At 49.4% G+C, this 286,044-nt stretch overlaps 3 protein-coding genes and 1 pseudogene across 7 annotated transcripts; 1 reads left to right on the forward strand and 3 right to left on the reverse strand.

Moving 5' to 3' along the window:
• The first annotated feature begins 53,120 nt into the window (after window positions 1-53,120).
• Window positions 53,121-76,418, forward strand: MORF4L1 (mortality factor 4 like 1). Its single transcript, XM_082617711.1, has 12 exons — window positions 53,121-53,350; window positions 57,975-58,021; window positions 59,735-59,802; window positions 64,637-64,723; window positions 65,536-65,616; window positions 68,782-68,807; window positions 69,289-69,377; window positions 70,617-70,718; window positions 71,894-71,982; window positions 73,748-73,920; window positions 74,197-74,281; window positions 75,677-76,418. The coding sequence occupies exons 1-12, from the start codon at window positions 53,311-53,313 to the stop codon at window positions 75,759-75,761; spliced, it is 972 nt and encodes a 323-aa protein (XP_082473837.1). The 5' UTR covers window positions 53,121-53,310; the 3' UTR covers window positions 75,762-76,418.
• Window positions 76,419-82,297: 5,879 nt separating this feature from the next.
• Window positions 82,298-83,986, reverse strand: LOC309802835 (small ribosomal subunit protein uS10-like; annotated as a pseudogene). Its single transcript has 2 exons — window positions 83,873-83,986; window positions 82,298-83,152 (listed from the first exon to the last, which is right to left on the reverse strand). The product of its transcript is annotated as a small ribosomal subunit protein uS10-like (transcript).
• Window positions 83,987-85,578: 1,592 nt separating this feature from the next.
• CTSH (cathepsin H) lies at window positions 85,579-105,450 on the reverse strand. 2 transcript variants are annotated; one of them, XM_082620064.1, is made up of 12 exons: window positions 105,307-105,450; window positions 101,722-101,753; window positions 100,961-101,066; window positions 99,321-99,391; window positions 98,637-98,741; window positions 95,988-96,074; window positions 95,172-95,227; window positions 93,291-93,372; window positions 91,886-91,954; window positions 89,239-89,345; window positions 87,353-87,478; window positions 85,579-86,553 (listed from the first exon to the last, which is right to left on the reverse strand). In XM_082620064.1, exons 1-12 carry the CDS (start codon window positions 105,395-105,397, stop codon window positions 86,478-86,480), a joined length of 1,008 nt encoding a protein of 335 aa, XP_082476190.1. In that variant the 5' UTR covers window positions 105,398-105,450; the 3' UTR covers window positions 85,579-86,477. The 2 variants fall into 2 exon arrangements, with proteins under 2 accessions (XP_082476190.1, XP_082476191.1); XM_082620065.1 differs by having other exon boundaries at window positions 105,270-105,337.
• A 10,752-nt stretch (window positions 105,451-116,202) lies between these two features.
• RASGRF1 (Ras protein specific guanine nucleotide releasing factor 1) lies at window positions 116,203-221,984 on the reverse strand. Of its 3 annotated transcripts, XM_082616825.1 has the most exons (27): window positions 221,347-221,984; window positions 203,056-203,162; window positions 194,378-194,525; window positions 187,287-187,379; window positions 184,496-184,749; window positions 176,559-176,638; window positions 173,838-174,031; window positions 173,237-173,346; window positions 169,143-169,261; window positions 167,190-167,350; window positions 163,235-163,298; window positions 161,063-161,199; window positions 159,462-159,544; window positions 152,566-152,814; window positions 149,448-149,821; window positions 146,879-147,004; window positions 145,076-145,246; window positions 144,401-144,507; window positions 143,867-143,979; window positions 141,513-141,573; window positions 136,918-137,021; window positions 135,336-135,420; window positions 131,802-131,999; window positions 127,536-127,615; window positions 121,260-121,377; window positions 119,353-119,421; window positions 116,203-116,674 (listed from the first exon to the last, which is right to left on the reverse strand). In XM_082616825.1, exons 1-27 carry the CDS (start codon window positions 221,620-221,622, stop codon window positions 116,582-116,584), a joined length of 3,774 nt encoding a protein of 1,257 aa, XP_082472951.1. In that variant the 5' UTR covers window positions 221,623-221,984; the 3' UTR covers window positions 116,203-116,581. The 3 variants fall into 3 exon arrangements, with proteins under 3 accessions (XP_082472951.1, XP_082472953.1, XP_082472952.1); XM_082616827.1 differs by lacking the exons at window positions 116,203-116,674; window positions 119,353-119,421; window positions 121,260-121,377; window positions 127,536-127,615; window positions 136,918-137,021 and having other exon boundaries at window positions 131,863-131,999; XM_082616826.1 differs by lacking the exons at window positions 116,203-116,674; window positions 119,353-119,421; window positions 121,260-121,377; window positions 127,536-127,615; window positions 131,802-131,999 and having other exon boundaries at window positions 135,364-135,404; window positions 136,904-137,021.
• Between the last annotated feature and the right edge of the window lie 64,060 nt (window positions 221,985-286,044).

Below are 286,044 nucleotides of genomic sequence, written 5' to 3' on the forward strand. Positions count from 1 at the left end.
GGGAAAATGGAAGGAGGGCCAATGAGTCCTACTGCAGAGAGATTACGCCTGTCAGAGGATGGAAGGCCAGTTATCCTCATGACTGCTGGTACTGACATTGATGGAGCCCTGGGGTACCACTCACAGGCTCAGTGCCTTGCTGCCATGATCTCGCCCCAGCTGGCAACTTGATTATCCCCGTCCTACAGATGGGGAAGGAGGCTCAGAGAGTTAGTTCATCAACCTGCTCAGGCTCACACAGCTGGACGTACGGCTGCCGAGATGGTAAAATGCCAGATCAGTCCAAGCAGGGAGGGTGCGCAGAGGAAGTGGCCTTGAGCTAGGCTCTGGGGATGGGAATGGGCTCTCGGATGGAAGGCAGGGAGGAAGGGCAGAGAACAAACAGAATGGACAAATTAGGGTGCTGGTCACCCACTGAGCCCGGACCTGGGTGGGCGGTGGCAGAGGCAGGACAGGCTCAGAGCCGGGTCCTGCAGGGGTGCCCTCCCGGGTCGCAGGGGTGTCGAAGGGATTCTGCTAGGGAGTGACACCCTCCAGGGGGCTGGACCTGTCAGGGCCTGAAGCTGGTTTTGATGAGAAATCAAAAACAGGTTTGTGGGTGAGTCAGTCGCAGGGAGCACACGGAGAAACCAGCTTCTTGGAGGTCTTCCCTCAGCCCTTCCGACTGCGCAGCCGCCCACGCCTGCCTGCCCGAGGACCAGTGGGAACAGGTTTGCTGGGCCTGCTGGGTGCCTTCCTGTGTGGATCTGGCCTCACTGTTGTGTCTAGACTGCCAGTGGGGGGTCCAGGAGGGGGCACTGGACAAGGCTACGTCTGAAACCTTGTTCCCAACCACAGATGGGGCAGGCTGGTTGGAAAATATTCCTTTCCTGAGACACTGCAGCTCGGCCTCTTTGAATCCCCCGGCCACTTCCTTCCTGTGTGTATCTTACTCTCGCTGGCTGAGGGACTGGGCGGGTTGGGTGTGTGTTGTTGTTGCTTATTTTAAGTTTCTGTCTTGTTCCTTTGTGAGTTGCACGCAAGGGGGGTGGGGTTGGTTCTAAGAGGCCTTTGTCACTGTAAAGCATGTCGGGGATGACTTGGGTTTTCTCTGCAAGTTAAAAACCTCTGCTTGTGAGAATGAGAAGGAAGGAGGGTCTCCTTAGGGCCACAGGTAAGGACCTTCACACGTGATATCATGCTTAGGCTCAAATCGGCGTCAAGACACAGGTAAGGCAAGTAAGAAACATGGAGGATCCAGGAAGCTGGAGTATTGGCCGTGGTCTTGGAGCCAAGGTTTCCTGCCTCCTAGGTTCAAGTGCTTTCCTGGATGTCCACGGGCGATGCCAACATGGCTTCCAGTGCCTGTGGTGGCTGGGGACACAGTCTTCCCCCCTTAACCTTCAGAGCCTGCACTAAAAGCATGTGCTGCCTGTTTCCTGAGAAGTCAAGGGAACTTTGACTTGTTTTTCTTTCTCTTTAAGTAAACAGAATACAAGAGAGTTTCTCCAACTTCCTTGGCTATGGCTCATGGGAGACGATGCAATTCACATGGCAACCCCATACACACACGAGGGTACACGTGTATATACGCATGTGTGTATAATGTGTGTACATGTGTATACAAAATACAAACATTTGTCTCTAATGGAGACAATTTTCAGAAAAAACACTCACCCCACATTCACCCCCCTGTGATACACACACATTTTCTGTATAGATGCATGCACACAAACATATATGTGTACCTGTAACTGATGCAAATTTTAGGAAACAACGTCCACTCACCCTAAGTGTGACGTACTCAGTGCGTGATCTGCTCCGTCTTCTGCTGGCTGCCTTGCACCGAGCTGTGTCCAACACATCAGTGGGTTACAGTTGATGCTTGGCAGGCACTGAAAAGGAAGAAGTTGTGTTTGTGGGGCCCCAGGGTCCCGCACCCAGTCCCCGGGCACCTGCACTCAACGCAGTCAGGTGCAGGCACGCTTTGGGCCTGAGGGCAGGAAGGTTTGCCCCTGCCCACGTGGCACGCCTGGGAGCGCTACCCCGGACTCAGGGTTTCCTAGGGGGCCAAGTGTTTGAGGAGGGGCGTCCAGGTAGGAGGAACTCGAGGCCATGTCCCCAAAGACAGGTGTCCACGTGGCAACATACAGCACTCGCCACCCCTCCGAGCGAGCCCCCATTTCCTCTAAATATGGATGACGGTGATAATGATCGAAGCACAGCCAGCTCCGTTCACAGCTCGGAGAAGCGCGTTTATCACACCTCGCAGGGCAGGAGGTGCTCAGGGCAGAATTCCCACGAATTCCCACGAGGACCAGAGGCCCGGTGGCCCCACCCACTGCAGTGGGCGGGGGGAGTTAAAGGTGGGCGAGGTTTCAGTTCACGCAGGTGTAGCCCTGGTGTGCGTGGGCGCAGGGGTAGGGACCCAAGAGGCCGGTTCAGAGAAGTGTAGCCCAGGGTTGCTGCGCCCTCCACTGTGGCTGTGACTCCCCTTTATTCCACACCAGGTGACAGTGATGCCCGTCTGGGAGAGTGCTCGCGGAGCCCTTTCTGATGGACACATTCTTGCAGGGCTCTGCAGGCAGTGATGGAACTAGATATCCAGCCGCCACCCTCCCAGAGCTCAGGTCCCATCGCAGGGACCACTGACTCAAGCCTGCTGCGGTGGATTAAGCAACCATGAAGAGGCGCAGTATGGGGGCCGCAGAGTGCAGGCTGCCCTGCCCAGCTCAGCCAGACATGTGGTTACCAGCCCTGGTTCCCAGCCATCCGTGAGGTGCTGGTTCCCCCCTGGGTCCTGACATGGACTTGGACAAGGGCAAGATTCCAGGAGTCAGGACCTGATGGAAGTGGGGTGCCCCCAGGACCGCTAGAGAGCCCCAGCTCCACAGAAAGACAGTCACTGGGCCAGGTTAGAGATACACTCAGCCGTTTAATACCCCTAGGGCTGCTCTGAGGTTTCACACGGTCATGGCCCAGGGCGGTCACCGGCATGGGACAGGATCTGCTGGTCAGAGGGGCTCGGCAAGTGACCGGGGCGAGGGATGTCGGTGGGGCAGCTGTCTTCCTTCATGCTGGGGTTTGCTCTGGGTGCCCCTGCAGCTATCTCCAGCTCCCCATGTAAGGGAGGGTGATGCTGGCCTAAGGGCTGCTTCAGAGCCCGTGTATCTGTGGGGTGGGGATAGGCCGGGGTGCAGGCTGGGGAAACAGAGCTGGCAGGAGGCAAGCCTGGGATCCTTTTCTACCTCAGCCCCGCTCCCTGCTGGGGCTTCCTCCCACTACAGTTGCCACGCTTAGCAAATAAAAATATAGGCCGTTCAGTTATGCTTGAATTTCAAATAAACAACGAATACATTTTTAGTATCGGCATGGCCCCAGTGTTGCAAAAGTGTCCTGTATCTGGCCACTCTACCTCCTAGACCTTGGGCTCCATGGTTGGGTCTTGGAACCTGGTCTTCTGCAGGGGCTGGGGGTTAAGGCTGCAGGTCTGAGGCAGCCAGGACAGGCCACCAGACATCAGAGCCTTGTGCAAAGGGCAGATGTGGAAAGAATGGGTCAGAGAAGCGGGATCCTGTAGGCCTGGAACGAAGCCTGAGACAGAAGCTGTGCGAGCTCCGAGCCCACAAGCCCGCATGTGGGCGGCTGTGATCTCCCGTGACCTTCTGAGACCCCCTCCACCCAATCACTGGAAAGGGTCTCTGCTCCCCAAACCCTGTCCCTCGCCAGCAACTGACCTTGCAGTGGGGTACTGGTCCCCAGGTGCTTCCCCTGGGGTAGCAGAGGAGACTCGCTCAGATGGCCCTTGTGCCCCCCATATCCAAAGAGCTGGGGCTCTCTAGCTGTCCTGGGGGCACCCCACTTCCATCAGGTCCTGAGCCCTGGAACCACAGGACATGAGACTGAAGAGAAAGAGGAAGATTGGGCATGAGAGGGACGTCCCCGGGGTAAACACAGCCCCAGTAGGAAGGCCTGGGCCTTTCCTGCTCCCACACCCAGGCCACGTAACTTGCTTTTTTCACTAACAGCTTGGCCTTAGGGAAAAGGAGGGCCCTAGAACCCTAGCTTCAGCAGAAAGAGGGATCCTAGCAGTACAGCCCAGCTAAGAAGATTCTGTGTTAGGGTTTGGGGCCACAGGCCATTGAGTAATTGTATAAGGATTTTTTTTTCATTTGTAATTGCTTGAAGATACAGTTCAAACTTGCTTAAACAAAAAGAGGAATTTAATTGGCTGTGTAACTGGATCACTAGCTTCAGGCATAGTTAGATGGAGGAGCTCACATTGCATCCATAGTCACTAGGTCAACCTCTCTCTCTCTCTCTCTCTCTCTCTCTCTCTCTCTCTGTAATTCTATTTTCCCCCCACCCTTTTGGATTCTTCCTGGGGCAAGCTCCTCCACATGGTCAGAGTGGCAAGCTGACCATCAATAGCTCCATTCAGACAAGCCAGAGCCTCACAGAAAAGAACTCAAGCCCTTGAGGCCACTCTGATTGGTCCCCTTGCTTGTATTCGCAGCCCAGGCGTACCCCGGTGCCAGGGAGGCAGAGCTTGGCCAGTCCGGGGTCACGTGCCCACTCCCGTGAGGGCAGGAGGGAAGAGGAAGTTGAGCAGACAGCCGTGAACCTCTGCAGCGCACGCCCCTGCTAAATTCGTTGCTCACCATCCTAGCGCTTGTGTTTCCAGCAGGGACCTCACCCGGAGAGGAGAGGGGTGGTCTGTCTGAGGGTGGATTCAGCTAATCCTAGGGACTTTACACAAAACTTTGTTAATGTGACATCTAACAAGCCAATCAGAAGGTTGTGTACTTACGCCGCTGACAGATGACTCAGGCAGGGCTTGGGGAGCGAGACAGCTTCCTGCCAAAGCAGAGTGTAGGCAGAGTTGGTCCTTGGGGCTCTCAGTCCCTTTGGATGGAGACTTCTGGTGCTGAACCCAGCTGGTTTCCCTCTGCTTCCAGTTCCTTGGGAGGTGACACTATTAAGTCCCTCACAGTCAGGGGTCACGTGACTGGTTGTGGCCATGCACTGTAAGTGGAATGCTGTCTGTGACATCCAGGGGGAGGCATGATTCTCCAAGACTCTCCCTCTTCTATACACGATGACCAGATAAGAGGTCTCGAGGGGAGATAGAGCCACAGCACGGGTGCAGCTTGGAGGGCCACCTGCCACTCGGTTAATCGTGTCTCCAAGAGTTGCCCAGATCTGAAGTGTGTGAGAAATAAACCTCTGCTGTGCTCGGACTCTAAGATCTGGGGCTGTTTGTTGCTGCGGCATAGGGCTCCTGACAAATACACCTTGACAGTCTCCTGGCCAATATGAGACCCTGCTTTGCTCTGAGATGGCCCCAGTCTGCTCATCCTTTCAGTCTCTCGGGATTTGCACCCCTGCCTTCCTTCTTCTCTATCAAGTATTCCTGGCTGGCTGATGGGGTGCTAATACGAGCTAAGGTCTTAATGGTCGATGCCGGTTAATCTTGCCCACCCAAAGTTCTCTCGCCCTTAAACTCTAACCAAACCGAGCATCCTCCAGAATCCTCTCCCCCGGATCTTTGCTGTCCCTGGCCTTTCTGTCCTGTTCCTGCCGTGGGGCCTCGCTGCCCTCTTGGATGGGTGCGGTCATACCAATCCCTTCACACCGTTTCGGATTGTGGCTCCTCGAAGACACTTCCCAGCGTGCGGACCCCAGCCTGGACTCTCCGGCAGCCTGCGCTTGTAGCTTCATCTGGGAACCACGTCTGTGCTCGCCTGCCTCCCGACAGACCGGGGGCTCCTGGAGCGCAGGCGGGGTCCAGCCTGGCCCCTGGCGCCCAGGGAGTTTCACCTGCGCACCGACCCCACTTTAGCAGAACTGTCGATGCCTTATGCCACTGGGCGAGTCAAAGGCACTCAGACACCTCCTCCCGCCCCTCTCCCGGCTTTGTGGACGCGGGCTGGGGGTGCAGAACGCCTGGGGATACTCTGAACCTCGCCGCTCGCTCAGTCGCCCCTTCTGTGGCACACGCGGCCGCCCTCAGGCAGAGGCAGCGAGGGGCCCGCGCTGACCTCGCCGACCTCTCCGGTCCCGGAAACGCTCCGCGGAGCAAGCGAAAAGCGAGAGTCAGAGCGAGCGCGGCGCCGAGGTGGCGGTGAAGTGCCAAGGAGGCGGCGCCTGCGGGCCGACTGGGAGACGCCCGTGCCCCCTGCCCGAGCACCCCCGCCCCCGTGCGCCCCCCGCGCCCCCAGGCCCTCTGGCGACCCCGCCCCCGCGCCCCCCGTGCCCGCGTACCGCCCCCGGCCCTTCGCGCCCCCCCTCCCCCGGCAGCCCTGGCCCCACCGAACAGTTCCCCTCCCCTAGCACGCCCCCCTCCCTCCCACTAGCCCGCGCACCCAGCCTCAGCTTCACCCAGAACCTATTTTTAAGCCTGGAAGCTGGCTGGAGACCAGTTTGCAAAGACCAACCTTTAATAGAAAGAGGTGCGTGACTGAAAGAAAAAGCAAGGGACGTTAGCGTGGGGACTAGTCAGTGGCCACAGAAAGCCCTTGATGTCTTTTCAGTGGCTCCAGCGATGGGGCAGCTCATTCCCACATAATAGCACTTGCTGAGTACTTACCTGCACTGGGAGAGGCGCAGGTGACGATGGTGATGGCCGCTCCAGTTTACTGCTTGAGCATCTGCTGTGTGCCAGGCTCTTCCCCAGCCACTGTACGTACATCGTATCCGGGGTATAAACTGTTATTCCAACAGCAACGTTTTATTTTTGAAGCATAAATGCGTCAGTCCAAGGCACTTATATCTTCGCACTGCAGGAGATTCAGACTTTACTCATCTTCAATGTCCACATCCGTGCACTTTCCCAGTCACTGTGGTGGTGTAGCAAACCATCCCCCAACTTAGTGGCTTCACAAGGACATTTATTTTGCTCTTGAATCTTCGAAACACATTCCCCTGGGGCTCAGCAGGGGGCGGTGTTTGGAAGACGCCCCCCCCACCAGCCCCCACCTGCCCCCAGGCGGCATTCTGCAAGGACAGAAACCCTTCTTTGGCCAGAGCCACCTAGGCTTGACTGGGGGTGGGCAGGGGGGAGGGTGGGGGATGGAGGAGGGGTGTCACAGGCTGCCAGGACCTGTGGGGCCACTGTTCCCTCATTCTGTGCCCTTACACTGGAGGGAACAGAGTTCAGGAGGTGAGCTCTGCAAAGAACAAATGACCCAGTCTGGTTATCCAGAGTTACTAGGCAATTAAATTAGACAGGACAAATTTAATTAATTAGTCTGACTTAGTAAAGGGGACAAACTGGTATCTGGGACTTCTGTCCCACGGGGCCCAGTCCAGGGTGTTCTGATTTACACTCAACCTCAAAGGACCCCAGCTGACCCCAGAGCAGCTGCAGAAAGGGATGGGGCTTTGAGAGCCCCAGCTGGAGGCCCACAGCTGGGAGGAGGATGCCAGTCCCTACCCCCTGGTCTGCAGGATGAGTCTCTTCTTAGAATAGGCCTTCATGTTATTTATCAAGACTCAATTTTTTTTTCTCTTCTAACTCATTTACTTTTGTTTTTATCCTTGTGTGTGCATTTAAAAATACAGTCCTCACATCATATTTCTCTTTTCTATTCATTCCTTCTCACTTGGTGATGAGAGCAGGCGGTGGCCACGTCCTGGGAGTTTGGCTGGGCAGTTTTCTCATCATTCCTGTCTATGTGAGTTGCAGTTTCCATTTCTTCTGTGACCCAACATTTATTTAGGAGAGGGTTTTAATTTTCAGTTTCAAGTGGGTAGATTTTTAAGGTTGAGGTATGATTTGTACACAGTGCATTTTATAAATTAAACTGTAGTTATTAACTTGAACATTTATTGCACTGAGGTTTTAGGACTTCCGTACACTTTCTGCCCTTTGGTATTTATTGAGGTTTTCTAGATGGCCCAATATATAAACCTTTTTTATAAATATCTCTTGAATGCTGAGAAGGAAAGTGGTCTTTTTAAAAATAAAATTTGAGGGACTTCCCTGGCAGTCCAGTGGTTAAGACTCCACGCTTCCACCGCAGGGGGCACGGGTTCGATCCCTGGTTGGGGAACTAAGATCCCGCATGCTGCGCAACACGGCCAAAAAAAAAATTAAAATTAAAATTTGATGTAGATATGGCTCACGGGTCACCAGCCTATGACCACGAAATAATAGGCAAGTCCTCCTTATACCTAAATTATACCCAAATTATGAAGACACAGTGTGTGCGTGCACACACACACGCGCGCACGCACACACACATCCCTCTGTTGCCAAGGACATAGAGCTCTGCAGAAAATGGCCTGTATTCCCATAGCAGTGGAAAGACTGATGGGGTCCATCAGTTCTAAGTCACACTTTGCCACCTGGACCAAGCAGAACTCCTCTTGGGTCCCCAGTCTGACCTCTAAGACTTTGTCCTCAAAGGTTAGGTGACCTCTGGCTATAACCCCATGGCTCAGACATTTTTCTAGATTGCTCCAGAAACTTCTGTTTCTCAGCTCCTGCCCTCACTCTCAACGCTTAGAGCTCAAACCCAGTCCAGGGCACCCGGGAAGTGGCATCTGTCTTGGCGTTCCCTCTACTCCAACCACTCACCCGTACTCCCCAAAGGCTCCTGGTCCCTAAATAAACTCTTCCATTAAAAAAAGAGAGGGGGCTTCCCTGGTGGCGCAGTAGTTGAGAGTCTGCCTGCCGATGCAGGGGACACAGGTTCGTGCACCGGTCCGGGAAGATCCCACATGCCGCGGAGCGGCTGGGCCCGTGAGCCATGGACGCTGAGCCTGTGCGTCTGGAGCCTGTGCTCCGCAGCGGGAGAGGCCACAACGGTGAGAGGCCCGCGTACCGCAAAAAAAAAAAAAAAAAAAAAAAGAGAAAAGTTCACATGACAATGGATGTTTCTGAACAAAGCTTTACGGTGTTGTAAGGAGAAGTGGGAGTTGATTCAGAATCACTTCTGCTGATTTTGCAGCTTGTATCAGTACTTTATTTTTATTGCCAAATAATATTCTATTATATGGATATACCAGATTTTATTTAGCCATTCTTCAATTGATGAACATTTAGTTTGCTTGCCTACTATGAATAAGGCTGTTATGAACATCAGTGTACAAGTATTTGTGTCGGCATATGTTTTCACCTTTCTTGGGAATAGACCTAGGAGTGGAATTGTTGAGCCATTTAAAAGTATCCTTAACCATTTAAAAAACTGCCAGACTATTTTACAAAGTGGTGGCATCATTTTACATTTATGCCAGCAGTGTATGAGGGTTCTGATATCTCCACATCCTTGCCAACACTTGTTGTGATCTGACTTTCATTCTAGTCAGATCTAGTCTGGTAAGTGTGAGGTGATATCTAATTGTGGATTTGATTTGTATTTCCCGAATGGTTAATGATGTTGAGCATCTTTTTATGTCTTCTTTGTTGAAATATCTATTCAGATCCTTTGCCCATTTTTAACTGGGTTATTTGAATTTTGTTGTTGAGATGTCGTAATTCTTTATGTATTCTAAATGCAAGTCCCTTATCAGATATACTATTTGCAGTTTTTTTTCCCTCCCGTTCTGTGGGTTGTCTTCTTACTTTTTCATATCCTTTGAAGCATAAAATTATTTAATTTGATAAAGTCCAATTTATTTTTTTCTTTTGTTGTCTCTGCTTTTGGTGTCATATCTAGCTTAACCCAAGGTAATGAAGATTTATTTCTATTTCCTTCTAAGAGTTTTATAGTCTTAGGTGTTTCATTTAGTTCTATGATTCATTGTGAGTTAATTTTTGTATGTGGTGTGACAGCTCAACAACAAAAGGGCCTTCAACTGACTGGATGAGGCCCACCCATATTATGGAGGGTAATCTGCTGTACTCAAAGTCTACTGATTTAAATATTAATCACATCTAAAAAATATATTCACACACACACATACATATATATAGGGAGAGATTTGTTGTAAAGTATTGACTCGTGCAATTACAAAGGCCGAGAAGTTCCATGATCTCCCATCTACAAGTTAGAGAGCCAGGAAAGTTGGTGATATAGTTTAAAGGTCCAAGAGCTGAGAGCTCTAGTCCAAGGCTGAAGGTCTGGGGACCAGCAGCACGGAAGGCAGGAAGAGATCAACACCCTAGCTCATGCAGTCAGGTGGAGAGCCAATCCAGTCTTCCTCTGCCTCTTTGTTCTATGATGCCCACCTAAATTGGGGAGGACCATCTGCTTTGCTCAGTGTCCCAATTCAAATGCTATTAATCTCTTCCAAAAACACCCTAGCAGATACATTCAGAAGTAACATTTAGCCAGAGATAGAAGCATCCCGTGGCCCAGTCAGGGTGAGGCATAAAATTAACCATCACGATTTTCATTCATTTCCATGTATTTTAAAATTTCATGTGAGACTTCCTCTTTGATGCATAGATTATTTAGAAGTGTGTTGTATAATTTTCAGTGTTTATAGATTTTCCTGTTGTGTTTTCGGCATTGAGGTCTAGTCTGATTCCATCTTGGTCAGAGGACATCCTCTGTACGAATGTTTGCAAGTTCTAAAGGAGCAGATTGTTCATCCATCCAACCCCTCACTCTTCAAATGTGACCAGAGACTCCTGTTGTGTAGGAGGAGGTTTCAGGTCCACAGGGTGGGAAGCAGCAGCGTCTTCGTGAGGTCCAAGAGCTGTCATCGTGTCCTCTCTAAGCGGTCTCCGGACAGTGCCAGGTGAAGACAGAACCCTGGGTGGAGGGGCCCAGATGAAGGGTCTGATTATCCACGTGGGGCCTGAACCCACCAGTATTGGAATGGGGCTGCTATACCACACAGTGTGTCAGACCCAGGCTTTGTCTGTGGCACCAGCCCACACTCAGCAGTGAATTCAGGAGTGGAGGGAGCTTGGCCCGAGTCATTGGGAGACAGGCTGGGACCTGGGACCTGGGACCTGGCACCCTTTGTTGCAATACTTGCGACAAATATCTCCTCAAGCAACAAAATGCAAAGAAACTATAAGGGACTAAAAATAACTGCATGCATGTGCAGTTGGGGCAAATTATGGACAACAAGATACAAAGAGACCAAAAAACCCAACTGCCACTTCTGAAGAGCAAAAGCAGGGCACTGCGCATGCCCCCTGCACACAACACCACCAAAGGTGTGGGCAGACCACCTAAGCCAACCCTCCGGCCCAACCCCTGGACACACCCTTACCCTCACCCCGTATAAGGAACCAGCTCTTCCCCCGCCACCCCTGAGCAAGGAAGCAAGGGCACCTATTTCTTGTTCTCGCTCCCCTCCCCGCTGCTGCAGCACCAGGCCCAACAAAGCCTTGCCGGAATTCCTTGTCTGGCCTCTTATCAATTTCTATTGATTAAGGAGGCCAAGAACCCTGGTGGGTAACTATTCAGGAGGAGGCCACCCACAGGCCCCGAGACAGCAGAGGGCACTCTGGGTCCTGGCTGGAGGCTTCCGCTACCTTCTAGCTCTGCAGGTGGGTCTCAGATCCCAATGGCCTAGGAATCCCATTCATGGCCACCCGCCCATCCTGGGTGGCTTGGCCTAGGCAGGGGTATAGAATGTGAGACACAGAAGACAGGGTCAGTCATGGGGCCGACTTTGGGAAGGATGAACCAGAGCTCAAGGGGAAAAAGACCGAGGCTGAGGCATCACACTTGAACTGGGCTCCACATTGACTCTGCTCAGCTCCTAAGTGCAGGAGAATCCCACTCTTCCCACACTAGTCCCAGAGCAGCTTGCCCTGTCCAGGTGCCTCCTGCTCCTCGGGCTGGCGGGTCAGTAGGGAGATGGGAGCCGTGCCCCATTCGGTCCTCTCAGCCTGGTCCTGGATGAGGAGAGAGCAGTGGGCGTCAGCACAGCCTCATCCAGATGCTGAGTGTATCTCCAGCAGCCATCCCCCCCAGGTGGTGTGGGTGCAGGCGGCCCTTGTCACCTCTCCTGGCACTCTGGCCCTGCTCCTCTTGTCCCTGCTGGGGTATGCGGCTGAGGTTGGTGGCTGCGTGGCTGGTGCCCGGCCACTCTTGGCTCTGCCCACCTCCACGCCCCGTGGCACCGGCAGCATCACTCGCCATGTGTTTGCACACACCTGACTCAGCGCTTCTGTCCCGAGGATTCTATCCCGCAAAGGTACTCAAAATCGAGGGAAGACAAATGACAAAGTGTGCTTGTAACCAAAGAAACAACCACTGCTCACTAAACCGCACAGGTTTCAGTCTAGGGTCGTCCACTCAAACAATGGCCCGTGTCTGCCGCCGGGAAGCAGGATTCTGCTCTTGATGTTGACTGTGATATGGGCACAGTCAGCTCCCATGGGTGTCGAAGCGCTCACCGGGGCATCCTTGTCCAGGCTCACAAGGCCCCGACACCCGACAGCACACGCTCTCTGCAGGCTGGCAGCTGCTGCCTCGGGGTATGGGTGTCCAGACCCCAACTCCCAGCATCACTGTTTTCTTTACCTAAATCAGGGTTGCATCCCTTTTAAGTCTGCTTTCCAGGTCCTTCTATCATACGTGTTTAAAATCCATTCACAACTTTCTCAAAACATCTCTTTGGGGAAAAGTGAGCCCGGGAAGAAAGTGTGAATGATGAGTCCTGTTTTTCCGAAAGACTCTCCATCTTCACCCTACAGGATGCAAAGTCATTTTCATGAGCTGCTTGGGAATTTCCTGTTTATTTACCCGGGCTTCCAGACAAACCCAGACTCTTGCCCCACAAGGCAAGGCCAGCAGCCGATTTGGCCCAAGGAGCCGTCTGGGCCGGAGCTAAGAGTGACTCACCTCAAACCTTCCCACCCCAGTGACCCCTGCCCATGGTGGACCCCAGGCTGCTGCAGATGGAGGCACCGGGCACCCCTGGACCAGAGGGAAACCCCCGCAGGATGCCTTCCATCAAGAGACGGGTGGCACGAGGATCTCAGCCTGCAACAGAGCAGGCCTGTTTCCCCCTCCTTAGGCTCCCGTGGGCAGAATTGTGGGGACAGCTCTGGAGGAAGAAACGTTCCCCTGCCACGGGCACGATGTGTGCACAGGAGACCCACAGACAGACCCACAGACACCTCCCCGATGCAGACACACTGCCAGGCACGTCTAGGCACACACACACAGGCACTCGCTGTGCTCAGCCAAGGCCTCCTGTACACTCATTTCCTCTTCCTTCTGTGGAGGCTGCATCAGAGACTGGCTTGTGGCCGCCCTGCCAGGCCTGACACCGGGAGCATTTTCTCTCGGGGGCCAGCAAGGCTGTCAAGATGCGCCAGCCTCACACCCACATCCATGCTGTTCCCCACCTGCTGCTGCTCTCATTGCAGAGGTCTCAGAGCCCTTTCTCAGACCCTGCTGCTCTGTTCTGCCCATTGGCCTATTTCTCAGACTTGAGTAGGCGAATTCCCACAGCTGGAAGGGAATAGCCTTCATGTTCCAGGGCTGCAGAGGCCAGGGAGTTCTGAGCAGTTGATGGTCCTTCTGAGCAGGGAGCCATGGGTCCCCTCAGCCAGTGCGTCCTGGGCCCCCCAAGCCTCCCGAGCCCCCAGCCCCGCCAAGCTTGCTCCGCCAGCAGGCCTGTCACCAGCCAAGCCCTCTGGTGATGGGTGACCAGGAGTGGTAGGTTTTCTGCCGTCCTTTCCTTTCTCCCGGATTTGCTTCCCACTCAAGAGAAGGCCCCCGAATCAGGACACTCGGGCACTAGGTCATGAATTCTGGGTATGGGGTTTTCGTGATGGTTTAATGTCAGCATAAGTGGGGAGAGCCCTTCTCCCACCTCTGTGCCCAGATACTTGAAGGGGATACCTGTCCCTCACGTCGCCAGGCTAGGGTTGCCAGAGAAACTCCTGGATGCCCACACCTCGCGCTGTGGACTCAATGTTTATGTGGCAACCTTGCCCCTCCCCCCACCCCCCAATTCTTACGTTAAATCCTAATCTCCAAGGCGATTGGTATGAGGAGGTGGGGCCTTTGGGAGGTGATTAGGTCGTGAGGGTGGAGTCTTCATGAATGGGATTAGTGTCCTTTTAAGAGACTCCAGAGAGCTAGGTGGCCCCTTCTGCCAGGTGAGGACCCAGGGAGAATTTGGCTGTCTATGAATCAGGAAGTGGGCTCTCACCACACACGAATCTGCCAGCCCCTCGATGGTGGGATTTCCCAGCCTCCAGAGCTGTGAGAAATAAACGCCTGTTGTTTATAAGCCACCCAGTCTATGGTATTCTGTTCTAGTAGCCTGAATGGACTCCTACACCAGTTGAATTTGAATGGAAAGTCAATGGAAAATTGTTTTTAGTGTAAGTATGTTGCAAATATTGCACAGGACATACTTATACTAAAAATTGTATTCATTGTTTATCAGAATTTAAATTTAACTGGGCATCCTATATTTTATTTTTTCTTTCGAAATCTGCCCACCCTACCCAGACCTTTCTGTCTGAGGCTCACTTTTCCTCCACAGAGCAGCTGACTGGGAGGTGTTGTGCGGGCCTCTTCCTGCAGGACCTCTACCCTGCTGGGGGGTGGCTCCTGGTGGGTCCTCTCCCAGCATCAGTCCTCCCAGCCCTACTGGTCTTCATTCTGCCCAGCTTGCCTTCCCACCCGCTCCCGCCCTCGGCTTCCTGGGCCTTGGTTCCAGTGCTCCTGAAAGGTGCCCAACCCAGGTGTTCCATCTGCCCCTGGCCGGGCTTCTGGTTCCTTTACCCTCTCTGTGCTTCTCCCCCAGCAGAGGTTCACTGAGCACTTTCTCAGCTCCAGGCCAAGCCAAGGGGGAGGGGGGGAGGGGAGTGGGGGGAACAGGACCATAGGCCTTGCCCTCAGGAGCCCGAGCGCCCGGGTCGAGTCTGGGCACCCGGAAGCCTTCCACAGTTGCGTCCCTGGTGATGAGCTGCCAGCAGATCTGGTTCCTGTTAAAGACCCGCTTCCGGGTTTGCAGACAGCCATCTCCTTGCTGTGCCCCACATGGCAGAGCAGGGTGGGGGGGGCGGGGAAGAAGCAGCTCTCTGGCCTCTCCTTATAAGGACACTAATCACATCACAAGCCTCCCCCCTCATGACCTAATCACCCCAAAGGTGCCACCTCCAAACATCATCATATTGGGGCATAGAATTTCAACATATGAATTTTGAGGGGGACGCAAACATTCCGTCTATAACAGAAGGCAAAGACAAAGGATCCTTGCAACTATTAACCTGACCACTTTTGGGGGACGGGGATCACCAACAAGCATTCCTCCCAGCCACGTTCTGACCAGGGGCCCTCTGCCCTCTCCTTACTCACTGTTTTCACTGTCCACCGTTCGGCATCCAGGGGTTCAGCACACCCGCAGCAGTGGGTGCCCGATGGGTTTCATCCATGGTCACAAAGCACCTGCCACATGGGTACCAGAACCACAAATCCTTCAGCAGGAAATAATCACAAGCATTAACCAAGTGGGAAAGGGCTCTAGCTTTTTTGGGGGGTTCTTGGTGATGGAGAGGTGCCTTCAAAAAATATTCAAAGGGGCTCTAATCCTGAGACCATTAAAACCACTTTTAAAGCATTTTTCCTCTGGAGGCAATGTTTTCTGATTATATCTGTTGCATCTCTCTTTGAGGCATCCAGAAAGGGATTTTTTTCAACTCATGGTATCAAAAAAATCTAACTGAAGGAGTTGATTATTTTTAAATAAAAAGTTGTTTTTGAAGTGGATGAGTTTGGTATCATTATTCATTTCTATTTCTCAGCAGGGAAATGAATGGATTAGGCATTTCCCTAACTGCTGTCGGTGGCAAAGAGACTGGGCTTTATTTCATCAAAAACAAAATGTTGTGTTGAGTCCAAACTTCTGATTTAGTTACTGTTGGGTGCACCATAGTCGGTTACATATTTCATATCACGGATCACAGACTGTAGCAAAATCTAGACCTACAGAACCAATGGGTCAAGGCATTAGATTTGAAAGGAGAATTGGTTGGTTTGCTAAAAACAATTTGCAGAGTATTTTGTCGTGTCCCACCCCGCCCCACAGTGTAAAGGAGACAACACGATGAAAACCCTGTTGTGGATCTCCTGGAGCTGCTGACATCTCAGGAGAGCAGACTCTGCCTGGGGGACCATCCCTCACAGCCTCCCGGGAGCCTCAGGCCCCGCGTGGCGGCCCCGGCCACCAGGGGGCAGCGCTGGGCTGGCTGTGGCTCCAATGTACCCTGGCCTGGTCTGTCCCCGGAGAGGCAGGCCCGTTACCTTCCCTCTGCCCCAGAAGCAAACACAAAAATCACACGTAGTCTCCAGCTGGGCTGCGTATGAAGGGCAGGATTAATATGTTTACCACTGTAGAAGTTTAAAATGATTATTCAACAGATTAAGAGTTAGTCCCAGATCCAAAGGGCATGTTATCCCCCCTGTTTGAGTCAGTGTAATTTACATTTCCCAGGACCTTTAGCTTTCTTCTTTTACAGGCTTCAAATCTATCTACAGAAAATAAAAAGCAGTTAAAAGCCCTCCAAGACTGAGTCGAAGGAAAAAAAATAACTCTCTGCATTTTTTTATCATAATATAGGTCTCTGTTTACAACTTAAAAGCAGCTTCGCACACCCTAACTAAGGACAAAGCCAAAAGTCCTGCAAATGCAGCAAAGCCTTTTTTTATAAGCACAGGAGCCACCAACCATCATCCAAACACATCTCCAGATGCAGTTTCCTTGACGTTAGTATTTGTTGTGACCAGAATATGTGGCATCCTCTGGCTCTGACATCCCGTTAGTAACACTGCTGTTGGCCCACCTCACAGGGTGGACACAGTGACTGGACATGTGTCATGGTCATCACAGGACAGCAGACCTCTGATTGCACTGCACTTTATTGCATTTTTTGTTGAGCTAGTCTATACGCACTGTTTTCCCAACAGCATTTGCTAGCTTCGTGTCTCTGTCACATTTTGGTAATTCTGGCAATATTTCAAACTTTTTCATTATTATATTATTATAATGACTTGTGATCAGGGATCTTTGATGTTGCTATTGCTGAGGGCTCATATTATGGTTAGCATTTTTTAACAATAAAGTATTTTTTAAATTAAGGTATGCACATTGTTTTTTAAAGACATATGCTATTGCACACTTAGTAGACTACAGTATATTGGGAACATAACTTTTATTTTTTAATTGAAGTATAGTTAATTACAACATTGTGTTAGTTTCAGGTGTACAACAAAGTGACTCAGTGTTTTATATATATACATATATATTTATATTCTCTCATATATTCATATATATGAATATATATTCATCTCATATGTATTCATATATATATTCTCTCTCAGATTCTTTTCCATTATAGGTTATTACAAGATATTGAGTAAAGTTCCCTGTATTATACAGTAGGTCCTTGTTGTTTATCTATTTTACATATAGTAGTGTGTATATGTTAACCCCAAACTCCTAATTTATCCCTCCCCGCTTTCCCCTTTGGTAATATTTCATTGTGTATATATATACCACTTCTTCTTTACCCATTCATCTGTCGATGGACATTTAGGTTGCTTCCATGACCTGGCTATTGTAAATAGTGCTGCTATGAACATAGGGGTGCATGAATCTTTTCGAATCATGGTTTTCTTTGGATACATGCCCAGGAGTGGAATTGCTGGATCATATGGCAACTCTATTTTTAATTTTCTAAGGGACCTCCATACTGTATGGAGAATTCCATACTGTTCTCCATAATGGCTGTATCAATTTACCTTCCCACCAACAGTGTAGGAGAGTTCCCTTTTCTCCACACCCTCTCTAGCATGGGAACATAACTTTTTTTTTTTTTTTTTTTTGCAGTACGCGGGCCTCTCACTGTTGTGGCCTCTCCCGCTGCGGAGCACAGGCTCCAGAAGCTCAGGCTCAGTGACCCATGGCTCACGGGCCCAGCCGCTCCGCAGCATGTGGGATCTTCCCAGACCGGGGCACGAACCCGTGTCCCCTGAATCGGCAGGCGGACTCTCAACCACTGCGCCACCAGGGAAGCCAGGAACATAACTTTTATATGCACTGGGAAACCAGAAAAATAGTGTGACTCTCTTTATTGCGATATTCACTTTTTTGTGATGGTCGGGAACTGACCCGCAATAGCTCCGAGGTCTGCCTTAGACAGAAGCTTCCAGGTGGAGAAGGGAGAAGGGGACTCCAGGGCCAGCCATGGGTAACAGCAGTTGAGTGCTGCCCCTCAGGGTGGCAGCCTCCTCACCCACATTCACTTGTCCACACAACATCCTCTTGGGTCCAGCAACAAGATTTCTCCTTCCTCACAAATCCAAAAACCTCTGGAGCCTGCAGTGTAGAGGAGCTGGCCCACGGGCCAGGGCCTGCTGTGTGCCCACCCGGGAGGGTTCAGCGCTCACTCCAGCATTGCAGGCAGCAGCCTCTCTGCTCTTCCTGCTGTGTGTTGTGGTCCAGCCCTCCCCCAGGGGACCCTGTCTGCTCCAAAAGTGGACTTAGCTGTCAGCTTTTGCGTTCACCTCCCCTGGCTGTGGTTCGGCCTGCACCATCCTGCCTGGGGATCTTTCCTTCTGTGGCGGGCATAAAGTGGCTTTCCCTCTTGTGTCACTGATCGTGGCCAGCTAGGTTCCAAAAGAACAGGAGCCCCAGTGGAAGCTAATCCTTGGACTGACAGGCAGGAAGCAATTTGGCCCCTTGTTTGTTCATACCCATGCCATCCTCTGAGTCGCTTGCTTGTCCTAGGGGCTCACTGTTCTCTCCTCCCCGGCCCCCTCCTCAGGCTGCCGGGCTTTCCAGAGGCAGAAGGCACGAGGCATGGCCACTCCCGACCCAGTTCCCATAGTGAGCCCTCATCCCAGCAACTGCGCTGCTTTTACTGAGATCTGGAAGTTCAAACATTCAGACCACACATTTGGATCTGATGTCGGGGCTCTGCCATGGTAGAGGGGGCCCCAGGAAGGCAGGACTGTCCCCATCCCTCTGCCAGAGTGCCTTGGCCACGACCCCAGGGCTCGTTGTAAGGCACCTGTCCTGCCAGAATGGGTCCGGTGCCAGCCCTTGGCCGAAAGTGCAGACAGCACTGTACAAGTCATGTGTGTTCAGCTCGGACAGGAAGGGGACAGAGGGCAGGGACAGCTGAATGTAGTGCAGGGAGGGACATGCTGTCTTCCTGGGGGGCAGCCTGGGCTGGGGCGGGGACTTGCTTTTGGGGCCCACGTGTGGGGTGTGTGATTGACAGGTGGAGGTGAAGAGGCCAGAGAGGATGGTCTTCTTGGCCCCCTACCTCTAGGACTGGCCAGCGCCACCAGCTGCTGGACACAGGCCTCCTTGAAACCCCCAGCTCCCCCTCTGTGGGCACGTCCGGGACAAGCACGGACCTTGGGGCCAATGGTGCTGTCTGCAGCCCCTGAGAGGTCCTCCTTACCCAGAGTTCCCCGCTTGGAGCCGAGCTGAGCCCTAGTGCCGTGCTCCCAGTCGCTCCCTGGGAAATGCAGAGCACATAGTCACTCCCATTCCCTGGGAGGCTGCTTGCTGGGCTCACCTGGGCACACAGAGGGAGGCTCCTCTTCCATAAGGAGGGAAAAAGTGCCAGTCACACCCATGGGCTGGGCCCACAGGGCATTGAGGCAAATCAGACAAAAGTCCTGAGGTCCAGGAGCCAAACACCCAAGCAAGGAGATGCACCTGCGTGAGTTTCACCAGGGCAGAGGGCAGACGGAGCTCAGCCTCCAAGAGAAAGGGGGCAGGAGGTGGGGTCGGGAAGCAGGAGAGACAGATGGCTCAGGTCTGTACAAACACACCACGGGGCCTGCCCAGCCCTGTGCTTCTGCGCACGTGCCCAACGCAGGCATGTAAAACCCTGTGTGTGCCGGGAGTCCACGTCCACCCGGGCTGCTCCAGGGAGGGGCGTTGTTGGGAGGCCATAGGGGCTACTTCACGGGCTCCAGAAAAGGTGGACAGGGTATGCCGGTGTCTCAGGTAACCAAAACCATTTGCTGGTGGGATTGGAAAACCATACAGCCTATTTGGAACACTGTTTGGAAATTTCTAATAAAGTGAAATATACACTCATTCTGTGAGCTGGCAATTTTGCTTCTTTTGTATTTATCCAGAAGAAATGAAACCTTATGTCCACAAACTGTTCACAAAGGCTCATAGTGGCTTTATTCATAATAGCCCCAAACTGGAAGTAACCTGTCCATTAACAGGAAAATGGATACACAAATTGTGGTACGGTCATACTGCCCTGCAATAAAAAGTTTACAAATGACGGATGCCCACACCAATATGGGTGAATCCCCCAAACCTGTGGAACAAATGAGAACTGGCACTAAACAGTACATATTTTGATTCCCTTTGTATGTTTGTAAGGACAGAGCAAATCTAGAGCGGTCTGGATAAGAGCTGCTTTAGGGGGTGGGGTGCACTAGGTCGGGGGGGGGCGTTGAGTCTTTACTGTGCTGGTGGTGAGACATCTGTCAAAACACACCCAACTGTATGTTTGATATTTGTGCCTTTGACTGTACATAAAATATGTCTCAATAAAGTTAATGTTATTAAAAATCACTTCTGGTTTGAAGGCAAAAATCCTTGCTTAAGTAGCCACACTGTAGAGTCACAACCGCTGATGGACTTGGCAGGTCTGAGCCACTTCACAGTTCTGGAGCCCCTTGGCTTGCCCGAGAAAGCCCTGCCGTATCACCCAGCTGACACTGCACATCCCCTGCAGCCCTTCTCCAAGGGGCCTGAGACCTTTCCCAAGGGCCACTGTGGCTGGGGACAGACAGACAGACGTGTTCTGACAAATGAATCTTCCCCTTTAACCACGGGGGATGGGGGATGGGGACACTTTGACAATTCAGGGTACTCAGCACTGGCTCTGGGTTATCACTCATTTCTGGTGACTTAAAAACAGCCCCGTGGACCCACGATCAAAGTGGGGCCTTGTGGAGGTCAGGGGATAAAAAGAGTTTTGTCCCAAGTGTGGGTGTCCAGGGCACTGGCGGGTCTGTGGTCATCTCCCCAGTTCCCAATGCGCGGTTGGAGGGGTTATACTCGGCTGCTGGCTGAGCCTCCACGTCAGCTCTCCCACCTTGGTGTGGATGCTACTTTGGTAGACATGGGACAAAAGTGAAAGTCCTGGCATCTCCCCTCCCTACCAGGAGAATAAATCAAAGGTGATTAATTTTCATCCTGGGGGAATCTCAGCGATTCGTGGGGCTATCAATGACTTGAGTGCGTTCCTAAGGCATCCCCTTATTATTCCACAGCGTGGGCGCTGATGGGCACCTTTGGTTCTCCCTGTCCATCTGCAAGGACCACCAGAAACAGTTTGTTCATGCCTGGGGGCGTCTGGGGCTCGTGCCATCTTCCTGCTCTCTGCCACAGCACAGCTGGCAGAGGCCCCGCAGAACGCCACGCTGGAGCCACCATTGACATCCTCGTGCAGATCACGACTGCCTTCCTGAGACACAAAAGAGGGAGAAACCCCCCCACAAACATTCGGGGGCCCATCACCTTGAGAAAGCTTCGGGGAGACCATGGAGTGTTTCAGGACAGCCCAACAAAGTGAAAGAGATGTCGTTATACCTGAAAAAGGAGGGATGACGTTTGCAGAAATTTTTTGGATTTCGAAGGCAACCTATCGGCCCTTTAGCTGTGCCCTCCCAAAGCCTTTACCAACGAACCTGTAAGGCCACCAGGTATGAGTGGGGCTCCCAGACCTCATCTCCTAATAGACCCAGTGGCAGTCAGTGTTCGTGACCAACAGCAATGCTGCAGAGAGCCCAGGGGGCAGACCGCCGAGCAGAGTGCCAGGGTTCTGGACAAAGCCAGGCCCTCCTCTGCATGTGAGTATTCTCATTTCCAAGAAACAGCTCCTGGCTATCCTGGGTCCCGGTGGGGACTAAATGGCTGATGGGTACATCAGTGGACTGCAGTCCTGAGCTCAGTGCATTATGGACTGGGTGTGACCTGTCCTGCCCTCCCAAGAAGTGGGGTCTACTCGGCTGCAAACTGTTATCTCATGGAGACGGTGCGTGAGAGCCTGAGATAACCCAGAAGGCGCACGTCAGTTGCATGAACAGATGGCTCAGACCCTGTGACATGTCCTCTTGCTTGTGGCCTCCTCTCTCCCTCAATCGACACCTTCTGGGAAGTTCCCAGTGACCAGATGGCCAAGGAGGCGTGCTTTCAGATGGTTCTCCATGATGCACTGGCTCCAGCTGAGAACAGGCTATGAGGGCATGACAGCCCCAATGTCAAGTGTCCCTGGAAGACAGAGGGGAAGGGAAATCATCCCAGCGGACAGAGTTTGAGTAGAACAAATGGTTATCGCTTTTTTGGACTGAAAGACAGCCGGAAGAATTAACCTACGCCAGTGACTCTTCCCCTCCCCCCACCGCCTTGGGGATATTTGCGATGTCTCCAGACGTTTTGATTGTCACATCTAGGGGGAGGGAGCTACTGGCATCCAGTGGGTAGAGGTCAGCCAAGGACATTGCTGCACATCTTACAATACACACAGGACCGTCCCCTACAAAAAAGGATGATCTGGCCCTAAACTTCATTAGTGCCACAGTCAAGGAATCCCAATCCACACTGTTTTCCTTTGTCCATGTTAACAAGTAAACCAGGGAAACAAAGTAATGTATCTCATCCCCAAATCAGTCAACTGAACCAATCAAAGAAAAAAAAAGGGAAAGAAACCGAGGGACTACATTCACTTGTCAATGCATGTTGGAAGGAACCAAGCAAATACACATCAGCACCCATCAGTTAAATGAGACTCTCCGCTCAAAGCTGAGGGTGAGCAGGGTTCAGGCTCCGAGCACAGACTCAGGGAAGTCCCCTGCAGCTCTAAGGGCTCCGTGGGTGGTGGAGGGTCCGGGGGCTTCCTCGGGGTGTTGAATGGTGACCGGCTCTGCCACGGCCCATCTCCAACTCTGCTCATGGTGGCTTTACTAGTTCTGATCATAAGTTAGTGGAGACAAACTGCCTGCTCCCACCTACCTGCCAAATCATCACTCCAAGGCAGGTGTTTGGATTCCATTCCAGGCAAGTGGAAGGCACTGGACAGGCCGCAGGGCTCCTGCTTTGGAGAAAGGTATGCGAGGGCAAAGGGGAAAGCCCTGGAAAGCTTGTCCTCTCCCCCACTGTCTGTCAGGGCAGCAATGAAAGGGACTTTGTTTATTTGGCAGTTCAAGCAAAGGGACACACACGTGTGGGCCCACTCACTGTCTGCTGGGCAGCCGCCAAGGGGGTGCTACGAGGGAGCTCATATCCCCCTCCCCAAATGGGGGACCCTAAAACATGGCATCCAGAGAAATGATATCAAAACCACGGAAGGGGGGCTTCCCTGGTGGCGCAGTGGTTGAGTGTCCGCCTGCCGATGCAGGGGACACGGGTTTGTGCCCCTGTCCGGGAGGATCCCACATGCCGCAGAGTGGCTGGACCCGTGAGCCATGGCCACTGAGCCTGCGTGTCCGGAGCCTGTGCTCCGCAATGGGAGAGGCCACAACAGTGAGAGGCCCGCGTACCACAAAAAAAAAAAAAAAAAAAAAAAAAAAACCCACGGGGGCCTCCCTGGTGGCGCAGTGGTTGAGAGTCCGCCTGCCGATGCAGGGGATACGGGTTCGTGCCCCGGTCTGGGAGGATCCCATATGCCGCGGAGCGGCTGGGCCCGTGAGCCATGGCCGCTGAGCCTGTGCGTCCGGAGCCTGTGCTCCGCAGCGGGAGAGGCCACAGCAGTGAGAGGCCCGCGTACAGCAAAAAAAAAAAAAAAAAAACCCACGGAAGGGGATGAAGAGAAGGACAAAGGCTTTTAACCAGGCCACAGTAGCACAAGGGTCCTATAAGAAGCATGTAACAGTGTTTTGCCAACTACTCTTAGAGGAAAACACATTTGGCCAAATGATCTAGAAGTAAAGATCAAGGTTAGGTAGTTGGGAAGGTCATCCCTCAAGGGCAGGAAGTCCAGAGGGGGAAGCGTCCCTCCCCCTTTGGTGGGCTGGAGGGTCTCCAGGTGCCTGGCGCTGAGGACGCTGTGTTGTTTGGCTCTGTGATGTCCAGGCTCTGCCCCTGCAGCACACACCCACCCATGACTGAGGGGGTGAGCGGGGGCCTCCAACTTTGTCAGTGCAGTCCCCTCTCACCTGTGTGACCAGCTCCCCTCCCCTGAAGGCCTGCTTTTGGTGACACAAGAACGGGTCCTGCTAGTGGTGACTCCCTTTTCTGGGCTGGGTCATCTGCAGCCACCGAGTTTGCTCTAGGAAGGAAGGCCTGTCTCCCTGGAGCCACTGCAAAGGCACAGCGTCCTAAGGACCCATGATAAGGGACTCTCCAGAATGGTCCAGGCCCATGATGACCTCATGGAGGGGGCGTGATCACGAGAGCTGCCCTGGAGGAAACTGTCCTCACCTCAGCATTTCCCAGAGGGTCCTCTGTAGACGGTGGAGTCCCTGTGACACCACTGTGAGGGAGGGCCCCGGGGCCGGCATTTACTGGGGAGACCTGCCACCATCAGGTCTGGTGCTCACTGCCACATCTGACTGCTGTGAACCACAGGCTGGAGAAGTAGCCAGGCTGCTGTATTAGCTAAAATCCTCCCCATTTAGGGGTAAGAGTAGAATCTCGATTTGATAAAGGCTGAAACCGATATTTTTAGGCCACTTAATAGCTACCAAATTATTGATTTCATTCTCTTTTTGCAACAAGTATTTATCCACCACCTAATATGTGTCAGGCACTGTTGTAGGCACCAGGAGTACAGCAAAACACACCCAAATTCCTGCCTGAGTGGAGCTTACATTCTGTGGGGGCTGGAGGGAGGCATACAGTGAATGAATAATTCACAGGCAGTGCTCAGATGGCGATCAATGCACAAGAGGAACATGCACAGGGAGGCCGTGGGGAGGGTGGGATGCGTTGGCTTATTAAATAAAGAAGTCAGGGAGGGTCTCCTTGAGAGGTGACACTGGAACAGGTAGTGACTGGCAGGTAGTGACGGGTGAGCCACGTGGCTGAGGGTGGGTGTGTGTGTGGGGAGAGGACATTCCAGGCCAAAGGGCATGTGCAAAGGCCCTGAGGCAGGCCTGTGTGCCTGGGGCAGAGGTTGAAGAAGTACAGGGGTGGGAGTGCTCTTTGTAAGGAGCTGGCTCCACTAATTTAGCCTCTTTAAAATAATGGGTTGCTTTGGTCTTGAGCATATTCAGCCTATATTTAAAAAGCCAGTGGTAGGGCTTCCCTGGTGGCGCAGTGGTTGAGAATCTGCCTGCTAATGCAGGGGACACGGGTTCGAGCCCTGGTCTGGGAAGATCCCACATGCCGCGGAACAACTGGGCCCATGAGCCACAGCTACTGAGCCTGCGCGTCTGGAGCCTGTGCTCCAGCAACAGGGGAGGCCTCGATAGTGAGAGGCCCGCGCACCGCGATGAAGAGTGACCCCCCGCTTGCCACAACTAGAGAAAGCCCTCGCACAGAAGTGAAGAACCAACATAGCCAAAAATAAATAAATAAACAAATGTGGGTTTAAAAAAAATAAAAATAAATAAAAATAAAAAAATAAAAACTGGAAATAATAACAGTCCTTTAAAAAAAATAAAATAAAAAAAAATAAAAAGCCAGTGGTACTCCTCATCTTACGTTAAAGAACTGTGTGTGTGTGTGTGTGTGTGTGTGTGTGTGTGTTCTTGAGATGCTCTCTTGGAGGAATAAAAAAGGATCAGCAGGGGTTCCCTGGTGATGCAGTGGTTGAGAGTCCGCCTGCTGATGCAGGGGACATGGGTTCATGCCCCGGTCTGGGAAGATCCCACATGCCGCGGAGCGGCTGGGCCCGTGAGCCATGGCCGCTGAGCCTGCGCGCCCGGAGCCTGTGCTCCGCGACGGGAGAGGCCACAACAGTGAGAGGCCCGCGTATCACAAAAAAAAAAAAAAAAAGGATCAGCAATGGACGTCATTTTTTATATACATAATTAGTGTTGGTGGGACTCCTTTTTTTTTTTGCAAGCATCAAAGAGCAAAAATGAAAATTTCAGCAAAATATTTTGCAAAATAAATGGAAATTGTAACATTGCTCACCTTGTTTGGAGTTTCTGGCTTCCACGCTGTCCCTGCGGTGACATCTGTGTTAAGTCAGCCGGAGGGGAGAGGGGGAGCACGGCATCTTGACACTGCACAGACTACACACGCACTTATTCCTGAGAGGTCCATGCAGGGTAGCCCCCTCTCTCTTCTCTGCTGGGGGTGGAGTGCGGAGGAAGGACTGGTTTGGGGAAACAAAGCTACCCACATCACTGCAAACAGACCGTTGCACACACTGCTGGGAGCAATCCTGAAACTCTTCCCAAGCGGGGTGCCTGGGAGCTCTCCCTGCAGCCTCCGGGCCTCCTGGGGGGAGTATGGGGGCCCCTGCTTGTCATGAGTGCCCTGTGGGTCTCCCTGGGATGAAGCACCCTGGACCCACCCCCGTGTCAGCAGATCCACTGGACCCTCGCTGGAGAGTGGACGTGGGGATGTGGCTGAAACAAGAATGAAGCTGGGCACCCCTCACCGCCCTGGAACCCCACACCAAAGCTGGCCAGTTCCAGCAGCAAAGACTTTACAGTATGGTTAGGACTGAAGAGCAAGGTGGGACCCAGAAGTCTCCAGAGAGCCACCGCTTTAAGGCTTTTTGGAAGGGGGTGCCTGCTCCCTGCTGCCAGGGGTGCCAGCCACCACAGGGCCCTTTCCCGGATGTGCCTGCGCTCAGGTGACAGCAGAACCAGACTCTGGACAGAGGCAACGTCCCAGCGGCCGAGGTCTGACAAGGCAGGGCCCGCTCAGCCACAACACACGTTTTCTCCTTATTTATTAGAAGCATCGGGAGAAAAAAAGAAAGAAGCACTCGAGGAACTTAATCTGTAAAGTCCACACCGCAATGAGGAAAACCGAATCATGTCCTAAAGAAAGAAACCCTCCCAAACGTGCTTTACTCTACTTCTTTTAGTAAACATAAAAAACAGAGAATGGAACACGTGGGTTTGGCCAAAGCCATTTTTTTTTTAAACAAATTTCCCACCACTGATGGATACAGCCCTTTTTTCTTAACTAACGTGAAATATATTTTCATCAGTTAAGTTTATTTCTGCAAAGTAGAGTAAATTGCAAAATAAGTTTGTTGGCGCTAAGGAAGAGGGTGAGAGCCACGTAGCCACGACACCACCTCCCCAGAGACGGTGGGCGCTGCCCAGAGGATTTCACACCTCAAGGTGTGCCCCCTGCTATCTTGAGGCACTAAATTCCTGACGGTAAACTACCAGGATTAATAAATCAAATCGGTTTGGAAAACATGAAGTTTGTAAAGTAACAGATCCCAAATTTTCAGAACGCCACTGGAGCCACTGGGTGGTGATAGGGAAGAAAAAGTCCACAGTAACTTAGTGAATAGAAAGTATTCATTTAAGAGGAAAAATGAAGTACCAAAATCCAGGAACAGGAAACAAATCGAGCTTTCCACAGAAAAGGAAGAGACATTAACTCTGTTCCACTTGCAGAGGGGATCTGAACAAACAGCACAAAGCATTTCACCCCTGCGGACCAGCGGAGCCCCACTCCACCTAAAGGTAGCCCTCCAAGGAGACAACCTGGTGACAATATAAGGGTGCAAAATATTGCTCTGTGGCATATTCTGAAAATAATATAAAAATAATTTCTACAGTACAGTTTAAACTTGGCTTGTAAAATATCAACATAACATAGCATAAAATCTACAAACAGAATAACCTTAAAAACGCCCTCCTTTCACAATATATTATTTTTGAAAAAATCACACACCCAGATAACGCAGATGCAGGAAGTGTGAAGCAAATGACTGAAATAAACTCCACTGGAGTTTATAAGTAACTGGGATTCTTCTGGAAACTTGCTGTCACTTAGAGACATTCGACCTTCCCAGAAGGCGAAGTTTGGGCAGACCAGATTGGATGGGAAGGTCGCTCACAGGCAGGGCAGCTGCGCAGCCCACGTCCAGGACCTGCACCCTGGTGGGGCTCACGGCCTTTCTAGAATCGGGACTGGCCATCTTCCTTTCCCCCAGTGCCCCCAATCCACTTCCTTTACCCCGCTCCACAAAGGGCCCCCAAGTCATAGAAGGACATTAGGGGACCTCTTGACCCACATGTGAAAAACACAGCAGTTTCTAATAGTTCTTGTGCAGCCTGATGAACTCATTTGGTCTGAGATGTCTGGCCAGGGACCAGGGCTAAAGAGCTCTTGTGAACATGGGGGGCTGGACCAGCATGTTTAACAGAACAGTGGGCTCGCTCGGTTTTTCACACTGTTTAGAGGAAGGGTGGATCCAGACCTCTCGCAAGAGGAAACGGCTATTTGTAAACTACGTGGACGGAGGGCATCCTGTCTGATGGGAGCGACACCCACAGGCGCCCGCAGGTGCAGCAGCCAGTGACCAGGTGGAGAAACTGGGGCCCTTTCAGGCGGTCGGGGGAGGAGCCTGGTGGGGGCGGGGCCTGGATCTCAGGCTTTTATGGCACATATGTCAGATGGGGGTGGGGCGGAGGTGACAAATTCAAGGCGCTAGAACAGGGCACTGTTGTTTTGTTTTGTTTGCAGTACGCGGGCCTCTCACTGCCGTGGCCTCTCCCGTTGCGGAGCACAGGCTCAGCGGCCATGGCTCACGGGCCCAGCCGCTCCGCGGCATGTGGGATTCTCCCGGACCGGGGCACGAACCCGCGTCCCCTGCATCGGCAGGCGGACTCCCAACCACTGCGCCACCAGGGAAGCCCCTTTGTTTTGTTTTGACTTTATTTTTTGACTCTTTTTTTTTTTTTTGGCCGAGTGGCTTGTGGGATTTTAGTTCCCTGACCAGGGATTAAACCCCTGCCCTCAGCAGTGAGTGAGGAGTCCTAACCACTGGACCACCAGGGAATTCCCAGGTCACTGTTTTTTGATAATACCTAGGAGTTACACTGCCTGGTTTTGAAGGTTTTCCTTTTTCCTCTGGTACTACAAATGGCCCATTTTTATTCTCAGTTTGCCTGCCTCCCTCTTTTCCTTCCTTCCTTCCTTCCTCCCTCCCTCCCTCCCTCCCTCCCTTCCTTCCTTTTTTAACCTGGCAGAGAGCATGAGAAAAATAAATTTTGGAAATTTCTGGTTGGCTGCTTTCATGTTAAAAAATTAAAAAACAAACACGAGATTACTTTCTGCCTCCTTGACTTCTTGTGCATATGTGTTTGGCTTCTGAATGCACAGGGAAGCATTTTCCAGACTGGCTGTTGCACCTTCTGTGAGATACAAGGCAGGAGCTGGAGTCTACACATGAAACAGTATTTATTTCCTGTGGCCTCACAGCTTTGGATGACAAAGCAGTTGGTCAGCACGACGTGAAGAATCAGTCCAAAAAGCTGCCACAAACCATCTTGATATTTTTTTAAAACTACTTTTTTTAAACAAAAGAAACCCCAGTAATATGACGAACATGAACGTTAGTAATTTCCACACATTGAAAGTATTATTTAGCATGAAAAGTAAAACTTTTGAAAAAATTTAAGATCCTATGTAATTAATAATTTTAAGGAACCACTTATGTAAAGCTTGAATAAATTACTGAAAACTCCACGTGCTGTGGATATTTAAAAACAAAAAGGAATTACAGGAGATACTCAAAAATTAGTTTATTATAATTCTTCAAACAAGTAAAACAAAAAAATCCCCTCCCCATTTTTTTGTTTTTGTTGTTGGGGTGTGTGTGTGTGTGTGTGTGTTTTCCGTTTTTGCTGCTCTTTATGTCAGGGGGAAAGCATTCTTTCTGGAGAAGAAGCTGGCTCCAATGAAGAGGTGGTCTACCTCTTGTGTTTTCTGAAGACACAGCCACAGCGAAGCTGAGCGCCTTCTCCTCTGTTTCTTGGGATTATTAGAGGCAATTCTAAGGCTCTCACAGGTTTTAAAGGATTCTTTTGCTAGTGAGGATTTTACCCATCGTATCTGTATTTCTTGGAAACAAGATCTTCCCTTAGTGAGGCAGGTTTAGCGCCTCAGTGTCCTTGGCCAAGAACTGTGTTCTCCAGAGGTAATCTTGGAAGGAAGACGTTGCATACTGCTGCTCAGAACAGAGTAACTAAGGACACTTTTTTTTTTTCTTAAGAAATGTAAGGAGGCACCAAAATAGGGACGTGATGGGGCTGCTCCTAATGTGTTCTGCAGCCACAGTCAGGGTTACCCCCACCCTGCGGAGGGGACCCCGATGGGAGTGGCGCCCCTCCACCTGGCTGATCCCAGACAGATGCGGGTAGGGGGCGGGGTAGGGGTGGGCTTCCTTCCCGGGGTAGCCCTCAGCCCCTTCCCTCTGGAAAGAGGCGCAGGCCGGGTTTCAGGGCGGCCTAGTGGGGGATTACACAGTGACCGCAGGGTCAAGTTCTCGCCTCTCTCCTGGGGCTTCGATGGTCGCCTCCTACGGGGCCCTCCGGCCACGGTTCACTGCGGAAGTGTCTTTGAAGGGGAAATGTGAGCAGGGTGTCATCTTTTCTCATATATGGGCAACTCCAAATAGTGAGTTGGGAACCTTGCCCTTACGGCCCAAGGTGTCTTTGGAAAGCTCCTGTCGCCTGAGCTGCCTGGCACCGGGAGCGATCGCTACATCTCACCGCGCCCTGCGAGGTAGGTTGTTCGGTGCCCATCCTACAGACGCCCGCGGCTTTGAGGGCAGTGTGAATGTCGCTCGAGCCGGGGGCTGTGGGAGGAGGTTTTGCTTATGAGATGGAGCCGCGTATTCCTAAAGGGCCACAGAGACCACCAGGGCGCCAGCGGGCGGCCAAGCGTCCTGTCCTCCAGGGGCCCGGGAGGGGCACAGGTGGGAGGGAGCCCGAGGCAGAGCCGCCACCGCGGTCCCGGGGCCGCGCGTTCGCTTTGAAACCCTGGGTGGCACCGATCGCACGCAGGTGACCGCTACATGTAAGAGGTCAGTCGCCGGGTTAGAGAAAAAAGCCCCCGCCCTCCCCCACCCCCGAAAAGAGGCATGTGAAACACTCCCTTCTAAAAACAAAGGGGTGCAAATTTCTTTACTTCTCTTATTGGAGGAACAAAAATACTCTTGCAATGGCAATTCAGTTTCCATAGGTACGAGGCAGGTGCTAGCTAGCACACCCACTTCCAACAGTATGGCTGTTTCCTATCCGTCTACTACCTGAGTGGCATCAGTGTGGGTTCAGGCACCATTAGGAACATTTGACCAAACACGTACACAGCACATACAGAGGATCGCCGGCCTCCCCGTGGACCAGGGCGCGGAGGAGACACCTACAGCACGGAGAGGACAGCCCGGCCAGCGGGGCCGCGGCGCGCGCTCAGGGCCGGGCCGCGGGCGCCTAGCGCCGCCGCCGCCGCTCCTCGCGGCAGCAGTACGAGTAGTAGTGCTCGGTCTCGGCGCGCCCGTAGAACGCGCACTTCTCTCGCTGGCGGGCCGCCCTCACCGTTCGAGCGCGCGGCCGGCGCGTCGGCGAACTCCAGGCCGTCGCGCGCCGAGCCGAAGCCGTTGGCGTAGGTCTGCGACTTGCGCTCGGCCACGCCCGCCGCCCCCGCCGCGCCGGGCAAGGCCCCTGGGAGGCGGGCGCCATGAACTCGACCGTGTTGACCGTGCGCAGGGCGGCGGCGCGCGCCGGGCTGTAGATAGCGACGACAACTTGCGACTCTGCCGCGGGTACAAGGAGCACGGCCGCAGCACGCCCACGGCGGGGGCGCACGCCTTGTCCCGCGCGCCCCACCGCCTCCACGTGGATAACGCTCTGGCGCCCCGGCGCCGGGGGGCTGCCCCTGGGGGGCTGCCCCCGGGGACCGGTCCGCTGGCGCCCGCGCGCCGCTGCCGCCGCCGCCGCCGCCGCCGGGGCCCGTGGAGGCCGCGCCGCCCGTGCCCCCTCCGCCGACCGGGGTTCGGGCGCTCCTTGAGCTTGAGCACCAGCTGCGTGGGGGTCCGGCGAGGCGCACTCGGGCCTCACCCCGCCCTCGGCCTCAGGCTTGCGCGGCGGCCCCTTGGCCGTGGAGGCGGCGGAGGCGTCGCGGCCCCGCTACTCGGCGCTGAAGCGCTACTGCGCGCTGGACAGGTAGTAGCCGATCATCTCCTCGTTGAACTAGTGCCGGTGGCTGGTGAGCAGCAGGCCGGCTCAGATGAACTTGCGCTCGCCCTCCATGGCGGCGCGCAGGATGTGGAGGCTCAGCTTCACGTCCGTGCTGTACTTCCAGGCATCGCCGCGGGGCCCGCCGCCCTTGTCGGCTGGCGACGCGCCTGCTGCCTTGCCCGTGGACGACGGCGTGGTCTTCTCCGAAGGCGACGTGCTGGCCGAGGCTCCCGACTCCTCCTTGCTGCCCTTGCGCGCGCCTTGGCCTTCTCCTTGCCGCGCTCGGGCGCGTCGCCGTGATTGCCGTTGGCTGACTTGGAGCAGCTCATCGGGCCGTGCACCAGGCCGCCCATGTTCTTCTTCAGCTGGAAGCCCACGGAGTCCGCGCGGGTCTTGTCCTTGTCCTTGCGCTGCTTCTCCTTCTCCTTGTCCTTGCCGTTCTTGCTGTTGGAGTTGCTGCACAGCGAGTCGCGGTCCGAGTCCAGCGAGTCGGTCAGGGACTGCACGTCCTCCCCCGCCGAGGCCGTCGGGGACTCCGGCTGCGCCAGAGGGGCCAGCGAGGGAGAGGGAGGTCAGGGAAGGGAGGAGGTTAGAGCTGTCCAGACTGCCACCGACTGTCACTTGTGCCATCAGTAACATAGGGTATCGGGACCTGCCTCAGGGAGCCCTGTGAAGATTAAATACACGTAAAGGCTGAAGTACGAAAGCACCCTGAGCAGTGTCAGCTTGTCCTGGGTACTGACTGTGTGCCAGGCACTGCCCTCCTTGCTTTCCTCGTGTCACTTAAAAAAATATTCGTTACGAGCCCCAGTTTATGGTTAAATAAACTGATGTCTGGGGAGGACCAATTATTTGTAAGGTTTTTTTTAAACAAATCCCTTTTCCTGGGACTTTTACTACTGAGATCACAAAGAAATCAGTCCGATACTTAGAGCGAATCCCTCTTAGCATCTGGAGGCAGGGCCAGCATGGGTCCTCCCCGGGGGAGGGGGCCAAGTGGGGCACCAGCCCCTTTCTCACAGCCCTCCCCTCCTGGAGGGGAGAGAAGGAGAAGAGAAGGAGGGGTTGCCGAGGAATCACGCCCTCGGTTCCCTGCCTTTTCCAAGGACCCACACACACTTTTATAATTAATTCCGCTCCGTGGCAGCACATCGTGTTCCGATCTCAGCAGAGAGAGTTTTGTGTTGTGACTTGCCTACGGTTTGTTTTCTGAGTGGGCGGGTTTATTCTTCTCCTTCCCGAGAAAATAAGGGAAGAAAAACTCCCCTAGCCGGAGCGCGCGCCTACGTCCAGACTCTCAGGCACACGCGCACACAGGCCCGCGTTCCAGCCGGAGCCGGGGCGGCGGGGACCGCGGGCGGCGAGGACCGCGGGCGGGGCTGGGACCCGGCGCGGGGCGGCCCCCCGTGGGGGAGGATGCACCCCGCCTGCCCGCCCCGAGCCGAGTGCGCCTGCCGGCCCGTCCTGGCGCGCTCCAGGCTCACCCGGGTCTCGGAGGGGATCCGGATCCACGTCACATTCATGTAGCTGTGCAGAAGGTTCAGCTTGGCTTCTAGCGACAGGATCAGGCTAGAGAGAGAGGAACACAGAGTTAGACGCGCCCCAGCTCGCCCGCGCGCACCCCGCCCGCCGGCGGCCGTCCGCGAGGAGCAGGGGCGCACGGCGCCCAGCCCCTTCCCGGGAGGACAGCCCGCCCCATAGGGCGCTGGGGGAGGGGGCACAGGGTAGGGTCTTATTGGGCCAGCCGGGCCCAATAAGTTATCGTTGTCGTCTTTCCCCCACTCCCAGTCCTTCCCTGGCGTCCACCGCAAAGTGCAGAGGCAGCAGCTTGTGCTCCGGATCCTTCAGGGGGATCACGGCTGGGACGCAAAAGAGAGAGACCCGTGCCAGGTGGCCCAGGGCGCGATGGGAGGCTCAAAGACCCCGAGACCCCCAGGGAGGACAGGAAAGGGTCCCCGAGACCAGGTGTCTCCGTGATTAAGGAAACCGAAATGGGGGTGTACACAGGACTTCTATGCCAGTAGGAGCGTTAAGGCCAGAGGTTTCAAAACTATCACTAATAGTTTTTTTAAAATTCCTCTTTATTGTGGACCCTGAAGAGCAGTTGGAGACATGACCTGGCCTCGACATGGGTCAAAAGGCAGGTGCCCTCCTTGGGCAGCAGACAAAACAAAGCTATTACTACTTCTGCCATTTCTGAGGAAGGATCCAGGCCACACAGCACAGGGAGCAAGGTCACCTGGGAGGGGGCTTGGGGCCAGACCCACCCATCTCCTCCCAGAGGAGGGGAGCGAGGGCTGCCGGCCCATCTGCTCTTTCGGGAGTTCATGCAGCAAGTCTGTGTCGGTGTGGGACCCAGGGACCCCGTCGCCCTTGCCACAGAGAGCTCACATCCCAGACCGGACCGGGGACAGGATAAACAAGTGACATACAGCTCCTGCTGTCAGGCGGTAATAGCGCCCTGAGGGTGAACAGCAGAAGTCTGGCAAACCTTTCTGGGGTGGCCCAGTGAGCCTTCCGGGGAGGGAGCGTGCAGGTAGACAAGGCTGTGAGGAGAGATGGGCCCCTCACTGCACAGAGGGGTTGATTCATCAAAGCACCGCCCCTGCTCCGGGGAACCCGGGACCACCTCAGAAAGGCAGAGGCGGTGGCGGGTGTTTACAGGTTTGTCTGGGATCTGCCGGGAGGTTCCGGCCCGGTGGGATCAGCTCCCTGGTGACCTTGTTGATGTCAGGGGCAGAGAATGGGGAGACGGCTACCCCCCCACCCCATTTCTGCCCTCCGAGCAGCAGCCGCACGGGGGCTGCACTAAGCTCCCCTGCCGGCCCCACCTGAGGATCAGGCCCCAGCAGAGCAGCACAGCCTGGGGCTCGGCCAGGCCAGCAGCTTGGTTGCTGGAGCCTGGCTTCCTGCCTCTGTGCCAGTGGCTGGTGGAGGGAGAATTGGGTGCTTCTGTGAGTGCTGCTGGGGATGGTACGTGTGGGTGCAGGGCCTGGTGAGCCTTCACTCAGATCCTTCTGGGGCCTCCAGCAGAGGCTCTCACCTCTGCTGTCCCACCGGCTTAGGAGGGAGGTGTGGCCAGGCCCCCTTCGAGATGGGGAGGTAGGTTAGGAGCTGAGAGCTCCTGGGTGGGCGCCTTCCTGTTTCAGGCCTATCCTTTTTTTTTTTTTTTTTTTTTTTTGCGGTACGCGGGCCTCTCACTGCTGTGGTCTCTCCCGTTGCGGAGCACAGGCTCTGGACGTGCAGGCTCAGCGGCCATGGCTCACGGGCCCAGCCGCTCCGCGGCATGTGGGATCTTCCCGGACCGGGGCACGAACCCATGTCCCCTGCATCGGCAGGCGGACTCTCAACCACTGTGCCACCAGGGAAGCCCCTCAGGCCTATCCTTGACCCTGGAGTGCCTCTCTACTGTCCTGATTGAGCACATGGGGCCTCCCACACACTGTTTTCCTTTAGCACCAAGAACCCCATCTTTGGGGGCAGTGAGCCCCCAGGCACCACTCCAGGATGCAGGGGGCCTTGCTTCTGCCCAAGGTTTACCTGACCTCCTCCTCCTCACTCCTCCCCCGCCTCCACCTCCCAGGTGCTGGCCGTGAGTCTGGTGTCACTTCCCCATATTCATGGCAGGGGTGTCATGGCAAAAACAGAAAGGCAAATCAATAAATAATAAATACATAAAATCTAAGGTTGAATACCATTAATAGTTGATTTTCTAATAAGAAATCGGAAACATTGACTCAGTGCTGCCCTCCAGTGTTGCTAAAGAGACACAAATAATCCTCTTCCTCCACCACCCCTTCCCCAACCCCCCATACAAGGGAAATACAGCTTTGCTCCGGATTTTCCCTTTCATCTGGATGGGGCTGGGCGGCACTGTGCTCTGGTTTGAGAGGTCAGGGGCAGCTTGGCCTGCCTTGGCTTGCTCAGTCCTGCCTTTGTGTGGCTCTGACACACAGGCCACCCCTCCCAGGGCTGAGCTGCAGGGTAGTCATGCCCAGGGAGGGCTGCAGGATAGCTCAGGACCAGCCTCCCCTGGGCCACACCCAGGAACTAGTCCCATAGTTCCAAGACTCACCACGACAACAGAGAGGGGTTGGCCTGGCTTCCCACCCATGGGCAGGGGCAGGGTGTAGAGGCTCCCTCTGTAGACAGGGCAGCCTGGCTCCCTGGAGGGCTTGGTAAAGGTGCTCACCCCAGGCCCCCAGGCACATGGCCAAACCAGAGTATCCAGGAAACGGACCCAAGGACTCTATTTTAAATAAGCATCCTCCGTGGGTCTTAAAATCAAGCAAATCTGGGAAACATTGTTCTAGAATAATAATCTGTTAGGGACAGTTTCTGTGGGTGTAGTGTGGGCGATTTGGGGTCTGGCTGTCCACCTTCCCAGGGGACAGATGCCTTGGGGGCGTCTGCCCAGGCCGGCTACACTTCCCAGTTCCCACCCTAGCGTTAGGAAAGAATACGTGCTGACTTGCGCCCGTGGGGCATGAGCGGAAGCCCTGGGCGAAGTGGTTAGGCGTGGGTGGCCCTTCTCCCCTACACCCCTTCCCACCGTGTTGCCTTCTGATGACGGTGGCCCTGGAAGGCATCAGGAGTGGGCTCCCACCTCCCCACTTGGAGGGGACCTGCCTGTTTTAGGAACACCGGTTTTAGACTTTATTTGCAGGAGAACCAAACTTCTATCACATGAAGCCACTATGATTTTGGTTTATTTGTTTCAGATAAACCAGCTAAAGTAGTACAGCTGTACAGCCCCCCTCAGCCTCCCTACCAAAGGGCTGCTGGGAATTCCTACACTCAGTAGCTGGTCTGGAACGGACTTCCTGGGCTCCCCACCTTGACCCCCACCCCAATACACAAAGCCGAAGGCTGGAATCACCTGAAGGTGCTAGAGCCTGACCACCCAGCAGGCTCCTGGCAGCCTCTCAGCCTGGATGTCGGAAGGCATCTTGTATGCAGAGGGCACAGCTGTGGCCCGCTGGTCAGGGCTTAGGCTGCAGGGCCCAGGAGCCCCACTTGTAGCTGTACAGCCTAGGGCGGCTTCGAGAACAGGCCCTCTGTGAGCCTCAGGTACTTCCGGTGCTTGTGCCTGTCACTTACACACTTACTTTTCCTTGTTGGAAACCTGGCCTCACCCAGTGAGAGGGGGAGTGATGCGGCGGCTTGCCCTCTGGTGGCAAATGTCCGGAACAGCAAATGTTTTTCAAAATAAGCCTGCAAACTCTTTTTTCCCCCTTTGAAAAAACTCTCTCCTATCTTTTAACCTGGAAACATATAGGCATCATTTCAAACTAGCCTGGACAAGGGGTAACTGAAGCAGCATCCAATTTTCAGTACTTATTTTCCAAAAAAGAATGGGGACCTCTGGTTTCTGTTTGGGATGTAAAAAGCTGAAGGAGCAATGTCCCACCAGTATAACAACAATAATCTAGACAAACTGCAGATTCACAACTCTCTTTTTTATTTAAATAAATTTATTTATTTATTTTGGCTGCATTGGGCTTTCGTTGCTGCGTGCGGGCTTTTCTCTAGTTGTGGTGAGCGGGGGCTACTCTTTGTTGGTGAGCAGGCTCTAGGCGCGAGGGCTTCAGTAGTTGTGGCGTGTGGGTATCAGTAGTTGTAGCGCGCAGGCTCTAGAGTGCAGGCTCAGTAGTTGTGGCGCATGGGCTTAGTTGCTCTGCAGCATGTGGGATCTTCCTGGACCAGGGCTCAAACCTGTGTCCCCTGAATTGGCAGGTGGATTCTTAACCACTGCGCCACCAGGGAAGTTCTGACAACTTTCCTTTAACCAGTCTGAGAGCTGAAGTCACAGGCAACTGGCTAGCCCCAAATCGAAGGGAAAACAGGTGCCTTTGAGGAGGGATGGACATGAACTTAATAGGGGCAGACTCAGTTGGACCCCCTTAAGAAGAATTCAGCTAAAATTGGTAAAGGAAAGGTGTAGCCTAGTGAAAGAATACAGGACCCTGGGGGCCACAGAGATAAGGGAAATTCACAAACACAGGCCCCTCTCCATGGGACCTGACCTGTGCTCACAAAAAGACTGGCCAGAATTCTGAGAAAGTGTCCTTCACGGACCTTTCCCAGCTGTACTGTGGAAGAGACTGCAGAGGACAGGGCAACACACACCGTTGGTCTTAGGGCACTGGGCCTTGCCCCAGTAAAGCTTGGGGTGGGAGCAGGAAATAGGGAATAAACATCTTTTTCCCTGGGGGAGAGGCAGGAATATGTGCTGAGACCAGAAGTACAGCTGGGGGAGGTCACTCCCTCCGCCCAGGTCCAGGGACACAGCACCTGCCTAAGATAGAGGCTTAATCAGAATAATAAAAACATTACCCTTCTGTGCTCCCCTTCCACACCCAGGCTAACAAGCTGCGAGTAATAGCAATCTAATGCTAGAAACGGGGCAAGAATATGGAGAGAGACCCTTGCCGAAGTGAGGCGCAGCAGACAGTGAGAAATACCATCCCTACCGTAAACACAAGATATAACTAGAGGCCTTTGAAGGCTGGGTAACCAGCGTTGCATCAGGTCCTGACTAGACTGATCCCAACCCCATGCAGCAAAAGGAAAGGAATCAAAATGGTATACCTTAGTCTTTATTGCCCTCAAGATGGATGGCTCTCAACAAAACATTTTTGGCATAAGAAAAGACCAGAGAAAACCAGCACATTGACAAGAGACAGGACAAATGACAGAACGAGGCAGATATGACACAGGTGTTGAAACTATTAGACCTGATTTAAAATAACTGATTAATAAGTTGAAGACTCTAATAGGAAAGGCAGACACCATGCAGAATTTGATGGTTCATTTCTGCAGAGAGAAAAAAATCTATAAGAAAGAGTCAAATTTAAATGCTAGAAATAAAAAAACCCACAATAATAGAGATAAAGAATGACTTTGAGGGGCTGATCAGTAGACTTTACACAGCTGAGGAAAGAATCTGTGAACAGTAAGATAGGTCAATAGAAATTACCCAGATTGAAACACTGGCTGTGCGTACCTGTCGGAGCTGCCCATGGTCATTCAGAGCGGCCATCAGGGTGCAGATTTTGCCTGGAGATGAGAAATGACACGAGATTACAATACTGATGCATGAATAGTGGTCACATCCTAGGAGAGAACCACGCAAAGAAGGGTCTCTGTTAGCACGTGTTCACTCACGAACTCCCCACCAGTAGTTCTTGTTCATTTTTCTTTATGTTCTTTTCTTTTTTTTTTGGCCACGCCGCATGACTTGCAGGACCTTAGTTCCTTGACCAGGGATTGAACCCAGGCCCCAGCAGTGAAAACGCCAAGTCCTAACCACTGGACCACCAGGGAATTCCCTCTTATTTTTGGTTTTTCACTCAGTGGTTTTTAGTATATTCAGAGTTGTGCAGCCATCAACACTATACAATCCCAGAACATTTTCATTGCCCTGAAAAGAAACTTTTTAAAAAATTGAAGTATAGTTGATTTACAATGTTTCAGGTGTACAGCAAAGAGATTCAGTTATACATACACGTATATAGATCTACTTTTTTCAGATGCTTTTCCATTATAGGTTATTACAAGATAGTGAACATAGTAGTTCCCTGGGCTGTACAGTAGGGTCCTTGTTTTAGTTCTTATTTTTCAGAGGGGTAAAATGGCCTGATGCGTACTCTCTAAGGGTAGAATTTCACACCCACACCTGATGTTCCCTCTGAAGTAGGTGACATACCTGCTGACCTGGCTTTAGATTCGCACATCCTGCAGGACCCTCCATGCCTCCGAAAACCAAGTTATACAGCTCACTCTCTGAAGGGAGCAAAACACAGAGTAAAAAACAAAATGAATGAAAAGAACTCCCACATTTTCTCTGGGCTTTCGCTCAGTATTTCACCTTTTCCTTGAAGCTTAGTTTGGGGAGGGCAGAGGCTCCGGGGGGCTCTCTGTGTGCGAGCCTCGGTGGGAGGCGACCTCAGAGCTCAGGCGCTGGACTGGGTGAGACCCCTGGCAGGACAGGTGTGCCCACCCCAGGCAGCACTTAGCGGGATGGGTGCTGGGGGTTTGCAGCACGAGGGGGAGCTGATGGGGGGCTGGAGCTTGGTGTGGGGCCTCTAATCCCCGACTCTGAGACTTGGTGGCCTCCTAACGGAAGGAAGGAGGCAGCACGCACCACATCCGATTCCGTTAGGCATCATATGCGCTTTTTAAAGGCAAAGGATTAAAAGCTTAGCTTTAATTTAATTTTATTATTTTATTTTATTTTTTGCGGTACGCGGGCCTCTCACTGTTGTGGCCTCTCCCGTTGCACAGCACAGGCTCCGGACGCGCAGGCTCAGCGGCCATGGCTCACGGGCCCATCCGCTCCGCAGCATGTGGGATCTTCCCGGACCGGGGCACGAACCCGTGTCCCCTGCATCGGCAGGCGGACTCTCAACCACTGCGCCACCAGGGAAGCCCAAAAGCTTAGCTTTAATTTTAAAGAGCAAATAAAATCTTACCCTCTCCCGATTAACTTCGAATTGCAGGTATTCACTATATTCACTAACGATATGCTGAATTGTGTGGTATAGACAATAGGATGAGCCTTCGAATGTCTAAAATAATATCTGAGCATCTCCCTCTGGTCTTTCTATTTTTTCCTGCAACAGACTTGATACTATCAACCAGAATGTTTAAATTCTATCACATGGACGTTTACAATTTAATCATATTTTTTTCCTCCACAGTCAGCTAACAAAGACACCATAGAAGCAGATTTGCACATCTCAGTGGGAAAGAAAAGCAAACGAAACCATCCGGGTTATTGTACAAAACCCCAGCAGGGTCTGGGGGTGTTTTTGTAAGTGATGACAGGTGGGGACGTGGGTGGAAAGCAGCCCTGTTACTGGTAGTAGTTGTGTCGTGCAGGGTGGTAGCAATGACAGAGTCAGTTTAGGGGAACCAGTTAAAGCAGAAATGCAAGTGTGCACTTTCACTCTTAAACGCAACTAACAATCACAGTGTACATACACTGCCTGTGTGACCACAAACGCACTTTCAAGTCTAAGTGCTGGTGTCTATCCAATGGGCACCCACGTTCCAGGACATGGTCCAAGAATGGCAAGACAAGGCCCTGACTTTAGGGACATTATTCCTTAGCCGGGGTGATGACCTGAGTGGGCACCTTGCTCTAAAGCAGGGCCGAGGGTGGCAGGGGCCCCAGGGAGGGCTGAACCCGTATCCGGGAGGAAGGTCAAGGAGAGTCGAGGTGGAAGAGAGGCACACGGACCGTGATCCTATCACGAAATGCAGACACGTTAATACGGGAGTGCATATTAACGATGACACCAGCACAACGGATCCTGGCTGGGAAGGGAACCAGCCCGCGTGGAGCACCCGGGTGGAGCCGGGGGTGTCATCGTCCCCCAGCCCCACGGGGAACAGGCACTGTCCTGGCGCCTCACAAACAGAAGGGAGCCTTAGAGGGTTGCTACACCATGGGGTTTGCATGTGAACCCTCCAATCCGGTCCTTTCCACCGAGCTGCGTCTCCCCTGCAGGGCTGCCTGTGGACACAAGACCCAGTCCTGGCAGAGCTGTGGCCCCACAGCTGCTGCTCCCAGGGGCCAGCTTCACCATGCTTCTCCCACGCACAGGAAAGAGCCCGTCCCGCTGTTCCAGCCCGTTCCCAACAGGAGACCCTTTCCAGAGCCCCCCATCCCCATTCCCATCACAGGCAGTCAGGACCACGGTTATCACTCGTGGCCTCCATGAACCAGAGCTCCAGGGTGGGGGGAGAGGGTGTTCCCTCCACGTGCCTCTGTTAGAGCATCAGCTAGGGTGACGCCGGGAACCACGTATCCAGCCATTAGCAAAGGCCGGTCCACTCTGCTCTCCCACCCTGGGACCTCTCACTCGCTGGTTTTTCCCACTTGCTCAGGCCTCTGTTGTCTTGTCCCATCACTGCCCTGGGCTCCTGTTTACTTCGCTACACACCTGCCCGTATCCCTAACCAGTGAGCATTCTGGTTCTAACCTGGGCTGCACCTTTTAGCAAATGGAGATCCAGTAAGTGTCGGGTGAGAGCGAAGATGGAGGGGAGGAGGGGGCGGCACTGTCCACAAGGCCCAAATGCTTCCCAAATGCTCACTTCCAAGATTTTAAAGAACTCCTCAAGGATCCAGGACGCGAGGGTCCGTGCACGTGGAAAGGGTCCAAGAGGCCACTGAGAGGGAAGAAAGCAAGACGGACGGAAGATAGACTCACTCATCAGACATTTAGGGGGTCAGAGCCCCTCGAGATCTGCTTCCTGCTCTGCACGATTCCAAAGACGGCAGCTCAGGACAAACAGGAATGTCAGTGGTGACTGACAGACGTGTGGATGGGGGATGCCCCAGGGATGAGCTTGACACTTGTGGTTGTACAGGTTGTACTAAAAACAGGAAATCTCTGGAGAGGGGCAGGAGGAGGGCCCTGGTGGCCTGGGAGCAGGGTTTGATGCTCAGAGAGCGTACATTTCAAGATCCGCTTTCATCTTCTCCACTGTTAAGTCTTGAAAGTACCCACAGATGTCACATGGAGGGAAGATGAGGTGGAAGGGCACCGAGGCCCACCGTGGTGACGGCATCGTAGTGATGGAACCGGCGGAGGCCACACAGAATTCATAGCTGGGTGACTGGGGCGCCACAGGCTGTGAGCCCTGAAGCCAGCACACTCATTAGAGGCGGGGATCGGTCCAGCAGTGCAGTCAAGACTCAGGCTCTGGGCCTGGCCCCACCTCCCAGCTACTTCTGTGACAGTGGCTATACACATGCCACCCCACGAAACCTCGGGGTACGTTTCTGTGCAATTGGGATAATAAAATCCACCTAATGAAAGTTCTTAGGCGGGGTAAGTGAGGCAAGGAGACTACGTCTGTAAAGTTCTCATCACGCGGAAAGCTGTCAGTGTTAGGACCATTCGTGATAAGTTTTCGCTTACGCCTAACTTCTATCACTTATGGTTGAAATCCAGATGGTAAGGGACACAACTGAGATTCAAAGCCAGGTCTGTCTTGATCAAAACCTAAGCTTCTGGGACCACAGCTCCCTTGAACCTGACCTTGTTTCAGCTCCTGGCTGCTGACCACCATTGAAACCTCCCTCTCCCCTGTCCACCCATCATGACAGCATAACAGGACCTGCCCTCCTTCCTGGACCCCTCCATCCCCACCTCGCCAGTGTTTTCACCAGCTGGGTCCTTACTCTCTTCCCCACAGACTCTCCTGTGCTATGTGAAATTCTCATTCATGTGTCACCCATGCCATCTCCTAAACACCAGCAGGCCACCAGGCCACAGAGAGGACACCAGAAGGCCTCTCTCCAATGTGACATCTTAACAGCCCCCTTGTCCTATGATTCTGAACACTCCATGTCCCCTCTTCTGGCTCCTTCGCCTTTCCCTGCCCTTAAAGCACATGGATCCCCCCCCCATTTTTCTTCTTGTTCTCTTCTTCTCTTAATTTATACTCTCTTTTGAAGATTAAGTCCATCTCTATGGGAATACTCATCAATCTAGCTACAGTTTGTATCCTCAGCTTCAAGGCCAGATGTTCAACGATGACAGATGATAGTTAACTATCCAATCTCTATTCCCCTCTGATTCTATATGCACAGAATTCTCATTGATTTGTCAGAGCAACTTGCACAGCTAGAAATACTCATTTTTCTCCTGCAGCCGACCTGAGTGTTTCCAGTGATGTTCCAGCGGTATTTCTCCAAGGACAGTATTTCTCGTAGGACAGTATGACTGTCTGGAAGACCTCAACCCAAAGCCTTGAGAGATGGCAGCTGCCTGACAAATGTTTCCTTCCGGGCACTGCCTTGATTTGTGACTGTCACACACAGCAGGTGACTGGGGTACCAGCAGGTACAGATTTTACCCTCTAGCACTGTTTACTGGTGACGTGCTTGTGCTTTAAACTTCTAATTCATTTTAGTTTTTATTGTCTTAAGAGGAACATCAAGTGGGGTTCAATTTCAAGTTAAACAGTGTATTTTGTTTTGTCTCTCGAAAGGGTATGTGGTGCTTTAGTTTAGCACTAAAGCATCACATCCATGAAGGAAAATGATGAAGCAGTGATATATGAGCTCATAGGAAAATGTGAAAGGGGAGCTGACTAAACTCAAGGAAAAAAGGAAAAAAAAAAGAGTTAAAATAATTTCAGAGATGAAGTTCAGTTATAAGGGAGCAGAGAGAAAACAGGTACAGATAGCATAGTAAGGACCATAAAAATGAAAATTAGCAAAGTGAGCAAAATGAAACAGAAATAAAGAAACAAAGGGTTATAGGGAAATGGTAGATAGAGCCTAGAGGTGAAGGAAATGCCACATACAGATCACTGGAGCCCAATATAAGAAATCGAAAATATTGGAAAAGAAAAAAGAATTCAAAACTATGATTAAAAAAGAAAATTTATTTAAAAAATAGGGAGGGTCTTCGCTGGTGGCGCAGTGGTTGAGAGTCTGCCTGCTGATGCAGGGGACACGGGTTTGTGCCCCAGTCCGGGAAGATCCCACATGCTGTGGAGTGGCTAGGCCCGTGAGCCATGGCCGCTGAGCCTGTGCGTCTGGAGCCTGTGCTCCGCAACAGGAGAGGCCACAACAGTGAGAGGCCCGCGTACCGCAAAAAAAAAATAGGGAGGTGTTTTACTATTTCCTTATAATCAGGCAAGCTCAACAAAATGATATGCTAATTAAATTTATGAAATGCCTTGGTAATAAAATTTCATGAAATTTTAAGACAAGGAAAAGCATTTGTCATGTGAAATCACATCACATTGGACAGGCACTGTGGTTCACATTTTGGGGGCTTGTGATTCCCTCTTCTGCTGATTCTCAAAAAAAGAAATTAAAAAAATACATAGTACGATGCACACATATTCTGCTTTATCTCATAATTACAGAAAAAATATGTGCACACAAATGGAAATACTAAAACAATTAAAAATGAACAATCTCCTCAATATCCTTTCATTAATTAAGAAGCAACAAAAATGGATAGCCATCACAGAGTGATCTTGGGTATCCAATCAGGGAAAAGTGAAGGAAAATCAGGAGCAGATGGGATGGCAGTTTTAGGAGAGAAATCTAAGACCAGCAATAGAACTTCTGACATCAATTCTTGATCCTACACATTGAAAGGGCACATTGTATATAAGGAAACTGTCCTAGTATAATCAATACCATGATATAGCCTTATAACGTTATTACGTTTTAAAGATAAAGAGAATTATTTGACTATTTCAGCAAAAAGGAAAGACGATCAGGCTGGTAACATACTTCCTGGCATCTCAATTCAATGCTTGAAGATAATGGGGCCACCTTTACAAGATATTGAAAGAATTAAAGAAGTGTGAACTAGGAAATGTTTATACCCATCTAGGCTATTTCTTCATGGATAAGGTTACAGACAAACCATTTTAAATGTATATGAGTTCAGGAAATATTAGCCAAATGGATCCTTCTTGAGAAAACTACTAGATGAGTCCCAGCTGACCAAGAATGCATGGAGGTTTGGCAAAGGGAAATTAAGGCAGCAGTAAATGTATTTAACTGTACAGCTAAGTAAAAGCAAAGGTACAGATACAAATGGCAGAGGAGAATGTCAATATTCTGACAAAACAAAGATGGTGCAGTAAATGAAAATGGTAGAACGTAGGAAGTAGAACCCACTTACAGATGCTTCAGCTGTACAAAATAGTATTTGAAGTTGGCAGATCAAATATAAATATGTGAACATATATAATAGTACAAAGGAAGACACTAAAAACGTATAAGTGATATACTACTAACTAAATTGGATGGTAGAAGAGAGAAAGGGAGGAAGGATAAGATATAAACTAGTGGGCTTCCCTGGTGGCACAGTGGTTGAGAGTCCGCCTGCCGATGCAGGGCACATGGGTTCATGACCCGGTCCGGGAGGATTCCACATGCTGTGGAGCGGCTAGGCCCATGAGCCATGGCCGCTGTGCCTGCGCGTCCGGAGCCTGTGCTCTGCAATGGGAGAGGCCACAGCAGTGAGAGGCCCGCGTAACGCAAAAAAAAAAAAAAAAAAAAAAAGATATAAACTAGTTTTTTTGAGGCAGATCATTGGAACCAACTCTAAGAAAAAGGGAAACAATGTTCATAGCGGCACTATTTACAACAGCCAAGACATGGAAGCAACCTATCTTTCTTATCCACTGACAGATGAATGGATAAAGATGTGGTATACATACACGATGGAATACTACTCAGCCATAGAAAAGAATGAAATAATGCCATTTGCAGCAACATGAATGGACCTAGAGATACATTATTATACTAAGTGAAGTAAGTCAGACAAAGACAAATATGATATCGCTTATATGTGGAATCTAAAATATGACACAAATGAACTTATCTACAAAACAGAAATAGACTCACAGATACAGAAAACAAACTTATAGTTACCAAAGGGGAAAGGTGGGGGGGGAGGGATAAATTAGTAGTTTCAGATTAACATATACACACTACTATATATGAAACAGATAAAAAACAAGGACCTACTGTATAGCACAGGGAAATCTACTCAATATCTTGTAATAATGTATAATGGAAAAGAATCTGACAAAAATATATAATGTATTTATATATAATATAAATATAAATATATATAACTATTTATATATAAATATAAATATATATGTATAACTGAATCACTTTCCTGTACACTTGAAGCTAACACAATATTGTAAGTTAACTATACTTCAATAAAAAATAGAAAGCTAATAAAATATAGTGAAAGTCATTTAAACGTTTATATATAAATAGAAAATATAATATGACAGAACGAAGACCAACCATATCCGTCATAGCAATAAATTTAAACAGGTTTAATGCAGCTGTTTAAAAAAAAAGGATTTTCACATCACCTCAAAAAGCAAAGACCAACTTGTGCTGTATACGGGAGATATATCTAGAGCAAAGTGATTCACAAAGGTTACAGCTAAAGGGGAGGAACCATGGTTCATCGGGTTTATCAGGCAAAGATAAAACTATAACAACAACAACCACACAAGGCAATACGGGGTAATGATGTTATATTGAACAAAGCAGAATTTAAGCCAAAAGGCATTAAGTAAGGTGAGGAAGGCCATTTGATAATGCTGAAGGGTTCAGTCCACAGTGGAGATGGATTTATCATGCTTTTTATTTTCTGTAGTTTTGAGGTCTTGCTGACATGGGAGAGATCGCCCTTCTCAGAACTCTGTAATTCTTAGTGATGGCAAGTATGGCTTTCATATGAAAAACAAGCCAATGCAGAGCCCACACCCCCCAACCCCCTCCTCAGTCAGGCCCTCATGCTCTGGACCAATCACCCAAGGCCAGAGACAGCTCACTGCAGCCCCTTCACACTGGAGCCTGCTGCAGTGATTCACACCAGCCAACCCTAAACCCACCTACCCTGCCTTGCTCACTCCTTCTTGCAGAAACCACAGTAAACCCTAAGCCCATGTGGCCCTCTCACTCCCTCTGCCTTCTGGCCAGAAGGTGCTTCTTTGGGTGGCCCTGTGTGCCATGCCTCCCGCCTCTAGGGAACTGGGGGTAAAACGTTCTTGCTTCATGACAGTCATTTCTGTGTGTGTGTCTTACCAGACCCGGTTAAAACAAATCCCAGGCACATATTAAAACAAGACATATGAAATATGAATATATGCATATTAAATAAAAAGTAGAAACTTTATAAAGCAGAAATTACCACAAGATGCTAAGATAATCACACTGACATGGACATTCACAGAGGAATACCTGCTATTTATGGCAACAGCCTCCAAACCCTTGAGGCCACCACAACAAAGGTTTGCTTTTTGCTCAGCCCACGACTCTGCTGTAGGTCGTCGAGCTCGTGTCACACCTTCTCACTTCAGGATTCAGGCTGACAGAGCAGCTGCTCCTAAAAGTACCCATCAATGCAGCAGAGGCACAGAAAGCCCTGGAGCATCTCCCACTAAGGATCAAACGGTCTGGCTCAGAAGTGACACCTCATTTGTGTTCACGGCCCTGTGGCTGGAACTAGTCAAAGGGCCCATCCAACTACAAGGGCCAGGACGGGCAATGCACCCATATCCCCACTAGGGGGAGGCAGAGAGCCGAACACAGTCTATGAACTGCATAAATACAAAGGATGCAAAATTGACATACACGGAAAACAGCCTTCTTGTATAAACAAAAATAAGTTAGAAGACATAATGGAAGAGAATATTCCATTTAAAATGGCAACTAAAGGAAAAAATACCGAGAAATAAACTTAAAAGAGATATGTAAAACACATATGTGGAAAAATTATAATATCCCTGAAAAGCACAAAAGTAGAACTGCACACACTATGTTCTTAGTTTGAAAGACTCAATATCATCATTTCTTCCTATGCTAATTTATAAATTTAATATGATCCCATAAGAAATAGAGGCGCTTTTTTTTTCCTTCTTGGAATCAGGCAAGATTAATGTTCATTTGGAAAACTAAGCAAGAATAACCAGTGAGAGGGGAGGGGCACTTGCGGGCACCAAACCCACTCCACTGCCTCAATAATTGGTACATGTAGGCCTTTTTTTTTAAATGTAGGTTCTAGGACTACCAGTCCTAAAGCTTTTGATTCTTTCTTTCTTCCTTCCCTTCTTCCTTTCTTTCTTTCCCTCTCTCTCTCTTTTCTTCTCTCACTGTGCTGCATGTGGTATCTTAGTTCCCTGACCAGGGATCGAACCCATGCCACCTGCAATGGAAGCATGGATTCTTAACCACTGGACCACCAGGGAAGTCCCAATAATCGGTACATGAACAATCAGAGAAAAACATGGAACGTAAGGAGAAGTCCTGGACAGATTTAAATACAAAATGTCCAAAGGTAAAGGTCAATCTGGGAAAATGTTTGCAACTCTTATCACATACAAGGCGTCATCTCTGAGCCAGGTCTGTTCCGGAGAAAATCTGAGGAAGGGGCGTGCTGGGGGGGTGCGGTGAGGCGGCAGGACTGGGCGGGAGCAGCAGCCGACCCACCATGAAGGTGCAACAGGGCCTCGGCTGAACTGGCAGGTTGCATGGCAGTGGGGGTGGCCCTTCAGAGGTGTTCACACTGTGGTGAGGGGCCGGGCTGTTATACTCAGATATAAGAAGGCACGGGACAGGGGCGCCCCCAGGAGGGGGAGAGTCTTGGGTGAGGTGACATTCTCCGGCTGGGGTGATGCCTGCAGAGGCCTCAGCTGTGAGGCACCAGCAGCCGAGGCTCCCCATCTCAGCACCCAGAGCAGACACGACACCCTCTGTCTTCTCCTGTGTAGTGCATGTGTGTGCATGTGTGGATGTGTATGTGTTCTGCCCAGAAACAATAAGGAAAAAAAAATGATCACTCAAAAGACACACAGGCAAAGGACATGAATAAATAGTTCACAAAAAATGAATTACAAATGTCCATGAAACAAATGAAAAGATGCTTGATTTTATTCACAAAGGAAATGCAGTTTACAAATATACTAGAAAAAAATCGGAGAAACCATTTCACACATATCAGAGGAGCAAAATGCAAAAGTTGGCAACAACCTGGTTATCTAGTTAGTGGGTAAACAGCCTTATTCAGCTGCTGGCTGGTAGAAGTATGGAATGATATAACCCCCAAGCAAGGCATTTTCCCAGAATTCACCAAAATTACAAGCCCTTATCCTATGACTCAGCCATCCCACTTCTGGGAATTTATTCTATAGAAATACCTATACACATAAATATGAGGTATGTACAATATGGTCATGCAGCATTGTTTATAACAGCAAATTAATGGAAACAAGCTAAGTGTCCATCTGTAGAAGAATAAGTAATCTACAGTCCACTCCCCTAACATAATGTTCTGCTGTCGTATGAAGGAATGATGGAGGCGCCACAGGAGGGTCTCCAGCATACACTAGGAGTGAAATAAGCAAGGTGTGAAATATTCATAACACCACCTTTTGAGTAAGGACAGAAAAATACATATATGAATGTTTGCTTGCATCTGCTTACACAAAAGCTGGAAAGGTAAATAAGAAAATAATACAAGTGGTGAGGGGTCAGGGAGGAGTCAGGTAGAGGGCACAGAAGGGGGTGCAATGTTTTCAGTGTCTTCCTCTTTTAAGTTTTGAATTGTTTGAACACATTAGTTATCTAAAACAAACAATAAATAAAATTTAAAGAGGATTTAAAGTAAATCACCCAGTATTTTAAGTGTTTTAGAGTGAGAACTTTTCCATAATGTTTCATCCGCCATATTGCCATAAGTGGAAGATCACATTTACATTTGCAAGCAACAATATCAAATTTGCAGGCTATTAAATGAGGACAGAAATAGAAAGAACTAATCGAAATAAATAATCCTCTAAGCTAGCTGGTAATTTTTTAAAAATAGATATTCATACATTTCATTCACTCATTCATTCATTGTTTTGAACAGGTAATTCAAATCAGCTCAGAAACATGTAATAAAAGACAGAATGATGAATGAGGTCTTCTTTGAGTTAACAGTTTGAAAAATGTGCTATTTGGGATATACATATTTTTAAAAATGGGAGTTGAAAACCTCAAAAAGTTACTTTTAATGTAACAAATTACCAACATAACCTAAATTAACTACAAAAATACAAATATCTCATGAATATGAACGACAGGTTTTAAAAAGAAGTCAGCTAGTCAGTAACTAAGGGGAAAAAACTAAGGAAAAAAAAAAACTTGTTCTGATTTATCTCATGCTGGTACAGTGAGTGACAAAAAGACTACATAAACAGTTAATGAACTCTCTCTCACTAAACTTGTTTCCAAAAAATGTTTATAGGAAATACAGGGAAAGAGAAGTGAGTTAAGTAACACCACAAGTAAACAATTAGACAAATGCAGAATGTCAAAGATTCAAAAGAATCAGGTTTTTCAAAAAGCAAATGTAGCAAACGAACACTAACACCAGTAACAATAAAGGCTATGTGTGTGGGTGGCCTGTTCTGTGCCAAGGGCTCCCCTCCCACTCCTGTGGCAGTCCAGTGAAGCCAGTGAACTGTTTTTCCAGAATGTTTTTAAATGTGTAAAATAAAAAACAACAACATAGGATTATAAAGGAAAACAATTATACTGAAATACAGTTATCAAAAAACCTTAAAATATACTATGGTAATGTACACGCTTCATTTTTTAAAATTTTTATTTATTTATTTATTTATTTATGGCCGCATTGGGTCTTCGTTGCTGCGCACGGGCTTTCTCTAGTTGTGGCGAGCGGGAGCTACTCTTCGTTGCAGTGCGTGGGCTTCTCATTGCGTTCGCTTCTCTTACTGTGGTGCACAGGCTCTAGGCGTGCGGGCTTCAGTAGTTGTGGCACGTGGGCTCAGTAGTTGTGGCTCGCAGGCTCTAGAGCGCAGGCTCAGTAGTTGTGGCGCACGGGCTTAGTTGCTCCGCGGCATGTGGGATCTTCCGAACGCATGCCCCCTGCATTGGCAGGCAGATTCTTAACCACTGCGCCACCAGGGAAGTCCCCATGCTTCATTATTAATACATTAAATAAGATCTAGCAACAGGTCTAATAACTACAGTAATTTCAAAGTAATGACTGCAAATAATATCTCTAAGATATATGCAAGAACTAAAGTGATATGAAAACATCTTATTTTTAGTGTGACAAAACCACAGGTGCTGCTGATATTTTCAAGGTTTGCTACCTTCATTTATAATGAAAGGAAATGCTAAATTTCACTTTGAATTTGATGAAACTAAAGATGTAATTTTTTTTCTCATCCAAGTTCATGGATTGATTATATCCATGGACTCCTACCTTAAGAACTGCCTGTCTAGATTTTAAAAGACTTAAGAAATTTAACAACCAAATGCAATACATTGTCATTTAATGGATCCTATTTTGAAAAAACAATCAACAAGCAAACAAACATAAAAATATTTTAGGAACAAGTGAGGAAATGAGAAATGGGAATTATATGATTTTAGGGAATTATTGTTAATTGTGTTGGGTGTGATAATGGCATTGTGGTATGCAGGAGAATGACTTTCTATTTCGGAAGTACATACCGAAGAAATCAGGCATAATAGGTCCTGATGTCTTCACATACACACACACACAATACACACACACACAATACATAGCATGCTCAGGGGAGGGTTTAGAAAAGGCATGGAGACAAGCACAAAGCCTGGAGGACTGTGGGGGACTGTTTGTGGAAAGACTTCAAATGCCAAGCTAAGGACTTTGGGATTGATCATCCTTAACGTTTGCTGAGCGTCGATTCACTGTTCAGCGCCGCACTAAGCCTTTCCATGCAAGTCTCACAGTAAACCGATGGGAAGGTGGTCTTATTCTCCCCATTTTGCAGGTGAGCAAACTACAGACTTTTTGAACAGGGGAACGACGCGAGGAAATTCGTTTAAACCGTGTGTGCACTCAGTAACAGTTCAAAGACATCAGGTGACCAAAAAGTGCACACACAGGGCAGGTGCAGAACCCCAGCGTGGGTATTACTTGGTATTATTCACGGTAGCCTCTTTGGGCGGCGGGCAGAAGTCCATCACCCCAAAAAGCCAGAGCTCGCCCCCCACCCCCAGCCTGCCTAGTGTCTCCCTCTCCGTCCTCTTTTCCGCAGGACCCAGGCTGGAGAAGGGGAGGAGCAGGACCCGACAGACGGCCGTCAGTCCCACCAGATAAACTGTCAGTGAGCTTGCTAAACAACGAAACTTCTAGACGCGGACTCCACTGCCTACCCGCCTTCTGGCCAGATTGCTGGCCGTGAAACTTTTCTAGGCGGAAACTACTCGAGATGCTACTGAAAGTAGGCTTCAGGAAGCAGCCTTTTCTCTCAGGCCATTTCAAAGCCCACATCATTGTGGCCCTGTACTGCCCGTGGGCCTCCGCAACTGGGCCTCTCCCATTCTTAAGGTGGGCACTGCCTTCCCTTGTCCACGCTCCAACAAACAAGCAAAATCAAATCCCGGCTTTAAAAACCCCAGGCGGTCCCGGGGTGGGGGATGGGAAGAGGCCGCCACCCCTCCCCCACACCGCGGCGCTTCAATCGCCCGGGAACTACCAATCCCGGCGTGCCCCGGGGCGGCGCGGCGCAGGGGCGCGTGCGCGGAGGGCAGCCGTTGGCTGGAGCGGCGGCTGCGCGGGTCGCGATGCTGTGAGGTCTGCGGCCGCTGGCAAATCGGGCCCAGGATGTAGAGTTGGCGGTGGCTGACGGCGCGTCTGACGCGCAGTTGGGTGGGGTAGAGAGTAGGGGGCGGTAGTCGGGGGTGGTGGGAGAAGGAGGAGGCGGCGGCGGCGGCGAATCACTTATAAATGGCGCCGAAGCAGGACCCGAAGCCTAAATTCCAGGAGGGTGAGTCTGAGCTCCTGGGGAAAAGGCATCTATCGGCGCAGGAGAGGGAGGCGGGCTCGGGGTGGTTGAGGTTTGGGGGCCGGGGGTGGCAAGGGCTGCGCCCGGAGGAGGCGGCGGACAGGGCTTTGTGCGGGGAAAGCGCATTGCGGCGGGTTATTTCGGTGCATCACGAGGAGAAAATACCTTGTGAAGCGAAAGCGTTAGGCAGGCGTTAGAGTGGCAGAGGGAGCCATTACCGCGTGGCAAAGCCTTAGTGCAGTGTTTGTTCTGAGGAAGAGGGCGCGGAGAAAGTAGCCTATTGTAGGGAGGCGACGGGCGCGCCATGGCGGCCGTCAGGGGAAGTGATGTGGCGTGGGGGAGGGGAGGCAGCGGCGGCGGTTTCGGGCGCCGGCGCGGAGCACCCCGGCCGCGTGGGCGGCCAGTGCCTGGCGGTCTGGGGCGGCCTCGAGTCCGGAGGTGGTCGCGCTCGGTGGAGTCGCCGGGCTGCGGCTGGTGGGGGTGGGCTTCGCGTCTCGGGGCGGGAGAACTGCGTTGTAAAATGGCTGCTGCAAGATGGCCGCGCCATCATGGCCGCCGGCGCCTGGGTCCCCGGCTCCCGGCCGCCGACGCCGCTTTAGGGCAGATACAGCGCCCCCTTCTTCGCCTGCTGCCGCGCGGGAACCGGTTCCCCGACGCTTACCCCAGGGAGGTGGGTGGGAACTGGAGAGAAAAAGCGCGAGCGTCTGGGTCGGCTTTGTGTTGCCGGCAGGCGTCTCTTTGCTTACCGAAAAGCCGAGTGCCAAGATCCTATGGGGATGTGACTGCGCTCTTGCTGTGCGGTTGCTCTTAAAACAATAAATAAAAGCTACCTGAACGCGGTATTATGTTTCCACTTATGAGTCCCATTGCCTTGCTGTTATCTTTTAAGTACAGCAGTTGTTTGACTAATTGCAGCAGTATTTGATTAACTGATTTGAAAGTTGAGTTTTTATTGTCTTTGATCGACATGTCTTGGCCGACGGTAGAACCTGATTTCCAGTGGAAGACAGCTCTTGAATTTCCACAATTAACGTATCTAATAATTTATATTAAAGCGGAGATTTAGGAGTAAACTAAAATGGAAGTAAAGTTCTGTGAGGCAAGCAAGAACACTTTAAAATTCCCTTTCATTATTATGGATGTGTTAGTTACCGTAGATGTCGAGACGTCTGCAAAAAATTGTAGCGATTTTCAAACTTTAATGTGCGTTAGTCATTTACACGAAACCCAAGTATATTGTAACTCTGGAATATTTAAGACGTTTCCAAGCGTGTTTTTGCTATGACTGACTCTTAATACCTGCTTTCTCTCATGCTGAGAAGCTGTGTTACTACCTTCTATAGATTGCCTTTTTTTTTTTTAAACCAGATATTTTGGAGCAGGGATTCTTAATCTAGGGTCAGTGTTTATAATTCAGAAGATCCGTGAACTTGGACGGGAAAAAGTTGTGGTTTCTGTTGTCTAACTAAAATTTAGTATTTTTCAGTTGTGAATGTTAGAACCCCTCCCCCACAAAATAAGCGAAGCAAACAAAGAAACAAAACCCCACAGTAGTATTAGCTGTATGTTTTCATGTCCCAGCATTACAGTGGTGGGAGAGACATTGAGATGTAATGTATGCTCGTCATTATTTCAGAGTTGTGGTAGTTATTGGATCAGTGGCTAAATGTTTATATCCATTAAGGAGCTCATATAAAACTATAGAACGTGATATTTTAAATGTTTTGGTAACTATTTCAATACAGTTGGTTTCTTTTGTAATACTGTTTTACGTGTTTGTAGAAAAATTCTGCGAATAGGCCCAAAGGCTTAACCGGACTGTGAAGGGTCCATGGCACAAAAAATTAATCCCCACTGTAGGTTATCAAAGGAAGATCACCCAGGTGTGGGACAGTTAAGGTTGGCTTGCTGGAGGAAGTGCTTTAGTTCTAAACTAGAGGGATGGTAAGAGTGATAACAGCGAAGGAGAATCCATGTGCTGCTATAGTGGTGAATTAGAGAAGAGTATGAACTAGTGTATCTGTAAGGTTTTGAAAGCTACCCAGGAGTCTCTGCACTTACCATTACCATTACTTTCCAGACATGTTTTCTACTCTTGTGTCAAGGTTGTAACCATCTTTAAGAAATTATAATTATTTATAAGACATTTTCAGAGAATATCTTGTAAGGAAAAACGAATATTCTGTTGGAACTCACAGAATTATATTAAAACACTGCAGAAGAATTGAGCTTCTGTAATGGTGGAAATACGAATGATCAGAAACAGTTTTTTTTCTAAATGGTTCTTTTAAACATGGAAATTTTTATTTAATAATGGTGCAACATGTTATAAGCAGTTTTTAAGTACAGACTTTTGCACTCCACTTGGTCTTTCACTTGAAATGTTAAAGCATAAGGTAAAGCTATTGGGCAACTAGCCCATTGTTAGGGGGAGGACTCTTAGCTTGTTAGGAGACTGACTGATGCTGGAATTTGAGTAATGTTCCCAGGAAGCAAACGAGTGGGAGCATGGGGAATTGGAATCGCATCACCCTTGGAATTTTAGAGCATTGGGCAAAATTACCTTTGTAGTTTGATACTAGAAAGGATTAAGAGTGAAGAAAGATTTTTTAAAAATATCTGAGACTGTGGTTTGCTCCTTCCCCAATTAACACTTCCATGAAAAAAAATAGGCATTTGTTATCCTGGGTCATGCTCTTCAACTTACTGTATATTTTTTCAACAGGATATTAGGGCCAGGTAGCTAGAATGGAGATCAAAGGGTCTTAGCCTCAGTGCAGTTGTCTTTGGAGGCAGCGGCCAAAAGGAGTGAGAGGGGAGTGAGGCCATTTTCAGGGTGACTTTAAAGAGTACCTGGAGAGTTAAATTTAGGTAAACAGGTCTGATCTTTGGTGCTGCTGTTTAGGCCTTATACCTTATCTATAGCCCCATGGTCTCATTCTTGTCCACAGTATTCAGCAGTGGCTCCAGCCTAGCTTTCTCTTGCACTCCAGACATGTGTACTCAACTGCTTACTAGATGGGTCCAGTTTGGTTGTCCTGTAGCCACTGTAACTTATTCCAAAATTGATCAGAAACCCCTCCCTCCATTTCCTTTTATCATGAATGCTCCCACCATGCTGGAAGTCAGTTTAAAGTGTTTCTACTTTGGCTTAGCTGTCCTCCTCACTGCTTTTGATTCATACCTATTTTCTGTTCTTATCCCTGACAGTTGGGAGAAGTCTTTGGTCTCCTTGTTTCTAGTCTCCACTTTTTCTGCATAGGCCTAGTAGCCTCAGGCAGTGGTTCCTCAGAGTGGACCACTGCACAAGAATTTGTCATCTGTGCTTTGGTACCTACCAGTTGCTTTCCTCAGCATGGGCCCTTCCCTGTGACCTTCCCAAGTAGCTCATCAGTCACTCTTCTTAACTGCTTATGAAGATAGTTAAAATAGGAAATCCAGTAAATTGTGCAAAACTGTTTGGTTACATGTCAGTGTCACCTATACTGCCCTGTAGTCTCTTCAGAAATGAGCTAGTAGGCTATTTTAATTTAATTTTAGAGCTGAAAAAGCTGACTCTCTTGGCACTTCTGTTACCTCTGGGCCTGTTGAAATCAAGTGGACCGAAAATAATGTGAGAAGTCTATTTCTTCTACAATCAAATGATATTTTAAGGTACTGCCAGGAATTGCCTGCCTGATTTGTCTGATGAGCAGGGGTGTCTTCCAGATCTTATTCCAGTTCCTAACATTTTATTTAGTCTTGCAAGTCTTAATGGTAGATGCAACACAGAGTGTAAGTTCCAAAGGTTAGAATTGTCTGGGTTTTTTTCTTTTTTCTTTTCTTTTTCCCATTGAAGCAGCCCAACACCCAGAACATCATTGAACACACTGAAGGCATGGACATAGTGGGACCTCTTTTTTTAAAAAAAACAGCTGTATCTGATGCACATTGAAATTTTTATGTACAGAGTGTTTTTCTTAGTTTAATCAGTTTAAGACGGTTGGAAGCAGAGAAGGAACAGGTAGAGCATAAGGTTCTAAACTTAAAATGTCTTTAAATCCCACATGTATCAGTACATTGAAAAATAAACCAATTCTGCCAGTAGATAGCTACAGTAGATTTAATTTGTTCAGCAGGTGATAGATGATTTGATGATTTTAATAGATTGATATCCTGATTACTTTTTGTTGTTTACATCAGATTCTAAGGTGTTTTTGTTGTATTGAAGTTTGATCTGAAGCGTTGATGGATACATTGCCTTACCCACTTGTCTACTTTTTTTTTTTTTTTTTTGCGCGGTACGCGGGCCTCTCACTGCTTTGGCCTCTCCCGTTACGGAGCACAGGCTCCGGACGCGCAGGCCCAGCGGCCATGGCTCATGGGCCCAGCTGCTCCGCGGCATGTGGGATCCTCCCAGACCGGGGCACGAACCCATGTCCCCCGCATTGGCAGGCGGACTCTCAACCACTGCGCCACCAGGGAAACCCTTGCCTACTTTTTTGAGGAATACCATGGTACAAGTGTGATGGCTCTCCATCACAACCAGATGTGCATGTTCTTATATATGAAGATAAATCACAACTAAACCAGTGCTTTTTTTTTTTTGTCTTTTTTACTTTTACAGGTGAGAGAGTGCTGTGCTTCCATGGGCCTCTTCTTTATGAAGCAAAGGTATTAAACTTGTACTCTCTTGAAAAGTTGGCTGAAATTACTGGTTGGATAATACCAGTTTTTAATGGTTGGTAGCTTTAGTGAGAGCTACCTTTTTCATAGATGTTCATAGATTCATAGTTCCTCATCTTCTCTTTATGGGTGTCTTACTGCTTTCTTAGTGGGTCTTATAAAACATTGCTGTCTTACCATTCATCTTACTGAGCTGCTAAAGGTCCAGTAGTTGGAAAGAGCATTTGAGGGGAAAGATAGAAAATTGACTATTAATGGGAGCAAAGTAGCATTTTGTAGTTAATGACTTGTGAGAAAATACTGCCAAAGTTAACTTTATTTGCAAATATAATGTGCTGAGTAAGCACTGAGTAGTTACGTTAAAGGTAAAAACTAACATTTAAAATGAGTACGTTTAACTTATTTGTTGGATTGTTTGGCAAAGTTTGAATTGTTGGGGGGTTCCCTTTCCCTTTTCTCTGTATCAGTGTTGTGCTCAGGTAATAAAAACTGATTTTCCATTTAGCCAAAGGTAAGTGGAATGATGCATTATGAAATCAAAGGTGTTCTTAGTATTTTGTTTCTGGTAACTTTTTTAGCACAAATATTTAAGGTGTGTCAACTTCTTTTACAGTGGTAGTTTTTTAAAAAGAACAGTATGCTGAACAGTATAATATTTAACGGCAATTTCTACGTATGTTCTTGGTGAATAGTTTATGTCTCTGAAAATAAGACTGTAAAGTGTGAGTGTGACACCATTTTCACTACTTTTTACTTATTTTGAATACATAGTGGATGTATGTTTTTAAAGTTCTAAAATGGCTGAAACTGGATTCATGGAGATGGTCAAGAACTTTTTGTGTGTGTATGTATATCTTAATGGTATAATACCGCTGCAGCTTATAGTATATTCTAAGTCCTTTTTATCATTTATATCCTTGAATGTTTTTTTTGTTGTATCAACTTCTGGCAAACTCTACTGGACTGGCAGATTTTTCTGCTCTGGCAGCAGAAACACTCCAGGGAACAATTTAAAATGGTGATTGAAATAGCTTAAACTATTGTGGTTCTCTTGATTTGCATCTGATAAAAACTTAAATCCAGACAGTCCTCACTTTTTCATAGTTAATGACTTCTCCTAATGATTCAATCCAATTTGTTTGGCTGCTTTTAAGAAGAACACAAGATGTTTTTCATCTGTCACTTTGCTAGTTGCTGATAATCTGCAGCAGAACAGCTATTGCCTTGTGTAAACTAATGAAATTTTTTAATGATTCAAATTATTCAAAATTATTTTTAATTTTTTAAGAAGAATTTAGTAATTATTTAGCTGAATTTATTTTTGAAATAAATGTAGCCTTTGGCTAATTGGACTTAGAGAAAGCACAAATACTGTTTTCATTAGCGTTCTTGGATAGCTTATCTAGCCCAGTGATTTAAGGTTTTAGGGGGACCTTTTGTGCTTACGGTTCTTCAGATTTGTTGGACTGACTCCAACAGATTTTAAGACTGTTCCGCAGTTTTATAACTCTGAATATCTAAGTAGTCTGAAGGCTTAAATAATGTTCTTTTAAAGAGTTGCATCTTATTATGTTCATTTTGGCCACCAGAGAGTTTAAGTGTAGTTTGTCTTCGAAAGATTGGATACTTGAAAATTATCCAGGTAGTCTTTTTTTTATTTCCTTCAGTATTTCTAAGTGAACTTTTTCTTTTTTATTTCAGTGTGTAAAGGTTGCCATAAAGGATAAACAAGTGAAATACTTTATACATTACAGTGGTTGGAATAAAAAGTGAGTATTAGATCTTTAAAAGCAATGTTTTATTTATAATTAACAAGGTAGCTTTGTGTCGTAGATTGATACAAGCATATGCTTCTTAATTCTTGCAGTTTTAATGTAAATACATGTTGAGGCAAAGGTGAACCATTTGTAGTGTGATGAAAATAGAATAGAAATTAGGGTATACAGCCTTTTTTGCGCTGCACTGCGCAGCATGTGGGATCTTAGCTTAGTTCCCTGACCAGGGATCAAACCCACGCCGCCTGCACTGGAAGCTTGGAGTCTTAACCACTGGACTGCCAGGGAAGTCCCCTACAGCCATTTTATTTTACATTCTTCGGAGTATTTCTTGTGTTCCGGTATAGTGTCTAATAATAATTAGCCCAACTATTTTCTGGTTTTGGTACATTTTAGGACAGCTTGAGTTTTTTGCCTTAACACAAACTTAGTGACTCCATATGGTATTTCAAGCAGTTATACTCAAAGCTAGTTGGCTTTTTCTACCTAGAAAAGGGGGTGGGGGAAGATTGCCTGATTTGGAAGTATTAGCCAGCTCATGTTTTGAACTTTGGAAGCGTAATTAAATGCTTACAAAGTGAATTCGTGTGGTTCACTTTTTAGCATGACTTAACAGAGGTACAGAAATTTAGTTACAGAACCTAATTTTGCACCCCAAAGAGTTAAACTTTTTTTTCTTTTTTAGAAGTGATGTTGCTGGGAGTGGACAGTGGTTATAGATTGAACCCATTCTAGAATGTTTAGCCATTGGAGTTCTTTGTCAGTGATGGGTCTTTCCTCTTGGGGCCCATAAATATCACATTTGATAATTTAATTCATTTATGGTGCTTGTAAGTGAATAGCCTATAATTTTTATTGTGAGAGGATTTTAATTTTACTAATGGTGTTTTGTCCTTCAAAAATAGTACTGCCAGAAAGTGTAGTTCTTGAGGAGTTGTTTTCTAGCAGATTTTAAAGCTTTGTGTCACCTTAGCCATACTCTGGTAGCTCTCCAAGTGAGCACTGCCATCTGATTTGATGAATACTCTTGCTTTGGAAGGAGCTTTTCTCCTTGACATTTACTGACCCTGTGACTTTGGTCTTCTTTCATACAGTCCCATAGCCCGGTGACCAACCCAGTTAGTTTTATTTATTAGTTAGAAAATTTTATCACAAAATGGTTTTAGCTAAGATGAAATACCAGACCCTTACTTTTTCTTCCATTAGTATAATTGTAGAAAGGTGAAGATGTAAAATGTGTAAAAGCGCATTCAACAAATGATTTTTTTACAGTTAATGATAATTAAAATATTTATAATGATGATATGTTGGAAATACAGTAACTCAGAGTGACCCTGTGGGCTTTTAATCCTTTGGTCTTTTTTAAAATTTATTTTATTTTTATCTTTGGTTGCGCTGGGTCTTTGTTGCTGCGCATGGGCCTTCCCTAGTTGTGGCGAGCGGGGGCCACTCTTCATTGCGGTGCACGGGCCTCCCACTGCAGTGGCCCCTCCTGCCGCAGAGCATGGGCTCCAGGCGCGCAGGCTTCAGTAGTTGCGGCGCACGGGCCCAATTGCTCAGCGGCATGTGGGACCTTCCCGGACTAGGGCTCGAACCCGTGTTCCCTGCATTGGCAGGCAGATCCTTAACCACTGCGCCACCAGGGAAGTCCCTCCTTTGGTCTTAATAGAAGTAAACGTCTATGATTTTAAATGGGATTTCAGGATTAATGCTAAATTGAGTCTAATATCCAGGAAAGTTTATCTTCTGGATCCCAGTGTAGTTTATGGCTTTTTCTTCCCTATTAAAAAAATGAAGTGTTTAAAACTGTATTTCAGCCTTTTACTAGACTTAATATGTTATATATCAATATTCTGTTAACATCAGGTAAAGTTGAGAGTATATCAAGATATAAAGAGAATCTCAGTTCTCTATAGGGAATAGAATATCTTATTTATGCATATCATTTATGGGAAGTCTATCCAGGAAATTAAAGAAAAGCAAATAGCAAATTTATGCAATAGGTCTAACCCCATCCCCGTGTACACTTTAACTGTTTTAGGATTTCGTCTTAATAGCAGTGAAGGCAGCTTTTGTGCTTAATTCTTTCATGTATAATATTTTCTATAAAATTACATGTAGGTATGTACAGTGTGAAGACTGGGTTTTAAGTAGCTTATAAGAAATTGTGGAAATACATAAAATGCTTTCATTTTCTGATAGTATTGCTTGAAAATAAACCTTTGTTTCCTTTGTTATGTTATCTAGTAACACAAATAAATGATAGAGTACATAGTTTTTTGTTTCATTTTATATATTACTCCTTGTAAAAAGAATTAAGGGAAAAATAGCACTAAATATTGGAGATCTTTATATTTTTGTAGACGTACTGAGGAATATTAACAAGGATGTGTTTTTTGTAGTTGTTTTGGTATATAGATGAATATATGGAATTTTGAAATTTTTGATCTTTAATAAGTATTTAGAGAAGCCTTTAAATCCATACAGAAAGGAGGAGGAGTTGTTCAGATACCCAGCAAGTATGTTATGTTTTTATTTAGTGCTGTGTGAGTAGTGCCATGGATCATTGTGACTTTGGGAATTAATGACAGGCTACCTTTAGAAAATTCTGAAATTCTTTTATGCTTGAGCTATATGTAAGAATTTCTGGATATTTGGCCTTCAGTTACTACCCTAGTAGTGGTGTTCTTCAGAGCAAAACATGTTGTCATTTCATTTTCCTGTGGTTCAGCAAGGGTTTTCAGCTCCTGACATGTGAAGGAAACTCAAGAATTGGTTTTCAGATCAAGGTTCTTATTTAGGTGCATTTTATATCAGGGGAATGAATTTGCAAGGTTCTAAAATGGAACTTTGTGGTAAATAAAAATTTGCTAGCTCCCTTTAATTCAGAGAGAATTGGAACAGATAAAAGAATAAGATCCTCATTTTGAGTACAGTTCATAGGATACTGTACTTTCAGAAAAGCATACGACAAAAGCTCAGTCTCCAAACTGGAATCTTCTTAAACTTCAGTAAATGTATACTTTTTCAAAAGCAGAATAGATAGTAAGATATTTCTGAATTTTCAAACACCTTACTGGAGTTTGTTGACACAGACATTTAAGTATCATCTTTGTAAATAAATCTTAAAGCTTAAGCTGAATTCTACACCCAGTTACTGAGATGACTTTGTGCTGTGCTGTCTGTATCAGAAGTGCTGTGAGGCCCAGGCGCTCTGAAAACACTTGGAAGACACGTGAGGATATTGTAGCACTTTTCCCTGTTCCTGAAGGAGCTCCTCAGTACACCACCCCCTCCTGACCTCTAGGTAAATGCATGTTTTCAAGTTTCCTCTAGGAGATCATGCTGAGGGGTGCGTTTTATGGTTTAGTCTTCTTTTGGCTGTCTTACATAAGAGGTCAAAGGTGGGAAATGATTAAATAAAAGACTGAGGATACATCTCTTTGTGTCACTGAAGGAGCTCCATCAGCAGGAGGAAAAAATTTGCACAAAAAGTTCAGCATTCCCTAAGAAATACTTTATCTTTGTTTTCCCCTTTGGAAAAAAAGCCACATCAGAAATCCTGTTCTGAACAACAAGGTCCTACTATAGCACAGGGAACTATATTCAGTGTCCTATGGTAAACTATAATGGAAAAGAATATGAAAGGAATGAAAATATACGTATTACTGGAGCAGTTTGCTGTATAGTAGAAATTAACACAACATTGTAAATCAACTATACATCAATAAAATAAAATTTTAAAAAAAGATCTTGTTTTGAAGGAGCTTTTCTAAGTGCCAGAAGGCCTTAGCAACTAGTAAGAGAGTGGTTGGTTCTATCTTTTGATGTTTACAACACCAAGAATGGTTTTGCCTCGAAAGTTGGTGTATTCGTTTGTGAGTGAGTGATAACCATTGTAACACTTCAATTTACAGCCTTAGCTGAGCTGATCTAGATGGTATTCCGTATTGTAGACCTCCTCGTATGTTTCTGACAGACCTTGAGTGTTTATTTTTTATGTCAAACTCTCAAATGTTTTATATGTATTATTTAATTCTCATAACAATCCTATGAGATAGGTACTATTATCCTCATTTTACAGGTGAAACTAAGGCACAGAGAGTTCTGTAATTCTGTATCACAGGTAACCAGCCAGTTAGTTTTAGTTCTTTAAGAAGTCAGCTTATTATGGATTCCTGTGCCTCTTTTTTTGGAATTAAAGTTCTTTTAGGTACCTTTATTCTGTAAGGATAGTTGCTCAGGGGCTCTTATGCTAAATGCCATGCTTTTATGCCATTTTAAAAAACAATTTGAATAATCTGTTTTTGGACTCGCAGTTTAGATTTGGAATGTTGCTTCTGAGAATATGTTTATTGCCTTAAGAAAACTTTTATTTATTTATTCTTTGGCTGCACTGGGTCTTAGTTGCGGCACATGGGATTTTTCATTGTGGCATGAGGGCTTCTCTAGTTGTGGTGCGTGGGCTCTGTAGTTGCAGCATGCGGGCTCTCTAGTTGTGGCGCATGGCTCAGTGGTTCTGGTGTGCAGACTTAGTTGCCCCGTGGCATGTGGGATCTTAGTTCCCTGACCAGGGATAGAACCTGCATCCCCTGCATTGGAAGGTGGGTTCTTAACTACTGGACCACCAGGGAAGTCCCTTTACTGCCTTTTTACAGAACAGATTTTCACTTTAGTTGAGAATGAATTTGTAATGCCAGTTTGTCAAATTAGTTCAGAGAAGTCCAAAGTCTTGCCTCCTGTATTTCTAACAAAACATAATTGGAGGACAGAGTCTGAGTAATAATGGAATAGTTTTGAATGATATTTTAACTTTTCTCTTTTTCAGTTGGGATGAATGGGTTCCAGAAAGCAGAGTACTCAAATACGTGGACACCAATTTGCAGAAACAACGAGAACTTCAAAAAGCCAATCAGTAAGTTTGTTTTGCAACATGAATATCAGGAGAAATGCCTGTAAGTTCATTTTGGGAAATGAAATCCACAGTGGAAGTCATGTTGGCTGCCTGCCTTTAAAATGATCCTTGGGACCTATCAGCTGCTGTGTTATGACTTTGACTTCAAGTGATCAGAAAAGCCTTTCCTGGGGAAAGGAAGTAGCATACATATCATTTCTGGAGTCTGTCCTTAGAGGTAGGTAGAAAACAGAGCAGGATGTTGTTGGAAATTTCTGAAGTTGCAAACTCATTGTTACGGTCTTATCTCTTGGGCTGTTTGGAAGGTACACTTCGTGGGGGAGGAATAAGAAAGGAAGGGGGGGTTCCCCATTGTTACTTACCTCTGAAAAAGCACATTGAGAAAAGGAACCCTGAAAGAATGTGTGGTCTATAGGGTAATTGTTTTGTTTTAATTTCAAAACTGAAATATTACGAAAATGGAAATGATACAATGGGATCAGATTAAAAAAATTGGGATTGGTGAATTTCAAAACAAATGGAATTTTCAGTTATATGAGAATCTGTTGTCACTTTTTACTACATTTATTTTAATTTTCGTAAGTATGGAAGAGCCGAATCCTAGGCCTTTTTACTGTTCTTCCTTTCTTGAATTGATTTTTGTAAATACATTATTTCTCTGTTGAACTTGTTAAGTAAAAACTTTGTACCACAATATGTATAGGCTCGGGACTTCAATTTGAATATAAATTTCAAAATGGAATCAAGTGATCAATTTATTTTTCCACATAAATACTCATTTTAAGATGATTTTATTGAAATTATTTTTGAAGGGAGCAGTATGCAGAGGGGAAGATGAGAGGGGCTGCCCCTGGAAAGAAGACTTCTGGTCTGCAACAGAAAAATGTTGAAGTGTAAGAAGCTCTATCTTTGTTTTAATTTTACATACTGTTTGTGAAACTCAAACTTGACACACATTGTCTTCTGTTAGGATTTATTGAAAATGAAAACTGGAACATTGTTGTGATTGGAAAAATGCCAATGAGAACCCCCTTGGTGTTGGGTTGCTGAGAATACCTCTTAATTACATACTGATTCCTTAATTACATACTGAGTCCTTAGCAGTTTTTCCCCCCACCTTTCCTTTATTTAGTAAAGGAATATTTCCTTTATGTAGTAAAATATACATAACATGAAAATTTACCACTTAACTCTTTTAAGTGTATAATTGGGTCGCATTAAGTACATTCACAACCCTCCTCCTCCTTCTAAAATTTATTTATTTATTTACTTACTTACTTATTTACTTACCGCACCAGGCGGCATGTAGGATCTTAGTTCCCTAACCAGGGATGAAACCCGCGCCCCCTGCAGTGGAAGTGTGAAGTTTTAACAGCTGGACCACCAGGGAAGTCCATTACAACGCTTCTTTTAAGTTATATTAAATATGTATACGTGTAATGTATTTTCTTTTACAAGTATAGAGTTGAATTATCAGGACACAAATTTTGAGATTTGGGAGATAGATTGGCCTTTTCAGTAGTGCTAAATATGTGTGTTAGTTTTAATTCCCCTTTTGAAACCCATGATAACTGTGTGAGATGTTAAGGTTTCAAATCATCCCCCCTCCTCTCAACCCCCAAGAAAAAGAAAACCATTCCTTGTTAACACTTAAGATTTAGAACATCTTGGTAATAAGTCTATGTGTGCAAGTCATATGCATACACACATTAGTGTAATAAGTTTATGTACCTGAAAGCCAGTGTGGGAATGGTAGTGTAATAAAAGAACATAAAGAATCATAATTTTTATTAAAAGATCATTTTTTCTTGCCACTTGAATATTTTAAGAACAGATAGGTTTAATGAGTGGTCCGTCATGTGCTTCTTTTCAAAGGATCAAAAGTAACGTGCTCTAAAATATGATTGATTTAAGAGAAGTATGTTTTCCTTGAGATTATATTCTGTTGCTTTTAGACCTAACTAGTCTGACTTTACTACCTAAAAATTAGGTGATAGTAATGAAGGTAACGATGCATTTTGAAATGTTTGGGATTTTAACCTTTTTGGGTGAGTCTTTTTCTCAAGGAGTCTGCCTTTTAATGGGAACATGACACTTTGATAAGATTGTAATCTGAGTACTTAGGAAGGCATCATGTAATTTTAAGTATTGCTTTGCCCTGGTAGAATAGAAGATCTATTTTAAAATAAAAATACTGAGTAAACCTGGAGATGTATTTATTTTTTAATTCTTTCATTTTGATTTGAGGTTTTGATACAATTTTTAATATTTAATGTTTAGTTTTATACCTTACACCATCTTTAGTGTTTGGTAATTGTTCTGTAGCTTTCTCTGAATATACATAAACATGTATGCATCTGGTTGGAAAATATGAGAACCAGATTTACCTTTTTTTGTTGACATCTAGGTCCTTAAGGTTGGGTGCTTATTCTTTATAAACTAATAGTGAATATACGTGAATTTTATTAGTGCTTTGGCTTCCAAGTATACTTTGGTTGTTCATTATTTAGTGGCATGACTTGTCTCAAGAATGACTTTGGGCTTCAGTTATTCTTTCAAATACATTGAATCTAACAGTTAATATTTTGATTATAACATTTAGTCCTGAGGCTTAGAAATAGGAAGTCAGACAACACCAGCAGTTTATTTATTGTATGAAATCCATTGCGTACTTTGAGAAAGTAGCTTGCGTGTTTAATTAAATACAAGCAAGAAGGTTGAAGCAAGAGTCTTTTTTTTTTTTTTTTTTTTTTGCGGTACGCGGGCCTCTCCCTGTTGTGGCCTCTCCCGTTGCGGAGCACAGGCTCCAGACGTGCAGGCTCAGTGGCCATGGCTCACAGGCCCAGCCGCTCCGCGGCATGTGGGATCCTCCCAGACCGGGGCACGAACCCGTGTCCCCTGCATCGGCAGGCGGACTCTCAACCACTGCGCCACCAGGGAAGCCGGAAGCAAGAGTCTTTATGACTGGTATTCATTGAAGTATAGTTTATAGATCTTTAGAGTTGAGATCAGTTGTCAGTATTTTTTCTTTAATTCTTTGGTATAGACTGGGTAAGAAAGGAGTGTAAGGGCTCTTGGCTTCTCTTGGTCCGCACATGTTCCTGACATGTAAAAGTTCATGGTTTAATCTGACTCAGAAATACTGTCCAACAAATATTAGTGTTACAGAAGTTATAACCTTAGAGAAGGAGGGAAAAACCTGTAATATCAGATGGCCAGATTTTTGTGTTTATAACCAGCATAAGTTAATGTTGAGTCATCAAATGAACCCCAAGCTCTACATTAAATAAATACGGGTAGTTAACATTTGTAAGTATTAAAGCTGTAGAAAAGTAAAAATATTCAGGTGTTCTGTTATGGTCTGTCCAGCATAATCTATAATCATGGGCTTTGTAAACTGTTTTCCTTGTATTGCAGAAACAATTATGTATAAAATCAAAGTTACTAATTTACTCTTTGTTAGTGTGTATATAAATAAACATGAGTTAAGTTGCTGTTAGAGATGATAACCAAGACATTAGCTTTGTTCTACAAATGGGAGAACAGAGTGTTTGGTGTTGTAGTGGAGGGAATATAGTTGAGACGAAATAAAGTGAAAGAATTTGGACCAGTGAGAGTGGAGTAATGGATTGGTCTGAAACATACAAATCTAAAATCAAATTATGCTGGTACTGAAGTAATTGGGAGAAAATATTTTAACCTTCGGAGCTTTTTTTTTTGTGTTTGTGGAACTAATAATATTATCCCGAAGTATATTTTTATCACTTAACATGCTATAAACTTACAAACGAATAATATAACCCTGGAAGGAAGTCTCCTGATGTGGTTTTGGTTTGGTTTTCTAGTATGTGGAGGGAGATATGGATTTAGCCAACTATCAGTAAAAGTCCTTGTGTCTGAGTAGTGAATGAGAATATGCAGGAAATAAGATTCCTGCCTGATCTTAGCAAACAAGGCAGTATTTCTCTATGAACTTAACCTGGTAAAAGGAATTTAAACAGAGGCAGTTTTACTAGCAATAATTACTTATCTTTCTTCTTTCTCTTCCCTCCTTTCAGGAAGACAAAAAAGAACAAACAGAAAAGTAAGAATATTAACTTTGTTTAAATTATTTTGCCTTTTATAATATTTGCATTTTGAATTCACTGTTAAATTTTTAAAGTTATGAAGTTTTAGAGTAAGCTTATGTTGATGGTCTCAAATATGAGTCACAGCAATGTTACAGAGTTAGGTACATAGTAGTAGAGAACTCATACTCTTTCTACCATGGAGAAGCCTGTAAGCGTTTATTATTGTCATGTTACTTAATGACTGATCCTGAGACAATAACATTTTAAAAATAAATGTAAGATGGTAATATTAAATGTCGCTTTGTACTAGATGTTTGGTAGAGCTGTTTATAAAAGTTATATTTTTGGTAGGAATATGATTCTTTAATGTAGATTTAAGTAAAATCAGTGTAATGGAAAAGTCAAAAGAGGGTATGTCATGAAACTAGTTTCCTTAACAGAGTTTCTCATTTATTAAGCTAAAAATACCCCTTCCTGACCCCCAAATTTTTACAGCACCTGGAAATGGAGATGGTGGCAGTACCAGTGAGACACCTCAGCCTCCTCGCAAGAAAAGGGCCCGCGTAGATCCTACTGTTGAAAATGTGAGTTTTTCCTTAAGTTTATGAATATATAGCATGTTAGAATTTTTAATCTTGTCATTTTACAACACAGTAAAAGTCATAGAACTTTGATTGTCTCAAAAGCATTGCTAATATGGTTAACTACTGAAGTGAAAATACTCCCCTTTTTTGGATAAAGGATATATTTGTATACATCTTTATTTCACTTGTAGCACTAGATACGTTCCTGCTAGATTTTACCCCCAACTCATCATCAGATGTTCGTTGTGAAGCTCTGTGTTCATGTACAACACTAAATATTTCTTTGGTATTAGACTGAATAGACTTAGCTAGGTCACATTAAATGGTTTAGTGTGTCCCAAGATGATTTAGTAAACCCACAAAAAATGCCAGGAAAGCCTATCAGTTCCACATGTATGTGTGGGTACAATAGTTTAGGATTCTTACATAAGTGAATAAAATATCTTATTTCTAATTTATTATGTTTATAATTTCCAAAGTTATGAATTTGAAAATAGGAGTTTTAAAATTTTAACCAATGTCGTTTACATTTCTGAAGCTGAGGTTTAAAACAGTGGTATGTTCTAAAAATTAGGTATTTTTAGGCAGTTATTGAAGACAAATTAGAAGACAGTACATTTAATTTTCTGTATTAAAGATGTAACTTTAAGATAGTCGTGTTTGGGCTTGTCTTTGGAGGTATGACTATTCAAAATAAGTAAATTTGAAAATACTAAGCTAAAATGCATCAAGTTGGAGTGGTCATTTATAGAGGAAAAGGAAATTTGCTAAAGAATATTTGCTTTCACATGAAAAGACATAGAATGTCTTTGTTTTTATTTTTATTTATTTATTTATTTTTGCGTTATGCGGGCCTCGCCCGTTGCGGAGCTCCGGACGCGCAGGCTCAGCGGCCATGGCTCACGGGCCCAGCCGCTCCGCGGCACGTGGGATCTTCCCAGACTGGGGCACGAACCCGTGTCCCCTGCATCGGCAGGCGGACTCTCAACCACTGCGCCACCAGGGAAGCCCTGTCTTTGACATTGAATCAAGATAAGATTCTTTTCTCCCAGGAGTTAGCTATATGATCTCTCCATTTATCAGTTTTGAAATGACAATTCCAGCAGTCCATTTGAGTTAAATCATTAATTTATACCCAGAGGCTCTAAAGGTTCAGAAAAGCCTTTAGAAAGCACTTTTGGAGCTGTTACTCAGCAAGAAAGGACAGATGTTTAATACTTTTCCTTTTTTTCTGTTTAGGAGGAAACGTTCATGAACAGAGTTGAAGTTAAAGTAAAGATTCCTGAAGAACTAAAACCATGGCTTGTTGATGACTGGGACTTGATTACCCGGCAAAAACAGGTAACTTGAAAGCTACACAGATTGTAATATATATGATATGTTCTTGCTAGTGTAAAAAATTTTTTTCTAAAGGTAAAGGTTGTAGACTTGAATATTGAAAGTATGACTGATGAGTATTTTAATGCAGGGACTGAATAATTTGATTATCAGAAAGGACTTGGGATTAAAACAAAGTACATATATCAAAGTCCATGAGTTTATAATGATTTTTTTAAAGGTCAAGATAACTCATTGTTGGCAGTTGCTAGGTCAGGAACACATTATTCTGAAAATCCATAAAAACAAGCATGTATTTCCTGTTTTACTATCATTGAAAATGGGATATTGTCTCATACATACGTTGCTGCTAATGGAATGTAATAGGAAGCACACAGTACTGCCTGCATGGTATTTGTGACCTCTAAAAAGAACCTGAAACTGACAAGACCCTAGGTCTAATTACTTGTGTACAGGAGTTAGGGACATTATGAGGTATGTATGTAACATCACAAGGGTAGTCATCGAAGTCCAGAATGAGGCACTCTACAGGACAAAAGAACCAATTTCTAAAATAGCGCAAGCAGGGGTAGGGGAGAAGTAAGGACTGTGTGAGGATTATGAAACTTCATAGACATCAGTCATACACTGTACAGTATGTGGACTGCGTTTGATTCTTGATTTGCCTCTGGAGCTAAACTGCTAGGTTTAGCTTAGTTCTACCACTTACTGAGTTGGGGCAAGTTACCTGGCCTTTTTGTGTTTTAGTGTTTACATTTAGTGGAATAATGGGTCCCAACCTCATAGTATTGATGTGAGGCTGAAGAGAATATTCAGGTAAGTGCTTCAGACAGGGTCTGGCACATAATACTATACAATACATGATGACTTGATAATATCACAGAGGTAAATTTGTGTGCAAGTGTATTCCATATATAGTAATAGTGTAATGTGTCCAACAGATTGAGTCTTCAGAGCCGTGCTGTCCAGTATGGGAACCACTGGCCACTTTTGGCTATTGAAATTAAATAAAATTAAATTTTTAGTCAGTCACATTAGCCATGCTTTAAGTGCTGAACAGTGCCCTTTTCTATTTTATAATACTATTAGGTCATCTTTTATTACGTTAAAGCTTTTCCAGTATACTTTTCCTTTGAAAAAGAAGATACTAGTATTCAAGTGTATTTTTGTTTTCATAGCTCTTTTATCTTCCTGCCAAGAAGAATGTGGATTCCATTCTAGAGGATTATGCAAATTACAAGAAATCTCGAGGAAACACAGATAATAAGTAAGAATATACATTTCTTTGAAGTATACCCAAAGACATTTCAAACATTATTTCTTTTTTTTTTTTTTTTTTTTTTGCAGTACGCGGGCCTCTCACTGTTGTGGCCTCTCCCGTTGCAGAGCACAGGCTCCGGACGCGCAGGCTCAGCGGCCATGGCTCACAGGCCCAGCCGCTCCGCGGCATGTGGGACCTTCCCAGACCAGGGCACGAACCCATGTCCCCTGCATCGGCAGGCGGATTCTCAACCACTGCACCACCAGGGAAGCCCCAAACATTATTTCTAAATAAATTATCTGAAATGTGTACTTTAAAACAATACCATCAGGGGCTTCCCTGGTGGCGCAGTGGTTAAGAATACGCCTGCCAATGCAAGGGACACGGGTTTGATCCCTGGTCTGCGAAGATCCCACGTGCCACAGAGCAACTAAGCCCGTGCACCACAACTACTGAGCCTGCGCTCTAGAGCCCGCGAGCCACAGCTACTGAAGCCTGCGCGCCTAGAGCCCTGTGCTCCGCAACAAGAGAAGTCACAGCAGTGAGAAACCCGTGCACCACAACGGAGGGTAGGCCCCGCTCGCCTCAACTAGAGAAAGCCTGCGCGCAGCAACGAAGACACGACGCAGCCAAAAATAAAAAATAGAATAAATTAAAAAAAAAAACCATCAGAAACTAGTAAAATAGAATTTTATTGCTTTAGGGGGTTTGGCTGGCAGATAGATGTTTTCTTTTCTTTTTTGAATTTTATTTTTTATACAGCAGGTTCTTATTAGTTATCTACTTTATACATATTGGTGTATATATGTCAATTCCAATCTCCCAGTTCATCCCACCCTCGCCACTGCCCCCGCCTTGGTATCCATACGTTTGTTCTCTATATCTGTATCTCTATTTCTGCCCTGCAAACTGGTTCATCTGTACCATTTTTCTAGGTCCCACATATATGTGTTAATATATAATATTTGTATTTCTCTTTCTCACTTCACTCTTTATGACAGTCTCTAGATCCATCCACGTCTCTACAAATGGCCCAATTTCGTTCTTTTTTATGGCTAATATTCCACTGTATATATGTACCACGTCCTCTTTATCCATTCGTCTGTCGATGGGCATTTAGGTTGCTTTCATGACCTGGCTATTGTAAATAGTGCTGCAGTGAACATTGGGGTGCGTGTGTCTTTTTGAATTATGGTTTTCTCTGGGTATATGCCCAGTAGTGGGATTGCTGGATCATATGGTAGTTCTATTTTTAGTTTAGTTCTTTAAGGAACCTCCATACCATACTGTTCTCCATAGTGGCTATATCAGTTTACATTCCCACCAACAGTGCAAGAGGGTTCCCTTTTCTCCACACCCTCTCCAGCATTTGTTGTTTGTAGATTTTCTGATGATGGCCATTCTAACAGGTATGAGGTGATAACCTCACTGTAGTTTGGTAAACGTTTTCTTAAAGGGCCCAGATAAGTAGGTGTTGCAGGTAAAATCGAAGCTATATCTAAGTACCTATATAACCATTTAAAATACAACTATTCGAAGATGTGAAAACCATCCCTAGCCTGAGGGCTATAGTTTGCTCACCACTGGTCTATTTTTGGAATTGATTCCTTGCCTTCTTATTAAATCTCTGTTTTAAAAATCTGTTCCGTAGAGGCTCAGGGTCATTAGTTTAACCTTTTAATTTGTTACCCGTATGTTGGTTGACTTAATCTTGATCTCAATTCTTTTCAGTGACCTGCTTTGAAGGTAAATATTTTTATTCATTTATCAGGGAGTATGCTGTTAATGAAGTTGTGGCAGGGATCAAGGAATACTTCAACGTAATGTTGGGCACTCAGCTGCTCTACAAATTTGAGAGACCACAGTATGCTGAAATCCTCGCAGATCACCCTGATGCGCCCATGTCCCAGGTGTATGGAGCGCCACATCTACTGAGATTATTTGGTAATACTGCCATTTAGAAAACAATTTCACTTGTTTTCCTTTGAGCCTTTAATATTTTTGTCTTTCCTAATTTATATCAAGGGGTAACATAAAATAACATTCAAAAATAATGATTTAGTTCCAATTTGAACTTTAATATAGTAAAATCCAAAGTCAGTTTCTAAAATCATATACTTTAAAGGAATCAGTGATTGTTGCGTTTGCTAATGTAATTAAAATACATGCTTATAGTGCTACCTTGGATGTAACTTTGACTAAATTCTTTTGTTTAAATAGTACGTATTGGAGCAATGTTGGCCTATACACCTCTGGATGAGAAGAGCCTTGCTTTATTACTGAATTATCTTCATGATTTTCTAAAGTAAGTCTAAAGATTAATGCTTGAAATAAAAACATGAATTAGTCTAGTGTACTGAAAATTACTCTGTGATAGACTGACATTATATAGATGTTATTATAAAACTAAAGTAAACAGAACAATGTGTGGTATTGGTACAAGAGTAGATACATTGTTAATGGAACAATGTAAGTGCAAATGTAAGCTCTTAAAGATGAAGGGAATATATGTTACACATACGTGTTAAAGGGCTGGTATCTTGAACACAAAGGAGTTTTAATATGAAAAAGATGAACAAAACAGTGAAAAGTAGACATTAGAAATTCACAGAAATGTCAGTAAAAAGGCCATTAAAATATGTTTAACATAATTAAAATACCTCTTGTCGATTGGCTTATATTTCTGGAGAAATGGAGGAAAGGGCAATCCTGCTTTTTACAGCTTTTTGGAGGGCATTTTGGCAATGCATATAAAAATTTTAAATGTGCTTTTACCCTTTGACCAGACAGTTAGGCTTCTGGGAACTTATCCTGTAGAAATACTTGAAGGCACAAAGATTTCCAAGCATGTTTATTGCATTAAAAAAAAATGAAGAATTTTAAACTGTTATTAGTAGATGAGGTAGGTCTAAATATATGAATCAAGAAAGATGTCCATGTTGTGTCAGTTAAAAAAAAATAAATTGCAGTAGAGTATGGTATGATTCCTCTGGTTTGTAGAGAAACACTTTCAGTCTTTGGAATAGATGTGGAAAAATAAGGATCATACTTAACAGTGAGTTGTCTTGTGGGCATAGTTTTGGGAGAGAAAGAGTTTTCCGTTGCTACTTCATATAGTTGTGTTTGAATTTTCTTAAAATGGCATCGTGTATTTTATAATAATTTTAAAACCAACACGAACCTAGGAATCTAAACAGCTTTATCGTCTGCTTTACCAATGATGAATTCACATCCTTTCTCTGCTCCCACTTTATGAAACGGAAGTGCTCTGCTACTCGACATTTCAGGTCCCTTTGATTTTTATGTTGTTAATTCCAAGTGTAAACTTGAGAATTACTGGTCAATTTCTGAATCTGTATTTAAGATGATGGATTTCAGAGAGCTAAAGAAAACACCTAGATGTTATTCTTTTAGACACCTGTTTCTTAAAGGTAGTCCAAGTGCTCAGGTTGGTATTCTGGTGACTCCTGTTCTTTGCTTATTTGAAATACGGGGAGTAACTCTGGACTATATATCCTTTTTTGTGTTGTTTGGTATATAACCCTATTTACCTGAGTTACAATTACATAGTTTTACTGTGAGGTTGTGATTATTTTAGTATATTTTAAAGTGCTTTGTGTGGCTTCTGTATATAATTGAGAAGAGATTAGTATCAAAATATGATTCTTTTTCACGCTTGTAATGAATATTTCATTTTTAGATACCTGGCAAAGAACTCGGCAACTTTGTTTAGTGCCAGCGATTATGAAGTGGCTCCTCCTGAGTACCATCGGAAAGCTGTGTGAGGCGCTTATACTCACGCTTGTTTGGATCTCTGTAAACACATTTTTGTTTATTAGTCCTTCTCTTGTACAAATGATGTACTTTGGAAATGTTAGTGTATAACAGAAGTGATGTTTGTTTTCTGTTTGATTTTAAACAGAAAATAAAAGGGGTTACAGCTCCTTTTTTCTTTTCTTTTTTCATTTCAAAGTTGCTACCAGTGTATTCAATGATGGACAACAGAGAGACGTACTGTAGAGTGTTTTATTGCTTAGTTGACAAAGCTGCTTTTGAATGCTGGTGGTTCTATTCCTTTGACACTACGCACTTTTATAATATGTGTTAATGCTATATGACAAAATGCTCTGATTCCTAGTGCCAAAGGTTCAATTCAGTGTGTATAACTGAACACACTCATCCATTTGTGCTCCCCCCTTTTTTTTATGGTGCTTACAGTAAAGAGCCCATCCTTTGCAAGTCATCCATGTTGTTCCTTAGGCATTTTATCTTTGCTCAGATTGTCAAAGAATGGTGGCTTGTTTCATGGTTTTTGTATTTGTGTCTAATGCACGTTTTAACATGATAGACGCAATGCATTGTGTAGCTACAGTTTTCTGGAAAAGTCAATCTTTTAGAAATTGTTTTTCAGATCTTCAATAAATTTTTTCTTTAAATTTCAAGGAGCAGTGTGCTTGTGTGGATGCATCACAAAACCTTTGTATATTGTGTATTCCTTCTTGTATTTAGACTGATTTTTCAGGTGAGTGATTTTCTTGTTTGGCCTTTCATGGAATGAGCAGCTTGGCTTCATTATCTACCTACCAGCAGCTTTGGTAGTTTGCCCTCTTGAGTTCTGGCTAAAAAGTTAAGAGGTTCACATGACTATTTCTCTGCTTTTCATAGACTATTCTTATTAATTTTGAGCACTGAGGGAGTTTTTTACCTGTGTGACAGCTAGCTTTCTGCTAATTGTTTACTTTGAGGTGTTTACCAACATTATTCACAATGCCTATAATTTGAGCTCCTTCCCCCAGTTTAAATATAGGCCTCCTTGAGAGGTTTTGACATGTGTTATCCCTCACCTTTGTTCTGTGGAAGTTCTTGAAGTTAAAAGGCATCTCATCTCTGCTTCTAGGAGTACCCCCTGTGATTTCTTCTTTGTTCTCCCATACAGTCCATATATTCTTGTGAATGGTTATAAACCATGAAGTCGACTGGCCAAAAGCTGGGCCCAGATTTGGCTCTGTCGTCCCCTGGCCGCGACACTCACTTCACTGTCTGAGCCTCGGTCTCTTCATCTGAGATAGGAAGGTTTGTTGATAGGTTGACACAACATCTCAGACAATTGTTACGTGCTTTTTACAGGTGAGTTGACAGAATCAATCAGCTCTGGAATCTTCTTTCCTCCCCTTTTGTGGTTTGGCAAGAAGCTGGCTCAGCAGGTGTGACTTAGCTCAAAGGAAGAACAGGCTGAGACTGGAGGTTGAATTCCAGAGGTTCCCCCACTTGCTAACAAGGCCACCTTGTTGACCTTGGAAGCATTGCTGTCACACAGATGCCTCGAGGTTCCTAGCCCCACCCCAAATACGTAGAGCATTATGGGGGCAGGTCCTGTGTCTGGCCCCGCTGTGGCCACCCTCAGCGCCACTCCTGGTGGGTCAGGAGAGCTTACAGGGTTGGCACCTCTGCTAGTTCTAGGTTTTCTCCCAGTAACTCGAGTGGGTTAGTGATGTGTGTGGGAGTCCGGAACCCCTCTGTATGATGTGAGCGTTCTAACTGTTGCTTGCTCTTTAACCTCGTATTTTCTTTTAACCATCTGAGACTGCGTTATCCAGGGCAGTGGTGAGATTCTCGGCCCTGCCTCCCAGAGGTGCTGGGTCAGCAGGCTCAACATGGGGTTCATAAAACTGCCGGTTTTATTTTAAAATTTTCTCAACTTTTTATTTCAAATTCAATCCCACAGAAAAGTTGCAAGAATAGTAGGATGAATACTTAGTTGTATACTCTTCACCTATAAGATTTACCTTTTGTTAATATTTTTGCCATATTTGTGTACACACATGCTCTCTCTCCACACACTTTTATTTCTCTGAAGCATTTGAAAGAATGTAATTGCATTTTTAACAATCTCAGTGCAAGATCCTATTTGAGAAAAACTAGAGATTCACTGTATAGTAATTTTTTGGGGGCAGGGGAAGAGAAGGAGAGGGGTTAACAATATTTTCTGTCTGGAAATTAGGGCACTGTCACCTTTGAGAAAGATAAACCAGGTCAGGACAAACTGATCTAGGAGCCAAATATTAAGCTAACTGATTGAACTCAAGAAAGGGTTTTGAATGGCTTGTTTGCAGGTAAAAATATTGAGAGCTTCCCTCCCTCCCTTATTCCTCTGTGGCAAACCCTAAGAATAAGTGAGAGGGGACAGATATATACACAGATAATTACGTTGATTTCTTAAACAGCTTTAAAAAAAAAACAAAACTCCTTGAATACGACTTTAAGGAGAAGCTCCCTTCTCCCGTTTGCTGTCTTTATCCATAGGATAGTAATAGGTGTTGCCAACTGGTTGACCTTCTTAAGCAGTTTGGGGAAGGAAACTTGTGCCTCCTTCACCCCTCACTCACTTCCACATGACACAATGTAGCTTCTTTCACATTTGTCTTGATTTCTCTAAAATGGCAAGGAGGTTGTTATTCTAGCTGGCTTTGGCCCTCTTTCAGACCCACCTGTAGAGTTCGGGTGGGTCTGAAGTTCACCGTGTTCCCTGCTCCTGACCCCTGCTCCTCTGCATTTGTAGTGCCGGCTGGAATGTCCAGACTAGGGGTGCGGTGGGGTGGCAAGAAGCGCCCCTTGGCTGTGAGATCCAGCAATAAAGCAGAGGGGTGTGATTAACAGCCCCAGATTAACAGCCCCAGAACTCTCATTACAAAAGATGTATGTGCTTTGTTGAAAGAAAGTCAAAATAACCCAGAAGTCTGTTGATTCTTCTTCCTCACATACATTCCAAGTTAAATACTGTTAGCCTTGTGGTGCAGGTCCTTCCACACCTTTCCCTATGGACAGATGGACACGTCTGAGTTTCACTGGGGCCAGGGCAGAGGAAACAGAAACTCAGCTCCGTGGGGACCCAGAGGAAGGAGGACAGCACCTTCAACCGTCCTGCTGTCTTGATAAGCCAATTGTCAGATTGCCGTGCAGTGGGGTAGCCAGGCTGGGCTGGTCCCAGCAGCCTTTGGGGAGAATCAGGTTGGGGAAAGCTGCAGAAAAGAAACCAAAGTAAAATAGTCTCTTTAAGTATTGCTTATTTATATTGCAACATTTAGATACTGAGAATAATTAGAAAAGTAGGAATTGAAAATGAGGAAGAAATGACAGATGATGTGGCTGGTTTCAGAAGAACAGATCGATGTATTTTGTGATGCAGCCTTGGGAGAGACTGGAGGGCAGCTGAGCCTGCGAGGATGTCTCCTGCCCTTGGGAAGGGTTGGGGGGTGGGATTCACGGGTGGTGTGCCTGGGAGTGATCAAGGTTAGACAAACCTCTTGAGGGTTTGGTGCTCCTTTATCTGACGTTCTCTGGCATGAAGTTAACCATGGGCAGAGCTGTGGCTCTGATCTGAGCTCATCATCCTGTGAGTCTAGCAGTGGTACCAGCATTGACACCCTTACCCCACCCTACCCGCCTTGGTGAACATGCACAGGAAAGGCAACATGCTCTCCACGATGTTCATGGCACAGGTGACAGCTCTGTGTTTTTATTCAAGGATGACATCATCCTACCTTTCCTGGTCCCAGAGCTGGAGACACAAAGATGCCCCCATGGGCGGGTTGGTCTGGGACCCTGGAGGTTCCTGGTATGATCTGTGTCACCAACTTGGGACACACTCGTTCACTTTTACTTTTCCAGGTGATGCTCAAGCCTTTATGATGTCCATAAGCAGCAATTCTTGTACCTCCCTCTAGATCACCCTTCCCCTGGATGTCAAAGAATTCCAGGGGTCAGTCCTCCTTCCTAAGCTGGACTGGGACACCAGAAAATTAGATGTGCACACTAATTGACTGTGGTGACCCCAGGTGTCGCTGGTGTAAGTGAAGGTCTCCCCATGGTCCATGGGCCTGCCCACTCTCTGGGGACACATGCATAGGGTGGTGGCAGCCCACTCTGGTGCCCTAGAACAACTTCTCTTGGCTGTCACACGTTCAGCCTTCCTCAGAGCAGGACATCTGCCAGGGTCCCTAAGTCCTCAGTGGCTTCCCTCAGCTGTTCCATGAACCTTTTGATTCTGAATTTGGGTCAGCCTCCAGGGCCTCTGCCCTTCTCCAGGGGGAGTCACCTTAAGGGCCTTTGCTGCCATGTGCCTGCTTCAGGGCCACCCCAGACTACCCCAGTGGCTGCCCCAACTTCATCCTCTGGGTTCCTGTGCAAACGTCCGCCCTGAACTGTGGAATCCGGGGAGAGGCAATCTTTGCTGAACCACACACAGCAAACCAGGCGGCTCGTTTATGTTTATCACCTTTCCCCAGAACAGCTTGCTGCTTTTAGATTCACATAACCATGGAAGCCTAGTCAAAGGATTTTTCCCATAATAATAAACATCCATTCTCTGTTTCTAGCTTAAGACTCAAATTCTCTATCACTCTGCATTAGAGTACTTAGTTTAAAATGTTTAAAAATATATATACCAAGAACTATAAAAAGAAAGTAGATATTACCCTTCAGATACCCCCTTGTATCAGCCAGGGTGCAAGAGAAAGGACACCTCAGTGGGGTAGTTTGAGGAGAGTTTAAGAAAGGGCTTGTCTGCCAAGGAGGAGGGAAACCCCAGGCAGACACGGATAGTGCCCAGCTACCACCCATGGGCCTGCAGGGGCAAGGCCAGGTCTCCTAAGAGCATATTCAAATTACTAACAAAGGTTTTAAGAATCCCAAGGATTCTAAATTCTCTTTGAAGAGGCAGCAGAGCGGAGGGGCTGAGAGCACAGACTTGTGTGCGAATGCTGACCCGGCCACTTACTGATTTTGTGATGCAGGGCACGTTGCTTAGCCAGTCTTGTGCCTCAGTGTCCTCACTTGCAAGTGGGGGTTATAAAAGTGTCTACCTCATAGGGTGCTGTGAGGACTGAATGCTGTACGTGACCCAGGTGCATTGCCTGGCAAATGGAGCTTGTGAAATAAAACGAATAAAAAAATGTCACTGTATATGCAACAAGCTGATGTAACCTGCTGACTCCCAAGACGGGTGGGGCCTTTTACCTTGCCCCTTGTCGCAGGCAACAGACCAGCATTGTCCTTGGACTCTCAAGCCCCACAGGACTGTAGGGAAAGACTTCCTTTCTTAACCACCTCTGCTCCCTTGGTGCCAGGCACAGGTGCCTTGGACTTGGCAGGCCAGGGCGCCCTTGGTGGGCATCCCCTTTAGGGGACTTGGCCTGCAGCCCTGACTCATTGGTAACCAGCCAGCAGAATCCCTCCCTCTCTGTCCTCCAGGGTGGCTGTTTCCTAGTCAGTCCCTGCAGACACAGCCTTCAGCTAAACTCATGTGTTTACTTATTCTGTTGCCAGAATAATTTTGGTAATTACGAATATTTTCCACACTTTGGTAATTATGAATAATGCTGTTTGGAGGAACCGCCAAACTATTCCAAAGTGACTGTAGCATTTTACATTCTCATCACTAGTGGATGAGGGCTCCGGTTTCTCCACATCCTCCAACACTTACTATTGTCCCTCCTTTTGATTATAGCCATCCCAGTGGCTGTGAAGTGGTATCTCAGTGTGGTTTTGATTGGCATTTCCCTATTGACTCATGGCGTTGAATGTCTTTTCATGTACTTACTGGTGATTTGTACATCTTCTCTGGAGAAATGTCCAAATCTTTTAACCATTTTAAAAATGGGTTATTTGTGTTTTTATTGTTGAGACGTAGTTCTTTAGTCTTAATACTCAATCCCTATCAGATACTTGATTTGCAAATATTTTCTCCTATTCTGTGGGCTGTCTTTTCATTTTCTTCATGGTGTCCTTTGAAGCACAAAAGTCTTTAATAAAGTCCAGTTTATCTGTTTTTCCTTCTGTTGCCTGTGCTTTTAGTATCATATTTAAGAAACCATTGCCAAATCCAAGATCATGAAGATTTGCCCCTTCTAAGAGTTTTATAGTTTAGCTCCTACATTTAGGTCTATGAACCATTTTCAGTTCATTTTTATATGTGGTGTTAGGTAAGGGTCCAACTTCATTATTTTGCCTGAGGATATCCAGTTGTCCCAGCACCATTTGTTAAAAAGATTATTTTTTTCCCATTAAACTGTCTTGGCACCCTTGTTGAAACTTAGCCACAAATGTATAGGTCTCTTTCTGGACTCTCAGGTCTGTCCCATCGATCTGTGCCTATCCTTATGTCAGTACGACAATGTCTTTTATTATTGTAGCTTTGTAGTAAGTTTCAAAGTTGGGATAAGTGAGACCTCCAAATTTGCTTTTCCTTTTTAAGATTGTTTTGGCTATTCTGGGTCTCTAGCATTTCCATGTGAATTTTAGCTTGTCAATTTCTGCAAAGAAGCCAGGTGGGATTTTAATAGGGATTGTGTTGAATCTGTAGGTCAGTTTTGGGAGTATTGCCATCTGAACAGTATTAAGTCTTTCAATCCACGAACATAGGATGTTTTTCAATTTATTTAGATCATTTTTAATTTCTTTCCGTAATGTTTTATAGTTTTCATTGTACAAGTCTTACACATCTTTTGTTAAATTCTTTCCTAAGTTTTTTATTCTTGTTGATTCTGTTGTAAATTGTTCATTGCTAGCGTATAGAAATGCAGTTGGCTTTGTGTGTTCATCCTGTATCCTTCAAAATTGCTGAAGTTGTTTATTAACTTCAGTAGTTTCTGTGTGTTGTGTATGTGAATTCCATAGGATTTTTTTTCTTCTTTTTTTAAACAACACAATTTCTCAAAATAATTGATTTAAGCATCTGCAGTGGTGACTTCAACCCTTGACTCCTGGCTCAGTACTGGTGAAAGTGATCAGCTTAACCATCTCAGAAGGACTGTGCCAAGTCGGCTGCTTGTGGATCCTCATCTGAAAACAGTCCCATATCTTAGGAACTTCACCACAAGGAGTTTTTCTTGTAGTGATTCTTAAGAGTCTTGGTAGGCATCTGAACTGGTCCTTTCACTTTGAGATTCTTTGCCTTTGCACCACTCATCAAGACAGCACACACCTTCTCCGGAGATTTTACACTGTGGCTGCTCAGGGTGATTCTCATTCGGTGAATTGCCACCTCTGGTTCCGTGGGTGTCTTTCCGGTATCTTTAAAAGCCGTGGCTGCGTCATGGCTTCCTGAAAGACTGTTCCTCCGGGAGATGGAACAGCACAGCTGTGAATCAGGAGCAGAAGTGGGCAGTCCAGGGCTCCACTGGGGCTGCAGCTATGTCTGCATCTTCCTCAAAGAGCAGGATTTTCTAGATACAAGATCATGTCATCTGCAAACAGATGGTTTTACTTCTTCCTTTCCATTCTGGATGCTTTGATTTCTTTTTTTAGCCTAAATGCCCCAGGTAGGACTTCTGATACAGCCTTGCATAGGAGTGGTGCTGTGGGTTTTTCATAGCTGCCCTTTATCAGGTTGAAGTTGTTCCCTTCTATTCCTAGTTTGTTGACTATTTTATTATGAAGGGGGGGTGGTGTTTTTTTTTTCCAAATGCTTTTTCTGTGTCTGTTGAGATGCAGTTTTTGTCCTTTATTAATATACCATATTCTATTAATATGGTATATTACATTGATTTTCTTATGTGGAACCAAATTTTTATTCCTGGGATAAACCGACGGTGTGTAATCTTTATATGTTGCTGGATTTGGTTTGCGTGCAGCATTTTATTGAGGATTTCTGCATCTGTATTGATAAGGAACACTGATCTGTGGTTTTCCTGTGATACATTTCTTTTTAATCTTTGGACCTTATATTTTGTTGTTGTTGTTTTATTTTTTACTTTGTTGTCTTTTCCCCCAGCATGGGAGCTCCTTAGGGCCAAAGATGAGTACCGTAAACCTCAGATCTCTAGACCTCAGCACAGGGCCTATGTGGAGGGGTAAGGAGATGGTGACTGAGACAAATGAGGCAGCTTCTGCCCTGTACCAGACTGTCTTCTGGATCCTTGGAGTTCAAGTGCGTTTGGAATGTTTTTATCCCAGTTAGATAGAACCTTTCCTGCTGCTCTCTAAATCCAAACAGCACCAAGGCATGGGTCATTTTTCCTGTTTCACAATAGTCTTGCCTGCGGGGATGCCGGGAGCATCTTTGTATTCTCCCAGGAGCCTGGTGTAAGACGGGAGTTGCAAATAGCTGACACTCATAGTTGTTTGGTAACTGAAGGAGAGGGTGGGAATTGGCCTTTGCAAGCCCCCTTTATAGGAGATCCATGATCACCTTGTGGTTTGAGGGCTGCAGACATCCTGGGAGCTTGTGGAGAGACAGCCTGCATCCAAGTCCAAGCCCATAATCTGTAATGAGCTAGGAAACCCTCCAGATGAGGTTAATTTTGAAAATGGTTATTTGCTTTTCTGTGGTAATTTGAATTTCTCTGAAACCTCATCCAGAATCTTTCTCTAAAATGAATGACTTAATAAAAATGATTATTAATAACATTGGTTATATTGGTTTATTAATTTCAACAAATATTACATACTATTGCAAGATAGTAATAATAGAGAAAACTGGGTGTGGGATATATGGAAGCTCTTTGTATTATCTTCACAATAATTCTGTAAATCTAAAACTTAAAAAATTTTTAAAGTTTACTTAAAGGATATAATGCTGAGTGAAGATTCAGGTTAAGCTGTTTTTCCAAATAGCTATCCAATTTCCTAGCTCCTTTTATTGAATAGTAAAAATTGATTTGTCTGTCTGCTACTTATGTATAGAATTCTCATAGTCTCATAATCTGGGTGTTAGTCTACTCTTAACTGATACACTCTTCTAAGTGTTGACATTTTATACATTTTGATATGTGAAAAAATCCATTTTCATTACTCGGTTATAAAATCCATCTTGGGCTTTTTCTCCCCCAGGTAAATAGAAAGTATCAAAAAATTATATTGGGATTTTAGATGGCAATGTACCAAACCTGTATTTTTATTTTGGGCTGGAATCACTTTCTTTATGTTAGTCTTTCCAATTCAAGAATACGGTCTGCTGCTCAGTTTATTCAAGTCTTCCTTTACAGTTGTTAGTGATGTCATCATTTGCTTCGTGTAGGACTTTTGTGTCTGTGTGTGTGGTTATTCCTGGCTACCAGTCTTGTTGCTGCAGTGTAAAACAGTTTTCTTCTGAGTTTTGTCGAAGGATTTTGATGTTTTTGTATCTGTATCTGGTAAGCAGCCACTCTCTGAACTCCTTTCATTAGTTCTGAGTTTTAATGTATATCCTCTTGAATGTTTTTAGCCACATTAGTATACTGTCTGCACATGTTAATGTGGTTTATTCCTTATCACAGCAGCCAGACCTTCCAGATTAATGTTAAGCAACTGTACTGATCTTGGGCCTCTTCGTTCCATGTCTGCCTTTAATGGAACTCCTTTTATACCACTGCCCTGGGTTTGGGGATCTTTATTGTATTAAGGAATTATGCTTTCATTTCATGTTAGTGTTTTTTAAAAATGTAGAGTAGATTAACTAGAATAAAATAGATTGAATTTCATCCGATTACTGTTAAGTTTATTAAGTTTTTGTCTTGACTTATCGTTGTGGTGTCTTATGTTACTAGACTTTTGTAACATTAAACTACACTTGCATTCTCTAAATAGGGCTTGTCATGAAAATAACAAGTCTTAAGCCATTAGCTCTCCAGGAGGCCCAAATGACATGAAAGATTTTATTAGGTACATCTGTGAACTGTAGGACAAACAGCACCAACTCGTGCCACAGACCCTACTCCCTGGAGCCCAGAGGCATCGGGAAGCAGCAGAGACTCCACGGCCACCCTCTGGTTGGAGACCCCATTTTCTCAAGAGAAGGGATGGTGGAGGTGGCGGGAGCATAAGGGGAGGAAGAGATGGGGGCAGTCCCGGGCGGAGGGGCAGGGCAGTAGGAGCAGGAAGCTGGGACGGGGGAGGCCCCGTGGAGAAGGACAGGCTTCCGGGCCGGTATTGTGGGTTTGAATCCTGGCTCTGCCAGGGCCTGGCACACTAGCTCCTTCTTCCCCATGCGGGGACGAACAGTCAAGATCTCAAATGAAACCTGTTCTTCCTCCCGGGTCCCACCTCTGGGAGACAGTGGCGCCAGCACTCACGCCGTCCTCCCAGCCAGAGAGCCGGCCACCCCTTGGTGCCTCCCTCTTAGGAGTCCAGGGCCCGGAGGCAGGCCCAGGCCCCAGCGCACAGCCTGACTCGGGGAGGTGCTCACTGAAGGTTTATTCAATAAAGACCACAGAAAAGACTGTCAGTGGAGCTTCCTCCAAATGGGAAAAGCAGCCCTTCTGGGAAGAAAGAACATTCTTTGTCCATGTGGTGCTGAGTCAGTTAAAAACCATGCTTAAGGCACATGGTGACCTCTGTGTCAGAAGACGTGCATGGGCTTGTTGCTCCATGGAATTCTTCCTCGTGGTTTTCTTTGGGTTTCCAGGCTCGGGGCCCTGGGGGGTCTCCCACCGCTCACTTCCTCCGGGGCAGGGTTTTAGGCCCCAGGCTGCCCGGTCCTCCCTCCATCCACCAACCAGTCGCTGCTGCTGCTGCCGCCGCCCCGCTCACACCAGGGGGATGGGGTAGGAGGCGCAGGCTGCCAGGCCGCACATGTTCTTCCCGCGCTCCATGAGGAAGTACCTGCACAGAGGGAGGGGCTGAGGCCTGGCTGGCAGCTTCCTCTCCACAGGCCCTTCCAGAACCAAGGTCTGACTCTAGGGATTAGGCCCTCGGAATTTACTCACAAAACAGCAGTACTGGGTTTATCTGACCACCAGGAAATCTCTGACCTATGAGTAACTTCTTCCCTCGACCTGGCTGCCCCCTGAACCATATCTCACTTGTCCCAGAGTTTCCTGAGGGCCCCGTTCTTAGCACTGCCTAGGCCCTCATGTAGTTATTTAATCACCACTGGGACCCCTCGGGTAACAGATGAAAACCCCCTTTTCAGATGAGGACACAGAGTCAGAGAAGAGACAGGGACAAAGTCCCGTCAAGGTTATGTACCCAGGCCACCTGATTCCAGCCCCATTCTAGAAGGAGGGGCTGTCAGCCATCGGGTAAACTTGGTGCTTGGATTTCTCACCCACAGGCCCTTCCAGACGCTGGCTTAGTCCCAGCAGGGCCCTTGTGTTGTGAACTGTTTCCTAGTGGTGGTCATAGAACCTCCTGAGCCAAATGGACTCCTGTTCTGGACACAGAGTCATCAAAATCTGGGGTCCAGGATGGGAGAGGGGCTGCTGGAGGGTTCTTGGAGGTGTGAGGGTTACATCCTCATGCTCCCCTCTCCCTGGCCTGGGCTAAAGGCTCTGTTTAGCAGCCCCTTCTTGGAAGCCACATTTGAGGTGGAGGAGACCCCCCCGCCCCCGCACACTTCGAGGGCCTCCAGACCTGAGCAATCACGCCCCCTCCCATCACACGGGACCTGGAAGCTGCTTACCCCTTCATTCCCCACTGGGGACCCCAAGAGTTCTTCACGATCCAATAGGGTATCCCATTTTCTTCTCCATACCCAACAGCCAGGACTGCATGGTTTACTTTATCTGGAGTTTTATGACAGGAAGTACTGGAAAATGAAAATGAAAGAGGCTTGAAAATATGGAAAATATGTGGAACTTCCGTGGCGGTCCAGGGGTTAGGACTCTGCGCTTCCACTGCAGGGGATGTGGGTTGGATCCCTGGTCGGGGAACTAAGATCCGGCCTGCCGTGCAGCACAGCCAAAGAAAAAAAAAGGTGATTCGATCACATCCAACAAGTGAATTAGAGCAAGGTTTCGCAAAGCGGAGACTGGGAGGCATTTAAGGTGGTGAATTAACTCTCGTTTAGTCACAGGGCAAGAGAAGTATTCTCTTCAGCCCCTTGGGTTCTTCTCACCCAAAGGAGCACGATTTAGCGTGGTGCCGGCCCAGCTCTGACACCTGGCGCTTTCCGATGCCTCTTTCAAAACAAGGAGCGAGCAGCCCTCCTGCTGTACCTTCTGAGGGCAACAGTGTCCGGCTGGAGTTTCACGTGGCATTGCTTTGTTGCCACTGTATGTAATTTTAAGATTACCTTGTATTTGGGACAATTACATAGGTTTCTCTCATTTTAGCTAGTGAACTAGTTCTCATGAGGAAATTCTGAAAATTTCAAGAGGACAAACTGCAGTGGTCGTGTGATCACTGAGACGACGTGTAACTGAGTTATTGGTACGTGCCAGGCCCGGGGACGAGGTGCGAGAGACCAGCAGCGTGCAAAACTCTGCTTCTGGATTTAGGATGCCTCCTTCGGCAGGGAGGATGGCAGAGAGGCTACTTCTATACAGTGGACCGAGGGCTGTGACGGCTGGGGGGCTGACAGGAGCCCGAGAGAGGGGATCCAACCAGGTGGGAAAGGGGTGGGGCAGGGGCACAGGGTGGAACAGGGAGGACGCGGGTGGCTTTGACGGGACATGAGCTTGGAGAAAGAAGGACCAGATCACGAGGGTTCCCCCGGCCGAGTTAAGACACGGGACGGTGGGGAGATGCTGGAGGATGGAGAAGTTGGTGTGGCAAGAAGGGTGTTCCAGAAGGCTGACTCTGGCTCCGAGTGGAGGATGGACCAGCGGTGAGGGCACAAGGACAGAGCAGGAAAGAGGCAAGGGTGGGCAGAGACATGGGGAGGGAGCGGAGAGCACGCTTCTGAGCAGTGTTAATGGGGCAGCGTCTGGTGAGGGACGGAAACACGCAGGATCTGAGGTTTCCACGGGCCATCCGGGCCATCCAGCTTGATGCGGTGGCAAGACCCTTAGACCTGTGCATCTAACGCCCGGCAGAGACCAGGCTGGCGGATGGAGACTTGGAATTTCTCAGCAAACAGCTGGCCGTGGAGTTCAAGGAGTGTGTGAGAAGAGGGCAGTGGGCTGAGGAGAAAGCCCTGGAGAACACCTGCACTTAGGAATGGCCAGATGACAAGAGGCCATGAAGGAGACGCTACCGGAAGTGTGGCCGAACTCACATTGCAAAACAGGCAAGAGGCCTGGGTGAGACGACACCAGTGTTAGAGAACTCGGGCTTCCTGAAAAACCCTGCGGTGGAGGCTTCAGCACGGGATTCTGGCGTCTGAAAGCAGCTATTTCCTATTTCACATCTTCAAATTTCTGAACACAGGTTTTCATCACGAGGCAGCTCTTCTGCTGAGGAAGGGTGAGCTCTGGACTCAAATGGGGGCCGGGACCCCAGCCCTGACCAGCCATGTGACTGCCTCTCCTCCTCCCACTTGGGGACCGTGGATCCTGACCCTCAGGGCTGCAGGCTGATGCACTGGCGGAAGGTGCGAAACGCCCACCCAGCCCCTCCCCGGCTCACCTGGAGTAGACACCCTTTTTGTACATCAGAAAGTCATCAGTCACCTCGAAGGCAAAGCTCACAGGGTTGTACAGGGCCACCGCCTCCACCATCGCCTCCTCGTCGTTCTGTGGACAGAGGGGCCGACAGGTGGACACACGTGGCCTCTCCCACCTCCCCACCCCACTTGTGAAGATACGGCCCTTTGCCCCGAAGTAGGGGACAGAGGCTCAAAGCGATGGTTCTGAGGAGGGAAGAGAAGTCTGTTTAGACCAAAAACCTGCCGCCAAGGGGGAGCCGCCCCTCCTTACAGCAGAGCCAAGCCCTGGGTACTGGGGGCTGGTGTGGGGGCCCTTGCCCTCTTGCGCCTGAATGGCCGGGATCCTTGGGGTTTTTTATTTGGCTTGTGGGCCCCTCCTCCCAAACCCTGGCTCCCCTGTGACCTCCCTTGGCTTTGCTGGGCTGGACCATGCGCTCATCTCTCTCCCCCTCCCTGCTCTGCTCTGAGGGAATCCTGCACCCTTCCGGGTCAGGCCCAGGGTGCAGCGTGGACTCATTCGCTCACTCACTCACAGCCACATGCCAAGGCCCTCCCATGGACCAGGGGCTCCAGGGGCTCCAGAGATGGGTGTGACTCCCCCACTCCCACCCGCAGGACCCCCTGCACCCACAACGCCAGTCTAAGGAGCTTTTTTTGGTAGAACTCGGGGGTTAGAAGTCGATGAGCAGATAAGGCTCAGACGGTGGTAGGAATGTGTGTGTGTGCCCGAGGAGCATGCATCCCCGTCCAATGGGGAAGGTGGCGTGAGGAAGTCAGAGGCTTCCTGGAGGCTGCGGCTTTGGAACAGAGCTGCGGAGACTGGGCGAGAGCAGCAGTTGCAATCACCGGGGGAGCTTTACAAAAATCTCAGTGCCCAGGCTGCGCCCCAGACGATTACATCAGCATCTCCAGGGTGGGTCCCATGCAGCAGGATTTCTTAAAGCATCCCTGCTGGGACCTACTGGGTTAGCGTGAGCTAAGGAGGCCATTCCCCTGGCTGGAGACTTAGGGAGTTGAAATGAGGGTGAGCTGAGGCCAGGGCTCTGCTGAGGGAGGGTCAGGCTGGAGGGGCTGGGGCACCAGCCCTTCCTCCGTCCTACCTCCCTGGAGGGGCAGGCAGTGACCCAGCTGCAAAGAGCAAAATGGCTGCCTGGTAAGCAAGCGGCTTCCTTCCCTGTGCTCAGAAAAGGCCTTGTGAGCGCAGACAGGTCAGGGCAGATGAGACCAGGAAGGCACGGAGGCCTGCTCACCAAGAGGGGGAGCATGTTGTGGGGCCAGCCGTTCCTGTGGCCATGCCTCGGCCCTGCCAAGGAGGGCCGGACGCCAGTGCTGGCCTGCTCTTAGGGCCCTGCAGGTGCCATGGGCACCAGGCAAAAGGGATACCTTTGAGGTCCCGGTTCACTGCCTAATGGGATACGAATGGGCCAGAGTGGGTCAGCCCTTGGTGAGTGTATCTAAGAGAAACTGGCTCTTGTTTGAAGATAAATCTACCATAGTCAGAAACATCCCAAATACAGGGTGTAGATTTTGGAATGACATGGTCTCCGTTCAAATCCAGCTTCCACTTCTAGCTTTGTGGCCTTGGGCATGTTACTTAACCACTCTGAACCTTTCTTCACCTATAAAATGAAGGTGATAATGACATTTATCTCCTAGGGTTGTCTTGATAATACATAAGTGGTTGGTATAGCTCCTGTCAGCACTCCATAAATTTCATTACTGTTGCTGACTACATGGCACATGCTTTAATTAAATGGTAGCTACTGTCATTACACAGACATCACGTTTGTGACTTACGCACACATTTGTGGGCACACACCCTCAGCCTCCTGCTCTCATCAGCACACGTCACACCTACAAACACCCGTGGAAATATTCTTTCACTCTTTATGCATGTTCGCCCATGCTTGCAAACATGCAAACAGTGGAGTCACGAGGGCTGTTCACACTTATTCCGGCTCCCTCTCGGACAAACAGAGTATGGTTTGTACTGTACTGAAGTATGGACTTCCCCATCCACTTGAGGTTAGGTGTGGCTGTGTAACTTGTTTTGGCTTTAAGAGCCAGTGCATAATTTACCACTCTCTTTCCTTCCGCCTGGGTCCTGGAGTGAAGCCAATGACACAGAGAAGAGCCTTGCTTAAACCAAGAGACATGTCACATGAATGAGACATAAAATCTGATTGTTTTAAGCCATCCAGATTTTGGAGCTGTTCCTGCAGCATAACCTGGTTTATCCTGACTGACGCACATTCATACTCTGTGCGTTCACCTTCAGTCTCGCACACACATACCTGATATCACACACATCCTCACATCCTCTTTGGTAGGATGGGGATTACTGCTTGCATTTTACAGACAAGAAAACTGAAACACAAGACGGAAGAGTTGTACAGACCCAGGTCAGAACCAGAGCACCCGACCGCCAGTCTCTTGCTCTTTCCCTTCTGTCTTCCACCCTGCGCCCGTCATGGTGCTTGAGATTCAAGGATAATCAAAACTTTTGAATCAAAGTGATGTGCTGCTCGGAAAGGCTGCCCTGCAGTGCCCATTGGCCATCTGACGGCAGTGGAGACTGGCCTCCAGATCAGAACACATTCCCTCTCCGAGAGAAGGATCGGTACTCACCATTGTGATGTTGGCTACATCCTTGACAAAAGCAATGGCCTTACTGGGCTGGAACTTGCAGTCCCCATCCTGTTCAGGGTGGCAAAGGTCATGGAATACAGGTTAGGGATGCTCGGCCCCGGGCTGAGACTTCAGGCCTCCTCTATGCAATTTGATAACATTTATAAAGCAAAAGCTACAGGTCCCAGGGCCTGGGTGATGAGGTCACTTATGAGAGAATTAGAGGCCTCCTTGCCCTCAAGGACCTCACAGTCTAGTGGGAGGGAATGGTCCTGTGCTGGCTTTGGCAGGGGTGGGCTCGCATGGCACCTGCTGGGAGCACGAGGAAGGGGCCTGGCCCAGTCCAAGGAAGCTTGCTGAGAAATGAAGCCAAGTAAGAGCCTGCACAGCAGGGGAAGGGCGGGCCAGTCTCAGCCCAAGGAACTTCACCTACAAGAGGCAGGTGCACAGGACACACGGAGGGAAGATCAAGCCCTTCTGAGGCGGGAGAGACGGTCAGGATGACAAGAAGGCAGGACCTGACGTTTAGGAACCAGCAAGTGGGTGGGTGGGAGCAGAAGGCTTATGAAGGGGAGAGTGAGGTAAAAGCCAAGACTGGGAAGACAGATCTGCGTGAGGTGGGGGAGGGCAGGACTCGAAAGGCAGGCGGGAAGAGTCGAGTTTCTCTTGCAGGCCCTGAGGAGCCTTTGAAGAGTTCTGAACAAGGCAGGGTGTGGTCAGAGCTGAGTCTCAGAGGCCACTCTGGCGGCCCCTGGGTGGGGGGGCCCAAGGAGAGGGCACCCACAGAGATCTAGGGTGAAGGGAAGCCGAGGTCCGAGCGCAGGCAGGGACACAGGACGGACCAAAGGGGCAGCTGCGAGAAGGTCTAGGATGGTCAGAAGGCCGACTGAGGCGAGGTCTGGGTCAGGGGGCCGCCCCCAGAACGGACCACTGGCCGCCAAGACATTTTAGGGAAGGGTGGTCCTCCCGTCGCTGAGAGGGGAGATACAGGAGGAATCCCGGGTTTGTGGGACAGTCGAGGTGCCCATCCGTGCACAGGCAGGGTTGAGGTGATGGCAGGGGAGGCCCTGGACAAAGTGGGTGTGGGCCCAGGAGTGCTGTCCGCACGAACGGGGAGGGAAGAAGCCAACAGATGGCGTCCGGTGCACTCACGGCAGGGCGGGGCAGCCTGACAGTGCTGCCACACACAGGGCGGTAAGAGGCCCCCGGCTGGCTGACAGCTGGGGCTTGGGCAAGCAGAGGAGGGGAGAAAGTGAGCTGCAAGAGACAATTCTGAGAATCCAGGTGGAAGTGGGGAGTCCTCCAGGGGGGTGCAGGGGAAGAGATGTGTTCCGAGGCTGGGACAAGAACGGAGATGGGGAGCACTGCAGATCGAGAAGACGGAGCCCAGGCTGCCCAGAGTTACCTGGCCCTTGTAGGGGTAGGTGTCTTCACCCATGATGCCCTTGTTGTACCGGATGTACTCGAAGGCCTGGCTGGGGAGACCCCTGCAAGAAGCATACACAGCTGTGCCCACCGGAGACTGGCCCCGATGGAGGTGGGGCCTGCAGGGGCTGGAGCTTGCCAAACGTTTGCCCTGGCAGGGCTGGGAGGCCGTGGTTGGGGCATGTCCCAGGGGCAGAGAAGTCTCCGAGGGGCTAGCAATACCACGCTGTTTGCCCGGCCTCAGGATACAGCTCAAAAGACTCAGAAGAGGCCATCAAGGAGGGTCCAAGGTCCAGCCACACGTGCTTCCGTGGGACAGAGACCTCTGGAAGCCAGGCCCCTTGCTCGGTCAGGAACAGGACCCGACAGGATCTTCCCAGCTGACTGTCATTGCCACCACCGTGCCCACTGGGCCCCGCCTGGGCAGGCGCTCTGCAAACATGACTCTCCAACCCCTCAGAACCCTGGGAGGTAGCTGCTGTTATTTCTTGAAGCTCAGAAAGGCTGAACAACTTGCCCAGGGCCCTAAAGCTACAGCCAGGATCTGATTCCAAAGGTGGATCTTCTTCTACCTAGTGTTGCCTCCTGGAGTAAAGAAGACTCAACAGCTATCCAGCCACAGCTCCCCATCAACCTCCTGTCCCTTCTGGTTTTTGTCCAGAGCATCTGTCACCACCCCACCTGCGGCACAGCTAGAACATCAGCTGCTGTATCCCTCGTGCCTACATACAGGGCAGGTGCTGTCGTACTTGCTGAATGAACGAAAAAATGAAGTAAACCAAAGCAAACAGATCCCTCGGAAAAATGGTGGGGCCCCAGGATGCCCTTTCAGACTTGTGATGGGTGGTGTTTATAAGTTGCAAAGAGGAAAGAGACCAAAAAGCCATGAGGCTAACCATGATATGATGGTGGATCAGCAACTAGGCCGTGGCTTCACCCCTGACCCCCAGACGCAGCCCGAGCGTGGAGGCCCTCGTGTTGGCTCTGTCAGAGCAGGTGGAGCACCAGGCCTTCCCAGGACTCGCCGGGGAGAGGGATGGGCCGCAGGTAGGCGAGGCTGGCAGCGTGCCCTAGGGGACCACGAGGGCCTGGCTTTACACACGTATGTTCTGGGAAAGCCACTCATCCCGAGGAAAGGTCTCAGAGCACGTGAGGAGGAGACGAGGGCTGGAGACACGGAGAAACGTGGGTAAATCCCTAAGAACCTGTGGGCCAGAGGAATTCCCTGGCGGTCCAGTGGTTAAGACTCGGTGCTTTCACTGCTGTGGACTCGGGTTTGATCCCTGGTCGGGGCACTAAGATCCCGCAAGCCACGTGGTATGGCCAAAAAAATAAATCAAAAAAAAAAAAAAAAAAGAGCCAGGAAAGCAGGCCCAGCAGAGACGCTGCCTTTATGCCTGAACCCTGCACCACATCTACAGGAAAGCTCCTCCACGCGGCCTGCCAAGCTGGGGTGGCTAGAGCTTTAGAGAACTTGTGGAAAGGCCAACCAGACACCTGTGTGTGGATCTTGGTTTTGGAGGATGATGTGCTTCTCATTCTATTAATTCTTTTGGCCACTCGCCCAGAGGCCTTGGTGGCCGGTGAGGCCAAACGTGCTGTGGGGTGAAATCCGGGTGACACCAGGGAACGAGGACGGATCTTGGAACCAGCCAGGCCTGGGCTTGCATTACAGCTCTGGCCGTTCCAGCTGAGGGACCTTGGGCGTGTGAGGTGACCTTCCCCCTCCACAAGCAGGGCCGATTTTGCTCCCACCGAGGGCAGAGGCTGTGGCAGTGCCCGGCCCGTACGAGGCCCGACAGAAGTGACCCCGGGAAATGAGCAGGGGCTTTGGGCCCCCCTCCCCCGGTCAGGGCCATACCCTTGGCAGCCGTGATTGTTGAAGTTCTGGGCGCAGTCCACCAGCTGCTGCTCGGCCTGGAGAGAGGAACGCACACCCTGTGAGCTGAGCGCCTCCAGCGCGGGGCCTCCCGAGCCCATGCCTGTGGCCCTGCCCGCCCGGGCCCAAGGGCACCAGATGGTAAGCTTCTGGAGGGCAAGGGCTGTCTCCCCAGAAGCCGTTCCCTGTTGGGGAGAAGCTCAGCGACGGCCTGGCAGCCAAGCAGGCAGGTGAGAGGGCGCGGGGGGCCCTGGACGTGTGCACATACGTGCGGCTCCTGGGGTCCCGTGGCGGCAGATGGGAGGGGGAGGGGACAGGCCTTCCCTCAAGCCGGTTCCTGGTGGCCCTCACCAGCCTTGCCGGTCCCTCTTCCCCACACAGGAGGCAGCGGCTGGGCAGTCACCCCTCGCTCCGGGGGCTCAGGGGTCCCCGCTCGCTCTTCCCTGCCTGAAGGTAACCAGCTGGAGAGGGGGCACAGCTCCTACAGGACTGCCTCCCAGGCAGCCTCTGCTCTCGGAAGGCCTCAGGTGGCCACACCGAGGAACACCCCGACCCACCCAGGGATGAGCCCTTGGGCCACCTTCTCAACAAGCCTCATTCCTTCTGAAGTGTCAGCTGAGGTCTGCACGCTGCATGTCCGTGAGGCTGGGACACCTGAAGTCCAACTGAAATGGCACTGTCAGCTAAAGCCACAAAGAAGCCTGACGGCCCAGGCCTGGCCCTCTGAAACAGGCCTTGGAGCGAAGCTGTAACCCCTCTCCCGCATCCCTCCCCCAGCACCGTGGCTGATCCGCTCACCAAAGAGGGCAGCCTCCCAGTTGCTATGGCGACAGCAGACTCCAGGGCCCCGGTGGTGGAGAAGGTCCAGCAACTGCCGCAGCTGCCCTAGAGGCCAAGGGGAGGGGAGGGAGGTCAGGGACCAGGACCCCTTGGGCTCCCGTGACTTCAGCTGACAAAGCCCTGGCCCACACTGTCCACCCTGACCCTCATGAGGCCCGCGAGGCCGGCATCCTTCTCCCCATGTTGCAGATGAGGAGGCCGAGGCTCGCACAGGGGAAGCAGCAGCAGCCACCGCTGACGAGCGCCCGTGCACTCCCAACCCTGGCCCCTCGCTACCAATCCCCACCAGCCTACCTGACCAGAGCCCTCCCTCCCGACCCCATTCTGTGCTCTTCTGTTCTTCGGCATCTTTTTTTGGCATTCGGGATCTTAGCTCCCCGACCAGGGATGGAACCCGTGCCCCGGCAGTGGAAGCGCAGAGTCTCAACCACTCGACCGCCAGGGAGGTCCCTCTACTTCTGAATCTTATGCGGGCTCCTCTTCTTCCCACTGTCTTCCAACAGAAGGACTTGCCAGAGTCCTGTTTCTAGAACCTTCTCTCTCACCTTTCCACCTCCAATCTCACCCACAGTCCCAACTGTTAAACTGACAACTCCCCAAACGCTCAGCCCTGACCCCCACCCAGGCCCAGACACCCTGTCTCCCAGATGATCCCACCCGTATACGCCCCAAACCCCTCAGACTCTGCATGTCCTGCCCCATCCGTCCATCTCCCCGTCCTCTGCCACGGTCACTGCTGCTGCCCGGCCACCTTCCTCCCGGCGCCTCCCGAGGGCTCAGCGTCGGGCGCTGGAGCCTGCCAGCCTGGTTCAAATCATAGCTCTGCCCCACACCCACCGTCCGGCCTGGGCGAGCTGCTGCCCGCTCTGACCCTCGGTCTCATCATTTGTAACATGGGAACAGCCGTGCTTGCCTCACAGGGCTGTTTGTCAGAGGGGCAGATGAGATCCTGCCGGTCGTGCAGTTACCCCACCGGCTCCGTAATATCAGCTGCTGTTTGTTTTTCTCTCAGCCGCAGCTTGGTCTCTTTTCTGCCCCTTGCTGGTTCAGTCTTCTGTATTTTCCTTCTGAAACGTCTCCTAAGATTCCCTTCCTCACTGTCCTTGTTGAGTCCTCACTGCTTGTCTCCCTGGAAAGAGCCTTCACCCTACCCCGGGCCCCAGTTCTTCCTCTCAAAGCCTTCCCTCGGCTGGGAGGGAGGGCCTGGTCAGAGCGTCTCTGGCTGGTCAGAGGCTGGGCTTGGCCACCACTGCAGGAGGCAGGGCAGGGCCGAGTGGCCAGCACTGGCCTTGAGCAGAGACCTGGATGGAAGGGCCCTCTGTCGTCTGCTTGCCTTGTACCTTCAGCGCTTCCTCCTCTGTAAAGTGAGAAACCCTCAAGGCTGCTGAGCTAATGTCAGATCCGGTCACCGTATGTGTAACCGCGTGGTGTCTACAGTGAGAGACCACACACACCCATGAGGGTAATCGCCTTGTTCTGGTCCCTCCGCCCCGGGGCTCCGTCCTGCCCGAGGGTCAGTTAACACAAGGACCCAGAACGTTCTTGGCAGACTTCCCCTTCTCACCTGCCCAAAGGGTGAGCAGGTTTCGGGCTTCCACATTTAACGCTTGTTGCTTTGAACGGTCATGGAATTCTCAGATGGTCTAAAAGCTGCCTTTGGGGCTTGGGGCAGAGGGCCGACTTCATTCTACCCCTCCGACTGCTGGGAGGGGAGACTTGTTTTGGCTTCCGGGTGCTGGTTTAAACGTCTAGATCACTAGGCAGGTTCTGGGAACCCAGTGAGCCTGGGAGGATTTGGAGCTGTGCCATGTGGCTTTAAGGAAAGGGAGAAAATGTTTCTCATGAAGAGTTTCAGTGGAAAGCAAGGTGCTTCCAGGAGGGAAACCTTCACCTGTTATTTCCTGGGATCGAGAGGTCGGCATCTTCCTGAAGAAGGCCACTGCACTGTCACTTCCAGGGGACAGCAGGGGGTGGGTCCAGACTCTCCAGGACTGAGCAATGTGCTGGGACCCTCCAGCCAGCGGCCCGGTCCTCACCTCTGTGAGTGCGGGGAAGACGCCGCCACTCCCCTTGCCAGACATGCTGTGCCCTGCAGGGGGTGCTCCTGAGAGCACGTCTGAAATGCTGGGTTCCATTCTGTTCACTAACCTCCTGCAGCTCCCTTATGGGAAAGCAGCCAGCCAGGGAGGGGCTGGGCCCTGGTGCCTTGTGCAGCGTATGGAGGACGGGGAAGAAAAGATGTGTGGGCAGTAGGAACAGGGTCCCGGTGTGCAGTTACTGAAGGGCACACAGAACGTGGTGTTTTGGGTGACTGTAGAAGAGACCTAGGGCCAACGGGGAACTTTAGACAGTGGGGTGGAACACGGGGGATGGGTAAACTTCAGCCCAGTGAAGAAATATGCTTTTATCCCCCAGAGCCATCCATAAAAACAATGACATCCCAGCCTTTCAGAGGAAGGCAGCTAGAGAGATGATGAGAAAAAAAATAGAGTTGGGGATATACTCTCTGTGTTTGGGGATTCTTTTGAGTTTTTCTTCCTGGCATACTGCCTGAAAATGTGGCTATTTGGTGTGGGGCAGGGGAAAGGTGGGGATTGTCAGGCATACCTGATTTTTCACTGGTGAGACAAAATTTCCTTTCTTCCGCCAGTCCATGGAGGGTGGGTAGGGACCAGTACCCCGAAGGTAGTTACCTTTGGTGGCTGAGCAATTCTGAAACAACGAATTACATTTTTTTCAGGGGGAAGAAGAGAAACCGTTATGATGGAAAAGTATGTAATTAAAGTGGAATCACCAAGAGAGAATAAGAAAGACTGTAGCTGTCAGACCATCCCATCTCCACCCATCGGTTCCAAATGCTAAATGGCAGGTCCTTCTGGGAGCCCAGATTGGGGGTAGTTAGGACAGGGTAGGCGGATTTAGCAAATAAAAATACAGTTCACCCAGTTAAATTTGAATTTCAGATAAATGATGAATAAGTCTGTAGTGTCTGTCCTGTGCAATATTTAGGATATACCTACGCTAAAATATTATTTGTTGCTTATCCGAACTTCAGTTTTAAGGGGCAACTGTATTTTCTCCAGCAACTCTAAGTTTGGGGTCTGCATGAGGCCATGAGCATGGACTGACGAACTGCTGAGAGCTGACATGTCTGGATCCCCCAAGAACCTGGGGGCCCCCCAGCTGCAGCTGGGGAGGGGCCGAACCACTCTGGAAGCAGAGCAGGCTATGAGCTGATTCCAAAGGTTTGAGCGAAAAGACTCAGATTTGGTCACAATGAGTAACACCCACCTGAGGCTCTGACCAAAGATACTTGTGTTTTAATTCAGCAAAGCTCATGTCTGAAAACAGGTTCAGTCCCACTGAAAAAGAGAAGGAAAAACCATAAACAAAAAAATACAACAAAAAAGAGGAGCTCAGTAAGTCACTAATAAAGAGAAAAAATAATGAAACCCCACGTTCATGTGTGTCCAATTTACAGCCCCCTGCAACTTGGCTCCTTTAAATTTTTAAATGTCATGTACAGTTGACCCTTTCAAAAAAATTTTTTTTAATTTATTTTTTATTGAAGTACAGTTGATTTTACAGTTGACCCTTGACCCGCACGGTTTGAACTGGGCAGACCCACCCACACACAGATTTTTTTCAATAGTAAATACTGCAGTGCAGCGTGATCCCAGGTTGGTTGGATCCTTGGATGCAGAACTGTGGAGACAGAGGAACTGGGTGTACAGAGAAACCGTGTATGTGGAGGGCAGACTATAACTTATACTCAGATTCTCAGCTGTGCAGAGGGTCGGTGCCTCTAACCCCGCATTGTTCAAGGGTCAACTGTAATTCAATATACTAAGGTCAAACTCACTTTGCTTCAGAATTCCCTGGGGAGCTTGCCTTCTCTTTCTTTTTCTTTCATTTTGTTTTTTTGTAATATTTATTTATTTATTTAGTCTGTGCCACGTCTTAGCTGTGGCCCACGGGATCTTTGCTGCGGCATGTGAGATCTTTTAGTTGCAGCATGAGGACTCTTAGTTGTGGCATGCATGCGGGATCTAGTTCCCTGACTAGGGATTGAACCCGGGTCCCCTGCACTGGGAGCACAGAGTCTTACCCACTGGGCCACCAGGGAAGTCCCGTGGGGGAGCTTTTCAACAGTACAAATGTCTGGGCTGCACCCTGGAGATGCAGACGTAATGGCTCTGGGGTGCGGCCTGGGCACCCATATTTTTAGATACCCCATCAGTGAGTCTGGTGAACAGCAGGGTACAGAACCAGCACACCTGCGCCAAGTGCCTGCCCACCTGCCACCTCCTTCAGTCTTCCTAACCCGTGAGGGGAGCGTTATCCTCTCTACTTTACAGTCAAGTAAAACTTCAGAGCGGGGTCACACAGTCAATACTGGGCAGAAGTGAGATTCAAGCCCAGGTTTCCTTCCACCTCATGCTTTTGCCCACAATACCAACTTAGCTGACACTGCCGTCATTTCTGAGCCCTCGGTATACACGCACTCTGTGTGTGTTTCTAGTGAAACTAACCCGGAGGGAAGGCAGATGTCCTAAGAGGCTGCTCATGAGTCCAGGGCATGTCTCTAAAGAGGCTGCCCTGACAGCAATCCAGGGGCTTAGCATCTGGGCTGGACCCGCAGATGGCAGGAACAGGGCAGGGCTTCTGTACACCTCCCGTAAACTTCACAACCACCCAGGGGTACCAGCATCGTCCTAAAGCTACAACCCCTTGAATCTCAGAGAATAATGGCGGAGCCAGAATCTGAGGTCAGCCAAGCCCAGCTTCAGAGCCTGGTTTGCTGCTCCGTCCACCCCAAGCCCCTAGTGGGCCCTTTAATCAGTGGCACCACTCATTGATTTCCTTCCAGATCTGAGATGCTCCCTCCTGCCATGGGCGAGAAGCTCGGAGGAAAGGTGTCCCCACGGTACTTTTGAATGTGTGGTTCCCGGCGTTGTGGGCATTGATCTTCCTCCAGTTGCTGACAAACGCCTGCAGCCTGTGGTGGTACTCCTCCAAGCTGTATTCCTTTTGGTGCTGAAACAAAACACATCAGCAATAAGTCACAGAAACAGGATGCAGCTCACCCAGAGGGAGACAGTTTTGTTTTCTAAGAGGAAGATTGGAGGTTTTCTTTCTGCCATGATTCTCAGGCCAAATCTGTATCACAGGCAGGACACTGCCCTGGGTCTCTGTGGTGAAAGTCGGGAAGTTGCAAAGCAACCCCCCGCTGCCTCTGGGGACCTGTGGCCAGAATGAAGCCCATGCAGCTGCCAGAGAGTCAGCCAAGAGACCAAGAGGCCCTGGTGAAGGACCTGCCAAGTGCAGGTCACCTCTGGACACCACAGCTGGTACTAGGTCAAGTTAATGGCAGAAATCACCATTTTTCAAAAATACGCACACTAGTGTTTTCCAACTGATTTTGCAGCAAGCACACAATGTGACGTGAATACAAAATACAGAAACAAATCTCAAGGCTTAAAAGGCTCCTAGCCAACTTCATCACTGGGGACCACTGGAAGGAATTCACTTAACTGAATCTTGCCCAGTGCTTGACCGATTCCCAGTTGGGAAAGACCCAGGGAGATGGGGTTGGAAAATCCCTCTTCGTTATCTCAAATCCAGCACAGTTTCATTTGATAACAGGAAACTTAGTGAAGTGAAAAACTTCAGAAAGAAGTTGGACACTGACCTGCAACATCCATGACTTAAAGTGAAACTTCTCTGCAAAAAGAAAAAAAAAAAAAAATTAGGCCTGGGTGTCTTGCAGTAACGTCTATAGCCAAGTAGGGCACATCAGAACTGACTTGCATTTTAGGGAACTGGGCTAAATTTAACACATCAAAAATGGTGTTATCTAATGCTGAACGCGAAGAGGAACTCAAACTCTTACCACTTTTGTACTCCAAATTAATTTTGAAAAACTACATGCCATTAACCTATGGTATTTTTCTTTTTTCGGTACGCGGGCTTCTCAATGCCGTGGCCTATCCTGTTGTGGAGCACAGGCTCTGGACACGCAGGCTCAGCGGCCATGGCTCACGGGCCCAGCCACTCCGTGGCATGAGGGATCTTCCCGGACTGGGGCACGAACCCGCATCCCCTGCATCGGCAGACGGACTCTCAACCACTGCCCCACCAGGGAAGCCCCTAACCTATGCTATTAAAAGTCAGGATAGTGGTGTTCCTTAGTGGGGGTACAGAGGGGGCTTCTGGGGTGCTGGTGATGTTGGATGTCTTCATCTGGGTGCTGGTTTCACGAGTATGTTTAGATTATGAAAATTCATTAAAATGCCTAGTTAATGATTTGTGCATTTTTCTGTGCCATACTGCAGGAAGAAGTTAATTTAAAAACCTATATATCCCAAGTGTGGGCAAAATTTTGTTAAAGGGACAGATGGTAAATATCTTAGACTTCACTATCTCTACAGTCAGTTACAACTACTCAACTCTGCCCTTGTGTGTGAAAACGAAGGGGTGTGACTGTTTCAATAAAACTTTATTTACAAAAAACGGGCTGGCCAGTCGTTTGTACACCCCTACTATATCCACCCTTGTACATTTTTAAGTTATCTAAAAACTGCACTTCAAATTTTCATAGCTGCAAAGGATGTATTCCAACTTATTGTAAAGAATGACATATAAAAATAAGACTGTTACATCATTCTTTTAAAGCTGGCCAGAAGGATCCATGATACCATCATGATTTGATATCCACCATCAATAACATGAACAAGTCCTTCTATAAGAGCTGGATGTTTTAGATAGTTTCTTTTTCTCCTTGAACTCCCATCTCCATCCACATCGCACAGAATTTTACCCTAAGGGAGAATCTGTTTATACTTGGTCGCTCTAGCATCCTTTTATGCAACAACAGGAACAGAAAGTATACATTTAAATTACTTTTACTTCCTGTGACCCATATACCTCTATTATAAAAATTTATTCTGGATTAAGTCATCATCATCACCATCATTATTAACCCTGATTAAAACATGTCAAATATACCTTATGAAAAGTATTTGTTAAACATAAAAAGTAAACTTGTATTGGAAAGTCATCTCTTAATGAGGTAAATTAAACTTTACTAACAACCCCCCTCCCCATGGATTTATATATTCATGGGGGAATATTACCTATTTTCTTGAATGGGTTAGCATTAATTCTGGTCTTTGTCTCAGCCCTTTAAAAGGGCTGAGAAATTCTGCTCAAATAAACAGGATTGTTCATTGCTTATTGCTTCTGGGAACAGAAGGCAATTTTTAGAGCAATGTCACTCAATTCCTTGCACTCCTTCCTACGCCCCAAATCACATGGTGCTCCATTATGCAACATTATTTCTAGGACCCTGGCAGCTGATACTTCGGTGAGGTCCTCTCTTCTCTTGGAAGTAAAGGGTTTGGAAATAGATTCCCTGTCTGTGCCAGTATCACTTGGAACTTTTTGTGTTTCCCCACCGATCCACACCCCACAGTTTGAAGATCACTGTTGTATGGAATTTAGGATCTCCCCTTGTGGGTCACAGATCTGTTCCAGAAAGCAAGTGATAGCCATTTTCCTTGGAGAAGAAATGCACATTTCCCCAATATATGCCCTGCGTGGGGTTTCAGAGGATTGCAAATCCTAGTTAAGGCCCTGCTACAGCTGATGGCTTCGGAGGAAGACAGATCTCAACTTAGGACCAGGGTTTAAGGCAGATGGAGTTTAGGACAACTGACCAGTGCTTGCCTCCAGAGGTTTCAAAAGCAACAAGCAGGTGTGAAAACCCAGTATTAGTTCTCATTCACTCGAGGTCAGCAGAAGAAAAAGCCAGAGATGATCTTGGGCGAGAAAGATCTCTGGTGACCCTTCACCCCAATCTCAGATAGATCCATTTCAATCCATTGTGACTTTTGGAAGAAAGCACACATCCTTTATGTACCGCCCTGTCTCGGGGACCACGTGGGAGTATCTAGAACAGGCATTAGCCTGTTTTTGTACGGCCCACGAGCTAAAAGTGTTCACACTTTTAAAAGGTTTTTAAAAAATGACATTTTGTAGCACCTTAAAATCATTTGAATTCAGATTTCAGTGTCTATAAGTAAGTTTCCGGGAATACAACCCACTCATTCATTTGCACACTGCCTATGGCTGCTTTCAACACAAGTAGCTGCTACAGAGCCTGTGTGGTTCACAAAGCCTGAAATATTTACTATCTGGCCCCTTACATAAGGAAAAGTTTGCCAAGCCCTGCTTTGGTGTTAAGACGGCTTCCAGCACCAGCCCTCCTCCTCCACGCAGGCCACAGCCAGGGTAAAGCAAAGCCCTGGCTTGGGGGCAGCTGGGTTTTCCTTAGGTTGGGACTGAGCTGGAGCTGGGCATCCTCCCAGGTCTGCAAGACTGGGGGACTTCCTTGGACAAATGGGTCGGGAGGAATAAGGCAAGATTCTGGTCGAAAAGATTCAGCCCCAGTGATCTTTGTCCCATCCCCAGGCAGCTCTTTGGCTACAATTCTTTGTCCTCAGGGTGAGGGGGCTGGTGGTCTGCTGAGGTCAGAGCCTGTGGGCAGTGGGCAGAGGCTGAGGGTGGGGAGTGGCAGGGCAGGAGGGAGGCTGCAGGGGCGAGTCTTCAGCCTGGGGAGGTGGCTGGACCCCCAGCAATAGAAGGGGTGTAAGAGCAGCATGAAGCTGGGCCACTCACAGCCCACCTGGCCATAAAGGGGAGCCCTGGGGCTGGACCTTACCACCCTGAGCCCTTGGAACAAACACCCTCCGTCTTCAGGGGCTAAAACTGCTATTGGTCTAAGTGCAGGTCACTCCTCCAAACAGCCCGTCCAGCCCATTGTACAGACAGACTCTCAAGGTGCCTCTGGGGATCCCCTATGTGCCAAGTCCCTCGAAGCTACGAGGAAAGGCTGGAAAGTCCCTGCTTGCCTCCGGCAGGGGCAGATCAACGTCTTCTAAGTCTCCAGGTGCGGAGTGGAGGGCAGAAGGGGCCGCGGACTGCTGTGGCGTTCGAGTCTCGGCAGCGCCCCGAGCAAGGGGGACCCTGGGCACCTAGCCACCCGCTCCTCGGCTCACGCGAGACGCCCGCCCTCCAAACCTCCCCCTCCTCCCGCCCCCTCCCCGTCACACAGGTCACCCTGGCTGGAACCCGGTTCCCGACCCGCAGAGCCCTTGAGCCTCGGGCCTGGGAAATGCGCTGCCCGGCTGCTCCCGAGCCCAGAGTCCCCACCCGCCCAAGGTCCCCCGAGTCTCCGACCTGCCGGGCCCCTTTCGGGGGGCGCTCGTCCCCGTACCTAGGGAGCTCACTGCCAGGTCGGCGGCGCCGCAGGCGGTGGGGCCCAGGAGCCAGGCTCCAGCGCAGAGCAGCGGCAGGACGGCCCACATCGTGGCAATGGCAGCGACCCGGCCGGCGCACTGGCTGCGAAGGCCGCGGGGCAGGCAGCCAAAAGCCGCCTCGTGGGGGCGGGAGGGCGCGAGGGGCGGGGCCGGGCGGGGGTGGGAGGGCGGGGGGAGGAGGCGGGAGGAGGCGGGAGGCGGGGGCAGGAGGCGGGAGGAGGAGGGAGGCGGCGGGAGGAGGAGGGAGGCGGCGGGACCTTGCAGGACTGCCCGGAGCGCCAGGCTCATGGGAGTGGAGCGCCTTCGACCTCCCGTCCTGGCCACATCACTCCCCTTTCTCCTTCTCCGCAAGGAAGGGCAGAGAAGAGTTGGACCGCTCCGTCCGGCGGGGTCCTAGATCTGCCGGTCTGTCGGGACTGGCAGGCACTATGGGCGAGGGTGGTGCCTGTCCCCACCCCAGAGCCCCCATCTCCCACCCTCATTAATCACATTCCCCTGGTTGTCCCTTGAGCCTTGGAATGAACTTAAACTAGAGGAAGTAGATAGCTGTTTCTATGAGCTTGTTCCACCCCTACCCCCGCCCCCCCCCCCGCAGAAAGTCTAAAGTCTTTCTGCTGAGAAAGTCCTATTAGCAGCTGTAGGGCCATTTTTTCTTTTTTGCAAATCTGAAAAAAGGAAGAATATGATTTATGAGTCTGGGTGTGAGATAAATAAAGCAATGAACATCTCCAATGAAGGAAACATGCACAGGGGTTGCTTCAAGGGAGAGGAGAGGATGATCAGACCTGCCTGCAGCAACCTGTCAAGCACCCAGTGGGTCCAGGTTCTTCACTTAGGTCGTCACCCTGCCAAGTGGCAGGTTGTGGACCTGCCATTTTACAAATGGGGAAACTGAGGCTCCAAGAGTTGGTGGTAACGTTCCCAGTAAGCGTGCAGAAGGAGTCTGAACCCAGGTTTGACCTACTGCACTTGCTCACCCTGCTCTTTTGCAGCCCGAGGCATTTCGGTGTGGTCAGAGCCTGTTAGGGCTGGCCTCTCAGATGTGAGCTGTCTTATGTCTCCCTCCCTCAGACAGGAGGAAACCTAGTTCTCACCCGACTCTGCCTGTGAGGCTCCTGGGGAAGCAGATTCCTGGAGTTCTGTCTTGGGATTTGACTAGCAGGTCTGGGTATGGCTCTGGAATCGGCACTTACAGGGCTTCAGGGTGACCACTCAGGGTGGGCACTGAATCTGCATGAAGGTTAGCAGTGCCAGCAGACACTATCTTTTCAGATAAAGCAGATCTTTGTCAGTTTATAAATCAGCCCCTGTCTGGATACCCCTTGGGTGTGCTTTGAGGTAAATGTCTGAGAAAAGACCCTGCATGGTTGCTATTTGGAAAGTTAAGCCCCTGGCTTGGGGATAAAGGTGTCCAGCCTCTGTGATGGCCTATCCTTCAGGTGTGCAGGAACCACCTCATCTTTCTGCCCATCTGAGCCACCTGGAGAGTGGCAGGACCGAAGGCCCTAGTATTAGACCTCAGACCCCAAACTCGTTCCCTGTGCTGGGTCTCCAGTGACTCTCCTTTGTGGTTCATTCCAGAAGGCCTGAGATGTGAAAGGCACTGGCCTGGTCAGTTATAGACTAATGTTTGGTTCTAGTCCTACTACAGATTCACCATGTGACCTAAGCCAGTGGTTTGCCCCCACAGGACCTCAGTTTCCTCATCTGTAAAATGGGAGTAGGTGCCCTGCCTCCCAGAGTGGTTAAACATAGTTTTACAGTTTAGCTATAGGTAAAACACTGGACCCAAGCATGGCACCATAATAGTGACTCACCCCAAATACGGGCTCAGTCTTGGGCTCTCTCTCCGTCCTTCGCTCCCTGCAGCCACTTTCTTGGTGAGTTCATCTACTCTGCTGGCTCCAGCCGGGCGTCACCTCTGTGAGGGTTTCTCTGCAGTCTTGGTCGTCTGTATTCCCACAGAGGGGAGGTTGAGGACTGGTGCTGGACACAGAGTGCTGAGCCAAGGATGGTGGGCAGAATGCTAGTTTCCATCGCTCAGTTATTTGATCGAACACAATCTACAGACTGCTGGGGAGGGACTTTGCAGGTGGAATTAGGCTTCAAATCAGCTGACTTGGGGGGATTATCCTGTATTCGCTGAGAGGTCCTGATGTAATCACAGTGGCCATTCAGAGCAGAAGAGGAAAGCGGGAGGCTCAGAGAGATGAGGCAGAGGGAGATCAGAGCTCTCTGAACCATGAGAAGGACTCTACCCACCATGGCTGGCTTTGACGGGGGTCATGAGCCAAGGACTGTGAGTGGCCTCTAGAAGCTGAGAAGGACCCCAGCCCACAGCCAGTGAGGATATGGAGACCTCAGCCCCACAACCACGTGGAGCTGAATTCTGCCAACGACCTCAATCAGCTTGGAAGCAGATTCGTCCTGCGGCATCCGCCGGAAAGGAAGGCAGCCTTGCTGGCCTCTTGCTTTCAGCTGTGTGAGACCTGGAGCACAGGAACCAGCCAAATCCAAGCGGACTTTTTTTTTTTTTTTCCGGGCACACCACGTGGCAAACAGGATCTTAGCTCCCCGACCAGGGGACGAACCTGTGCCCCCTGCAGTGGAAGCATGGGGGTCTTAACTGCTGGACTGCCAGGGAAGTACCTCCACGTGGACTTCTGACCTCTCTACCTGTGGGGTAATAACTTTGCATTGTTTTAAGCCTCTTAAGTTTGTAGTAATCTGGTCCGCAGCAATAGGAAACCAGTACATCAGGTGAAAGGCTCAGGCTGACTGGTGTCTCTGGTGATAGAGGGCTGGGCCTGGTCTCGGGCTCCTGTGCCCCATTTTTGCACTTCTGGAGTCTGGGGAGGCCAAGAGGGGAGAGCAGGTCTTATCCTCCACACCCAGGAGTCATTATCTCCTCTAGGGATGTGTTAGACTCGGTGCCGAGCGCTTTACATGAATAAACTTTCTTAATTCTACTGATGTTTTCCCCCATGACATAGACGAGGTGACTGAGACACTTAAGTTAACTCATCTGTGGTCCCACAGCTAATAAGTAAGAGAGCTGATGTTTGAACCGCTGGCTAACTGAGTCCAGAGTTCTCCACAAGAGTGGGCACCTGTTCCACGGAAGCAGGTGAATGAAACTGAGCCTGGAGGCCTGCCTGCCTTCCTGATTGTCCAGGCCTAGAGTTCCCTGAGGCATCAGCAGAGCTCAGGCATCCAGCCAACCACAGCTCCTGGAATCCTCAGTCAGTGCCTCCTTCTTACTGTTCTAGGAATTATTGCCCACCCCACCTCCACTGATCCTTTTTCTTTAGGCCAAATCTGCTGGTCATCCCCCTCTTCCCCAGCTATTACCTACGGCTTTAACTGGTTTCCCAGATCACTTGTCAGAGTCAACATCCTGGCAGGAAAACTGGGCCCCTCACCAGATTTATTATATTTCTGCCCTCTACCTCTAGCATCTTGTAATAATAATAATCATTGCCACAATAATGTAATATTTACAATAACTACCATTTACAGGGATTTTGTTCTTTAATGCTCATAACAGCCCTGTGAAGTTTCTTTGAGAATACACACAGCCACTTTCTTGATAAAGAAATTAGATTTGGAGAAGTTAAGTAGGTCTGCTGGTAGGTGATGGAGCTCTTTTCACACCCATATGCTGATTTTTACATAGTAGGTAAGCAGAGGTTTGGTTAAGTGGTTTGGGTGGATGACGGTCTGTAAGGATGCATAAGTGGATGAATGGATGGAAGTAGGGATGGATGGATATATGGGAAAATGGCTTTATGGTTGAAAGACTAAATGGATGCTTGGTTGGAAAGAAGGAAGGATGGATGGATGAATGAATGGGATGGATGGGTGGATGGATGGATTGGATGGGTGGATGGATGGATTGGATGGGAGGGTGGGTGGATGGATGGGTGGAAGGATGGATGGGATGGATGGATGGATGGGTAGATGGGGATGGGTGGAAGGATGAATCAGTGGATATAGAGATGAGTGACCAGAGAGTTTGTAGAGTGGGAAAGGTAACGTATGCAGGAGGTGTATAAGTCTGCATCAAAGAGCAACTTCGGTTGGATCGTAATATGAAATTGGACCTCTTGCTAGTTCCATTGTTGATGAGGAAACATCCTGTTTAGCTATCTTGGTTATGTCCCTTGCCCCGAGTCAGAGAAGTCAGCCTCACAATGTCCTCCAACTGCATGAGAAGGCGTTGTTTGTCCCCTAAGAAGTCAGGGAACATGGGAACCAACACTGGTTTGGTTTTAAGCCCTGAAGGTGCTGTATTCACATCCAAGAAAGTGTGAAGGCTTGCAGAAAAGTCCAGAAGCTGTGTTTCATTATGGCCAGGATTGGGGTGAAGACAGTAAGGTTATGTTGAGCAAGTATAGGGTTTGATCCTGTCATTGTTTTGTTTCTTCATGTGTGGTATTTTGTTCATCATAGGTTTTTACATTAATTTTTGTTATTTTAAAATATTGCATTAAAATATTATGCAATAAAAATACCATGACTGAGTTTTTTGGCCCTCCCTTAAATGTTGCACCTGAGGGGGTATGTCTCATTTCTTTCACCCTCGTCCTGGCCCTATGACGGAGCACCAGTTTCTGGACTTTTCTGTAAGCCCCTGTACTCCTGTGCACGGGAAACTTATCCCTGTTCAGCTGGCTTCACTCTTGAATCTGCGGGAGGCAGGAACTCAGGGGCTGGAGCCCAGAGTGTGTCTGCCTCCAGGGCCTCCTTCAATCACTTGTTGTTCACACATTCTCCCCGTCTACACTCCTTTTTTTAAATTTATTTATTATTTATTTTTGGCTGTGTTGGGTCTTCGTTTCTGTGTGAGGGCTTTCTCTAGTTGTGGCAAGCGGGGGCCACTCTTCATCGCGGTGCGCGGGCCTCTCACTATCGCGGCCTCTCTTGTTGCGGAGCACAGGCTCCAGACGCGCAGGCTCAGTAGTTGTGGCTCACGGGCCCAGTTGCTCCGCGGCATGTGGGATCTTCCCAGACCAGGGCTCGAACCCGTGTCCCCTGCATTGGCAGGCAGATTCTCAACCACTGCGCCACCAGGGAAGCCCTACACTCCTTTGTTTTCACTTAAGACCTTCTATGATATATCCCTACTCTGTTGCAGCGTCCACTGCCACTGCACTCCTCAGCATTCCACAGGTGAGCTCCCTGTCCTGGGCACAGCCCTACCTCCACGCCCTTCCTCCTGCCTTGTCCCTCTTGCCTCCACAGAAACTTCCTCTTCCTGAACTCCTGAATTAATCACCTGCATCACACACTGTTATGCTTTATCCTCTACTATTTTGGAGAGTGTCCTGCAGAGCTGGTTGACTTTCAGCCAGTTTGCACCCTTTTGGCCGTTAGTCTGAGTGGTCAGTACTCATGCCATACTGGTGGTTAAATATTTTGAAAATCAGGTTTCCTGTATCTTGCCTTCCTCTGTGAAATGGAGGTAAAAATACCCAGGAGCTCGAGCTCAGACACAGAGCCTGACACGCTGCAAGCTGGGCAGAAACGGTAGCAGTAGCAGTCGTTGTTGTTATTTATTGAGTCAGACGATAAAACACTGGTGGCTTTAAAGGTGATATGTGAGGGGCTTCGGATCCTGGCTGAGAGATGTTTGGAGGTGCTGTACTCCCCTCCTGATGAGGCTTCCGGGTGCCATGAGAGGGCTGGAGAGAAGCAAGAATGGGTGTATGGGTTTGTGGGTGGACACGAGGCTTGGCGGGAACCAAAGAGAAAGCACAGCAGTTGGGGCCGTGGGGAGGCTCCAGACCTGGAAGGCAAGCAGCCGGTTTGCCAGGACCCTGTCCTGTGTGAGCAGGACATACCTGACTTCCTTGCCGGCACTAAGAAGTGGGCCTTGACTGTCTCTGGGCCATGAGTCACTTGATCTGAGTGTGGGTGGTGATTGCACACTGAACATACATTATGGCGTACGCTGTGATCAGTGCTGATGAGGGACTGTCTGAATGAAAATAGAGTCAGGTTGGGCCAGAGGGAGTATGCCTGATTTCGCCATCAAGCCCTGTTGTGCTACCTCTGGGTGACTCCCCGGCCAGCCACTCAGGGACCCCAGCAGGCCCCTCCCACCTGCCACCTGCCTGGTCCCGTCTCTCCCTGGACGCCTCACCAGACTTGCTCAGCCATCGCTCGGACTGTCCCTCAGCTGAGACACCCAGGCCCCCCCACTCTTTGCTCAGCTAGAAACCTTGGGTTTCTAGCCCTTCAAGGCCCAGTTTGGGACAGTGCCTCTAAGAAGCTCTCTCTGAACAACCCCCTGCCCCCCTTTCTTTTTTTTTTTTACTGTGTTTTTTTTTAATTTCAAATGAAGTGAAATCAATATAGTATACAACTAACCATTTTAAAACACATAATTCAGGGCTTCCCTGGTGGCACAGTGGTTGAGAGTCCGCCTGCTGATGCAGGGGACACGGGTTCGTGCCCCGGTCTGGGAAGATCCCACATGCCGCGGAGCAGCTGGGCCCGTGAGCCATGGCCGCTGAGCCTGCGTGTCCAGAGCCTGTGCTCCGTGACGGGAGAGGCCACAACAGTGAGAGGTCTGAGTACCGCAAAAATAAAAATAAAAAAAATAAAAAATCAGTACTACAATTATATCTACTGATACAACCCAGTTATATGGTTTTTTCTGGGGGGGGGGAATCCTCAATAGTTTTTACAAGTATAGAGGGGTCCCTGAGGTCAAAAAGCTGAGAACTGCTCACCCAAGGTAGTGGCAGAGGCAATGAAGAACTGTGACCTGGCTGGAAAGATAACTAGGAGGTTAACATTGCCTGGATCAGGTGACCCTTTGAAGTGGGAGTCAGGGGTGACCTCTGGATTTCTAGCTTGCATGACTGGTGGGTAGGGGTGCTGAGGAGGCCCAGGTGTGGTGGGGAAGTTGATGAGGCCAGTTTGGTCCAGTCGAGTAAGGTGGCAGTAAGGCACCCAGGTGGAGGCACCTTCTAGGTAGTTTTTTTTTGAGGAGACTGGAGAGAGGCGTGAGCTGGAGTTAGAAACCTGAGTGCTGTTTGCTTTGTGTTTCTTCTCTTCAGCTGGGTCATGAGCTCTAGGAGGTCAGGAGCGGGGCGGGATGCTGGTTACCGAGGTATGCACACCCAGGTGTCAGGTACATTCTTGCGGGGGGGCGAGGGTAGGTCTGGGAGTACTGCTGTACACCCGAGACAACCACCACCCACCTCTCCAGACACTCCTTCCCCGGCAGCCAGAGAGGTCTTGGCAGGGCCACTGCTGGGAAGGAAACCATGATCATTAGACACAGGGTGAGAGCAAAAAGCTGGAGAGGGGGCAGCCGGATGCCAACGGGCAACACATCTGCCATCGTGAAACCCACTTACCCCAAAGGATGCTAGAGGACCAGGTGCAATTTCTCTCTTGTGTACTGACCTTTTAAAAAGCTCCTTCGTGGGCTTCCCTGGTGGCACAGTGGTTGAGAGTCCGCCTGCCGATGCAGGGGACACGGGTTCGTGCCCTAGTCCGGGAGGATCCCACATGCCGCAGAGCGGCTGGGCCCGTGAGCCATGGCCGCTGAGCCTGCGCATCCGGAGCCTGTGCTCCGCAACGGGAGAGGCCACAGAGGTGAGCGGCCCGCGTAACGCGAAAAAAAAAAAAAAAAAAGCTCCTTCGTGCAGTTGGGATCAAGAGACACCCTCCAAAACCAACTGTCCGAACACAAACAAGCAGAGAGGGTAAACAAACTCACCATCCCTCCCCACGGATGAGCTTACGGCCTGGACCAATACTATTTCCTTTCTGGAACTAGAGCCATCCTACAGTTCACTTGTAAAAGGGACAGGTAGCCTTGTCAAGCCACACTGGATGGAACCTGAGGCGAGAGGGAAAATCAGTAATACCCATCCTGCCTTTATGAAAAAATTGATATTTTGTTCTTCACAGATTTTTTTACATTAATTTTGACTTTTTTTTTAAAGATTTTTTTGATGTGGACCACTTTTAAAGTCTTTATTGAGTTTGTTACAATATTGCTTCTGTTTTACGTTTTGCTTTTCTGGCTGTGAGGCATGTGGGATCTTAGCTCCCCAACCAGGGGTGGAACCTTCACCCCCTGCACTGGAAGGCGAAATCTTAACCACTGGACCACCAGGGAAGTCCCTGATTTTGACTTTTAAAAAATATTGCATTAGACTGATACCTTTATGACTACGTTTTTTTAGCAGTCCCTTATATTTCACACCCAAGGTGGGCATTTCTCTTGTCTCACCCTAATCCTGGCCCTGAGAAAGCCTCAGAGAATCGCCCAGCGCCTCACAACAACCAGAACACGAGCACCTGCACTCAGGTGAGTGTTCACCTCACAGCCTCTTTAACGATAGCATCATGGTTTTTCATTATCCAGATTTCAGGTCAGTTGTCCCAGCCTCAGGTGGCCTCAACACTGCCCTGCTGGACTGTGCTTGTGGTACTTGTCACACTGCCCTGGGTATTTTTAGAAATTGTCCATTGTTATCACCCAGCAGAATGTAAACCTCGCAAGGGCAGGGAAATTTTTTTTTTGGTGGTGGTGGTGCCCTTTTTTAAAAAAATATTTATTTATTTATTTGGCTGTGCCGGGTCTTAGTTGTGGCACGCCAGATCTTTAGTTGCTGGTATGTGGGATCTTTTAGTTGCGGCATGTGGGATCTAGTTCCCTGACCAGGGATCGAACCCGGGCCCCCTGCATTGGGAGCACAGCATCTTAACCACCAGGGAAGTCCCAGGGCAGGTACCTTGACTGCATTGTTCATGGCTAAGTCCGCAGTGCCTAAGATGACCTGAAACAGTCAGGGCTCTACAGATAGTTCATGGTTAGCAAGTGCTTGTCCCGTGCTCATCACCTCAGGGTAGCAGCTTGTAGCAGCACACTGAATCCTCCCAGCAACCTTAACTGCTTTTCTGTGTCCGAAGAAAACAAGCAGTCATGGAGCCTGTTGGCTGCAGGTCCCAGGGAAATGGGTCTTGCCTCCCAGCGGGCCTCATGCCTGTCACTGAGGGTCGTGTTCTGGGCCAACCCTTCATGGGTGGTTGTGAGGAGGGGTCTGGGGAGGACCAGGGTGCCTTCCCTGGGGGCACGCCCATACTAGCTCTTCCCCAAACAAGTGTATTCTTTCGTGCTTCTGGGATTTTGCTGGTCCCCCTGCCCAGCAATGCCCTCCCCGCCACCTTCTTCTGGAAAATCATCCCTACTTATCCCACACCCTCCTCACACCTCTGTGGAACTTTTTCCAATCCCCCCACCACTCTCCTTTCCTCCGTGGTGTCCCCAAGGCACTTCCTGCACCACCCTGTGACAGTGTGGCTCAAACGGTCTGTCTCTCTAGTAGCTTAAAGATGGCTGCACATTCTTTGTGGCTCTTCCCATCAAGAGGAGGTGCTTGATTCTTTTCCCCTTGTGACCAGGCTGGCCTTGGTGAAGTGCTTGACCAATAGAACACTGTGGGTGTGATGTTCTGGGAATTCTGAGCCTAGGTCAGAAGAAGCCTGGCAGCTTCTGCCTGAGTCTCTTGGAAGGCTGCTCTTCAGACCCAGCTGCCACACTGTGAGAAGCCCAAGCCACGTGGAGAGTCCACGTGTGGACGCTCTGGTTGACAGCCCCAGCTCAGCCCCCAGCTATGGGAGAGCACCATCTTGGACACCTCGTCCAGTCGAGCCTTCAGATGACTCCAGCCTCAGCTGCTCTGTGACTGGCACCTCACAAGGGACTCCAAGCAAGAACCACCAGCTGGGCCCAGTCAACCCACAGAACTGTGAAAGATTGTTTTCAGCCATCACATTAAGTGTTGGAGCTATTTGTTCCTGCTGCAACACAGAACATCAACAGTCTCCCTCATCAGACTATGAGTACCCCCCAAAGCAGGGATTCTGCCCTTATCACTCCAGATCTCTGGTCTGAGCCCAGGGCCTGATAAGGACCAAGTGCTCATCAAATATCCCTTGCATGAATAAATGAAATCCATCAAAATTCCACCGTTCACCCTGAGATAGAATAGATTTATTAGCAAGAGGTAATCAGGAAACATATATTTTTACAAAAATGGAAATTTCTTTTTTTTTTCCAAACAAGCTGTAAGTTGAAATATTGTAGGACTTGAAATAGAATTCTCATACCACTAGGTATTGCTTACAGCAAAAGTTGTCTGTTTGTCAGAGTGGAACATGCCTGCCACTTCAGAGTTAACCTGTGTTTTCTATACTGTACAATGTAAAAAATAGATGGTAATATTCACAGAATAAGCACTACGGTACTATATTCCTGCTAGAAGGCATTTAGACAGGACTACAGTATATGCAATAAAAACACTTGGTTATTGATTTCCTAATTCTACAGTGTGGTACTATTTTTCACAAGGCATACAGACTTGGAGCATCTCAACGTAAGCTTGTAGTGACCGTTAGGCAGCTCAAAGAGGAAAAGTGACATCTTTGTGTGTTCCCGACTTGCAGTGAATGCTGGGCAGCCGTCGGCAGAAGTTGACGTGACTTTGTGTTGTGATTCTGTTTTCCTCAGGATGTTCCAGGGCCTTGTCCAGGGTTATCGAGGCTGCTAGTCACGCTACCTGGTTTTATTCTCAGAGCCAGGAGCGATGTGGTGCCTGAACGAGGTGGTGGCCTCAGTGTCGCAGGGCGTGGTTCTCAGCTGACAGGACTCCTTTCCCTCCAGGTCACTGAGAGACACGGAGTTTTGAGACCTGCGATTTTGGCTGAAAAAGCTGCTTTGGAAATTGGCATCACCATCAGCGGGAAGATTTGTCGATGACTGGACTTCAGGGTACGGTTCCCCCTCCCGCCTCCCCCCTACCCCCCACCCTGTTATAACAGCTATGTGGAACATGCCGGAGGATGCTGGGTGGCCAACTCAACCCAGGGGCCTGGGCTGGGGACAGACAGAAGCAGGACTGGTGCCAAAGATTCATGTATGCACGGATTCTATTTTCCCTTTGGGGGAGAGTGAGGGGCTGGGAAGAACAGACTAAGAGTACAGTTGTTTCAAAGAAACAGGCACTGCAGGAAACGAGGGATGGGGTGCGTGGACCAAGTCCTAACCAGTGCAGAGATTCATATTTTGGTTCTACAGGAATCTAAGAACAAGAACGTATTTGTATCCTTGGAGAAGCACATACTAAAGAAGAAAACCCAGAGAAACCAAACGACTATGTACAATATCATATAGCATGTGTCCATGGCGGCGGGCTGGGTACGGCTTCAGGTGGGGAGTTTTGGTTCTATTCGGAGAGAGCACTTGTAGAGACTTTCTTCGTCCATTACAAAAGATTGGTCCAGTAAATATTGGGTTACCTGAGAAAAGGAAAAGAGAAAAAGGAACGGCAGGGCGATGGGACCTCCATAATACTACGTGGACGTCGGGTGTCTCCTGGGAATCAGGCACTAGGGTGGAGGCAGGGAGGGGTGTCAGGTTTGCACATGAGGCAAAGATGCATTAAGCAGAGTTGTGTCTTTGTATTATTTTTCTTAGTATTATTTTCTGCCTTTTTTGTCTTCACAGTAGTATAAAATCACATATAGTCAAAATTACTCTTGACCACCGTTTCTTTGGTTGAACATTAGGTGAAATATTTTGGGCTCATATTAAAAAATCATCTCTATCTAAATATCTAAAATGTCAATTGTAGCATCTAGGTAGTGGATGTACGGGTGTTCACAATTCTTTCAATGTTTCTGTATGTTGGAAAAACATACTTAAACACCAGGTTTATGTAACACCGAGAGAGATTCACCCAAGACAAGACAGTGGAAACTGAGGCCGTGTAAGGAAAGAGGCTCCCTTATTTTTCGTCTCACGAGGCTCACTACAGGGCAAAATCTCAGAGTGGAAAATCAGGAAGAGTCACCACATGGACTCAGTTACTCTCCTTCCTCCTCCCTCCCCACTTCACACTGCTCTCAAGTGTTTTGCTGGATTCCTGTGTACGATGACAGATCAGAGCCCAGATCTCATAGGCAAACCCCAACCACCCTTCGAAAAGAATCTTTCCAAGGCTCATTGACTTGTCAGTTGTTTGGAGCCGAAGGTTCATGTTTTTCCACAGAAACTCAGAGCAGAAAAAAGAAAACATATTATATTTCTTAGCACGTAATTGGGAATCTTCTGATAGCTGCTTGAGAAAAACCAAGTCTTTGTTGCAAGCATCTTTGCTAATGGACCCTCTGCTACTGTGAGGGACAGAACCGGCTTCCTAGGATGCTGATCATCAGTCACAGATGAAATGATTATTGTGTCTGATTAATGGCTCTCACCCAGCACCTCTAGGAAGACAACCTCAGATACCACCGTCTAGATGAACTCATATCCACTGATAAAGATATGGCGATTTTACAGCCATGTGAAATAGACCAGACTTTTATAAATAGCTAGTAGCTTCCTGTGAACAGCCCTTTCTAGAGCACAAAGTCTCAACCCTCCCAAACACTCTGGGAATCAGCAGACTGGTTAGTTAGTTTCCTCCGTCATGAGCATTTGTTTCCCTAAAAATTTTGCTTTAGCAGGAGACTGGCATCAAATACCACCACTGCAAAGCTGTTAAGGAAAAGAGTCTGAAGGGAAGTAACATTTATTTGTATTGCATATGGAGCTCGAGGGCTAGTTTAAGAAGGGGCCAAGGCCTAATACAGTGCCTGGCACACAGTACATGCTCAGTAAATACTTGAGCGAATGAATGAACAAGGAAAAAGTGGCACAATTGGTTAACCCACTGATTTTTCTTCTCTCTGTGGCTATCAGCTATAAGACAGATAGTGAGTTCACAGAACATGGCAGGAAACAGGGCAAGTCTATCACAAAGGAAAGTAGAAGAGAAAAATACTAAGAGCTTGATTTTCTGGTATGCTCAGGAGTGTGTCTGGAGCTGGATATTTTTTGTGAACTTCAAACTAGGAGGTTAAGAAGCTGGATGGAAAGCAAATACATCTCTGGGCAGCGTAAAAAAGTCATAGGATTCGGAGCCAGAGTCTGGATTAGCAAGTCCCAGTTATTTTAACTGTAAAATGGGGCTAACAGCATAGGGTTTGAGTAGTGAAATGAGACTAACATGCCAACCTCTCTCCATACAGCCCCACCATCTTTTAAAAAATGCATATTAATCCAGTCCTGTAAGCTCCTTTCAGGGCTTCCCACTCTCCTTAGGACACAGCTCTAGATCCTTCTAGAAGCCCACAGTCCCATCTGGTTCAGGCTTGTCTGAGGCTACTCATAGCAGTCGTCTGTGGTCTCTGTGCTTCTCAGATGGGCCCTGTCCCCCAACCCCGATACAGGTCCCTGGATTCACACTCTCACAGCACTCTCTGATTCCCGAATGTACAAGGTGTTTTTTCCCCCACCTTGCCTATAGCAGCAAAAGACTGAGACAACCTAAATGTCCATCAGTACAGAGGATCGAATAAATACATGAATTTCTCTGCAGCCATAAGGAAGAAGGAGAATGCCTCTGCCTCAACAGGAAATATCTCCAAGATATATTAAGGCAAAAAAGAATGATGCTGAAGCAATGTATAGTATGCTACAGTATACATTATAGTAAAAAAAAGTTGGGGTGTGTTTGCATACACACACAAAAAAATGGGTGATACGGTTGGCTTTGGAAGGGGAACTTGGAGGCTGGAGGACTTTTTGCTGTGTGCCCTTTCTAGCTGTGAATTTTGAAACTGGTGAACATTTCGAAAAGATGTGATAAACACTGCCTCTCCTGCCTCAGGGGGAGGTCAGACATGATTATAAACCATCCCATGGCAGGTAAAAACCAGACAGGAGCTGAAAGATTAGCACAAGCGCAGTCCAAAGGAGGGGGAACTCAGGGCGGGTCAGGGCACAGGGGACAAGGAGGGTTTCCTAAAAGAGAGGGCCCAGGGAACTCAGGGGCAGAAAGTGGTTGGGTGTGGAGCGGAAAAGGCAGGAAGGAAGGCAGTGCAGCCAGAGCACTGTGAAAAAGCGGAAGTGACTGAAAATGCTGCCAGCTTACCTTTGCTTGGTGCTCTATTTTGTAGGCAGTTTGTTGAAACTGGCGAATCTCTCGGATGATATGGGATATCTGCGGGAAGGAAGGAGAGGTTTGGAAGACAGTTTTCTCTTAGTACCCCCTCCCCCGACCCCCCACCCCCCCCTCCACACACACACATGCCACAGAACAGAAGGGGCATCAACAGCCACGTCTGCAGTCAGTCTCTTAATTCACCTCCTGGGAGACCCCACCGAGGCAGCAAGAGTTTCTTTAAACCAGCAACCTGCCTCAAAGGCTGACACTTGGTGAGAATCTATAAATCTAGAGGTTATAAGTTATAACATAGAGTATTTGTCCTTCTCTGACTTATTTCACTAAGTATAATACCCTCTAGGTCCATTCACATTGTTGCAAATGGCAGAATTTCATGCAATTTATTTATTTATTGAACTATAGCTGATGTACAATATTATATAAGTTACAGGTGCACAATATAGTGATTCACAGTTTTTGAAGGTTATACTCCACTTATAGCTATTACAAAATATTGGCTATATTCCCCGTGTGGTACAACATAACCTTGTAGCTTATTTTATACATAATATTGGGTTGGCGAAAAAGTTCGTTTGGTTTCAAGTAAAGACACATTTTTCATTTTTACCAAGAACTTTATTGAATGTATTCAGTAACCGAACGAACTTTTTGGCCAATGCAATAGTTTGTACCTCCTAGAATGTCCTTCTTTTTTATGGCTGAATAACATTCCTCTTTCTCTGTGTGTGTGTGTGTGTGTGTGTGTGTTTGTATATACCACATCTTCTTTATCCAGTCACATAATCTATAAAAATACTGAATTACTATGTCATATACCTGAAACTATCACAATATTGTAAATGAACTATACTTCAATAAAAAGATGCCTATTCTGAAAGGTAAAAGGTATATTTAGTAGGATCACATGATAGATGATGAAGAAAGAATTGTTTTAAAGACTCAGAGATAATACAGTAAAAGAAAATTACCAATCATTTTCTCTGAGTAATGAAAATAAATGAGTGATTTTTGTTGCTAAAAAAAAATCTATAGGTTAATTATACTATGTAATTAAGAGAAAAACATATCATTTGATCAGTGGTACTGGCTTATCCAACGTCCTAAAACAGCCCCCCTCAATTCCAGCAACAGCTAAAGGCCTCTGCCACTTTCTACGTGCCCACCATGTGCAAGACCACACAAAGGGGCTCCCCCATCCTGTTCCCAGGTCAGTGCTGCCATCTTGCCTTTGACAGAGAAACCTTACCTATTAAACAAAATCTCAGGAAGAACCCCATGACACAGAACCGATACAAACAGAGGCTCTCTAGTTGGAGTGAGAAGATGAGAAGGTTGGCTGGAAAGCAGGCTCCCTGCTGGAAGGGTCCTCATCTCCCCTCCCAGGGCCTAGACACCTCTGGGGAAATTGGAAACCTACTTGCTTCGGAGGTGCTGCAGAAGTGATTTTGCTGCGGCCACATAATGCAAGTGCTTCTCTGAACAATAACGGATGGGGTGCGAATAAAGGGGCAGGCTTTGGAGTCAGACAGACTTGGGCCCCAGACCCGGCTCTGCCTTTTCCTTAGGGGTGACCTTGGGCTGGTCATTGATTACTCCAAGCCTCAGCCTGCTCACCTGTAAGGTGGAGAATAATAAGATCACCCACCCCTCAGACTGCGGGCATTAAAGGAGGAGACGCAGGTAGAGCTGGCTCAGGGCCTGCCAGAGGGTAGCTGCTCGTTTGAGGAAGTGGAGAAGCCGGGTTCAGGCTCCCCAGTGCATGTGCCGCATCCAGTCGGCCAGGACTGTCGGGCACAGCTCGGGTGAGCCCGGGGCTTGGGTCTGGGTTTTGATGTTCCCCCCACCCCTGGCCCGCTCTGCTGTGGGGAACGCACCATTCTCATCTTGGAGAAGTTGACCAGGCCGTCCTCCGTGTAGTTGGGCGTCCCCTCTTCGATGAAGGCCAGGTCAGTGAGGTACATCCCCAGGTAAGGGACACAGGGTGGGTCACAACTTTGAAGCAAATGGCATTAACAGAAGTTTTTCACTTAAAAACTCGAGCCTCTGCCGCGAACAGAACACCCCGCATGCATCTCTCGCTTTGCTGGAGGGAAAGGGATTTCTATTCGCCAAGAGTAATAGCAGCTCTTGGGACTCGGATTGCCAGCTGGGTGTGAGGGTCAGTCCTCCGGGGTGGTGGGGGTGACATGGTGCCCGCTGGGGCCTGGGGCGTCTCCATCAATCACCCCTCCCACCCCAAGCCAGAAGGCCCTCCTCTACCTCTCTGCTCTCCCTCCCAGATGGAGCCCCGGGGCTTGGCCGCCAGCCCCCTCCCAGCTCGCCTTTCCTTTCTGTCTCTCCACTGAAACTCTCCATCCCAATCCCGCCCTAGAATCACATCCTGGGGGGCTTCACAGCACCGTGCCCATTCCTGCCAGTCACCACCAGCCACCCCACCGAGCCCCTTGTCCCTTTCTTTCCCCAAGACTTCTCTGCCTTTACTTCTTCCCCATTGGGATCTCTGCCCACCCAAGTACTGGGTTGCCAGCGCAGGAAACCCTTGCCCTCTGAGATCACCATCCTGGATTTGGCTTCTGGGCGGGGGCGTTGGGTGAGACGGCTCCCATGATCGGTGGCTCCTGGGGGATGGCTTTCGTGGGGATGGTACTCAGCAGTATGGGCCGGACCTCTCGGATCTGTGGCTCTGAAGCAGGGGTTCCTGTTACTGTTCCTGCACAACTTGTCCTGGTGCCTCTGGGTGGGGTGCTAGGTTAAGGGGATGACTCTGTGATGGGTCCAGTGGTCACTCTACTCTGGCAGAGCTCCAGATAGTTCGCCCAGGGGACTCATCACACAGTGCTCCACAGCCTCCTCTCAGCTCAGCACACAGGTACAGGGACTCGCCTTTCTAGCCCATCTCACCTTTGTCTCCTTGTGGCAGTCCTGCCACTCCAGAGGAAGGGGAGGCAGGGAGGATGGTAGAGCAAGAACAGAAACCTGGCCTGTCCCTTGCCTGCTTGCTGTGTGACCCTAGGCCAGTTCTTTCCCTCTCTGGTCCTCAGGTTCCCCTCGTACCAGAGAACTGATGTTAGCTAAGACAATTTTAGGTTATTTGAGAGTTGATTTTAGGTGATGCCCAGACACTGTTTATACATATTGATTCATATGATAAGAAACATTAAATTTTCACTCCTCCCCCCGCCACTGCTCAAGGAGAGAGCTCATTTGGTGACAGCATAGCTTTGTCACTTTCTAACACGTGCCGTTTTCCTCTTTTTTTTCTTTTTGAACAAATAGTAACAGGTCTCACTCAGGAAACACTAGGATCTGGCCAGAATTTAATAATATTATTTTGATTTCACTGTATTTATTTTTTATGGTAACCTGTGTATTTATGGCAAGTACACTGGTTTCCCATTTGCTGTCATGATATAGAGTTTTCCTTCTTATTTAAATGTATTTCTGGGAAATAGTGAGTTAATTTAAAGGAGACCATTAAGTAAATGCAAATATAGCTGACACATGGGTACAGCAAAGTCCTGAAGGAGGTGGATGCTTGGAGTTTGGGAAACAGTGAGCAGGAGAAATGTTTTTTGAACTGTCGGTCTTGACCCTTTCATGGGTGTTAAAACCAATTTGGTGAGTGTTGACCAGATTTTTTTTTTAATTTAAAAAAAGAGAGAATAGAGGATATCTGGGTTCATTGCATGGACTAAAATTGCTTTGTGAAATTTTTGTTCCTGTTATGCATATATGCATTTGTATATAGGGTCACACTGTCAAATGTAATTTTTTTTTTTTTTTTACTGTGAGTTGTGAAAAAGAAAAAAAAGCAAGAATCATACTGGTCACCGGCAGACCTCTCTGGGTCCTTCTGGCCATTATACTCCATGATTGCTACATGCCTGGCTTTTCATTTCCTTTCCGTCAAACTCCAAGTCTGGAGCACAGGCTGGTGGATCTGACGGAGAAAGAGTTCAAAGGTCTGAGCAGCCGCTCTGGAGCTGGACGGCTGAGGCAGTGTGCTGGCCGGCAGGTTCTGGGGGGCGCCGCACTCCCCCTGCCCTTGATGGGAACCAGGTAGCCTGCAGAGCTCGAAGGACCTCTTATCTCAGATAGAGGCAGAAGGGGAGGCCGGGTGCTGCTCGCTGCCTGTGAATGACTGAAGGATGCAGGGTGTTTCTGGATGCCTCACAGGGGCTCTGACCACCCAGACCAGTGAAAAAAGTCTGGGAGTCCTCTGGTCACTGAGGTGTGGATCTCCCTGAGGTGTTTACTGGGGTTTCTGATCCAGTTGTGGAAAGGTGATGGACGGGCAATTTAGTCACTGCAAGTGGCACTGCCAGCCCCAGCACCAAACTCTGTTCCTGTTTACTACCTTCACGGTGAGGGGTCCAGGGAACACCACCCTTAACTCAGTCATGTACACACACACGCACACACACGCACACCCAACCAACCAAAATCCAGAGCCACGTAGGTAAATATATGGGGCTGTCGGAGTGGCCAGTGTAGGGGGCTGTGGGGACAGGTGTGGGGTACGCAGGGCTGGTGGAGGGCCCCCAAAGGGCACCACCGCGTGGAGACAGACCATGCTGAGCATCTGAGCGAGCAGGGGAGCACGGTAGGGGCTTCATGTAGGCAAAACACCCAACCTATGGCTAGCTCTGAACTTCCGTGTGGGCATCTGGCCCCTGTCAGGAGGCATCCAGCCTTGCCCTGGATCAGGGCGGGGCCAACAAGGCTGAAATTGTGTGTGTGTGTGTGGGCGCTTCCTCTTTCGGCAGAGCCCCGCCATGCCTGTGTCTGATGTTTCAGGGAGCAGAAAGAAAAGTGCCCCGTCCCCCATGCTAAAAGCTGCCCCTGGTGTTCCGGGCAGGCCTAGACGTGGTGACACCTGGCATCTGGATCTTGTCTGTGGTTGTTTGGGGCCCCCACACTTGATGTTTCTACCAAGAAATTCCTGCTGATGTCAAGGGGGATGAAAGAAATTAACTGGTACCGGCGACTGAAAGCGAGATGCAGCTGCCCCAGGGGCGCTCCACCCGACCCCAGGAAACGGGCGGTGACGGCACGGATCAGCCCTCTCCTTCACCCTGTCCCAGCCGTGGGATGGGCTGCTTTCTCTTACAGGTCTCAGTTCTGGCATGGGGTGCAGGGAAATCAGGTACTCAGGTTATGGAAAAAAAAATTTTTTTTTTGGCAATGTGTTGGCAGTGTGGGTGGGCCTCGGGGTCCAGTCTTGCTTTCTGCCTCCTGGATACTCCCTGCTCTGTTGTCTCATTAGCAAGAGACTGGGCTTTGCTCTGTGGCCACAGACAGAAAATAAAGATGGAAACGGGTATTTGGCCTTGTCGGAGCCCCTGAGACTCTGGAACTCCAGGACTCTGGATCCATCATATCCACGTAGATAGATGGATGTTCCCCTCGTTTGGAGGTGGCTTTGGGGTGACCTGCGGGTCCGCTAGCAGACTCGCCCCTCCAGAGCTGTTCCCATCCCCCACTGACGGGAACAGAGGGGAAGGGCTTTCACGGCAGCAGCTGGCAGTGAGAGCCCGGCCCCTGCGTTCCTGCCGTGGGCATCCTATTCAAGCTAAAGACAAAGATGCAGATGAGCCCGTCGGAGGAGACGGACGGGCAAAACCGGAACTGGCCCCCAAAGAGCTGGTGACCACATTTTACTGCCGGATGCAGCTAGTCCTCAACCAAATGCTGTTGGCGGGAGCTGCGGGAAGGTTCTGGTCCCTGGGCGGCTGAGAGGAGGGGACAGTCTCATGGGTTGGACCAGGGTGTGGTTTGGGGGATGAGAAGGGGAGATAACGTCCATCTGGGGGCGCCCGGGCAGGGGACTGAAGCATTGTAGGTGGGCCAGGGGATATTTAAGAGAGTGGCCGGGGATGGGAGGGAGGATTTGGGGGTAAAGGGAAAAGGTCACGTGCTAGCCCGGCTGCTGGCACAAGGCTGAATGATATAATGACAGGAGAAAAAGGATGCCCAGGACCTCAGAATGGGTCTGAGGACCTACGCGGTGGGGTCCGTCATGGGCTCCTTGTCTGGGTGGGTCACCAGCTGTGCCCACCAGCTCACTCCACTCCCTCCGGCCCGTCCCCTGCCTGGTGAGACGACCCCCAAACCCTGACACAACACCGCTCTAAGTATAAACCTTAGTGTCTCCGAAGAAACAGTACAGAAACGTTTACCCGAATCTATCCTTCCCCTGCCTGCCTTGGCCTGTATCTCCATAAGGCAGGAACCCGGTTTGCATAAAGGTCTTAGCGCCCAGATGCCCGAAGGCCACCTCCGCCCCCTGTGTGGCTGGGAGCAGAGGCATCTGGGAGAGACACTTACATAGGCCCACGGGTAACCTGAAAGAGGGAAGACAGTCAAGATGGGGACTCGGACAGAATGGGGGACCACGGACGCGGTGGAGGCAGCGGCGGCGGTGGGCGAGGAAGCCATGTGAAGGAGGCTGATGGAGCAGCACCCTGCGGGCGGACGGACAGGTTGGTGAATGCACGGGGGGGGCAGCTCCCCGCAAGCACAGTCCACGGGGGCTCCGCGGAGCCCAGGCGGAGGAGAGACGGCCGGACAGCACAGATGGGTGGAACATCTGTCTGAGGACACAAATAAAGTGGAGATGGTCAAGGCAATGGCACACGGAGCCGGCACAAGGGACAGACCAGGTACGGCAGGAAGAAAACGAGAAAGGCAGACGAGGCTGGCAGGGCGGGTGTGTGGTGCGTCAGAGCCACCGGCGAGGCTGGAGGTGCTGGGTGGTCGCGGACTTCAGTGGCCTTGTACTGGCAGTGATCACGCGATCCCTCGCGGAAGGGAAGAAAGGCATTCCTGGGCTCTATAAGGAGCCGGGACCCTAGGGGTCTCCCAGGGTCTCTCCAAAGTCCAGCAAGTAGCAAGCCAGGCAGGGAGAGAGAGGGTGAGGGCCAGCCCAACGGGGCACACGTTCAAGTGCCTGAGGGGAACACAGTGGCAGAGACTAGTGGAGAAACCCCAAGTGCACGTCTAACCAGAGTGAGCAAACCCACATTTCACGTGCGTATGTGGCCACAGCATGTACCAACAGGCCGAGTCACCGCTGCCCTGGGAGAGCTGGCCTGGACCCTCATGGGAGGTAACCTCGGGCAAACAATAGAGCACTGGCCTGGGAGGCCAGCATGGGCTGAGGCCCGGCTCTATCACCACGGCCCCAAATCCTTGGGCCAGCCACTAGTTCCTCATTGTCCTTGTCTGGAGAAACATCATGGGAGAATCTGTCTCACAACAGTGGCTCTCAACGGGGGCGATTTTGCCTCCCTGAGGCTATCTGGCCATGTCTGGAGACCTTCTCGGTTGTCGTAACTGGGGGGGCGGGGCGGACACTGGCATTTCATGGGTAGAGGCCAGGGATGCTGAGAAACATCATTCTATGCACAGGACAGTCCCCACGACAAAAACTGTCCTGGTCTAGGGACCTCCCTGGTGGTCCAGTGGTTAAGACTCTGCACTTCCACTGCAGGGGGCGCAGGCTTGATCCCTGGTTGGGGAACTAAGATCCCACATGCCGTGTGGTGTGGCCAAAAAAAAGAATCCTTGTCTAAAGGACAAGAGGGCCGAGGTTGAGGAGGCCCACCTCACAGGCGGTGTTAATGGAGCTGCACACACCATGGCCAGGCAGGGCACAAACTTTGCAAACTGTAAGGTGTAAATTACTGGTAAAACCATATTTCTTTGATTCCAAGATGCCATTGTGTGTAAAATGCACTCGTCTTGATGACTAATTATCTAGTACAAAAAGGAAACACAATCATACGAAATAAATACACTGACTGTGAGATGTATCCTGATGTCAGAAATGGTAAAATGTAAAATAAAATGTGCATTTTGGAATCAAGGAATCCAGCACCACTATTATCACATCACAGCTACTGCACATCTCAAGACTATTCCTGTGCCTCTCCTGGGAAATGCCCTGACACCTTGGAATTTCTCTGGTAGATGATGGAGGACAAAGCTGACCTGCCCTGGGGGTCTGGGATGTGTAGGGGTCGGTCTTGTGGGTAGACAAATGGACAGACAGACAGACCTCCTGCTCCAGCCAGGGGTGGCACATGAATGCCTCTGCAGTGTGGTTCTACAATTTAAAAAATAATGGTGACAAAATGACACACACTTACTTTTTCAGAGCTTCTCTCAGATTCTTAAATCTGCCCTCTGACGACACAAGCTTTTGGAGCTTATCAATCAAAGCTTTTGTCTAGAAGGAATTAGAAGTATTTACTAGCACATAGCACACATCAAGGCCCGTGACTCTGGCCCACACTCCAGGGCTTCGCTTTGCCTCCTCGAGATAGGGCACAGGGATTTGGGGACTTCCTGGGTCTGGGGACTTGACCCTGTACTCCTGAGGAGGCAGACATGGATCTTTGTTTTGCTTGCCCGTGTTCATACATCTTTCAGAAACATGGGAGTAGGGTCAGGAGGGTCCAAGTGTCACGGTCCTGAGACCTGGGTGGTTGGGAAGGACTTGGCGGGGGTAGGTAGCTCCAAGGACCTGGACCCGGTACAGGGCATGGCTGATGTTTCATCATCATGAGCTTTCTCATGACTGTACCCAAAGGATGTGACCATCTTCTCATACCTTCACTTTGATATATCAGGAGCACCACCCAAATTTAAGAATCAAGAAAAAAAGATGGCAGATGAACTGATCATCAAAGGAGAAAAGACTCTGATGGAGAAGAGGAAACCCTGCAGAAAAGGGTCCCATCTGCCAAATGACCAGGCCAGGCCCTGCCCACGTATCAGGCCAGAGCAACTTGGGTGGCTGGAGTTTGTCTTAAGGGACCAGGTGTGTGCCACAGAGCGTGTCCTGGGTGGAGCCTGGCTTTGTGCTTCTTTTCCTGCATGACCTGGGGAAACCTCTTCACCTCTGAGGTCCTCAGCGCACTCATTCATAAAACGGGGAGATGACTAGTGACCACCTTTCCAGCTCTAATCCTCAGAATCCAGAATGTGGTTGAGAAACTGGGCCGGAGACCAGCCGTGCATCTTATTACCAGAGGGGCTAGTCAGCCTGGAGGGGACACTGGCCACAGAGGCCAAGTATACCCCTGATCTTTGGGTCTAATTTTTATCTGAGAAAACTGCCTGCAGAAAATGACAAGCTAAATCTTCCTTCTGATGGAAGAAGAGGTCAGTGTATACTCTTCAAGGAGAAAGGATGGCAGAGAACACCAATCTGCTCGGTCCCTCCTATCAATCTGAAGTCTTGTCGCCTGGTTTGGACTGACCCTGTTCAGAGCAAAACTTTATTCTGGATCTGGTGAAAGAGCCGCAGGCCAGGATGGAACAAGCCCCACCAAGCAAAGGGCAGATGATTCTGCTTTCACCTGAGATGACCCTTCTCAGACGCCCAGGCCAACCTCCACCCCAGGCTCTCAACTGCCCTCCTGCACTTAATCTCTTTCCAGAGCTGTGCTCCTGCATCCTCTTCTTTCCCCTCCCCCTGCAGAGACATGAGATGCTGCAGCTTGAGGCCACATGTGGGGTCTGAGTATCCAGAGCCCTCAGTGGACTCTGTCACCCACCCTCAGCATGCCCGTGGGCAAGTTACCACTCCACTCACTTTGCTAGGTTTTGACTTTCGTATCTGGAAAATGGGAGGGTAGGTCCAGGTGTTCCTTAAGGGCAATACCCGTTCAGACAGTCCAGAATTGTGGGTGACGTAAAAGCTACACAGCCACACAGCTCCAGGTGAAGCATCACCACGCTTAGAGACCATGAAAATGTACAAAGGATATTCTGGTGGGTGGGGTTTTTGCATACACTTGGGGCCAATTTGTGGCTCTGAGCTGGGCACACTTTGATTTCTTCTGCACCTGTGTGCTTACTTGAGGTGTGTGTCTGCTCCTTTTCGGGTTGTTGCTCTCTGTCCAGAAAGGAGATTTGTATCCTGGGAGGCCACTGGATTTTCCCAGCTGCTGCTTAGAAAGTGTGTTCTGACTTGAAGCAGCTCAAGCATCTTCTGGCCATGGCAGGAGCTTCCATCCTTTGAGGCTCACTGGGATAGCAGGCCCCCTGGGGCCTTGGGCATCTCTGCTGGAGTCTGGACACCAGTGAGCCGAAATATGGGGGCATTTGGAATATGTCTCTGAAACCAGAGACCAAGCAAGGAGCCTGCCTTGGAAATAGTGTCAGGAAGAAAGATGATTATATATGGCCTCTTAAATCCTATCCTTTCCTGTTCACCAAACAAGACTTCTGGATGGCCAAGGCGGCTCCTTCCAAAGAAGCCAAAAAGTATAGTTAGTCAAAGAGAGGCTTATGTCTCTACTGAAATCCAGCCATTCCAGGGAGAGGAAACACATATAACTGCATTAGTCATCTGCATCATCCTATGGAGATGCATCATCTGATCCTTTCCCGAGGGAAAGTTTTTATTTTCAAAGAGGATGGGAAGAGAGGTTGGAAGAAGAAAGGGGAGGCACTGGACATCCCAAACTAATTCTGACTCCCTGACTCTTGCCAAGGCTAGACTGGACTTGGACACAGGCTTTTCTGCTTTGGGCTGGCACACTGAAAGGAATGATAAAAAAAAAAACTAGCTGCTGAGGCTACATTTCAGGTTGGTCTAAGAAATGTGGCCATCTTGGCCTATGGGATACCTGCAGAGGGACAGCGAACTGTTCCTGGTTGGTGTTGACCAGGCCATGGCCATGGCTACCCAGAAGCTCTTGGAGCTGGGTGCTATGTACACGGACAACTATAGCACAAACTGAAGGGCTGGGAGAAGCCAGTGTGGTCCAGTCTGCCACAGAGGGTGCAGGCCTAGATGTGTTTTCAGAGGCATCTTTGATTTTTGGACCAGGCTGGCTGGCCCTAGGTCTTGAATGACATCCTGGAAGGCAGGACAGATCACACACATTGACCTCTAACTGCCCTCCATTTCCACTCTCCTAAGAGAATGGAAGACTTCAGGATGGTCAAGGAAGTTCCCTCCCAACTCTATGACAAGGGTGATGCTGGGGAATGAAGCCAAGAAATTCCCACACCCCCAGAAATGGGGTAGGAAAATGGAGCCTGGTCTGCGGGCTTCTAGAAAAGATGACGTCATTCTGATGGAATAGGGCAGGAGAAGAAAGATGCTGACCTGAAACGGGTCCCTCAGACTCTGCCCATAGCCATGTCTGAACCTCGACAGGCCAATCAGCCTAGATGACTTAGAGGTTCTGTGGCAGCCTTGCTCGACCCCTGACTTCAGGAGTTCATGACACTGTGTGCCACGTGTGGCCAGATGTGCCTGCTAACCTGAGCTCCCACACTTCCAGCCTCTGTTCTTTCTAGAAGCCTGCTCACAAGAGAGACATCTTCTGGTTTTCGTCCTGACCCTGGCATCTCTGTGTGCTAAGCAAGAGGCCCAGCCCCATTGGATGGAAGGGGTACTTTGCAGTCCTGCTGTAATCTGGAGCTGCAGTGAATGGCTGGCAGCGGAAGGGCAGCAGAGATGTCCCAGGGCTGTCCTGAGATTGGCTGCTTATCTAAGTAGGAGGGATTTATGGACCTGCTGCCTGCCTGGGGAGTAGAATCATGCCCTGCCATTGGCACGAGGAGAGTAGCGAGGGGCAGGGGAGAAACAGAACTATGAAGGGGGTAAATCCAGAACGGTCCAGATGGGACAGACCCCTTGGAGACCCTGGGCCCCACACAGTCCACCTGGTTGTAGGACCAGAGACACTATAACCAAGTTACTGGTGCCTTTGGAGGCTTACCCTGACCCTTGGTGGTCACTGTCCAGCTTTCTGCCAACATGCAGGCTGGGGCTGGGACATCCAGTGCACCCAGAAAGGAGGTGGCCTAAGTGTCCCATTGTGCTCTCCTTTCAGGAGAGCTGCCTCCTCATGACCCCAGGGCAAGGAGCTTTATTCCTGAGGAAGATTCCACTTTATGGTTTTTCAGAATCAGATTCTGAGTGAATAAAGATCAAGCCCATATTTAAGATCACATACTGTCTAATGGGTAACAGGGACAAATTAACTCTCTGGGGGCCAGAAGGGCTGGTAAAATCAACATCCGAGGAAAGGACTTGCAGGACCATCTGGCCACCATCTCGGTAACCTGCAGATCTGGACTGAGATCCCCAGGAAGTCACCACTCTTTTGTTCCAACTCAAGGAAAAGAGTGTTGGGACCAATAATCACTGTCCTATATCCCACTTTGGCATATTAATTATTCAAGTGGGAATTAAAGTCCCACAAGGTCCTAGTCCCACATCCGTTGGCCTGACATCTGGTCCCAGGTGAAATAGGAGAAGAGGTTCTCTGTTTTATCTTGGAGTACTGGCCCTCACCCTGTCCTTCATCCACCTATGGATGGTGGCCCTCTGGTCTCTCCGCCCCAGCCCCAGCCCAGACCATCAGGCCAAGCTGGCTTCCTGCCCGCACCTGCTTAGAGACTTTGAGCCATGTCTTTTTCAGCCGGAAGATTGCGCTCCGGTTCATGGATGAGGTGATCTCCAGAACAGCATTGTAGTTGTGTAAGCAGCGGCATATGTCAGCCACGGCCACCCACTTCTCGATGGCGCTCACCCTTGCATTGATGTCCTCATTGCGGATGATTTCTGAAGCAATCAAGTTACTGATCTTTAAGTCCATGCAATAAGATAAGAAAAAAGTAAAAGGAGTAAGTATTGTAAAGATGATAAATCACCATTATTTGCAGATTAAATGATTGTCTGTTTGAAAATTCCTGGAAGAATGAATTGGAAAACTGCCAGAACAACCAACAGAGCTCATTAGAGTAGCTGGTTAAAGACTCAATATACAAAAATAATTTTTTTTATATATTAGCAATACCAATTAGAAAATACAATGAAAAAAGATACCATCTTCAAAATACCAGTGGGAATCTGTAAATTACCTGGGACCTGTAATGAGAACTATGTAGGATGCTACATGAAAAATAAATAAAAATACCTTTTATTACCAAAGGTAATAAAAGAATTGATTCATGAAGAAAAAGATTAGATTCCAAAATGGAAATGTAAATATGTCTTTTTTCAAAACTAATATACAAGTTTAATGCACTCCAATAAAACATGCAGTGGGAGTTATCTTGAAAACTTGACAAAGTAATTCTGAAGTTTATCCGGAAGAACAGAGAGTTAAGAAGAGCCAAGCTCTGAGGGAAACTCCCACCATACAGCTAAAGCTTGGATAAGACACACACGTGGGGGCATCCCTGGTCTCACATACCCAAGGACTACTCTACCCCTGCACAGCAAACAATCACATACACACAAACAAACTAAATGTAGGCTGGACCTGGAGCAGCCAGCGGGTAGGAAGCTGGGGCCAAAACATCAGGGAGCTACAACCACAAGGAACTGCGGCAGCAGGAAATACTGGACCTCCCTGTACATTTCTTTGCAATTTCTTTGCAATTTCCTATGAATCAATAATTATTTAAAAATAAAAAGTACAAAAAACACGACTTGTTATTAAAAAAATAAAGGTGATTAAAGGACAGTTACCGATGAATATAAATTGTAGGGCTTTACCACCCAGAAATATTCTTCTTTAGAAAAATTTCTAAAGGATGTATATTAAGAAGAGAAAACTACTGAAGAGAATCAGGGAGGAATGGTAGTACAAAATAGCACACATATTATAAGCCTTAATTAAATTGAAGTAGCATTTTTTTCCATAAAGAAAACACTGAATTCAAAACAGTTTTACATATGTTATATAACTTTTTTAAAGGAATAGAGTAGTCAAATCTTCCAGAGAAGAGAGGAAAAAAGGAATACCTGCCAATTTATTCTATGAAGCCAGTACAATCTTGATACCAAAACCAAATACAGAAAATATAAGAAGGAAAAATTACACATCCATTTGTTTAATATAACATGAATATTTTAGATTTGTCCATGGAACACAAGGATGGTTGAATATTAGAGAAAACTCTGTAACTGTCATTCATCACATCAACAGATTTAAAGGAGAAAAACCATATGAACATCTCAATAGATGCAGAAAAAAATTTGATAAAATGCAGTATCCATTTATAGTAAAAACCATTATTAGCAAACAAGGAATAAGAAAAATAATTTCTTGGGCTTCCCTGGTGGCACAGTGGTTAAGAGTCTGCCTGCCGATGCAGGGGACACAGGTTCGTGCCCCGGTCCGGGAAGATCCCACATGTCACGGAGCAGCTAGGCCCATGAGCCATGGCCGCTGAGCCTGCGCGTCTGGAGGCTGTGCTCCGCAACGGGAGAGGCCACAGCAGTGAGAGGCCCGTGTACCGCAAAAAAAAAAAAAAAAAAAGAAAAAGAAAAAGAAAAAGAATTTCTTTAACTTGATAAAGAAACAAACATTATCGTAAGCAGGGAAATATTAGAAGCATTCTCTTTAAAACCAAGAACAAGATTCACTATCACCATTTCTGTTGAACACTGTCATAAAGGGCCAGGTCTGGAGGCACCCAGGGTGCAAGTGCATGCACCCGAGGGTGAACAGTCCCTTAAATTTTGCCCCCTGAGCACCTCGTTCACCTTACCCTAGTTCTAGCCCTGATACTGGAGATCCTAGCCAGTACCAATCAATAAGATAAAGAATTAAAGACAACAGGACTGGGAAACAGCAAAGACAAAACCAAACCAAACCCTGTGTCAGGGAGAGATTAAGAAACAGAGTTTCAGGCCATGAATATCACCTTCAAAGAGGCACACATGCTGTGTACCTGAAAACAAAGAAAGGTGGATTTTAACAGAGATGGCCAAATGCCAGGTAGCGATGAGGGTAGCCCTCTGGAGGTGGATTGTGTGGGTTCAAAGCAGGCTCTCCTGCTGATGACTGGGGGTGAAATTTAACTTCCTTGAGCCTCAGTTTCTTCATCCATAACAGAGAATCAGACAAAAATGAGAATAACAGGATTAAATGAGATGATGCTTACGAAACCCTTGGCATAGTGCTTGGCACATGGTCAGCATTCAATAAATGCTCACTTCATAGTCTAACCTTTTACTTATGTTGAGTCCTGGCCACACACTGGGGGAGGGGGTGGGAGAGGGAGGGACTTTCTTTTTTGGCCGTGCTGTGTGGCATGTGGGATCTTAGCTCCCCAACCAGGGATGGAACCCACACCCTGTGCATTGGAAGCGTGGAGTCTTAACCACTGGACTGCCAGGGAAGTCCCTGGAGAGGGACTCTTTTTGCTGCCTGGTGCTGTGGTTGGACTTTTGGGTCAGGCGTCGTCGGACTCAGGCCTTGTGTGTGTTTCCTGGGGCCTCGCCCACATCCATCGCTTCCTCTCTCCTGCTATACATCCTGCTCTCCATTCTGCGTCTGTGTTCCCTGTCGAGCTCCTCCCCTGAGCTGCAATACCTGAGTCCTCCTTGTTTCCTCCAGGCTGCCGAGGACCTTCCCAGGATGAGGGTCCGCCCCTGGCCGCCCTTGACATGATGCGGCCTTGACCAGGCGGTCAGGACAAGTGGACTCGCGTGCCTCCACTTCTGGCTGTCAAAAGCTCTTGTGTTGATGGTTAAATTCATCAAAAGAGGAATGAAGATGCTGAGTGCAAATGCCCTCAAGGCTGTCACAAGGCTGGGGGTGGACGGCTCCTTGCGATTGCAGGGGTTGGAGCTTGGGTAAATGCGGGGAAGTTGCTGGGAGAGATTTCTTCCTTCTGGCTGGGGCTGTACAGCAGAGGAAGGCCACGAGCTACCAGACACTGGGCAGGAGACCTCAGGCATCTGCCCTTCAGAGTCTCGGTTTCTTTGTATCTAAAGTGTGATAACAGCCCCCATCTTTTAGGATGGGCGTGAGCTTTAAATGAAATTATCATGCCCATGAATCACACAGCTGGAGAAGACCCAGGTGGTCTGGTTCTAGCCAGGTGTACAGCCCGTTCAGAGGGTCTCACCGAAGAAAAACCTGCAGAGAAAGGCACTGTACCTGCTCCCCTACCCCCATACTCACATCATTGAAATGCTTAGTGGTTTTCATGATATAAGGGGTCCTTTCATTCTTTTCCAGTTTCATCCATCCCTGTCCGAAGAACTCCCTGTAGGAAGTAAGGGAGAAATCCCGGGTGGATGAGGTTAGGTTTGCCTTGCTGATTTCTTTGCTTTGAGTTCTCTGCTTTTTGAAGTTGTCATTTCTGGGGAGTAACTTTCTGCAGAGCCCTCGAGAGGAAGGGACCCTGGGGTCAGGTCTAGCTCTGGCTCATACCAGCTGTGTGGCTTCGTGTAAGCCCTTGATATCTCAGGGCCTCAGTTTCCTCATCTGTGAAACGGGAATAGTGACAATACTTTTCTTACAGGGTTATTGTGAGGCTGAAATGAGATATGGTGCGATGGGCACATCAGATTTTGTTTTGGATCTTGTTTCTGAATGGGAGAGCTCCCGTTTTAAAGTCACCTTGCAGAAGCTGGTCTGTAGAACAGGGCGGACAGGCCACAAAAAAGGGCCAGATGGAAGTATAAAGGAGCTTGCAAGCCAAGCCAGCAGCGTGTTCTGGTAATGGTGACCTCACGGGACCACAGACCATCCAGGCCTCCAGGAGAAGCTCCTTATTTGATAGTGACTGTGAGAGTGACCTGGACAGAGTTCCATGGGCAGGAGGGAGCAATAACTACTGTCAGAAATAACTGCGGTCTCTACATGCAGGAGATGCGGCAGGTTTCTAAAATGTCGACACTCTCTGTCTAGGTGAGGTAGTGCCCCAGTCAGTGGGGGCCTCTGTGTGTGCCACGTGGGGCTACCTTTCTGGAAAGCAGAGATCAAAAGTCCTACAATGATTCATAACCTCAGAAGCGGTGATTCCAATTTCAGGAAACTATTCTAGGACAATTGTCAGAAATTCAGAGACATATTTAGTTACAAGGAGGTTTACCCCAGCTTTAAATATAAAAGTGAAACCTGGAAACAAGCCCACGGCTTAGTGCACTGCTGGGAATACTGTGCACTTATTAAAAACGGTGTCTTTACAGATACCATTTTGATGTATCGTTAGGCGAATAAAAGGGTGGTACAAAATTATGTAGGTGGTATAGTTACAACGAACAGCTGGGGGTGATTGACCACAGACCAGAGCAGGTAACAACAAGGCCTTGGGGCTGCTTCAAAGTCCAGAGAGTACCCCCAGAGTCTGCTCCTGCACATGCATACACACCAACACACACTCATGTGTGTGTGCACATTTGCTCACATGTACATGTGTGCACATATGTGAGCACATACTCCTTCTCTAGACCTCCAGGAAAGGAGCGCCGAATTAGAGATGCTTCTGGAAAAGTGTGTGTGTGTGTGTGTGTGTGTGTGTGCGCACGCGCACGCGGGCACATGCATGTAGCTGGTAGGTAAGGATGGAACTTGGGGACAGGAAAGGGGATAGGGATCCTCTCTCATCCCTGCCGGCACATGCATTTTTGTTTCAAGCTGTGGAGAATCAATCCATGCAGCTCTGGAAATCTACTGTGCATGCTTCAGGGATGGGGATTCAGCCAAAGACGGTGCCCGAGGAGGAAGGGCGGGGTGTCTGGCACCTGCACCCACTCACTCATAAGGGATCTTCTTGAAGACCAGGTGGTCCAACAGGGTCAGCTGCTCCGCGATCTCCAGGGCTGAGTGGTTTTCAAAGGGCTCGGCCTTCACGCCTTCAGCCTGAGAGGAGCAAGGTCCCAGTTAGGCCCATGAGGGACACCTTCTGGCTTTTTGGCCACTTCTTGGAGGGCATCTCCACCTCGATTCTGGTGAGTGGGTGGGTGGGGCATGACTGGTGAGGCCCCCCCCCGGCAGACCCGCCGAGGGGAGATGAGGATGGGACGGAGGGGGCTGGGAGTCACTGTCTGTCGTGCCCCGTGTGTGTGTGTGTGTGTGTGTGTGTGTATGCGTGCACATGCAGGCCTGTGCTGTGCTTCAGGGTCACTCGTTTGGTCATCACTTGCCCCCAGAGCATGGACAAGACAACAGAGGCATCCAGAGATTAATGACTAGCCCCAGGCAAATCAGCCAGAAACAGGCGGACTAAGGCCGGAACCCAGGCCATCTGACTCCAGGCTGTGATCTGTCTCTCCCTTCAGGTCCTGTCTGGGTCCACAACTGGCTCCATAAAATTTCTTTTTTTTTTTTTTTGGCTGTGCTGCGTGGTGTGCAGCTTGTAGGATTTGTGGGATCTTAGTTCCCCAACTGGGATTGAGCCCGGGCCCTTGGCAGTGAGAGCGTGTAGCCCTAACCACTGGACCTCCAGGGAATTCCCCATAAAATTTCCTTTTAAACTTCATTAGCAGAGAAACACTCACCGGTGTGATTACCTCCTGAGACAGTGCCCCCATCCTATGCCCAGAAGACAACTGTCTGCCTTAGTCCTGGGTACCATGCCCCTGCCCCCAGGGCCACCATGGACACCAGCTTTAAAGGTGACCACTACCTGAGCCCCCCGATCAGGGGAAATCCTCAGGAAGCACTGGCGAGGGGGCCAGTGTCCCCACGGCAGGGATTAGACAAGAGGAGGCCCAGGGCACAAAGGCCTCTGGAAAGTCTGCTGGATCTGGGAGAGGCTGGAGGGAGCTAGAGAAAATAGGGGGAGGGGACAACTGTGCAGTCCTGGGAAGAGAGTCAGGACCAAGGACGCCCCTGTTCTCCCCCTTGGGGCCAACTGGGCTGTGTGGGAGGAGAGGGGCCAGCTACCCTGCCCAGAGGGCCCGGCCAGCCAGCTGAACCCCTGGAAGTTGCACTGATCACAAGGAAAGTGGGGTGACCCCCAATCAAGGGAACAAGTCCCCCCTCCTGGACGGAGTCTTTCCCTCCCACTTCTTGGCAAACAGTCATCCAGAACTGCCCTGCCAGGTCCTCACGAGATACCAGAGACAGAAAAACCAGAAAACACGTCCCTGGCTTCAGGAGCTCCAGTCACAGGACCAGAGCAGGGACAGAGTGTGGGAAAGCCGAGGAAAGGGCTCCTACTCCAGCCCCTGCGTGGTGTGTGTGTGGTGTGTGTGCGTGCGTGTGTGTGCGTGTGTGTAGTGTGTGTGTAGTGTGTGTGGTGTGTGTGTGTAGTGTGTGTGCGTGTGTGTGTGTGGTGTGTGTGTGTAGTGTGTGTGGTATGTGCGTGCGTGTGTGTGTGTGTGTAGTGTGTGTGGTATGTGCGTGCGTGTGCGTGTGTGTGTGGTGTGTGTGTGGTGTGTGTGTGTGGGTGTGTGTGTGTGTGGTGTGTGTGGTGTGGGTGTGTGTGGTGTGTGTGTGGTGTGTGTGGTGTGGGTGTGTGTGTGGTGTGTGTGTGTAGTGTGTGTGTGTGGTGTGGGTGGTGTGGGTGTGTGTAGTGTGTGTGGTATGTGCGTGCGTGTGGTGTGTGTGTGTAGTGTGTGTGGTATGTGCGTGTGTGTGCGTGTGTGTGTGGTGTGTGTGGGTGTGTGGGTGTGTGTGGTGTGTGTGTGGTGTGTGTGGTGTGGGTGTGTGTGTGGTGTGTGTGTGTAGTGTGTGTGTGTGGTGTGGGTGGTGTGGGTGTGTGTAGTGTGTGTGGTATGTGCGTGCGTGTGGTGTGTGTGTGTAGTGTGTGTGGTATGTGCGTGTGTGTGCGTGTGTGTGGTGTGTGTGTGGTGTGTGTGGGTGTGTGGGTGTGTGTGTGGTGTGGGTGTGTGGTATGTGTGGTGTGTGTGTGTGTGGTGTGTGTGTGGTGTGTGTGTGGTGTGTGTGGTGTGGGTGTGTGTGTGGTGTGTGTGTGTGGTGTGTGTGGTGTGGGTGTGTGTGGTGTGTGTGTGTGAGTGTGTGTGGTGTGTGTGTGGGGTGTGTGTGTGTGTGGTGTGGGTGTGTGTGTGGTGTGGGTGTGTGTGTGTGGTGTGGGTGTGTGTGTGGTGTGGGTGTGTGTGTGTGTGGTGTGGGTGTGTGTGTGGTGTGGGTGTGTGTGTGTGTGGTGTGGGTGTGGGTGTGGGTGTGTGTGTGGTGTGGGTGTGTGTGTGGTGTGCGTGTGTGGTGCGTGTGATGCGTGTGTGGTGTGTGTGTGTGGTGAGGGTCCCTGCATCCCCCTTGACACAGTTGCCCCGGGCCAGGAATGCTCTGTGCAGAAGCCCAGATGCAGGAGCCCGGATGTGAGGGACACGATGCCAACAGGGGATGACAAGTTCTTAGGAAGGTAGCAGAGACGTGGGGACGAGAGCAGCAGGTGCCACCTGGGACACCGTGTTACAGGGTCAGGAGCCTCATGGGGAGGAGCCCCCAGCCTCTGAAGCAGGGGCGACAGGCGGGGAGCTCAGCCCACTCCTGAAGGCCCAGGATGGCTGAACTGCCAGGACCAAGGCTGGGCTGGGCCTGGGGAGTGGCCTGTGAGCCAGGGTGGGGTGGCCCAGTGGCCGGGGGCACTGAGCGCTGAGGAGAGGCCCAGCAGGAGGAGTGCCAGGCAAGGAGGAGGGGCGGCTCCCCCTGCTTCCTCCTGGCGTGGCCCGGTGAGGGCTGAGCCTGGCAGCAGAGGCTTGGAAAGCCGTCACAGCAGGAAGCCCTTCTGCCCTCTGGTGAGGCCGTGGGGCCTCCTCCACACTGGACGTGCCCCTTGCAGGCCCTCTGGCCTCTGGGAACCAGGTCAGGGCTGGGGGCAGTTCGGCGGGCAGTGCTTTGTTCTGGAAGAGCCTCAGCTCTTCATGAAGGAACAAGAGGCCCTCAGGCTCTTGAGGGGTAAACATTCCAGTCGGGCCCCTACTGGGAAACAAGAGCAGAGTGTAGCTGCTCCCCTGAGCTTCCCTGCGGGGGGGCACATGTGGCTTCCTGGGGTGCCAGCCCCTGCCTGCAGTGCTGCTCTAGGGGGCCAGGTGCAGGCAGGGTGCCAGTGTTCCATAGATGGCCTCACCCATCCCCCGAGCAGGGAGAACCAGCTCCAGGAGTCAGGAGAGGGGACAAGAGGGGAGCAGCGGGCTCAGAACCCAGAGGCCTAAGTCCTCACACTGGCTACTTGGGACAGAATGGACGTCACTCGGCCAGTTTGAGAAGCGAGCCAGCAGGGGCCGAGGGGCCCGCACGGTCTCCGCCTCCGGGGAGGTCAGAGTTGGCCTTGAGCTTCCTTGGCTGCAGTGGTGGATGGCAGGGGCCTGGGGCTCTGGGGTGGCTCATGGTGGCACGTCATCAACCTGGAAATAAAAGTGGGCCCAGCCAGGCCCTGGAAGCACACAGACCATCGTCCCCTTCCACCGCATGGAACGCTACCGTGAGCTCTGCCTGGGGTCCCCTCATTTCTAGGCAGGTGGCCAACTGCATCCTGTCCCCTCCAGGTGAGGCAGTGTGGCGTGTGCAATGAGTTATGAGTGCGAACACCAGCTCCGCCACTTAGCATAACCTGGCTGGGTCGCTCCCCCTACCCCTGCCTCAGCTGCCTCCTCTGGAAGGTGGGGATAATGATATAAACTTGCAGCACTATTGATAAGCGTCTTTAAGACTCTAGCACAGCTCCAGCGCATAGGGGCAGCTCATCCGCTGAAGGCCTGACTTTTTACCCTCCTCCTTCCAGGGACAATGTGACCAGAGACAGTTGAGGGGTCAGGGGAGGGATGGGAGACAGAGGATGAAGAAAATGGAGGTGGTGGTGTTATGGGTTGAATTCCACACCATCCAAAAAGAGATAAGCTGAAGTCCTAAACCCTGGTACCTGTGACTGACCTTATTTGGAAATAAGGTCTTTATAGATGTGCTCAGGTAAGATGAGGTCACTAAGAGTGGGCCTAATCCAGTATGACTGGTGTCTTTATAAGACGGGGAAGTTTGGACACAGGGACAGACATACACAGAGGGAAGAGGACGCAGGGACACCCAGGGAGAAGATGGCCATGTGATGATGGAGACAGAGATGGGAGATTCACTGCCACAAGCCAAGCAACGCCCAGGGCTACCAGACACCAGAAGAGGCCCAGAAGGATCCTCCCCTAGAACCTTTGGATGGAGCATGGCCCCAGCGACACCTTAATTTCAGACTTCTGGCCTCCAGAACTATGAGAGAATAAAATTCTGTTATTTTAAGTCACCAGTCTGGGGTATTTTGTTAGGGCAGCTCTAGGAAACCAATACAGGTGGTGACTGAGCTCCATCAAGGGGTCATTGGGTGGGGATCCTGGGAGCCAGGAGGCCAGGGAAGGACAGACTTGGCCAGCGAGCAAGAGGGCAGGCCTGGCTCACCATCTGTGTGAGCTCCTCCAGCGTGATCTGGCTGTCCCCTGGGTCGTCCTGGGTCAGAGTCCTATGGGACGAGAAAGCACAATGAGCCCCATGCGCTCAGTACCCCCTGCCTTTGGGGCAGCACCCCACCCCCTGCCCCAGCATGCAAGGCCCCACGGTCTCGGTGCCCCCCCATCTCTCTGTCTGTGCTCTGCCATTTCGTGCACCAGGAGCCCCCTTTCCCCTTTCTTGTCACTGACTTCTTGATGGGCTGTCTTCAGGATTCAGCTCCCTGACCCTCCTGGCTGGGCAAGGTCCCCACCTAGGGCTCCCTCAGCCCCCGGGCTTCCTGTGGTCTCAGCCTAAGGCTCCTCATGTTGGAACGGCTGTGTATGTGCCTGTCCCACCCTGCTAGACCCGCCGGGAGCCCCTGAGAGCAGAGTGATGTCCCTGTAGCTCTGGTACCCGGCACAGGGCTGGGCACGTGGTCCGTGCTCCTGCGTGCCTGTGGGATGATGTGGGGAAGGAGGGGAAGGAGCTTCAGGACTGGAGGATCAGAGAGGCCAGGAGAGGCTGGGAAGCCGTCCAAACAGGAGAGACGGAGGATGGTGGGAGGCAGCAGTGTGGGGAGGTAGGACACCGTTGATGGGCAGCTGAGTACAGTCGAGTGGGTCCCAAGCAGTGGTGGGGAATGAGGGTGGACCCTCGGAGTCAGGCCAAAGTGCTGCACCCTCGTTCCGACAGCGATCGTGAATCCCAGGGATGGGCCTGAGAGCCAAGCTCGGGCTGGGGGGACACTCAGGAGGCTGCGGGGCCTGGTTGAGTCACTGGTGCTCTCCCTCCGAGGAAGCAGTGGCTCAGAGGATTCTCACCTGCAGACCCAGAGCTGGGGCTTGGTGGGTCCACCGTCCACACCAGGGCTGCCCAACAGCACAGCCGGCTCATTCCCCTGCACCCCGGCAGCAACCCAACAAGCTCCCTGACCGAGGGTGACTTTGGCCGATAGGCTCAAGGTCCTGGCACAGCCCTGCAAGCCTCCCGGGGACCAGGAAGAGGAGCCTGGGGGAGCTGGTGGCTGACTCTGCGCATGTGCGTGTGTACGTGTGCATGTGTGTGTGTGCGTATGCATACGTGTGCATGTGTGTGTGCATGTGTGTCTAGGGGGCAGGTACTGAAGGCAGGGAGGTGTGGAAGAGATTCTAGGACGCTGAGTCTGCAGGAACGATGGGGCCCCTAGCACAGGCCTTGGGAAAGCAAAGTGGATGGTCTGGCTGGAGGAAGACTGCAGACTGGGTTGTCGGCAGGAAAGTGGCTGCAAGTCTGGGTCAGAGCCCATGACCGCAGGACAGAGAGGGGCAGCCAGAGCCAGGCAAGAGGTGAGGAGGTGAGGCCTGACCCCGAGCCCGTGCACCTGGGCAGGTCCGGAGGGCAGCCTGAGTCAGCAGGATGGGAGCGGTGGGTGGACTGGGGCCTGCGCCCGACACCCCTGAAAGACCTGCAGAGGCATCAGCATGATCTCACCACAGCCTCACCACAGCCCTGGAAGTGGGTGTTGTTCGCCCATTTTACAGAGGAGAAAAACGAGGTTCAGAGAAGGGGCTTGCCCAAGGTCACACAGCGAGTCACTGTCTGAGCCAGCAGGGCTTGGACGTGGGGCCACCTGACTTCTGACCTCCGTCAGGAGAGGCAGTCTGGGGCAGGAGGAAAAAGGACAGGTTTGGGGACAATATAACTCAATTCAACAGACATTCCCTGAGCACCTAGAAACAGGGGCTTGCCAGTGCTGTTCAACAGAACCCTCCTCAACGATGGGAATGTTCTTTATGCTGCCCAGTATGGAGGCACCAGCCACCTGTGGCTCGTGTGACCAAGGAGCTGAATTTTATTAATTAAGTTTTTTTAATGATATTCTTTTTTTTTTGTCTGGGTAGCATGTGGGATCTTCCCCGACCAGGGATGGAACCCAAGCCCCCTGCAGTGAAAGCTCGGAGTCCTAACCACTGGACCTCCAGAAAGTCCCAGAACTGAATGTTAAATTTTATTTAATTTTAATTAATTGAGATTTCACACCTATATGTCGCTAGTGGCTACCACGCAGGACGGCATGGGCTAGATAGGTGTTCGCAGTGGGTGTGGATGGAGAAGCAGACACCCTTCTTGCCTCAAGGGGCTCAAGGCCTGACGGGGGCAGGCAGAGGGGAGAACAACACATGGATAGCCCACTCCAGAGCCTGGCTGCCCCGAGATCCTCCCAGCACACCTGCCTGAGGCAGTCCTTCGGCCTGGGACTGTCCCTCCTCGCCTCCCTGCCTCTGGCCAGCCGTCCGGAGGCCGAGGGCAGGGCCCCATCCCAGCACGCCGACCTCAGCCCTTACCTGATGATGTTGGCAGCAGCCTTCCGCTCCTGGGTCAGGAGCTCTGGGTCGTGCATGACCTCCTCCAGGAAGCTGATCACCTTGCATTTGAGCTCGTCGTTGGTCTCAAAGTCCTGTGGGGAAGAAGGGAGGGTGGCTGTGGCTACTGTTCCAGCTGCCCTGGGGTGGTCCCGGCCCGGCCAGAGGAGGAGGCTGAGGGTTAGACTCCTGCCCACGGCAGGCTGCCCGCCTCATTCCCCTCTTCCCTAGCTGCCTGGCCGGGCGTCAGTGGAGCCTCCAGACCCAGAAGTAGAAGGCACTGGGCAAAATCAAGGACCATCCCTTGATCTTGACCGCTACACCCCTGGGCCAGGCTCTGGGAGGTATCCCTGCTGTAGACAGAGGTGGAGAGCAGAGGCCCCTTGTCCCCTGGAATGTCCTAGGTCCCCTTGTAGGGGATCTGTGCAGGCCCTCCCGAGAATATCAGGGTGGCTGGCTCCTGGGGTCAGTGGCCTCGGGTTCCCAGCAGCCCGTCCCGGGGTTAGTCCCACCCACCTGAGAGTGCTTGGAGACCCAGTGGCGGAGCACATTCAGGACACGATTGGTGGCCGCTCTGCGGATCACAAACTCCTTGTCTCCGTTCCTCTGGTCGGGGGGAAAGCCTGGCAGCACACGTGGCAGAGACAAGAGTGGGGACGCGAGGATAAGAAACAGCACTGGCCTCTAGTCCAGACTCAGGCCCCAGATCCGGGGAAGGCGGGCTGCCCCGCCTGGCTGCTGGCGGGTGGGCTATGGGCAGGGGATGAGAAAATATGTGACAACCATCCCAGGTTCTGACCAGCGAGACTGGATGTCACGACTTCTCTGTGGACACAGCCCATACACACCCGCCTCTCTCCCGGACCTCGGCACCTTTCAGGGGCTGCTGGAGGCGTCTGGCCGCCTCTCCAGACAGGGCCACACTGGATCAGAGCCCTCCGGGACCCCTTCTCTGCAGGACCAATGTCGTAGCAGTGGGAGGTGGTGGGGATGGCCGAGCTGCCCGTGGGCAGTGGGCTTGACTCCGAGCAGAGGTTTGGAGTAGCAGAGAGGGTGGGTGGGGAGGAAGCCGCCTCCAGGCAGGAGGCTCGGCGCACAACAAGCCCTGGGGCAGCAGGCGCTCCACATTCGAAGGGGGACAAGCCCCTGGGGCCACGGCTGTCATCACCAGCCGTGAGCGATCCCCCGTACCTGCGCTAGCCAAGGACATCCTCCGGTACTTCTCCTTGTTTGGGGTGCCCTCGTTGGCGCCTGCAGTTGCTATGGCAAAGGCGGAGGCTGCTGACAGGGCGCTGCGGTTACTGTCCAGCTCGCGACAGGAGGTCATGACAACTCCATTATTATAAGAGAAGAGTGGGAACTCTGTGGAGACGGAACCGCTTGTCAGTTCTTCCTGGTCCAGCCCTCGGCTCAGGAAACCAGGGGTCCTGAGGCTAGAAGGGGCCCAGGACGGGCTGGCTGTGCTCACTGCACCCACGGCTTGTCAGGCAGTGGCCTGCGGGGTCTGTTCCCCTGCTGGGGTTCCAGGGAAGGGACACGCTCATGCCATGTCATGTCACCCTAGGGCTGCCTCAGAGTAGGGAAAGCCCCTGCCCCCCTCTGCTTCTCCTGCTGAGATGAGAAGCTCCCACCAACCCTTCGCCCCTTCCAGAGGGCTGAAGCTCCAAACCCTTTACCTCTTAGGCACAGCTGGGCACAGTCCTGCTTGAGGACAGCATCATGAGTTTTCTTTCCCTTTCAGTCTATTTGGAATGAACACATAACCTGTCCAGTGTCTGACATGGATAACTCATACTGACGGTCTCCCTGGCACGGTGGGGTGGAAAGAGCACTGCACTCCGAGTCCTCACCACCCTGTACCAGCTGTGTGGCCTTGGGTAAATTACCTAACCTCTCTGAGTCAAAATAATTCCCTGGATAATAGGGATATGAACACCTGCTTCAAAAGGTGGATGTAAAGATGAAAGGAGTTAACACAGATGAAAGTATCTAGGATTGTGTGAAAAGCTGTATCTTATGGAATAACCCAAATGAATTTTTTGGCCGACCCAATATATATGCCATGGAATATCAATGCAATTAATAATAATCATTATTTTTTTTAGCAGTAATCGTAGCAGAATCTCACTCCAGAAACCTTAAGCTTCAGCTTGTAAATCTCTGGAGAGCAATCCATCCTTAGGAGAAAGTAACAGCACTTATGCAGTGAGGCGCAAATGACTGACTTTAAAACTCAAAGCTGATTTCTGGAATTTGGCTGTCTGTGAGATCTGCTTCCGTGTACCTGAGAGGCTGTGGTAGGCCTGCAGTGTGTCTGGGCAGTTTCTCTGCAGGTGGGTGACCCTGTGACTTACTGGGTCTCCTCAGAGGGCCTGGGGAGTTGGGGAGTTCGGGGTTCAGGCTGCACCTTGTATGTGGGACCAGGGGCTTCCATAAGCTTATGCCTCACCTTTGGGTACCCCTGTATGTGGGGAAGTGCTCTATGGGAACCAGAGACCCAGTGGCTCCCCGAGAACCCTCCAGGGTCATGAGTCTGAGACTTGGGTGGGCATCACCACAACCTCTCGGAGACTTTTCCCTTAGATGAAAAAACAGGAATGCCCTGGCCCTGCTGCAAGGTGTCGGATATTATTAAAGAGCCTGGCCCAGAGCCTGACATGTAGCAGCAGCTCAGGAAACACCTTCTGAACCTGGATCTTTCCATGAATGAAGCCAAATGCTGGGCCTTCCTGCCCATCTGCGTTGGGTGGGTTAGGTAGTCTTGTCTGAGGTCAGGGGAGTGATTCTGCTGAGTTGAAGAGCAGGATTTTCCAGCCGGTGTTGCAGCCCCCGGGGTTGTGAAGTGCAGCTGAGTTCCTGCACTTAGGAGTCACTCATAAACCAGAAGGTGTGACCCCCACTGGCTTTTCCTCAGCCTGACCCGCCACCTTCTCCCCGCCTGGATGGCACATGTCCTCTGGAATTGACCTGTGGTTTCGGGTTGGTGGATTGTACCTGAGGAATTTTTGCTTTTGACCGATTTTGGTGTTGTTGGCGATTTGGTTGGTGATGTCTCAGTGTCACCTTCGTCACTCTGGTTTTGATCGTTATCTGACTCTTCCCTCATGGAGACTTCTGAGCCTGGGAGAAAAGAAGGAAACAATTTGATGTTTCTCAAATCATCAGTGACTTTTAAATGTGGGTCTAGAATTTAATGAAGCAAACGGAGTAGGTTTGGGATATACCTGTTGAGGACAGTTTAACAGCTTCATTTGCCACGGGGCCCCATCAGACCTTTTACTCACTGATGGGCCTGTCAATCTCCAAGGTGGCTTTTGCTCTGCCAGGGCTCCTCAAACCTTAATGGTCACACCTGGGGATCTTGTTAGACTACAGATTCTGGTTCAGAGGTCTGGGGTGGGGCCCAAGAGAGGTGATGCCCACGAGGCTGGTCCACGGACCATACTTTGAGTAGCAAGGTACTACCCCACTCCCCACTTTTTTGGTGTGTGTGTGAAGCATCTTAGTTAGGGTGACCGTCTAGGATATAAAATCCTGCTTTATACCTCTTGTCCCATGCACCCGGTCACTATCAAAAGTGTCCTGGTTTGGGCAGTCCCCCTAAATCTTGGGAGACTCATGGTTTACACACTTCGGGGAAAGTGGATGAATTATATCAAAAGTCCAGCTCTGGCATGGTGAGATCTTGGTCAAAAACTCTTCACCTCTCTGGTCCTCAGTTTCCCCAACTAGAAAGTAAGTAGAGTTACACCTGACCTTTGTGAGAAGCCAAAGAAAGCTATAGGTCTTCTCTTTAGAAAAGAATGTCCATATGTGTGCATGCACAAACACACACACACACACACACACAAACTCTGGTGCACAGCTAGACAGGTTCAGGGTCGCCTGGATCACTGGTCAAGAAGCCCAGTATGAGGGGCTTCCCTGGTGGCACAGTGGTTAAAAATCCACCTGCCAATGCAAGAGACATGGGTTTGATCCCCAGTCCAGGAAGATCCTACATGCCACGGAGCAACTAAGCCTGTGTACCACAACTACTGAACCTGCGCTCTAGACCCCGCGAGCCACAACTACTGAGCCTGTGCCTTAGAGCCCGCGAGCCACAACTACCGAGCCCGTGTGCCACAACTACTGAGCCTGCGCCCTAGAGCTTGCGAGCCACAACTACTGAAGCCCGCACGCCTAGAGCCTGTGCTCCGCAACAAGAGATGCCATGACAATGAGAAGCCCATGCACTGCAACGAAGAGTAGCCCCAGCTCGCCGCAACTGGAGAAAGCCCAAGCGCAGCAACAAAGACCCAACGCAGCCAAAAAATAAATAAATAAATAAAATAATTTTTTTTTTAATTAAAAAAAAAAAAAAAAACGAAGCCCGGTGTATGATGACTTCTCAGGACTGTCTCGCATCACATTTTATCCCGCGCCAGGCCTGGACCCACTGCAGGTTGTGGCAGATGGAGTTCTGTGCCCCTTGACGTTGCCCTGCCAGGGATTCCATCCTTCGCTCCTGCGGGACGGCATCTGGGGCTCTCTGGTCGGCTGTTACATTTGTTACTGACTTTTGGCTGCGCATGTCCTCTATTTACTGTATGCGCCACAGTAAATGTCACTTGGTACCAGAAGCTCCTGGGGGCTTTACCCCTCCCCGGCTTTGCCCTCTGCTGGTGGCCCTGCTGACTTCCCTCTTCTCAACTCAGAGGACAGAACTTCCAACCATCTTAAAATTTTTTTCAAAGGCCTCCTCCTCAAAGGCTGGGGCTTCCATCCAGCCCAGGGTTGTGTGTTCGTGTGTGTACACGCACGTGTGTAGGTATGTATGCACATGTGTGCTAACCAAGACAAGGCTGGTGTCACCCAGGATGTGGGCTGACCCAACCTAAGACACAGCCAGACAATCCTCCCAGCAAATGCCATTCTAGAATGGTCGGGCTTCTGAGAGCAGGGAGGGCCCAGCCTGCCCGGCATCACCTCCGGCCACTGCCCCAAACCCAGTGTTCCAGGTGTGCTGGGTTTCACGGTGTTGCCTAAACACACAATGCTTTTCCTTGCTTCTCAGTCTTGCCCACTCCATTCCCTTTGTCTAGAATGTTCTCCCTTCCTCCTGGTGACAAATCTAGATCTAATAGGTCCTCCAGGAAGCCATCTCAGACTCTCCCGACGGCATCCCCACTCCATGCTTGGGGTCCCTCGAGCATCCCTCTAACATCACATGCATCAGGCACCCATGTTTCCATGTCTGGTCCCGCTCCTCAGCCACACTGTGAATCCTGGGCTGCAGGAGCCCCATCTGATGCCCTCTTCTCTCCTAGGCCCTGACTGGGGCCTGGCCCAGGACATGTCCACTGCAGAGATGGACAGATACAAGGATGCAAGAGGAAGCTGTCATCAGGGCAGCGGGAGGGACACTCATCCCACTTCCTGGGCATCTCTGCCTGCCTGTCCCCCGCCCAGTCTCTGCACTGCCACCACCATCTGGCCAGGACCCCCCAGCCTCCCGGTGGGGCTGGGCCAGCCTCATTGGGCCCGTGAGCAAGGAGGCAGCTTGGCCCTCGCATCCACTCACTCTGCTTGCTGGGAGCTGAGGATTCTTCGAGCTTCTCAGCGTTCATATCGCCCTCATCTGGAATCTTGCTGGCGAAGCTGCTGGCCACGTAGAGCTTGCTGGTGTCCAGCGTGGCCTTGCTGAAGGGCGACATGGCCGAGTACATGCTGGTGTAGCCGTTGGAGTTGCAGCTGAGGGCGGCCAGGTCCAGGGCCTTGCCGCCCGTGATGATGGGGATGTTTAGGGAGAGCTTCCGCCGGCGGCTCGGGGATGACGTCTTGGTGATGGACAGGGGTGGGGGTGAGGAGAACTTGCGGGTGGCGCGTGGCGACTTGGGGGGGTCGCCGTACAGGAGCTTGTTGTTCTGGCCACTGGCGAACAAGAGCTCCAATGACCTGTGGGGAGGGCCGGGGAGGGGATGAAAACAAATGGTCAGTGTAGGCCTGGCTGCCGGCCCAGGCCTGGGGGTCCCCCGTCTCCTGGGAGGCTCAGTGGTGCAGCAACGGCTCCCTCATCCTCATGCTCCCTGACCGCCGGGCTGGTCCTCTGAGTGGGCAGGTTTGAGAGAAGGCCACGCCAAAGGGGCCGGGTAGTTAAATGGTCTGTGCCCAGGTGTCTATAGGCCCAAGTGTCCTGTTCCGGGAGGGGGACAGGGACTTTGGTGGCGTGGTAGGTCTGCCTGATGCTCCCTGTTTTTTTTTCTTTTTTTTTGCGGTACGCGGGCCTCTCACTGCTGTGGCCTCTCCCATTGCGGAGCACAGGCTCCGGACGTGCAGGGCCAGCGGCCATGGCTCACGGGCCCAGCTGCTCCGCGGCATGTGGGATATTCCCAGACCGGGTCACGAACCCATGTCCACTGCATCGGCAGGCGGACTCTCAACCACTGCGCCACCAGGGAAGCCCGATGCTCCATCTTTGTATCCCTGTGGTGACAGCAGCTGACCCGTGATGCTGTGGGTCTTCCTGACCTGCAGGCTTCTGAGAAACCTCTCTCTGGCCCCTGCACGGGCTCGGTGTCGCCAACACCTCTGATGTCCTCCTCACCCAGTTCCAGAGAGTTTATGGATGAAGCTGAGACTCAGAGATGGGAAATGACTCATTTGATGCCTCCTGACTCTAAACCCAGTGCCCTTTCCACGCAACCTGGGCGCTTGATCAGCCTCAGGTGTAAACTTGGGGGGCAGGAGGCTCCCCGAAGCCCTGGCCATGCTCCTACCATCTGCAGGCAGGGCCCATAGCTCAGGGCCAGGTTGGGAACAGGTGATACATACGTGATAACACAAACAGCAGCTATTCAGCATGGGACAGACCTCATCTCTTAATCCTCACGGTTGCCCCTGGGGGAAGGTGCTCGTATTCCCATTCCACAGACAGGAAACAGGCTCAGAGAGGTGAAGGAATTTGGTCAAGGCGGTAGGGCTGAGGGCAGGGATCTGAACCTGCCTCTTCCCACTACAGGCTCTGCCTGCGGGGGTGACCTGCTGGATCCCTCAGGAATGACCTCGATTGCTTTTCAGGCGTGACTCCATCCTGGATGGGGCAGTTTTTCCTGCTCTCTCAGAGCCCTGGGAAGCCGGCTGCTGAGGTTTAGCAGGTGAACTGCAGCACTGGGGGGGATGGGGACAGGGAGGGGCTGGGGGAGGGGACGCAGGTGTACTCTGGGCAGCTGGCCTGTGCTGGCAGCAGAGGCGTGGGGCGGGGCGGGGGGATGGTTAGAGTCTGCAGGCCTCCCTGCCCCCACCTTGTATCCTGGGCTCCCATTTGGGACCAGCCCGGCCCCCAGGCGGCCTGGGAGTTGGTGTGGCTCAGGACCTCTGCTCCAGGCAGCACTAGAGCTGAGGCCCCAGCCCCACTCTCACCCGGGGTGGGGGGTGGGGGGAGGACTCAGCGTGTCCAAGGCGGAGGTTCCGGCAGAAAAGGAAAGCACCAGTGGGCCTTCCTCCTTTCCTGGCAGGCCCCTCCTGGAGCCCTGAGGTTGATCAGGGTCCCTGAACTTGACCTACTGCTGGGTAGCCTCAGGCAGGTCCTTCATTCCTCTGTGCCTCACTTTCCCCTCTGCTGGGTGAGGATTGATAGCTACCTTCCTCAGCCATCTCAAACTGGGCTGCGGGTAGGGTCTTGCTGGGTTTGACCTGCCCCCCTGGTTCCTCGTCGGAACCACCCTTGGCTGGGTAATCATCTGGAGAGATGGGAGTAAAGGTCTTTGTTCACTAAGCTGGGTCCCCAGCAGTTGGACTGGTAACTGTTGAAGTTCTGAGGCTGGCTCTTTGGGCTGGCCCCGGGTCTCGGCCAGTCTAGCGCCTGACCCTGCCGTGTGGGATGTGCCTGCCCTTAGAATTCTAACCTGGCAGGGACCCTGGGTTCACAGTGACCCCACCAGGCCCCTCAAAGCTTGGCCGGGCTGGGGGTGGGCAGCTGAAGGCTGGTTAAAGCAGGGATGTGAGGAGGACGGGTGGGAAAGGAATGTAAGGGGGGCACCTCCGCCCTGCCTGTCACCCAGACTCAGACAGGGGTGGCCGCGTGGGCTCAACGAGACCAGGGCCCTGGGTTCAAGTCCCCATTTTGTCACAGACTTCCAGGAGCCCTGGGGCAAGCCTCTTGACCTTTCTGGTCCCAGTTGGCCCCCCAGAGGGCTGAGCTCTGACAACGCAGATGGAAAAGATGGCCTTGAAGCCAAGGCTAAGGTGGCCAGCCCTCCATAGGTGGAAAACCACTCCAAGTGTGCAAACAGGGACACTCTCTCTCTCTTCTTCAGAGCAGGACGTGGTCAAAGCAGAGAGGGGATAAGATTCTCCCTCTGTCTCTTTCTCTCCCTCCCTTCTTCCCTTGACTCCGCCCCTCCTCTTTTTTTCCCTTTCTTAAATGGGGAAGGTGGGGAAACCCTGTCCTATGGAGGAGGCAACCCCCCCAAACTCTACCCCACCCCAGAAGCCCGGGGTGGGAGATGGAGAAAGCTGGGGCTGAGCAGGAGTGTCAGGCAGGTCAGCCCTCCCCCACCTCTTTGCAAAGGGCAGGCTTGGTTCCTGGGGCGGGGGGGCCTCTCATCCCCCAGCTCAGGTTCCAGCCCGCTGCCGAGTTCAGTCTCCCTCCTGGGCCCAGAAGCTCTGCGGGTCGGCCCGGGAGGAGGAGGCCTGCCCACCTGGCGGGGATGGCGCTGATGGGCTTCCTGTAAATGGTGATGAGCTTGTCCAGGACCACGACGGCGGTGGTGAAGACGCGATAGGAGTGCAGGAAGGTGTTGAGGAAGTCGATGCTCAGGAAGCGCAGGTCCGTCAGCCTCTCCAACAGCCGCTCCACGCTGGCATACCGGATCTGCAGCACTTTGCAGGAGTTCATGGTTTTGCTGAAGCGAATGTCCACGTCATCACAATATAAGGAGGCATCGGACCTGAGGAGGGAGGAGGGACCGAGAAAGCACTTGGGTCTGAAGGTGTCTGAGTCCGTGGCTGTCTCCCCGACTGGGCTGCGAGCTCCCCGAGGGCTGGACCATGGCACACCCATCACTGTCTCCCCAGCGCACCAACAGCCAAGGATGGAGGGACTGATGAAGGACAGGGTGGCTTGTGACTTGAGCAAGGAAAGCTTTGGAAGACTGACATTGAGGAAAAATGCGCTGAAACTTCTTTTTGGCAGTAATACCTGAAGGCCTGACATTATAAAACTCTTAGAAATGCTGGATGAAATATAACAAACTTAAAAATAATGTGCTGTCACGTACACAAGTTATGAAGAAAATCTGTTCACACAAAAGCATGGACACATATATTCAGAGCAGCGTTATTCATAATTGCCCAAAAGTGGAAACAACCCAAATATCTATGAACTGATGAAAGGATAAACAGAATGTGATCTATCCATACAATGGAATACTATTCAGCCATAAAAAGGAACGAAATACTGATATATGCTACAACATGGATGACTCCTGAAAACATGCTAGGTGAAAGAACCTAGTCACAAAAGTCCACACGTTGTAGGATTTCATTTATATGAAATATCCACAAGAGCCAAATCTACAGACACAGAAAGTAGAGTGGTGGTTGGCAGGGGGTAGAAATAGGGGGGAATTGGAAGTGACTGCTAATATGCATGTGGTTTCTTTTTGGGGTGATGGAAATATTCTGGAATTAGACAGTGGTGATGGTTGCACAACACAGTGAATATGCTAAAATCCACTGAATTGTACACTTTCAAATGGTGAGTTTTATGTTATATGAATTATATCTCAATTAAAAAAAAACAACTAGGGGCAAAAAATATACGGGAAATTTCCAGGGGCCAAAAATGAAGCGAAATTTGGAAACGAGTTGATGCTTTAGCTGCCTTTAGGGCATCTGTTGCTCTTGGAAACCAAGTGCCTTGGTTTCAACAGAGAAGTAGACCAGGCTTGGGCCTGCGGGTGGAGGGAGTTGGAGTGAGACCCCCATGTAAAGCTGGAACCCTTGAAGGGTTATAGACTCAGTGAAAGGTGGCCTAGAAATATCTACCCACCAGGAAAGGAAGATTGCAAGTTTTCTGTTTTAGCCCGGGCTGTGAGGGGGCAGCATGGGGAGCGTATCAAGCTCCCTTGAGAATGTATTATTTGCCCTTCCAGTGGTTTTGGAAGACAAATACCTACTATCTTTGTGGTCTGAGAAGCCCAAAGAGTATTAGTGTAGTCACAGGATGTAATGCTCCTGGGGCAACTGGTGGAAACAAATGCAAGACCTTTCTGGAAGGGCATCTGTCAACCAGGCTCTACAAGACATTCAAAGATAAACCCCCCACTGAAACTGAGCTCACAATCCAAAATTAAAAACTGCATGAGCAAGTGTCAGCAGATATGACGAATAGCTTAATTCAATCCCCAAGGGTCTAATTTTTTTTCTAAGTCTAAAAGTCCTACACATTTTTGTTACTAGCTGCTCCTGCTGCCAGCAATCTGCTGACATCTCTCCTCCCTTAGTTATGAAGAGCTACAAAGGGTGAAGCTGCGACGGTCATTCATTATAAACCTCCGGCCCCTGTGCCAAGGCGGGGCAGAATTCTTAGCAGCTTATTCAACCTTCTCAGTCTTTGTAGGGGGAGGTCATCTCCTCCTTGACCTCACCTCGGCTGCTTCTTAAAGTATTAGGGTCAATTAACATAGCCTACGTTACATCAGCTGGACTAAAAGGGAAACCCTCAGGGCTGAGCAGTCATCCTGGATTAGATCTATCAAAGTCCTTCATCCCTGGCCAAAGTGATTTTTGCATAGGGTGAGGGTATAATCCAAGACAGAGCAGTCCAAGTCCTTTTCTGGGATCTTCCAAATTGGATCTGGTGGCAGCAAGTCCCATTCTTCTCAGGCTGCCAACATGTGAGGACAGGCGTCTGGTGGTCAACCAGACCATAGTGGGCTGAGGACCTGAGCTGGGTCTAAACATCCACAGGTCTCTCTTCTTTCAGTTTGAAAAGAGACAATCCTGAAGAAACAGGAATGATTCCTTCTAAGGTAGCTTTGCTGCAAGACACAGGACATTTTAGAAAACACCTGTTTTATTTTTCACCAAGATTCAGGAGAATATATATTGCATTGACCGAACCATAAGAACCAACCAGGAAGAAGAAATCATCTGAGATCGGAAAGATTTCTTGGAAACGAAAGACAAGAGTGTTCAGAGGACATGAATGCAAGTAACAGCAGATGAGAGACTCAGAAAATCAAATGAGTGACACAAGAAGCGAACTTGAGAAATTTTCCCAGAATGCAGAGAAGGTGGAGAGGTTCAAGTGAGGAGAGAAAATGTAATCGGCATGGAATAGACAGACAGGGATCCAGCCAGTTGACTACAAACCTCTAAAGGAAGAAGAAAAGTTGCAGAGAAGCAAAACTGAAAGACAGTGGACAAGAGAAAGTACCTGCAGATGGGAAGGACTCAGTGGCACCATCCCTGGAGAACTGCCCTCGGCCCTTGGGTGAAAGGACTCCCTTAACTCAAGCCAGGTCCCCACCATGGGACTGCACCTTCTAGAAGGACAGTGCAACTCCTCACACACCATGGATCCCGAAGCGTCCAGCCTAGACCTGACATCCTCAGTGGTGATTATTGAACCCCTCTGGCAAGGGTTTGCTTCTAGCACCTTCTTTTTGGGCTCCTTCTGCCACTGGAGGGGGGTAGAGAAAGTGAGAAAAGCCCTCCCCTTTTTTTTCCCAAGGGTTAATGGAATTTTTTAAAAGATTTATTTTTATTTTATTTATTTATTTATTTATTTATTTATTTTTTTTTTTTTTGCGGTACGCGGGCCTCTCACTGTTGTGGCCTCTCCCGCTGCGGAGCACAGGCTCCGGACGCGCAGGCCCAGCGGCCATGGCTCACGGGCCCAGCCGCTCCACGGCATATGGGATCCTCCCAGACCGGGGCACGAACCCGTATCCCCTGCATCGGCAGGCGGACTCTCAACCACTGCGCCACCAGGGAGGCCCTATTTTATTTATTTATTTATTGTTTTTGGTTTTTTGTTGTTTTTTTCAGTACCATGCGGCATGCGGGATCTTAGTTTCCCGACCAGGGATCGAACCCGAGACCCCTGCATTGGGAGTGGGGAGTCTTAACCACTGGACCACCAGGGAAGTCCCAAGCCCTCCCTTTTCTATCAACCTCCCTTGCCCCCTTCTTCTCTTTCACAAACCTCACAATCATTGTTGGTGATGGTGCCTCTGGCAACTCCAATGTTACGTAAACCTATTCTGGACTTCAGTTGCCCTATCTGTAAAATGGGAAGGCACACTAAAGCAGTGATAAAAACAGCTTTCATCCTGGATACCAGTTCTGCCAGACTGGGAGTAACTGCCTGGGGCTGTGTTGACCATTACAGGCTCAGCCTTAAAGACTGCCGTGACCCATTAGTAATGTCTGCCACGGATTCTGGATTCTGATCCAAATGGCTGGCTCATGTGTTAAGATATTTGCCAGCCCTGCTAGAAGGGGTTTTCGATCCCTCACAACACAGGCATCGTTTGACCGTAAATTCAGCCCTGGCTCTCTCTTTGCTCTCCCAATACTTTTTTTTTTTTTTTTGAGATTTTTTTTTTGACATGGACCATTTTTAAAGTCTTTATTAAAGTTGTTACAATATTGCTTCTGTTTTACATTTTGGTTTTTTGGCTGCGAGGCATGTGGGATCTTAGCTCCCTGACCAGGGATCGAACCCATATCCGCTGCACTGGAAGGCGAAGTCTTAACCACTGGACCTCCAGGGAAGCCCCCTAATACTTCTTGACAAAACTCCAAGTGGCATTCCTGTCTCCCAGGCATCGAGAGGCCTGGGCTTGATGGGAAAGGGCTTCCCTTTTCCTCCTTCTGCAGGGGGTGCACCCTGCCTTGGGTCTACCTGTCCTTGAGGTCACATGTTGGGGCAGAGCCTCAGGACCAGGGCAGATGGAATGAGACCTCTTGGATCTTTGGGCTGCTGGTGGTTGATGATCTTCATTCTCTGGGACCTTCCTCTCAAACCCTGCCACTAGCATCTACCCACCAGAGGGCCGGGATGCAGTGTGTTGGGAGCCACGGACCCTCCAGCTATACCACTGATGCCTTTTTCCGGCCAGGCTCTCTGTTGCCACTCTATCCCTGGCCACCAGGGGGCGCCCGTCACCGCCTTGGGTGCAACGTTAACACCTACAGAAGAAAACCCAACTCCTCATCTGTCACGTTACTATTATCTGACTCCTGCCCACCTCTTCAGCCCGCTGTATTGTTTAAGAAAATACAGTTGTGCTATAAAAAATAAGAGAAACAAAAAAGGAGGACAGACGAAGGGGCAAACAGCTTGTGAGCCATGGCAGGCATATATATATATACTAAGTAAAGCATCCATGTGCCAAATGTAAACAGGAGGGGTGGAAGGACCAAGCATGCACTAAGTATTCACAAGGCACCAAATATTCAGGCTACACTTAATATTCATGAGGCATAGCATACACTCAATATTCATGTCTTAAGTCAGCCACCCACTGGTGACATCCATTCTGACCCTCTACCCTCTGTCCCAGAACTATAGATAAACCTGTAGCTGTTCTTCAGTCTAACTGGTGAGCTGCCACTGTGGCCAGACATACTTGCCCCGACTTCTCAGACAGAGCAAGCGTGTGCCCTTGGATCCACTGATCAAGCTTCAACTCTGGTCCTTGTAGCTGCTCCATCAGCAAGGAAGGTAGATGGGGCAGGGAGAGAGGCTGGACAATGACCATGGTGTAACTAGCTCATGCAACTACGTGTAACAGGCACTAACCTACTATGCCTTCTCTTTTCCCTGGTTTCTCACTAAGTGTTTAAAATTGATTCACTAGACTGTGTGGTTAAGCATCTTAATTGGGTCCGCGAGCCTTTCTGTTCCAAGACCTCTGGGATGGTTTATCTGGTAGTGAACTTGGAGGCCACAATTGCATCAAGGTTATTTCCCATAGGACATACCAGTCTCCCAACCCTGCAGCCCCATGGAACGTTTTATCATTCCCCAAACACACCATGTGCTTCCCTGCCTCTGCGTCTTTGCACATGCTGTTCCCCCTTCCCAGGATGCCCTTCCCCCTCCACCATTTAGCAAACCCTAACTTATCCTTTGAGGTCAGTTCTGATGTCCTCTTCTTGGGAAAGTCTTCCCTCGCTGTGCCAGGTGAACGAGTCACTCATTCTCTGAACCCTCGTTCGTAGCATCATACAAATTCTATTTTGTAGCACCCGCTAGTGTTTTACGAGTTCTATGTGTCTTTCTCTCACTAAATGGTGAACTCCCTGAGGACGGAGGCCACGTCTGCTCATCTCTGCTCCCTGGCGCCCTCGCAGGGGGGCGTTGCCCATGGGCTACTCCTGCCAACGAGGCCACGTTTAAGTCTGGGAGCCGACAAGTCCTTGGAGTTGTCACTTTGATCTGGATATTCCATTCCCTTTATCACCATCATAGTTTAAAATGCTGTTATTTTTTCTTTCACGGGTGAGTTTATTTTGGTTTCATCTGCTCACTTTCACTGCCTCAATAAGCACTCTTTGCAGAAGATAAGTAGGTACCCACTATACATTTAACCATCATTCTACATGTGTTTTTAAAAATTCATCGTTGAAACAAATCCAGGAGGTAGGCAGGTGGGTGTTATCATCTCCCACTAACAGGTGAGAGACCCAAGCTCAGACATGTTAAGTGACTTGTCCGTAGTCATACACAGAGCAGAAGCTGTGGGCCAGGGCTCGTGCCTTCAAGTCCAGACCTTCCTTCTGGGCTCCAGCACCTTTGGCTGTTAAACAATGTAGCCATGGGGTGGGGTGGGGCTCCTCCTCATAAACTCAGCCGGATGCTTGAAAGCTCTGGCATACACGACACTGCCTGGGTTAGCTCCTAGCTGCTGGCGTGCTCGCTTCATCAGGCTGGCTGTCGAAACGGGGTGGGTGGGACCTTTCACACCCTCACTACATAATGGCCTGCAGTTCCCTCGAGTGCGCACTTCAAGTAGCAAAGAGGCAGTGGGTCCCCAAGGTTTGCTTTGGGCAGGACAACACGCCTGGGGTCGGTTAGCTGGGTCCTGGCGTATGCCAGGTGGGCAGAGCAGCTGGGAATTCAGCGGTTCAGATGGAGGCCAGGGAGCCAGCGGGCCACCTGGGGGGCACCGTGAGGGGGTCAGGCGAGCAGATGCTGGAGGAGAAGCAGGGCTGGTGCAGGCCACGAGGCTGCACTGCCCAGCGGCGCTCAGAGAGCTGAGCTCAGCAGGACGCCAGCCCCCTCGCCCTTCCTCCCTGGCATTGCCCAAACAAAAGAAAAATAGTTATTAAAAAAAATAGAGTGCATGAAATGTCATTCCTGATGTTTTATTTTAAACAGCCTAATACGAAAATCCACATTTTCAAGACAAACAACTACAAAAACTAAGCCAAAGCCATCAACCAAATCGAAGTTAACTGGAATCAAACACCTAACACACCCCAAAGACGAAACCCAGCATCTTCTGAGCCCCTTGTGGTCACTGTGTGGCCCTCGGTCTCTGGAGCTCAGCCCGGACAAGAGGGGGCTCAGGGCACTTACTTGATCATCTGTGGCACAGTGACCTTGGAATTCTCCTCAAATGCGTTCATCATAAGCCCATTGCACCGGATGTTATCCACGCACTGCAATCAGAGAGAGGACCCCCGGGTCAGAGCCTCCGTCTGCGTTCCGAGACCCAGGCCCAGCAGGGGCTCTGCCGAGTGAGGCTTCGCAGGTCCCGGCCTGACACAGGGTCAAAGGGTATCGTCCAGGCAAGGGCAGGGTCAATGCACAGCATCCCTTGGGTTCTGATGGGAAGTCAAGTCCCCAGCTCGGTGACCTTTTGGGGATTTACTTGACTTCCCTGGGCCTTAGTTTCCCTACCTACAAAATGGGGATAATGATTCCTACTTCCTCGGGGTGTTTGCAAAAATGGAAGTGGCCGACCCTGGCCACTCTGTGGCTGACCTCTGAGGTCCAGCACCAAGGACAAGATCAGATCCACAGTGACCTGGGGCCTCTGTCCTGGGAGGCCGGCTCAGCGGGTGCCGTCCTGCCCCCATGTCCTCTGCTCATCACAGGGTGCTCTCCAGGCGAGCAGCCCTGAGTCTTTGATGGCTCCCCGAGGACTTTCCAGTTTTTTGGTTTTCTCCGGGGCACGCTGGTTGTTTGAAGCTGGGAGGGCAAGACTGAGAAAGAGCAGACGTCTGCTACTAGTCACCTCACCCTGCCACACTGTGGGGCTGTGAGATGGGCAGGCAGGGAAGCCCAGGTGTGAGGCCTAAAAATGACGGGCAGGGAGTGAGTGGGGGGGACTGCCCTGAAATACAGTAAAGGATCTGCCCCTCAGTTCTCCATAAACACAGCTCCCAGGCCCCCTCCCCCGAAAGGGGGACATCTCCAGCCTCGCTGTCCCCTTCCTCCCACCATCAGCTGCTCTGCTAATACTCTCCTCCACTGTGCAGAGAGCAGGCGGTCCGGAGAGGTTCCTGTGCTCCTGGGACGGGGCTGGGCTGACCCATGGCAGGCCCTTGCTGGGCCCAAGGAGAGGCCTGTCCTCGGCCAGCAGCCCGGTGCTGCCGACAGGCTCTTTCCAGACTCAGACCTCTGCCCTGGTCCTGCAAGTGACCGCAGCCCTCTGGGTCTGCTCTCTGGTCCCTGGGAGGTCTGTGCTTCCTGTGACTCTCCCAGTGGGGTGACAACCCTAACGCTGGTGCAGGCAAACCTTCCCTCCTGCGGAGCGGACTCCGGGCTCTGTGGGCCCTTTGCTTTCTCTCCTGGCTCTGCTACATCCAGCACCCTTGGGTCACGGTGCCCAGACTTTTCTGTGGTACCAATGGCCTGGGGCGTGTGCCAAAACGTAGGTTCCCAGGCCTTGTGCCAGAGACTTGGATGTAGTAAATCTGCAGGGGACCAGAGGGGAGCCCAGGAATCTGGAGTTTTAAAAACTGCCCTAGGGATGATCCAGATGCAAGGGGTTCCTAGACCACACTCTACGGGTGGCCCAGGGGACTCTGCGAGCTGGACAGCTAGCTGGGCTCAGCCTTGGCTGGTAGAGATACTCACGCCTTTTCCATTAGAACCCTGTAGCTGCCTCCCGCCCCCCACCAGCTTAGGCATGAAAGGACCACTTGCTTTCAAGGACAAGCGATGCCGCTCACCTGGCTGATGTCACTGGTCCACGCCGCCTTCTCCTGTCTGGATGAGGCCACAAGGATGACTGTGAAGGGTGGGGAATCCTTTGGCTCCACCCCGATCTTAAAATCCAAGTGGTCTGTGTCTTGGCTGGATCCTTTGGCTTCCAGGGACAAAACACGGAGTTAGCCGAATGAGTGTGGGCCTTTCTGAGTTGGAAAACGACTGCACGATACCTGCCTCACCCCACTGGTGAAGGCACGGCATCAGTAGGGCACCAGGCCACTTGCTAGTTTCAGAACATCTTTTTTTTTTTCTTAAGGTGAGGAATCCCCACTTCAAAGATGGAGAAACTAAGACCTAGAGTGCAGAGTAGCTTACAACCGCACAGGGACAGCTCCAATTCCGTGTCAGAAGGGCCTTTCGGAATCACCAGTCAGCTCTACCCTCGTTAGGCCAATGGGGAGCTGAGGTCTCCGGGGAGGACTTTCATAAGACTCCCAGCCGGGCAGCGGCTAAGCAAGGTCTAGAACTGGCCTCACAGCTGGGCCCTCCAGCTACGCCAAGGTGATACAGGGGCCAGGAGGAGAACTTTAGATCTTGAGCTTTTATGGACCCAGCTGGACATTTAGCTCAGTTGAGAGCTCCCCAAAGCCAAAGTAAATTCTAGGTATTTTTATTACTGCTCTTAACCCGAAGGGTTCCTTGAACTCTTTATTTGGAAAGACTAAGATCACAGTTCAGAGATTCCTTGCAACACGGCCACATTCATCAGGGGTCCCGAATGGGGTAGAATGTTGTGGAAGGTCTGCTACAGCTCTGGTCTCTGCTTGCTGGCTGTGTGACCTTGGGGTGATACCCTCCCCGCTCTGGGCTTCAGACGTCCTCCTGTACAAGCGGCGTGGGGCGTGACGGCTCTGAGGTCCCCGACCCTTCCAGTGTTGACACGTGAGAATGTGAGGGCACTGGAGAGCCCGCTCCGTGTGGCGACTCGAGGATGGGATGACGCTGGCTCCCCGTAAGTGGGGTGTCTGTGTGTTGAGTGGGGGATGCATGGGGCCACGCCTCTCCCTTTCCTGGCCCTGGAGGGAAAAGGGCTTTGGGGACTGACAGTTCCACTGGAGTCGGGACCGGCTGTGGCCAAGACTGAAGAAGATCATGCTGGTAAGAGCTCCGGGTAAATTGCTGCACATATATTTTTGCCTTGGTGGTGGTGGGGGCGCTTGGCTCCGCCCTCGGTGGGGGGGTCACGAAGGGTGCAGAGCCCAGCTCCCGCTGCGGCTGACCAGGGCACGTGTGTGTGTGTGTGTGTGTGTGTGTGTGTGTGGACTACGCTCCCAGCCCCCAGCAAACCCTGAGCCCGAGCCTAAGCCATGCCGGGACTGGGATCTGGGGTCCTTCAGACACAGCCCTGCTTCGAGGAGCCCCAACCTGGGGAAGGGTAAAGATGGAGAGTCCAGCTGGTGCACCCCCAGGGGAGGGCCTCCAGAGCCTTGCTGGGGGGCCAGTGAGGGAGGGGGACGAGGACCAACTTTGGTCCAATCAAGAGACAGTAGTGACCCCACCCCTTCACCTAAAATAATAAGCCCATCCCCCAATTCTGATTCCCCGGGGAGAGAGATCTCATGGACACCCCTACACGGCGGCTTTCCGAGCCCCCGGGCACCACCTTCCCCCAGCTCCCCGCCCAGCCCCTTCTGGTTTGCTGGGGCCCCACTCACATGCTCCCTTCTCCCCTAGTCTTGCCTCCCGTCCTGGTCACTCCACTGTGGGGGACCGTTCCCCTGCACTCCCTCTGGTGGTGGCACGTGTGTCCCTGCACACCCCACCTGTTTCCACTGTAGGACAGAGATAGGCCCAGCGCCTCCCGGCCTCTTCCTCGTGGCCCAGTGAGCCACTGTGCATGTAGCACATGGATGCGTGAAGAAGGGGTGCTCACTGAGAAGTGTGACCCCCAAACCCAATGGCACCGAGTCCAGGGACCCAAGGAGCTCGGAAGGAACCAGGAAGGGGGAGGAGGCTGTCACCTGCAGGGCCAGAAAGCTCCTTCCCTAAAGACCCAGGACCAGCCTCTCCAGGTCCAGCATCCTTCCTGCCTCCCAAGAAAAAAAAAACAATGCCCGGGCCCAACCTTTCAGAGTGAGTGTGTGTGCATCTGTGTGAGCCCACACAGGCTTGCACGTGACTTGCACACCTACCTTCTTCCTCCGTGCTTTCTGGCTCCTCCAATAAAGTGCAGTCAATGAGGGATATGACTCCATTCTGAAAAAGAGCAGGGGCCACCTTGAATCAAAGCGAGAGATGTGCTAGTTTCAGAGTTCCAGAATATCAGGGTGAGGAACGGCTCGAAAAGTGAGCACCCACATATGTGTGTGGACATTACATGCCAAGTGGGTATTTTGGTTTTCAAGTTGAAGAACTTTATCTCCATATAGGAAGCCCAGTGAAGTGGCTCAAATGGGATTGCTCAAAGGAGGGCCAAATTCGGGCTGGGGGTGGAGGGGCTAGAACCTGGCTTGCACGGCCTTTTCTTGCCCTACAGCGGCTCTGAGGCATCATCTGGTAGCCCTAAGTCTGAAGTTTGAGCTCCCTCATTCTAGGCTAAACCCTGCATGTTATCAATAGGGAAACAGGACCATTTTACAGACCTGTCTCAGTTATTGTTATTCCGATTTTACAGATGAAGAAATGAAATCAGGGAGTTAAGCGTCTTGCCCAAGGTCACCTGGTAGGTAAGTGGCAGAGTCTGGAAAGAGCCTCATGGGCCTGTTCCCAGCTCAAGGTCAGTGGCTGGCTTTTAATTATTAGGAATATCTGGAAGGACGCCTCTTATCCTTGAGTGTCTGAGCATCTTTTAGGTGTGAGATCCCTTGATCCTGTAGTGAGAAATGAAAGTAACGACCACTGTGTTGGTTGTAAATCACGTCCAAGAATTCTTTGATACCCCGTCCTTCAAAAGGTGAAGGCTGTTTCCCTTCCTCTTGAGTGTTAGCTGGACTTAGTGACTTGCTTCTCATTCAGCGAAGAAAGCAGGAGTGATGGTGTCCAGCTTTGGGGGCTGCAGCCTCCTGCGTGCTCTCTTGGTGTTTCTTGGACCACTTGTTCTGGAGGAAGCCAGCTGCCGTGTCATGAGGAGAGGGCTACAGATGAGGGGCGAGGCCTCCTGCCAACAGCCCTGTGTGGGAGCCGCGCTGGCAAAGGATCCCGGCCCCAGTCGAGCCTCAGATGACTACAGCCTCATAAGAAACCCTGAGCCACGTATGTCCACCAGCTAAGTTGTCCTGACTTCCTAACGGGCAGAAACTGTGTGAGACAACAAATGTTTGTTTTAAGCCACTCCAGGGGACTTCCCTGGTGGTCCAGTGGTTAAGACTCCACACTTCCACTGCAGGGGGCGTGGGTTCGATCCCTGGTCCGGGAACTAAGATCCCACATGCCGTGTGTGGTGCAGCCAAAAAAACAAGGCACTCCATTTGGGGACAGCAACAGATAAATAACATAATAACTGACAAGAACAGAAACCTGACCACGTGGCTAATCTATACGTGAAAATGTCTGCAGGGCAGGCCGCCACCTGGAAGGCAGAGGGGGACCTGGAGAAAGTATCAACAGTGGGCCCCCGAATCCTGCATTCTGCTTCTTGTTTGGCTCTTTGGTGGCCCTGGGGGAGCCCCCCAGGCCTTGCTGGGCCTTAACCTGACCACTGATGTCACTGGGCTGAATAATCTCCAAAGCCCATCTAGCTCTAACCTTCTCTTACTTTAAGTCCCCAAAAATTCTTATGGTAGTTTTAGATCTTGGGGAGTTGTAGCAGGTCCCTTTTAGGAGTACTGAAGGCATTCGATTTCCAATGGCAGTCTTTAACAAGAAGCGGTTTGAATTTTAGCTTTGGTTTCAGAACACAGACTCTGGAGCCAGACTGCCTGGGTTCAAATCCCCACTCTGCCACTTGCTGGCTGTTTCTAGAAGCCTCAGTTCCCTTACTTATACAATAGGGAAAGTAACAGTTATCTGCCTCAGTGGGTTGTTCTATGAATTCAATATGCATGATGTATTTGGGCTAGTGCCTGGCTCATAGGAATCATCATGCAAAGGCTTGCTATTATTATTACAAGTTTATACTACATAATTAAGGTGACGACTATTACCTGTTGAGCACTTACCATATACCAGGCATGGGGCCATGTGTTTTGCACCCACTTCCTCACTAAAGCCTCATAGCACTCCCATGAAGTAGGTATTTCCACTCCCATTTAAAAAAAATAAATTTATTTATTTATCTTATTTATTTTATTTTTGGCTATGTTGGGTCTTCGTTGCTGTGCGCGAGCTTTCTCTAGTTGTGGCGAGCGGGGGCTACTCTTCGTTGTGGTGTGCGGGCTTCTCATTGCGGTGGCTTCTCGTGTTGTGGAGCACGGGCTCTAGACATGTGGGCTTCAGTAGTTGTGGCATGCAGACTCAGGACTTGTGGATCACGGGCTCTAGAGCGCAGGCTCAGTTGTTGTGGCGCACGGGCTTAGTTGCTCCGTGGCATGTGGGATCTTCCCAGACCAGGGCTCGAACCCATGTCCCCTGCATTGGCAGGCAGATTCTTAAGCACTGCGCCACCAGGGAAGCCGTTCACTCCCATTTTGCAGGCAAGTAAACTGAGGCTTGGTGAGGTCACCCACTGGTAAGTGGCAGGGCTAGAATTTGAGTAGCTCTCAGATTCCATGTTCTTTACCAATATGCTAAGAGACTTTTAAAACTCAAACAAACAAATAAACAACCCCCCAAACCAAAATAAGATAAAACTAACAAACATAAAAGCACGTGCTTTCAGACTAAAAAGCCATCTTGAAGTCTCCAGTTCAACCTGCCCCTACTGACCCCCACCTGTTGGGGGAACCGTCCCCCCAGCCTGGACAGAGATCTTCCCAGGAGAAACTCCAGAGCTAGTAAATAATGAAGGCTTTCCTTGATACATAATTTGGTTGAAACTGGAGTCTTCAGTGTTTGTAAATTAATTTCCCCTTGTGCAGCCGACCAACTAATGCGTTGACATGTTAACATAAGCAGTATATTCCCTGAAGCCACTGCTTGATCAATTAGCTCTGCAGGAGGTTACGGGCCAGGCATCCAGGGTCTGGAAGAATGGTTTCCCTGATGCTCTGGCTTAATTAAGGGCACCTTCTGGCCCTTTCCAGGCCACAGCGCGTTCATATTTAAAATCTCCAGAAGCAAGCTTCCACGGGGATGGACACAGAACATGGGAGACTGTCGCTTACAGAAGCAGGGGCTTCATACTTCCCAGAGCAGATTTACGGGCACCTGCCTGCATCTGTGCACGTCTCTGCTGAGGACAGTCATCCCTGTTTTGCAGATGAGGAAGTGAGGTGTGGACAGGCATGGGACGTTTCCAGGGTCACACATATGCAGGAGACAGAGGTGGGACCAGATCGTGAGCTCACAGCAGTGGGATAAGCCGTGTGCTGTGCTGCGGAACAGGGGATTCTGCCAGGGGTGCAGAGTCTTGTGCTGGCAGAGTGAGTGCCTGAGGGCGTCAAGAGGGGGCGCTGTCTGAGCTCTTTTTTTTTTTTTTTGCGGTACGCGGGCCTCTCCCTGTTGTGGCCTCTCCCGTTGCGGAGCACAGGATCCGGACACGCAGGCTCAGCGGCCATGGCTCACGGGCCCAGCCGTTCCGCGGCATGTGGGATCTTCCCGGACCGGGGCACGAACCCGTGTCCCTTGCATCGGCAGGTGGACTCTCAACCACTGCGTCACCAGGGAAGCCCTCTGAACTCTTTTTGGTTGGAAATGAGACAAAGGCTCTGGCTCCTGCTCTGCCCTCAGCCAGGTGCCACCATCCTCCCTGGCCCCTCAGATACATGTACACGGACCTTTGAAGGTCTTGTCTGGACCCCCTGGCTCCTCTGCCCCAGCCCCCAACTCTGGGGGCTCACTTTCCCATTTCCCACGATTTCTCCAGTAGAAAATCCATCTGTGGTCTTCTCATTCCAAGCTGCCAGTCAGACCGGGGCGCATGCATGCACACTCACGCATCTCTGACACCCTGGTCCACCCTGGGCCCCGCGGTCAGGGTCAGTCGGGACCCCTAGGGTCAGGGCAGTGCCTGACCTCCAGTCCCAGCAACTTTGCTCCTGCCGTCCCTACCTTGGTCAGGTGAAGCTTCCCACCAGAGCCTCTGGTACAGATGATCAGATGCTTAGAAAACAGGAAGCACTGTCGCTCGCCCTCTTTCTTTAGGGACAGAGACCCCAGGCGCCCCCTGGTGATCTTGCCCTTTTCAGACATGGGCACCTGGATGAGGGAGCCTGCGGATGGAGAAGAGAGAGCCTGAGTGCATCTACCGGAATGACCCTCCGCCTCTGACCTGGCTTTGAGGCTGCAGGTGGGGTTGCGATGCCAGCAGCCAGGGCAGTGGGACAAGGCAATCCTAGTTCTTGGTAGCAAACACGCACCTTGGACCCTCCCTCCAGCCCCTCCTCAGGGCCGGGTGGTGGGGTTTGGGGGGTGGAGAATGACGAGAAAAGCTCCATGCAGGACCTTTGACCTCCCAGCCAGGGCCAGGGCCTTGGAAAGCAAAGGAACCCCAAAGGACATGGCCCATGAGGTGAGAATGCAGGGCTGGGCTGGGGTCTGGGGGTGGCAGGAGGTTGAACAAGTGGGGAGCTGGCTCTGGCCTAGAGGGATTAACAAGATACACTGGACACCTGCTGCCACATGCAGCCGCTGCAGACATGACTTATTGGTCACAGCACGCTCTGCTGCAGAGCCCAGTGCCGCCTCTTCGGGAAGCCCTCCCTGACTCTCCCCAGCCCTGCTCTGGGCCACCATCTGCCTCCTGCCCACGTTCATCACTGCACGGAACCTTTTCCTGCATCCTGACTCCCTCTCCCCTGCATAGTCAGTTCTGGAGGGCGGGGCAGAGTCTATTCTCTGGGCGTCCCTGGAGACCTCAGTTGGCCTGGCATGAGTAGGGCAGGTGTCCTTGGTGGTGGCAGCACGACTGAATAAATGAGAAAGGGCTTGCTGGGTTCCCCTGTCTGATCTCCAGATCCAGCCCCACCCCTCAGGAGGGGAAGAACTGCTTTGGCTCAGGGTGATGGAGCAGATTCCTGGTCTTTGGGGACACTGCTGACCCCAAAAGAGGTCATTCTTCCAGCCACCTCCAGCTTGGGCACAGCGCAGCTCAGGGGGAGCTGGGAGTCAGGCTAGGCTGGCTCTGGGCTCAGCAGGTCCCAAGGTGGGCCTGTGGGAAGGACACAGGGGCCACACACAGGGGCTCAGAACAAACTCCACATTGCGGATCCTCAGGCCAAGGGCAGCAGGGGCCAGAGGCAGCTGCACAGGCCAGCAGGAGGCGCTTCATCTAGTCAGAGAACCCCAACTAGATGGAAGGAAGGCGGGAGGTCCATCCTGAGGTGGAGTCACCTCTAGGGCACGTGAGCAGAAGCTGAGTTTCCCATAGGACATGGAATCTGAAACTTAAAGGCATCGCAGCTCTGATATCCCCGAGTTGGAAGTCAGTCCCCTGGGCCACAGAGAGCCTCTCTTGCCCCTCTCAATAGGGCTGTGACCCTCAAAACTGTCCCCAAGGTCAGCTGAGGCCTAAGGGTGAAGGGAACCCTACCCAGGACCACTGGGACCATGGCTTCCCCCAAGAGGCGAAGGATGCTGAGCAAAGGACAGAGGGACTGACCCACGCCAACTCCATCTCGGACCCTGAAAATGCTTGTGATTCATGGGGCCAGCTGGAATCTGTCCTCATCCTCCGCCCCCTACTCTCTCCCCAAAAGGACATGTCAATGTTTACTATGATGTACAATAGACAAACCAAGACCATCTGGGAAGAATTATGTTTACATCTGGAGAGAAGGAAACTGTGAAAACCAATAATACCAGCATCGATATCTATAGATACCGACATCTACATGTAGCTGTCGCATTCCCCCGGCAGGCCCGGAATACTCTGCAATCACGCTTGCAGGTTTTGGCACGCAGCAGCCCAACCAACTGGTGGTGTCCTGAGTGGAGTGCCGCATGCCTCTCGCTGCTGGGGCCAACCTGGCGGGGGGTGGGAGAGGCAGGGCGCACAGGCCATACCTTGTCTCACAAAGGTCTGGCTGGTGTCCAGGAGGATTTCACAGCCTTCAATGATCATGCGCTCAATGGCCAGGTTTTTCCGGATGTTCTCTGTTTCACTGACTTCATCGTGCATTATCCTGTGCGGACAGGAAAAGACAATCAGAGACAGGCTGCCCCCACCTCCCAGGGTGGAGGGAATGCTGGGTCTCTGGCTAGACCTCGGAAGAAAGCCTGGATTCTCCGGTGGAACCTGTTGTCATGAAAGGGGGGAGAGCGTGCATCTCTTGAGTGCCCGCTGTGTGTGTGCACTTTACAGGCGTGCTCTCATTTTATCCTCTGACAGCCCAAGGAGGCTGAGAAGCAGGTCTGTCTGATTTTAAAAAGTCTGAACCGGGGACTTCCCTGGTGGCGCAGTGGTTAAGACTCCACGCTCCCAATGCAGGGGGTCCCGGGTTCGATCCCTGGTCGGGAAACTAGATCCCACATGTGTGCTGCAACTAAGACCCAACCAAATAAATAAATAAATAAAATAAAAACTTAAAAAAAATTGGCACATGATTACCAATAATGATTGTGAAGCTGAAATAAACTTAAAAAAAAAAAAGTCTGGGGCTTCCCTGGTGGCGCAGTGGTTGAGAGTCCGCCTGCCGATGCAGGGGACACGGGTTCGTGCCCCGGTCCGGGAAGATCCCACGTGCTGCGGAGCGGCTGGGCCCGTGAGCCATGGCCACTGAGCCTGCGTGTCCGGAGCCTGTGCTCCGCAACGGGAGAGGCCACAACAGTGAGAGGCCCGCGTACCGCAAAACAAACAAACAAACAAAAGTCTGAACCACATGGAAGAGAGACAGCAGAACTGGAGGAAGATGGGAGTCGAGGGGACATCCTTCGTTCCGAACCCTGCCCCTCATCCCACCATTGGCCTTATTTCCATCCAGAGTACAAACCAAGCTCATTCCTGCCTCAGGGCAATTTGTACTTGCTGTTTCTTCCCCCTGCACACTCTTTCTAGGGTTGTTTCCTTAATGTTTGGGTTCTGGAATGGCTTATTTTTGGAGCACCTGGCAATCCAGCTGGCTCAGGGGAAGCCTGACTTCAGTTTACTTCTATAGGCTCTGGCACGACCGGGAAGTAAGCAGGACACGGCTTGTCCCTTCGTCTGAGAATACAGACAACTTTTTGTCCTTGTTCTGACTGCTGCAACACCCCTCCTCTCCAGGAGGTGGCACTGTTTAACTGTTTTTGTTTTTGTTTTTGTTTTTACAGAGCGTTGGTGGGAAAAGGTAGGTGTGAACTGCCAACTTTGCTAAGACCCAGGATAGGTCTCCAGGAGTCTTAGGAAAGTAGTGAACCATTATTATTATTTTTTTTTGGAGGGGGTCTGGAAAAAGTACCCCACCTACTCTAAGGAAAGCACAAAGCCTCCTATTTGTCTGCTGATGCATGAAATTCCACAATTCAGACCACTAAGAGAGCTGATTAATGTGTGTGTGGCTTACAGAGTTCTCTCACAGTCATTATCCAGTTTAAACCCCCCAACAATGAGAGACACCGGTGGAGCTGGAGCTGTGATTAGTGGAATCAACACGATGTTGAACAAATTACTCAACCCTTCTAATCCTTACTTTCCCCATCTGTAGACTGCTGGGGTGAGGATGGAAAATAATGCATTTCATGGGCTGACCTCATGCCTAGCACATGACAGGTGCTGGAATAAAGGGTGGTGATCATTGCCATTATCAGGGCTGCAAAAATGGTATTGTAAAAAAAAAAATAGGTGATATACTGTAACTCGTAATTTCTTCTGGGTATCAGACTGGGGCATCGAGATGGGGTCTCTGCCTTAGGAGCCTCGGTTTTCCACCCACATGCCCCTCCTCCCACCCGGGCCCCAGCGATGCTCTTCTCAGAAGCCCAGGCCTTAGCCTTTTTCTGGAAAAGACATGGGACAGGGAGGCACCTTTCAGGGCATCTGCAGTTCCATGGATAGGGATTCATTTTTGGAAGTAGTCCAAGGCAATCAGGACCCTTTCTCTTGATGAGGGTGGGGACTTTGCTGAGGCTAGATTTGCTAAAAAATAAGGGGGTGATTCCAAGGTAGCAAAACTAGTTTTGCTGTTAGACATGGATAAACTTCAGCTGCTCAGGGTCAGTGGCCCCAGGCTGGGATTTGTGCTGGAGGGCCCGCCACTGCACACGCATCTTGGGGTGCTGGGCGGGGCTCCAGGAAGGTAGCCTGGGGTTCTGGGGCCTGAGGCTCCTGGGGGAACCGGAAGTGAGGAGCTGGGTTATCAGTGAGCCCAGGAGTTAGGGGTTCTGGAGACAAAGTGGGACAAAGGCCAGAGGTAGGAGACATCCAGTCCCGAGGGGAGAGGGGTGCAGGGTTCTGAGCACTGCCAGGGAGGGCTTGGTTGCTGGCTTCCTGTCAGGGCTGGAGCTTTCCTCAGGCCCCAGGGGAGGGCGCCAGGAGGAAGAAAGGGCTGTTGTCACGTGATGGGAAAACGCTTTTCTGTGCCGCTCAGGCTGGGTTCAGGGCTAGGTGCAGGTGATGGGGGACAGAAGAAAAGCAGGCTGCACACCCAGGACCCGGGGTGCGGGGGGAGGGGATTGGGGTGCTGCCTGCACACCTGCCTGCACTGGGACAGGGCATCCCGCGGTGTCGAGGAACTCACAGCCTCAAGGGGGTCCCAAGTCTTCTGTTTGGGGAGGAGTACGCAGGATCTGGCTCCCTGGGGCATGAGAGAATCGGGGTCCACGCCCCATGATGGTTTTGTTTGTCTGCAATCACGCCCTGATTACATCTCCTCCCTAATCCTCCGCTCTGGGGCCTGTGCCCTGCCCTGGTCCAGCCTGGTCCTCCCTCTGTCCAGCCGGGAGCCATGGCCTCACCGCCTGCCACTCGTTGGACTTGGGCAGCCTTTTAGGGCTCTGAGTGGTCGGCAGGGCCCCGGGTAGGGCTGAGGGCTGAACCCCACACCCTGCAGACCCATCCTCCTTTGCAGCTCCTGGCCGCCTATCTCTGACCACAAGGCCCCCCCCCTCACCTCTTGGCCTGCACCGGTGGAGGCCCCAGGCTCAGCCCTTGGTTCATACCTCATTCCTGCCTAAACTCACTCCCTTGGTGATCTCACCAGCCTTGTGACTCTAAATACCATCTCCGAGCTGACGATCTGGTATATCTTGGCTCCCTGAACTCCAGACTCAAATACCGACTCCCTTTTTGTTATTTCCACCGCTGTTGTCCTTCTCAGGTCCAAGACACCCCCAAGTAAAACTCCAACGTGGCGAGGAAGACTCCCCCCTCCAAACCTGCCCCTCTGGCGCCTTCTCCATCTTGCACAACAGCAATGCATCCTTCTGGCTGCTCGGCAGAAAACTCTGGAATCACCCTCGACTCTCATTTTCTCTCTCTCTCCTCACCTCTCATCCATCAGAAACTCTTGGAGGTTCCACCTTCAGAGAACTCCAGAGTCCTCACCTCCACAGCCACCCCCTGGTGTGGCCGTGTCCCCTGTTGCCTGGGCTGTGGCAGTGCCTCCCTCCAGTCCTTCGGCTCCTGCCCGTGCAGCGAGGAAGTTCCTTGGGCTTCGGGGAGTGAGGGAGGACGGGGAGGGCCTTGACTAGGGGGGCTGTGGCCTCTGACGGTGGCCCAACCATGGCCTGTCCACCCACGGACACTGCCTGCTGCTGAACGGAGCCTGAGGCACATGAAAGCCCAACACCCAGGACCCCCCTGGGGCTCCTAAAGCCACCGGTTTTGACACATGGACACTGGAGAACCGAGGAAACGGGCAGAGAGTGCCTGCGAATCCTGGGCAGATCCCTGACCTGGGAGATGGGCCCACTAAGTGCCCAGGGCCCTTCCTCGGACCCCATCTGTGCCAGGGATGGCGTACCCTCCATCCCATCTCACTGGGTGCCCACCTGGGCTGGAGCTGTAAAGCCCTCAGACTGCTCCTGGGGAGCCGGCTTCCAGGTGGGATGAGCTGTGGGTGCCCTCACCTCGGAATCCTAACCGGAGCATGAGCTTTTCCCATCTGGGGTTCAGCAAACCCCGGGTGGGGGCACCCTCAGCCTGGGCCTGCCGACCGGTGTGGGACCCCAGCGGGGCTCACCTGGACAGCTCCTCCAGTTTGGACTTGGCGTAGTCCAGGCTGTTGCGCTCCACGTGCTCGTGAGGGGTGTGGGCCAGGAGCTCGTGCAGCGTCAGGATGTACCGGGGGATCTGCAGTGGGGAGAGGCGGGGACAGGGCCAGAGGGCCAGAGAGACAGAGGCAGGGAGAGAGAGAGACAGTGATGAAGCAAGAGAGAGACGGAGCAGGGCAGACAGATGGAAGGGGGGCAGGGTGGGCAGAGAAGGGGGCTCTCAGCTCCGAGGACCCCCATGAGCGGGGCTGAGGAACGACACCCACTGCACTTCTGATCCCAGACTCTCTTAACTTGGAGGCTCTTCCAGGGTCTTGTCTGGGACGAGAGCCCAGAGCTTGAGGTTCTGCCCTGCAGAAGGCAGGACCTGGAGACAGACTCAGGACCAGGAGCTGCCCCTCACTTCCTGCACGGCCTCCACCAGCCAGGGTCGGCGGAGGGTCCTAACCCTGTTCGTTCTCCGGGCCACCGGGGGTTTGCACGGCCGTGGCCCTCGGCACTCCGCGCCCTGGCCCCCAGTCAGCCGCAGCCCTCCTGGCGCATGCGCCCTGGCAGAAGGGGAGGGCACACCTGGAACATGGGGTAGGTGAGGAAGGTCTCCAGCGTCCTCTCCTCGCAGTCGGGCTTGGCCTCATAGTGCTTCAGCAGCTTGTCGAAGTCGCGGTTCTGCTTGCAGTGCGCCAGGATCTGCAGGCTGTACTGGTGGTTGCGGACGAACTCCTGGTAGATGTTGAGCATGGGCAGCAGGATGTCGAACAGGTCGGCTGGAAGGAGGCGGGACTCAGCGGGCAGCGGGGGCGCCCTCGGCTCCCCGAGCCCCACCCGGGGAGGTCGGGGCGCAGCTCAAAGCCCCATCCCAGAGAGACCCCTGCCTTCGGAGATGACTCTGGCACCACTGCCCTCTCCTAGGCCAGACAGGGTGGCCCCAGGCATTGAGACCACAGCAGATTCACAGGTTTTTCAGATAAAGCCCTGTCTAGTCTGACACCTGTGTACTGGAGGTCAGAGAAAGGAGGTATAGAGGGTGCTGCGGTGTGCCCCCCGGAACCCCTTCTGGACCCAGGCACTTGTTCCCCAGCTGCCACCAGTGTGGGTGGCTCTCGGCTGGGTTCTCCCTTGCTGGGAACTGCTCTCAGCTGAAGGAAGCTGCCTTGCACAAGCTGGAACCCAGTGACAGGTCCAGGTCTGGGTGTGAAGGCCGGCCCCTGGCTCGATAGGGGATGTCCCTGAAGGGCCACCTCAGTTCCCGAGCTTCCCTGGGGTTGGCTGAGGCCCCAGTTGTAAATGCTTTGTAGTCCACTCCCCCCAGTGCCCTGGCTCTGCCAGGCTGTTATGCTGAGGGGTCCCCAGGGGCCCCCCCTCCCAGAGTGTCCCACCTGTGACTGTGACCTGTCAGAGGTCACGAGGTGAGTCAGGAGCTGGCCTGGAACCAGGTTTTCCAACTCCCCCATTCCAGCGCTTTCCGCCCCATGATATGCTTTCCGGAGTCTCTGTCCCTTCACCTGTTGTCCCCTTTGTCCCTCTGTCCCTGTCCTTCCAGGCCTCCCCAGCTCTGCAGCCCCTGGCTCAGTGAGGTGGACCCCCTGCTCAACCCCCCGTCTGTCTCAACCTCCTGGGTATCTAACATCCTGTCCTTCTAGCTCCCCAAAGCCCAAACCTGCCTTTCAACACTTGATGGGATGGGACGGACCCTCTAAAACCTCTGCTTACCAACCCCATTAAAAAGAAAGACAATGCAACTAGAAATGATCACACAAAGTGAAGTAACTCAGAAAGAGTAGACAAATATCGTATGGTGTCACTGATATGTGGAATCTAAAACACGACACAAATGAACTTAGCTACGAAACAGAAACAGACTCACAGACATAGAGAACAGAATTCTGGTTGCCAAGGGGGAGGGGAGGTGGGGGAGGGATGAAGGGGAGGTTGGGGTCAGCTGATGTAAGCTTTTGTATATAGAACGGATAAACAACAAGGTCCTACTGTATAGCACAGAGAACTATATTCAGTATCCTATGATAAACCATAATGGAAAAGAATATTAAAAAAAAGAATGTATATATATGTATAACTGAATCACTTTGCTATACAGTGGAAATTAACACAACATTGTAAATCAACCATACTTCAATAAAATAAAAAAAAAAGAAAGACAAGCTTTCCTTGGAACAAACTCTAAGTGGGAGCTCTCATGTAGGGTATCCAACTACCCAGTGGACAACCTCTTCAGCTGTATGACTACAGAAAGTGCAGCCTTTGTCTTTCTAGGGCTGCTTCTTATTTTGACCTTGGAGAAAAACAAAATGGTGCCACTCCCCCTGGAAGTCTCCTGGCCCGTGGGCAGAGGAGCCTTTTCACCCTCAGCTGTCCTTTCACCTCCCTGAGCCTGTTCCCTCGACCCCATAGTGGAAGTGACACCAACATTCACCTTTTCCTATTGAATTAAGTGAAAGGAAGATGGGACCCAGTGTGGGAGGGGCGGGATGTGGGACGCACTCCTGTACATCACTCACAGGAGTGAGGGCTTGGAGAGCCATGTGACAATGTGTACACAGCGGGGAGTCCATCCCCATTGTTTCAGTAATTCTACTTCTGGACACCTGTCTCAGGGGAATGCTCTCTAATATGGAGACAACTTCACATGCAGGGATGATTATTTTTAGTAGCAAAAAGGTAGAACAACTTTAAGAGTCGACGAAGGGAGATGGCTACATAGATGGTGGCAGATTCACGGGGCACTGGAACATTATACAGCCATCAAAAAGCATACTTTCAGCTTGAGAAAACACTTATGCAATTATGTTAAGTAAAAAAAAAGAAAAACCCACAGCAAGATTCAAATTCTATATTCAGTATGTTTGCAGTTATGTAAAATGGAAAAAAAAACAACCCCAAGATCTATGCATAGGAAAAAAAATTGGAAGGAAACACATCGAAGTGTTTACAGTAGTTATCTTTGGGAAGCAGAAACGTTGATATTTTTAAATGTTTCCTACTTTTCTGGATTCTCAGATTTTCTCAAATGGATACCTATATATTATTTTTAAAAGGGAAAAGCAGATAAGAAACTAAAAATATATCACTTCCTCCGAGAAGTGTAGCTTTTGCCAACTTCTCTTTCCTCTTCTGCTCCCTCTGGGGGATTCTGTGAGTTTTTAAGGGGCCACTCTGTCACATTCGGGAAGGACAAAAGTGCCACCAGCCAGGAGGTGTGGCCCCTGCACAGGGACTTCTCAGGTGGGGATGGGGGCGGAGGGGCAGGAGACCTCTGCCAGGGCTGCTACTCACCGAGGACCAGAGTGGGCCAGCTGGAGATGCGGGCCTTCAGGCCTTGGTAAAAGATCTGGTGCAAAAACATGATGGTCTCGCTGGAAGAGAAAGCACAGGGTAAGCTCCGGCTAGGAGTTCCTCTCCTTCCAGGTGTCCCCTCCCCCCAAGTTCAGTAGAGCTGAGGGGCCCCAGGGGAGAGGGCAGGGGCTGTCACTGCCCGTGGGACTATAGCAGCAAACCTTCTCAGGTGAGACCTTACGAGAAACCCCATCAGTGATCGGATGGACCCTACAGTCTATGGGGCCTAACGCAAAACAAACATGCCGGCCCCTTGTTAACAAATGATTAAGAATGTCAGGATGGTGACAGCAGAGCCTCAAATTAAGCACGGTTTTTCTAAGCATGCAGTCAAATGCCCGTGCAGCCGGCTGCCGGCTTCCCTGGCCCCCTCAAGTCCCCACTGGCTCTGTCACTGGGTGCTGTCCCCTCTCCCAGGAGTCTGTGTCCTGAAGGCAAACCCCCATCCTGGGGTCTCACATTCTCAGGACAAGGGCAGGGAGTGGAAGGCACTGGGTGGGCGCAGAGACGCCCCTGAGTTGTGAGGCACAGGAGGCCAATGGGGGCCTGGGACCTCATGTTCACGGTCGGCTTGGGAGGCACGGGGCTCCCTGACCCCAGAGGAGTTTGAAATGCCCTGAGCACCCCACTCTGCAGAGAAAGCAGGGTGGGTGGGGAGAAAACGGGTGTGAAAAAGAAAAGAAGGGAGGGCTGCAAGAGAGAAAGGGGTGAGGGAGGTGAGAGGTGGTGGTGGGGAGTCAGAACAGAACACAGCACCTACGGCTGAAGAGCAGGGCCTGTAACTCCATCACACCCGCAGGATGTGCAGAAGGGCTGGAACCGCTAGGGCCTTTAACAAGTATCCAAGTAGCAGAAACACTCCGAGTTCTCATTCCTGAGAGTGGGTCCTCTCATTACCGTGAATTAACTGTCATCTCCCTAAAGTCCCAAAAGAACAGGCCCCCCCAGGTGTGATGACTCCGTGATTTCTGGACTAGGGGCCCCGCCTGATGGCTGAAGTCATTTGCAGTTTTCAGGTAACAAGTCTGTGACAGATTCACCCTTGACAGGGCTGGTTTCTTCCTGTCTGTGGCCCCTGAACTAGTTACTGAATAGATAAACATGTACTGTACCAATGTGAAGAACTTTAGTCGTCCACATGGGAAGACCCTTAGAAAAATTCAGAAGAGACCAGTCCAGGGGTGTGTGAAAGTGCACAGAAGGGAGCACGTGGGCCCTGATGTGGGGGAGGGTGGAGGTAGGAGGACTTTCAGGGGCTCCTGGGGAACTGGGAGGCTCTGGATGACCCCGAGCACCGCCACAGCAAGTCTCAGGGCCCCATTCCCGGGCAGCTCCCACAGACGGCTGCAGGATGCACTGTGCAGGATTCACGGCATGGACTTGTAGGGTAGCACATTAGGAATATCATAAGCTGGGACTATAAAAATATAGTAGATGAAGCCTCCGTTTTTAAAGTACTATAAACTGTGAGGATTTCACTTGTCATCCTACTACTCAGAAACTACCATTGTTACCTATCTGATAAGAAAAAAAATGATCTCATTTTGATTTGATTTGCTTTACAAAATCATTGAGTGGGTTGGTTGAACATTTTTCCTTTGTATTGGCCATTTGAATTTCTTCTTTTGGGAATTGCCAAGTCATGTCCGTTTACTATTTTCACTTTTATTAATTTAAAATAACTCTCCATATTGAGCGTATAATTTTTTTTTTTTTTTTTTTTTTTTTTTTTGCGGTACGCGGGCCTCTCACTGTTGTGGCCTCTCCCGTTGTGGAGCACAGGCTCCGGACACGCTGGCTCAGCGGCCATGGCTCAAGGGCCCAGCCACTCCGCGGCATGTGGGATCTTCCCGGACCGGGGCACGAACCCGCGTCCCCTGCATCGGCAGGCGGACTCTCAACCACTGCGCCACCAGAGAAGCCCTAAGCGTATAATCTTAACATATACGTTGCAGATATTTTTTTTGCTCAGCTATTTGCCCACTGATTGTGTGTTTGGTGTTTTTTGAAGTTTTTCCATTTTGCCCTATGAGATTTTCTTTCTGTTTTCTTGCTTCAGGCATCATGTCTTTTCCCACTCTTAGACTGCATACACACTCACCTATATTTTATTTTACTATTTCATTTTTACACATAAATACTTAACTAGAGTTTACTTTGGTGTAGGACGTGAGTAAAGGATATAAACGTAATCTTTCTCTCAGTTTGTTTAGTCAGTTGCTCCATTTTATTTATCAAATACTCCTGCTGCTTTCACTGCTTTGCTAGGCTGCCTTTTTTGTTACTAAATTCTCATACATGCCTAAGTCTGTTTCTGGACTTTGTATTTTATTTTGATGGACTATTGGCCTATTCTGGCAATAGTTCTCATGCTGTTTTCATTACTTTTAATATATTTATAAGCCTATAATACATTTTAATTAATGTAGGAAATGTTTCTTTCATTGTTTTTTTCAGAACATTATTATCTATTTACATGCATTTTACTCCTTCAGTTGAACATTAAAATCACTCTGCTAGGCTGCACTTCGATTGGAATTATATTGAGTTTATAGCATGTTTTGGGTGAAATGACATCTTTACGACACAGAATCTTGCCATCCAGAATGCTGGCTCACTTTCTGTTTTTGTACAGCCTGTAAGCTTAGAATGATTTTTTATAATTTTAAATGGTTGAAAAAAAATCAAAAGAATATTTTATGATAAGTAAAAATTAGATGAAATTCACATTTTAGTGTCCATAAGTCAAGGTTTATTGGAACACAGCAACACCCATTCATTTAGGATTGCCTAAGACCACCTAGTTTTGACAGAGACCCTCTGGCCCACAAGGCCTAAAATATTTACTATCTGACCCTTGACAGAAGAAGTTTGCTGATTCCTAGTCTATGTGAATGTTGTCCCTGAATTGTGCAGTGCACAGCCGGGGCAACTATATTCTATGGCCCTGCACACTTATAGTCCAGCAGGGAATCTATACACAGAAGAAATCATTATTTAAGTGCAATGAATGCTACAAAAGGGGCAGCATGGGGGCCCTGGAAGCACACAACCAGGGAACATAAGCCAACGGTGACAAGGGGCATGGGGGTGGTCAGGGACATCCAAGGAAAGACATGAAAAAAGAGTAGGAGACAGCTGTCATAAGGAAAACAGGAATGACAGTAGGGTGGGAAGAATTCTAGGGAGAGGAAGTGACTTGTCTGCTTTGGCAAGTGCTCATTTTGCCTGGCTCCCTTCTTGAGCCCAGAAAGGAGTGTGACTTGCCCAAGGCTGGTCCTAGGTACACAGGGCTTGGCCCGTGGAGGGCAAAACCAGGCCTCTTCACTCCAGCCTCACCCTGTGCCTGTCCCTCCTCACTCCCCAGCCCATGCAGACAAGATGAATTGATGGCAGCACACGCCCCCACTGAGCCTCATCATTCTTCTCGACCCAGGACTCCAGGCAACCACTGCCAATCAATCAGAGTGGGCATCAAGATAGGAACCATCTGTCTCCCAGGCGGGATGCCTCTCATCACGGGGCAATGCCTGTGGTTCCCAGCACACGTTGCTGGGCATGGTTTTTATTAAAGGGAAATAGCCCAAGAGTATATGCTCATTGCTTCGGGTAAACGAAACCTGGTGCACATGTTTACTTCAAAGATTCCCCCCGCAGCATTCGAAAAGCACACAATTAACCCCCTGCCCAGCTCTGCAGCATCCTCCGTGAATCTGCCAACCTGGAGAGAGGCCTCTCTCTTCTCAAGGACTTCTTTTTTATATGCCAATTTTTTTCCAGACACGCAGGCTCAGCGGCCATGGCTCACGGGCCCAGCCGCTCTGCCGCATGTGGGATCTTCCCGGACTGGGGCACGAACCCGTGTCCCCTGCATCGGCAGGTGGACTCTCAACCACTGCGCCACCAGGGAAGCCCTTAAGGACATCTTTTAAAGAGCTCCAGCAAATGAAATCACCAAATTAGCATCAGGTATCTAATGTGGCTATACATTTCAGCCTAAATGTAAATCCAGGGGAAAGCTATGTGCAGAAATGCCTTCTAGTGAGTGGGCTGGCAGCCTCCACCCTTGACCTGTGACACATACAGACTCTGTGCTGTGGTCTGAGGCAGGGAGACCTGGACGGTTCATGTCCCGGATCCCGCCTCCACAGCACCTACACGGTAAGAGGGAAGGCTGGGCTCACATACAATCGAAAGTTCTCGACAGTGCAGGCGTAGGCAGGAGCACGTGCTGAGACCTGGGCTGTGATGAGCAGGCATGGGGGTAAGGAGGATGGGGGTCGGTGAAGATTCCAGCCCATTATTTAACGGGGCAGCAGGGGGGAAGCACAGGCCTTCACATAAAACAGAACTGGGTTAAAATCACAGCCCACCCAAACCCTGAGCACACCCCGTCACCTCTCTGATCTCTGGTGCCAGCCTCATGGGGCGTCTCTGAGGATTGGAAATTACGTAGGCTAAGTGCTTACAGAGAGCCTGGCACCAAGCAGGCCCCACAAAACACCATCTTATCGTGGTGAGTGTAGTCCAAAACATTCAGTCACGCAAAGGGCTGTGCAGGGTTGCTATACAGTTAATGAAAAAAAAATTTCAGCTGTTCTTTGTGCTCACAAAAAGCACAGAGGTTAAGACAGTGAAGCTTATACTCTTATGTGCCCAGTGGATCATAGAGTGAGGGGTGAATGATTAGAAGGCAGTCATTTTCTAGCTCTTCCTGCCCCACCCTGAGCCCCAGGGGAAGGAGAGAATTCCAGCCTGCTCCCGATTGAGAACAGGGGCCAGGGGGTGGAGAGAAGCCAGTCACATCAGATTGGCATCCATTGATAGGATCATTGGTTCTTCTTACTTAATATTGTAAGAAAATATAGTAAAACATATTTGATTAATTTTCAATGTTGAACCAACCTTGCATTCCTAGGATAAATTCCACTTGGTCGTGATGTATTATCCTTTTTATATATTTCTGGATTCGATTTTATAATATTTTGCATCTATGATCATGAGCAATATGGGTCTGCAGTGTTCTTTCCTCATAATGTCTTTGTCTGATTTCGGTATTAGAGTAATGCCGGCCTCACAGAATGAGTTGAGAAGTGTTCCCTCCACATTAGATTTGAATTCAGTTTTTCACAGGGTGCGTCATAGTGAAGCTTTCTTGTTGTAATAATGTCTAGCTCTTATGAGCACTTGGGCTATGCTGGGCTCTGTACTAGATGCTTTACATGAGCTCTCCTTTGATTCTCCAACACCTACAAGCGGCAGGTCCCATTCCCTAGTCAGTGTTTCCGAGGACCACGAGAATCCATATTCTGGAGGCCTTAACGATTGATCAGGCTGGGGCTATTTTGACCAGGATCAATGAGACTGCTAAGATGGGAAACAGTCAACCTCGGGCTCATTGTGGAAAAGGAGAAATAGGCCTTGCAGGGGCCTGGAAGGACACCGACAAAAGAGGGGACTTTCTTCCCTCCTGTTTATTCTCAGTTAAAGGCATCTGATCTGATCCATGCAGTGATTAACAGACAAAAATATAAAACCATGTTGTGATTTTCTTCAAACAACTTTTGAACACATTCTGTGAGTTGGTATGAATACTCTTAACCAAAGATTACAGGTGAAAAGAATTCCATTGAATGCAGTGTAACAAAATTATGCAAAGATTAAATAAATACAAAAGGGCACATTTATCTCTTAGTGGCTATGATAAACGGTCACCAAAAGTTTGCAACTGTGGCCTAAAATGCAAGGAAAGCACAAACAACCTAGAACTATAACAATGCTTCCTGAAGTATTTCTCAAGTAGGGCCGTGGCCGAGCCTCCAATACAGGCAGTCCCCTGCGGTTATCTCAAGCCTCTCATTTCTGTGTGCTCTGGGACCTGCAGCAGCAGCAGCTGCACCTAAAAACTTGTTGGAAATGCCATCCCTATGCTCTTCTCCAGACCTACAGATTGAGAAGCTCGGGGTGAGGCCCAGCGCTCACGTTTGAGAAGCTGTGACTCCAGCTGAGCTGTCCGGAGTTTATTCAGGAAGAAACAAGTTCTTCACACTTTTCAGCCAAATTCCAGGTCATTGAGTTTAAAAGACCCAATTGTAGTTTCTGGAGAAAATCTTACCTGATTTCACAAAACAATAATACCTATTTTCTTTGTTTGAATAAAGAAATCAAAGCATTTATTTACTCTCTAAAAACTGTGTTCGAAATGTATATTAAAAAGCAAACTTGGGCTTCCCTGGTGGTGCAGTGGTTGAGAGTCCGCCTGCCAATGCAGGAGACACGGGTTCGTGCTTCGGTCCGGGAAGATCCCACATGCCGCGGAGCGGCTGGGCCCGTGAGCCATGGCCGCTGAGCCTGCGCGTCTGGAGCCTGTGCTCCGCAACGGGAGAGGCCACAACAGTGAGAGGCCCGCGTACCGCAAAAAAAAAAAAAAAGCAACCTTGTAAGGCCCAGTGATTCCGTTTCTAGAAGGTCTAATGAGGCTAAAAGCCACTCCCCTCCCCCTGCTCCCCACCCCCACCATGTCCCCATACTCTGACACCTCAGTCACATCCATGGTGTCAGCATCCCAATGTCCCTGTCCTTGTCCTTCTCCCAGTGACTTTCAGCATCTCTGGCTCAACCTCTCAGAATCTGACCCACGTCCACTGCCTCTACCCCATCTCCTTCCGGGTGCCCCACAGGTCCCTAAACTCATCACAGCACACTAGCAGGTAAGGGGAAGAGCAGGGCACAGGGAAGGTGACCCTGGGTCCCAAACACCTCTGCAGAGGGCTTGGATGAGGGCCAGCTGGAATTAGTGAAATGACTGAATGATGGATACTTTAAAAGAAATGCAGCTGAATGAGCAACCTGGAGCACATAGTGATTTACTTTAATTCCTGAATGAGAATCATTTGTAAATAGCACTCTGTTGATATGTTTTCATATTTGTTGCTTTTACCTAGTTTGCCCAATTTTAATGCCTACCAAAAAGCTCATTTAAACCATTTCCTAACACTTTTAAAAAGAGTTTGACAGCAGAAGGGTAGCCATCAGCTCAGCCTTCTCAGGCAACACAAACCCCATACGAATGGCCAGAGTCGCCATTTGGGAAAAGTAACTGCTTTCGTAAGATATGTGGGTAGTGTGATACAGAGCCCAACTCTAAGGGGAGTCAGAATTCTAAAAATTTAGACCTGGCTTCTAGATCGTTATGACGATGATATTAAGGTAGAAGAATAGAACCCATTTGGTTTTCTGTAGCTTGATTTATAACTTGTAAACACTTAAACCAGGGTTTCTCAACCTTGGCACGATTATTTTTGGTGGAAGAATTCTCTTCTGTAGGAGACTGCTCTGTGCACGGTAGAATGTTTAGCAGCATCCCTGATTTCTACCCACCAGATGCCAGTCGCAAACTCTCCCCTGCAGCCCTGCCAAGTTTTGACAATCAAAAATGTCTCCCATATATACACTAATATGTATAAAATGGTAACTAATAAAAACCTGCTGTATAAAAAAATAAATAAAATAAAATTCAAAAATTCAAAAAAAAAAATTGCCTCCCAGGGATTGCCAGCCATTGATCCTACTTGATCCTTCTGAAGCAAAAAATAAATTAAAAAAAAAAGTCTCCCAGCATTGCCCCAGTTGAACCACTAGTTTAGACATATACTACGTGGGCCTCTATTTGCATTCCTGCCTGTAATAGCTGGGGCACTGACTTCTCGTCATGGGACCTCGGGCAGCTTCCTTCCTCTCTGGGTCTCAGTTTCCTCCTCTGCACTTGGCGGGAACTAGTCAAGGGCTCGTGTCCAAGTTCAGTGGCGGCTAGGCTCCCTCTTCCCGCCTCAGCCAAGGGCTCCGGGGTGGGGGGGGCTGAGCTTCAGGGTGCTCACCTGTTCAGGAAGATGCTGCTGACATCGTCGTGGGTGATGGGAGGCTTCTTGGAGCTGGCGGCCATCCGCAGTGGGCGCAGGAAGTTGTTGACAAGGATGTGCAGCTGCTGCACGTACTCGGCCTCGGCTTCCAGCATGCTGAACACCACCTGGTTCCTCTTCCGCATGCTGTCGGCGTGCGGCGACCGGATGTAGTCCTGGATGATGGTCTTCCACTTGCGCCGGCACAGCCAGCCCCGCAGGAAACTCTGCACCTGGGCGCCGAGACCAGCGGGAGAGTCTCCCATTAGCCTCAGCGTTTCTGGTCCTTCCAGGCTGTGAGTGCCCCAAGGGCAGGGGCCAAGGCCCTGCTGTCCCCCATGCCGGGCACGTAGGGAAAAGGGCTGAGGCAAAAGATCAGGCCTGGTGCTTCTGCCTGCATGGTGCCGGGCAAGCCCTCTGGTTCCTCTAAGCCCGTTTCCCATCTGTGCCATGGGGCTAACGAGATGACGGCTGGACTCAAAGTGAGGTCCCTGCACGGGAGCATCAGCATCTCCCGAGAACTTGTTAGAAATGCAAATCCCCAGGCCCTGCCCCGGCCCTCTGCACTTAAACCAGATCCCCCAGGTTGCTTTGGCAGCATCCTCTGAAGGAGGAAAAGTGTGGCCCCGAGTCCCCATCACGGGAGGGGGCTTGAGCATAGAGGGTTGCCAGGCTGTGCTGGGCACGGCTCACACCTCTTCTTGCCTAAGGACTGGCCTGAAAGCCCGGAAGTTTCAATGAAAGCTCGTCTGGATAGAGGGCGATTATCAAATTCAGTGCTGCAAATTAGTTAATCTCATGCTTGGGCCTCATCAGCGCCCGCCTGGAGCCTCTCTTCTACCTCCGCGGGGAAATGAACACAGACACTTGACTTGCCCGACTTGGAGTCGAGCTGCTTGGCCTGGCCTCGTTCTGGCAAGAACTTGGGAAGGGCCTCGATTCACAGACACAGAGAACTGTTTTAAGATATGCACGCTTCCAATCAAGGCACCACCATTCCTGCTGCTGAGCTGTGTGCAAGCTCAGGGGTTGCACAGGGAGGGCCCCAGGGCCCCAGGAGCAAGGGCGCTGGGCTGGGGACACCTGGAGATCCAGGGGCCACCTGCCAAGGCACTCATCAAAATATTATCAGCTGCAAAGGGCACTGGCCATGTACAGCAGGTGCAACCGTCCGGGTGCAGAACTTTGGCCAGGGACGTCTGCCCTGGGGAGGAGAGGCCTGGCCTCAGCACGACAGATCTCCTTGAAGAGAGGAAGCTTTTCTGGATAAAGGAGGGCCTTGCTTGCTCTGAGGCCCCAGGAGGGTGAAAACAAAAGGAGGGAGGTGCATTTCAGGTGGTACTTAAAAAAATGTTCCAACCAGAATGGCTTTGCAAAACGGGCCGGGAAGCCCAGTGGGGCCATGGCAGAGAAGGAAGGCCAGTGCATCCCTGCCTGGGCGGGGCTTGGTTCAGACCCCAGGTAGCACCGGTGGCAAATCCCAATGTCCATGGGGGCCTGGCAGGTCCTATAGATCCTGAAGCCGGCTGGGTGGGCACTAATGGGACAGCACCTGGCCTGGGGCCAGCAGTCACTGTGTGCAGGAGGTGGGCCCGGGGCTGCGAGACCTTCTGCTTTTCCAAGAGATCGTGCGTCCCAGTGACGAAGGATGTGGGCTCTGGAGCTTGGTGGCCAAGGTTTAAATGTCACTCTGCAAATACTTAGCTGTGTGACCTGGGGAAGTCACTTTGCCTTTCTGTGCCTCAGCAACCCCACATGTGAAACGCAGCTAATAATAAAACCTCAGAGGGCTTTTAGTTAGGAACAGATTAATCTGCATAAATCTCCTAGAATAGTGTCTGGCACATGGAAAGTGCGTAATGAATGTTAGCTCTTCCTATTTTTGAGAAACCAGAAATACATATTTTTATGTGAAATATTTAGCTTTTAAAGCACTGGCAACAAATTAAAAAGGGAAAAAAGAAACACCGTGTGGGCTAAGAACCCCAAACATGCTGGTAGGCTGAACTTGGCCTGTGGGATGCCAGTTTGCAGTTTTCTGGTCTGGATGGCGCTGGTGTCCTTTTACGCTCTCAACAAGGAGGATTTTTTGGTTTCGTGTGTTTTTCTTACGGTGAGTCAGGCTCCCCTGCTTCAAGTCTGGCAAGCTGCAAACACAGACCATACTCTTCCCCTCCACACGCCCCTCCATGGGGTGGCCCACGGTGCTGGTCAGTATCCCTGCCACCGGGCAGCTTTCTGTACCTTCTGAGATGTCTCTCCGAGCCTCTAATAGTGTAAAACCAGTGGGGCCAGCTAAGGGGTGTCACAGAGGCCGGCTCCCATGCTGACCTCTGCCGGGCATGAAAGGAGGAGGTGTTTGCAGGACAGTAGCTGGGGGGAGGGTGGGCATGCAGGGCTGTGACAGTGGACATGTGGCCTGGGGTCTCATGGAGGCTGCCCAGGGTTGTGAGGAAAGCTCTCGGCTGACAGTCTCACAGCCTGGGTTCCTGCCCTGGCTCTATCCACTCTTTCATCTCTTGGAGCCTCAGTTCTCCTATCTATCAAATGGGTTGAACCACCCTACCTCACAGAGACAACCAGAAGACATGGCTCGACGAGGTGCTGGTCAGGGGTGGGGGGCTGTTGATTCTGCCTTTGGAGCGGAGGTGGGAATGGCACGCCTGGGAGCAGTGGGATGGTAAGTGGACACTGCAGACCCTGGGCTACACCAGGGGGCTCTCTAAAGAGGACCAGGGCAGCTTTGCCAGCCCTGAGAGATGGTACAGACCTTCTTGATTTTCTTGATGTCACTGTCTTCGTCATTGGGGGTGACAGTCTGGGTGGACTGGATGCGCTCATTGTCCTTGAGCAGGGATGCGATCTGCAACGGAAACACAGGTCAGCTGCAGGGGGCGAGCGGCACCAGCTGGCGGAAGCCCCACCCCTCCGGCTGCCACCAGGCGTGGTGTGGTGAGTGAGCGCCCTGACACGTGCTCCCCAAGGACCAGTGGTACTGCAGCTCGTGTCCTTTGCTCTGTGGGAGGTTTCGAGCCAGACGTTGGTGAGTGAGCACTGGACTGGGACCTTGTCCACCTGGGTCCAGGGCAGCTGGGCTCTGACTCCAAGTGACCCTGGGTGAGGCACTCTCTAGGCTGCAGGCAACCCATCTGTAATCTGGGAGCTTTGGTCCAAATCTGATTCTCTTCCTTATTCCCTAAACCATCAGCCCCTTTACTTTTGAATTTTTATTGTGGTAAAATATATATAACATAAAATTGACCATTTTAACCAATTTTAAGTGCACAGTTCAGTGGCATCAAGTACATTCATATTGTTGTGCAACCATCACCACCATCCATCTCTGGAACTTTCTCAACTTCCCGAGCTCTGTACTCATTAAACAATAATGAGTTTAATGAGTTTAATAACTTCCCTGGCGGTCCAGCGGTTAAGGCTCTGCGTTTCCACTGCAGGGGGTGTGGGTCTGATACCTGGTCAGGGAACTAAGATCCCGCATGCCACACAGTGCAGCCAAAACAGAACAAAACACACTAACTCCCCATCCCTCCTCCCTCAGCCCCTGGCACCCGCCCTTCTACTTTCTGTCTCTGTGAATTTGACTCCTCTAGGGACCTTGCCTAAGTGGAATCAGACAGTATTTGTCTCTCTGTGGCTGGCTTATTTCACTAGCATAACATCCTCAGGGTTCACCCATGTCACAGCATGTGTCAGACTTTCCTTCCTTTTTAAGGCTGAGTAATATCCATTGTATGTACAGACCCCATGTCGCCATCCCTTCATCCATCGATGGGCACTTGGGTAGTCCCATTATTTTTTTCCAACAAAACCGTCCTGGAATCCCAGCAAGACTTCAGATGAAAGCACTGCTGGCTTGGCTGTCCCGTCCTGGGACAACCCTGAAGCACTTCGCTGACTTGGAGCCCTCTTTGGAGCACAACCTGGAAACTGCTGGCCTAGAAAAATGGAACAGCCCCTGAAATGAATGTTTGAGCTGATCTAAGAATCTCCATTTGCCAGATTTCGGGATCAGAGAGGTCAGCCCAGCTGCAAGAACAAAACCAACGGGGTGGTGACCAGAAGGGGTGCCTTTAGCCATACTGTGGCCGGAGCCTCTGGCACTGCTCAGGTGGATGGGCCTGTGGTGTAGCCTCTGGGTGGGTTTCTTCCTGCCACCCCCGAGTCCTCAAGTCTCTGCTGGGGGTCCTCCACCAAGGCTCCCACGGCCTGCGGACTTTCCCGGGAAAAGGCAGGCAATGCCTATTTATTCCATCGCGGCTGTGAGCTCTGTGGGCGAAGGACCCCCCCACCGTTTCATTCATTCCTGGGCTCCCGGTGCTTAGCATTCGGCTGGCACTCAGCATATATTTGTTGGCTACATAAGTAAGCAAGTTAAAGAAGGATCAGAGCAGGGACCTCCCTGGCTGGGAGTCCAGTGGTTTGGGACTCCACGCTTCCACTTCAGGGGGCATGAGTTCCATCCCTGCTCAGGGAACTGAGATCCCACGTGCCGCAGAGCTCGGCAAAAAAATAAATAAATGAAAAATAATAAAAGAGGTTTCATTAAAAAAAAAATTTTCAAAAGGATCAGAGCAACAGCAGCAACCAAAACCTCAACCACAGGAAAACACTGCAGTCATCAAGCCCCACACGTCTAAAGATAGCAGCTCGGGGGAATCCACTAACACTGCCACAAAGACAGAGCCCCTCGCTCCTCTTCAGAGCGCGTGGCTTTGTCCCCTCAAGGCCACTTGCTGAACTGCAGAATGAATGGGCTCTCACAATTGAGCGAATTTGAGCACTTTGAAAGCAAAATGGAACAGTTACCCGCTCTCCACTTGCGGGTTGCTAAAATTACCCTGGCCTGTGCTTGGAGAGGGGCTGAAAATATCTGAGAAATATTCAGCACCGACATGGGCTTTTCTTTTTTCTCTCCCCCCCGCCACCTTTTCCTTCCATTCTCTGGGAACATCTGCACATTAAAATAAAGGCTGATTCTTTGATCTGTATTCTAAAGGCCTAAGGAACGAACACACACACACACACACACAGAGGCAGGCTACTGAGGAGCTCAGAGATGCAGGGATGCCCAGTCAATGCCCACCTTTGGTCTGATGTTGTCACCTCCTTGCCAGTCTGCTTTCTTTGCCAGTTTTGAGATTTGCACACGGAAACCTTTTTTTTCTTTTGGATGGCAGTGTGTGTGTGTGTGTGTGTGTGTGTGGTCTGTATTTAAAACTGACGCTTGTCTCAGAGAGAGGCATTCCAGGACATCTACTCAGCAGGGACCAGGGCAAAAAAGAGATGCAATTAGGTCAGGTGCTATGCTGCGTGCACAGGCAGTACCAGGCAGTGCCAGCAGCCTTGGGGTCTTTGTTTAAGGATCAGGCCTGGTGGGCAAAACTCTAGAGGGTTGTGAGCCTGGGGACCCTGCAGAAGGCTTGGGCTACAGCCCATCCCTGCCAGGAGCCAGTGTCAGGTGAGCTCATGGAGGCAGCCTTTCTCTTACCCTGGCAGGTCTCTTCTGGAGATGGATTTGCCTTGGACCCTGGTTTGCTTGCTGGACGGACGTTCAGGGTCTGCTCAGCTGACCCTTGTCAATGAAGGCCATGCAGAGTGGGGACTTGGGCTCACACCCAACTTGCCAGCTAGAGTCCAGCTCCAGCTGTCTGACCTGGCTCAAAGCCTGGTGTCTCCGCTGGCCCCCGCGCACTGGCCACCCATGGTCTGGCCTCCTTGACCCATCAGAGGAAAACCCTGCTTGCCACACTCCTTTGAGGCATAGCGCGTGGGCTTCTGCCCTATCCTACTCCCCTCTCTGGAGACAGTGTCTTTCATCCAGAATGCATTTCGTCCGTGCAGTCATTGATAGTGGAATTAATCCAGGTTCTTCCTTTTTTGTTAGCCTCCAAGGTTTTACTAAAGATCTCTGTAGCTCTTGCTTTTCCTGCAGGTCTCTGTAGTTCTTGCCATGCAGCTCAGTTCTTTCTCCCTCCTCCTTGATCTCTTCTGGCCTCCGCCAAGCCCAGTGGGTGCCCATCTCTGTCTGCCTTTGTGCCAACACCGCCAGAGGATCCTGATGCAGTCTTTGGGTTGGGTACTGGTGAGACACAGCTCGCCACTGGGTAAGGTGGATGAGTCAGATCCCTTCCCGGGAGGAGCTTCCAGCCTGAGAAGGGGGTCAGACCCCCAGAGAGGCAATTTATAATCGGACAAGGAGAGGCCAGAAGCGAGGTATGTACCTACTGCAATGGGAAGGTCTCACCATGAAAGCGGCAAGGGCTACCTGGAAGGAGTTTTGAAGGACAAAGAGCCCAACAGGTGGGCTACAGGATGGGGGGAATTTGAGAGGGGGTGTGTGAACAAAGGCACAGGTATGACAGGGTGTTGTGTGCCAGGGCAGCGGGGGCGAGGATGGCGAGGGGGAGATGGGGAGCGGGACTCAAGGCATGCAGGGTGGGCCCTGGAGAGGGGCTGCATGGGAGGGGTCATGGCCGTCCTTTCTTACTTCTCCCAGAGTAGTCCCCTCATTGACCAAGTTTATGAAGTGGGGTACCATGTTGAAGTTTGTTTGCAAAACCGATCCCAGGGCTAAATTTTTTTTTAATGTTTCTAGTTCTTTTATTTATTTATTTATTTATTTATTTATTTTATTTCTTTTTGGCTCTGTTGGCTCTGCGCGCACGCGCACGTGTGTGTGTGTGTGTGTGTGTGTGTTGGTGGGCGGTGGGGTACAGCCAGAAAGCTTTACTAAGCTGGCCTTTCTTTCAAAGTCTTTTTAAGAAAATCTTTTGCCCTGGACGGTAATGCACTCAGTTGGAACCATTGCTCCAAATTCCCACTAAATGGGCCTCTGCTGCCACTCTGACACACACACACACGCACACACACACGCATACACACACTCACATATGTAATCACTCACAACTGACCTGCTTTCTGCTCCCCAGCACCAAACGGGGTTCTGCCCTTTGTACCCACCCCTTCTCTGGCCTACAGACCCCTGAAAGGGTTTTAAGGTCATATGCAACATAAACCCACACCTGTGGCTGTAAAATGACTCACCTCCTGCTTGGGTTCACACTGCAAGCCCTATTATAGCACCGACCACACTCTACCACAATCAGACCGTAAGGTTAGAAGCTTCCCTATCATTAATGTCTACCACAGAGCCAGTGTCCATTCATTCATCAAGGCAATACTGAGCACTTACTATATGCCAGGCAAAGGGGGTGACAAAGGACTCACCCTGTCCTCAGGGAGTTTCCGCCAGCCCGGTGGGGGACAGACACGTGTGGCACTGGCTCTGCTGTTCCACGCTGACTGCGGGCAAGTGGTGGGAGCCAGGGGCAGGCAGCACACACCTGGCTAGGCCAGGAGTCCCCAGGAGGAGGCATTTGAGCTTGGGAGAATTTCAGCAGGCAGGGAAGTATGCGGGTGACAAGAGCATTCCAAACAGGAGAACAGAATGTGCAAAGGCCAAGGGGTGCACAGCTCACTGCTATGGAGCACTAGCTGGAGCCCCGAGTGATTGGAGGGGAGGAGCCTGGGGAAGAGGACGAAGCAGTGGTCAGGTGATTAGGGCATTTAGTGCATGTGTGAGTGAATGAATGAATGACTCCTCGACACCTTTGATCACAAAGCTAATAACCTGGTCTTGGGACCAGACTTCTTCCCTGCTCCCCGACAGGGGCTCAGCTTGGATTCAGGGATGTGTGTTGGGCTAGGATAGATCCCAGAATGAACCAGGTGGTTTAGAGATGGGACAAGCCCCCATCCTGGGAGCCATGTGGGAAGAGGCTACAAGCAGAGGGGAGAGCCTGGCAGGCAGACAGGCAGACCTGGGTTCCAGTCCCGGCTCTCACACCTCGCAGGTGAGTGAGCTTGGGCAGGTGACTTGAGCTCTCTGAGCCTGGCCCCTCGTTCGATCCTGTCAGGGTGGTTGTAGGCACTAAGGAAGCACGTCTGAAGGTGCCCAGTGTGGTGCTGGGGGGAAGGGCGCTGAATCTGAAGTTTTTACTGAATCTGGAATTCCAAGTTGACGTTACTGTGAGTTCAGAGCTTCACAGCTGCGTGACAAGGTGGAACTGGTGTCTTCAGATCTTTGAGCATCCAAGGCAGAGCTCGCTTCATGGGTGGGTGACGGGGGTCCTGTGTTCAGAAGGCCAGGTGCTTGGGCCTGCAGCTCAGCAGTTGCTGTCTTGAAATTCTTAAGAATCTTCTCTTTGAATTTGCGTTTTGTAAGTGACGTCTGATGGGACCATGGGGCACACCCCAGGGGCTTGGAGCCTCAGTTCATGCGTGTTCCTGTCTCCCTGCCTATTCCTTATACCCCGGCACCCTGGGACCCAGGCCTCTGCAACCCTCTGTCTGGGTGGCAATGGGTCAAGTCAGCCCAGCAGACACATCTCACTGTCCGCCTCTGCCCTCTGCAGGGCCTGGTGTAGGTACAGAGAAGGTGGGTCTTGTGCATACCCGTGGTGTCACAGGGCAGGGCGAGAAGACAACTGTCCTGCCTGGGCTGATACTGCCTGGTGCATTAGGTGGGTGACTTGGCAAGGGTCCCTTGCCCACCTGAATCTAGGTACTGAGTGCATCATGGCGCAGAGGTTAGGGGAGTTGGCGGTTGAAGTCGTGGATGGCCTGCCCACGATGGGTGGAGGCCGTGGCGAGTGGGAAGGGGAGACTGACTTCTGCCACCCCGGCCGGGGCCTTGCATTTTCACCTTGCATCGGGCCCTGCAAATTATGCAGCTAGCTCCGATGGCAAGGATCTGTGCTTTCATATTCCCCTCCTCAGCTCAGAGTCACAGACCTTGTGTGAGGTAGCCAGATGGTTCTGAGCGCGCTGGTGCAGTGAGGGGGTGAGAGGCGATCAGATCACCGTGTGGCAGCGTGCACAGCTGGCAAGGGGTGTCTAAGGGCTGAAAGCCAGCGCTTCCCAAGCTTTAATGTATTGGGTTGGCCAAAGAGTTTGTTCGGGATTTTCCTCCGATGTTACGGAAAAACCTGAACGAACTCTTTGGCCAACCCATAAATGAGAATCTCCTGGGATGTGGTTAAAGTGCAGATTCTGATTTGGGAGATCTGGGTGGGGCCCTAGGTTCTGCATGTCTAATGGGCTGCTGTTTCATGGACCACACTTTGAGTAGTGAAGTTCTAGAAGGCTTAACCTAGCAACGGCTCAGCCTCTGGACAGCCGTGACAGGCAGAGGGAAGGGACTGCCTTGGAGCTGAGCCCGAGCCACAGTCTAAGGACCTGCCAGCCACCCTCCGGCCCTGCCCTCACCCCCTCCGCCCATGTGGCTGTCAGCAGAGTAACCAGGAACTCGCCCATAAAGGGTCTCACTTGATCCTCACAACCTTGTCAGCTAGGGAGAAACAGCCTGCCTTTTTTTTTTTTTTTTTTTTTTTTTTTTGCGGTACGCAGGCCTCTCACTGCTGTGGCCTCTCCTGTTGCGGAGCACAGGCTCCGGACGCGCAGGCTCACGGGCCCAGCCGCTCGGCGGCATGTGTGATCTTCCCGGACTGGGACACGAACCTGTGTCCCCTGCATCGGCAGGTGGACTCTCAACCACTGAGCCACTAGGGAAGCCCAAAACAGCCTGTTTTAAGGATGGAGGTGCAGAGAGGCTGGAGGCCTTGCTCCAGGTTGCAGTTGGTAAGTGGCAGAGGTGGGTTTCAAACCCAGATCTGACCCCAGGACCTTCCCACTCTACCAGCATCACTGATTTTAAGTTTGGAGGCTGGCACAGCCGTGGCTGGAGCGGGTCCCTCTCCCTGACCCTGCGGGAGCCCGGGTTTGAAGTCTGAGGCCCGGGTCCCCGGGCCAGCCTCCTCCGCTCCCCAGGTGGTCGGTCACCTCTGCCTTCAGCCGCTCAATCTCAATCTCCCCATCCTCGATCTGCTGCCGCAGCTGCTTGGCCACCGTCTTCTCGGTCTCCACGATCTGCAGCAGATGCAAGTACTTCTGCATCAATGCCTCGTGCTCCGTGGCCAGGGTCCGGTAGCTGTGGACAGAGGAACACAGCAGGTAAGCCACGGCCTCCTTGGCCCCCTGGAGATCCAACCAGAAGTGGGGCTCCCCACAGACTGCACTTAGGAGAAGGTCCTGACTGCCAGACACAGTGTCCAAGGCCTTAACCTGGCTGCTGTGCTGCTACTGATCGCTCTGGCCCCTTCCCCAGCTCCCAACTCCCACCCTGACATCTGGTTCCTCCACCCGGTCTTGTTCTCACCTTGCCCGACTGCCCTCACCCTCTGGGCCTTTGCGCAGATAGATCTTCTGTCTGAAACATGCCTCCTCCCTCCTCTCCCTGGGCTAGCTCCATCCTCTTTCCCAGAGTAGGCCCTAGCTGAAATGTCATTTCCAAGAAGTCTTCCCTCCCCGCTCCCCCCATACTGTGTAGGGTGTTCCTGCAGTACGCCCGGGCTGCTATTACCATAGCGCTGGCCAGACTGATTGGGGGTGTCCAGTTACTTTTGTTTCCCCAGGAGACCCTGCCTTCTCTGATGGCAGGGACTATGCCTGTGCTGCTTACTCCTGTCTGCCCAGGGCCTAGCCCAGTGAACATTTGTTGCATGGATGCAACTGAGTGAATGGATGACACACAGAGGCAAGTCAGGCACATACATTTCACTGGCTGGGAGACACCTGAAGAACCTGCGCAGTACACCTGGGTGCCAACTCATGCACCAAAGGCTGTCAGTGCTGTAGGAATCAGAAGAGGGGCCAGGCCAGCAACAAGGACCTGTAATCAGGGAAGACTTCCTGGAGGCGGAGCTCTCTCTCCCACCAGAATCGGAATCTAGGCCTTCGGACTCCAAACCCAGTGCTCTGGGCACATGCCCATCCAAGGGCAGCCTCGGGTGGAAGGCCTGTGCTGGGGGTAATTAGCAATGGGGCTGGATGGTTAGGTGGGGCCAGATCAGAGAGTACCCCAAAGGATCAGAGGGTAGAAGAAGTGGCCCCAGCCTTTGTGTAAATGAACACGTCTCAGATTCGCAGAGCATCACGACGAGGGGGAGGGCAGGAAGGTGGGACTTGGAAGATGAGCTGGGCCGGGGGCTGCCCAAGGTCACAGGCCTAGCTTCTCCCTGATACCCACAACACCTGCATTTGAAGGTGTCAGAGCTGGGGAGAAACCCGATCCTATAAATGGGGTCCAGTCTCAGAGGGCAGAGAGGCTGTGAAAGGGAATCTCACCATTCCAGGGAGGGGTGCCCACCTGGGCAGGGGCAGGAGACTTGTAAGGCACAGATTCGGAGGGCAGGTTCATGGGTCTCTGGGAGTGTCTGCAACGAAGTTTGAGGGCCGGGGTCTCCAGTGCCCCCTCTCCCTGGCCCCCATCTTTCCTCTCCCTTTTTGCTTCAGCCCAGGACCACCAGACAGGATCTCATAAGATTCCCCTCTGCCCACATCCTCGGCTCCTCCTCGCGCTCACCCTTGTCTTCCTTCCTGTGTCCCCCTCTCAGCAGTGGGCAGCCCCCCGTTTCCCACCTTCCAACCTCAGTGAGGCCTTGAAACATTTCTGGTGTCCCTGCCAGCTCCCCACCGACCCCAGACCTTCGGCCCCCTTCAGCCTCATTCCTCACCACCCCCCACCCGCCCCCTCCTCTGCAGGCGGTCCTGCTCTGACATCACAGCCTGCATGATGTGCGATGCTGTTCCGTCACTTCCCGCCAGCCCCACGGCACGCCCACCCTTATCCTGTCTCAAATGCAGCATCCCTGCTCGGACCTAATCTGCCTGGCTCAGCCCCAGCTCCCACACCCACTAGCTGAGGGACCTTGGATAGGTCACTCAGCCTCTCTGTGCCTCAGTTTGCTCATCCATACAATGGGGATGATGACAGTCCATACCCTGCAGAGTTGCCGTGAGGATGAAATCTGTGGACACACATGAAGCTCTGTGCGGTGTGCCAGTGCTGTGGTAACTACCGTCTCCCTCCCCTCCACATCCCTAGCCCCTGACCCCTCCTCAGGATTTCTGTGCATCAGATTCTGCCTAACAGCTCCACTGGCTCTTTCTCCTCAGCATATGCGAAGCCTCAAGTCACTCCCCACTTAGGATGAGGACATGCCCTCGCCCTCCCCCACCCTCCCCTGAACTCCTGCCCCTCTTTTCCACCTTCAAGGTGAGGTTTGTTGGAAGAGCAACCGCACTCATCATCCCCATGGTCCCTCTTCCCCGTCACCCCTCAGCCCTCGGCGGGCTGGCGTTTGGCCCCAGCACCCACAGGAACTGGGTCCCTCTCTGGGGTCACCAACTATCTCCCACTTAAATTCAGGGGACACCTTTCAGTCTGGAATCTACTGACATGACCTTCCAGGTACCCTGGATGTGGCTAGTCAGGGGGTTGCCAGTTTAGGGACACTGGCTTTTGTCACAGACTCAGAAGCTGTGTTACACAAGTTCTTTAAGTCCCTGTGACCCTCATGGCAAAATGGGACAATGACAGCTTCCCTACAAACCCCCAGGTTTGAGGTGAGGAGGCCAGGAGGCCGAGGGTGGGAAACAGCTTTGCTCTACGAAAGAGGCTGTGAGGCAAAGTCGTAGGCAGTGTTCCTCTGATGGTGTCAGAGAAGGAGGCTGCCCAGCTGTGCCCTGAAGGTGGGAGGGTGTGGCAGGGCAGGGCTGGAGACAGCCCAGCAGGAGGATGGCAGGAGCAGAGGGCGGGCAGCGGACCTGGAGGATGTGCCTGAAGAAAAAACCTGATCCGAAAATCAAAGCTCCATGCTTCTCTCCCACCCCCTTCTAAAGATATATAACAAGCTATAAGAGAGAATTCTTCGGTCTGCAATACTACTGGGTTAAAATGAGGATTTTTGTGCATCTCTTATTATAATGAATTTAAACCAGAATTATCAGGTTTTAATGTTTTCCCAACTTCCCAAGAGGCTTAATTGTCTTTACTTGCAAAGGAACGTCAACTGAGAGTATGAAGGAATCCATTTTCACACCACCTCATCTCTCCTCGCTCCACGGTGTGAAAATTCGGAGCCTTCAGTAGTTTGTTTTTAGCGATGGCACTCGCCCTGGTGCTTCAAAACGGGGACGCAGAGTCTCATCTGCAGGACAGTTTGGTCTGTTTGCACCTCCCTTTCTTCCCTTCTCCGGCCCTCTCTGCCTGCCTCCCTCCCTCCCCACTCCGGCTCCCCCTGTTCTCCGTTCTTCTCTTTCCCCTCCCCCCTCTCATCAATACAGATTTATTGAGCACCTCTTTGTGCAGCACTGTCTCTTTTTAAAATTTTTATTGAGTACAGTTGCTTTACAATGTTGTGTTAGTTTCTTGCTAAACAGCAAAGTGAATCAGCTCTACGTATACATATATCCCCACTTTTTTAGAGTTCCTTCCCATTTAAGTCACCACAGAGCACTGAGTAGAGTTCCCTGTGCTATACAGCAGGTCCTCATTAGTTATCTATTTTATACGTAGTATCAATAGTGTATATGTGTCAATCCCAATCTCCCGGTTCTTCCCACCCCCGCTTCTCCCCTTGGTATCCATACATTCACTCTCTACGTCTGTGTCTCTATTTCTGCCTTGCAAATAGGTTCATTTGTACCATTTTTCTAGATTCCACATATATGCGTTCACATAAGATATTTGTTTTTCTCTGTCTGACTTACTTCACTCTGTATGACAGTCTCTAGGTCCATCCACATCTCTGTGCAGCACTGACTTTATAGATGCACAGATTCGCAGGGCTGGAAGGATACTCAGGAATCACGAAAGGTCAACTGCCTCATTTTATAAATAAAGAAACTGAGGTCCAGAGAGGGGAAGTGAGTTGCCCCCAAATAACAGTCAAGGAGCATCAAAGCTGGAGCCGGAATCAGGCTCCAGTCCCTGAAGGGGACTCCCACATGGCTGTCTGGTTTGCATCTAGTTCTCCTCACTGAGATGCAGACCATAAGCCACACTCGGTGTTACATTGTATACATTGCTGTACATACACATACCACAGGGGCATCCCAGAATACTAGATTATTATGCATACGGTGGGAGAGTACATTGTATCTCTATACCTATTCATACACTATAGTGCTTATTTTTGTATATACCATGTATCTACTATGTATATGTAAATAAAAACTAAATTAGATACATGCAAGCATACCTACTACTCAATATTGCTGTGGAAGAGAGCCGGTCTCTCCCTTTACTCACACACACGCACATACTCTCATGACGTACACGATCTGAGGTTAAATAACGCTCAGAGCCTAGAGTCTGTCCTTTGGTCACACAGCCGGCTGCCTAGGGAAGAGCCTGTGGCTTCTATTGGCCCAGGAGGTGCCTGACAAGCTGAACCTGAGCCAGACTGGCTGGTGACAACTATTCTAGGGAAGGGGACACTGTTTCCCTTATTGGTGACCATCACTGGGACCCCCGTCCCAGCCCTAGGCCCAAAGGAGGACATTCCTCTGAGGCCAGTGGGTTGACTCAGACCCCTGGGCTTGACCAGGGAAGACAAACCATGTCCAACTGGCATGTCCCCCTGGCTTCCTAAAGGATGGTGAGTACCGAGAGGCTTTTGTTCAAAGGTAGGTGGTGTCACTTTGCCCAATGGCACCTCTTTTGGGGAAGAGCAGGTTTTTGGTTTGAGTTGCATCTACCTTACTTGGGAGTCACAGAGACCTAGACTGGGAGCCAGGATCTGGGGCACCCCAACTTCTACTCAGGAGCCCGCACCCCTGTGTGCCACTGGGTCTCACTGGCTACATCTGTCAAGTGGGCCTGAAGGGACCCACACACTGGGTGGTCATCAGGAGCAAATACACCGTGTGAAAGGGCTTCACAGACTCTAGAGGACTGTGCAGTGGACACAGGTACCCCCAGATGTGAACATTCGCTGTCAGGCAGGCTTGGAAGCACTTATGTCAAACGTATAATTAAGATTTTATGGGCTACTTGGAACCAATCTCCAGTTTAGTGAGTTGCTTAAAGAATCATTGTCCTCTCTCTGTGGCAGACAGAATTCTAAGATAGCCCCAAGATTTCCTGCCCTGGTTTCGAAGCCCTGCATAATCTCTGGGATGATGAATATGATGGGCTTTATTCCTCTTACTAGGCTATACTATATGGCATAGCTGACCTTAACATAAGGAGATTCTCTAGGTGGGCCTGACCCAATCACATGAGCCTTTGAAAATGGAGAGTTTTCTCTGGCTGGTTACAAAAGGGGAGGTCAGAGATTTGGGGCTGGAGAAGGGTTTGGTGAGCCGTTGTTGGCTTAAGGATGGTGGGGGCCACAGGGCAAGGAAGGCAGGACCTCGTGGAGCTGAGAGCCATCCCTAGCTGACGGCTAGCAGGGAAACAGGGACACCAGTCCTACAAGGAACTGACTCTTGCCAATGACAGGAGTGAGCTTGGAAGCAGAGATTTCTCCAGAACCTCGAGGTAAGAGCCCAGCTTGACTGACTCCTTGATTTCAGCCCATGGGTCTCTGTGCAGAGACCACAGCCAAGCCCAGACTTCCGACCTACAAAACTGAGCAATGGGTATGGTTTTAAGCTGCTAAGTTTGTAGGGTTTTTTTTTTCGGCCGCACCACATGGCATGTGGGATTTTAGTTCCTGGACCAGGGACCGAACTCACGCCCCCTGCAGTGGGAGCGTGGAGTCTTAACCACTGGACCTCCAGGGAAGTCCCTTAAGCTGCTAAGTTTGTGATCATTTGTTCTGCAGCAGTAGAGAACTAAAACACTCTAATAGAATTTATTTTAAAAATTTGAGGATTAATGCCCATATAATGGAAAGCACAGACCTTAAATATACAGTTTGATCCGGGTAGATAAATGCATACACCTTAATCGAGATAAAGAAAATTCCCATCACCCCAGGGAGTTCCCTCGTGCCCCTTCCCTGTCAATTCTCACCCCACAAGCAACTACTGTTTGGATTTCTATCACCACAGTTGAGTTCTGCCTGCTTTAGACTTTCATATAACAGGAATCAGGCAGCATGTACTATTTTGTGTCTGGCTCTTTTTACGCAGCCTATCAACTTTGAAATTCATCTGTTTTGTTACATATTTATATATATATATATATTTTTAATAGATCTTTATTGGAGTATAATTGCTTCACAATACTGTGTTAGTTTCTGTTGTACACCAAAGTGAACCAACCATATGCATACATATGTCCCCATATCCCCTCCCTCTTGAGCCTCCCTCCCATTGGGTTCCTTTTTATTACCGAGTAGTCCATCGCATGGATGTATTAAGGTTCCTTTCTACATCTGTCTGTTGATAGACACCTTGGTTATTTCTAGTTTGGGGACTATTGTGCAAAAAGCTGCTAAGGACATTTGCATACACGATTTTTTGTAGATGTTTTTCGTTTCTCTTAGATAAATACTAAGAAGTGTAACTGCTGGGTCACAGAGTAGGTGTATGTTTCACTTTTAAAGGAAATGCCTAACAATTTTTCAGAGTGGTTGAACCACTTTATGCTCCCACTAGCATCTTGTGACTTATGGTTACTCCACCCCCTCTCCAATATTTGCTACGGTCCGTCTTTTTCAATTCAGCCCTTGTAGATTCTACAGGTAGTGGTATCTCATTGTCTCTAGAAAATTTTGGTATGAATTGATTTTCGAAGTCAGTGTAGTCCTGGTTATCCAGAATATATACCAAATTAGAATTCTATAATACCTCAACACTTACAAAGCCCCGTCACATAAATAATTTCATTTGGTTCTCAAAACAACCCTGCTATTGGTTCTAGTTTAGTGCTGGGAGCCTGAGGTCCAACTGCTTTCCCTGAATCTGGGCTCTTCCTGCTTGATTCCATTCTCCACAATGCCAGCAATTTCTGCTCCAAATCATAGCTCTGATCATGTTACTCCCCCGGTGTAAAACCTTCGATGGCTTCCCACTGTTCACAGAGGAAAGCTCAAACATCTCAGCTGGGTATTCAATATCGTTCTGATCTGGTTCCAGTCCAATGTCCAACCTCATCAACCTTCTGACACCCAAACTTTGTCTCTTCATTTTTCTTGGAATTGTCTTTCCTAGATCACTGCCTTTATTTAAGGCTTTTTGGGGGCTGGAGGAGGGGCTGAAGTGCCCATAGCTAAACTCATTAGATATGAGGTGCCAATCTCCCCTTTCAAGTCAAATGTCACCCTATTTCCAGATCCCCCAGATTCCCCCATTTCTCTGAAGATGTCTCCTATGGTGCCTTGTACTTACACCGCCTTCATGTACCAGAGCTATTTGCACATCTGTCTAGTGTCTTCCTGACTAGGCTGGGGTAGCCCTGGGGGAATACCTGTGTTGCATCCATCCCTGTCTGCCCAGTACCACACTCAGAGCCTGACTCTATTGATTCATAGGTGAGAACCTGGTCTCCATTACCTAGACTGGACACTCCTTGAGGATAGGGATGGAGGTGGCTTGACCTCAGTGTCAAGGTCAGTGCTATAGCCATAATAAATGGTTTCTGGTCAGCTGGCTTGATCCAAGGCTCAAGGAAGGACTCTGGTATCCATCTGTCTATCCATCATCACCTGATGGATCCATCATCTACCCATCAACATTCATCATTGATTTATCATCCATCCATCCATCCATCCGTCCTTCACATATACTTTCAACACTCATCCATTTATCATTCATTTACCCTCTATTCATCCATCATTCACCTTCCACATATAAACTCAACATCCAACCTCTATCCATTCATTCATCCTTGCATTCTTCCCATCTACATTGCTGAGAACTTGTCTATACCTTTATAAGGCCCTGGGGATGCAAAGAATCATACTTAGGCCCTGCCCGGAGGAGCTTACATTTTACCAGAAAGTAGACACAGGAACACACCATTATCCACTCAGCCAGAAAGATCTATTGCTCAAAGGGGTGAGTCTGGGTGTCCATCCCCCCTGACAGTACTTAGCTCTGCCAGGGGATTGTTACCTTGGGGGCCACACCCCAACCCACAAGCCCATCATTTCCCCAAGACCCAGGAGGACTCAACGCAGTTGGAGCCCCCATTTTCTCTGCAGCATACACTCTCCTTTTGCTTTTCTCCCCACCTGGCCCAGTGAATCCCTCCGGAGAGGGGTACACATTGTTGGGAAAGATGGGAAGAGCAGGTCTAGAAGCCCTGAACATCCAAGCTCAGAGAGGTTTACAGAATTTCAGTTTACAGATGAGAAAACCAAGGCCCAGAGAAAAGACAGGACTAGTCCATTCCTGCAGCATCCGGGTTAGAACCCTGGTGGTCTTAGCCTTTGGTGGCTATAAAGCCCTGTAATCCAACCAAATTGTACTTGGTTCTCCTGGTATGAAAAAAGGAGCTCATCTGGTTGAAGGGGGCAGGAGGCTGTAACACTGCTCCTCAGGGCCCTTGGTTCCTTGTGCACCCCAGCGAGGCACGTCCCAGAGCTCCAGGGCTCTAAGGGCGGGCCTGTCAAGATGCCCTTCTTACAGTTTCCATCCTACCCCCAACCTCCTCCTCCTCCATGCCTTCCCCTCCTGGGGTTTGAGTCTGCTCAGGACGGGGCCTTTGGGTGGGCGAGACATACCTGGCGTGAGCGATGGCTGCCACCCACTCGTCACAATCCCTGGCATCCTCTGTCCTCAGCTCCAAGGCTTTCTGGTTCTCGTGGCTGAAGTTAACCGTGAAATAATGCTGCACCAAGAAGAAGACAGCTCCAATTACCAGGGCGATCGGCACGGAACCGGCAGCGTCTCCTGTTAACAACCTGGCTGTTTTGCAAAGCACCCATTGCCACATCTGCTAGGCAAGGATTCATTATTCGTGATCATCGGAATGCCATTCTATTCAGCGGTTTCAAACTCTCTATTAAGGCAGGCTTTGTACCATGGAACAGAACCTATGCTTAGGCTATTGTAAGAAGGAAGCAAACCCCACAAAGTCCTATTTGCCAACAAACTGCAAAAAAAGCCAGTTTTAAACCATCAGGTATGCTGGGAGAAAGGCAGAGAAAACACACCAAGAGAACATCCCCTTTGGGGACTGGGTATCAATTCAGGGCAGCATGCATTTAATTCACTCCACACAAATGTTTCAACACACTCTTCTAGGTCCTGGAGTTAGAGCAATGAGCAGATAGACCCGAGCAGAGCCCACTGGAAGCCAGCTTGTGTTGGGTGCAGGTGACCGACTTAGAGCTGGTCAAAGGTGGGGTCTGCTGCTCGAGCTCCCAGGGAAGCAGAAGGGCCAACGAGACACACACATCTGTGATATCGTTCTATGAATGAATACGTGTAAAGCTCTTAGAACAATGCCCGAAATCTAGTAAAGCACAAGTGTTTGCTATAATGAATGCTGTTCAACGATCACTACTGTCATGGAAGTAAGAAAAAAGGGCTCAGAGAAAGCCAGCCACTGATTCAGCCCAGGGAAAGCAGAAGGCCTTCCCAGAGGATGAGGCGTTGGTTGGTGCATGTTTTATTTCAGTTGATGGAAGAACGTGGGGGGAGCATGGACATCGAGAGCGCACAGCGTGCTTGGGGGTAGGAGGGCCCGTGCAGTGGGGTTAGGGAGGAGGCTGGGCAGGGGGCGGGGCCTGGGTGGTGGAGCTGAGTGGCGGGATGGGGTGGAGGAGAGCAGAAAGCCCAGGTTTCCGGCTGGAGCAACTAGGTGGGTGGGGATGCCATAGACTGGGGGAGGCATGGGCAGGATAAAGGGCAGGTGTCAGGGGGTCAGGGGTGGGGGGTGGACATGCAGACGCTGTGTGCCTGTAGGCCACGTCTCTGCGGGCTGCAGACAGGGGTCGGGGGTGTCAGACTTGGGGCGGAGAGGAAAGCTGGGAGCAGACTCAGCCAGAGAGAGGGTGCACAGGCAAAGTGCTGGGGGCCCCATGTGCGGAGGCCTCCTGGGTCTGGTCCTGGTGAAACTAGGAGGAGAGAGGCAGTCAGTGAGGTGCAGAGAGGGCCCCCGAGGCCTGCCCATTCAGAAGATGCACCACAGGCCACGGTGCGGTCTTGTGTCAGTGGGCACTGTCCCTTGTCCCTCTGTCCCTCGGGGCCCAGGCAGCAGGGGACAGCAGCATGAGGCACGTAAACTTGTTTTTAGCTTCCGCTGACATGACTGTCTTTCTGTTAATTGTCGTTCTTGGTAGCAGCCAGAAGTGTGTGTGTGTGTGTGTGTGTGTGTGTGTGTGTGTGTGTGTGTTTTGCAGAGTCAATGTCTCTCACTTTTTTCCTAGGAAGCAAATAACTGGCTGTCCTCCCCCTGCGAGGGAGCAGGTGAAAGCCGGAGCTGCGGTGGCCACCTAAGCACTTTCCCCATCTCTCGAGAGGTGGTGAACACGTAGATGCTTGTTTCCCATGATCTCATTTATTCCCATATTCACCAGGTGGAACAGGTATTATCTGTTTACTGCAGAGGAACCTGAGGTGCAGAAAAGTCAAGCCACTTGCCTGAGCCCACATGGCTGGAAAGAAGAGGACCCGGAATAACATACCTGCCCTGGGTACCTCCCGTCCACTCAGATCTTGGAGCTGCACTGCCAGCAACTGCCTGAGGATCTCACAAGGCTGTGGTCTAGCAGGTGAATGGGGTGTTTCTGGGGGTTCTGGTGAAATGCTATCAATATCCATCATTTCTAGGGACCAACAGTGACCCTGGGTACCATCAGAGCTCTTGTGACAGCCCCATAACCTCAGCTGGTGTTGGATCAGAGCTCTGACAGACCCCAGGTCACCCTTGAAAGCTGAACCACCCCTGGGCTTTCCCAGAGTTACAAGGATGTCCCGAGGCCAGAGGTGGGCCACTGCAGAGTGGCAGAGTGGACACCAGGCTCAAACTGGGGCCACTAGAGCTGCTGTGATGAGACCAGGACCACACCTTGGGCATTCTGCCCAACCAGAACTCCCTCAAAGCTTCTCAGAGTCTGGTGGACTCACTGAGAACAATACATGGGCCTCAGCATGACCATGGGACAAGAGCTTAGCCACGTTTGCCAAAATGGTGTGACCGTATGGGTTCATGTGGGTGCTGGCTGGACCCCTCTGCAGAACAGAAACATTGTTCTGGAATCAGCCTTGGGGCACTCTAGAACTCTCCAGTCAAGACAGAGCCACGTCTGAGGCCTCCCTGGGACACTGACAGGATCAGGACTCACACACTATATGTGATCAAGGATGTGGGATAAATTCAGAAATAAACCCAGGGGCCTCCTCCGGGAACCCACATTTCAAATGTGGAATCCTGACAGGCCCAGCTAGAGTTGCTGGAACATATCTGGAAATGCAACAGAAGCAGAAACCACCAATGGACCATCCTTGGCTTCATGAAAGAAGAAGCAAGACTTGGTGAAATTACTCCTGGAGCCTCACCAGGGCTGCAGGGATGGGCCCAGAACTCCACCTGGGGCCTCCACAGAGCTTCCCTAGACCTGAAGTGAGAGATGGATACCTTGACCTGGGGCTCCACCAGGAGTCCCAAGATGGATCCCGAAACCCTCTAAGCATCAAAATCAGACCCCTAGAACGATCCCAAACTACTCCAGGAGCCGTACCAGGTTCAGGGCAGAGCCTGGGGCTTCACCTGGGCTGCTAAGAATCTCCACCAGCGGGTCTCAACCCTGACTGTACATTGGGCTCTGCTGTCACTAGTCTGGGTGTGGCCTGTGCGTCCCTTGGTGATCCGAATGTGTGGTCAAGGTGGAGAGCCACTTGCTGGTCTAGACCTTCACCTGAGGCCTCAGCAGGTTAAGAGGGATGGATCCAGAAACTACACCTGTGACTGCCAAACTCCTAGGAAGGGACTCAGAAATCACACCTGGGGTTGTGCCGAGACCAGAGTCACGTTCTGGTCCTTATCTTGGCTGGAGGAAATGTTCTAGAAGCACATCTGTGGCCTCACCTGGGTTCGAGGTACTATCCTTAGAACTGGGGCCTCACCAGGCTGAGATCCTGGGCTTCAGCTCAGGCCTGGTCCCCAGGATGCCCCCTCCCTGCCCTGTATCTCCTGACCACTAACAGACTGCTGCTGCCCCATGCCTGTGTGGGCTGGATCTACGTCCCCTCCTGCCTCAGGATGGGCCTTTGTTTCCAAAGTCCCAAGTGCCTGTATGGTAATAAACTTCTATCTAGGACAGCTAAAGCAGACCTGAGCCTCTGCGGGCTGGGGAGGTAGGCTTGGAACCCTGCCTGCTTGGCCTTCCCTTTGCCCCCTGCCAGTCCCAGCCTGCTGGCAGGGCTGCGGCACCTCCACAGGACGGAGAACATTGGGAAACCACTGACAGGTATGGTGACCAACCATCCCAGTTTGCCTGGGACTAAGGTGTTTCCGCGGGCACAGGACTTTCAGCGCTAAGACCAAGACAGTCCCGAGCAAACCGGGATGCTTGGTCACCCTACAAAAGGTGGAGGAGGGGCTTCCCTGGTGGTGCAGTGGTTGAGAATCTGCCTGCTAATGCAGGGAACACGGGTTCAAGCCCTGGTCCGGGAAGATCCCACATGCCGCGGAGCAACTAGGCCCGTGAGCCACAACTACTGAGCCTGCGTGTCTGGAGCCTGTGCTCCGCAACAAGAGAGGCCGCGATAGTGAGAGGCCCGCGCACCGCGATGAAGAGTGGCCCCCGCTCGCCGCAACTAGAGAAAGCCCTCGCACAGAAACGAAGATCCAACACAGCTAGGTGGAAGTCCCAATAGCCGGGTCTGGGTCTGGCTCTGCTGCTCAGAGCCAGGGATTCTGGGCAACCTCTGCATCTCCCTCTGGCCAATGGGCATGACACTAACACTTGCCTTGGTCAGCTACACACAAGTGGCCTCAATCATGAAAAATCAAGTTCTCTCCACCTTTAACTCTCTACCTGAATGATATCTCATTCGTGAATTCAACCCATATTTTTCAGTCCCCACTATAACCCAGACACTGTCCACCTCATGGTAATCAATGACACACACGAAAGCCCACGGTGCTGAATGCTTTCTGCAGGGTACGGGCACTCCACATCATCGGGTCTTAGTGTATCTCTTTCTGCTCCTTCTGGACTGTCAGACGTGCTGCCCCCGACCTTCCCCATCAAAGCCATTACCCACTTGTAATGATTTATTTTTTTCCCCGCTTCTGGGATGCCGTGTGGCATGCGGGATCTTCATTTCCCGACCAGGGATGGAACCCGCGCCCCCTGCAATGGAAGCTCAGAGTATTAACCACTGGACCGTCAAGGAAGTCCTGTAATGACTTTTTATTGTCTTTCCTACCACAGCAGAGAGTCTCAATCTGGGCTGCACATTAGGGATACATGGGAATCTAAGAAAACATGGATGCTTGAGCCCCCTTCTCAGACACATTAAAGCAGAACGTGGGAGAAGGGGAACAGGGAGAGGACACGATTCAGACACTGGTATTTTTCAAAGCCCCCCAGTTGGTTCCAGTGTTCACCCAGTGCTGGGAACCCCTAAGAGGGAGCAATGTCTGCAGCAGAAGCACCTCTTCCCCTCCCCCCATTCCCCCATGTTCTAGAGATGCACGGTCCTGGAGCCGATGCCTGGAGCCACCATAGATACCATGCAGCCAGGAGTTCCCAGTTATTTGGAAGTGACACAGACAGACCAAATGAATGAGCTGTGTGTGCTGAACTCTAAGTACAAATGACAAAGAAGGAAGTGGAAGTGTCTCAGAGAAAAGCGAAGATGGGAGACCTGGTAACTAGAGTGGGAGTTGGGGAAGGTGGGGCAGAGAGACATGGTTCCCGGTCCAGGCCTTAGAGACCCAGACACGTGTTTTCTCCTTGGGTTTCATTAATTATCACTGTAACTATTCTAAGAGCCCTCCTTAAGCAAAAACCTTAAGCTGCTTTGAATGGGCTCCTGTTCCTTTCAAATAAATGATTCCTGATCAAGAATATCCCCAGAGCCTGGCACTGTTCCTCGGCCTGGGCGTGGAATAGCCTTCATTTGCTGAATGGGTGACTGAATGCATTTGTCAGCATGGCATGCGAGCCCGGCTTATTCATTAATTGATTAATAGCAAAAGCCACAAAGCAGGTGGCATTGAATCTGCTTCTCAGGCCTGGGCAGGTGAGCTGGCTGGAAGGGTGTGGGCACTGGCTTTTCATGAACGAGGCTTATATCTCTTCAGAGAGAGGAGGCCCACTCACCTCATAAAGGCACTGAACAGTCCTGCAATGTAGGAACTTCTTCCAGAACTTATCCCACCATGGAACACTTTTGTTTTCATTTTTGGGAAGATCTACCAACATTCCAGAAAACCAGTGTTCCGGGGACTTTGGGACCCTGGAGTTGTGGCACATGCCAGGCTTTGGAATCGCCTGGGTTTAAATTTATTATTTATTATTTAGCTTCGGTGTCTCCAGTGTGTCTCCTCACTTCTGTGGACTTGTTTTCTCTTTCACAAAAAGGGGAGGCTATTACCCATCTCACAGGGTTCTGTAGAACAGATGATGTTGTGAAAGCTCCTGGTCCATAAAAGGGCTCATGATGGTTTTTAAACTAACTGAATCATTTGCAAAGTCCAAGAGATGGGTCTAATCAACCTATCAGTGGACAATTACTAGGAAAACCACATACGTGTGCATTCACATGCGTGTGTACAAATAGTGTTCCCCCTAACATTCATGTTTGTCAGAATCTGTCAAGAAGACCTTATGTGAAAATATGTGGAATCTAAAAAAAATGGTATAAATGAACCTGTTTACAAAACAGAAACAGAGTCACAGATGTAGGAAACAAACTTATGGTTACAAGGGGGGACAGGTTGGGGGGGATAAATTGGGAGACTGGGATTGACATATACACACTACTATGTATAAAAGAGATAACCAACAAGGACCTACTGTATAGCACAGGGAACTCTACCCAATACTCTGTAATGGCCTATAAGGAAAAAGAATCTAAAAAAGAGTGTATATATGTATATGTGTAACTGACTCACTTTGCTGTACACCTGAAACTAACACAACATTGTAAATGAACTCTACTCGAACACAACTTTAAGAAAAAGACCTTCTTTGAAAATAGGGTCTTTACAGATGTAATCAAGGTAAGATGAAGTCATACCAGATTAATAAGAAGAGGCCTTAATATATAAAAAGAGGGAAATGTGGACACAGACACACAGGGGAGAAAGCCACGTGAAGAGGGAGGCGAGACTGGAGAGATGCACCTACAAGGCAAGGAACACCAAGGACTGCTGGCAGCCATCAGGAGCTAGGAGAGGCAAGGGAAGATTCTTCCCTCGAAACTTCAGAGGGACCATGGCCCTGCAGGCATCTTGGTTTCAGACTTTTAGCCTCTGGAGCTGTGAGAGAATAAATTTCTGTTGTTTTAAACTAACCCCCCTCAAAAAAACAAAACCAAACCAATCCATATGCACATGCACACACACAGGAGGCATGGGAGAGGCTCAGAAACTGGAGTCATAGCTGTGCCAAGATCGAAGGATGATTACGAATCAGCAGTTTGGGGCATTCCTTCCATCACCTTCAGCTCCTATTTCTTTCTCATTTCTGATATTCAATTGGTCACCAGGGTCTCTGCTCTGGATATCTTTGGAACTCTGCCTTCTGCCATCCTCACTGCCGTGCTTGCTTCCAGGCTTCCTCATCTCCCACCCGGGCCATTAAACTGCCCCCCTCTGGTCTCCCTGCCCCTGGTCTTGCCCCCTCTGATTCACCCTGTTTGACCAGAATCCAGACCCACTGTCCTGTCTGGGCCCCTGCTTGCTGTCTCCTCCAAGAGGGAGGTGGGCTGGGGTCAGCTGCAGGATGGATGTCATCACTCTGGGTCAACCCCACCCCTTCCACTTAGTAGGTCCACTCTGGTGGCCTGGTCAGGCAGGGTCAGCTTCTCCCCCACTGGGTCCTGGCTCCTTCCTCCTGGTCCATCTTTGGGACCACAGTCCCAGATGGCCCTGGCCTGGCAGTCCCCTGTGTCCCATGCTCCCGAAGTCCCAGTGCAGAGGGGACAGTGCCAGAGGGAACCTGAAGGGGCCTTAGCGGTGTGTGTGTGTGTGTGTGTGTGTGTGTGCGCGCGTGTGTGTGTGTGTGCGTGCGTGTGTGTGTGTAGATGCTCTGGCTGGAGTCCATCTCTCCCTCTATAAGGGGCTATCCATCCAGGCTCCCCATCACCTGAGGTCCCTGTCCACCTCTCACCGCTGAGATCCCAGGGGAAGCCTGTCTGCTCTCTGGCTCTCACAGGAGAGATCCCACTCTTACCTGGGCCGGGCCACCCTGGGAGTGTGTTCTGCCCTCTCTCAGGGCTTCTGCAGCACCGTGCACAGTTCTCAGCATTGCTCCCTCCCCGCTCTGGCTGCACCAGCCTCATGCTGGCCACACAGAGGGGCTTCACTGGGCACAGTATGTCCCAAATGGCCCTGCTCAACAGAAGTATTGGCTTCGAGCAGGCCCACTGGTGCTCCCACACCAAACCAGAAAAGACCTACCTATCCTGCCCTATGGCTGTGGCTCAGCTGGTATGGCTCCACACAGGGTCTGGACACCCCACTTCATGACATTCTTCCCCCCTGCTCTGAGTGGCCTTGCTTCACCGACCTCTGCCTCTGGGTTCTCAAGTCTTGGCCTTCCCAGGGCCTGGTTACTGCACCGTGACCTCTGCTCTGACCCGGGGATGAGCGCCTGTCTCAGACCCCGGTCTCCTATGGGCTCCTAAGAGTCCCAGGGCTGAGAGCTGCTGCCAGGGACTGACCTCCTGGACACCTTATCATTCGCTTGCTTCTACTCCCTGCCTACCCACTGGGGACAGGAACAGAGGTGGGAGAAGAGACAGGAATGTCAGAGCTGAAGAGCCCAGTGAAAGTCCCTCCCTCCCAGAGTCAGCCTTGAACTAGGCAGTGCTTGAACAGCGGCATGGGGGACTGTGTCATCCTCCAAGCTTCTGCTGCTGAATGGTCCGTGTTTCCATGTACATTACTCCAGACCCCATGAGCCACAGCCACAGATGTCATGCTTGGCTGGTCCTGCACGAACACCTTTCAATCTGTCGTCACAAGTCAACAAGCCTGCCTTTCCCCCTCCCACCAACAGCCTCTCTAAACGTTTGCTGAAAGAAGGAATGAATTCCAGTCTGGACATGCCTGCCTTTCACCTTCTGTTAGAAATGACCTATGCACAAAGGTGTTTAATAATTGCAGCTCTGTTTGTAATTTAAAAAAGACTATAAATTACCCAAATGTCCCTCGAGAGGAGATTAGCTAAATAAACTACAGCACATCCATACAGTGGAATACTATGCAGCTGTAAAAAAAGATGAGGACGATCCATATACTTATAGAGAACTATCTCCACAATATAGTGAGAAAAACAGGTATAGAATAGTGTTTGTAGTACGTTACCACTTGTGTAATTATACAGATGTGCATATATATGGCCATAGATCTATACATCTTTGCATATATTTGCATATATAATGTCTCTGGAAGAATGCATAAGCAACTGGTAACATCAAAATCCTTTGGAGAGGGGCTTCCCTGGTGGCGCAGTGGTTGAGAGTCCGCCTGCCGATGCAGGGGATGCGGGTTCGTGACCCAGTCCGGGAAGATCACACATGCCGCGGAGCGGCTGGGCCCGTGAGCCATGGCTGCTGGGCCTGCGCGTCCGGAGCCTGTGCTCCGCAACGGGAGAGGCCACAGCAGTGAGAGGCCCGCGAACCGCAAAAAAAAAAAAAAAAAAAAAAAAAAAAAAATCCTTTGGAGAGCAGAACTGGATTGCTGGGGTAGCAACAGAAACGAGCATTGTCAGTGTACACTTCTTTGTAACTTCTGAATGTCGAACCATCGTAATATATTACCAATTCTAAAATTTTATCTACCTATTTATTTATTTATTTTTGGCCATGCCACATGGCATGTGGGGATCTTAGTTCCCTGACCAGGGATCCAACCTGTGCCCCCGGCATTGAGAGCGTGGAGTTTTAAACACCAGACCTCCAAGGAAGTCCCAATTCTAAAATTTTAAAATAAAAGGCAGTGGCTGTTTGAGAGGCCCAGCCGGCCATCCACTCCCCAGGTTCTCCAACCTGCACCCTGCACTCCTGGTCACCAGGACACTCCTCTTTTGGACCCTAGCGGTGCAGCGTCCTGGAAAGTGATCTCCACCAAACATGCTTAGCCTGCCCTGAGAGCCCACGGGAGCCACTGATGGGGTGGGCCCCTGTTTTTGCAGTGATTCTGCCCTGGAGATCGTCATCACTACCCCACTGGTCCCCCTTATGAAAGCCCCTGGATATACAAGCGATCTTGCTTGAGGAAGTGCACCACGTCTTTCCAGGAGGCAATGGGTGTCCCACAACCAGCTTGTTTCCCTTTTCTGTCCAGGCTACCAGGAAGTTCTCAGATGTAATTACTTACTTGCCTCTCCTCACCTGTGCCCACACCTTATGGGCTTTCCTTTTGGAACACCAGCCCTTCCCCCAGGTCCCCAAAGCCTGTGGATCTGACCAGAGGTGAGGGGAGACCAGGTGACAACCAGTGTGGCCGGAGGGCAGGTAAGGCCCCTTGCAGGAGAAAGAGGGTAAAAGGGCAGCAGCAGGCTCGGGGCAAGGTGAGTGGGCAGGCAGAGAATGCTGCGTGATTGACGAGGTGCTTCCAAACCACTTCACTCATTTCTTGAGTGTGGCTAAGAGTCTAAGAGAATTAAATAAAGTTGGTTATATTTTACTCATATAGTCTGACAGAGGAAAAGTCAATCTAGATCAAGCTTGTCTGAATTTCTAGATGGGTTTCTGGAATACTGGCTAAGGTTGCTAAAAATTCATTCATTCACTCTTCTAAAATGAATTTTATTTTAAGGTCTGAGTTAGATTTTCCAAGTCGAAAAAAAAAATCAAAATTCAGCTAGGAAGTATCTTCTTAAAAAGAATTCTCTCTTTTTTTCAGGGCAAAGAAGTTGCATTAGCCTTGCTGGATTCGTAAGATCTGCTCTTTAAGTATAAATTGCTGGATTTAACAGTTGGCCTGGATGTCCACTGACCTGAACAATCTAGAACAAGGAGGGCTGACATTTATTAGCAGTGACAGCTCGGGGTCTGGCACAACACAGACACTCAGGTATCTGTTGGGAGATGAGCTCCCTCTATCTGAGCTTTATCTGCCAAACGGGGATTCTCTCTCCCCTGTGTGGAACTACATTAACAGCAGCGTTACTTTGGTGGTTATGGGAGATGCTAAGCCTGAAAAGGACTTTGTAATCTGTAAGCTGCAAAGGTGCTCTATCTGAGTGGTGGCTGGAGGAGAAGGTATGGTAGGACAGTGCCTGGTGCTTTCAAGGGATGAGAACTTGACACTCCCTGCCGCTGCCCACAGAGCCCAGGAGGTGGGAAGCCCCAGAGGCTGTGGGGTGCATCCTGGGCATGCAGGAGCTAGGGATGGTTTTTGTAGCACAGCGCAAGCCCAGGTTTCAGTGACGTGGTGACGCAGTGACCGGCTGGGATGGGAGTGGAGGGGGGACCTTCAGTGCTCGGCACTCCCCCAATTCAGGCCCCTTTTACTGCTCAGTTCTACAGCCTCCTCCGACCTGACCTCCTGCCACCAGATGGGTCATCCTTCTGTCTCTCCTCACCCTGCCGTGATCTCTCCAGCACAGAGATCACAGCAGTCCGTCTCTAGCGGAGAGACCTGTGCTGGCTCCCCACTGCGCTCTGTAGCCTGCACACAGGCCTTAGGGGCCAGCTCTGCCTACCCTGCAACCTACATTTCATGTCCTACTTGTGCCTTTCTTGGTGGAGTCTCCCTGATGCCCCCAGGCCAGAAGGAGATGCCCCTGTAAGTGTGAGCACAGATTCTGCTTTCTGTCATTAAACCCATCAAGACGGCGCCTTTGCCTTTCTCCTCAGCTACTCGAGTGTGTGTGTGTGTGTGTGTGTGTGTGTGTGTGTGTGTGTGTGTGATGATCAGATCTGCATTTTGGAAAGTGGTCTGGCTGCGGAGAGGCACGGGGATGGCGGGACGCAGTGGATACAGGGAGACAGTTCTCCCAGCATCTCTAGAGCCCTGCTTTCAGGCACGTGGTGGGTCTGCACGTCCCCACCACTGCTGAACTGAAGCCACATGACCTGCCTTGTGGTCATGTGGTCAGCATGGGTCACTTCCGGGGGGCGCTTTAAGAGCCAGGGAGAGATCTGCCACATTCTCTGCCCTTGGCTGTGGCGGCTGTGAAGGCAAGTGTCAGGATGAATCTCCATCAGGCTGGGTCCCTGAGCGATCACAATGAGCAGTGCCCTCCTGCCAACCACATGGGACCTAAAGCATGAGCAAGAAATAAACCTCTGTCATGTTCATGGAGATCTGGGGCTTGGTTGTTACTGCAGCATGACACCACTCATGCTGACCAGTATACCTGTTAGGAGGCCCCCACCTAAGTCCAGACAAGAGATGATGGCTGTCTGGACTAGAGCCTTGGAGGAAGAGAGGGATAAAAGTGGATGGTCTGAGAGAGATTTAGGAGGTGAAATCAATGGGGCTGGGTGAAGGTGTGGCTGCCAGGGATGAAGGAAGCTGCTGCAGCCATTTTTTCTCTTTCAGGGGCATGCTTGCTCAGACATTCTCAGAAACCCATAGGTTATCTGAGATAAGATTTACCATCCTACCTTTATATCCAGGGTCAGGGCTCCGTGTTGACTCACTTCAAACCTGCCAGAGACCCAGGTGATCTGGGTCATTGCTTCATGCAGGAAGAGCCTTGTCCTAAAGGTGAAAGCTGAAGCCACAACAGCTACCGTGAATTGATTGGACCTACGGTGCTACGCTAGGGCTTTACAAATAGCATCGAGTACAACACTCAGAACAGGGCTGCCGGGTAGGTTGTATTACGGTTTCCATCTCACAGACGGGGAAACTGACGCTCAGAGAGCAATAAGACCTTCCCTAGGTAGGAGGTGACAGAGCCAGGATCCAAAGCCAGTCTGTGTGGCTCCAAACCCACAACTTTTACCTAAGGCTGCGTCATTGCCAGAGACAGAGAAACCCCTCAGTGAATGAGCTGGGAGTCGAGGCTGCGCCCTCCTCTCCGAGCAGCAGATGATGGGCAGTGGGGGAGGCCGAGGCTCCCAGCTGCTCCCTGCACGACAGCCGCCTTTACGGAGGTGTTTGGGCGTTGGCAGTGTTCTGGGCCCCCCTCAAGTGCACGCGTCACTAACTCTCCTGCATAAACATCGGGGGCTGAGTCCTGTTCTTGGCTCTATACACATGGGCGCCGGCTCCGGGCTCCCACGGATTCCAGGGAAACGGGACTGCAGGGTGTGGATGCCTGCCTTGGGGTGTTTATCCTTGACTCCTGGAATTCAAGGTGCAAGGTTCCCACCCAAGCAGAAACAAAAGCTGCTTCACAGATGTCACCAGAGAGGCAGTGGCATCATTTCGCTTGCTGTTAATTCTCTCTCTCTCTCATTTTTCATTTATCTCGGCAGAGGATGGTAAACTCACACAGTCCCTCAGCCCAAGTCTTTATGCTGTGTTTGTGCTTGGAGAGCTCAGGTTTTAGAGTCAGGTAGACCTGGGTTCCCGTGCCAGCTTTGCCACGTATGCTCTCCGTAACCTTGAACAAGTTACTTACCATCTCTGAGCCTCAGTTTGGTCATCTCAAAAATGGGTTACCAGGTATAAACTCACAGGGCTGTTGGGATGATTAGGGGAGGTATTGTATGTAAAACATGCACTCTGGCCCTTAGTTCTAAGGGGAAGGAAGACCCTTCACAAACCACCAGCCAAATACATCAATTAATCCCAAGCTGATAAGCTATGGGGATGAAGGAGAGAGGGTTGTCCCTGCCTGTGATGAGGGACCTGGGGCTCCTCTAGCTCCTGCGGTGAGGGGAGGCCCTCAGGAGGTGACTTTTAGGCTAAGACCTAAAAGGAGGTCCTAGGAGGAGGAGAAGTTGGTCACTAAAGGCTGGGGGGAGTCGGGGGTGATTCCAGGCCCAGGCAGCAGCTGCTGCAGAAGCCTTGAGGTGGGAAAGAGGAGGCAGGCATAGGGTGAGGAAGGAGGGGGATGGGAGGGTGGGGCAGAGTCAGCAGGGCAGGCAGAGGCTGGGGCCCGCTGGGGCCTCCACGTCATGCAGGAGAATCTGCATTTTTTCCTAAAGGCAATGAGAGCCAGTGACACTTTCAGTGGCTTAGTACATGGTCAGGTGTGCCCTTTAGAAGCTCACTCTGGTGGCTTGCTGTGTGGCAGGGGCATGGGGCGAGATGGGACCATGTGAGCGAGTTCAACCCATCAAGCCTGACACTGTGAGCTCCTGAACCAAGTCAGGGGCAGGGAGAGAGTCCGGACTCCTTAGGATGGAGAATTCCTGGCACTTGGTGTTTACTGTGGTAGTGAGTCCAGGGAGAGTGCCCTTCTCCACTGTGAGCCCTTTGAAGACAAGGATTAAGTTTGATTTTTCTCTGTATCCACAAGACCCAGCATGGGCTTCACACCGAGAGCCAAAATGTTTACGGCACGCACAAATGGCAATGAGATGTTAGTGTAGGCTTGTGTATGTGCAGTCTGCTTCTGACCGTCATCCCACTGTCGCCAGGCAGAGGGGCAGGGACCTGGTACTTCCTTGTCCTAATTAAGGCGTCGTTACTGAGCTGCTTCAACCTCATTTCAGTGCTAGAAATATTTGGGGGCTGGGTGGGGAGATGGGCACCCCCACACACTTACCCCTGGGGTCCCACACCTGTGGGGCTGGGCCTGGTCTGGAACCGTGGGGCAGCCCTGCTGGCCCTTCCATAGGTGCAAGGGTCATGGGCTGAGTTGCTGGCACCACGTGTGTGCATGACGTCCCTGTGTCCCTGTGTGTGTGTGTGGGGGGGTGTTGCTTTTCGAGTACACTTATTCCCCTACATTCAGGTTTGTGTTTTTCTGATTGGCCCAGAGGGCTGAATGTGCTACAGCAACAGGCAGGCAGGCTTTGTGGTGAAGACAGCGCAGCTGCAGAGAAAGCCAGAGAGCCTTTCAGTTGCTGCCTTGCTGGGTGGTGCTGGTGAGATTGTTTCCTCAACTGTAAACCGGGCACACTCATGGCTTTAGGGCTGTTGTGAACAGGTATCCACCAGGCCAACCAGAAATGTGTCCTGCGAATGAGGACCAGGAGAGGGACTTCCTCTTGTCTCCAGGGAAAGGCATCCACTGGGTGGATAACAGGTGCTAATGGGCACCCCCAGCTTCCGGAGCCTCTGCCCACATCAGTGCTGAGGTTCCGGCTGAAGGGATCTGTGTCCCTTCTGTTTTACAGGAATCAGGAAGAGTCTGGGGTCTACATTTTGATCCCTTCTGGTTGGGGCGGAGAGGGGTGGTAAGGGGAGTGCTGGGGTTGGTTTGGTCAAGTCCACCACTGAGAAGATGGGGCTGGAAGCTCTATTTCGGGGGGCTGGGAGTGAGGGTGGGAAAGCCAGTGTGGGATGACTCCGTGCCAAAGCAGGGCAAGAACCCCAAGGGTCAATCTCTGAACCCAAATTCTAAGTCCAGGGCCTCTGGGCCTTCAGTGTGTGGGCTGTAGGGTCAGAGGTGAGGAGGTCAGGGCTGAGCAAGCAGGGCTCAGGCCAGCATGTGGAGGGGTGCTTACAACTGCCAGTCAGCATAGGAGCGCAGCTGTGCCCCTCCGATTTCAAGAGGCCTTGGGATTCCAGGCCAGAGCTACCACAGGGGCAGTCAGAGCAGTGTAGAAGCAGCCAGAGGATAGCACATCATGTTAGGATGGGCCTGGGCTCCCAGAGCACCCTGAGAGCCCTTCCTATTGGAGCATCTTCACAGTGTAAGGTGAGCATCCTATCCTATTAGAGCATCTTCACAGTGTAAGGTGCCATCTTTATCTGTGTTAATCTTCCCTGGGGGCGGGGGAATGTGACATCCAGCTTCCTGGGCCTATGACCCCGCGCCGGGCCTGGACTGGTGCACAGTCAGTCCTCAGGACATGAAATATGGAATTGACAAGCTACACCAGTAAGTTCAGCTCAATTAGTATCTCCTGAGCACATACTATGTGCTTTGTCCCTGACTCATCCCTGTCATTCGGGTGGTTCCCAGCCAAGACTTCGTTTCTATTTCTTGAGAAACCATCTCTGGCCCTTCCAGATGGAAGCTGCCTGCTTAGGCCTGGATAAAAATGACATCCTGCTAAAACCAAGTCTTCACTAGATGTTGGCCAGTCCAAACTGATAGCCTCTTTGAGGCCTCCTAACATGGGTTCTCTGCCACATGCCCAGCAGGTTTTGAATCAAGGTTTCCCGTGGTTTACAAGGCAAACCCAGTCACAGAATGGCTTGGAGCTGGGCCTCCCATGAGGGTGCTCTGTGGGTGCAATGGGGGCTCCCCCTCAAGGAGAAACATGGAACAGCTGCGGAGGCCGTCAATTTCACTCAAAGGTTTAGAAAAGAAAAAGATATAAGTTTTTATAGACACGTGCAGACAAAAGGAACAGGATCTACTTTTCCATACGAGCCAAACTCTCGGTCTGGAGTCAAATGGAACATCTCTATAAGCGTACAAAACAAAGCACACGTCTTTAACAGAAATTTGCACGTAAGCTGGGCAGCACCAGACCATCCCCTACTATTCCCAACCCTCTTCTGTTCTCTTGTGCCGGGAGGGCTACTCTTGTGACCACATTTGACGATCTCTGACTGTTGGTGTTCTGGGGAAACAGCTCAGACCACGTGTGCACATGGTCAAGTGGTTTTGCACTCCTGTCCCTCCCATAATCCACTGCTAGCAAGATACAACACCCGAGCCAAGAGGTGAATGATCTGGAATCAACGTAAGATCTCATTTTCAGGAATTCTTAGACATTGGGTGAATTCTAGGTCTGACTCTGCCACTGAATCAGAAACAGGTAGGTAATTTCTTCCCAATCTGCTCTTCAGTTTCCCTATCTGTAAAATGGGAGGAGTGGGCTGTACAATCTCTCTGAGGTTCCTTTCAGCTTCAACATTTTATGTTAGACCTCTATTCCTTGTCCAGGTGGGTATAATTCAGATTCAATTAACACTTATCATGTCAAACTAAAATGGATTGTGAGCATACTTCCATACACATTATTTGTGTTCTCAAAACCCCAGAAAGATAGGTGTTATTACCTCCATTTTCTTTACAAAACAGCGGCTCAGAGAAGTTTAGTATGTTAACTGAGGTCACACAGACAGGAAGTTGCAGAGCTGTGATTCAGTCTCAGGCCTGTTTCTGGCTTTGTGTCCAAGGGGCTGAGAGCACACACTGTGTGCCCAACAACAACTCAGCTTCCTTCAGCCCTCTCTCCCTGCCTGCCCAGGACCTCAGCTCTGTGCTCTGGGGTAGGGGGCCGAGGATGGACGCCAGTTGGGGCTATAGGCCACTGGTAGTACAGGTGGACTTTGGCCAACAAGTGTTGATAATGTTCTGGAAGGCTGGCAAGGGGCAGGTTATCAAGGGCTGAGAGAGCATCTCTGGCCTAGCCTGGGTCTGGGTCTCCCAGGTGAGTCTTCCAGGCCCCATTTGTGCCTTTAGCTTAAGGAGCTGCCTGCTCTTTGCTTTGCTTTGCTTTGCCATCTGGGAGCCCCTACCTGCCATACGGCTTGCCATCCCCAGAGACCCACCCTCAAATATTCCTGTCCACCTTTCTCAGCCTTCGAAATCATCTCACAGTACCTCTGGGCTGAGGGCAGGGAAGGAAGAGATGTGCTGCGGGGACTGAGCTCAGATCTGTCTCGACCATTAGGAGGGCGACTTCAAGGATGCTTTTATTTCAGCCAATTCAATCACCACCAGTCTGCCTGCAATAATGGCTTTTGAGCCCTCAGTTATCTTCTCAGAACCTTAAGGTGGCCTCAACTCCTGGCATGACACTGGGCAAGTAAATTTCTCTCTTTTGGCCTCAGTGTCCTCATCTAGGCAATAACCAGCTGGTTGGGTCCCCATGGATCGCAGGTCCTCCCAGCGGTGACATTTTAGCATCCACTATCTTTGACTTTACCTTCCCAGAGGAGGGGGACAGACTAGATGCCTTTGGAGAGTGCATCAAGCTTAAAAATTGCACTCCCGCTGTCTGGTGCTCTCACTCGGCGCCCGCAGGTGCTACTCCATCCCTCCACACCAAAGGCACACCCGCACCCCGGCCAGGCCCCCGGTAGATCCAGGCCTGGCCTTTTAGCCTCGCAACTCCGGAAACGCTAGAGCAGCGCTAGAGCCGCGACTGCGGCGGTGGCGGAGGCGCAGGGGGCGGAGGAGGAGAGATGCGCCCACTTGTCCCGCGGCCTCCGCAGCGGCCCTGGCCCCAGCCCCGGGCCAGAAAGGTCCCTGGAACCCTTCGGTTTGTTGCTTGCGCCTGGGGCCGGTTGGGAGTGCGCCACCGGTCGATGGCACCTAACCGACCCCTGCGGCCTCGCAGCCCCCCAACTTGGCAGAGAGAGCGCAGGCTCCTCTTCGCTCCCAGCGGCGGTGAGATAGGGGCCGCGGCGCTCGCACGCCTGCGTCTCGCCCTTCCCGTGCCTAAGCGCGGGGAACTACACCTCCCGGGTCCGGGGCTCTCCCGGGTGGGAGTGGAGGTGGGAGCACCATTTCTGGCTGGATGTGGGTCTACATTCATTGCTTCCGTCTCCCGCGGGAGCCCATCTCTCTCCGCGCCTCATCCCCCTCCGCATCTCCGCGTCTCGCCAGCTCTGCGCCCGCCTCCCACCGAGCTCGCCGGGTGAAGGGCAGCCGCAGCGCACACCCGCTCCCTGTCCGCAGTCCCTGACCCCTCTGGCCACCGCGGGGTCACCGCCCGCTAAGGCCAACCCTCCCTTCTCGCCGAGGGCGCCGAGTAGAGGGACTAAAGTTCGGGCGCCTTCGTCCGGCGGAAGGGCCTGCGCCCCGAGGGCCGCGGCCCGGGCGCTGGGAGGTCAAACGCTGCGCTGGCCTCACCTGTTTCTCCAGCGGCTCCTTGGCCGAGAGAGTAGGCTTGGGGGAGGGCGCGCGGTCGCAGACGCAGCCCTCCAGCAGGTAGAGCCCCGAGGGCCGCGAGCTCGAGTCGCTCTCGAAGTAGAAGAGCAGGTTCTGCAGCAGCGCGAACCACTTGGTTTGCCATTTTGTGTTGTCCGAACTCCGCTTGCTCAGGTAGCCCTTGCGCGTGCCGTCCTTGCGCGCCAGCAGTCCCAGGGACGCGACGTGGCCATCGTTCAGCCGGATCCCCTTCTGCATGGTGCTCGGAGGCCAGCTAGACTCCACGCGCTTACATTTTCTCTGTGCGGCACCCGGCAGCCCCTGTCCGTGCGCGCTGCCTCTCTCAGGCGCTCGCTCGCTCCTTCTCGCTCTCCCCTCCCCCCAAATTTCTACAGTCCGGGATCTGGCGCCGAGCCGCGGCTGCTGGAATCCAGATGTACCATTCCCCTCCAGAACCTCTTCCCCGCTTCGCAGAGCCCCCGGGCCCGGGAGATGCCTCCCGACCCTCCCCTGGCGCCGGGCAAACTGAGGGACTGGCGAGCTGCGCGCTGGCGAGGGACAGGCGGAGTCATGTGACGCCGATCCCTCGAAGAGCCCGCTTTAGCAGCGCGGACAGGGACACACGCACGCAGCCCGCCAAGGCGCAGAGCCGCGCGCAGGCTGCACCTTGGCGCCTCCTCCCCCTCCCCGGACACACAGACGCACACGCATAAACAAATCCTGTCCTGCCTCCCCTGATCTCCTCTTCTCCCCTTCGGGTGTTAAAAAGCAAATCAGATCAATTTTCGTTTAACCCAGTGGAACACCGGAGGCTCGCCATCCCGGGAGTTTGCGTCTTTGCGCCCCGCCGCGGCGCACTGTAGACCAGGGGTTAAGTCCCATTTGTCATTTTCTCCTCCAAAGGCTTCCTCCTGGTACTTTATTTTTCTAATCCGTGGTGGATGGAGGAAGGTGGATGGCGAAACAGAGCTGAAAGAGCTTTCAGTTCTAATATTTGCGTAATCGTCCAGGTCACATTCATTTCAGCATCCAGCCCCACTTCTGGTGGCTTCCCCAGCGACCTAAGGACAATACAGACGGAGATGTGGAGGGGGAGGTGAGCGTTTATTTTATTTTATTTTGAGTGTTGCCATAATTACGGGCGCCACCCCCTGCGCCCTGCGGTCTGGCCGGCGAGCCGCTGCTGGGAGTTTTCTGCAAATACCCTCCAAAGCCTGAAGGCGGGCTTCAAACGCAGGCGCCAGGGACCATGGGAGCCTTCAAATAGCTGCGCTGGCGCAATGATACCTTAATGATAGATTTTCCGTTCTTATTTTTAGCTCCCATTCGCCTACACAGTTACACGGCATTTATCCGAGAACGTCACAGCGCCCGCCTGCTGCACCGGGAGGGCGCGCGGGCCGCCGGGCAGCCGGGGCGCTGGAGCGGGGAGCGCGCACCGCCGTCTGCCGCAGAGGGCAGCGGCCTCGCTCGGGCCGGGAGCGGCGCCCAGCCCGGCCTGGCCTGTTTGCAGCGGGGATAGGCGGCCGCGTAGCCCTCAAGAGGAAGGAAGAAAGGACACCATTTTTCAGAACCTGCGCGCCCCCCCGCCCCGGGCAACATGCACACACCCTGGTTTGGAGCGAAGGAAGGGCCTGGGAATCAGGTAGCCCTGGGAAGGCCCAGGGAAGTCCACGGAGAGACACCCGGCTGTGGCTGAATTGGACCTGCCCCGGTCCTGGGCACAATGGCGCAAGCCTGCCTTTTTTAGGTGGGGACAGTTCCGAGGGGGAGATTGACCGTGTTAACCTTAGTCTTCCCTCTCGGTTCCCACGCTCCGGGCTTGGGAACTGTCTAAGGACGCGGTGAGGCTGGTTTTTCTTCCCGAATAATGAAAGCAAAGAAGGGAGATGGCTAAGCTTCTTCATTTAGTCTCGATTTTCCCAAGAAGGTCCCTATACTGTGACCACCTTTACTTCTCTTTTGCCCTCTTTATGGAAGCAGAGTTTCCAGAAGTGAGGTTCCTAATCCAGGCTCTCTTAGTGTAAACTCTTCTTTTAGGAAGCCTGATACAGAGGCCAAGGGAGGGTCAGGGAAGGGACACTGTTCTAAGTGCTTCAGATCCGCTAAATTGTTTAATCCTCACATAACTCTATGGAGTAGTGTCCACCCCTCCCCCGCCGCCCCGACCCCTCATCAGCTCTATTGTACAGAAGCGGGAAACGGAGGCGTGGAGGGGTTGAGTGACTTGTGCAGAGTCACTCAGCTGGAAAGTGGCAGGGGCGGGATTTGAACTTGGTAGCCTGCCCCCACTGGCTTTGTAGAGTTGAGTGGCTGGTCCCTGTGTGGCAGAGGGGGCTCACCTTTATCCTCAAAGCAGGCAGGACCTCTCCTTGTGGGCCAGAGCCAAGGTTGGGTCTGCTTGGAGGCTGCTGTGTCAGAGAGACCTATGGTACATGAGTTCTGAACTTGGCCTGCACGCTGGAATCACTTGAGGACAGTTAACAATCACCTGGGGACCCAAAAGGCCACAGGCAGATTATACACTTTCATGGGTGATTTGAATGTGTAGCAAAGTTGGAGAACCGCTAATCTATGGCAGAACCAGTGATACGGTTGTTGCCCATGAATCACTTGGGATCGGGCTCAAATGCAGATTCTCATTCTGGGGCTGAGTCCAGGGCTGAGAATCTGCATTTTTAACAGGCTCCCAGGTGAGGTGGCACTGCTCGTCTGAAGACCACTTTTTGGAGGATTTCGGGCGCTCAGGAGGTGGGAAGGGATGGAATTCATTCATTACTTCACTCATTCAGTTACATACACCTCATCCCACCACTGTTCACTGAGCCCCTAGTCTGTGCCAGGACTTAGGCTGGGCCGCTGGGGACATGGTGATAAACAAAACACAGTCCCTGCTTCCTGGAGCTTAGACCAGCTCAAGGGTTCCTTCTGTATAGGGCCCTTGGCAGGAGGGAAACCATTTTCCCCTGGGTTTGGGGAAGAGGTGTAAATCAGGAAAAGAACTGAATCCACTTCCGTGGGCCTCAGCCTTGGTGCTCTTAGAGCCCCTGGAAAGATTTGTTAAATATCTGTGTTCAGGCTGCACCCCAGATGGTTAAGTCAGAACCTCTGAGGGTGGGACATGGGCATCAGTACTTTGAAGGCTCCCCAGGTGATCTGAATGCACAGCCAAGGCTGAGAACCACTGATCTGAAGCTTGGACGAAGAAAATCCCCTCTCAACCTCCTCCCTCCCCACAGCTGGCACTGAGGTGGCCAAATGGCCCCCTCTTGCTGGTTTTGGAGTTCCTGGTGGGAACTCCAGGAATTCCTGGTGGGTCAGGCCACACTGGGTGGTTGGGCTTGGCTCAAAGTATCCAGGTCAGAGAGAGGAGGAGACAGCAGCCTGGCACTTTGATTATGTCCATCTGAGCTCCATTCATGTTGCTTTCTGTCCAATCTCTGTCAGCAGAAACCTGAGCAGAGCCTGTGAATGGGCCCCCTGGTCATTCCCCTGGTCTCCAGCCAGAGGGCCCTTGGAAGGCCCTCAGGGGAGTTGGTTAAGGAGACATCGTTTACCAGGCTGGATCCAGCTTGTGTTGGGGTGGGGATGCCAGGAAGCAGGTAGGCATGTCTTGCCATAGCATGCAGAGGTGGGCACGTCTAGCTATCATGTGTGTTGTCTACCAGGCCAGAGACCAACTCTTCCCCGAAGGTGGAGAAGAGGTCCATGTGAGCATCACAAAGTGCATCCGGGCTTTGCCTTCTTTCACTGCATCCTCCCAATAAGGCTACTGGACAAGGGTTAATAACCCCATTTCACAGATGGAGAAACTGAGGCTGGAGAGTGGAAGCCATCTGGTCCTGGACAATACATGAAAAGATGCTCAACATCACTAATTATTAAAGAAATTCAAATCAAAACTACAATGAGGTATCACCTCATACCGGTCAGAATGGCCATCATCAAAAATATCTACAAACAATAAATGCTGGAGAGGGTGTGAAGAAAAGGGAACCCTCCTGCACTGTTGGTGGGAACATAAATTGATACAGCCACTATGGAGAATAATATGGAGGTTCCTTAGAAAACTAAAAATAGAACTACCATATGACCCAGCAATCCCATTGCTGGGCATATACCCAGAGAAAACCATAATTCAAAAAGACACATGTGGGGCTTCCCTGGTAGCGCAGTGGTTAAGAATCCGCCTGCCAATGCAGGGGACACGGGTTCAAGCTCTGGTCCAGGAAGATCCCACATGCTGCGGAGCAACTAAGCCCATGTGCCACAGATACTGAGCCCGTGAGCCACAACTACTGAAGCCCGTGTGCCTAGAGCCCGTGCTCTGCAACAAGAGAAGCCACCACAATGAGAAGCCCATGCACAGCAATGAAGAGTAGCCCCCGCTCGCTGCAACTAGAAAAAAGCCCGCACGCAGCAACGAAAACCCAATGCAGCCAAAACTAAAAATAAATAAAATAAATTTTAAAAAAAGACACTTGCACCCCAATGTTCACTGCAGCACTATTTACAATAGCCAGGACATGGCAGCAACCTAAATGTCCATCAACAGAGGAATGGATAAAGATGTGGTACCTATATACAATGGAATATTACTCAGCCATAGAAAGGAACGAAATTGGGTCATTTGTAGAGACATGGATGGACATAGAGAGTGTCATGCAGAGTGAAGTAAATCAGAAAGAGATAAACAAATATCATATATTAACGCATATATGTGGAACCTAGAAAAATGGTATATATGATCTTATTTGCAAAACAGATGTAGAGACACAGACGTAAAGAACAAACCTATGGTTACCAAGGGGGGAGGGGGGAGTGGGAGGAATTGAGAGATTGGGATTGACATATATACATTATTGATACTATGTATAAAATAGATAACTAATGTGAACCTACTGTATAGCACAGGGAACTCTACTCAGTGCTCTGTGGCGACCTAAATGGGAAGGAACTCTAAAAAAGAGTGGATATATGTATATGTATAGCTGATTCACTTTGCTGTACAGTAGAAACTAACACAACATTGTAAAGGAACTATACTCCAATAAAAATGAATTTAAAAATGAAAAAAACTGATCATCATAAAGCCTAGTGCTACCTGTTACTGATAGGGTTAGCTTGTTTTTCCCCTGAATCATAGCTTTGTACAAATCTATAAATGTGGATGTAATATCGTTTCCTGGATATTTATCGAGACTTGTCTTATGGCCCAGGATGTAGTAAATATTTGTAAATGCTTAAAAAAAAGAGTGGAAGCAATGTTCGCAGAGTCTTACAGGGAGGAACTGTGATGGGGTGTCCTAACTGCTCGACCAGAGCTCATCCCAGGGGACCTTCCTCTCTGGGTCTCCCAACTTCCAGCTCTCTGGGCTGAGGTCTCTGCAGATAAGGAAACAAGAAGGAGGATTAAGGAGTATTTTGGTGGGTTTGATATCTGCATTTAGAAATGGCCAGCTAATGACAAGGACATCACTTAGTCCAAAATCCTATTAAGTCTTTTTGCTTTTTTTAACTTTTATTGGAGTATAGTTGCTTTACAGTGTTGCGCTAGTTTCTGCTGCACTGCAAATTGAATCAGCTATGGATGAATTGGGAGATTGGGATCGACATATGTACACTACTATGTATAAAATAGATAACTAATGAGAACCTGCTGTATAACCCAGGGAACTCTACTCAGTGCTCTGTGGTGACCTAATTGGTTAGGAAATCCTAAGAAGTCTTCATGGGGGGATTTCTGCCAGCCTTCAGACTAGAGGTCAGCTTGGGCATTTGTTGACATGGGTGTTGTGTGGGTCTGACCTGCCTTTAGGCCCTGGGAAGAGAGGATCTCTGTGGTGTGTGTGCGTGTGTGTCTGTTGTGTGTGTGGAAATATCTGAGTGGTGTGATGTGCACGTGAGAGGTGTATGTATGGTGTGTGTGTAACATGTAGAGAACCTTTGGTTTTTTTTTTTTTTTTTTTTTTTCTTTTTGCGGTATGCGGGCCTCTCACTGTTGTGGCCTCTCCCGTTGCGGAGCACAGGCTCCGGACGCGCAGGCCCAGCGGCCATGGCTCACGGGCCCAGCCGCTCCGCGGCATATGGGATCCTCCCAGACCGGGGCACGAACCCGTATCCCCTGCATCGGCAGGCGGACTCTCAACCACTGCGCCACCAGGGAGGCCCCGAACCTTTGGTTTTTTGACAACATACTCTGAAAGAAAAATGTAGTTTTCACATCACTTAAAACAATGAAGCATTAAGTATGTGGAGTCAGAGGACTTTTGGAAATGGAAGCTTTGTTGATAGGGGCTCACTACTCCAACTTTGGGCTCGATTGGTTAGCTTTGCCCCAGGATCCACATGCAGATGTCAGGGGTTTATACCTTTACTTTCTGGCCAGTGAAAATAGCCATATTATACCATTGGATTATAAGTGTAATGCAGGCTTTTTGTAAAGTATTAAGGCATTATAGAAAATAAAGAGATAACTTCTCCATTGATTTTTTTTTTTTTTTTGCTACTTAATGTCCTTGACTTTTCTCTTTGCTAATATATTTACCACAATGGGCTTCTATAACACACGCTATTTTATAATCTCAATCTCTCTCTTACTCTCTATTTACTTAACAGTATGTGAGGACATCTTCTCATATTACTACAAATTGTAATTAACAGATTCTTTATGATTGGGCATTTAGGTTGTTTTCAAGTCATAGTTTTTGGAATAATGCTGCAATTAATATCTTTGTATATACATTTCCCTCCCTTATGCTAAATTCCTGATAGTGAAATTTCTAGGTTCAAAGAACATATGTTTGAAACATTAGTACCTATTAATATATTTCCAAAGAGAGCTTTTATTCTTTACATGGCTGTCCATAGGGATGAGACTGTCCATTTCTCCATTTCTTTGTCAATCTTGGATATTGATATTTTCCATCTCCTAAATATTTGCCTGTTTTGAAAGAACAGAAATGATATTCCTTTCTTGTATTGATTTTCATTTTTTAAATTACTGTGAGGTTAGACTTTTTTAATGTTTATAATTATGTACATTCCTTTTGGGAATTTCTTGTTAATATGTATTTTTTTCAGTTGTGTTTATATTTTTCATGTACATTTATCACAGTGCTTTATGCATGAGGGATATTAACTATCAGTTTTTATATGTGTTGCAAATAATTTTCACAGTCTGTTGCTTGTCTTTAATGCTATATATCTATATCTATATATTGTATATGTCTTTATATGGATTGTAAGAAATTTTAAAACTTGGGTGTAAACATCTTTTTCTTTATGGTTTCTGATTTTAGATTCCCTGCCCACTTGTGCCAGTTCCTTCAAGATTGAAACATATTTGCCCATATTTTCTTCTTCAATTTTATAATTGTATTTTTTCAATTTATACTTTTACTTCATTTGGTGTTTGAGTGAGGTTGGGATCTGGCTTATTATTAATTTTTCCCAAATATCTAGCAAGTTGTTCTAATACCCTTGATTGAATAATCCAAACTCTACCACTGATAGGAAGTAGCATCTTTATCATATACCAAATTCTTGTCAATACTTGGGACTATTTCAGGATGCTGCTTTTTGTCCCATTGTTCTGTCTGTCTGTTCTTAATACCAGTGATTTTTGTTTCTTTCTGCTTTACCAACCATTTTGAAATCTGGCCATAGAGAAACACCCTCCTCATTTTTCTTTTTTACAGTGTTCCTAAATATTCTTTTGTATTTATTCTTCAAGATTAACTTACTACTCATTTTGTCAAGTTCCAGAAAAGTCTCTTTGAGATTTTGACTGGAATGACATTGAAAATATCTATTCATTTAGGAAGAATAAATACTTTTACAATGTTTTGTCTTCTTATTCAAGAAAAAAGTACATCACTCCAATTCTTTTGTCTTTTAAAATCTTCGGATAGAATTTTATGTGTTTCTTTTTTATGTATATATCTTGCACATTTCTTGTTTAATTTATTTGTGGGTATTTTATATTTTTTGGTTGCTAGTGAAAATATGATCTTTTTTCCTATTTTTAAAAAAGACATTGTTGGTATATAAGAAAGCTATTGCTATTTATTTATTTTGTAGGCTGCTGCTATCCTGAATTCTTCTAGTTTTTAAAAATTTAATTTTTAAACTAGACAATTGGAATAGATTCCCCAATATTTAGGCATTCTTGTATTTCTTAGATAAAACCCACTTGGCCATGGTGGATTTTTACATTATCACTGGTTTACTTGGCTTGTTTATCTCTCCTGAGTTAGTCTTGGTAATTTAAGCTTCCAAGACCATTTATTTATATTTTCCAATTTGTTACATAGATCTGAACCAAACATTTTCTCACAAGTTTTCTAATTTTCTCCATCTATGTTACTTCTCTATTATAGGTGCTGATTTTGTGTTTTTATATTATCTGATTTTTCTTGCAAAGGTTTTAACTATATTATTATTAAGACTTTAAATTTATTTGTTAATTCTATCCTTTTTCTGGCTCATTAATATACACATATCTTTATTAAATTTATCCTCCCACTTTCTTTAGATTTGTTCTTTTCTCCTAACTTCTTGAATGCTTTATTTGAATGCTTAATTTATTTATTTTTATTATTTCTTGCTTAGTAGCTATTTAAGATTATGCCTTTTCTTTATGTATATATATTTAAAATTAATTTTATTTTATTTTATTTATTTTTGGTTGCGCTGGGTCCTCGTTGCTGCGTGCGGGCTTTTCTCTAGTTGCGGCGAGCAGGGGCTACTCTTCGTTGCGGTGCGCGGGCTTCTCATTGTGGTGTCTTCTCTTGTTGCGGAGCACAGGCTTTAGGCACGTGGGCTTCAGTAGTTGCAGCATGCGAGCTCAGTAGTTGTGGCTTGCGGGCTCTAGAGCGCAGGCTCAGTAGTTGTGGCACACGGGCTTAGTTGCTTCGTGGCATGTGGGATCTTCCTGGACCAGGGCTTGAACCTGTGTCCCCTGCATTGGCAGGTGGATTCTTAACCACTGCGCCACCAGGGAAGCCCACACCTTTTCTTTCAAGTGCAGACTTTTTCTGGATCCACTAGGATTGCTATATAAATTTCTGATTATCACTCCATTAAAATATTCTGAAGTTAGTTTATTTTTTAGGCAGATAGTTTTCAAAGTTTAATTGAATAGTCTCTGAACTTCCAAGTAGATTTTTTGCTTGCTTTGGCATATTTCTGGTTCTATTATATCATACTTAGAGAACGTGGTCAGTATTATTTCTACATTTTGAAGTTTCTCACTGTTTTTGTTGTGTCCTGTATATGGTCAATTTAGTGATTGTTGTATGGCCCCTGGGAAAGAAGATACATATTCTGTTCACAGGGTATGGAGTTTGACAAATATCTAGCAGCTTAATTTAATAAGTTATATTTCAGGACAAATCTCTAATTATGGTCTCTGTTCAGGGCAGCTGGCAGCTGTGCACAGAAGTTACAGCTGTTTGCACGGTTGTGAGCACCAGGGCTGAAAAAGCCAATATTCCCTTCTAACTCAGTCCAGTGTCCCTGTGGCTCAGGGACTTGCTAACATCCAGAGCTCAGTAGCAGACCAGGAAGCAAACATAAAGGGCCTCTGAGTAGCCAAAGGGAAACCCACAGCTCTAAGGCTCTGATTTAACCAGAGACAAGCCCCCCGGACCGTCGTCCATCACCTCTGCATATACACTGTGTACTGCCTTCTGGTGAACTTGACTGTTAGCCTTCTTAGCCCATCGAGAATCAGGAGCAAAAATTTGGCCAATGTGTGAGCTGAGCATATGGTTGCCCATCCATTCCTCCATGAGCACAGAGTACAGTGCGGCAGTCCGACCACCAGTGTAAGAAGCTCGTGCCGGGCATCTCCCATTTGCCACTTCACACCTGCTCTCCACTCTTCCCCGGCCTGCTCTGTGCCCCGGGAAGCTGGCATCAGTCTTTGGTCAAGGGCTTCTGGTTTGGTTGCAGGGGGGAGTGAGGTTGGTGTAGCATCCCTGCTGTCAGTGGTGCTCTCCACTCAGCCCTGCCTCTGGGTTCCAGTGACAGCTCCCTCCCCTCCCAGCTCCCTCCCTCCCAGCTCCTCGGGACCTGGGGTGGTACTTACTCCAGGATGGAGCTTTCTCTCTGGTTTCCCTCCTCCCAGCCCAAACCTTTGGAAAGAGTCCCTTTTATCACACTCCTCTCTCAAATTACCCAATTTGAATGTTCTCTCTGTTTCCTGCTGGACCTTAACTGATTCAGAACTGATAGGAAACCTAAGAATAATTCAATCCAACCTCCTCATCTTTTTTTTTTTTTTTTTTTTTTGCTGTACACGGGCTTCTCACTGTTGTGGCCTCTCCCGCTGCAGAGCACAGGCTCTGGACACGCAGGCTCAGCGGCCATGGCTCACGGGCCCAGCCGCTCCGCGGCATGTGGGATCCTCCCGGACCGGGGCACGAACCCGTGTCCCCTGCATCGGCAGGCGGACTCTCAACCACTGCGCCACCAGGGAAGCCCCCTCCTCACCTTTTGATTGGGAGAGTGACATGCTCAAGATCACACAGATAGTCCATGGCTGGCTAGAACCAGAATCCAGGTCTCTGGGATCTTAGTTTACCATTCTCACCTCTCCAGTATTCTTTCTTTGGATCAAATTTTGTGACATACAGAGGGCTAGGATTGACTTATAACCATGGAGGAGTATGAACAATAAGCCAAAGATTTACCACCCCCTGCATTGGAATCAGGCCCAGCTAATCTGATCTTTTGATTGAATCATTTTAGAGGAGTGGGAGGGGAGGAGGCATATGTGCTCTGCTTCTCATTTTGATCCAATTTTCTTTCAATATTCTTTTTTTTAAATCTTAATTTTCTACTTTTTGTAATAAAAAAGTTACTATAGTAAAGAAATAAGAAAGGGACAGGAAAAGAGGTTTGAGAAATGCCTTCGGTCAAAAACTTCTGGTGCTTAAAAGAGTAGGCACATCTTCTGCTATTTAGAGAATGTATCTTTCCATGTGGTACAGTTCTAGAATGTTCTAGATTGTTCTGGAAGAGAGATTTTACTGAGTTATTACATGAGGAATTGTTCCAAGCTTCCATTATTGATTCTTTGGGGTAGCTTTGTGCAGAGTCCAAAGTAGGAGAGGATTTTAAGAAATGGAATTCAGAGTGGTTTAAAAATCAATCTAGTGTCATTAGGCTCTTTTCAGTATTTTGATTAAAGAAAGAAAAACGAAGGAGGGAATTCTTTGTTATAACTGAGGCGACCAAATTGGATAATCATTTGATAACTTTTCAGGATGTCCCCACCCTTTTGAACCTTACACTTTGTACAATTCCTGGAGCACATGGGGAAGGAGGAGGTGAGACAGGCTGGGACCTGGGACCCTTTGCTGCAGTGCTTGCACCTGGACACACCTCTCCTCCAGCAACAGAATATAATGAAACTATAAGGGACTGAAAATAACTGCGTGCATACGCAGTTGGGTCAAATTCTGGACAAAAGATACAAAGAGGCCAAAAATCCCAACTGTCACTTTTGAAGAGCCGGGCGTAAAAATAGGGTGTCGGGAGCAAAAGCAGGGTACTGCGCATGCCCCCTGCACACAACACCACCTAAGGGATGGGCAAAACACCTAAGCCACCCCTCCAGCCGGACCCCTGGACACACCCCTACCCTCATCCCATATAAGGAGCAAGCTCACCCCTCCCACTAAAGGAGCGAGCAAGCAAGGGAAACTGCTGTTCTTGTCCCCCCCCCCGTTGCAGCAGGGGCCCCAATAAAGCCTTGCCCGAATTTCTTGTCTGGACTCTAGTCAATTTCTATTAATTGGGGAAGGCCAAGAACCCTGGGCGATATGAGAGGAACCTTTTCTCACGGCCCAGAGGCACTGAGAATGAATTCCCAGGTCAACTTCAGAGCCTGCGTTGGTATAGACTGAGCTTTGTAACACGTGAATCCAAAAGATTTTGGTTCAAACACAGTAGACATTTGTTTCTTGCTCATGTAATAGTCCAGAGTCGCCTTAGTACCAGGGCTGTGAACGGAATGGCTTTGCCTTCTGTATGTGCCGTGCGTGGCTCAAACTGGAGCCATCCAGCGGTGAAGCTGCAGGCTCCCTTGGAGATCCCTCTTCCTGCCAACCGCACTTGACAGATAAAGCAATGGAGGCTCAGAAAGGGGGAAGTGACTGCTTGGGACAGCCCACCTGCGAGTGTGTGGCAGGTGATGTCCAGACACAGCAACTTCAAGGTGTCCACAGAGCTTCTGTGCCAGGTGCTGATGGCTTCCCTGCTGTGTCCCTCCTCCACACCCAGGGGGTGTGACATATTGTGGGAAAAAATGCTCTTGATCCCTGGGATGGGATTTCAGAGCCTCACCGTGGGATGCTTTGTCTGCCCTGGATGACAGATATGACAGAGGTATGCGAAGGGCCATTCTATGCACGAACCTGATGGCAGAACCCAGAGTTGTGTCAAAACAAACTCTGAGCTTTGGATACAGTTGTCTTTTTTCTGGGTCACTGGTTGCCATCTGCCATCTGTCAGGGAAGAAGGTTGAATCTGCGAGGGGACTTTTCTTAGCTGTGGTGGGTTGATGTTTGCCTGAGACTTGGGACCTCTCAATCTTTAAGCAGCTACTGAATCAGTCACAGGCCCGTGTGGGAGATAAGAGGCTTTTGCTTCAGACTGTTCAAACCCTTCACATCCTATTGATGTTTCCTGGTATGAATTCTGGTGCATGGCCTCTTAAGTAAAAGCATGGACTTTCTCTTGCAGGGGACTGGATTCCAGCAATTCTGAGCACTGAGGTAGGAAAGAGTGGGCAGAAGAGAGCTTTGGGCTCCTTTTAGGAACCAACACTTTCCTCCAAGCTTTATGGACCCCTAGGACTCAAGTCCAGAATGTCACTGGGTTCTTGTTATGTCCAGAATGTAAGGGTATCCCTACCATCTATCTTGCTTTTAGCCAGAGCATTTACCCTTCCCTCCTCCTTCTACTCATCCCCAGGGTCACCTAAGTGGGTCAAAAGATTCTGACATCTCAAAATCGAGCTCTCTAGGTTTCTTTATTGGTCATTCTACAATAGGTTGGCAAGTGATAAAGGCAAATATACATTCAAATGAGTGCTTTTTTGCTATCAGTTGGTATTACAATGTGATTTTTCTCCTTAGCATGTTAATATGATAGATTATTGATAGGCTAGATTATTAATATGGTTGATTGACTTTCAAGTATTGAACCTACCTTGCGTCATTGGAAGAAACCCTTTTTGGTCCTGGCATGTAATTATTGTTACATATTGCTGAATTTTCATTGTTAATATTTTAGGAATTTTTGTATCTCTATTCATGAAGGAGATCTGTAGTTTTCATTCTCTGAATTGTATTTGTCTGACTTTGGTATAAGGGTAATTTTGGTCTTAGAAAATGAATTGGGAAGTGTTCCATCTTCTATTTTTTAGAAGAGATTGTATAGAACTGGTGTTAATTCTTATTTGAACAATTCAACATAGTACTGGAAGTCCTAGATTGCTCAAAGGCAAGAAAAGGAAATAAAAGGCATACAGATCAGAAAGGAAAAACTAAAACTATACGTATTTGCAGATGACATGATGGTCTACTTGGACTATCCCAAGGAATCTACAAAGAAAAAAAATCTCAGAACTAATAAGTGAGGACATCAAGGTCACATGATACAAGATCAACATAAAAAAATCAACTGTATTTCCATAAAATAGCAATAAATACATGAAAAACAAAATTAAAAATACAGTGTCATTTACAATTGCTCCAAAAAAGAGAGATGCTTAGTGTATTAGTCTGGGGAACCAGGAAAGCTGGTGGTATAATTCAGTCCGAATTCAAAGGCCTGAGAACCAGGAGCACCAATGTCCAAGGGCAGGAGAAGACGGATGTCCAAGCTCAGGCAGAGATCAAATTTGCCTTTCCTCTACCTTTTTGTTCTGTTCAGGCCCTCAACAGATTGGATGATGCCCACCAGCACTGGTGAAGGCAGTCTATCTTCTTCACTCAGTCTACTGGTTCAAAATGCTAAGGTCTTCCAGAAACACTCTCACAGACACAGCCAGAAACAATGTTTCCCCGGCTATCTGGGCATCCCTTAGCCCAACCCAGTTGACACATCACACTTAGGTACAAGTCTAACAAAATATGTACAGGACTTGTATACTTAAAACAGCAGAAGCTGATGAAAGAAATCAAAGAATATCTAAATATCAATAAATGAAGACATGCTATATTCCTGGGTTGGAAATTTTAGCATTATTAAGATGTCAGTTCTCCCCAGATTGATATACAGGTTTAACACAATTCCTATCAAAGCTCCAGCAAGACTTTTTGTAGTAGAGGCAAGATCTTCTAAAATTTATACAGAAAGACAAAGGACCTAGAATAGCTAAAACAATTCAAAAGAAGAAGAAGGAGGAGGAGGGGGAGGGGGAGAAGAGGAGGAGGAAGGGGAAGAGAGTGAGAGGAATCAGTCCACCCAAATTCAAGACATTATATAGCTGAGTGATATTGGTGGTGAGATAGTCACATAGACTAATGGAACAGAAGAATCCAGAAACAGACCCAAACAAGTACAATCAACTGATTTTTAAGAAAGATGTCAAAGCAATTCAATGGAAGAAGAATTGTCTTTTCAACAAAGGTGCTGGGGCAATTGTATATCCATAGGCAAAAATATACACCTCAATTTAAACCTCACACTGTGTACAAAAGTTTAACTCAAAATGGATCATAGATAATTGTAAAATATAAACCTGTGAAACTTTTAAAAGAAAACATAGGATAAAATAAGGCATAGGGCTTGGTGGAGAGTTCTTACATATGACAAGAAAAGAATGATCTATTAAAGAAAAAAAGTCAATAAATTGGACTGCATCAAAATTGAAAATGGCTCTATCAAGAAAATAAAAGATAAGTGCCAGACGGGGAGAAAATATTTGCAAACCACATATCTGACAGATGATTCATATCTAGAGTATATATTTCAAAAAACTTCTCAAAACTCAGTAGTAAAACAACAAATAATACAATTAGAAAATAGACAAAAACCATGAAGAGATAGTTCACTGAAGACCAAAGAGGGCATATGGATGGCAAATAAGCACATGAAAAGATGTTTAAAGTCACAAATTAAGTGCAAATTAAAACCTTGATGAGCTATCACAACACATCCATTAGAAGAGGTAAAATAAAAAAGAGTAACAATACCAAATGCTCGCAAGGATGTGGAGAAACTGGATCTTTCATACATTGCTGGTGGGAATGTAAATGTTACAGCTACTCTGGAAAAGAGTTTGGCAGTTCCTTACAAAACTATACATGTGCTCACCCGACAACCCAGAAACCACACTCCTGGACACTTAACCCCAGAAATGAAAACATATGTCCACATAAACTGTACAGAAATGCTTATGGTAGCTTTATTGCAATAGCCAAAAACAGGAAACACCTGGAATGTTCTTCAATAGGTGAATAACTAACTGTGATACATTCATACCATGGAGTACTACTCAGAAAGAAAAGCAATAAACTATGGATGCAGCCAACAACGCAAATAAACTTCAAGGACACTATGCTGAATGGAAAAAGCCAATCTCAAAAGTCGCATGCTATATGATTTCATTATATAATGCTCTCAAAGTAACAAAACTATAGAGATAGAAATCAGATTAGTGTTTGCCATGTTTTATGAATAAGAGGTAGCAGGAGAGAAGTCTTTGTGGTGGTGAAATAGTTCTATGTCTTTTTTTTTTTTTTTTTTTTTTGCGGTACGGCATGTGGGATCTTCCCGGACAGGGGCACAAACCCGTGTCCCCTGCATCGGCAGGCGGACTCTCAACCACTGCGCCACCAGGGAAGCCCTATGTCTTGATTATAGTGGTGGTGACACAAATCTACACATGTGCTAAAATGGCATAGAACTATACACACACTATACCAATGTCAATTTCCTGGTTTTAATATTGTAAGATAGTTATGCAAGATATAACCATTGGAGGAAACTGGGTGAAGGATATACCAGACCTCTTCATAATATTAATATTTTTCAACTTCCTGTGGGTCTATAATTATTTTGAAATAAAAAATTTAAAATATTTACGTACAAGAGAAAAACAGTCTCTGACCCATCATAAATGTTTCTAAGTCTGTTGTTTATGCCTTTAGGGCCTTGGCTTTAAAAAATTGATTAAAATTTGATTTTATAAATTCAAATTTATAACATTTTCTTATTACGGATTACAGATACAGAGATTATATTGCTGCTCTGTAGTGTGTTAAAATTCGTTGTGTAACATATTACAAATTGCATGATACTTTTTCCTATAGGTTTTTCAAAGCTGTTATTTCTGTTTAATGATATAATGAATGTACATAGTTTAAAAAGTTAGTAGTATCCCACCTCTCTCCATGTCCTTAGCTCCATTCCCCAGAGGCAACTACCCTCAAATCCTCTGACTTCTTTCCCCTACATTTACCATGTCTCTAAGTAATACGTTTACATGGATATTATATCATTTATCAATTATAGACATTGGCTCATGTTTTGTTGTGGTAGATGTGTACTGAACTCTCCTACAACCCTCCCATTGTTTGTCCTGGAGTTGCCTTGTTTTCATTTGCCTGCTTTTCTCCCTACCAATGCCTACAGGTTTTCTCATATGCTCTCTCTCCTGGTTGCTTTTTAGGACAACTGGATATAGTTTCCTGGGACTTCTCCTTATTGCTCTTCTGGATTGAATCCCCTGCTTTCTGGATCCTGTGTGTTTCTCTTTCTTGTTTTTACATTTGCTACCTAAACAAAAGGTGTGTAGGAGGTATAACATGTCAGGTATTGGGTGTCTCAAAGTGTCTTGAATCTGCTGTCCCTCGACTGATAATTTGGCTGGGAATAGACTTTTAGACTGAAAATGATTTTCTTGCAAAATCTTGAAGGCCCTGAGAAGGATGAAAGGAGATCCTGTGTGTGAAAGCTCTTTGCCAATGCAGTCATATAGAAATGTGTGACAGTCTTCTTTACTATATTGGTATCCTCCTTGTGGTCCACACCACATTCTATTGGGCGTATTTGAATACTTGTTTCATTTTCTCTCGTAAGCTGAGAAACGTGAAGGTATAAACCCTTGGAAGTCAGAAGGACTCAGCCATCTCTTTGTTGCTGTATGAATTTGTATCCCCACGGTCATATGCAAGGACCATCCCGCTATTTTATTTTTGTAAATCAAATTAAATATGGCTATGAGCTCCCAGTCACCATGGTTGAATCATTGCCTGGAGCACCCCCTCCTTACGGTGAGCAAGGATGGTTTACACAGACCAGAAACTTCAGCAAAGCTTGTGTTCTTCAGTCCCATATGGTCACTGTTGGAGCCTCAAGTTCAAGTCCAAATGTTTCGTTCCAAGGAAGGGTGGAATTTTTCCTTCAGGCCGAGCCAGGCTCTGAGATCTTTTGCAATAGTTCATGAGGTCTTTAGAGCTTGGGTTTCAGTCCCTGGCACCCATGGGCCACCCTGTAAAGGGTCTTGCCCCCTCCTGAGGAGCTGCGTGGAGGTGGGTGCATGTTGCCGTGTCATTGGTGTGCTGTAGAAGGCTTGTACTGGTTTGTGAGAGCCGACTGTTTGCTCCCCTCTTCCCAGCTTCCTATGCAGTGACATGAAGCTGGTGGCCAGACATGAGTCATAGTGGAAATATTTACACCACAGAAATTGGTCAACAGTGCAAATCAAGACCCATCCCCACTGCCCTGAAGGCAGGGCGTTAGCTTCACCAGCATAGCACTACCCCTCCCAACACCCTTTGGCTCCCTGTCTCAGGGAGACCTGGGACTCTCAGAGGGTTGAGCCTCTTCCTGTCCATCCCAGACCCCCTGCCCATGCCAGACAAGCCAGCTCTTTGTGCCCAGAGCCTAGTCTTGAGAAATTAAAAGCCTCTCTTCGTTCCCCTGGGGCAGACCTCATGGAGAGCTCTGCTGGCTCTCTTGAGAGAAGAAAGGCGAGATTCCTCTCATTTTGTTTTCTGCAGCTTCCTCTTTCAGATGAGTCTGCAATCTCATAAAACACCACCAATTTGCTCATTTTAAAAATCCTGCCACATTCGAAGTCCTCCCCGCAGTGCCTGGCACTGTGCTCTGATCTGAGCAGAGTGAATGGATAGTGGATGGGGGGAAGTTCAACCTTCACCGCTCACGGTCAACTGGGCAGTGCTCTAGACACCTCCCCACCCCTGCAGTGCACACTCCCCCTGGGTCCTAAGCACCCCCCTTACTGCAGCTCTGCCCTGACCTCTTGGCTTCTGTAGCTCTTTATGTAACCAAGAACTAAATGTTCCATCTGGGAGGCTGGCTCCAAGGAATTTCTCATTTTCAGATATTTATGCTTTAAACCGAAGACCAAATATTGCTGGTTCCTGTCTCCCGTCTCTTCATGGCATCATTAGTAGTTTTCAAGAGCTGCATTCTGTAAGTGAATCTGCCAGCTTGTCACTGGTGAGTTCTAAGTTACCAGTGACACTTGAAGAAATGCCCAGAATAACTTCAGCCAGCCAGCAATGCATAACCAGGGAGACAGAAGCTCAGACACATGAATTTATGGAGAACAGTGGGGATCTCATCTATAAAACCCCAGTAATAGCTGGTATCCTTCTCCAAGGAGATAAGAAAACATTGTTGCTTCCAGCTACCTCCTCAGCACTCCTGTGAGGAGGGTAACAAGCAGAAGTTAGTGCTTTCATGTTGCATGGGTACCCTGAGACGGAGGACATTATTAAAACTTAAAGAAAATTAAGTAATATGTAAATGAGAGTCGCTTAAGTGAATATTTACAAAGGGAAGTAGTGAATCATTTATTCATCCATTCATTTATTCAGCAGGCTTCCATGAGCACCTATGTGCCAGGCTTTTTGCCAAGATGGAGACTGATACAACGGTTAATGAAACAGGACTCCACTCTCAAAGAGCCCTTATTCTGGGCTTCCCTGGTGGCGCAGTGGTTGAGAGTCCACCTGCCGATACAGGGGACACAGGTTCGTGCCCCGGTCCGGGAAGATCCCACGTGCCGCGGAGCGTCTGGGCCCGTGAGCCATGGCCGCTGAGCTTGCGCGTCCGGAGCCTGTGCTCCGCAATGGGAGAGGCCACAACAGTGAGAGGCCCGCGTACCACAAAAAAAAAAAAAAAAAAAAAAAAGAGCCCTTATTCTGATAGAAGAAGCAGACAGTTAAGCAAATTATTTCAGCGTCATATGTGCAAGGCGGTCATGTACAGTTGTTCAGGTGCTTCACTGCACAAACGTGCTCAGCTGAATGGGCAAGTAGGACCTGAAATCTAGTCCTTGGTCTGCTTGCCGTGCCTTTGCCCTGGTGAGGAGCTGGGTCTGCCTGAAGAAGGGGTACTTTTTTCTAGTGGTGAAAAACATATATAGGTAAGCCCTGGTCTGGCCACAGGACCCTAGCCCCACATTTTTATAGCATTATCTTCTGTAAACCATTCCAGATGCTAATCATAAATAGATGTCCTGATAATCAACAGCAGCCACCTGATCTGGGTTCTCGATTTTACTAGGTCTATATTTTACCCTGTCCCTGTGCTTCTTCCCCTCCCTGGACCTCAGTCTCCTCTCTGCAGTGCAGGATGGGTGTAAAGACCCTTCTTGCATCAGCAGTCTAGGTGAGTACCGTTCCTTGCAGAGCACCTGCCAGGCGATGGTTCCTGCCTTTACACCTGGGGGCTGGATATAGGCAGAGAGAAATGTCAGTAAAGGCAGGGTATTCTAAAGGGGGACCTCTGCTAACACGAGTCTGGGACTTGAAACAAGACAGAAGTGCTGCCTGAGCTCCAGTGTCCAAAGCGTGGACTTGCTCATGCCCCGATGCTGGAGGCCATCCTGGTGGCAGGGCGACTGGAAGTATAGGCCAGTTAGAAGGCTTGAGGGGTGGTGACTGGCAGATGGAGATCAGCAGGTGGCCTGGGGCAGACTCCAGCTTGTGTGTTCCAGAGGCTTCCAGAGTTTTCAGCAGGGCAAAGGTCAGACTAAGAAGTCGGCATCAAAGCAGGGACTGGGTCAGCACGGACTCAGGGGCCTTGGGGACATTCAGCCCAGCGTTCCCTGAGTCTGTCTAACAACGATGGCTCTCACAGGGGTTGGGTACCAGCTGTGCCTGCCAGGACCCAAAGAGGCCAAGGACAGGAGGGAGGGATGGGCAATGCCCATGACTGAGGCAGAGAGAGTGTGGTGTTGTGAGCAGAGCTTGGGGCAGGGACAGCCAGACACCTGAGCTCAAACACCAGCCCTAGCACTCTGCAGTTGGGTGACTTTTTGGACAAATGATTATTTTTAAAAAATATTTATTTATTTTGGTTGCACCAGGTCTTAGTTGTGGCATGCAGGATCTTTAGTTGCAGCATGTGGGGTCTAGTTCCCTGACTGGGGGTTGAATCTGGGCCCCCCTGTGTTGGGAGCGCAGAGTCTTACCCACTGGACCACCAGAGAAGTCCCTGGACAAATTATTAACCCTCTCTGAAGCTTCGGTTTCCTCATCCATAAAATGGACATGACAGTCTTGGCTTTGCAGGATGGCTGCGAGCACGAGCGGTGTTGGACACGGAGGCCTAGCACAGGGCCTGGCTCAGAGTAGATTTGTCTTAAATGACGGCTTCTATTCATCTGAGCAAGATTATGCCGGAGCGCAGTACAGGCATGACTAGCGAACAGCTTTCTGCCTGGCAAAAGGGGACTTTCCACCTGTCCCCCAGTTTATTAACACACCTCCCTCTGCCACACACCTGGATGCAGGGACACAACGTCTAGCTTCTGTGACTCCTTCCTTTACTAGAAAGAATTCTAAGCGAGCCCATCACCAAGTTTGTCTTCTAAAGACTGTGACAGGCTGTATCCAGGGTAGCTGGAGATGGGATTTCTATTTTGGTTGTCAACAGTATCAAATAGATACTTGGTGCAGGCTGTCAAATCAGAATTGGACAGAGAGGACAGGGGATTCGTGCTGAAGCAGGAATCTCATAGCTTTGTGACGGGCACATTCAGAACACCGCTGTGCACCAGCACGTCCAGGGGTCGACAAAACCGACACTCTGGGACTTTCTGGAAGAGAGTGCCTTTAATGACAAGAGAGAACACGTGGCTGTCACAGCGATCAGAACCTTGGGAGGAATGGAGCCCAGTCCCGTACCCTGTACCGTGTAGAAAGCCTCTCTCATTTGATTCTCCTGCCAACCCCGTGGGGGAGATGTTGCCCCCATTCTGTAGACAGAGAAACTGAGGCTCAGAGAGGATGATAATAGACAAGTCAGGGCAGTACAGTGAGGAAGGGGTGACACCAGACCCGAACCCAGGAACCCGCTGCTAATGGTGGAATCGTTTCTACAGAGACACATTGTGAAACCCTGGGGTCTGCGTCTTGCAAAGTTTCAGCTGTGGGGGAACAAAGCTAACGACTCAGGTCTGGGTTTGTCCCCTCTTTTTTGTTTCTATTTGTTATATTTTCTGTTTTTTGACCCAGTATGGGAACATTAACCCCCCATGTGCTGGCACCTACTGAAGACTCTGCACAGCCTTCTCTGCGCCCCCCAGAGGGGCTGAGACGCCTCATTATACTCTCAGAGGCCCCTGTGCTGTCCTTGGGCAGCCCGCACCACAGGTGGAGTGACTTCATGCTTTGTCAAGTGATGAGTGTAATGCCTTCCTCACTGGACTTTAAGCTCCCTGAAGGCAGACCATGTCTCTCTGATCTACCCCAGTGCTTAGAGTGATGGCTGACACAGACAGGTTGCTGAGCCAAAGATGACAGCTTCCATTTGGAAAAGGAATGGAATTTGGTCCAGAGAAGATGGGTGGCAGCCACTCCAGATGGACAGGCGAGCCTGGGTGGGAGAAAGGTGCAGGCTGAGTGTTCACCCTATCCACACCCTCTCAGGATGGAAAGCACAGGACCTTACACAGAGTAGGTACCATATGATGATTGATTGAAGGAAGGAGGGAAGAAAGGAAGGAAGGAAAGTCACAGCAAACTCTGTTCAGGGTTCTCTGTTCCAATTAGTTTCTTTGCATGGCTGGTTTGGGTGTTATTGGCTCAAGCATAAATGGTTTGAGGGGCAAGAATGCAGAGAACTTACAAGGGGCCCCCGGGCATTATGTATTATTTATTTATTTTTAATTAATTTATTTATTTTTGGCTGCGTTGGGTCTTGGTTGCTGTGTGCAGGCTTTCTGTAGTTGTGGCGAGTGGGGGCTACTTTTCGTTGTGGTGTGTGGGCTTCTCATTGCAGTGGCTTCTCTTGTTGTGGAGCACGGGCTCTAGGTGCATGGGCTTCAGTAGCTATGGCACGTGTGCTCAGTAGTTGAGACTTGCGGGCTCTAGAGCACAGGCTCAGTAGTTGTGGCTCACTGGCTTAGTTGCTCTGCGGCATGTGGGATCTTCCCAGACCAGGGCTCGAATCTGTGTCCCCTGCGTTGTCAGGCAGATTCTTAACCACTGCACCACCAGGGAAACCCCCATGTATTATTTATAAATATTCCATTATCCTAATTAGGAGAACTCCTGGGCTCTGGGCCTGGGTCACTTGGGATCCCAGGGGTCAAAAGTTGGACACTGGCTTAGGGGTGGGGTGGGAGGAACTGGGAGACTGGGATTGACACATATACATGATTGATACTATGTATAGAATAGACAGCTGATGGGAACATACTGTATCACACAGGGAACTCTACCTAATGCACTGTGGTAACCTAAATGTGAGGGAAGTCCAAAAGGGAGGGGATATCTGTATCTGTATGGCTGATTCATTTTGTTGTGCAGTGCAGGCTAACACAACATTGTAAAGCAACCATACTCCAATGAAAATTAATCAAAAAAAAAAAAAGATTGGACACTGGCTTAGACTAATGGGAATGGTGATTGCATATCTAACCTCACCCTGTGGGGATCCGAGCTGCTTGAGACTCCCTTGCCTCCAATCTGAATTGGGCCAGGGCCTGGGGCATGGCTTGGCTGAATCTGCAGAAGGGGATCTGGGGTGATTAGACTGACATGAGGCTTCTTGAATATATCCTGTTACGGCAGGATGCCTTAAAGTGTGAGCAGCAAGGGAATCAGACTCTTACTGATGGTAAGGAGAATGATGAAGTGGATCAGTGCTATCAAATGTGTGACCTAGAGTAAATGGTAGGTTTTTATCCAATTCCTTTCCTGTCACAGGACCTTTGCACATGCTATTCCCATCTCTGGCCCCCGTTTCCTTTTTTCTGATGATTGGCCCCTTTTTGTCCAATTGGCCTCAGCTTAGTTGTCTTTCCTTAGAGGGGCTTTCTGTGACCACTCTATTATAAATAGAAGTCCCCATATCCCTTATTCTCTTTCTCAGCCCCTTATTTGTTGCTTTCATTATATGTATTAGAATTTGTAATCATTTTACTTATTTGTCTGTTTACTTGTATTTTCAAAAATTTATTTTCCCCAGTAGATTGTAAGCTCCATGAGGACAAGAGTCATGCTTGTCTTGTGACCATTGCCTTTCCTCCTCCACCCACCCCAGTGCCTGGCAGAAAGTAGATAGCCATCAATATTGGTACAATATTTGGTTGATTGAATGAAAAATTATGTAACTGATAAAGATTGCCCTTGAACTTTGGCTTCCAGGAAATTCAGAGCTAAATTTGTAATGCAGGTTTAGTAACTGTCTAGGTCCTTAAGATGAGCATTTCTGTGTGCTTATTTTTTTTATCTGACTTCACCTCCCTCCATGGATCTTTTTTTTTTTTTTTTTTTTTTTTTTTTTTTTTTTTTTCTTTTTGCGGTATGCGGGCCTCTCACTGTTGTGGCCTCTCCCGTTGCGGAGCACAGGCTCCGGACGCGCAGGCCCAGCGGCCATGGCTCACGGGCCCAGCCGCTCCGCGGCATATGGGATCCTCCCAGACCGGGGCACGAACCCGTATCCCCTGCATCGGCAGGCGGACTCTCAACCACTGCGCCACCAGGGAGGCCCCATGGATCTTTTTTGTATTGACCCATGTAACTGATGCTTATCATTTATGGTAAGAATCACACTTTCCCTCATGATTGAAAGTAAACATGATGTACATTGCAGGCTAGGCAACATTATCTTTGTATAATTTCCAGAAAACAGAACAGTATAAACAAGAGCAATAGGGCTATGGCAAATGATGTTTTCTCTTCATCGGAACTGTCCTTCAGCAAGAACTCTCAGGTTAGGCCCTGATACCCTAGAGGCTTGGGGCTGGCAGGGGAGCCCTGTGACAAGTGAGGGTTCTGCCACGAGCGGACAAGGGCTATGGCTATTCTGCATAGAACTTTTGTGGATATTAAGAAAAGGTGCCCCTTTGGGTGGATGCAACACTGTGCAAAGGCAAAAAGGTTGGCAAACGGAGAGTTGGCTATATTTCATCCCCCCACCCCCACCCCAACCCCTTGGTTCAATGTCTTTGTGCAGTAAACAACCTGAACCACTGTACATGGTGGCCCTGAATGGAAAAGTCTTGAAGGCTGGGGACTGTTCCTCTTGCCTTGGTAGTTGGACCGCTTCCTTTAGGGCCTGCCCAGCAGACAGGACTTCCTATAGTCTGTCATTGCTTCTCTCAATCATATTAGAGCCTGCTCAGCCCTTTGGAAAACATGGCTGGGAGGCGACAAAGGGCAAAGGCAGAAAGCAACTGTCTTTCAGATGTCTAGTATACTCCAGCCGCTGGGCCAGGTGCTGGGTATATAAAGGTGAGTACGACCTGGTTCCTTCCTCACAGTCTGATGAAAGGAACAGACAAGCAAATAAAACAGGAACAAATTCTCACAAAGAAATGAGTGCAAAGATGTGGGAGCAGAGGGGAGCACATGACACTCCCACAGGAGTCAGGAACAGCTTCTCACAGAACATACTCTATGACTTGGGCCTTGGAGGAGTTTCCAGGCCAGCGAAGCAAGGGAAAGGCATTCCAGGTAGGGGAAGAGCCAGTGCAAAGGCACAGCGCCCTGAGTCTGCATGATGGGGCTGAGGAACAGAGGCTGCTAAGGATGCACTAAATGTCCTTCTCCCACCCACCCAACTCACCCATCTCAATGTCACCTCTTCTGTGATACCTTCCTTTGCTTCCCTAAGACTCTTCCTTTACGTTTCTGACGTGCACACACTCGTTTCTTGTAGCACCTGGCACCTCGTACTGCAGTCATGTACACCCCTTCTCTCTCACTAGAGCCTGAGATCCCTGGGCGCTGGGGCAACTCCTGCTTCTCCTATGTGTCCTCTCCTCTCACACAATGCCAGGCACAGGTCAAGGGTTGGAGAAAGGTTTTGTTAAGTGAATGAATGAACAGTGTGCCTGAAGCAGAGACAGTGCAGTGAAGCGGGTTTGAAAATGAGGCTAAAGAGAAATGCCAGGTCTTGTAGTGCCATGCAAGGGGGTGTGGAAGACAGGCATCAGCAGCCATCACCTATTTGGGCTGGAGGACGACCACAGGGTCAGAGTCACACCTGTTCTGCAGTGGGTATTCAACCTGGCAGGCAGATTTTGGCAGTAGGACACACAGGGGGCCTCTGACCCTCTGGATCTACATAGGTGCCTGAGTGCACAGGGGTGGGTCCCAGGGGAGCACCCCCTGGAAGTGGGAGAAGCCCAGGGCTGCCTCACTAGGGTGTCTTTGAGTCTAGATAACAAACAAACAATACTGCCTTGTATTATCTTGGTTGATAAAACGTCCAGAAGTAAGAGCCTTTCAGGTTAATACGACTCAAAAATATAATCATATTATCGAGGTTCCTCCCATCTCTCTGCCTCAGCCTCCTCCAATCATTGTTGACCCTCATGATTCCAAGATGGCGGCAGCAGCTCCAGGAATCACCCACGCCCATCAGTGCTCATTGGTAAAGAAGAGCCACACCTCCCGGGAGTCTCCTTCCCAGGAGCAAAGAATCCTTTCCCAGAACTCCCTGAGCAGACCTCCCCTCACACCTCATTGGCCAGAATTGGCTCACATGCTCACTCCTACACCAATCACTAGCAAGAGACTGGGAGCTCTGTGATTGGCTTAGACTCACCACTCCAGTTTACCGGCCCTGCAGCGGGTGGGGTGGTGGAGTGGTGGCTACCCAGCCACAGACAGTGACCCAACTTCCAGACCTTAAAGTGTGTGTGTGTGTGTGTGTGTGTGTGTGTGTGCGCGCGCGCAAGGTTGAGCAGCGACCCCTCCAGGGGGTTCAGGGAGGGGCATCTTCCAGGAGAACCTTGACCACATTAGAGGAGCGGGTAGCATCCTAGGATGGTTGCAGAGGGAAGAAAGGCTTCCCCTGCTGGGCTCCAGTGCTACATTAGCTGCTGGCACAGTGAGGTCCTGGACGTGCTGGAGGCTTGATGACTTAGTAGTCTGGGCATCGAGGGGGCAGGTGTGGCTGAGGCCTGGTCTGTAGGAGGGAGGCTGTGAGGGCGCGGGAAACTGCACAGCCTGTTTCAAACACTCAGCCCACACACCACACACGCGCATACCCATACACGCACACAGCCTTGCCGTTTACAATCGTAAACTCCTCCTCTTTGCCCAAGCAACGAAGGAAAGGCCCTGGTTCTTATTCAGAGAAATACAGAGGAGTTAACTGTATCTTACTACCCTTTTGACATCTTCAACTGGACGTCTCAAAATCCCCCAGTGCCCAGCCGCTGGAATAGCTGGTGACTGACTGGGCCCCTCTTTCTCCATGCTGGTCTTTCCAGCAGGGTGGCAGGGCTTTTTACATGACGGCTAACTTCCAAGAGGACAGAAGAGTAGAAGGTACAAGCTTTTTAAAGTCTGGGCTCAGAAGTCCTGGAATATCCCTCCCCCGCCCCACTCCCGGTCAAAGCAAGGCATAAGGCCAGCCCAGAATCAAAGGAGAGGAGAAATAGACTTCATCTCTTGATGGGAGGAATGGCGTGTGCACACAAGGATGAGATAGATTGTTGGTGACCGTCTTGGAAAACAAAAGCTCTTTATACAGAATTGGTGAGCAGGAGGGCAGGGGCTCAAGCCTATGCCTGTATAATGCCAAGTCCACATCTCCACATCCCTGATCAGATCATGGACTTTTCCAGCTGGAAATGACTCTTGAGGTCATGCAGTGGCCCACAACCCTGAATGTCTTAACCTGGGGGTCCTCAGAAGCAGACCCTGAGGCTCAATTTGAGTATCAGTGGCTTATTTGGGAAGAAGCCCTGATAGGTAAGTGGAGGAGTAAGACGGGGAAAGGATGGGAACCATTAAATAAACAGATGACATTGTGGCAACTAGAGCTCAATCTTTCCGGGGGACTTCTGGGAGGTGGTGTGGAACGCCCCTAAGGGGCAGGAAGTTGGGGTATTCATCCTCCCATTGCCTACTCTGGTGCCTAGATCTCATCCCAGGCTCATGGAACTGGTGCTTTGGGGCTGGTTCAGGACACCTTCATTCACTCCCCATTCTAGAGGCTTCTTATTGGCTAGAGAGGCCATACTGGTGCTTACCCTGGAGCCACATGCCACAAGCTGGCTGAGCTCTTCAGCAGATGATAAAACTCCAGACTTTTCCAGGATAGCAAGTAGTTCCTTCTGCTTGTATCCCTGGGCTGTCCTTGCCTGGCTGTAAGATCTATAATTAGAACTTGTGGTAGACTGGTACTTTGGTGGCTGCCAAAGAACTATGCCTCCCAGTACAGAAAGTCCCCTACATACGAATGAGTTCCATTCCGAAAGCACATTTGTAAGTCCAATTTGTTCATAAGTCCAACAAAGTTAGCCTAGGTACCCAACTAACACAATCGGCTATACAGTACTGTACCGTAATAGGTTTAAAATACTTTTCACACAAATAATACGTAAAAAACAAAGAAACACGCACAAAAAATAAACAATTTGACTCTTACAGTACAGTACCTTGAGAAGTACAGTAGCACACTACAACAGCTGGCATCCAGGGGCTGGCATCGAGTGAACAGGCAAGAAGAGTTACTGACTGGAGGAGGGAGAGGAGGTGGGAGATGGTAGAGCTGAAGGATCGTCAGCAACAGGAGACGGAGGGCGAGCTGCAACGTCACTCACACCTGACGTGGAGGGCACAGGTTCTGGCTCCTTGCTGGATTCAATTCTATCTACCCTCTTGAAAAAATGATCCAGTGAGGTCTGGGTAGTAGCTCTCATTTTCTCATCATAGATGACGCGGTAGCGCTGGATTGCATTCTCAACGGCTGCTGCAGCATTTGTCTACCGTTCTGCGTTCAGGTCCCGTGCCTCAAAAATGAACGGTGCCTCCTCAAATACAGAAAATCCTCATGCCATTTCCTGTGTCGTGAATCTCTTTGGTTCTTCAGTTACGTCTTCCTCTTGTCTCTCTTTGTCCTTTCTCTGGGCACATTCGCATCTTTGAAAGTTTGCAACTTGAAGGTTCATACAGAGGAGACTTACTGTACTCATATCCTGGTGTGGTCCCTTCCCACATCGATCCTGAACTTGGTTATGTGACTTGCTTTAGCCAGTGGGACATCAGCAACCGTGGTGCACACAGAGGCTTGATAAGTAAATGCTTTTCTTCTTGCAGCCCAGCTGCAATGCTGTAAGGTAGTCCAAGCCATCCTGCTGGAGAGAGAGATCCTATGAAGAAACCAACACATGGAGAGAGAAAAAAGCCACCCGGAGTAGCACTGGGCCACTGGACAGGTGAGTGAGGCCTTTCTGTACTTTCCTAGTCAGCCCAGTCACCAATGCAAGGATAGTACGTGAGCAGAAGAACCACCCATCTATGCTGTATCTGAATCCCTGACCCTCAGAATCTCAAGCAAACAAAGATGCTTTTGTTTTACGCCACCAAGTTTTCACATAAAACTTAGTGGCGTACCATACCACATTCCATAAGCATCTTTGTGGCTCCTGAAATTTACTGACTCTCTCCCCGCTTCCTCTGTAAGTCGAGGGGATACTTACCCAAAGACACTCTACACCCAGCTCGAGGAAGTAGGGAATGAGGGCAACAAACACCGCCTGTTTCTGGGCTTGATAGGAGTGGCAGAGAGGTAAGTGCATCTCCTGTGGCAGGGCATTCTCCTGCTGAAAGGCCCGGCAGGCCTTCTAGCAGCATGTCTGACGGTGCTGCGCTGCAGCGCTGCCCACAAATGCCACCGAGTGTCTCAGCCGGGAGTGAGGTGAGTTCTCTGCCTCGCTCTGGAGTGCTGACTTCTCACCCAAGAACGAGAATGGGATGCCCAACTCTGTGAGCCTGGCCCAGGCACAGGGAGCCCTGAGTCATAGGCCAGCTCAAGATCCCTCCCCCAACCTGTCTAAGCTGGAGGCCCCACCTCTTCAGGAGGCTCGGCTGGACCCAGGTGCTGCTAACAATCTTGTCTCAGAGCCCAGCTCAGAAAAGATACAGACGCGGCTGAAATCCTAGGGCCGCATCACAACAGAGGCAGAAAGCAGTATTAGAGACTAGTCATCCTGTGGGATTTCTCAGTGAGTTCCTTTGCTATTGGTGTGCAAAAATCATCACCGAATGGAAATGTCATGTCTGAGTGACAGGTTTTGCATCCAGTGGTGAAGGCATACACAAAGTACAAGGAAAAAAATCTTAATTCCCATAAAAATGAGCAAAGTCACTAATGAAAATCTCTCCCTATCCAAATTAAGATCATCAGCTAAATAAATCCCCCCCAACTGATGAATGTACCCAGTTCAGATTTTATTAATAAAACCTAATTTGTTTTCCCAATTTTATGGATTAAATTCCCCAGTTACGTTATTTATTCCCACCACCTTTTCCTCTTGAATCACAAAATAAATGTCAATTTCAAAAGTTAGATGGTGAATATTCATCTCTCTCCCTAGAATATTGTGGGTGGGAAGCTTTCTTCCTGATTTAGAAGGGGAAAAAAACCACAATTTAAATATGAAGTATACATAAAGGAAAAAGAAATGGGAGAATTATTATAAAATAGTCTTTTTTTCTTTTATTCCCTTTTTATCCCCATTCCCCACTCTCATTACCTTCTTCCCCACAGGAGACCATTCTAGTGTATTTATTGTGTATTGCTTTATATGTATGCATCTTGTAAATGTGCACTGTTGTTGGGTACATACGTATTTTTAATTGTTGTTACTGGTGGTATGTTATAAATCCCATTGTTTCTTTCTTATTTTCATTCGCTCTGTGTTTCTAAGATCTATCTATGTAGTTATATGAACAACTGACCTTTCGATTTTAACTGCTGTAGAACATTCCATGATATGCATCCGCCACATTCCACCTTTTCATTCTGCCAGGGATGGACACCTTGATGGCCTCCAACCCCTGGCCACTTTAAACAACACTATACTAAGCATCCTTGTTCATGTCCCTTTACAGAGTTTATAAAACAAATGTTCACGCATTTTATTCACAAATCGCTGTGTGTGTCCGCATGCCTTTAAATTAGGTGCAAAAAGAATCCAGTAAACATACAGATTTATAAAGCTGAATTTAGATTTCCTAAATTCTTTCTTTATTTTCATAATGAAAATGTTCAAAAAGCTGTTAACATTATGACTTTGAAAACATAAAGAATCACTTGTTCTTAAATTTATTTTTTATTTTTTTGGCCACATCGCCGGCTTACAGGATCTTAGTTCCCCGACCAGGGACTGAACCCGGGCCTCCTGCAGTGGAAGCGTGGAGTCTTAAGCATTGGACCGCCTGGGAAGTCCCACAAAGAATCACTTTAGAAACAAATTATTTCCTAATCAGTAATAGCCTGTGAAGAAAAAAAAAGCACATTAAAAAAATCAAATCTGTTGTATTCATTTAAAGCAAATACACACTCACAGTAAAATCTCCCAAGGCGGACTTCCCTGGTGGTGCAATGATTGAGAGTCCGCCTGCCGATGCAGGGTACGCGGGTTCGTGCCCCGGTCCAGGAAGATGTCACGTGCCGCGGAGTGGCTGGGCCCGTGAGCCATGGCCGCTGAGCCTGCGCGTCTGAAGCCTGTGCTCCGCAACGGGAGAGGCCACAATGGTGAGAGGCCCGTGTACTGCAAAAAAAAAAAAAAAAAAATCTCCCAAGGTTTGTACAGTGAGTCCATTTTTTTCCAGTTGAGCAGTATTACAATTCTTTGGAAGGGCTGCTAAATCACGAACAAATGGATGAGACAGGTGCATGTGGTCTCTGTTTCTGCACAGCCTGCTTCTGCGACAACAGCATTCTTGTTCTCTTTTTAATTTTAACTCCTACTTGAAAGGGAAAAAGTCAGACACATCTCTAGATGCAGCATGGGTCTCAACCTTCCCTCTTTCCTTCTGGGAAGTTACAACTCTTACACTGTGAATATCTCTTACATGTCAAAATGTCCAACCGATTCAAAAGATGGATTTTTCAATATACTCTTCCATCTTGTCCAGGCCTGACATTTTTGGTCCATATTCCCTTTCGGATCTGGTAGCTCCCTACTTAGTGGCAGTTCGCAGCCCAAGCTGGAGACCTGCCTGCTTGTGAGTTGGTGGCCATTTCCCGGTCATCTCCATGGGTGGACAGTTTTTTCCCTTAAGTTTAGTGGGTCTCTGTTTGTTCTGGGACCCAGCTCCAGCTCTCTTAAAGGAGTCCAGTGGGGCAAGGGACTTGCGTATCTTGAATCCTTCTCTCTGAATGAGTCCTTCTCCAGCTCCCCTTTGGACATGGAGCCTTTGTGACTCCTGCAGTTGCAGATTTAGGCAAAAATAGCGTTTTGGAGGTTCCTGAGCCCTCCATAATTGCTGGGAGAGTGAATAATCTAAGCTGTGGTTTGGTCACCCCTCTTGCCTCTCGGTGCACGTGAAGACCCTCGAATCCTCTTTAAAACAGATGTGCAAGAATAGTCAGGAAACTTTAGGGATGGTTAATAAAGAAGGAAGCTTTCCCACCCAGATACTAAAGTGCATCAAGCTGTGACAGCTGAAACAGTTTAGAACTGGCACACAGAATGGTACATGAGTAGAATGGAAGAGAAAGTCTCGACATAGAGCAAGAACCTGGAAGAATTTAGCATATGAAGATGGCAGCATCTCAGACCAGTGATGAAAGATTGGGCGATACAAGACACAGTGTTAGGAGTCCTGGTTAATCATTGTTTGGGGAAAAAAAGTTCGATCCCTACCTCACACCAGAAGATGAAACATCTAAATGTTAAAAAAAGAAAGGGGGGCTTCCCTGATGGCGCAGTGGATAAGACTCCACCTGCCAACACAGGGGACACGGGTTTGAGCCCTGGTCCGGGAAGATCCCACATGTCACAGAGCAGCAAAGCCCTTGCGCCACAACTACTGAGCCTGCGCTCTAGAGCCTGCAAGCCACAACTACTGAAGCCCACGTGCCTAGAGCTCATGCTCTGCAACAAGAGAAGCCACTGCAATGAGAAGTCCGTGCACCACATCAAAGAGTAGCCCCCGCTCACCACAACTAGAGAAAGCCCATGTGCAGCAACGAAGACCCAATGCAGCCAAAAATAAATAATAAAATAAAATAAATAAATTTATTATTTTTTTTAAAAAGAAAGAGGGTAGGAGAAAGAAGTCATCAGTAGATTAGAGAATACTGGCGACTATTTATACAACCTCAGAATAAGGAAAGTTCTATAAGCACAGCAACAAAGGCAAACACCATACAGGAAATATTGATAGATTTCACCAAAAGCAAAAAGGAGACATTTTTCTGTCTATAAACCCATCAAAAACAAAACTTAAAGGCAAAATAGAACTGGGGGAAATATTTACAGCATATATACCAAGTTGTTAATATCAGTATATTAAGAATTGTCACAGACCAGTAGGAATAAAGATGAGATGGATGTTGAGCCCCAGAGAAGGCACCGTTGCTTGAGGAAAGTTGCCAGCGGCCTGGTAATATGTTGATCACATCAGACCCCTTCTTCGCCTAAAGGGACAGCAATCTGTGCTTTTTAGATTTTTACCTACGGCAGATGAGGGTTTGCCTGCCCTGTCTACAGTATGTCTGCCAGCACTCCCATCTGTGGACTGGTAGAACTGGCATGATATTCTGAATAATATGGGCTCAGCGTGAGTGACTCGTTTTTTGGAAAAAAGGAGGGCTGACAGCGGCACACACAATGGGCTCCACTGGTCTTCCTCCACACCCCATCAGCCGGAAGGAGCCAGCCTGATGTAACAGTGGAGCGCTCTGTCCAAGTCTTAGCCAAAGTGCTGGCTCTGGGACAACACCCTGCAGTGCTGGCAGGGCGAGCTCCAGGATGCACCATGAACCGATGAGCTGTTTGCAGAGCTGTGTCGCCAGTAGCTAGAATACACAGGTCTGGGAGGAAAGGAGAGGCTGCTGTTTTCTTTCTTCGTGGCTTCGATGGCTGTTGACACTGTCATTGCCATTATCTTTATAATGACTGTCATTCCTTGTTTTTACAAGCGCCAGAGCCACTGCAGCCTGTGCATCCCCTTCCTCCTATGTAGTGCTGGGATGCTGCAGCTTGGCAGGGGGTCTCACCACCACACTTAGCACCAGAATTCAGATCCTTGTTGCCCACCGTCCAGTGAGAATCCAACTCCAGAATCCCAGCCTGAGGGTCTGCTTCCTAGGGCCACTTCTGGCGCCAAACATCCCAGTTTGGGTTCCCCGCCAAGCAGACTCTTGAGACTAGACTGTGAGAGTGAGAAGTGAATCTGGGAGTGATTCTAGGAAACCCCAGCAGGGGAGCGAGAAGGTGAGACAGGGAAGGGAAGGGAGTCCATACGGTGTGTGTTAATGACCACAGGTCCCCACTGTGGGCAGTGGGAGATGATGTGGAACATGCCTTGGAATTGCTCCAGTCTCACTGGAGGGGCCTCATGGCTGGGGTAGTTAGCTACCCGCTCCTATTCATCAGTAGTCAAGACTGTCCCTAAGGTGCCCACTCCTCAGCGCCTCTGACCTTCTTGGAGAGTGAGCTGAACATGTTCCCCCAGCCTTTGGGCAGGGAGTCTCTGGGGCTGGAGGTTAGAAGCCACCCAAGTACACGGGACAGTGATTGTTAAGGTGATATGACATGTCTGACTTGGGGTGTGTGTAATTGACCCTAATGACCACGAGGTACTGGGGCTGCTGCTATACTGTGGGAAACAGTGGGGAACAGGTCTGGAGCCTGGAGAATTCACTGGAGTTCTGTAGTGTTTCCAAGCCTGGTGATGATGGTGAGGGGGGAGTTTCAGAGACCAGAATCCCACCAGGGCAAGGCAGTTAAGGGCTCAGACCCTTCAGTGAAGAGCTGGGTCTCCCCAACAGGTAGGCAGCATAGACCAGCGTGCTGGCTGAGGGTGAGGGAAATCTAGATTGACTGGTAGAGGAGGAGGATTATGGCTTCAGGACCAGCTGCATTATATCTTGGGAGAGACCGTGGTTGGCCACCATCTTGAAGGGGTCTCTGTGAGGAAGTGACCTTGCTGGAGGATTTATGTGGATCTGAGTAGTATGGGGGGCAGCTTGGATGCTATGCCCATCGTGTGTCACTTCAGATCTTCTCAGCCTCAGCCTCATCTCCTACTCCATCCCCGCTGTGGCCGGCAGTTCCACACTGGCTTGACCAGTTTCATGAAGGTGCAACCTGAAGGCTCCTTTCCTGTGACCCGTGCCAATGCTTCTTGCTTCCTGTCTCAGGCCCAGGAAACCCAGGGATCCTGCTCAGGACTCATATATGTGTAACCTGGGTGATCAAGGCAAGTTGACTCTCATGATCAGTGGGGGAGAGAGCCAATGGATACAGGCTTCTTTGATCTCCAGGGAAGATCGTTCTGGATGCATTTCATCAGCTCCTCAGAAGTCCCCATGGGACTGAGCACTGTTGCCCACATAGGTGGCCAGCTTGATAACACATCCTTGGATCAGCTTTCCCCTCTTCCCCATTTTACTTCCACTGTCCTTCACTTCTGTTTCTTGGGATTAATTCCCAAATAGACTTATCTGCATGGAAGCTTTGAGGGGAATCCAGGCTAAGATACTTAAGGTCCCGTGCACTTATGGAATTAAGCTTCCATCACAAGTCATTTCTGTGTTCCTTCCTTTTATTCACATGAATCTGACTGATGAATGGTTACAACATCAAAACTCAATATCTTCCCAAACTCCTCCCCGGACCTCAGGCAAGCTGTCCACTTTGCGGCTCCATTGTTTACCCTGACATTCCTCTGCACATGGGTGTTCTCAATATCGTTACATAGAGCCATGATCCTCCAGCGAGGGAAAATAGTGCTAGTTTATTTTTGGCAGTTAATTCTCTGTGGGACTTTGACATTTCTGCCTGTCTTACAAGCCGAGGCTTCTCTGTTTGCTCTAGACTGTTGTTTTTCAATGATATCTACACAGTGAATGGCCTTGGAAGATAAAGACTGTGTTTGCCTCTGGAGCAAAAGGCAGGCATGTTTACTGCCAATTCAAAAACATTAGGGTTCCCTAAGTTCAGGGTTCCTGTCCTCAAATGCAGGTGTCACTTGGCATTCTTTCTGTCACCTAGACCTCTTTATGTCATCCTGTGGAAGCAAAAAATCCAACCAAGCAAAACCCCCCACTGTCTCTCTGGCTATTGCTATTACTATGAGTCCCAAAGTCCTTTGCTCTGACCCAGGAGACCTGTGTCTTGTGCCAGCATCCATGGAACACTGACAGGCTAACTTGGTAGATTGCAAGTAGGATAAAATCTTAGACAGTTCTTCACGGCTCTTGATATGTGCTGTTTTAGTCTTTACCGAGACCCTAAGTCCACCTAGTTAAACTCCCACTGTGTTCTTCCCTCAGCCTTCTGTTGTTGCAAGAATTCCTTTAACGGTCACTCAGCCACTTTTTATTGAGGCCCTTCTGTGCTCCTGGCCCTCTTCTAAGGCCAGGACTAACTGAAACAGACAAAATCCTCACCCCCTTGTGACTTACATTCTAGTGAAGCACTCATCTGTGCTATTGGCTTTCTCTCTTTGTTTTGTCCGTCTCTCTCTCTCTCTCTAGATAACATGAACCTAAATTCACCAATGATACTGATTCTATTCTTTCTTCTAACTTTGAGACCAACCATTCCCTCCTCCAGTGAGACGGGTTTCTTCTCCAAATTTCCTCTCACATCAGTATGCCAGCTCCTCCCATTCTGAGAGCGAGATCCTAGATTCTGTTCCTTACTCAGCCACCAGCTCTGTGAGCTTGGACATGTCCCTTTCGCTTTCACAAGTCCTCGGGTCCTAATGGGTGCAATGATGTGTATCCTGCTGAGTCGCTGGAGGGGCTGGAGGAGGCCCTGTGTGTACAATCACCACATTTCTGTGCAACACACGGGGACCCTTCAGTCGCTCTCCCCATCCCAACCCTAGTCTGGTCCTCAGTAAGGACTGGTTAGAGAGACGGAACCCAAGCGCTTCTAATTTTCAAGGTTTCTCTCATTTCTGACTCACGGTTGCTCAGACCTCATGTTGTGTCTGCCCTCCTTTTCCACCCTGACTTCCACAGTCTGCTCAGCTTATTCCTCCCATAATATGGTGCAAAAACTAACAACTCCACACAGAGAACATGGCTTCCTGCATTGAGCAGCAGCTCCAGACACTTCTTCACCAAGTAGATTAGAATAACACTAACTTTTGCTACCATAGCAACTGCTGTTGGTTGCGCAATAGCCGACTTTTCAAAGCTACTTAAAAATGCGCAAACTATTTTGCATAAAGTGGCTTTACATCACCAAGAGTAGTGGCTTTCCTTTCCCCTTGAGAGTCTTCTTTAAGAAATTTAAAAATTTCCCCCTTAGAAGAATTTCATAATTTAGTTTTAAAAGAACCATCTTAAACCAAAGTTTTGCCAATACTTTCTTCATGCCCTTGTAAAGGCAAATACAAATTTAAAACAAGAGTCTTACTCCTCCCTGTTGAAGCAAGAGGAGACTTCTCCCCTTCCCTTTTCTTAGAGCATTTACTTTGGAAACTTGTAATTGTTCCTCTGTCTCTTTGAAATGTATGCAATTCTTTTTCAAAAGCTAAATAAGCCTCTTGCCAGGTTTATGAGCAGGAATGTCTTTCTCAAGGACCTGGGAACCACCTCTTTGAAATGCCAGCCTTGAGGAAGATGGTGCCCTTATCTCCCTGTTTCTCTGGGAGGACAGAAGCCTCCAAGCTGCAAAACTACCTCCTGTCATAAAGGTAGGAGAAGTTAATTTTTCCTTTGGATAAATCCAGTTAGCTAACACAGGCGGTTACCCCAACTACCAAGTGAATTCATCTTAAGTTAAGATGAATTATGTGTGACCAGTGATGCTGTGAAGTCTTTTTTACTTGAGGGCTAGTTATTGTTTATCTTCAGACCATGTATGTAATCGGTTGTAGCTGCTCGGCTGTATAAAAGGACGAGATTCCTTTCTGTCTTTGCCATCTCCTAGCGGATTGCCTGAGAGGCGCATCGCATTCTGATTTAATGCTTATTCAATAATAAAATTGTTTTCTTTCTTTTCTGCCTTGATGGAGAGGTTTTCTGGGTTGGGAGGAGAATTTGTTTTTAATTCTATTTCCCCAACGCCCACCAGAACCAAACATTTAAAACAGCACTCATGGAGGATATCATTATGAGGTTTTGTTAAAAGCTCTGGAGGAAGTTGCCAGGGAATTATAGGAGGAGAAGGAAACTGTATCCAGCTTTCCCTTCATTTACTCTGCCCCAAGGAAGGTGAGGCTTCCATTCAGAATCAGCCCTGGAAGCGGTCCTCCGATAACAGCCTTGGGAGATTCTGGAGTTCTGGACCAGATAGTAGTGGAGGGTCTTTTCCTTTGCTTTTTTAGGAAAACAAAGAAGCAACACCTAGACCTGAGATGCTAATTCTGCAACCCATCTCACAAGTTAGGGAACACCTAGGTACCAGTTACAACTCCAGGGGGCGCCATTCCCACTGTCGCCTGTGTGGATGACACCCCTGGGGTCTTGCGGTGCCAGCCTGCATCTCTCCATATTGTGGCCATGTCCCTTAAAGAGTTTATTTCAGAAACCCTGTGTTCAGTTCATCTATAACCGCCTACTGCCACTGCCTGAGAAGGATCCAGGGAGAAGTCCAGACAGAAAACTCCAACGTCCCAAGAATTGATTCTGCTTCTTTTGTCTCCAGCTGACATTTTTCTTCTCTTCTTTCCTTCCTTTCTTTTCCTAACCTCTCTCTAGTAGAATACAAGATCTTTAAGAGCAGCAACTTAATCTTCCTGTTTACTCCTGAACCCCCAGCACGCAGCAGTGCTTGGCATGCAATAGACCCTCAACAGGCGAGACCAGCACACTTGTTTTCTTGTTTCCTTGGTTGCCATTTAGCACTATCTTCTCAAAGTTTTGAAAGAGACTTCTGTATTTCTGAGCTCAACTTCCTGCATCCAAGCCCCTCAGATATTTCAGGTAGAGTCTTTTTACATTGAGCTGTTGGTCCATTCTGACTTTTATAAACACTGAATAGAATTACATTAAATCTTTGAAAAAAAATCGAATCCAAGGTAATCTCATGTTTCAGATTTCCTACGTTTCCCACTTTTCAGATATCTCCTGGTGGAAGCATCTTTTCTCAAGCTTTGGGAAACTTGATGACCTGTGACATTATGGAATCAGGAACTTAAGCCAGTGAGGCTTTTCCCAAGGGACGTATTGAGAACTGAGCTGCCCTGAGCTGTTGACATTTAGACAAAAAGCAGAGAAGGGGGCGGCAAGGAGAGTCCAGAAGCAGGGATATGCGCCTGGGCTGAAGTCAGAGCTGAAGTCAGAGCCCAGACCCCTGGGCTGAAGTCAGAGCCCAGACCCCAAGTTACAGGCCTGCCCAAAGACTGGAGTGAGTGGGGTTGAGATGTTTTGAACATACAGGATTGCATTCCAAATGCATCCTCAGGCAAGAGAAGTAAGTTGCCAGAAGCTCATATTAGGAAGCAAAAGAACTTCAAAAAGCTATAATGCTGTGGGGGAATTTTAAACATTCACATTTCCTAAACTAGTCTTTCTTCTGAGAAATGACTTGTCTTTCAAAACCATATGGCAGGAGCACACTCAATGTATAATAAAATCCTTGGTTTTGGTAATTATGATGAAGCTGTTGCAGTGTTAAATGATGCCACCTGATGCATTGTGAACACGCAAGTGCCACAATCAGCAATAGCTGGGAGTTTATTATTTTTAACAATCTCTGAAGGCCTGAGAAGGAATGAAGCAAGTGCCAACGGTTGCTCTTGGCCAGCTTATGGCTCAGAGAAGAAAGAGGGAATGAGGAGGAGGGCGAGGAGGAGGAGAAACAGGATAAAGAGAAGAAAATAATACGGAGAGGGGGCAGAAGAGAATCTATTTTTTTCTTTCGATAAAAGTCATTATACTGTCAACAGAAGGTACTTTAAGCAGAGACTTGATTTTTCACGGAGCAGACACAATTTGCGTGAAGAGACGGTCATCTGTTGAGTGCCACCTCCTGGTATAATCTCCTTTTGGAGCTAAGGGGTCAACACCAAGCTCATGGGGGGCAGAAGAGTGGCAGGGGCAGGGAGGGCCATGACAGAGGGGGCTAAGCTTCAGTGTGTGAACATATTTATTTATAAGAAGTGATCCCCCTTTTCCTATCACCCCAGACTGTATACACACATTCAGGAGTCTGTCCTTCAAGGGAAAATGAAGTACAGTGGAGGGGCAGACCCCTTCTTGGTCTCGCTTGCTGCTCCCTTGCAGTGTACTCAATAAATCTCGCTTTCTACCCTCACTTCTGGCTTGGTAAATTCTTCTACCGCACGCGTTGCTGGCGCCATTGCCGAACTCTGTGGCATTTTGGTGGTCCATACGGGGAGGCCTCTCCTCTCCCTGCCCTTTCTGATCCGTCTTCCAACACGTAGCGATTGGCCTGCTGACTCAGGGCAATTGAAGGTCCCCGAGTCAGCAGGTACCCCGAATCAATTGAAGGTACTCCTTGGTGGGACCCGAAGGCCTCCGGGATAGGGCTCCGACTCCCTAAGGGGTACATTCTGGAAATGATCTTTTCTCCTCTTCAACACTGCCTACGGCCCGAGGTCCCTGGAGACTAGGGATTGTGCGTCCTGGACTAGGCGACTCTTTGGCAGACCTGAAACCTGGTCCCATACCGACTGGCCGTCCCTGCCTGATGGGTGGCAGTGTCCTTTGGCCCTGGCCTTGGGACTCCTTACTTCCACACCTGGCGCAGTAGGCAGCGGCAGCTTGTCCAGGGTGAATCCGGTCACACTGTGAGATCCCCTTTCTCTTTCCACCCTCCCTTGAGGACCATCCATCCTAATCTGCCAACATCTGCAGGTATTAATACTTCAAATGAGTTGCCACAAAACTGACTTCATTCCATCAAGCTACAAATGGTGATAAGACAAGGATTCCAACCCCTAGCATCAACACAGCTGACTACTCTTGAACAGTGCTCCCAGAATTTCTATTCACACACACTCACATAGCCCCATGGCTAATCAGCAAAGCCAACCAGGACCCCATGTCATCACTTCTCAGCAGGAAGTAGCCCAAGATGAATGTCATCACCTAGATGTCAATGATTTGATTTTGCTGATCTGTCAGAGGAGAAATGTGGAGCTTAACAATAGAACAGCCATCTTAGGCTGGGGAGGTCCTTTCAAGATAAGACAATCCCACCCTCCCCCAATGGAAAATTACCAGCAGTTACAAACAGTCAGCATGCCAGGAAGATTGAGCAACGACACACCCAGACCTAACTACCATATAGGTGGAACATTAACCCAAGGGTGACCAGAAGGGACCATAAAAGAAGCCCAGTGTCTCTCCCCCAGGCACAAACCCCCTTTTGATCTCGCCCGCTGCTCCCTTGCAGTGTACTCAATAAATCTCCTTTCTATCCTAAAAAAAAAAAAAAAAAAAGAAAGAAAAAGAAAAAGAAAAAGAAAAGAAAAATACCCTGGAGGGCTCTCTCTAAAGAAATAGAGTGGCCCTGAGCCAAGAACATCCCATCTGGTGTGTGTAGGAGTCACCCTTGTAGATCACCAACTGGTTTCCTGCTTGTTACCCTAAACTAACAAGGCCACTGGAATGCACAGAACTCTCTCTCAGCTTTCTTATTGTTTCATCTTTGCATATGAAAAACAAGGACCATCATGCATTTGAAGAAATCCTCCAGAATGAAAGAGACCAAAGAAACAGAAAAAAATGACCCTGGAAAAAAATAGATTGGGGGAACAAAAGGGAACTTCAAAATAAAACACACCTTGAATTAGTATCCATAGAGACTCTAGAAGATATATTCATTAACCAAGAACAGAATCCCATGAAAAATTAATGGTTAGGGAAAAAGAAAGCACTTAGAAATTAAGAATGACATCACCAAAAGAAAGTTCAAAAGAAGAGATGGAAGATAAACATGAAGAAATACTTTAGGAGGTTGAATAAAAAGACAAATAGAAGGAAAAGATGAGAGAATCGATTGAGGAGGGTCAATATCTGAATAATTGGAGTTCCAGAAACCTAGAACAGAGAAAACAGAGAGACAGAAATAATAAAAAATAATGCAAGATTATTTCCCTGAGCTGAGGGCACACCAAGTGACAAGAACAAGGAAAGAAGACCACTACCTAGACATACTGTTGTGACATGTCAGGCCACTAAGAAGAGCTTAAAAAACTCCAGGAATAACGCATGTTATCTCAAGAAGAACAAGAGTTAGATTAGCAGTGGCTTTCTCATCTACAGCACTGGATTCTGGACAAATAGAACAATGCCTTCCAAGTTTTGAGGGAAAATTACTATTATTAAACATTTTTAAATGTATTAATCCACTTAAAAATAATAAACCCATTATATGTTAACATAAATGACATTTTAATTAAAAATAACGTTTTTGAAATCTTTTAAATATCTGGTTTAGTAGAAGACAGCTGGAGTCTCATATCTGCTTCTGCCTTCAGTCTGTGTGATTTCTTGTTTTGGTTGAGGGAAAAATTTTTAACCTAGAGTTCTATACCCAGCCAAGCTGAAATTAGAAGGTAATATTAAGATATTTTCAGACAATCAGGGACCCTGAAATGTTACTTCCTACATCCACTTTTTTGGGGGGAAGCTATTTGAGAATGTGCTTCAGCAAAGCCGAAGAGTAAACCAAAGAATGCAAAGACCTGGGGTCCAGGAAACTTAGGAAATCAACCCAGAAAAGCAGTGAAGAGAAAGTCAGAGGGAGGTTGTGCAGACTGCTCTGTGAAACAGATCCTTGGGGAAAAGGGTGACTTGATAGAATAGGTGATATTATGGAGCATGTGGAAAAAAATGGAAATATTGATAATAGAAAATGGAGAACAATATAAACTGATAAACTTCAGGAGAAACAAATAGGTGTGAAAGAGTGAGCAGTAATCCTCACTCAGCAGTGAATGATTGTCCTAGAACCACAAAAATGCAAACACTGCTTTTTGTTTTTAACATCTTTATTGGAGTATAATTGCTTTACAATATTGTGTTAGTTTCTGCTGTATAACAAAGTGAATCAGCTATACCTATACATATATCTCCATATCCCCGCCCTCTTGCGTTTCCCTCCCACCCTCCCTATCCCACCCCTCTAAGTGGTCACAAAGCACCAAGCTGATCTCCCTGTGCTACGCAGCTGCTTCCCACTAGCTATTTTACATTTGGTAGGCAAACACTGCTTATTGAATTTCAGCATTTAGTTACATCCTGTAGACAAAGTAAAGACAACTTAATTTTTGTTTCAGAACAGGATGCTCCTGCTATTGGTGTTAAAATGCAAAGGTAAAAGTACAGTCGGCAAAAATAGAAATACAGAGGGAGGGGAAAATATCAGTAGCTGAAGGGAAGCAAGGGTTACTGAGCTTCTCATCTTAGAAAGGGGAAGGAACTGATGGAAAAGGAAATACAGCATCAGTTTGTTGCTCACATTTACAAAAGTAACCAAAAGAGGGTCCCTAACTAGTGCTGTGACTATCAAGACGTTGGGGAAGGGTGAAGGGAAGGGAGAGGTTTTAGACAGCCACATCCTCATCTAATAGAGCAAAAACTTAACCATGCAATCAATTGATAAATCAAGACATAGTGGTGGAAACCTATTATATCGTGAAATGGAGTTAAATGCCAGATCAGCTAAAAATATAGAGATGGGAAGAGGAAAGGCAGGAGATTGCTGCCTTTATTAACTGTGTTTTAAAATTAACTTAAGGACAAAAGAAAAATAAATAAATAGGTTCGTGTGGTCCAGACCACCAATATACATGATCAAATCGACTTCATTCATTCTTGTCTTGTGTTTGTGATATTGAGGTAGGGGAGGTAGAAATTAGAATCTGGTCTGGTCTCTTTCAACCTACATATCGAATTTGGACCAGAATACTCCAGAAGAGCCTTCACTGATCATGGTATGCAAATGAAGACCCACTCTTTTTCACATAACATTGCTCTTTCATATTGAATCCTATCTCCGTAGGAGGACTGACAAATCTTCTCTATTATCAACCATAACTTAATCTACTTTCAGTGCAGGGCTGTGGAGGTACCAGTAGTCAGAGGTGAAATGGGGTAGAAGACAGCGTTCCCTCTTACAGTGGCTTCCATGGTGACCATGACTCCCAAGGAGAGGCTCTGAGAAAAGTCTTGATCTGTCACCTGCCACCATCTTGGTGAATGCATTGGAAGATCGATCCAGATGCTAAAGAAAAGCCAGTTCATCAAATCGAGCACTGGAATCAAAACTGAGATTTAACTGCAGCTTCTGATATTCAGAAGGGGGAAGAAAGGCACAAAGAAAGCAGGCTTTAAGGGACCCCTTCTAACCAAAAGAGGGCGATTCTAAGTCAGGTGACCGACCCCATTAAGAATAACCAACCTGGTGTACCAGATGTAAATGGAGGCCTGAATGCCAAAAAAGTCTCAAATTCTCTGACTGGAAGAAATGTCCCATTATCATCTTGTAAAGAGCAGGGACTCTCTAAACCAAACTTGTTCAACATGGAGTTCATTCAATAGTGGTTTATTTAGAGCCAACTTAAGATTTGGGGGAACAAGGAAGAGAGATTTCTTGGTCTCGATTGCATTTATCCATGAAATAGTCTGTAGGCTTCTGGGAGTTGATCTCTATAACTCCTAAAGTTATAGAATTTTGGCAGTTATCCGATTAAATTTCCAGATGTGGATTTCTTGGCTAAAAATGCAGTTTGATGATGGTAGTGGGCATTGACCACATTTTATGGATTCTTGTAACCTTTTGAGCCACGTTGCTACATTCAGAGAATTTCCAACCTTACAAGTCCCATCTTCTTCCCTAAATGAGAACCTTGAAAACTTATTTCCACGGCTTGCCTGGTGTCTGACACACACACACACACACACACACATGACCTCATATATATTAATCAGACTCATCTACTTGAGGCTCTATTTGGAAAGAGAGGAAGGTGAGGAAGAGGCCCTGGGTGGAATCCATTTTGCCGATGCAGGTGCTGCCGAGACACCTGACTTTCAGAGGTGGGGTGACTGCAAGGTGGAGTGTCCACAGTGGGACAGTGGAGGTGGCAGCAGTGAGGGAGGCTTCATCAACAAGACGGTTTTGTGGTGTGGTTTTGTTCATTGATCTGGGAATCTTAGGCTCCAGGCTCAGCTTTCCCAACAGGTCAGAGAGCAATGCACCATCCTTTTTTTTTTTTTTTTTTTTTTTAAATTTGTTAGGGCCATTTTGAGAAATGTTTTTATTATAGATTTTTTTTAACCCACTTTCTATTTATTTATTTATTTATTTATTTATTTATTTATTTATTTATGGCTGTGTTGGGTCTTCATTTCTGTGCGAGGGCCTTCCCTAGTTGTGGCAAGTGGGGGCCACTCCTCATCACGGTGCGCGGGCCTTTCATTATCGTGGCCTCTCTCGTTGCGGAGCACAGGCTCCAGACGCGCAGGCTCAGTAATTGTGGCTCACGGGGCTAGCCGCTCCGCGGCATGCGGGATCTTCCCAGACCAGGGCTCGAACCCATGTCCCCTGCATTGGCAGGCAGACTCTCAACCACTGCACCACCAGGGAAGCCCCAATGCACCATCCTTTGATGAACTCCTTTGCTATTTAATCAGCTACACACAGTCTCTGTTGCTTACAGCCAGGAACCCTGATCACTACAGTTGTCTGTGCTGATCAAAAGAACCAGATAACTGCCAGACTGCTCTGTCAAATTAGAGTGTATCCATCCAACAGAAGTATGGTTAATTTATGTACTTATGAACTTATTTGTTTTGTACAGACACCCATGTATGATTCAGGGTGGGTGGGGAAATTGGTCTCTTATGGACATGAATGAAGTTTGACCTCCAGTTTTACAGACAGTGCCCCAAAGTTTAATACGCTGACATTTTATTTGGTTTTCAAACAGAGTGCTAGCTAACTTTGACTCTGACTTATTATGTCAGGAATGGCTGACAATATAATTATTGATTGTGCCTCTCAGTCATTTTATATTGTACAAAAAGTAGATCTTTATTCCTCATTGAACTTCTGGAGAGTGGGTGGGTTTTCCTGCTTCCATGTGATTATGAAGGAACTGAGGTTTGGATATCTTATAAAATGTTTTCATTGTATTATTTTCAAGTGCACTTAAATCAAGTTGTTCTTTAAAAATTTCAGAAGAAATTCAGATTCAACATGAGAATGCACCAAAAGTCTATTTACTAAAGGTCAGTTCAGTCCAAGTTTTCTGGAAGGATTATTTTTAAGTGACAGAAATGACAAGAGAGGGCTTCAGATTCAAAGACCATAACTTGGCAGGATTTCTATTGTGGGAATGCCAGCTCAAAGGAGACACTAGAAAACAATTTTTCTGGCAGAAGATCAGAATTTTAAACGAGTTTGTGTGATTTAATACCCACAAACTGGCAAAGTGGGTCTGTGACGGCTTAAACCCAAAGGAAACTCCCAGGACCCCTTAGTCATCCAACAGGAAATAGGCTTCTAGGGCAGTATATTCTTCAGAAGGGAAATATCTCCCCAATCTCTGATGTCATGGAGAATAATGGACAGGAGATTTTCTCAGTGTGCAAAATTGGGGGCACCCATAGTGATAGACCAAGAAATTCACCCCATGGCTAGGCATTGGAGCCCTTGTAATCCTTGTATAGAGGATATGACCTACACTATTGTTTGGAGACTGTGCTTGGTTTCCCCTTTTTCCTTTTCTCAACAGGTGTGTATGTGTGTGTGTGTACCACTATTTCTCCACCATTGTATACTGTGTTTAGGGGTGGTTAAATGTATCATTTAATCATAGGTTGTGTGACCATTAGGAGCCACATCCAGATCTGACTGCGAGAAATGCACAAATGTTTATATATATTTGATGTATGTAGGATAGTTGCATTGTGTTAGGTGGGCATTTAAAGACAATATGCAGAGGAAGAAATGTGTGTATATGTGCATGTATATGTGTGTACACATGTTGGGCGTTCAAGGGGTGGATGTAGGAGACTGCTTGAGTTTCTGACTACTCAGCACAATTTTCCACATCCTTTTTCTGATAAAAGTAGTTCACTTTTTCTTTGGAAAACTATCTCTGCCTCAAACTCTGTTGTTTTTATGGGATTGGTTTTTTGTGGGTTTTTTTTTTGTTTTGTTTTTTTGGCTGTGCCACACAGCTTGTGGGATGACAGTTCCCCGACCAGGGATTGAACCCAGGCCATGGCAGTGAAAGCATGGGGTCCTAACCACTGAACAGCCAGGGAAATCCCTAATGGGATTGTTAATCATGGTGACTAATATTATTTTGGCTGCAGAGTTGGGGCACATGACCCAGGCCTCTACCATGAAGAGCAACCATGCTCTGGACCACGGTGACTGTTTTAAAGATGAGCATTTGACCCAAATTGGGCTACCAGAGCCCCAGCTGAGATTTTTCAGCTAATGGAGAAGGACTGTTTCTTTTCTACTAGGCTTGGATGATGTGAGCCTGCAGATGCCAGTGGCCAAACAGCCTGCCACATGCAGAGAACATGACTCACTTGTACAACAGCTAGTATTCGGTGAGTACTTACTATGTACCAGGTGCTGTTCGAAGTGCTGGATATGCTTTATCTCATTTAATCTATGCAACAACTCTATGAAATAGGTTTTATTATGTCCTCATTTTGAGAACGTTGAGACAAAGAGGGTATAAGTAACGTATCACATTCATGGTGGAACAAGGGTTCATGTTCAGGAAGTCTGACTTTGTAGCTTGAGGCTTTAGCTGCTACGCTACATTGTTACGCTCTGCTGCATGGCTAAGATAAACAGAGAAAAGCCAAACAGAGAGAAAGAACTGGGAGAGGGAGAAGGCAAAAGAACCCTGATGATATGATCTGAGGAAGCCAGGACAAAGAGAACCAGAAGATGGAGAGAAATGGAGCAATAAATCCAGCTGTGTTGAAGCCAGCTGTACTTCAGGGCTTCGCAGGTACTGAGCTCATGTTTCTCGTTAGGGCTTTCAATGAGTTTGAGTTGGGTTTATGTCACTTGTAACTGGAGGCGTTTGAACCTGTACAACTATATATTATATTCTGTAGCCTCGGTGTCCAATAGAAGGAACCGTTCTGCATCTGGGATGTCTGATACAGGAGCCACTAGCCACGTGTGGCTATTGAGTCATTAAACTGTGCCTAATGCCCTGGGGAACTGAAGTTTTAGTTTTATTTCATTTTAATAAATTAAAATTTAAATAGCTAGTAGGTACTGTATTGGACAGCATAGATCTTGAGGACAGCTAAAGCTGTTCTCAGAGTCCTACATTCCTAAACGTGAAGGGGTGAGAATTAATTATTACAACCCAAGAAGTTGGAAAAATAATGAAAAAACAAATGTAAGGAAAAGAAATGAAAGATTTATAAAAATGAAAACAAATTACTGGCTCAGAAAATAGGACACCAGAACATAAATCCAAGAGCTAGATAAATTGAAATAAAAATATACACATAATGAAACTGGTAAATCACTAGCTAACCTATGCAGGACAAGAAGGAAGAAAGCACAAATATATAAATTTGGAAATAAGAATGGAAAAATAATCATAGATGTGGAGGAAATTAAATAAGTTTTAAGAAAATGCTTTACTTATCTTTATGTAAACAAATATGAAAAAACTGGATTAGTCTCTTGGACCGTGTAAATTTCCAAAATTGATTGTATTATAGATAGAACTGAAGCCAACCAATGGATTGTCAAGGAATGAAATGAGAAACTTGCCAAAGAGCTGACCCCTCCCCAGTCTGCCCAGCTGAGACAGTTAAACAGCCTCATAGCATTCTAGTCAAAGAAATTTAATCACTCCCCATTGCTGGGCATTTATGACTTTACAAGTGTTTTTCAAACAAAGTTTGAGGACTTCAAAAGAAACATTACAGCTTTTGCTTTAAGCCACCATGATATGGATTTCAAATCCAAAGAAGCATAAAAAAGAACAATAGAGATGAACTTCACTTATGAAGAGCAATACAAAATCCTAATCAAATAATAGCAAATGGAAACAATTAATAGAAAGGGGACTTCCCTGGTGGTCCAGTGGTTAAGACTTCACTTTCCAATGCAGGGGATGCGGGTTTGATCCCTCTTCGGGGAGCTAAGATCCCTCATGCCTGGCAGTCAAAAAACCAAAACATAAAACAGAAGCAGTATTGTAACAAATTCAATAAAGACTTAAAAAAAAAAAAAAAAAAAAAAAAAAGGTCCAGGGCCTCCCTGGTGGCGCAGTGGTTGAGAGTCCGCCTGCCGATGCAGGGGATACGGGTTCGTGCCCCGGTCTGGGAGGATCCCATATGCCGCGGAGCGGCTGGGCCCGTGAGCCATGGCCGCTGGGCCTGCGCATCCGGAGCCTGTGCTCCGCAACGGGAGAGGCCACAACAGTGAGAGGCCCGCATACCGCAAAAAAAAAAAAAAAAAAAAAAAAAGGTCCACATCAAAAAAATCTTTAAAAAAAGAAAAAGACAGAACCATAACCAAGAGGGGCTCACTCCAGAAGTTAAAGATGATTCAATATTAGGCAGTGTTTTCTTGTACTTCATTTAATATCATTCTTGATTTTTAAAACAGATTTATGAAATGGGAACTGGGAAAACTCTTAACAATACAGATATTTCCTCAATAAAACAAACATATATCTCATGCCAAAGTCAGTATTATTCTTAATGAAGGAAACCCATTTTTGTTGTTGTTTTGTTTTATTAATTTGGCCACACTGAACGGCATGCGGGATCTTAGTTCCCCAAGCAGGGATCGAACCCAGATCCTGGCAGTGAGAGCGCCGAATCCTAACCACTGGACCACCAGGGAAGTTCCTGATGGAAACCCATTAACACGATTAAAGTCGGGAGCAAGATAAGGACGCCCACTGTCACCACTGTTATCTGATAGTTTTTCCAGAGTATGAACCAATAAGAAAAGAAATGAGTACAAAAATTGTAGGGGAGGGGGAAGGGTAAGCTGGGACGAAGTGAGAGAGTGGCATGGACTTATATACACTACCAGATGTAAAATAGATAGCTAGTGGGAAGCAGCCGCATAGCACAGGGAGATCAGCTCGGTGCTTTGTGTCCACCTAGAGGGGTGGGATAGGGAGGGTGGGAGGGAGACGCAGAGGGAGGAGATATGGGGATGTATGTATATGTATAGCTGATTCACTTTGTTGTACAGCAGAAGCTAACACACCATTGTAAAGCAATTATACTCTAATAAAGATGATTTAAAAATTGTAAAGGAAGAGACAAAATTGATATTATTTCCAAATGCTATGGTTATGTAACTGGAAAACCCAAGGAATCAACGGAAAAAAACTACTAGAAACAGTATGAGGATTCAGTAAGTCTGCTGGTTCCCAACTCAATATACAAAAATTGGTAACTTACTTAAATAAAATAACACTTTACTAGTTAATATAATGGCATAGAAACATGAATATATGCACAATCACATTCATATTTAATGAAATCGAATGAAAACAAGGACTTTTTTCATTTATCAGGTTGATAAGGTTAAAAAATGGATAGTATTTAAAAGTGCAGGGAATTAGACATTCTAAGACAATATTGGTGACAGTGTAAAATTGGTGCAACTTCTTTTGTAGGCAATTAAACGTTATCTAGCATCATAAAAATATACACACCCTTTGACCCAACTATTCCACATCTTGGAATTTATCCAACATATAACTTTCATATACACATATACACAAATACATATACACAAGGGTGTTTATTGTAGCATGGTGTGAGATGCCAAAATATTTGTAAGGTCAGGAGTTTCCAGCAAAGGGGCAGTGATTAAATATATTTGGAGTAGAATACTATATGGCTGTTGAAAAGAATAAAGTAGATCTATGGGTACAGATATTGAACAATCTCCAATATATATTTTAAGAGAAAAAACCCATGAGAGATTGAGCAACGCCTGTAGTGTGTTCCCATTTGTGCCAAGAAAAAAAAAACGATATATTAACAGTAATTTCTGGAAGGATAAAATAAAATAAGTAAAACCCTATTAACAGGTGACGAGAAGCTCAGCCATGAAGGAAGATTTGCTATTTCATAACGTTTAATGTTTTGCCATGGGTACGTGTTAACTTTTCAATTAAGATGGCCAGTATCAACCTGTGAATGAATCCAATATTCATCTATTCATCCACCTGTCCATTCATATAGCATGTACTGAGCTTCTGATCCTTCTCCTCCACGCTTCTGTACCAGGTACCATGCTAGACCCGGAGCAGACAGCAGCTAATAAGACATGCATGTTCTGGTTTCTTCCTTTATGAAGATTTAACCCTCTCAACTAGGGTTTTGCCACTCAAAGTGTGGGCCGTGGACCAAGAGCATTTGCATCATCTGGAAGCCTGTTAGAAATGCAGCATCTTGGACCTCATCCCAGACCTGCCTTTGTGTCAGACTCGGCATTTTAACAAAGTCCCCAGGGCATTCTTAATATGGTTTGAAAGCGCTGTTCTAGGAATCATCCCCAAATACTGCATTGTCGCTCGCTCGGGTGTGGTTTCTGGACTAGAAGAGAGAGGGCGTAGTTACAGCTGCTGGAAACATGCTGACTGTACTCACAGGAGTAGGGGGAAAGAGGTTAAATACCCACAGTCCAAATTGTACTGTAACTTTACATTAATTTTTGTCCTGCCTTTTCTCTCAGGAGTTAACAACAAAATAGCTTTGCTGTGTTGTAGCTATGGCAACAGGGTCTAATAGCGCTTTTACTTTTTTTCCCATTGCAGTAGCCTCCGGACTGGTCTCTGTGCCTCCAGCCAAGCCTGTTTTCTGTTAATCAAAGTTGAAATCAAACACGTGGCAACAGGGACAATCACAGTCCCTGTGTGATACAGCAGGTGCAGTAACTGCCTAACTTTGCATTAATTTAGGGCTCTTCAGGATTATGCACGGCTGAGTCCTGAATTCAGAGCACAGTCGCCCCTTCCCACAGAGAGAAAAATAGCTTCCTTGACAATCATGTATTTTCCACTTTTAAGTTTCTGTAGTATTTTTTTGCTGTATATCGTAAAAAATTAGAAAATGCAAATCAGTAAAGAAATACACAATCTCTCCAAGTTCACACATGTGTCTCATTTTTAGTGACTGTGCATTATTCCACTGTTGGGTAAAATGACATGGTGCATGTGAAGCACTCGGTGCTCGGCCCAGCACATGGGGAGGCTACGAATCATGGGCATTTTCATCCTTTCTTCTCCCAGGTGACGCGGCAGGTCCTGGGCACACACCTTCCCTCGCAGTTCTAATGGCTTCTATTCATCTCTAGCATTTCAGCCTTCCGAAGGGCTTTCCTAGGTATTTCTGGTGTAGGCACAAATTCACAATTGACCTTGTCCAAAGGACAGTGCCTGGAAAGGCAAGCACCGGGCACCCCATAAAGGGAGCACCGACCCTGTAGACTGGATCATATCTCAATTCTTAAAAGGCCTTCTCTGTAGCTGCCTCTTCTTTTCTTGTTTATTTTGAAACAAAGATCTAGAGAATTAGAGGACAAGGATGCCATGTAGACCAGTTCCTTGACCTCTAGCAAGACTAACCCATTTCACAGATGTGGTAACTGTGGTCCACGCCCAGGCCCACATGGCCAGCAGGGGTCACTCTGACATCGTGGCTCTTGAGCCTCCTCCTAACCCAGGTTCTAGCTTGCAGGCTGTGGGGAGTCAGTGGTAGAAACAGCTGGGCAGAGTTCCAGCTCCAGCTCCAGCAGCTGGGGTTCAGGGGAGGTCTCTGTGCACAGACACACGTGGTGTGGAGTGCGGCCCTTCAGAGAGGGGGTCTGGTATTGTGCTGACCCACCTGTATAATGTCGGGCAAGTTAATGAACCTCTGCAGTCTGCAAAATGGGTTCAACATAGTACCTACCTCACAGGGTTTTTGTGAGGATGAAGGGAGATGATCAAGGACTCGGGGAGGCTGTTTACAGTCTGCTATTCAAGAGCTGTGCACACCTGCAGCACTCACCCTTGGAGGAGAAGCTTTTGGGCTGGATGGTGGGGAAGGAGTCGTCCTTGCCCAGCCTCTGGACCTCCCCCCAGCCAGAGTATTGAGATGGAATGGGGCGGATGCCCCACCCTGCATAGGGCTAGTGGGGACTAGGCTCAGCTCAGGCCCTGGGTTGGGGGCATTAGGGGGACTGCAGGGTCAGGGCAGTGATGGGGCTAAAAAAAATACCACGATGACATCTATTGATATGACAGGTGGCCTGGCTGGGCAGAGCTGCCACGTGGCTACCTCTGGCACTGGGGACACCTTGTTCTCCAAAGATCTGTTTGCTGGTGTTAATGTGTGTGGGGCTTGTTGGCCTAGAGGAGGAGGGAGGGTTTGGGGTACAAGCAGTGGTGGTGGAGGTGGGGAGATGAGGAGAATGGGGACATAATGATTATCCTCTTCCTTCCCTCACCCCACCCCCAGCCCTTGATCTGCTCTGAGGAATCAGCTGAGAGCCTTGTTGGAGAGAGTGTGGGACCAGGAGCTGGAAGTCATGTTCATGAAGGATGTTCAGTGATGGGGCTACGGGGGCGGGGAGTGTCACCTGGCCGGCCTTGGAAACTGAGCTCCGTGAAGGATTTTATCCCCCTGCCCCATATCCCTGCCCTAAAAGAACAGCAGCCTTTCAGAGGAGGGTCTTTAAGGCACTGTTCTGCCCACGTGGCAGCCCTGAGCGAGTCAGCAGTGGAGTCCTGGGCATCCGGACAGTCCAGGCCGAGGTAGGGGGAGAAATGGAGTAGCACCCTCACAGTCCACTGTGCCACGGGCAGTGGGGGCAACTCACCAGGTACCAGAGTTTGGTGCTAAATTTCAAATCCAACTTCTTAGGGAGCTCAGTCTTTGCTTAGTCAGAGGTGAAATCCAGGGCTGAAGAAACTCACCTGCCTGTCACTGCTCGGCTGGTGGGTGCTATCACCCATCGGGGAGGCACAGGATGCCGACAATGCCCCTTGTCCCTGGCCACTCCCTGGCCACTTCCTCTCTGTCCTCAGGCCTGCGCTGTTCGACTACCGTACCAGGTCTCTGACCCTGGCCATGGGACCAGGAAGCCTGGCACAGTGCCACTGCCTCGGACCTACGAACCGGCAGGGTTCTCCGGGGCGGGGCGACTTCCAGCTTTGCATCCAGGAGCTTCTGCTGTCTTCTGAATTTAACACCGGGACGATTGGATTCACCACTGGGGCTGTTGGGTCACAGGGACCCTGTCTACTGGTTTTAGGGATCAGTTTTCTCCTGAGGCCAGCTCAGAGCTGAGGCCAAGCTGCTTCAGGGCCCAGCAGGCAGGGAAAAGTGGTAGCAGGGGGATGGGTTAGGAGGCTCTGCAAGAGTCCAGGTGGGGAGCAGAAAGAGGCCTCGCCCAGGACAGTGGCTGGGGGGCAAGGAGGGGGCTGGCTGGCTCTTCCTGTGGAAAGGGAGGAGGAGAGAAGAGCCCACCAAGGGCCTCAGTGATGAGTGACCACGGAGCCCGGATCCCGCACTTGGCAAGCTGGGAGTGATACATCCTGACGTGCCCTTTGGGTCCTTGGCGATGTCACGTTGCTGGGACCAGAGTGGGTCGTGGGAGGTATCACATGGGCCAGCAGACCCGGGAGCAGGACAGAGCCCTGATTCCTGACCTTGGTTTGGAGGTGGACGTGGGAACAAGTAACAGATCTGGGAGATGGGACTTAGGTCTGCGGCAAGTGGTGAGCTTCTGCTGGAAGCAGGGGTGGTGGTGGCAGTGGTGGGCGGGGTCTGCAGGAAGTGTCTCGCCTGCATTTTGCACCCACCAGTGCTTGCCAGTAGGGGAGTCATGGTACCTCTTGCATGCACAGCAGTGCCTGTCGCCAGGAGAGGGCAGCATTGCGGTTTTGTGCGCACACCCAGGGGTCTGGGCATCCAGCAGGGAAAGTCCACAGATCTGCAGCCTGGACTTGCTTCCTAACCGCCACCTGGAATTTCCTGAGGCCACACAAAGCCTTTCCATGTTTGTTTCCGCCTTCCCCACTCTGACAGGCGTGTTCAGATGCAGTGGAAGTCTGGCCCTAGTGTTGGTGACAGGTGGGCACCTGTAGCTGGATTCTGTTGCCATAGCAACTAAGTAGGGAAAACTGCCCCAGAGCTCAGGGGCTGATTAGACCACAGAGCCAGGCTACTTCCCTCTATCATCATGTCTTCCGGGGCACTGTTGTGTGAAAGTGTCCAGGATGACACAGGAATTTTCTGAGAGGAAATTTACGTGGATGGGATATTTGACCAAAAAATAGTATCTCCATTCCCTTCCTCATATATACCTGCCACGACCAGCCACAAAATGCAGTTTTGTGTCTCCTCGTCAACTAGCAGCAGCCACCAGAAAGGCAACCCCATTTCCTGTTGACACACAGAGTTATGGAGAATAAAGTATGTTTGTTTCAGAACATTATTCAGTGCGGTCTGAAAAATTTACCAATGCTCCACCATGTGACCTAACATTGGGCTTGGGGATGTCTTAGTCATCTCAGGCTGCCATAACAAAATACCACAGACTGGGTGGCTTTCAAATAAAAAAAATAAACAATTATTTCTCTGGAGACCAGGAAGTCCAAGATCAAGGTCCTGGCTGATTCAGTTTCTCGTGAGGACTCCTTATTTCTGGCTTGCAGATGACCACCTTCTCGCAGTGTGCACACATGGCCTTTCCTCGGTGTGTGTGAAGAGAGAATGCGCAAGCCCTCTGGCGTATCTCCTTCTTAGGACACTAGTCCCACCACGAGGGTTCTACCCTCATGACCGCATCTGACCCTGTGACCACAGTTCTAAATAGTATCACATTTGGCTTTGGAGCTACCACAAGTGAATTTTGGGAAGATACAAACATTCAATCCGTAATGTGGGGTTACACAAATTGAAAGTGACCCTTCAATACCTAAAAGGAAACATTTTTTTTTCATTCATTCATTCGTCTGTTCATTCATTCATTTAATAATTTTTTTGGAGTGCCAGACACTATTCAATGTCCTAGGGATAGAGTAGTGAAAAAAAACAGACAAAAATTCCCGTGCTGTGAAGCTTACCTTATCAGTGGCAAGAGATGGGGAAGTTAATAAGTAAACAAGTAATTATGTGATGAGTGGGTGACAAGTGCAATCAAAAAAGCATAAGGTGGGGGAGAAGGACAGGGATGGTAGAGGGAGATTTGCTCTTTTGATGGAATGATCGAGGAAGGCCTGTTGGAAAGGGGCATTGGAACAGGTTGAATGGGGGCTATAGAATGACGCTTGCAGGTTTTCTACTTACAGAGAGCACCCCTGACTGAGGGCCACAGCTCACTAAGCTTTGCAATCCACTGCTGCATTTGTGTGAAGGTTAACGTCTCCCACAGCTGCTTCCTGCCAATGACTACCCTCTCCTGGGAGACAGGGACCCACTGTCAGCAAACTTTGGCTCAGGGATTTTGCGGAAACGTCCTGAGACTATGCCAAACTCCAGGACCCTTCCATTCTGCCTTCTTTCTTCTCTCCTCTCCTTCCCTTGGGGCCAGACTTGTGTCACCATCAGGCCACAACCCCAGTCTTTCCCTGCTCCATCCTTATTTCCCATCATAAAGGCATTTCCCTCAATAAAAACCTCGCATGGGGCTTCCCTGGTGGCACAGTGGTTGAGAGTCCGCCTGCCGATGCAGCGGACACGGGTTCGTGCCCCGGTCCAGGAAGATCCCACGTGCCACGGAGCGGCTGGGCCCATGAGCCATGGCCGCTGAGCCTGCGCGTCCGGAGCCTGTGCTCCGCAACGGGAGAGGCCACAACAGTGAGAGGCCCGCGTACCTCAAAAAAAACAAAAAAAACAAAAAAAAAACTCGCATGATTAACCCCATCTCAGCATCTGCTTCTTAGAGGACCAGGAGTCACACAGGTTTGAAGGAAGTTAGATAGTAAGCCATGTGATGGCTGAGGGAAAAGTGTTCCAGGCTGAAGGAATGGAGGCTGTCAGTGGCCCTGAGGCAAGAGCATGCCCGGTTTGTGTTAGATCTGGATTTGATTTGACCCTATGCACATGCTAATAAGTTAACCTGTTATCATTTCAGGGATGCCTGCAGAAGACACGAGACTCCTGGGTCAGAGACAAAGGACTTTAGTACTCATGAACCAGCAACACATTCCATTGGTGGAAACCAGTCAATAGGACAGTCCAGATTCAAGGGGAGGGAAGAGGGACTCCTCCTCCTAGCGGGAGGAGCTGCAAAATCAGTTGCAAAGAGGCCTGGGTAGCAGGAGGGGAATCATTGCAGCCGGTTTTACAGGCAACTGCCACAATAATGACAGGAAGCAGGTGACTCTAGGAGCTTGAGGACACAGAGAAAATTCCCCCGGTGATCAACCCAGGCCTCCCGAGAGTCTTAAGTCTTTAAACTTTCTTACAGCTTACTCAGTCCTGACCACCCACCCCGCCAAGGGCCAGCTGCTGCCATCCTGTGGGTCCTAGAGAGAACACAGCCACCACCTTCCCGGCTGGCCTGGGAAGCAGGGCTGAAGTAGATCATGTGAGCCTTCTGGTTTTTCACATGCTATTTGGGTGATGGAGGGAGCTGGGAGGGGTGGGGACAGCGGGGAACAACTCGCTAGGCCTGCTCTCACCCCCACCATATTACTCTCCCGCTCACTCCCAACACTTGCCCTGCCACCGGGGTCCGGCTCGCCACCAAAATAGGAAAGCAATCTGTTTGTGCAGAATGTGCCACTGTTGGAAGTTTCTCTCTCATCATTAACTAATTTGCTGTGCTTTGCCTTGGCCCTTGTTATCTATAACCATGGTAACAACGCAAAGAGCTGTACACACATTTATTTTGGACTGTCGAAGCCCAAGCAGAGTCTATTTCTGGCTCTTGGCTTCGGAGAGGCTGGGTGGGTCTGGAGACCTGGAGTTGGGGGTCCCACCCTCGGTCCTGTGCCAGTCCTTGTGTGACCTCTAGACGGAACTCCTCCTCTGGGGCCTCAGTTTCGTGGTCAGTGGTCTCTGCGTGTCCTGTGTGTACTTAGGATCTAGAGGGAGAGTTGCCTGGACCAGCCGGGAGCTGGCTACGAACGTGGGGACGTAGGCAGTGGTGCGTGGTTGCCGCAGCTGGTGGTCCCCTGTCTCTGCTAATTTGGTGTCCTCACTATATAATTATCCTGTGAGATTCCCTGACTGAAGACAACTTTTTAAAATATCCTTCCCAGCTCCCACCACTCATTGCCCAGATTCGTGAATGGGGAAAGTGGGTGTTTGTAGCTTTTGGCGGAGAACGAGGGATGTTATGCAACCTGCCCGTCTCTGAACTTCCCCAGCACCATCCCCACTCTGGGGTTCAGGAAGGAGGAATAGGGCTTTTCGGGATGAGAGCGTGTGGATTTTGACCTCTCTGGGCCTCAGTTTTCTCATCTGTCAAGTGGGGGAGAAAAGTACCTTCCTTATGGGGTGATGTGAAAAGACAGCACACTGTGCCTTCTGACCACAGAGAGTGTGATGGGAATGTGGGCTGTCTCCCTATTCATATGACCTTAGGCCGGTGCCTTCACTCCTCTGAGCCTCAATTTTCCTAGCTCTAAATGGGCTCAATCATAGGTATCTAACAGGGGGCTTGTGGGGTTAAAAGAAATCCTGCCAAAAAATGCCTGGCCTGGTATCAGTCCTCAGCAACTGGTATTTATTGTGATGGTCAGTATAGGTACGATATCCTGTTTCACCCTGCAGGATCCTTGCAGATCTGGGTGTGTCTTCCTGCTGGCTGTGTCTTCCTGCTGGCTGTGGGCTGGGTTGCCAGCCCCATAAGATGTGGCCAGAGCTGGCAACTAATGGACCTGTCAGCTCAGTTCAGAGCACTTCTTGGAGCTCCCCAGAGGCAGGTGCGGATGCCACATAGATGAGCCACGCTCCCCTGATGCACTCCTGACATTTCCGGAGAGCCTTCCCCCGCCCACCTGGGTCAGTGGTCAGACTGAGTCACAGCCCCTCCCAGCAGGTCCCAGCTGCCCACTGCCCCGGGGCGCAGAGGAGGAGGAAGCTGGACAGAGTCAATCCACTGATAGGCAACTCTTTCTCTACATTTATATTCTAAAACTTTAGACTTTTTAAAAAATTTTATTTATTTATTTATTTATTTAGGCTTTGTTGCTTTGCGCGGGCTTTCTTTAGTTGCAGTGGGGGGGGCTACTCTTGGCTGCGGTGCGCGGGCTTCTCATTGCGGTGGCTTCTTTTGTTGCGGAGCACGGGCTCTAGGTGCGCGGGCTCAGTAGTTGTGGCTCGCGGGCTCAGTAGTGGCTCACGGGCTCTAGAGTGCAGGCTCAGTAGTTGTGGCGCACGGGCTTAGTTGCTCCGCAACACTTGGGATCTTCCCGGACCAGGGCTCGAACCCGTGTTCCCTGCATTGGCAGGCAGATTCTTAACCACTGCGCCACCAAGGAATCCCTAGAATTTGTTTTTTATTTAACATGCGTATTGGTTGTTATTCTAAGAGACAGCAGGTACTTAGAATGCTCTGACCATTACTGATCTACTGCACATGTCAACACATGTTGATTTAAACACAGAGGAAGGTCTGGAAAGAACCCCCAGAGTGTAAGAGTTGTTACCTCTGGGGCAGCGAGTGGGGGTGGACGGAGCACCTCCTGCTTCATAGACAGAAGGAAGGGGTGGGGTTAGCAACGATGTTTACTAACGTCCTTTGAGTGAGGGCTCTTCTGTATGCTTTATGTTTAAAAATTAAAAAAAAATGGGTTGTTTTGGAATTGGAAATAAATTTTCAAAGTTTAAGAAGAGATATTGAAAACCCTTTTCAGGAAGAGGCAAATCTCTATCATCTTTGACGGTTTGGACTGGGCTCATCTTCAGCCTCGCCCTGAGGCTGTTTCCCATGCCTCTTCTCATTTCACACATGGACAGTGCAGCCTCTGTCCCGGGGCCTTTGCATGCAGCATCTGACTCACGCCTGTTTCCGTTCTCTGAGGCAGGTTTTTCTCTTGCCCTCGGACGTGCAAGCAAGGCAGGTTCAGAGCATGACTCTCAGCCACCCTGCCTCCTCACGAAGGCCAGACTGAATGCAGGCTTCCTGAAGCCTTAAGTGCCTGCCATACACACAGCCTTTTTGAGGAAAGACCCTCTGCTGTGCAGACCCCTGGGCTGGCCACCCCTGTCCCCACTCCAGAGAAAATTTGAGGAGTGGACTGGTGGGAGGTGATGCTTCCTGTTTCAGGGGATTATCTCCCCTTGAACCCGAGGGAGGTCTAGCCAGTATTCTGTTTTGGGGGGACCTCCAGAGCAGAGGGGCCATGCCTCTCCCCGATCCCCAGGATTTTCAACATTCATGCAGGTTGGCATCAGAGTGTTTGCCTTTTCACACTGAGGTTAGCAATTTTTAAAAGCAGAGATTGAAAGTCTGCATTCTGGTTGTCTGCACTGCCAGGACGGGACCAGAGCAGGACAGTCACAGGTCTCTCCTCGGTGGCAGAAGGTATGTAGATACGCTGACTTGCTTTGGTGGAGTCTCAGAGGAGGGTGTGAATCTTGGCTCTGGCACTTATTGGCTCTGGGACCTCGAGTAGGTTACCGTAAATATCTGAGCCTCAGTTTCCATACAAAAGAGGGATTCAAAATACCTCACAGAGTTGAAAGAGGCCTCCATTACCTGAGATCGAGGCTAGGGGCTGCTCCAAGTAATGAATATTAATAATAAAGGTCAGAAGACAAATCACGAGCAGTATGATAGGGAAAGGTTCTGTGCAAGGCAGTGAGGCTAAAACATAAGGGTTTATCAGCGCTGCTGCCTGTGTGTGAGAGAAAGAGCAGCCCTCCCCAACCCAGATTATTACAGGCAAGGGGGCCAAGTGTCGTGGGATCTGACTTTAACTCTGCCACTTACCTGCTGGGTGAACTTGGGTGGGTTCCTTGCCCTCTCTGGGCCCCAGAGCCGAGCCTCTCCATGGAAGGTGCCCACATCCACTGTGTTTCGAGGTGTTTCTTTCCAGGCCATCCCTAATGACCCTTCTCTCCTTGTGTAGGAGGGCCGTTGTGTCTGGGGTGAAGGAGGGGGCATCCCTCCCTTCTCTCTCCCCAGCTCCTGTGAGCTCTGGCCTGCTGCATTTCTGAGCCAACCCAACACCAGACACCCCTTAGCCCGCCGCCCTGGCTGTGGGTGCCCCGGACTTGAGTCATTCCTGTGATCACACTGACCTCAGAGCCCTGGACCCCACGTGGACCAGCTCACAGGCCTGCGGTTCGACTTTTGGATCCCCCGTTTCAGTTTGGGTCCCTCACTCTGACTCTGGGTTCCTCTGGGATTACACCCTGCTCTGGACCCCTGGCACCCCACCCTCTTCTGCCAGCCAACTGCCCCGTGGGCTCCTGAGGACAGGAACCATCTCTTCTGGAATTAAGCAGATGTGGTTTTGCTTCCCCTGACACCGTGCTGGGCTGGCAGGTGACCCCTGTCTCCTGGGACCACCTTGGAGGGGTTCACTGCTCCTTTGCCAAAGGTCAATCTCCACTGCCCCCCATTTTCCCTCCTTGGTTTTCCAGCTGTGGGCTGCCATGGGCCTGGCATGCCTTTCCCCTGAGCCCCTCCCTGGCCCTGAGCCCACAGGGCTCCACAGGGCGGACCTGGGGACAGGGGAAGCCGCCAGCCCCTGTCCCAGCGGCTGGCTTTGGCTTTGGGTTTTCCCTTCACTCCAGGCAGCCTCTGTTCCTTCACGCTCCCCCCTTTAGCTGTTCAGGATTGGGTGCCACCAGCCAGGCCCAGCTCTGGTCCCAGGAATGCACTTCCACCAGAACCTGTGGCACCAACTCATCCCGCCACACCAGGGCGTTGGCAGGAAGGCGGGGGTGACATGGAGGCCACACGTCCTCCCGGGTTCTGCAGCGCCGAGTGAAGCCGCTGAGCCCAGAGGGCAAAGCCCAGCCCGGAGGCCGTGCAAGGCTGGGGTCAAGGTGAGCCTCACTGCCCACTCCTTCCCCCAAAGTTGTGTGTGAGCAGATGTCAGATCCCCAGGCCGGGCAGCAGAGGGTGGGGGCAGAAGCTGACGTGGCAGGGAGTTTGCTCTGAGAACACAGTCTCAGCTCATCAGCAGTGGAGACGCCCAAGGTCTCCTGACTCCCTGCCCAGTGCTCTCCCACACCTCACCACAAGCACTGTTTGGAAGTGGCCGATAGCTGGCTATATCCAGCAAATCTTCATCAAGTCCACCCCAGGCGTGGCTACTGGGAGATTTCAATTCTCTGAGCTGTCCTAGTGCCCGGCCTTGGGCTGTTTCCTCTGGCACTGTGTGGGGCGGGCAGGTGACCCTGCTGGGACTCACCTCTGCAATGGGTCAGCTGCCCTTTCTCTAAACTATAGCCCGGCTGCAGAGCCAGCAATGGACATAAAAGAAGAAATCCAATAAGCCAGGTAATGGTGGAAATTAATAGCGGTAATTAATTGCTAAGAACACGCAGAGACCATGGCAACCATGGTTGGATGACAAAGGCACAAACCTTATTTCCTTCTGTGGGCTGCGTTCCAAAAGGCTCCATTTCTTTGTAAACAACCTGCACTAGCTTTGTGAAGATGTAAAGCGCCCTGGGTCTGAGGCCCCACCTTGAGTAGAAAAACACTGACTTTGGAGTCAGCCTTGATTCTGAGCCCCATCTCCCTTGCTCTCCCTTGCTGTGTCATCTTGGGCAATTCACTGTACTTCTCTGAGCCTGTTTCTCCATCTATAAAATGGGGAGAACAAATCCCAATTGACAGAGCTTCTGAAGAGTCAACAGGTGATAAGTGCGAGAGGGGGATGGGCTTTGGAGCCAGCCTGCCTGAGTTCAGTTCTGGCACCATCATCTATTAGCTGTGTGACCTTGGGGCAAGTCATCAACCACTCTGAGCCTCAGTGGTGTCATTTGTAAAATGGGGATAATAACAAGAGTACCCATATCAAAGGGGAGGGGGATACAGGAGTGCAATGAACCTTGGGGTCCAAAACAGCTTCCTGGAGCTGGAGAACAGTTTTATGGCAGATTGAATTTTAGTATAGCTTCTGATTCTAATACTAAATTATAATACTACTTATGATAACTAACATTTGTTGGGTACTTGTTATTCACTCCAGCTTTATACATATCTCATTCACTCTTTACTACAACTCTGTGATTACCCCCATTTTTTAATGTTATTTATTTATTTGTTTGTTTACTTATTTATTTATCGCTGCATTGGGTCTTCGTTTCTGTGCACGGGCTTTCTCTAGTTGCAGCGAGCGGGGGCTACTCTTTGTTGCTGTGTGCAGGCTTCTCATTGTGGTGGCTTCTCTTCTTGCGGAGCGCGGGCTCTAGGTGCACAGGCTTCAGTAGTTGTGGAGCACAGGCTCAGTAGTTGTGGCTCGGAGGCCCTAGAGCACAGCCTCAGTATTTGTGGTGCACGGGCTTAGCTGCTCCGTGGCATGTGGGATCCTCCCGGACCAGGGCTCGAACCCTTGTCCCCTGCATCGGCAGGTGGATTCTTAACCACTGTGCCACCAGGGAAGCCCTAGCCCCATTTTACTGATGAAGAAACTGAGGCTCAGAGAGGTTCCCTAAGGCTTCAGAGCTTGTAAGAGGCAAAATCCCTGAGGCAAAAACCTCAGGGATCCAGATGCTGGCATCAGAATGCTGTCTCCAAAGTGATGATGTTGGTGGGCCAATGTCTCCCGTTGGATGATTGTGGCCATCTTCAGGAGACTTCAAGTTACCTGGTTCGGATAGTATGGCTCTGAGGTGAACTAAGGAAATGGAAAAACAATCATTGATTGAATGCCTTCAGGGGATGCTATAAGATCAAACTATCTCAGGAGACTACGGGCCACCTTTGAATTCTGGGTTGGGAGGCGGCCCCATTTGCACAGGTCATCTGACCATCCTGCCCAGCTCTCCCATCTGTTTGGCCTTGGAAGGAAACCTGAATGAGGGCTAAGGGTGATACCAAGGCTCGAGATCCAGGGTGTGTTCTTTGGACCAGAACAGTGCCAGCATCGCCTGTTAGATGATGCTGTTAAGGGCTGGAGATAAATGCAGAATCTCAGGCTGCCCCAGACCTACTGAATCGGAATCTACTTCACAAAATTCCAAGGGATTTGTGTGCACCTTACCATTTGAGAAGCCCTCAACCTGGGGTGAATTCCACATTCTCTTGCTTCAGATGGGTTAGAAATCATGGCAACTGGGACTCCACACAGGGCCCCAGATCACACGGCCTCATTCAAGGCCATCATGGACTCTACCTGTCTCGTGATCTGACCCAATCAATTCCCCACGCCAGACCCCCAACCTGGAGACACCCCTCCTGCCTGAGCACCACATGGTGACTCCCCTTCCCACCCCCACCCAGGGAAATTAAGCATCAATTATCAGGAAATGAGTTGTCAGTAACGTTCTTCCTATACTTTCTCATGGGGCGGGGATAGAAGCTTCTGGGATGAGGTCCCCAGAGAGCTGAGCACATCTGATTTCATGGCTCACAAAGCTGAAGCTGCGTGCTTCCCAAAGGACACGCTAGCCCTCTCCCCTTTCCCCTGTGCAGCCCAGCACCTGGAAAGGGGTGTCTCTTAAGCCGGGAGATGTCAAAGGGGATCCCGCTAGAGGTGAATTATGCTGCTGTGCCCCTGAGCCTCAGATAATTTTGAATACATGGGCCGAATGGTCTCAAGGTATACATGATTGAAGTCTTTTTCACCATCCATTTTCCTTAATGCTGATAACTTACTCATTGTGTGACCCCAGTGGTTTCTAGTAGGCGACGTCCTCTTGGGTTTAGCAGAGAACCAGAAGTCAAGATATTTTTGTCGACGGAAATTGCACAATGTTCTGAAAGGGCCCTGTGGCCTGAAGGTGGAGAGCATTGGGGGGGGTTGGGGGGGGAGGACAGCGACCCCCCAGTTGACGGGGGGCCCTCTGAGGGTGGGTGGTGCCGATCGCCTCTGAAACTGTCTCAAGGCAGGGGTCCCATGACAACTGATAGGATCGTCTAGACGGCACTGGGCCCAGCTCTTATCGCCCTGGAGGGTGACTCGTGGCATCTGGGCCTTGTTAACCAGTTTACATGAGTCATCTGACTGCCTCCCAGGGATGTCAGGGCTGAATCCAAGAGCCAAAGGTGGCGAAGGGTCTGCTGGACCATAAAGAACCCTCCCCACATAACATGGTGTCACTTCGTGCAGCCAACAGGTTCTCTGCCTCCTGTTGGCTGAGCCATTACCCTTGAGAACAGCACTGCCCAAGTTG

The sequence above is a fragment of the Mesoplodon mirus genome (assembly GCF_964341445.2).
Source record: "Mesoplodon mirus genome assembly, chromosome: 4".
Taxonomy (NCBI): domain Eukaryota; kingdom Metazoa; phylum Chordata; class Mammalia; order Artiodactyla; family Ziphiidae; genus Mesoplodon; species Mesoplodon mirus.

Bases quoted from the DNA above. Each gene is read 5' to 3' on its own strand.
- CTSH (XM_082620064.1), bottom strand. From the start codon at position 105,397: ATGTGGGCCGTCCTGCCGCTGCTCTGCGCTGGAGCCTGGCTCCTGGGC. The intron at 99,392-100,960 runs GTACCGTGGGGA...TCTCTTTTTCAG, and splicing joins CGGGAACCACACATTCAAAA to TGGGACTGAACCTGTTTTCA. The intron at 91,955-93,290 runs GTAACTCTGGGC...CACCCTGAACAG, and splicing joins CCTACCCCTACAAGGGCCAG to GATGGGGACTGCAAGTTCCA.
- RASGRF1 (XM_082616825.1), bottom strand. From the start codon at position 221,622: ATGCAGAAGGGGATCCGGCTGAACGATGGCCACGTCGCGTCCCTGGGA. The intron at 176,639-184,495 runs GTGAGCACCCTG...TTTCTCTTCCAG, and splicing joins AGCAGCATCTTCCTGAACAG to CGAGACCATCATGTTTTTGC. The intron at 145,247-146,878 runs GTACAATCCACC...CCGTCTCCACAG, and splicing joins CAAAAGCAAAAATTCCTCAG to AGTTCCCACTCTTCTCTTAT.
- MORF4L1 (XM_082617711.1), top strand. From the start codon at position 53,311: ATGGCGCCGAAGCAGGACCCGAAGCCTAAATTCCAGGAGG. The intron at 71,983-73,747 runs GTAAGAATATAC...TTCATTTATCAG, and splicing joins CGAGGAAACACAGATAATAA to GGAGTATGCTGTTAATGAAG. The intron at 73,921-74,196 runs GTAATACTGCCA...TTGTTTAAATAG, and splicing joins ACATCTACTGAGATTATTTG to TACGTATTGGAGCAATGTTG.